This window comes from Desmodus rotundus, chromosome 8 (genome assembly GCF_022682495.2).
Source record: "Desmodus rotundus isolate HL8 chromosome 8, HLdesRot8A.1, whole genome shotgun sequence".
Classification (NCBI taxonomy): domain Eukaryota; kingdom Metazoa; phylum Chordata; class Mammalia; order Chiroptera; family Phyllostomidae; genus Desmodus; species Desmodus rotundus.
Genome location: NC_071394.1, coordinates 97,206,774 through 97,445,466, shown reverse-complemented (window position 1 = coordinate 97,445,466; position 238,693 = coordinate 97,206,774). Strand labels below are relative to the sequence as shown.

The 238,693-nt window shown below is 47.4% G+C and overlaps 8 protein-coding genes, 2 non-coding genes and 1 pseudogene across 23 annotated transcripts; 5 read left to right on the top strand and 6 right to left on the bottom strand.

Annotated features, from left to right (window-relative positions):
- Window positions 1-12,929: 12,929 nt before the first annotated feature.
- H1-8 (H1.8 linker histone) lies at window positions 12,930-21,167 on the bottom strand. Its single transcript, XM_045192402.2, has 6 exons — window positions 21,068-21,167; window positions 16,507-16,766; window positions 14,556-14,796; window positions 13,716-13,780; window positions 13,506-13,559; window positions 12,930-13,383 (listed from the first exon to the last, which is right to left on the bottom strand). The coding sequence occupies exons 1-6, from the start codon at window positions 21,165-21,167 to the stop codon at window positions 13,129-13,131; spliced, it is 975 nt and encodes a 324-aa protein (XP_045048337.2). The 3' UTR covers window positions 12,930-13,128.
- A 1,995-nt stretch (window positions 21,168-23,162) lies between these two features.
- Window positions 23,163-23,321, bottom strand: LOC112301318 (U1 spliceosomal RNA). Its single transcript, XR_002974467.1, has one exon. It is a non-coding gene; the product is annotated as a U1 spliceosomal RNA (small nuclear RNA).
- Window positions 23,322-27,374: 4,053 nt separating this feature from the next.
- RHO (rhodopsin) lies at window positions 27,375-34,059 on the bottom strand. Its single transcript, XM_024556478.3, has 5 exons — window positions 33,601-34,059; window positions 31,523-31,691; window positions 30,091-30,256; window positions 29,745-29,984; window positions 27,375-28,901 (listed from the first exon to the last, which is right to left on the bottom strand). The coding sequence occupies exons 1-5, from the start codon at window positions 33,959-33,961 to the stop codon at window positions 28,791-28,793; spliced, it is 1,047 nt and encodes a 348-aa protein (XP_024412246.1). The 5' UTR covers window positions 33,962-34,059; the 3' UTR covers window positions 27,375-28,790.
- A 2,426-nt stretch (window positions 34,060-36,485) lies between these two features.
- On the bottom strand, window positions 36,486-117,526 carry IFT122 (intraflagellar transport 122). 5 transcript variants are annotated; one of them, XM_053929719.2, is made up of 31 exons: window positions 117,395-117,526; window positions 100,523-100,589; window positions 99,106-99,190; window positions 94,485-94,563; window positions 92,506-92,582; window positions 90,227-90,293; window positions 89,121-89,267; window positions 87,939-88,115; window positions 85,947-86,022; window positions 81,272-81,463; window positions 80,969-81,107; window positions 79,567-79,769; window positions 78,562-78,699; window positions 77,080-77,244; window positions 74,746-74,943; window positions 70,165-70,305; window positions 66,804-66,857; window positions 63,609-63,770; window positions 59,382-59,548; window positions 56,206-56,377; window positions 54,491-54,593; window positions 52,266-52,406; window positions 51,046-51,140; window positions 47,697-47,797; window positions 45,993-46,158; window positions 44,957-45,068; window positions 44,171-44,296; window positions 42,413-42,492; window positions 41,920-42,084; window positions 40,111-40,192; window positions 36,486-39,702 (listed from the first exon to the last, which is right to left on the bottom strand). In XM_053929719.2, exons 1-30 carry the CDS (start codon window positions 117,433-117,435, stop codon window positions 40,142-40,144), a joined length of 3,687 nt encoding a protein of 1,228 aa, XP_053785694.1. In that variant the 5' UTR covers window positions 117,436-117,526; the 3' UTR covers window positions 36,486-39,702; window positions 40,111-40,141. The 5 variants fall into 5 exon arrangements, with proteins under 5 accessions (XP_053785694.1, XP_024412479.2, XP_045048211.2 ...); XM_024556711.4 differs by lacking the exons at window positions 36,486-39,702; window positions 40,111-40,192 and adding an exon at window positions 41,010-41,467; XM_045192275.2 differs by lacking the exons at window positions 36,486-39,702; window positions 40,111-40,192 and adding an exon at window positions 41,461-41,584.
- A 150-nt stretch (window positions 117,527-117,676) lies between these two features.
- On the top strand, window positions 117,677-127,929 carry MBD4 (methyl-CpG binding domain 4, DNA glycosylase). Its single transcript, XM_024556750.4, has 8 exons — window positions 117,677-118,001; window positions 120,122-120,343; window positions 120,769-121,613; window positions 124,125-124,199; window positions 124,277-124,411; window positions 125,307-125,456; window positions 125,943-126,046; window positions 126,971-127,929. The coding sequence occupies exons 1-8, from the start codon at window positions 117,913-117,915 to the stop codon at window positions 127,046-127,048; spliced, it is 1,698 nt and encodes a 565-aa protein (XP_024412518.2). The 5' UTR covers window positions 117,677-117,912; the 3' UTR covers window positions 127,049-127,929.
- A 2,017-nt stretch (window positions 127,930-129,946) lies between these two features.
- EFCAB12 (EF-hand calcium binding domain 12) lies at window positions 129,947-150,101 on the top strand. The gene is made up of 9 exons (XM_024556375.3): window positions 129,947-129,993; window positions 135,253-135,713; window positions 136,948-137,130; window positions 139,611-139,767; window positions 142,377-142,561; window positions 144,135-144,348; window positions 146,500-146,659; window positions 148,916-148,972; window positions 149,638-150,101. Exons 1-9 carry the CDS (start codon window positions 129,948-129,950, stop codon window positions 149,894-149,896), a joined length of 1,722 nt encoding a protein of 573 aa, XP_024412143.2. The 5' UTR covers window position 129,947; the 3' UTR covers window positions 149,897-150,101.
- Window positions 150,102-151,495: 1,394 nt separating this feature from the next.
- RPL32 (ribosomal protein L32) lies at window positions 151,496-156,115 on the top strand. 2 transcript variants are annotated; one of them, XM_024556768.3, is made up of 4 exons: window positions 151,496-151,585; window positions 152,851-152,951; window positions 153,575-153,756; window positions 155,934-156,115. In XM_024556768.3, exons 2-4 carry the CDS (start codon window positions 152,856-152,858, stop codon window positions 156,061-156,063), a joined length of 408 nt encoding a protein of 135 aa, XP_024412536.1. In that variant the 5' UTR covers window positions 151,496-151,585; window positions 152,851-152,855; the 3' UTR covers window positions 156,064-156,115. The 2 variants fall into 2 exon arrangements, with proteins under 2 accessions (XP_024412536.1, XP_024412537.1); XM_024556769.2 differs by lacking the exon at window positions 151,496-151,585 and adding an exon at window positions 151,663-151,681.
- On the top strand, window positions 152,641-152,780 carry LOC112301343 (small nucleolar RNA SNORA7). The gene has a single exon (XR_002974483.1). It is a non-coding gene; the product is annotated as a small nucleolar RNA SNORA7 (small nucleolar RNA).
- Window positions 156,116-157,479: 1,364 nt separating the features above from the next.
- CAND2 (cullin associated and neddylation dissociated 2 (putative)) lies at window positions 157,480-188,789 on the bottom strand. 5 transcript variants are annotated; one of them, XM_045192273.2, is made up of 16 exons: window positions 188,451-188,607; window positions 185,283-185,395; window positions 183,308-183,451; window positions 180,067-180,221; window positions 179,070-179,193; window positions 176,806-177,071; window positions 175,942-176,047; window positions 175,619-175,761; window positions 173,538-173,830; window positions 172,604-172,745; window positions 170,766-172,268; window positions 166,262-166,357; window positions 163,349-163,518; window positions 162,088-162,252; window positions 160,573-160,680; window positions 157,480-158,514 (listed from the first exon to the last, which is right to left on the bottom strand). In XM_045192273.2, exons 3-16 carry the CDS (start codon window positions 183,445-183,447, stop codon window positions 158,287-158,289), a joined length of 3,639 nt encoding a protein of 1,212 aa, XP_045048208.2. In that variant the 5' UTR covers window positions 183,448-183,451; window positions 185,283-185,395; window positions 188,451-188,607; the 3' UTR covers window positions 157,480-158,286. The 5 variants fall into 5 exon arrangements, with proteins under 5 accessions (XP_045048208.2, XP_024412476.2, XP_045048207.2 ...); XM_024556708.3 differs by lacking the exon at window positions 185,283-185,395 and having other exon boundaries at window positions 188,451-188,777; XM_045192272.3 differs by lacking the exons at window positions 185,283-185,395; window positions 188,451-188,607 and adding an exon at window positions 187,414-187,467.
- Window positions 188,790-201,190: 12,401 nt separating this feature from the next.
- On the top strand, window positions 201,191-235,148 carry TMEM40 (transmembrane protein 40). Of its 5 annotated transcripts, none has more exons than XM_045192433.3 (11): window positions 201,191-201,332; window positions 221,620-221,700; window positions 222,351-222,485; window positions 225,811-225,864; window positions 228,424-228,459; window positions 228,824-228,856; window positions 229,221-229,268; window positions 233,026-233,097; window positions 233,182-233,256; window positions 233,759-233,821; window positions 234,573-235,148. In XM_045192433.3, exons 2-11 carry the CDS (start codon window positions 221,628-221,630, stop codon window positions 234,590-234,592), a joined length of 609 nt encoding a protein of 202 aa, XP_045048368.1. In that variant the 5' UTR covers window positions 201,191-201,332; window positions 221,620-221,627; the 3' UTR covers window positions 234,593-235,148. The 5 variants fall into 5 exon arrangements, with proteins under 5 accessions (XP_045048368.1, XP_045048371.1, XP_045048370.1 ...); XM_045192436.3 differs by lacking the exon at window positions 201,191-201,332 and adding an exon at window positions 205,931-206,056; XM_024556777.3 differs by lacking the exon at window positions 201,191-201,332 and adding an exon at window positions 206,157-206,175.
- Window positions 203,719-204,195, bottom strand: LOC139441104 (large ribosomal subunit protein uL23 pseudogene; annotated as a pseudogene).
- Window positions 235,149-238,693: the final 3,545 nt, after the last annotated feature.

The window sequence follows — 238,693 nt, the reverse complement described above, 5'->3', positions numbered from 1 at the left end:
TCCTCACTACCATGCTCCTGCCAGGCCAGTCTCCCCAGCGGCCCTCCAGGTGTGAGGGGAGGTCCAAAGAGATCACACTGGAAAGACAGCTGACATTTACACACCCTGAATTCTCCATTAATCTGAAAAAACAGGCATCATTAATCCCATTTTTCAGATGACGATAGTTTCCCCCAAGCCAGTAGGGCAGGCTGTTCCTTACTGCGGCCCATGAGGACGGTTAACCTGAGTGTAGGTCAGCAAAACCCAGAGACCCCGGCCCACCCGGCTGGGCCTGAGTTGGGGGTGAGGTTCATCCCCAAACCCCTGGAAAAGGTCACTAGAAAGCAAAGCCACCTGCAAATCAGAAGCAACTGGTTAGTTTTTTCCCTTTATGAAGGAAAAATAAGCACACACATTTGTCAAGGGTAAGAACTAGGACACAAAAATTTACACAATTTAAACAACCCACAAATACCGGTTTTAGAACTAAGGAGAACAGAAAAGTGAGAAGAGAGAAGTAAACATTTTTTAGCTTTAAAAATAGCCTTTTCCTGTATTGGTTTCTGGGTGGAGGGAGATTCTTTATCTTTTCAAATTTGCTATTCTAAGCACTGATTCTTTTTTATTACGCAGATTTTCTAATTTAAGTTATTGACACATCTGATATGGTTTGTTTTTTTTTTTTTTGATGTGCTTCTAGAATTAATATATTTCCTGCAGAAATGTCAGGAAGTACAAAAAGCACAAAGAAAATAAAAGCTACCCTAACCCGCCGGTGGCTACCAGCTCAGAGAATGCCGCATCGTGTGCCTGCCGGGGTGGGGGCAGAGGAGGCACAGTAGGGATCACGGTGTACACGCCATTCTGAAACCCGTATTTTCCCCATGCAACAATATGTCACTACCATCTTTCTATATCATTAAATATTCCACAGCCTGTTTTTAATGCCTAATTAACATGTGATTCCTTCTTGACATTTAGAAATGTATTTGCAAATGGAGGAAATCTCTAGTTTCCAGGGTCACTTCTCAGAACAGAAGGTGGCCCACTTCTGTGAACCACCTGCCCGCAGTCCTTGTCTGGGGCCCTGAAGGCTTGCCTTGCAGCTCCAGGTGTCCCTTTGCTCGGTCTGAGGGTCAGGAGGTGGGGGCCTTTGGCATGGTGTCATCGAGCAGCAGAGGAGAGAGACTTGCCCACTTCCTGGGCGCCCGATGCTGTCCGCCTCCGCCAGGTTGGGGGTACTGGCCTGTACCAAACTCATGGAAGTGAGATGCCCAGTGATGCACCCCCAGCCCCTGCTTAGGCACTTCCCACAGCTGGCCAAGCCATTAAAAGAACGGAGACAAAATCAGACACCTACTCCCTACCCTGTAAAGTGCCCACACCATCCCCTGCCACCTGCTCACAGTGCCTCTTGGGGCCCCACCTTACAGACATGCCAAGGAAACTGGTAGCTCAGCTAAACAAAGCCTCATGTGAGGTTTGGGGAGGAAAAGAGTGGGTAGAGAGGGTAGGGCAAGGGAGAAAACAGTCTGAAGCCCCGTGCTGGGCTGCCTCGGTTTCCCTTTTTGAGCCATCTATTCCCTTCTTAAGTGCTGCCCAGTTTACCTCTGACTCCCTTCAAACCCACCCTTTCCTTCTCTGCCCCCAGCTGGCTTAGCGCCTGGACCACCTCTCGACAGCCCCCTGACCAGGCTGAGTCCTCACACCAGGGGGTGGTTGCCATGCAGTCCCCGAGCTGTGAAGACCTCAAACTGGGTTCATCATGGACCCTATTCTACATCCAAACCCTCAGCAAACCCCATCCATCCTGCTTCAACATCTACCCATCTTCTACCCCTCCTTAACCTCCCCCTCCATAGCCACCTTTCACTGTTGAGAAGGACCCCTGCAGGGACCTCCTCACCGGCCTCCTGCCTCCGCCCAAGTCTCTCTGAAGTCACTCTGCTTCTCACTGTCCTCTAATGGTTCCTTATCACAAAACAAAGCCCAACGTTCTTACCCTGACTCACAGGGCCCTTCAGGGTCTAGCTCTTGTCTGCCCCGCAGCCCTTGCTATGTTTACCTACTGCTAAGTAACAAAGCACCCAGCAGCGGCCCTGTACATTGCTCAGGCCCCTGTGACCGGGGCAGGGCTTCGCAGGCAGGCTTGTCCCCGTTCCATGTGGCGTCAGCTGGAGCAGTTCAGCCAGGGCCAGAAGATCCAAGTCTCCAACGGCACACTCCCATGGCTGGCAAATTGGTGCTGGCTGGTCAGGGAGCTCAGCAGGGGCTAAAAATTGTGTTGCCTTGGTTCCTCTCCACCAGCTGCTCAGGCTTCCTTACAGCATGGTGGCTGTATTCTAAGAGCAAGTGTCAAAAAAACCCCTCTCATTTGAGGATGTCCAAGATGGCGGCAATATAGGTAAATGCTCAACCTACTCCTTCCCAGGAGCGAACTCTAACATACGTGAATATGGAGAAAAATTATACCTGCCAGACAACTATGGGCTGAATGACTGCTTCTGAACAACAAACGAGAGAGAGACCAATGGAGAAGGCTGGGAAGCCACGGGAGCCCTCCGGAGCTGTGGAAACTCTCAGAGTAGGAGAAGCTGGTAGTGCCATTGTTTATATCCCCCTGCACCTGCATAGATCGGGCGGTGGGAGCTCTATTCAGATGCTTTGCCCTACCTGCAGGATCGCCAGAGACTTCCCAGCTACATTGCCTGGAGCCTTTTGCATCTGAAGGAAGGGAGCAAGCAAGAATAATCACACCCCTGGCCTCCTTGCCAGGAACTGCTCCAGCTCTGGGAGCCAGTGCCCCAGGCACTGTAAGCACCTGCCCGGCTCCCCACCAACTTTTCAAAACTACCCAACACTTAAAGCACCTTCAGAGGTTGCTTCTACACAAGACCGTTTTCTCAACAACAAGCAAGACTGTACAGAGAAGGCCGGGGAGCCACAGGAGTTCTCTGGGGGCTGCGGGGTTTCTCTGGGGCTGGAGGTGCCAGTGAGCACCATCCTTTGCATCTCATTCCACCTCTATACGCAGGCAGGGGCTCTGTCCAGGGGCTCTGGCCTACCTGCGACATCACTGTGGCACATTCTCAGACACATCGTCCAAGCCCATTTCAGTGCCAAACAAAGAAAGCAAGCAGGATTTAGGTCCTCCCCGACTAAAACTTCCCCAGCTCAGTAGGCCAGTGGCCCAGATTGTTACAGAACCCCAGCCTATACAATTCTGAAATAGTTGCGGGTGTCCAATTGCCCACCACCAAGAAGCATGACTCCCAACACCAGAGTTTGGTGAAAAGGAAAGGAATTATTTATTTAAAAGTTATACAGATTTAGATTGATGGCAGAATTCTTCCATTAAATCCCACTCCCTTTAAAACACCCACAAACACACAGTCTTGCCTCCCCTTGCCAAACCAGGCCAGTTTCCGAATACCCCAGTCAGAGATACCATCTTCAGAAAAACAGAAGTCCATGGCTCAGCATTCCCGTCACAGTTCAGCATTCAGGCAACTCCCGTGAATCTGTGATTGGCTGGACAGGTCCCGGCAATTCCATCAGCCTCGCTGCCATGTTTTTCAGCTGTCAGTCCAAAACCGTGTGGCACCTCCTTCCATATCAGCCTCGTGGCAGGGTGCTGGGACCCCTTTCTGGCAGACTCCTAGTCCTTCCCAAACCACATGGCAGAGAGAGAGAGCCTCATGGCTGCTGCACCTGGTTTAAATCCTGTCCCAGAGCTTCCAGCGTAACCCCATTTCCGACTTCTGTCACAATGGGTTACATCTGCCTGTTCTTTGTAGAGTCCACATTCTCTCTGCTGCCATTATCAGCCTGGACAGGTGTGGGCCAGTGATGCAGGGCAAACTGTAACAGAGGAGCCACCTCCCTGCTTGGTGCAGGCGCTGTAAGCTCCCCCCACATCTCAAGTCAAAGTCATACCCATCTCCCTGCCCAGCTGCAGCACAGCTTTTTAACATAACTATTAAGCTAGCCACATTGCTATAGATATGCAAAGTACCACTCAATCATCCTCTGCTTCCCCCATCCCCCAAGCCAGGTGTGTGGGGAATATCCTCTGAACCCCATTACAAGATGACTTTGCTGCCTGCTCAGCACCTACTGGCCTGCCAAGACCTCCTGGCACAGTCGACCTTTGCAGAGGACACTTCTACATAAGGCCACTTTTTGCAGACTGGGAGAAGAGTTATTTTGTCTAAATTCATATAAACAAACATAGAAAGTCAAACAAAATGAAAAGACAGAAGAATATCTCTCAAATGAAGGAACAAGAAAATTCCCCAGGCAACCCCCCCTAAGGAAATGGAGACAAGTAATTTGCTTAATAAAGAAACAGCCCTGGCTGGTGTGGCTCAGTGGACTGAGTGCTGGCCTGTGAAACAAGGGGTCGCTGATTTGATTCCCAGTCAGGGCACGTGTCTGGGTTGTGGGCAGGTCCCCAGTAGGGGGTGTTCAAGAGGCAACCACACATTGATGTTTCTCTCCCTCTCTTTCTCCCTTCCTTCCCCTCTCTCTAAAAATAAATACGTAAAATCTTAAAAAAAAAAATAAATAAAGACAAAAGTGTGTCTCGGTTGAGTGTCATCCCGCAAAGTGTGTCTCAGTTGGTTGAGTGTCATCCCGCAAAGTGAAGTGCTGCCAGTTTGATTCCTGGTCAGGGCACATGCCTGGGTTGCAGGTTTGATCCCTGGTTGGGATGTGGACAAGAGGCAATCAATTGATGTTTCTCTCTCGCATGGATATTTCTCTTCCTCTCTTCCCCTCTTTCTAAAAATACATCAATAAAATCTTTAATAAAAAATACCAAATGCTTTAAAAAAAAGACAAAGGTGACAATCTTGAAGGAAGCAAGAGGAAAACAACAAGTTACATACAAAGGAAACCCCATAAGTCTATCAGATGAATTCTCAGCAATAACTTCATAGGCCAGAAGGGAGTGTGGCAGGACATCTTTAAAGTACGGGAAGAAAGAAACCTACAACCTAGAATAATTTACCAGAAAGGCTATCATTCAGAGTTGAAGGAGAGATAAAGAGTTTCAAAGATGAGCAAAAACTAAAGGAATTCATCACCATTAAACCAGCTTTTAAAAAATTGTGAAAGGTCCTCTTTAGGTAGAAAGGGAAAGGTCATAAACAGAAATATAATAATATGAGAAAGATAAAAATCTCACAGGAGAAGCCAAATATTTAATAAATACAGCAAATCAGACATTTAAAAAAGTTACTATGAAGGTCAAAAGAAAAACATTTCAGGCTCAACTCAAACTACAATATGTAGGAGATAATACAACACAAACAGATTTAAAACATAATATCAATAACATAAAAGCATGGAGAGGGGAGTAAAATGTAGTCCTTATAGAAGAGAGTCAAATTCAAATTCCTATCAGCTTAAAATAGACTGCTACAGACATAGAATGATATATATAAACCTCATAGTAACCACAAACCAAAAATCTGCAAAGGTACAGAAAAATAAAGAGAAAAGAAAACCGGCAAACCACAAGAGAAGAGAGAAGAAAGGAACACAGGAGAACTATAAAAACAACCAAAAAGCAATTAACAAAATACATACAGTGGCTGAATGGATTTAAAAAATATTACCCATCTATATGTTGCTTACAAGAGATTCACTTCAAATCAAAAGACATATACAGACTAAAGTAAAAGGAAGGAAAAAGATACCCCATGCAAAATGAAATAAAAAGAAAGCTGAGGAAGCAATGCTCATATCAGACAAAATAGACTTTAAAACAAAAATATGTTAAGATAAAAAAGGACTTTGCATAATTACAAAGGAGTCAATTCAAGAAGGGAATACAATAATTGTAGGTATCTATGCACTCGACATAGGAGCATCTAAATATATAAGGTAATATTATTAAAGAACACAAAGGGAGAAATTCACAATAATATAATAATAGCAAGGGATTTTAATACCCCACTCACACCCATGGATATATGGACATATATCAATAATGGGAAGAACATCATAAGAAAATAATGACCTTAAATGTCACATTAGAACAGATCCACTTAATAGACATTTATAGAACATTTCATCCCCAAACTGCAGAATACATAGTTTTCTTCAAGTGCACATAAAACATTCTCTAGGTTAGGTCACAAAAAACAAACAAACAAAAACAAACAAAAAAACACCCCTTAATAACTCAAGACAGAAACCACATCAGGCATCTTTTCCAACCACAATGACATGACATTAGAAATCGACTACAGGGGAAAAAGCCTGGGAAAGAAACACAAATATGTGGAGACTAAACAACATGCTACTAAATGAATAGTTCAAAGAAGAAATCAAACAAGAAATCAAAAACTATCAAAACAAATAAAAATGAGTGTGGGGCTTCCTGTCAAGATGGTGGCATGTGCAGACATGGCTCGCCTCTTTGCACAATCACATCAAAATTATATCTAAAATTAGAACAAACATCACTCAGAACCATCATAAATCGAGCTGAATGGAAATCTGACAAATACAGAATTAAAGAAACCACATCCATCCAGACTGGAACAGGCTGGTCCCTCATCCACATGTGGTGGATAAGAATTTGGGAGGAATATCTCTGGAGTGAGGAGCCCCAGCCCCACACCAGGCCTCCAAGCCCAAGGTGCCAGAGCCAAGAATATAAATCCAAACAACTTTTGGTTGCAAAACCCAGCAGGGATTGAGTCGATGGAAGAAACTTCTAGAGCCCCAAGCAGTTCCTCTTAAAGAACCCACAGAAGGACTTACCTTCTCAGACCACTCCGTCTGAGCTCCATCACACGGGTAGCAGCTTGAAAGTCCACAGTGGCATATAGGGAGAAACTGAGGTGTCTGGTATCAAGGTGAGCAGAGGCCATTGTCCCTTTTCTGAACCTTCCTGCAACAGAGCCAGCAGACTGGTGCCTTATTGGAGAGTCCATCAACCTGGCTGAAACTATTTGATCTGCCTTGGAGATCCCCAGAGACTCTGCCCCACACAACTTATAGGTCCATGCAAGCTGCTTTTCCATATGAATGGCTGGTCTTGACTCATGCTTCTCAATTTCCAAATCCTTTCAAACAACAACTGGCTTCAGTGAGTCCCAGGCCCGGCACTAGCAGCAACCAGCCTGGCTTTGCAAGGGAATCTCCAAGCCCAATACAAGTAGAAGCCATCTCAGACTGCTTTGTAACTCAGGCAGGGTGGTCCCGGGGCAAAACACCAATGGGGTCTGACTTTGGCCTGCACCACCTGGAAACCCCAAGGCCAGCGCACCCAAGGGACAGCTACAGACCATGTCACATCACCATCTGACAGATCACCCTGCCCCTACACAGCTGATCCTTCACGGAGGGCAGAGGTTGGTGGTTAAGTGGTCACAGCCAGTCCTTGCAGCTGACTGGCCTGGGTAAATCCCTCCCATTGACCTGCCAACATCAACCAAACCTCAACTATAAAGAGAGGGGTGTACTCAGCCCACACAAAGGGCACACGCACCTCAAGTATCCAGCTTGGGTGATAGAGGAGGTTGTGCACTGGACCCTACAGTACCACTACTACATTATGTTGGGGAACTCAGATGTTGGAAAAATTTTAGTTTCAGGTAATAGCTAATAAGCTTAGCAATCAATTAATAATCAATGTAAGAAACAATTGTTTCAGGAACTAAAGTATGACCCATCTTGACTCTAGGATACCATAAGCCATTCCACATTTGTGCTTCAAGAGGACTGCAAGCAATTCAAGATGGTATCTGAGCCATTGTACTCCAGTGTGAGACACCCACTGCCCAGGGCACAGAAAAAGACCACCGCCCAGGGCACAGATGAAAGAATGCTGCAGTTTTTTTTTTTTTTTTTAATCTGATTAACTTCTTCCCTGAATTCCAATCCCCTTACCTATATTTTCTTCTCTATAAAAAGGGTTGGTTTAAATGGAATTTAAGATGGTCTGTTAGGGTACAAACCAGCCGTCTTCTCAGATCACTGACCATCTAAATAAAGCACCCATGAAGATTCAATCCCTGTCTCTGCTTATTGGGTACGGTAGGTGACAGGCAGCACAAATGATGGCTTTTCTGGTTTCAGTTAGGCCACACTACCAAGACATGGAGTCAAAGCAGCTCTAGCTAATACATAGAAACAAACACAGGGAGCTGCCAAAATGAGGAGACAAAGAAACATGGCCAAAACGAAAGAACAGATCAAAACTCCAGAAAAAGAGCTAAACAAAATGGGGATAAGCAATCTATCAGATGCAGAGTTCAAAACACTGGTTATAAGGATGCTCAAGGAACTTAGTGAGCACCTTAATGGCATAAAAAAGGGCTAGTCAGAAACAAAGGATACACTAATTAAAATAAAGAATAACTTACAGGGAAACAACAGTAGAGTGGATGAAGCCAAGAATCAAATCAATGATTTGGAACATAAGGAAGCAAAAACAAGCAATCAGAACAACAAAGAAAAAAAAATGAGGACATTATAAGCAGGCTATGGGGCAACTTCACGCATTCCAACATTCACATCATAGGGATCCCAGAAGGAGAAGAGCAAGAAATTGGAAATCAATTTGAAAAAATAATGAAAGAAAACTTCCCAATTTGGTGAAGGAAATAGTCATGCAAGTCCAGGAAGCACAGAGAGTCCCAAACAAGATGGATGCGAAGAGGCCCACACCAAGACACATCATAATTAAAATATCAAACATTAAAGATAAGGAGAGAATCTTAAAAGCAGCAAGGGAAAAGAAGTTACCTGCAGGGGAATTCCCATAAGACTGTCAGCTGATTTCTCAAAAGGAACTTTGCAGGCTAGAAGGAACTGGAAAAATAATATTCAAAGTAATGAAAAGCAGGGACCTACAGCCAAGATTGTTCTACCCAGCAAAGCTGTCATTTAGAATCCAAGGGCAGACAAAGAGCTTCCCAGACAAGAAAAAACTCAAGGAGTTCACCATCACCAAACCATTATTACGTGAAATGTTAAAGGGACTTGTTTAAGAAAAACAAAAAGATCAAAACTGTGAACAATAAAATGGCAAAAAATACCTATCAACAATTGAATCTAAAAAACAAACTAAGCAAACAAGAACACAGACAGAATTATGGACAAGGAGAGTGTTTTGGTGGCTGCCAGATGGGAGGAGGATTTGGAGGAATGGGTAAAAGGTGAGGGGATTAAGAAGTAGAGATAGGTAGTTACAGAGTAGTCATGGGGATATAAAGTACCATATAAGAAATGGAGTAGCCAAGGAACTTACACACATGACCCATGGACATGAACAATGGTGTGGGGATTGCCTGAGGGAGTGGGGGAGGTGGGTGCTGGGTGGAGAGGGGAAAAGGGATAAAAATCATGACAACTATAATAGCATAATCAATAAAATATAATTTTTAAAAATTAAAAAAATTTAAAAAATGAATGCACAACTTTTCAAAATTTATGGGATGTAGCAAAGAGAGTTCTAAGATGGAATTTCATAGCTATGCAGGTCTACCCTCAGAAACAAGTAAAAAATTCCAAAGAAACAATCTAACTCCACACTAAAGGAACTAGAAAAAGGGAAAACAAAACCCAAAATTAACAGAAGTAAGGAAATAGTTAAAATCACAGCTGAAATAAATGAAATAGAAATTAAGAAAATAATAGAAAAGATCAATAAAACTAAGAACTGGTATTTTGAAATTATAAATAAAATTGATAAACCATTAGTGAAACTCACCAAAAAAAAAAAAAAAAGAGAGAACCCAAATAAATAATAAATGAAAGAGAAGTAACAACCACCACCACAGACGTATGAAGAATCATTAAAGAATACTACAAATGATTATATGCCAACAAATTTGACAATCTAGAAGAAATGGATAAATTTCTAGAAGTACATAACCTTCTAAGACTGAACCTGGAAGAAATACAAATTCTAAACAAAGTAATTACTAGCAATGAAATTGAACTAGGAAAAAAGACCCTCCCAATAAATAAAAATTCAGGACCAGACAGTTTCACAGGTAAATTTTACTGAGTATTCTTAGAACAATTTTTTAAAAAAGATTTTATTCATTTATTCTCAGAGAGGGGACAGGGAGGAGAAAGAGAGGAACAGAAACATCAGTGTGTGGCTGCCTCTCACGTACCCCTGACCGGGGACCTGGCTCAAAATGCAGGCATGCGGCCTGGACTGGTAATTGAATTGGTGCCCCCCCTGGTTTGCAGGCCCATGCTCAATCCACTGAGCCACGCCAGCCCAGGCAGAACAATTAATATCTATTCTTCTTAAACCTTAAACTATTTCAAAAAACTGAAGAGGAAGGAAAGCTTCCAAACTCATTATATGAAGCCAGCTTTACCCTATAACAAAACTAGACAAAGACATTACAAAAAAAGAAAAAGAAAATTACCAGCCAACAGCAATCAAAAAAGAAAAAGAAATAACAGGCATTTAAATCATAAAGGAAGAAGTAAAACACTAATATTTGCAGATGACATGATACTATGTATAGAAATCCTAAAGACTCCACAAAAAAACTGTTAGAATAAATGAATTCCATAAAGTTACAGGATACCAAATCAATATGCAGATCAGTATCTGTTGCGATTCTATACATCAATAACAAATGATCAGAGCAGAAATTAAGAAAGCAAACCCATTTACAATTGCATCAGAAAGCATAAAATACCGAGGAACAAATTTAACCAAAGAGGTAAAAGACCTATACTCTGAAAACAATAATACATTGAAGAAATAAATTAAAGAAGATACACATAAATGGAAGGCTATACCTTGTTCGTGGATTAGAATGATTAATGTTAAAATGCCCTCATTACCTAAAGCAGTAGAGATTCAATGCCATCCTTATTAAAATACCAATGGCATTTTCTTCAGAATTAGAACCATAAAAATTACAAGAAACTACAAAAGACCCCAAATAGCTGAAGAAACCTTGAGAAAGAAAGAAAGTGGGAGGCATCACATGTCCTGACATCAAACTACACTACAAAGCTACAATAGTCAAAACAGCATGGTACTTGCATAAAAACAGACATATGGATCAATAAAATAGAATGGAGAGCATAGAAATGAATCCTTGCCTATAGGGTCAGTTACACAATAGACATACAATGTAGTAAAGACAGTCTCTTCGGTAAGTACTGTTGGGAAAACTGGACAGATACATGCAAAAAATGAAATTGAACCACTTCCTTACACCTTGTACAAAAATAAGCTCAAAATGGATTAAGGACTTAAATGTAAGATGTGAGACTATAAAACTCTTAGAAGAAAACACAGGCAGTAAACTCTCTGACATTTGGATGTGTCACCTTGGGCAAGGGCAACAACAGAAAAAAATAAATAAGTGGAGTTAGGTGAAATTACAAGTTTTTATACACAAAAGGAAACCATCAACAAAACAACAGACAACCTACTAAATTGGAGAAGATATTTGCAAATCATACATCCAATAAGGGGTTAATATTAAAAATATATAAAGAACTCACAACTTAACACCCCCCCCAAATATCAAACAAATCAATTAAAAAATGGACAGAGGACCTGAATAGCCGTTTCTCCAAAGAGGACATAGAGATGGCCAGTAGACACAGCAAAAGATGCTCAACCGCATGAACTATGAGGGAAATGCACATTGAAACCACAAAGAGACATCAATCACCTCCCACTTGCTGGAACGGCGATTGTCAGCACAACAAATAAGTGATGGTGAGGAGAAAGGGGAGCCCTCACACACTGTTGGTGGGATTGCGTATTGCTGCAGCCACTAGAGAAGACGAGATGGTGATTCCTCAAAACCTTAAAAATACAGCTGCCATATGATCCAGCAATTCACTGCTGGGTATTTACCTGAAGAAAACAAAAACACTAATTCAAAGAGAGTACTCCTGTGCATGGTATGCAGCACCACTTACAACAGCCAAGACACAGAAGCAACCTAGGTGCCCACCGACAGACGAGAGGATGAAGAAGATGGGGCCTACATATACAGTGGCATATTATTCGGCCATAGGATAGAATGAAACTTTACCACTTATGACAACATGGATGGGCCTAGAGAGGGTCAGAGAAAGACAAATACTGAATGATTTCACTTATATGTGGGATCTAAAAAAAACAAAAACAAAATGACTACACAAAACAGAAACAGACCCAGAGATACAGAGAACGAGCTGATGGTTGCCAGAGGGGAACGCAACGAGGGGATGGGAATTTTAAAAACACACAGGAAGTACAAGCTGCCAATCTCTTAAGGCCTGGGCCCCAAACCCATCATAACATCTTTTCCACTGTATTCTACTGGTCAAGCAATCACAGAGCCCAGGTTCAAAGGGCAAGGACACAGACTCTACCTCTCCATGGGAAGAGTGTCACAGACATTTTTAAAGCACCCCGCACTTCATGTCTCACTTCATTGGGCTGGAGCCACATGGGCCTCCCCACAGCTCCTTCAGTCTGCGGCACACGTTCCCACATCACGTTCCCACCTCGGGGCCTTCACACTTCCTCTTCCTTCTGTTGGTTAGAGCAGGGCCCACCATGGTGCTCAGTAACTAGTTGTTGAAGGGTCTCTAACTCTTCTCAGCTCCTCTCTTCTCTCCTCTCCACAGTCAGAGGGCTTTCCTAGACATACACACATTCTTTCCCCTGCCTATAACCTCCCTGGCTCCCCACTGCCCCTGAGGGAAGGTCTACCTTTCCTATTCTGCCCCTCCACACCTTTCTGTCCCATCCCCCATGGCCCAAGTGGCTCATGCCACCTCTCCCCCATGCTCCTCTCACCACAGCACATGCTGGGACCCTCTGCGGGCAATGCTCTTCCTCTCATCTGTCCGGCAACTCGTTCATCCTTTAAGACCAAAAGCCACCTCCTCCAGGAAGCAGTCCCAGGTCTCAGGCTGTGTTAAACACCTTTGCTGTGACCTCAGATCCCTGTACCAGGGCTTTACATTGTACAATCTGTCTCCACCAGGGCAGGAGCTCCTGTCTGGCCTCAGCCTCCTTCCACACCAATTTGTGAGAGGAAAAAAATACTTTATTGATAAATAGGTTACAGTGAAGTAAATAGAGTAATGGTTTTGGGGCGAATAAAAATTCCAACAGAACCTTAAGTCTCCTTCCACCCTCCTCTAGCTCTTAGCTTCTATCTTCTTACTGGTCCCATTGGATGACAAGGCCTTGGCGGGCATGCCAGGCCTTCCTGGGCCCTTGGGGACCTCTGTCTTTCTGGCCAGTGGTGCAGGTATGGTCTTGGACACACCATCCTTAGGAGCAGCAGCAGCAGCCTTGGCTTTCGACCTTTGCCCGGCCCCCTGGGCAGCTGCCTCTTTAGGGACCACGTTCCCGGTCTTCTTTTTGGCTGGGAAAACTGCACCATTCTCGCTCTGTAAGAAATGAAATCAAGGAGCAAGGCACCAAAGCTGGGTGGGGTGGGGCACACGGATCGGAGCCCAGGAATATAAGGTTGAAATCCCAGCTCTGCGTAGCTTTGGACAAGTGACCTCACCTCTCTCAGCCTCAGTCCCGTAACTGTAAAATAGGGACAGTGATCCTCAGGGCGCTGGAGGGCCAGAGAGGAGGAGAAGCTGAGCAGTGCTGTGTAGGAAGATAGATGACTCCCTTCCCCAGCTGACCTTCCAGGGGCTGGGTTGGGGAGACCGGAACTCTGGCCTATGAGGAGGGAGACCCAGACCAGGGAAATCACACAGGCACCTACCTTGGTCACCATGGGTGTTGAACTCTGAGTCCCAGCTTTGGTTTTCCTGTGGGCCTTGTCATCTGCTGGAAAGTGGGGGAGGATACTTGGGAAGGACCCCTTTCAGGGGGAGCTGCTGCTGGGCAGGAGGGTTCAGCACAGAGCCCTGTTCCTGCCCGGGCCCTGTCTGCATCTGGCATGTACTGACCTGGGGCAAGTGGTGGAGCCTCAGCCTGGTCGCCCTAACTTGGAAACTGGGAATCATAGTATTTCCCTCGTGAATTGTTGGAGAATTAACTGGACCAGCAACTCCCTCACTCTGAGCCAAGTACCAGTGGACCCCCTGCTTGACACCCACCCTAACACCACAACAAACGCCCCTAACAGGCTTATCAGCCTCTAGTCTGTAGCCCATCTTTTAAAAAAATAACTCAGACCCTAGCTGTCCCCTCTTCAGAGTCCTTCCTGTCTTCTCAGCATTCTCCAGATAAAGCCCAGACTCCGGGATGCCCTTCCCAGCCTCCCTGAGCCGCTGCCTGCCCCACCTCCCCGCCTTCATTGCACACAGAACTATTTTCACTACCTCAAACACTTCACCTTCTCCATGCCTCCAAGCTTTTCCATATGCTGCTCTTCTGCCTGGGGTACCTGCTCCAGGAGGCCTTCCCCAGCCTCTCTCAGAGAGGAGTCAGGCTCCTCACCCCCACCTCCCACCAGTTTCCATGAGTTCTGTCAGTTCAGGCCAAGGCTAATGCTTCGGGCACATTTACCAGACAGGAAATCTCCTCCCCAGAGCCGCACCCCCATCCTCACATCCAGTGGCTGCCTGCACCCTCCTCCCACCTCTCTTCACACACCTACCTGGGTTGTTCTTTCTGCCTTTAACCTTTGACTTCCCACGGGGCCCAGTGGCACCAGGAAGGGCCTTTGTGGCCTTGTCTGGCTGTCGGGGGACCTTCCTGGCCTTGCCCACTCTTGCCTCAACGTCCTTGGTCTGGCCACCTTTCTTGGGGGCCTCCTCCTCGGCCTCAGCAGGTCTCCTGGGGACCGACATGGTGGCTGTCTTCCTGGGCTTGACTTTTTTTGTGTGCTTGGGAACTAACTGTCGGAGGAGAGAATGGGGTGGGATTGAGGCCTGAAGCTCTGGGTGTTTGTGTCCCAATCTAAGGCTCAGAGAAGAAGCCCCATTCAAAAAGTGGGAGGGTGAAGGAGGGTGGGCATGGGGAGAAGACTCGAGACCACCTCTGAAATGCCTGCCCCTGTCACGCATTCAGTCCTTTCTTGCACTACAAAGGACCGTTGCCTTTAGGAGCTGGGGGACCTGAGTCTCTCAAACCCACCCAAGGTGCTCTTCCTGCTTCCTGAGGCCACCGGCACACTTGCCCCACCCCTACCCCTGCATCTGGAAGTGCCAAAGCTGTTTTCTGGGAGCCGATGGCGCACACTGTGAGCCCTGACCCCGCCCTCTGAGAGGCTAAGATACGAACCTTTGGCATCCTCCCTGCCCACACCTTCTCATGGACTGTGGCTCTGACCCTCCCTCCTCCTCCGCCACAAAGCCTACCCTACCTCACGCCTCCACGTCTTCAAACTCCCTGCCTTGCCCGTGATGCCCACTAATGGCACATGGACTTCAAGGCGACATACCCAGAGTTCATAGCTTCCTTTGGCCCTCCCTGGCTGTGCAACTCGACAAAGTCTTCTCTGTCCTAACTAGCTTCAGTCTTCCCATCTTTACAATGGAGCCATCGGGGAGGGTATGAGCGTCAGGGGGGCCCCTGGCAAAAAGGGGGTCCCTGCCCTTCTAGAGCCCACCTCTGATGATGTTGTTCCCCAATCCCCGAGCCCTCATGGCTCCCCAATTCCCACCCAGACCAGAAACCACGTCCACTCTCAGCACACACGCATTCCTAACTCTGTGGGCACCGCAGGGCCCTTTCCCTGCCTCCCATCCCTGCAGCCCACTTTCTTAACTGGCTCCCAGGCCCTGTGCCCAACCCAGCCACCCATGCCCCCAGCACCCCGCTCTTGCTCTCCCTCACCTCACCCTAGCCCTGGGCCTTGCCATGGCTCCGAGCTCTGACCCACACCCAGGAGTTTAACAAGGATGGGACTTCCTGTGCTCAGCCACTGATTGCCACAGGGACAGGAAGACAGTACGTTGAGAATGTTCTACAATGTTCTATGGCAACTGCCAGAGCAACTGCTACATACTGGGGCACAGCAACACAAGACAGAACCCACGTCTGGGTCCCTGAGATTTCCCTGGTGGCAGCTGACAGTCGTGATGCTGGGGTTCAGTTTTGTGACAAATCTTACCCCCTCTGGGACCCTGCCCTTTGAAAGAGGAGGACGTGGTGGATCAGGGATGTGCCAGCCCTGATTGGGAGCCAGAGAGCACGGGGAGTAAACCCCAGATCTGCGACCTAGAGCCCAAGGTTGGACTGCCTTGTCTGCGGTGAGGAGTCCCAGGAAGGGGTCTTGGGCAGAAGGGAACGCAGCTGAGATGGCCCCTGTCCCTGAACACATCCGACGACTATAAAGGTGGACACAGCAGGGTGACCAGAGCTATGTGAGGGCTCAGACAAGGTGCGTGCACACACACACACACACACACACACACATGAGCCTTCCTGGAAAAGGGGGTGTCTCCGAGAACACACAGGAAAAACAAGGAGAGGAGAGGGGGAGGCAGGCCTCTCTCTGGCAGGGCTCTAGCACAGAGGGGCCAGGAGAGAGATGGAACTGGAGTTTGAACCCTGGCTCAGTCTCACCCTGTGGCACCCCGACCAGTCACCCCAAGCATGCTCACTTTGAAGCTGCCAGTGGCCCCCTTGGCCTTGGAGTTGGTGGGCCTGACGAGGAGGCCGCGTTGCATGCCAGTGTCCAGGGCCCGCTTCAGCAGGTACTTGAGCCGGGTGGCGTCTACTGTAGGGTACTTCTGCAGGATGTAAACCTTGATGGCCACCACCGAGGTGCCCCGGCGCTGCTCCCCTGCCTGCAGCGCCTCCAGGACCATGCGCAGCATGGGTGGGTGGCGGCGCGGCTCTCTCACAGCGCTGTCGCTCGGGCCTGCGAACGGACCACAGGACATCGCCCAGAGCTCGAACCACCCTCCGGTCCAACGGACCACAAACATGCCCCGTGAAGCACACAGCAGTCACGGCCGGGCCCCGGGGTGGGTGGAAAATGGGCGCAGGGGATCAAATATACACCTGGTCAGTGTCTGTGAGCACCCAAGGACCGGACACGCGGCTCGGCCGGCCACTGTCTCCTCGTGCCTGCTGTGGGGCTGGGCACGTACCAGGTGCTCCATGAAGACTCATGGAAAGAATTAAACATTGTGTTAAAAAAGGAAACCCGCCCTGGCTGGTGTGGCTCAGTGGATTGAGTGCCGGACTGTGAACCAAATGGTCACCAGTTCAGTTCCCAGTCAGGGCACATGCCTGGGTTGCAGGCCAGGTCCCCCTGGTGGGGGGTGTGCAAGAGGCAACCACACATTGATGCCTCTCTCCCCCTCTTTCTCCCTCTCTTCCCCCTCTCTAAAAATAAATAAATAAAATAAAATCTTAAAAAAAAAACCCTAAATTGGGTGAGGTGCCTGGAAGTAACTACCAGTTTACAGGGAATCCAGGCGCCCGTGAGAGAGCCAGGGCGATGAAGTCAGCAAACCCAGACTGTGAGGCTCTCTCCAGGACCCAGAGCCCAGTTTTGCTTACAAATAAGCAACCTGGAAAACAAAAAGTGGGGATGTCCCCAGGGAGGAGCGATCTGGGGAGACCTTCCGACCAGATGGGATGTGGGGTCCTTGCTCAAACTCGGAACATGATTTTAAACAAGCCAGCTGGGGGAGAAAAGGCCACTAGGTAAATGTGAACACTGGAAATATCTGATGATGTTGTTTCAGGTATGCTAATGGTATTGAAATTATTTTGTAAGAGGTTCTTGTTTTTTAAAGACACATACTGGTATTTAGAGATGAAGTGCTAGCTCTGGCACTTGCGTGGAAATAACCCGGTACATGAAATGAGGGTAGCTGCACGCTAGTGACTGGTGAAGCCGGATGATGGGTGCATGGGGCGGGATGGGGCTGGGGGTCACGGTACCACCCCCCTGCTTTTGTATTCATATGAAAGTTTTCATTCTAAAAAGTTACAAAAGAATGCCACTCCTAAATCTATACCTCAGAAAAATGAAAACATGTGTCCACCCAAACATTTTTACACAAATGTTCACAACAGCATCACTTACAATAGCACAAAAGCAGAAACAAGGCAAGTGCCCATAAACTAATGAACGGATGCACAAAACGTGCCAGCAATGAAACGGGGTATCGCCTGGCTGAGAGAAGGAATACAGCTGCCCTGAAAACACGAGGCTGACTGAGAGAAGTCAGTCGCAAAAAGTCACATAACGTATAATTTCATGTAAATGAACTGGCTCAGTGGTCAAATCATAGGCACAGAAAGTGGCCCTGTGGCTGCAAGGGGCTGGGGGTGTGGGGGGCGAGGATGGGAGTGACTGCTCGTAGGTGCAGGTTTTCTTTTGAAGGGATGGAAATATCCTAAAATCGACTGTGAAAATGAGTACACAACTGTGCATACACTACAAGCCATTGTGCACTTTAAGTGGATGGGTTGTATGGTATGGAAATTATTGCAATATCTCAATAAGCTTTTATAAAAAAAGTTGCAAGAGAGAATAGGGTCAAGGGGTGAGCAGGGAGAAAGGGTGAACAGTTGTGAGTCACTATAAAGCACATAAAGGTTGTTTCAATATAAACCCTGATTTAAATACAGTGATTAGAAATGCTGCTCTCTGATCAGCTTGCAAAAATTAAAGATTCAAAAAGGGATCAATTGGCTAAAATATATTTTAAAAAGAAACACACATTTTAGTCCGAAGAACTGACAAGATGGTGGAAGTGGAGCAGAAAAAGAAGCGGACCTTCTGCAAGTTACCGCGCAGCAGAGAAAGAAGGAGCTCCTACCCTTTGCGACAGCATGGATGGAACTGGAGAGCGTTATGTTAAGTGAAATAAGCCAGGCGGTGAGGGACAAATACCATATGATCTCACCTTTAAGTGGAACATAATCAACAACACAAACAAGCAAGCAAAATATAACCAAAGACATTGAAATAAAGTACAAACTGACAGTAACCAGAGGGGAGGTGGGAGGGGATAATGGGGGGAAAGGGGGAAGGGTTTTCAGGAACAACTATAAAGGACACATGGACAAAACCAAGCGGGAGTGGGATCAGGGGAGGGAGGTGGCGATGGCTGGGGTCTGGGGGGAGTGGGGGGGCAAATGCAGACAACTGTACTTGAACAATAATTTTTTTAAAAAAGCAAGTGAAATACAGAATAATCACATTTTAGATGAAGTTTTAAAATGCTAAATATTGTATATTGATATCTATGTAAATGTTAAACTATAAATGAAAGTAAAATAGTAGTTATTCCTGGTTAATGGAGAACATGAAGAAAGAATTTGCAAGAAGCAAAACAGTGTCTTTTACAGTTTAAGGTACTGGCAGTGCTAAGCCGGGTGGGGGGTACACAGGTGTTAACTCTCATTTGATTCTAACTTATACACATGTGTACTATTTTCTCTACCGATTCAATATTTAATAAAAATAAAAACAAAAACAAAAAGTAAAAACAACACACACACTTTAAAGTAAAAAAACACCCCAAAACTCTAGATCTGGAGCAAAACTGTAGAGACCTAATCCAACTGGACCACTGCTGCCTCCTGGCCGGGCAGAGTGCAGTGTCTGGGAGTATTCGTGTTGGGGCCATGGCCACAAACCGGTGGAGTCCCGGGTCGGTCACCCCCAGGACCTTGGGAGTTGCACCCTCCTCTCTGGGCTTCAGTCCTCCCCTCTGTGCAGTGTGGGTGGTGGTCCCTAAGGAGGTCTGAGCCTACCCAGCTGCAGTGTCAGAGGGTTTCCAGAGGGTCCCTCAGGCCTGGCCTGGCACCTTAGTAAACCCCCCTGCCTCCCCAGACCATGCCCTGTCCCTGGGAGCCTCCTCCCCACCGCCAAGTCTCCTCCCTCCCCAGATCCTCCAGCTGGCTGAACTCCCCATTCAGCAGTTATTCAATACCGGGATGTCCAGAACAGCACTCACTCCTCCCCCACACCTGCCCTCTGACTTTTCCCTCCCAGGAATGGCACCTCCCCCCATACCCACCCAGACACCCAAGCAAGAACCCAGGGGACACCCTGTACCTCCCTTGCCCTTCACCACCACACCCACTCCACTCCTCTCCCTAGGCTTCTCTCTCTCCATTCTGACCTCTCCTCTCCATCCCCAGGGCCCCAGCCTCCTCCCTGCTGCCTCCTTTCTCTTCTAATCCATTCTCCTCACTGTTTCTCACACCCCTCACCTCCATGTTACCTTCAGTACAAGCACCAATGCACCAGACCACAGCCTGGGACTCCCAGTCTGATTGGTCCTGCCCCCGTCTCACCAGTGTTCTCCCCAACTCCGCCTCCAGCCAGAAGGAAGACTTGCAACTCCCTAAATGCTCCACCAGCACTACCGCCTCTGGGCCTTTGCCTACGCCATTCCTTCTGCCTCCTGTCATCCCGGCCCTTTCACTCAACCTTCAAGGCTCAAACAGCACCGACTTCCCAAGCCAGAGTGAGCAGCTCTGCCATGTGTTCCCGAGGCACCTGGAACCCACCGCGTCCTCCAAAGGAGCCTTTGCAAATACTCAGAAAAATTCCCCTGCCTCACCCTCTTTCCTGTGGGTGAGGTTTATCCATTTTTCAGGGGTCACCTCCTTCAGGAAACCTTCCTTGACCTCCCAGAAGTGGTTAGGCGACTCCTCTGTGCTTCAACAGCCCTCTGGGTTCCCACCACTTCATCAAACGGCACCTATTAATGCGGCAGCCTCGCCCATCAGACTGGGAGCTCCTTTAGGGAACGAACTGGGCTTGTTTGTTTGGTTGTTTCAGTGGCCCCCATATCCTGAGAAACCCCGAGGTGTTATTTGTTTATTGAAAGTTGGGATGCAGCCCTAAATCCAAAGCCCAGCCCTGTATCAAACACTTGTTGCTCTAGTCCCTTCAACTAGCTGCTTCCAAGCTGCAGCTGGGCGCCCAGCCCTCCCCTGAAAGGAAATGGGCCACAGCTGGGGAGGCCTGCTCTGCCCTCTTCCTCTGAGCCAGCCACCCTCAGCTCTCAGGTCCTGCCTGACCCCTGCTACTTCTGGCATCTGCCAAATAGGCAGTAGAACTCAACAGCCTCTGAGATGGGTGCTGGGGCCAGGCTGGGGAAGGAGAAGGCTGGGAGGAGGAAGGGTCCCAGACACCCAAGTTTTGGGTTTGCAGGGGTGGAGGAGAAGCTGCCTCCCTTTGCTCACCTGGTTTTCTAGTCCCAGACCACCCGGATGTGGAGCTCACGGAGGTTAGAGAGGCTGAGGAGGTCGAGCTGTCGCTGGAGGCCACACTCCCGGGAGCCATTGTCCTGGAAGACACAGACGCAGATGTGCCCTCCAGGCCTGGCTGCTGGTCTTATATCCCAGTGGCCTGGCCCCATGACTCCAATTAGTCCCTGATTGGGCTGGGAGGCTCTGAGCTGCTGATTGGGGTGGGAGGGCTAGGGTGGGACACACAGCCCTGCCTGGGGCTCTGACACCCCGGCTAAGTCACCCACTCCTGTGTGGTCTTGGATGAGTCACTTGACTTCTCTGGGTCTCAGTCTCCATGTGAAATGATGGGGGCTGAGCTCTTTGGTCCCTCCTGTACCCTCCACTCACCAGGGGCTGGAGATGCTGATGGGGAATTGGGCACAGCTGGGCTGTAGAGGTGAGGCCCTCCAATCCCACCGCCCCACTGTCCGATCCTGTACCCTGGCCACTGCTTGCCTCAGTTCCTCAAGAAGTGGCAGCTGGAGGCTGACTGAAGTGGGGTTTGCCTGAAGCAGACACCCCTAGGTCAACCTATGGCCACCTCCTTTTTTAAGCTTTTTAAAAAATCCTCACCCAAGGATGGAGATTATATATATATATAGTACATATATATGCAATATATAATATTATGGAGATTATATATATATATATATTGACTTTAGAGGAAAAGGAGAGAGAGAGAGAGAAACAGACTGGTTGCCTCCTGTACGCATCCCAATCAGGGATCGAACCTGCAACCTTCTGGTGTATGGGTTGATGTTCCAACTAACTGAGCAACAAAGCCAGGGCTTTTTGTTTTGTTTTTAAAGAAAGTAACCTTGAAAGGACAAAAGAGCAATTTTAAAATAAAATTGCTTAGCAAAAGTCTCCATAAATAATAACAAAATAATAGCCAATGGGAAAAATAGATAAAAAGTATAAATAGGCAATTCACCAAAACGGTTAATAAACGCAGGAAAACAACCTCAACCTCCTTGGCATTCAGCAAAATTCAAATAGAAACAATGATGAGATGTTACTTCCCCATAAAAATGACAGGAATTGAAGATGAAGTGCTGGCAAAGAGGCAGAGAGCTGGATGCAGAAGTTCTCGCCGCCTCTGCCCGCGGTGTGAGCTGGGAGGCAGCCTACTTTGGAAAGGTTTTCCCTGGAGCCCAGCAACTCCACTCCTCTGCCCTAGAAGTGCATTACTTAGGAAAAGAAAGTAAAATAGAACTAACTTCCAAGTGAGTCACTTGGGGCCCGGCTAAATTACTCCCTTACTTTGGCTGTAGGATACTCCGCAGCCATTTACAGTGACGCAGTGGCTTCCAACAAAGATGAGGTTGTATTTCACGCCCAGTAGGCTGACAAATACTTAACTGTCTGTCAATCCTGAGTGCCCAGGACATGAGGAAATGCATAACCATTAGGAGGGCAAGTCGGGAGTCACTTTAGAAAGCAATTCAGTAACGTCCGATACAGTCAAAGGTGGACTCATGCCATACCCCACCCAGGTCACTCCAGGTATGGCTCAGAGGAACTCTTGCATTGACATCCAAGGATGCCTACCTCAATCTTAGCAAAACTTCAGAACAACTTCGATGCTCGTTAAGAGAGCGGACAAATAAACACTGGTCTCTTCCCACGGCGGGACAGGACACAGCAGTGCAAATGAATGAGCCAGAACATATCTGAGAAATATACTCTCCACTTCTGAGTAGACAGAACTTCTGTGTGTGTGTGTGTGTGTGTGTGTGTGTGTGTGTTGAAGGCACAGAGGTCTGAAAGGATTTCTACCAAGGTAATAACAGAAATTACCTCTAAGGAGGGCATAGGGTTTGGAGGGGATAGGTTTAAACAGATTTAAATTTTTCTCTCTATAGTCTATTTTTGGAATTTTCCCAGGGGACTGTCCATGGCCAGAAGTCTGGATTGAGGGAGGGAGTGGTCATCGAAGTATTCTAAAGTGAAATCAGGAATCACTCCCCTGGCTAGTGCGCTTCATGGCTCCCCCCTGCCTAGGGTTGAAGGTTTGGCCTCTTCAGTCTGGCTTCCTTTTTTGAAAGAGGGGAGAGTGCGAATGCAGTCCCCCACTACCACCAATGAGGCAGTCAGGGGTCCCACATTTGGGGAAATTGTAGGAGTCTGCACACCCCAGAGACAGTGGATAAGTCCTGGGAAAACTACCTTCAGGAGCGTGGTATCTCCCCTGCCAGGTAAGCATTCGGCCTGGCTTTTGGAGCCTCGTGGCCCCTACAACCCCACAGACCTGCCCCACAGCTGCTCTTGGACTGGGCCAGGTGCTGAGACCTGGGCTTTGCCCCTGTGTTTCCTCTGTGTGTATATGTTAGACTGATGGAGAAACAACCGCAGTTTTTCACCCCAGCCAGTATCCATATTCATTTGCAATGTACCTTGGCAGGTCTTCCCACACTCCTTGGATTTGTGGTGGCCAATGGCATGTGGTGGCAGTGACGTTATGCTAATCCCATTGTGAACAGGCTCGGGCTAGCCTGCTGGATACTGAGAGACCCATACCCCTATCACCCAGCCACACACACCCGAATGAGCCTCGTGGAGAGCAAACAAGCTTGGCCTGCGCCCGCAGAGCTGTCCAGCTGACCCACAGAGTCGCAAGCAATGACACACGGTGTGTTGTTTTAAGCCACGAAGTTTTGGAGCTGTTTGTCATGCCGCATAAGCTGGTGTACTCTGCCTAGAAGACCTTTCCTTGCTCCCACCTATCTACCCTAGGCTGTTTTGGCCTCAGTTTAGATGTCACTTCCTGGGAAAAGCCCTCCCTGACTCCCTAGGAGGTTATGGGCCCCTCCTCTGGTGGTCAGCAGCCCCTGGACTTGCTGTCTGGGAGCCTCCAGCACCCTGAGTTACAGTTCTGCCTAACCTGTCTCCTGCACTAGCCTTTGAGCTTGGTGTGGGAGCGGTGCTGTTGGGGGGAGGAGGGCTGTATCTGTCTTGTACCTGGTGGTATCCCCGGTGCCCGGCACAGTAGGTGCTCAGCACCCATTGCTGTGGAAGCCCCAGGGTCAGAGTCCAGCATGGCTGAGGGCCGGAGGGGATATGAAGCAAAGAGGCGAAGGAAGCCAGGACAAACAGGGGCAGCAGTTTTGACCACACTCTGGGGCATTTCCAAGAACTGAGAAACAGAAAGAGACTCAGCAATACAAACATTCCCACGAGCTTCCTCTGAAACCCTGCGCCTGGGCTGTGCCAGGATAGAGGTTTGCATTTGGAGGGTAGGAGTTCTAAAATGTGCTGCGTGATCTAAAAATTCTTCTAGAGGATTGCCTTTTTACAGGAAAATGGTAATTGTGAGGATCAGCCTGCTGGAGAGGAAGGGCAGCTTGGGGTGCTGATGTGACTCTTTTACTGAGGCCTGTATGGAATTTAAGTTTCGCCAGAAACGTTTTGACCATCTGGGAACATTGAAGAGGACCCACCTGCCCCAGAGCTTTCTGACAGTTCGGAAGGTTACAGCTCGCAGCTTTCTGAAGCAGAGATAGGGTGTCTGTTTTGTGTAACTCTAGCCTCTGCGGCATCGGGATATTTGTGACTCGAGGTCAATAAATGCGGAGAGCAGGGTGGAAATAGTAGTAGCTGCCATGTTCGATATCTGTGTTAATATTTTATATCCACTCTTTTATTTACACATTAAGAAGCAAAAGTTTGGAGAGGACCTGCGCTTCATCTTCCTGAGTCCAGACGCTGGGCTGCAACCTGAAAGCCCTCTATTAGTGAAGAAACCAGCTATACCTCCAAAGTAACAGTGGCTTAAACAAGAAACCATGAGACTGTTTCTCACAAAACTCTTCAAGAATAAGCTGTGCAGGGCTGGTAAGGCAAGCGGGGGGGCCCAAGCTCCTTTCTTGATGCTCTGCTGTTCTCTGCCCATAGATTCTACCTCGTGATCCAAGACAGCTGCTGCAGCTCTGGTCATCACAACCACATTCCTGCCTTCAGAAAGCAAAGAAGAAAGGAAGTGGAGGACACCTCCGTTACCTGACATGCAAAACCCAGGGAATGCAAACATCACTTCTGATTATACTCTATTGGCCAGACCTTCATGCCATGCCACCGGTGCAAGGGAAGCTGGGAGATGCAGTCTGGTGCTGGCTGGCCAGGTGCCAGCTAGAACTTGGGAGTGATATTACTGAAAGAAAGAAAGGGAATGAATATTAAGGCAGTTAGCTTTTGCTTGCTCTTTTTCTGAGACCCCCTCCATTATTTAAATCTCTTCAATGCCTATCTCGACCACAGCAGGGGCTGCTCCTTTGAACTTGGCTCACATCTCTGGGAAGGGAACTCACATTTATCGAATGTCTACTGAGCACAGCATCTTTTATAGCAATAGTCTCGTTAGTCCCTTTAGACAATTCTACCAACTGGGGTGATTCTTCCCTTCAAACCTGAGAGGCCTGAGACCTAGCGAGGTTCAAAAACTTGGTCCGAGGTCACACAGCAGGAAAGGACACCCACCACCTCCCTGGGGGAAACTCGGGGTGTCAGGGATGCATATCTTTACTGAGGGGAAGGAGGGCAGGCTGCCATCAGGCCCTGTTCCCTTGCGGGAAGGGGTGGGGTTCACAGTCTCCTCCCAGAGGCAAGATCAAGGGTGAGAGAGCTCTGTGGCTCTGAGGCTGGCCAGGTCACAGCCCAGAGACTTGGTCCCTCCAATCCATCCCTGGAGTCCCCAGCACATCCTGACTCAGGATCCGCTCCTTGGATTGGGCCGAGTGGAGACACAATTGTATACAATGGGCGTTGCATAAACCTGTTGGCTGCCAGGAGCCTAGAGATGAGGTGGATGATACCCTCTTCCAAGGCTAAGTCGGCAGCTCTTCGCCTTCATTTATGGCAAGTGCCCCATACATAGCTGTCAAGTCAGTGGTAAATGAAGGAGGAAAGAGGCTTTCCCCTCTACCAGGAAAAACCACAGAATGTTCTGGTTTTAGAGTAAATTTTTTTCCCTCTGGCTGTGAGGCCGAGACAAGCATACCACTCTTCAGAATAAGTAAACCGTGGCGTGGCGGGGGGCAAAGGGGGCCAGGCTGCCTGCAGGGCAGGGCGGCTGAACTGTCACCGTCCCTCCCACTGCCATGCCTGGCGCAACCCAGCACCTGAAATGGAGGGCGACCTGAGGGACCAACTGTGGGAGCCTTCTTCCCTGTGGCCCAATGTGGGAGGGAGGCCTGGGCCAGCCGAACATCAGCGACTTGGAGTCCGTCCTGTCTGGGATGCTGCTGGCTCTGCCCACCCTGCCTCCTCCCGCCATCCTCCTTCTGGTAATGACACCCCCAGGTTTCCCGTGGGTGCCTTTCTGCCCCCTCTCTCAGCCCATCTGGTTTACGTGGAGGTAATACTGGGGGGCAAGGGCAATCAGGTGACCCAGGCCTGGCCAATGAGAGCCCTACCTGGATCTGAGGGGAAAGTGAAGCCCACTCTCGGCAGGGCTTGCTGAGCCTGAAACAACTGGTGGCCATTTCTGCCCCCCTTGGGAACAGCCCGTGCATGAAGCCAACACAGAGGAAAGTGTAACCAGAAGAGACGCAGAAGCCCGAGAACATCATCTGAGCACCTGTCTCCAGCTGTTCCTAAAGGCCTGGGCTTTTCATTTATGGGAACCAATAACTTTTCCCTTTACTTTCAGACCTAGAGGGAATTTCCTGTCACTCGCAACCAAAGGAATCCTGACTGACATCATCCAGGGAGGCAGAGTCCAGAGGAACAAGGATAGAGATCTGAACTATTACCTGCCCCGGCCTCAACGTGGCACTAAGGGCCTTCCCATCTCAGGCTCCTGCCATCTCTTCCTGCCCGGAGGATGCGGGTAACTCTTGGGGGCTATATCTCCATCCCTTTTCCCTTGCAGATGGGGCGCCCAGTAAGGCCAGCTCTGAGCTGCGGCCCCAGTAATGCCAAAAGTCTCCTACCATCAGCTATATGCCAGGACGAGACTGGCCAGTAGTCCACTAGCTCATTCAATCCCCTCAAGGTCTGTTTTAGATTCTCTTTTGCAGATAAGGAGGCTCAGAGAGGTGAGAACATTTGCTTGTAGTTTCACAGGTTGCCCGGATATCTGTGACCTTAAAGTTAGGCCTTTTCCCATTCCCAGGCTGGCTCTCTCCGCCCTGCACCCTTAGGAAGCTGATTGTGCAATTCAGGCCTCCCAGGGCAGGGTCCAGGTGGGTGCTGCCCAGTTTCAATCCACCCTGCAGGTAAAGAGCTTGAGAGTGACAAAACCACCACCACTGACACCGAGTAGAGGAGTTGGGCTTTTTTAATGCCCTGTTTTACCTTAGTTTCCAGGCAGGGCTGGGGAGACCTAGAGCTTCCGGCTTTGGCTATGTGAAGGAGGGGCAGTTACTGAGGCTGTTCAATTCTGATGACCCAGAGTTCCAGCCAGCTCTGCAGCAAGAACCCTCCAGAACGCAGAATGGACAGGAGCTGCTGAAGATGGGCTCAGCCAGCAAGGGAGTTGGAATCTCCATCCCCAGGGAAGGAGGGAATTCCCCACTCTTTGTTTCTAAGCTCTTCAAGACGAGGGTGACATTGGAGACTCAGCTCTTTATTAAATGCGGGCAGGTGAGCATAACTGCTGGAAGCTCCATATTGGCCCAGACATGCTGTGGCCTGAGTGCTGGGTAGATGAGCGTGTGGTTTCCAGAAGCTCAGAGAAAGGCCTGTCTCTTCACAGGCAGCACTGGGAAGGGGAGGCACTGGCCTGGGGTTCCAGGCCAGAGGTTAGACCCTGAGCCTTGGCCCCAGACTGCCAAGTCTGACGGTAGTTTTTCAGGTCGGATGGCTGCATTCTGCACTCACTCAACTCTCCCTCCCTGTGGCCCAACCCCTAGGCCTGGTCTGGCCTCGACGCCTGGCTCATTTTTAAAACACCTGTTGAGGCTGGATACTCGGGGCCATGTCCTCTCTCAAAATGGTCGCTATCAAGAAGAGATGATCATAGTAATTTATTAATTATATTAATAATTGATATTGTTCATAACATGAACTACAATCTGTACAGCTCCTTACCATTTACAAAGTACTCTAATACACAGGCACACACACACACATCTCATCTGATCTTCACAGCAGCCGTGTATGGTGGGACCGAGGACTGGGGTTCCCGTTTTATTTTATTTTATTGTATTTTATTTATTATGTATTGGGGGAATTCCCATTTTACAGGGAAAGAAAGTGAGGCCCAAGGGGAAAACAGTCACTCAAGGTCGGCAGCCAAGGGGCTGCTGCTGCTGAGGTGGTTTTGAGAATACAATATGTTCTCCCTGCCTCTTCATTCATTCCTCCATTCATTCCTTCCTTCCTCCATCTAGCATTTATTAAGCACCTACTGTGTGCCCCACTCTGTGCTAGATACTTATCCCTAAGCTGGGACACTTTTCCAGACAGCAAGAGTTCTTCTGTTCCTGAGAGAAGAGTTGGGGGGAGGAGGGGTACAGATCCCACCGGCCCCTGAGAACTCAGGACTCCAGACTGAGCCATCCCCGTTGGGTGAGGAGCCTTGTTTTTCTCTCATTAATTCTTTATAAAAAAACAACTCATGGAGCCCGTGAGACCTGATTGCAACAGGCGTGGCTCCTGGGGGGCAGCTGCTGCTGGGGGTGGGTGTTGGGGGACGGGAGACTCCTACAGTCGGCAGCAGAGTCCTTGGCAGGTCTTAGGCCGGTGCCACCTGGCTGGTCTCCGTCTTGGAGGCAGTGGTGGATGCTTCGTCATCACCCAGCGGGTTCTTGCCACAGCAGAGCGTGGTGAGCATGCAGTTCCGGAACTGGAAGGCAAGGGGCGTGAGTCAGGGGCTGGGCTTGTTCAAAGTGTGTGTAGCAAACTGGGGTGGTCGGCAAAGTGGGCCTATAGCCCCTTCCCGCTCTGGCCCTTACAGCCTTCACTCCTATGTCACATCTGGCTCTCTGGAGAAAACTTACTAAATACATGTGACCCTACCCCTGTGAGGCCAGGGACCAAATCCAAGGGGGCTTTTTCACTAATGACATTCCATGATGCCTTCTGGGTGCCAAGGGCTATTTGTAAATTATCTCATTTAACTCAAGAGTTTGGAATTTTGCCCTTCCTTTGGATGAAAAACTGAAGCCCGAAGAAGGGAGGTGACTTGCCTAAGATCACAAAGCTAGAAACTAGCAGAGCTGGGATTTGACTCCACTATGCCTGCCTCTGGAGACCACATTTTCCCCACTGGCCCATGAGTCTGCGGAGAGACCACAGGTCCGTGTTGAAGGACTGCTCTATCCCTCAGAATAAGACCTTTCATCTTTCTCCTTCACGGGGACTGGCACCATCCTGCACCCAGGCTTGGGACTTTGACCACTTGACTTTTAAAGCGTGCCTCCAGAACCATCTTACTTGAGCCAGCCCCAAAGTCCCCTGAAGGGCTTGCTAGAAATGCAGGCTCCTAGGTCCACCCCAAGCTGCAGTCCTGGGTGGGGCCCAGGAATCTGCATTTCTCCCAGATGACTATGGTGCCCGGGGGGACACTGACTCCCCAGTCCAGTTTTGCGGACGGGAAGACTGAGACCCAGTCAAGGACGCAGCTTGTCCTCCACAGGCAGCGCCTGAGACTTGGGGGCCCTGGACCCTCCCGCCCCGCCCCCCGCACCTGCTTATTCATCATGATGTAGATGACGGGGTTGTAGATGGAGGACGACTTGGCAAAGAATGCCGGGAGGGTCATGAAGACGGGGCCGAAGTCGGAGCCCTGATGCGTAAAGATGAAGAAGGCCACGCTGGCGTAGGGCAGCCAACAGATCAGGAATGCGATGACCATGATGATGACCATGCGGGTGACTTCCTTCTCGGCCTTCTGGGTGGTGGCTGACTCCTGCTGCTGGGCCGCCGCCTGCAGGGACACAGGGCCCGGTGTCCAGACCACAGCGGCCCCGGGCCAGGGGCTGGGCTCTGGCCACTCAATGCCTGCAGCCCCCATGCCCTGCACAGGACCGTACCTCCTTCACTGTGAAGACCAGCTGTCCGTAGCAGAAGAAGATGACGATCATGGGGATGGTGAAGTGGACCACGAACATGTAGATGACGAAGGACTCGTTGTTGACCTCGGGCTTGAGTGTGTAGTAGTCGACCCCGCACGAGCACTGCATGCCCTCTGGGATGTACCTGAGGGCCAGCGGAGAAGGGGACCCGCGCGTGAGGACCTGGGGAACAGGCCCCAGCTGACCAGAGTGACCTGCCGTGTGGCCGGCTGCGCTCCGGGCCTCCCTTTCCCTCTCTGTAAAATGGGGATCATGAAATGTCTGCTCGGCTGTCTGACTGTGGGGATCACATTGACTGAGAGAAGGGATTCCAATGCACCCTGTAAAAACAACGTTGTTGCATTGTTCATTCCTTCAACGTAGGGCTTTGTTTCGCTGTGTTATCAGGACGTGACCCGACTGTCTCTCACCTGGCAGCACACTGCGCCCCTGGCCTGCGCAGGGTTTCTTCACCAGACCCCTGGTGGCCAGAGGCCGGGCCTCAGACTCTGCAGGGCAGAGGTTGGTGGGGAGAAGGGAAAAGCTCCCAAACTCTGCATTTGAGGTAGTTTGTACAAACCGGGGGCTTACTAACCACAGGGTAAGAGTATTTTCTAGACCAAAGATGAGCACGCAGGGTAACTACGGGGCCTTTGCGCAGTTTTGGGAAGCAAGAAGCCTCTGGGGCATGTGCTTAGGGTGTTTCAGTGATTCCAGAGGACGGTGAGGTTGGACCGACCTCAGAAAATACGCCGTGTCCATTGGCGGGGCCTACTCGGGTGTAACAAGACCAGACTGGAGCAGACAGGAAAGGAGGCTGGAGGGAGTGGCCTTCAATTTAGTAAGGGGCAGGAAAACGACCCCAGGGAGGCTGAGGAGGAAAGGGAAGAGAACAGGAATTTCCTGGAAGCAGGAGAACACGAGGCCTCTGGGAACCCATGAAGTGACCAGTCATGTTTCCCAAACCACTACCCCATCTTTCCACATCTCTCGTCTCAGCTCCACTTGGAGACGATGGCCTGCAGAATGCACAGGACCTGGGCCCCCCAATGTTACCATCTACACTAGGAAGGCTCAGCCTCCTCAGGTACTGAGGCCCAAGGTCAAAGGAAGCTTCCTACAGGGCACACTGGACCAAAGAGGATTGGACTCTGGCCCTGGCTTAGTTGAGGATTAGGGGCATAGACAAGGTGAGGGGCTGGGCATCTCCGATTCTCCTTGGGAACTCAGGAGATGGGACCAGCCCCCATAGCAACATTAGGGTCCCATCCTCTCTTCCCCCACCCTAAACTCCAACCCCAGAAGAGTTGCCAGCTTGGTGCCTGGAACCTGATAGCCCCAGGTTTAAGTCCTGGCTGGGGGACCTTAAGAAGACCCCCAGAGACCCTTCCCTTCTGCCTAGTGCCATTACCTGGACCAGCCGGCTAGTGGGGGCGCGGCACAGGCCAGTGCCATGATCCAGGTGAGTGCGAGCCCCATGATGGCGTGATTCTCCCCGAAGCGGAAGTTGCTCATGGGCTTGCATACCACCACGTACCGTTCGATGGCCAGGACCACCAAGGACCACAGGGCAATTTCACCTGCAAGGCAGTCAGCTGTTGGTCAGCATGCCCCTTGCAGACCCCACTGTCTGCCTAAGGTGGAAGCGCTCCTCCTATATGGGAGAGGGCAGCTGGGAAGGTGACCGGGGCAGGCCTGGAGCGAGGCCGCAGGGTGGAGCAGGCTCAGACACTGAGAAGAAGGGGGGAAAGTGCAGGACAGAGAGGCCAGCATGCCGGGGAGTGGAGTAGCTCTCAGGACATTTAGTTCCGTTAGAGCTCTGGGCTCATGAGGGACACAGAAATTAGATTAGGGGTCACAGTTGGACTGGGAGCCCTGCGGGGAGTTTTTACAAGAGAATGTGTCCTTTATGGGGCAACAGGCAGAGTAGCTGTTGGAAGGCATTGTAGGGACAGGGGAAACCCGGAGTTGGAAGTCCTTCCCTCCCTCTGGAGCAGTGGCCTCTCCCCTCTCGGGAAACAGCATAACTGGACATGTGCGACCCTCTCCTGGGAGCTGGGAAGATGAATGGTCTTCGGCTCAGAGGGCGAAGGGGGAAATAGTGATGGAATTCAGACATCTGTGCTGCACATCACTGCAGACACTCAGGGGGTGCTCATAGAATTTAGCATCCAAACTGGGCCATTTCTGAGAGTGATAAGGGACACTGGTAATTATTCCAGGACAATAGTTGTTCATGGGGACTGATGCTGCAGAGAAAAGTCTGCCTGTATGTGGCACTTCTGTCTCACCCCTGCCTTCTGGCCTGAAACAGAACGATCTGTGGTCACTGAAGGTGACACCCAGGGATGGCCCGGGATTCTGAGGAACGGGGTGAGGCAGCAAACCAGGCCCGCGAGGGTGATTGAAGACGGGCAGCAGAGCAGTTCTGGCTGGGGCTGGGCTCTCCCCGTCATCCTGGCTTTGTAATCATGCCCGCCGGCATGTCCCGCTTGGCTGAGCGTTCTAAGGGGAAGTTCCTGGATCTGGGTCAGGAGACCTGGGCCCTGGTCACTGCTCTGCCATATCCCTAAATGAGTCACCTCTCTTCCATGCCTCAGTTTTCTCATCTGCTAAATGGGACCTATGGTCTCCACAGCACTCCCAGCAGTTTTCTAGTCAAAGAAATATTTTAAAACATCTTGCAAAGCTACAGATTACCCAGGTCTAATGCCTCTCTCTGTGGGAAGGTTTTTTTGTTTTGTTTTTTGAAGTGGGTGAGCTTCTCAATGCAAAAAGCATTCATTAGTGGCAGAGAGGCTGGAAGTGGGTTGGGAAGGGACTGAGCCCGTGGCCCAGTACGGGTGAAGGCCAGTGAATGGAGGACCGAGAATCCGTGCCCCCCCCCCCCGTGAGCTGGGAGCTCTGAGCGCAGGGCTCTATCTTGTCCCCCTTCCCGCAGTGGCCAGAATGGGTCTGACCCAGCGCATCTGGACTTGAAACACAGCTCTGCCCCTGCCAGGATGTGACCTCAACAGGCGCCTGACCACTCTCACCCCGTCTCCTTGGTGTAAGGCCAGATGATGGCACCACTCCACGTCCACGTGGGAGGAGCAGTGCCCCAGTGCCTGTTCTCCCCAGAGGGCAGCCCAGCTCTTCATCACCCAGTGCTTGTCAGTTACCGTATTTTTTGGACTATAAGATGCACTTTTCCCCCCAAATTTGGGAGGAAAATAGGGGTGCATGTTATAGTCCTAATGTAGCTTACCTGGCTCGCTCGGGGCACGGGCAGGGGCAGCGGTGGAGGGTTTTTTTTTTTCCCCTATTTTCCTCCTCTAAAACCTAGGTGCGTCTTATGGTCCAGTGTGTCTTCTAGTCCGAAAAATACGGTAAGTGAGAGCTTTGGATGAAGCCAATGACCTCAGAAGTCCCTAAGGCTGGAGCTGTCCCCAGACACTTCCATGCCCCCTGGCTCCCATGCTCCCTGCCCACCCACACCACAGCTCATACCACCCAGGGTGGCAAAGAAGCCCTCCAGATTGCATCCCGTGGGCCCGAAGACGAAGTATCCATGCAGAGAGGTGTAGAGGGTGGTGGTGAAGCCTCCAAAGACCATGAAGAGGTTGGCCACGGCCAGGTTGAGCAGGATGTAGTTGAGAGGCGTGCGCAGCTTCTTGTGCTGAACTGTGACATAGAGCGTGAGGAAGTTGATGGGGAAGCCAAGTACGATGAGCAGGAACATGTAGGCGGCCAGCATGGAGAACTGCCAGGGCTCGGCCAGGTAGTACTGCGGGTACTCGAAGGGGCTGCGCACCACGCCCGTCTTGTTGGAGAAGGGCACGTAGAAGTTGGGGCCCTCCGTGCCATTCATGGCTGAGGTCCTTGTGGCTGCCCCACGGGCGGCTCCGACCCAAGACTGCTGTTGGGGCCTGAGCTAGACCACACAGGGCTCTGGCTGGACAACTCTGGGCTCTGACCCCCCCCCAGACCCTTATAAAGTGACCTCCCCTCCCTAAGCTCCTGGCTGAATCAGCACCTGGGAGATTGGGAGTGTTATTAATCATAGTAATCCCCAGTGCGGCAACTGGGGGCCTAATTGGCTTCGCAAGAGAGGCCAAGGTGACTCCAGGTAGAAGCCTAGGGTTGGGGAGGGGAGTGGGTGGGAGCCCCAGGGAAGGGCAGGATGCCTGCCCCCACCCGTTTGTCCCCCAGGAATCTCTGCCCATCTCAGCCTGATGGCCTTGGTCTGGCATTGGGACCTCAGATTCCCAGCCTGTTACCCTCTGACTCAGTGTGAACTGCCTTCATCTTTTTCCTGCCTGGACCATGAACTCTGAGATGGCAGAGGCTCTGGCTGTACTTTCAGTCTCTCATCCCCTCACTCAGCCCTTTACCTATTCCTTCCCCACCCAAGGCACCTCCTGGCTCATCCTGTTGCTGGACACCGACACCAGGCCTTCTCGCCAGATTACGAGCTTCATGAGGGCAGGGGCCACATCCTGCCAGACACACAGCCCAGCAGAGTCCAGGAGCAATGCAACAAATACCTGTTGCATTGACCAAGAATTCACTCGCTCACTTGTTTATCAAATATTTATGTGCAGGCCACTGGGGATACAAAGATCAAGAAAGGAGGAGCTTGCAGGCTTAGGAGGACTCTAATGTGGGAAGAACAGACCTCAGCCCAGGAAGGGGAGGTGGCCTGCTTGGGGGAGGCATCCAGGGAGGCAATGTTTGGGTCTTTGAAGGAGGGAAGCATTTTGCCAGGTTGCCAAGTGGGGAAGACAGTGCATGCTAGACACAAAGGCTGGGCAGAGCCCGGAGGCCCGTCTAGGCTGTGGCTGCACATGGGCTGGGGCCAGCTCTGATGCCAAGTTGAGGAACCTGGCTTTATCTGGAGGGCAGTGGGCAGATCTCAGGGCAGAGGTGGCACAAATGCCGCCATAGTTGGATTGCAGGGAGTAAAGGTGGAGGAAGAGACCAGGGAAGGGGGTGATGGGAGCAAGGAGGGGACAGAGGCTCTCAGGGATCCCAAAGCAAAGCCTTACACCCAGGAGCCAGACTGTATACCAAGTCCTGTGCCAGGCCCACATCACTGTGTGAGCGAGGCAGGTGTGGCCTCCATCTCCTGGGGACTCCAGTGTGAAAGGGACGCAGACCCTGGAAACAGAACTGGTTGGATATTGCAGCACACGGGGCATGTCTGAGGATGTCCAGCCAGGCTGGGCTGGGACAGTGGGCTTTGGCTACAGTGTGACAAGTAACCCCATGAGGATGGGTCCCAGGACAGTGGGACAAGCTTTGGGGGCAAATGGAAGACCAATATTGACAGGCTCCCCTCATCTGTAACAGGAGTGCGATGACACCTCCTAGGAATACGGGGGCAGCTGGAAGGGTCTGGCATGCAGGGTACTTGATGCCGTCGTCCAGCCACGAATGTGTATCGACCAAGTTGCTTGGTTCTGGGAGGCGCAGTGGACAAGCACCAAGCACCAAGCCCATGTCTGCAAGAAGTGTTCCATTACAAACAATAATGAGACAAAAAAACAAAGAGAGAGAGAAGTTCAGATCATGGCCCACTCCCAGCACACTTATCTAGAAGGTCTCTTTGAGGAGGTAAAGTTTGAGCTGAGAACTCAGTGATGGAAGCAGCCAGCCCCGCTGAGATCTGGGGGGTGGAGGTATCTGGGCAGAGGAAACAGTAAGGGCAAAGGCTCTCCCTTAAGCTTTCTGATACCCAGTCTCTCTTCCCACCTGGGAATCCTAGACCTGTCCTGTCTGCTCAAAAAAGTGCCCCCCTTCCCTCTAGCTCAGCGGGGGCTCCAGACCCCTGCCTGTCAGGGCCCGCACACAAAGGGCTGGTGAAATGTGTATTGGTGAAATGAGTGTAGAGGGTGGCAGGGTGGGGTGGATGAGTGTGACCTCTTACAGTGTAAGGCGCTTGGCCCAGTGATTAGGCCCAGTGCTAATGAGGTCAAGATGGAGGGTTTGATTCTGACAGAGCCTGGCCCCTGGTAGCCAGAAGGAAGGACAGCATTGGGTTCCCTGAATCAAATCTGGCCCCCCCCACAGCCCCACCCTGGCTGGGCTGATCCTTTGACCCTTGACCTCAGCATCTTCCTGTCACTTCCTTATGTTTATGACAGCCTAGAAGCTTTTAATTCATGTTCTGTTTGTGTGTTTTTTGTCCATCTTCCAGGATGTAACGTGAGCCCACAGGGTGGGCTGGGATCGTTTGGTTCACCACAGGGCCCCCAGAGCCCAGCGGGGTTCCCCGACATGTGGCAGGAGCAGAGTGAATCATTCCCTAGAACCAGAGGAGCTGGGGTTTCCGTCCACGTGCTCACTGAGGTATCTCCAGGGCTGCACATGGTAGGTACTCAGTAAATATTTGTGGAATGAGTGAATGGATCTAAGTTGCCCCAGGAACTATTTCCCCTCCTACGTCTCAGGTTCCTCTTCCATAAGAGAGTTTAATAATTGCACCCTGACAGGGCGAGTGATGGGGAATTAAAGGCCATCACTGACATGATGTTGCTCCATATTCCAGAAAGCGTGATAAAAAAATTTTTGTTTTTTTTTAAGATTTTATTTATTTATTTATTTATTTATTAAACAGAGGGGAAGGGAGGGAGAGAGGGAGAGAAACTTCAATGTGTGGTTGCCTCTCACGCACCCCTTACTGGGGACCTGGCCTGAGACCCTTCAGCCAGGCCAGCAGCACTCAATCCACTGAGCCACACCAGCCAGGACTAAATAATAAAAAAAACATACACACAAAAAATGCTCTTTGTTCAGGGAGTATGCTAAAAGGTCATTAACAGTCACCTACTCTGACCTTTCCTACTGCATTTTAAATATGGGGAGACTGAGGCCCAGACTCAGCAGTGAACTGGCCAGGTCATGTGACAAATCAATGACCTACCTACCTGCCTGGCCACGCCTCCTCCAGCACTAAAAACAGCTCTCAGGAAAGATCTGCTAGTCCTTCACACCATAGTATAAATGACCAAAAAAAGGTTGTAATGGGTAGTGAAAAAGGCCCAGGGCCGATTCACACAGGCCTGGGGCAGCAGGGGTGGCCCTGAGGGCAGGGGGCACCATTGGCTCTGTGTCACCAGGAGCGCCTGGGAAGTCCACTCCCTCCTCTCTCTGGGTCTTGGTTTGCTGGGCCTAGGGAACTTCAGGGATCGATCCACACCTATCTACAGGGTAAGCTGGGCTGTTTTTCCCATCAAGGCCTGCCTCACGGACCTTCAGACCCCACAACTTAGGTTGTATGGTCCTCCCTCCTGGGCACGGCCCCTTTATACCCAGCCTTTCATCCAGACTGAGGTTCTGCGGCCATACAACTGGGGTGCAGCCCAGCTCCTCCTTTCCCTGTGCCTCAGTTCCCTAATTTGGTGCCTGCAGTGTTCAGTGAGTGTTGTTAAAAGTGTGATCCTCTTCTGAATCTCAGGGAGCTCACATCTTTGGAGAGCCCCCACACCCCCAACTCCACAAACCAGCCCTCCCCGACGTTCATTTTCCACTCGGTACTTGTCGCTATCAGCAACTGTTCTATTTGTCTTCTCACTGACTGCCCATCTCTCTCTAGAATGCAGGGCTGACCCAGCCTGTCTTTGCTGCATTCTGAGCTTGCAGCCTGGAGTAGGCGCTCAATAAAAATCTGTTGAATAAATGAACAACTCCCCCTGGCCCCTGTGGGGAGGTCTCTCTCCCCTCTGAACACGGAGGAAATAGGCTCAGAGGGTTGAGGTTCCTCAGTAGAGCTGGAATTGAACCCGGGCCATCTAACCTCTCAGCTAAAGCTCTTTCATCTCCGTCTCCCCATCAGGCGGTGCAGAGAGGGACCCAGAGCATGCCAGTGATCAGGCCTGAGTGTGGGTGACTTTCTGAGACACTGCCCCCTCGGCTTCTCTCTCAGCCAGACCAAGAACAAGCTGTGAGGAGCTGTGAGTGGTGGGACTGGGGGGCCTGGGGCGGGCTGTCGCTTTCCCAGCCCAGCCCTTCTGGGAGCCCAAGAGCAGGGCTCTGACTTGGCCATGGAGGATTAGCAGGCATGGCACAAATAGCTCTTAAGCCTCTGCATGGAAGTGCTGCTTGGTCAGCAGCTTCCTCCTCTTCCTTCCTGCCTCCCCTCACTAGCTTAGCCCCTCCTGACTGTGTCACCAGGCTGGGTGAGGCCTTTAGACTGAGCTGAGAATGTCAAGGGGGGAAAAGGGAAGGGGACAGACTGACTCTTCTCCCTTTCCTTTCTCTTCTCCTGTCTCCTCTTCCTTCCTCCTTTCTTTCTTTCCCTCCTACCGCAACATTTGCACACACTTCCATGCACCAGGCCCTGGGCTGGGTGCTCAGGACACTGAGGTGAACCCTACACAGTCCCTGCCCTCAAGAAGCTCCTGGTCTCAGGGGACAACAAACAAGGGAAAAACTAATAACCATGAGAGGTAGGAATTTCCTCTCAGCCCCAAGGGCTGTGGGGTCCGAGGAGCAAGATGTGGATCAGGAGGGAAGCTGGAAGGATACCCAGCCCAAAGAGGTGGCTGGTGGGGCCAGGGCCCAGGGAGAGAAGGGCCAGCTGGTGTCGATGGGTGGCAGAGGAGGGAGGGATGATTAGGAGTCTGGTGCTAGTGGGTCAGCAGCAGGGGGCACCGACGGTTGCCATGGTAGGGGCATCATCAGGTCCCCACTCTAGGAAGATGTGTTGGAGTCTGGGTTGAGGAATATCAGAGAGTACTCGGGTGTGTCTGGCCCAGGGTGAGAGCCCTGCCCAATGGTAGCCTCTTTGCTGGGGCCCCTACTTGTCCCAAGGGCAGGGCTGACACAAGTGGAAGGTCACCTGGTATTTGCAGTTGGCAGAAACCTTGGAAAAGGGGCACCTGTTCAAGAGCCACAGAGACTCCTGGCTTTGGTAGCCTCACTGGGGGTGGATGGAAACACCCATCTGACTGAGGCCTGGCTAGAGCCAGACCCACTGCAAGTCTGGCCCGGGGCTCTTTCTGGGCCACATAATGCCTCCTCTTCCTACCTTCTCCTTCCAAGAATGTGGGAACAGTGCTGAGGACTGGCAACAAGAGGTCAGGAGAAAGTCACAGCCTCAGCCACTCCCAAGCTGTGCAGCCCCCAGCAGCCACTCCTCCCTCTGGGCCACATTCTCCTCTTAGGGAAATGGGCACCTCATGATCCCTGTGGGGCCTTCATCGTAGTACGAGAGGGGTCAGCAGGGTCAACAGATGGAGCCTGAGACCTGAATCTTAGCGCCAGAGCTGGAGGGGCCCTTCTACACACGTTGGGAAACTGAGCCTTGGAGAGGAGACTGGACCTGGTCAAGACCCCACCCAGGTTGGCACAGGAGAGGAATAAAGCAAAGGCTGCTCCTGGGTGTGTTATCTTGTCTTGGCTTAATAAATATTTCTTAAATGAAAGAAAACATCACTGCGCCTCATCTTTATAATGGGCATCCTTGGAGGCTACTGAGGATTAAATAAGATGGTGTGTGGAAAGTGCCTAGCGCAGAATCCGGCACTCAGCACTTGATTCAATGGCAGTTACGGTGACTGTTTCTCAGATGCAGGCCTCCAAAGCTCCGCTTCTCTGTGGCAGCAGAACCTGGCAAGGCACACACGCGTTTTTGTGTTATTCAGCTGAAAGATGCATGCTGGAGTCTCAGGCTGGGTCCCCTCCCTCTGCTCCAGCCATGGACCATCTGATCTGTCACTGTGATTGACACCTTCCTGTCGGGTGGCTGGGGCTGTTTTCTCCCTCTCCTCTCTTTTTCCCAGCCATATGCAAATGATTTTTGGTTCAAGTAATGTGCTAATGGAAATCCTAACACATTAATAAATGTTTAGCGAGAGAGAGCATGCATGATCATAAGTAATTAGACACTCAACGGAGGAGTTCTGTTGGCACAACTGTCTGGCTCCATTTCTTCATTTTGCTCCATCATCTCCAAAGACACATGCAGAGGGAGGCTGGGAAGAGGGGGTGGGGCAGGGGTCCAGCTCCTGCACTCACCACTGGCTGGCTTCTGCAGCTGCTCCCCACTCTATCCCTCCAATGGGGGTCTTTGTGGTGCTCTGCCCACTTCACAGATGCTCTGTAAGGTATCAGTATCTAATCACGTGGGTGGTTTTTGACTTGTTCCCTTTCTCCTGCTGTCAAGACTTTGCGAGGAGTACTTGCTTGCTTGTTCACTGCTTCCTGGGCAGGTAGAGTGGAGGGTGAAGGGAGCAGGGCCTCAGGGATAGACAGATCAGGGGCTTCCCACCCAGGCCCGGCTGAGCTCCGGTCCCCAGCAGCTCCACCCGCCCCGGTTGCTGTAGAATGGAAATTGTAACCCTTCCTCACAGAGCTGCTGTGAAAACTCAGACAACATATGAAACACAACTGGCACAGAAAATTTCCCCAATAAATATCAGCTATCCCTCCCCAGCTTCCCATCTGCTACCCACCCACACCCTTGAGCTCCAAATTGGACATTGTTGATGCTCAGGGGAAGGGATCGTAGTAGGACCTCAAATGGAGCCCACTTGCTTCAGGAGCTGAAGGGGAGGGGAAAGTAGCTGGAGCCTCAGGTTGAGTTGGGGCCTCTGTCTTGTGCTGGCGGGAGGAGGCGAAGGGGGGCCTCACCCCGGCCAGGAAGTACTACTTCTGGGGAGGGGCCTTCTTCGCCATCTTCTTTGGAGCCAGGTATCTTATTTTCTTGTCAAGATGGAGCCCCGTTAAACCAAAATATATAAATAAATAAACTCTGTTCCCCTACTCACTCCCATATTGCCATTTTGATTAGATTAAATTTTAAGAGAACACAAATGTAATGTTCCTCTCGGATCAAATTAGAAACAGGTGCACTTTTGCATAAGGAAATTAAGTTGCAGACAATATGAAGATTTGCTAAAATGCAGACACTGATGAAAATAAGTAGCCCCTTTATTTGTAATTATTGGGGCAATCTGTTTGCAAAGTGCGCGTGTTAGCGGTCTGTCAGATCTGCGGACTCCAGCAGGCTGCCGTGCACAACTCGGAGCCGTTTAGAAAGTAACAGATTTTTTTTTTTTTTTTTTAGCAAATATATGTACATTCTCTTCTCCATCTCCTGGTGCTATTTACAAGGTATGAAATGCCATAAATAGAAATTCTGTGGTTACACAGGCCCCTTCCTTAAAAAAAAAACACAAAACTTCATCTGGGTAGAACACACATTCTAGCAGTTTAACTCTTTCTTCCGTCTACTGCCGACTACAAGGTGGCCCAAAGGGAGACAGTGGTCCCCACGATGCAATCACGGGCTGGGGTCCTCGATGTGCCTCCGGCAGTATGGACAGCAGGTGTGCTGAAGTACCAGCAGCTCGTAGTCCTCTGAGTGGAACATCTGAGGAGAGACGGCCGTGACCCTGGGCAGCAGCCCCCGGCCCGCCACTCACTGCTGCTCTCGCCAGGGGAAGGGGCTCGGCAGTGAGTCAGGGTTAGAACACCAGATCTATGGCACCTTTGTCCAAAGACAGGGAGGAAGGGGGGGAGGGTATGTTGCCCCTTGTTTTCTAAATAAAGTTCAAAGGTAAATCACACTTTCCCAGCCCTCCCAGATGAAGGGCTGGTGCAGAGTCCAGCCCAGGGTCAGGGGCAAGATCGTTCCAGACAGCACAAGGGAAGAAAGCCAGAGGAGGGAGGATAGCGGAGTCCCTTTTCCCAACTGGGCCTTGGCTCCTCAGGTGTCACCTGTGCTCCTCCCAGATGGCCAGCCTCCCCAAGGGGACATTCAGGAAGTGGAAAAGCAATAGAAACTGGACACCACAAGTGAGCTGCAGGCAGCGGGCACGGTACCTGGAAGCAGGAGGGGCACATGGTGATGGAGGCGTCCGGCAGCAGGGAACGGAAGTACTGCCACTGCAGGGGCAGGGGCCAGCGCTTGATGAGGACGTCCCGACGGCTCATGGAGCGCAGCACTGACCGACTCACCACCACGGGCACAAACTCCGAGCCACCTTGCTGTGTGGGGGAGGCGGGCAGGAGGCACTGGTGCCTTCACACAGCCACAGTGACATATTTACGGGGGTCACAGTCCCAGTATCTTTGCGAGATGGCCAGGAAGGACCCCAGAGACTTCCCCTGCCAAATGCCTGGACAGAACTCTGTCATGTCATGTAGCCCCCTGTTGGCCATCTCTGGTGACAGAAAGTCCACCACCTCCTCTTCCCCAGCAGCTCTGACAGGAAGCAGGTTCTCACACCAAGGTGTGGACAGAAGGGACCTAAGACCACCCTCCCAACAGGCTTTGCTGGCCTCAGCAGCCCATCACTCACAGTGGCACCCTCACCTCAAAGCTCAACTTTGCAGTGAATGGGTCGTCATCTCCCATGGAGTCCATGGTCTCGTCCAGTCTTAGCGTCTGGGAATCTGGGAGTCTGGTCAAGGACAGAACCTGAGGCTGAATGGGAACAGGCCCCACCTTCCACCCGTGCTGAGACTCACAGGAGCTCTGCCCAAGCCTCACATGTCTCCCTAGGGCTCTGGGGAGGAGCAGCAGGGCTGGTGGGGCAGGTTTCCAGATGGAGGGTCAGAGGGGACACAGACCAGGGAGCAAACAGCCCTGGTCACACACTGGGTGGGGACTGGGTCCCACTGCACATGTAGGGAAGGAGGGAAAAGGGTTCTGATGGGCCCTCGGCTGTCCCACAGGGACCAGGCCATGGCTCCCAAGGGCCTGCCGGCCAGAAGCACCCCGTGAACAGAGGCCTGCAGGTCTGCTGTGTGTAGCTGTAGAATGGGCCAGTGAATTGGCAATTCCTGGAGAAACACTCAGCAGTAGCCAGGTGGTTTGCAGGCACCTGAGATAGCATTTCATGAACAAGGGAGTGAGAGTTCCTACAGATCCTAAGCTTGGCCAGATTAGGCTAAAGGTCCCCAGGGAGCCACCACCTCTGCCAGGCAGTGGTGGAGGAGCTGATATGAGGCCAGGACAGTGGGGCTTCCATGAGAAAGGCGCCCCCGACCACAGGCTGCTGGTGCTGAGTCAGGTGCAGGATGCAGCCCCACACGGCAGCGACAGTCCGACCTACGCAGATGTGCATCTGCAGAGGCCGGTCACCTAGGACAGTTTCTGTCTCCCTTCTTGAGCGCCCTGGGTTTTCCTTTCTCTGCTCCTCTAAACACGGTTCATGAGCCAGTGGCATCGGCATTACCTGAAAGCACGTAGAAACGCAGGCTCCCGGCCACCCAGAGCTGCTGACCCGGCTGCCACGTGCTAGCAATGCCCCAGGGGAGGAGGGTATACACAGAAGCCCTCATCCTGTGTTCAGTGGGACAGTGACCACACTCCTGACCACAGCTTCTCACTGAGGTATGGCTTTTGGCCCACGTTGTTTCAGCAAGGGTGTGCCCAGCGGGTTTGGCTAGTATGCTGGGAGAAGTGTGACTCTTTCCAGGGGGCTACAAGGCTGATGGGATGTAGGGTTGGCACTGCTAGTGGGGACGGGTGGGTGCTGCCTAAGGATGAAGCCACCCAGAGAACAGCAGACCCACGAGGAGAGGAGACAGCCACCCACCAGTGCTTAGTCAGCACTAGGACCTGGCAGAGTGTCCGTCTGTGGACGGGCTTCTTCACAGCCTTTTGTTTGCTCAGCCTTCCCGAGTCACGCTCTCTGCCCTTTGTACATAGAAATGACCTGACGAGGAGAGTCGGGGACACCAGTACAGGTGTCACATACCATGTTAGTTGCTCCTCAGCCCTGCATGACCAGAAGCAGGGACAGTGCCTTTTAGGAGCCAAGAGTGGGTGGGAGGCCCTCTGGGGAATGCAGCACAGATGAACGCCAAGGTGCTGTCTCTTCTTCCACATGCCGCTTCCGAACCCGTGGGCCATCTACTGTGCCCTCCCACACCTACCTGCACCCTGGTCAGCTCTCCGCCCATTTCTGCCTGTCCCTGCCACTGTGTAGGCCTCTCCGATCACTAGCGATTGCCTGCTACGCCCTTGGCCTACCTGCCCGAGCCATGTCCAAGGCCCTCCTGCCACCTCCTCACACCCAGGCCCTGTGCTAGCACACACAGGGGTCCAGCCCAGTGCCTAGGATACTGTTGCTTGTGATTTCTTGCCATTTGTTCTCACGCTTGTATCTTGGCACCTCCAGGTCAATGAGGGAGACGGCTTCTTCATCCGTGATCCCCTCCTCTAGATAGAACTCAACCAGGTGCAGCACCTCTGGAGAGCATAGGGCATGGGGAAGGGCCGGGGGATGGAAACCTGGGAGCATCCGGGGGCTGAAGGCTCTCACCAGGCAGCATGAGAAAAGGTAGGAGGATCACAGAGTTCCCTCCCCTACAGCAGCTTCTCTGGAATCCAGCAGACAAGCAGAAGCCGCAGAGCCACCCCTGCTGCCTGCCAAATGTCTGGAGGCAGCGGTGCGCTGGGGTGGGAATGTGTGCCTGTGTGTATGGGGATGAGAACTGGGGGCCTTTGGCCCCTCCTTCTTCACCCAGTAACTGGATGAGGTCCTCTCTGAGGGAAGAGGCAGGGCCTCAGCCCAGCTACTGGGAAGGGGCTTCTGATCTTACATCAACATAGAAGGAGCTGGGACTTGAGAGCCCATCTCAGCCCCCCAGATTAAAGGTCCAACCAGTGGCCTCTATTCCTGGGGCATTTACATTGTGCAGAGCTTCATTCGAAGTTCTAAGGAATGGGTGTCTCAGGTTTGGGCAGCACAGTGGGTCCTGTCTCTGGGCACCCCGAAGGACTCAATGTGTCAGGCAGGGTGGGTGTCACACTGTCCTCAATTTACAAATCAGGACACATCTGGCCAAGAAGCAGTGGAGGGAGGCCAGCCATCATTGCTGGGGCCCCGCCCGCACAAGCCAGACTCACCGTAGGAGGAGGCAGAGAAGACGAAGGGCTGGCGGCAGTTGATGCAGACGTTGCCCAGGTTGTTGAGCAGCGGGTTGTTGGTGGAGCAGCGGTAGCACAAGGGCACCAGCTCCTGCAAAAATACGAGCACCACAGACTGGCACCAGGCCTCCAAGAGAAAGGGCCACCTGGGTTGGGAGGGAAGGGGCACTGTGCTGTGTGAAGCAGAGTAAGGGCCTACAGAGACACTGAAGGCCTTGTCACCTGGGGCACGGACACCTCCTTCACAGACAGGGCTCAGCAGCTCTGTTCTCCTGGCATGACAATAATCGAGGTCACATTTACTAGTCATTTACCATGCTCCAGGTACTGTGCTAAGCACATCACCTGCACTGGCTCATTTATCCTCACAGCCTCTATGGGAAAGCTATTACGCATGTCCCCATCTGATAGAGGAGGAAACCCAGGCTCGGAAAGATTGAGACATGCTAGGAAATGGTGGGGCTGGGATCTGAAGCCATGTCTGTCTGAGGTCAAGTCTCTGCTATGAGCCTAAAGGAGGGCATTGGAAAATGGAGTAGCTAGTTGGGTTGGAGGAAAGAGCGTAGGGGCACAGACTGGGCTGAGGATACATGGGGCAGATTTACTGAAGAGTAATAATCTGGTTCCAAAAGAAAGGTGGGCTAGGGCAGGGGCTCCTAGGATGAGATGAAGACAGAGCCACCCGGGCAGGGAGGCATGCAGGGAGGCTAGGCACGGAGCAGTGTGGGCTGGGCCGCAGCAGAAGCAAACCCCTGGGAGGGCTAGGAAGAAGAGAGGGCAGGGCTGTGGGATTCAGGGGAGCTGAGGGCTGCAGCTGGAGCACAAAGTGCTGAGTGGAGACCAGAAGAAACAAACAGGAAACAGCAGGAGTTGGTAAGCCAGGGCTTAGGCAGGGGCAGGGGCACAGACCCCTGAGAGCATGACAGCCATCTTTCAATGACTGGGCAAGAAAGCTTCAGGAGACATCCAAAGAGGTTGCAGAGGAGACAGAGGTCGTGAGGGGCCGTGCCCTCACCTCACTGTCATGGAAGGGCTTGGAGCGGATGGTCAGGCTGCCCAGCTCAATGGACTTCTGGAACCTGGCAGGGATCTGTAGGCCCTGCAGCTTGTCATAGGCATGCCGGGCCAGTTTGTAGGCACCCAGGGCCTTGCTCTGCTTGGCCAGAGTGAAGAGTGTGTTCCTGCCGATGACAAGGTTAAGGACAGCAAAGGCTACACCAGGGCCAGAGCTGACACTACCTACCCTCAGAGTGAGCCCAGTTCTGGAGCACAGCTCGTGCTGGTGCCAGGAGGGCACGGGCAAGAGCCTGAGGAATGCTTTGTTCTTTTGTGGGACGTAAGTATATTTCTCGGATATCAAGGCGCAGGGATATTTTCAGAGATAGAGACAGCGTAGATTCCATTAATATTTTAAACTTGCTTAGGTTCTCTGGGCCTGCTGATGGCTCATCTTGTACCCTGACCAGAACAAAATGGCTCTCCCCACTGTGCCCAGCCTGCCAGCCAAGCCCTCCTGCTCCAGCCCTGTCAGCTGGAGTCTGGTCCCAGACTGCCTGGGAAGGCGCCTGCAGGTGCAGCTTACAGAGGCCACAGGGTACAGAGCACATACCCACGGGCCATGGTGATTCCTGAGTGGTGCCTCCCCTGCCCTCTGAGGCCTTCTTTTGAGCTACTCAGTCTGAGGCTGGCAAGACTTTGTGTTCAACCTCAGGTCACCTCAAATGGTGACTATACCCGGGACCAGCCTGCCCTTCCTCCCCACCTCACCTGTGAACGCCCTTCCCCACTTCCCCCTGGCAAGTCTCAGCTAAGCGCTGAGACCCCAGTTCCATGCCTCCTCCCCACTCTTCTGCCCCGAGGTCCCTGCTCCCCAAACCCCTGGTGTGGCACCTTCCACTCCAGCAGTACATGAAGGTGAATTTCCTTGTCTATGTTTCCACTGTGACTCCTCAAAGTCTGGGACTGTGTCAGAAGCCATTTCCAGGAGCCCAGTGGACAGCACAAGGTGAAGCTCAGGGTAGGGGTTCAATGAAACTCTGCTGACGTGAATGGAACTTGCTGGAAAAGTTGGGTGAAGATCTCACTTCACCTCCATGCCTTTCCATATGCTGGATATTTCTTTGGAACATCTACTCTACTATCATCCCTGGTTACTTAGCTAACAGGATGAATGTCACCTCCTCCAGGCAGCCTTCCTTGGCCAGGCCCCAGCCTTAGCTGCATTCCACCCTTGGAAACAGCATGCATCGCACTGAACCAGGCCCTGATACCTGTCACCTCCCCCATTAGAGGGTATCTTTGTTGCCTACCGCCTGGCAAGGCACTTGGGACACAACAGGTGCTCAGTCTACCTGGGCCGACTGAACCAACGCCTCCCACGAGCCTCCCCAGGGAAATGTCCAAGATTTCAAACCCAAAGGCCTGGTGCTTCCTATATTTCAGTCACACCCACATTTGTGGGTTCCGGGAGGGCTTGGAGAGTTAGTTGGCCAGAGACCCAGTGCTGGGTCTAGCACAGAGAGCCCTGAAAACTAATCTTCTCTTGGCACTAGCCCCTCGGCCTCCCTGGCGGAGCCTCTTCTACAGCAAACAGCAGTGGCCGAGCAAGCTCTCTGTCCTCCCTGAGGGCTGCTGCAGAGAGAGAAACTTCTGCCAGCAAAGCGCTCTGGAAAGAACTTTTCAGGGCCATTAGACAAGAGTGGTGGGACAGAGAGGATACACTTTAGAGATGCCCAAGGGGGTGTCCTTGGTCAGGCTGTGCAGCAGGAACCTGGAGATGTTGAAGAGGGTTTCGGGAAGATGGAAACTGAATGGCTCCTCCTGCAGCGAGAAAAGCAAACAGATTGAATTCCTCAACTGAGTTGCTGCTGGGCCAGGCTGAAAGGCAGACACCAATAATTCTAAGACACTTCAGTAAATAAGCAGATCTGTTTAATAAGCACCTACTGTGTGCAGGGCACTTTACAGCCACTGTCTTATATGGCCTTTAACACAATTCTGTACTGATGAGCAAACCAAGTCCCAGGGAGATGCTGTGCCCAGGTCACCTGGCTAGAAAGGGACATAGCTGGAACTCAAGCCCAGACCCGATTCCAAACCCTAAACACATCTTTCTTCTGAGTGGCACTGCTTCTGGGGCCAGTAATGACTCCGTTTCCCTGAGCTCTAAAAGAGAAGACCTTTGTGCAATTTATGACATGACCATGCTATAAACCTGTCTTGAAAGGGAAGCAGGTGACCCTTTACGTCACGAAATCGCATGCCTCTTCTCTGTTCTCCAGCAGTGGCCTGCCCATTTGATGCCCACCAAATGCACACATGAGGTGAGGCCCCTCACTGCTTGCCCCTGTGCCCCAGCACCTGGCTCAGGCCCTAAAAGACGAGGCACTCAACATACATTAACTGAATGAACAGGTCTTCTGTACCTAGAGGCTGCCAGAAGCTCAGCATAGCAGACCAGAGGGAGTCTTCTATCGGAAAGGGTCCATAAAAGGTTAAGAATACCTTGCTTTAAAGGAATCTGGCACAGGGTGTGCAAACCGAGGCTGCGTTAGATGAGAATACTTTAATCAGGCCAGCTAGCCCCTCCCTCAAGTGCTTAAAGGTAATAAACTGACACTCCCTTAAAAGTCTTGCTAGGCCACTCTCATCAGGGAGCTGCCAGGGCTTAGGCCTAACTGGTCTAAATTCACTAGGACTCACTTTACACTTCAGTTCAGAGCCCAGCATTCTCTCTTCAGTTCTCACTTAAATGTCTACAGCCTCTGTTAGTTCCAAGAACCCAAGAAAACCTGAGACTGCACCCTTTTCTGGGTGACAGCCAGGGAGACGCCTGCCTCTGGTTACATTGCACTAGGTGTGGAAGCTAAGAAATGTCCCAGAAAGAACAGGAGTCGGGGGAAGTTCCTCAGGTTTAGCACCTCTCCCCTGGGAAAGGAGCCATTATGTCAGGAAAGGTCTGCTGCTTCCCTTCCCAGTCCGCTCTGCATCAGAGCTGTTCGGCTGGGACCTGTTGACAAACCCTAAAATACCACCCGCCTCCAGGCCTTTGCACATGCTGTGACCTCTGCCAGGAATGCTCTTCTTCCTCTCCCTCTTCACTCCCCATCCTTACTTATCTCCCTCCTTTTGGCTTGGGGTTAAGGGTTGCCTTCTCCAGGAAGTCATCTTAGTCCTCTAAGCTTTTCCCTTGAGGGAACTGTACTGCAACTGCTTGTTACTAAACTATGAACTCCTCAGGGGCAGGGACAACATCTTGTTCCTCACTGTGTCCCAAGGCCTCAGTAGACAGGGCCTGTCAGCAGGAATTTGTTGAATGAAGGAAGGGCCCAATGAAGAAGTCTCAGCTAGAATGAACAGCCAAGGTCCCTGGCTGGGATGAAGCTGCCACAAGCTCACAGCTATACACGCGTCCTCCACACAGGCCAAGGTGTTACAGAGAGGAGACCACCCCGCACCCTAAGCCCCTGCCTCTAAGTGTAGAGGAAGAAGAGCAAGGATTCAGTCAGGGTTCTGAAGTGGCTCAAGCAAACTGATGTAGAGCTGGGGCCTTGACTTTTGAGCCTAAGTTAAGTTTAGGGTCTTTTGGGGGAGGTGGCTTCTCTCTGGGTGAGCACCTGATAGAGGGCCCCTGAAAGGATTGCAAGGGCAGACGAGGTCCCTGGAGACCACTGACCTGGTGTGGGGAAGAGATGAGATGCTGGCTTGTTCGCTGGCTCGGGCAGAGCCTCTCAGAGGAGTATTCCTTGCCAGACTTCCCCCAGAGACAAGGAAATGTGCTAAGAATTCAGAGCAAACAAGTGGCAAAGAGGTGCCCAGGTGGAAAGCAGGGCCTTAGAGAGGGTCGAAGAACTGTGAAATGCTTAGCCTGGGAGAGCAGGCTGATGGAAACTCTTTTGAGACCTCTGCACCGGGCAGTATGAACAGCTGACACTCACCTAGGGTCACTCTGTGCCAGGCACTCTTTCAAGTGCTTTTCTCTTATTAACTCATTTCATCCTCACAACAACCCTATCAAGTAAGTACTGTTATTACCCCCCCCCCCCCATTTTGTAGAGAAGGAAGCTGAGCACAGAGGAAAGTAAACAACTTGCCCAAGGTCAGAGAGTGGAGCTGGGATGTGAGGCCAGTGGTCTGCCTTCTCCAAGCTAGTGGGGAGGGGCAGGGAAAGGCTAAGAGCGCAGGCTCTGGAGCCAGCCTGTCTGTTCAAGTCCTGGCTCTACTACTTACTGGCTGTGGAATCTCTCTGTCCAGTGCCTCAGTTTCCTCATCTGTAAAGTGGGGATGACAGTACTTCTCTCACAGCGTGGTCGAAAGGCTTTGAATTAGTTGACACAGTGAAGCCTCAGCATATTGCCCATATGTGGCAAGTGCTCCGTTAAGGTTAGTTATTGATATCATCCTCCAGGCTGATCAGCATAGGATAAGCTAACATCGTAGGAGCTTAATCAACATTTGGTTAGTGACTGCCGATACACAAAATGAGGAAGCTGATGACAACCTGTCACCTGTTCCCCACTATCAGGAGATAGATTTAAAATGGCTTAATCAAAAGAATCAGAAAGTAACTAAAAAGAACTATTTGGGTTTCTGGAGATCAAGCCAACCCTCATGTTTTATAGAGAAGGAAACTGAGACCCAGGGAGAGGAAGACAATTGTTCAGGGTCACACAGCCAGCCAGCTGCAGGGCTATGGAGGGACCGCAGGCCTTTGTCTGGAGCTGGGCCCTCACGCAGCTGAGAGAGGGCCCCATGGAATGTCTGCCCTGATCATTTTGGGATAGCCCTTCGTCTGGCTAACCTGGAGTGTCTGAGGAGCCCAAACCTGAAGCAAACAACTGGAAAGATCCAATGTAGCTCTGGCTTACTAATTCAGAAGCCCACAGCTTGCTACATGTCAAACAAGTAGCCAACCCAGGAAAATCAAAGTTCCAAACTTTGTCTCTCAGGGGGAGGGCAGGATTTCTCAGCAGGTCACCCTGCCCAGTGGGTTTATTTAAGACATGTCCAGTGCCCCTCGCTCGGTAGGCAGTTCCCCGGCTCAGACACCCATCTCCTGGCCACCTTACCGTGTACCGATGAATGGCGTGGTAGCCGTGGTACAGCTCGGCCAAGTGCTGGAAGTGGTGGAACTTGCTGAGCATCGTGTCCTTCTGGGCAGGATCTGCGGTGTGCAGTGAGAGGGGAGCAGGGCAGGAGAGAGCAGACATGTCAAACCATGTCCAGACGGAAGGGCTAGGCAAGGGCGGAGCTGCCAGTGCCGGTTCTCCCCCAACAGCAGGCCTACGCCAGGAAGAGCGGCGAAGAGGTGCAGCGAATGGAAAAGGTGCCCTCTTTAGGAGCTGGGGCCAACCCAAGGTTGGTAGAGTCTCAGCCTGGCAGAGCCTATGGGCAGGAAAAGTCTGAGGATATTTTTTGCAGGTTCTCCCAGGTCCCACACTACATTCTCCCAGAGGTCATTCCACTAGGAGAGCATGAGCTGGGGCAAGAAGTGATCGCTGGCGCTCAAAGACATACCAGAGGGGCCTGGTGGGGAGGGTGAGCAGGCGCCAACTTCATTCATGCTCATCTCAAGCCTCTGCCCACTGGGTCGTCCTTATCGATATCACAGACCACTGGCCAGCACAGAAAAATGCCACCCTACATCTGGGCTTTACAGTTATTAAACTATACCCATGGCTTCTGTGAGGCAGGGCAAGATCACTCCCACGCCACAGACAAGGACTACAGTTGAGGAAGGAATTGTGACTTGTTACGAGTCACCTAGCTGCTTCCAACTCCAGTGCTTTTCCCATTCTTGCAGGCTGGCCTCGGTCTAGTAAAGAACATCTCCCTGCCATGCCACTTTCAGAGCTCCCTCAGTGCATCATGGGAAGTCTTGTGAAAGAGCCCACCATTGAAACTATATTCCTGCCTGGGATGAGTGAGAATCTAGAGTGTGTTATTGTAGAGTGATCTTTTTCATCTTTTCATTTAATTAAACTTTTTTTTTTAAGCCAGACCTCACCCAGGTCCAGTTATGGGCTTCCAGGTAGCAGAGGAGAGACATGTTCTGAATTAGCAACACAGGGTAGGACCTCTCATCTATAACCCCAGGACGGTCCTCACACCATCTTTAAGCTTATGGGCAAACTGGAAAAAGATGACACACAAGATTATGCCACTGCAGGACAATACAGCAAATACACAAGCCCAGGGCTTTAATTAAAACGTCCCAGCTCTTTCGATGTTTATCTTGGTGCCAGCGCGGGGCTGGGGAAAACAAGCAGCCTGGCTGGTGTTTACTTACCTTGAGCTATATCAAGGCACTGCATGGACAGCATCCAGTAATAATAGGCAGCGTCATTAAATCTGCTTTCTACCACTGCGTTGTGTGTGAGCTGCTCCAGCACCCTGACCGCTTCCCCCTGCCGCCCGGCCTTGTGGAACGCTGGGGGGGCACAAAAGCACACACAATTCAGGGAGTTCCAGGGAATTCTGTGGGGCTCGAAAGGGGCTGCTGAGAAGTAGGACACTCATCAGAGCATCTGCAGCACTTCGTCGCTGAGACGCGCCTCTTGGGCCGAAGGCTATAAATAACTGAGGCTATATCTTGAAAAAACTACAGTGAGATTTGCTCCTTTTTGGTTGGGAAAAGGCAACCGACTTTGGAAGGCACGGCAGCAAGAAAAACTTGAGGGGCCAAATTGCAGGGCAAAGTCTGAGGATGAAACTGGTGTTCTTCATCGGTGAGGTCTTGCACCCAGCCCAACTCCAGGGCAAAACCTTGTGACTCCTGAGGTGACACTAATAGGACCTGACACTTGAACAGTGTTGGTTTAAAAAGCACTGTTCTTGCTGATTACCTCAGTGGGTCATCACAACAGACTTATGAAGACTTCTTTTTTTTTCAATTGAATTTACTGGGGTGACATTAGTTACTAAAACTACATGGGGCTCAGCAGTGCAATTCTACAACACATCATCTGTACATTGTGGTGTGTGTTCATCACCCCACGGATGAAGACTTTTTTTAATGGGCTCTGCAAGGTGGAGATGAAGCAGCATGCCCTGGGGCACACAACTGAGCCCCAGTCCAGTCCTCAGTTAGTCTTCCACTGAGTGCTTTTTGATGACAACCTTGAAAAAATTTTGGCTTTGTTCTAACAGTCGAACATTTGAGAACAAGCAAAAAAAAAAAAAAATCTCTCAATTATTCCTATACCCATTTGAGAGAAATTTCCTCTACCCACTATGTGCCAGACCCTTGGGATGTTGGGGGCTGCCAGGGAAGCACTTCTAGCCGTGGCACTTGCTCACATGTGGGCACTCAAATGATCCAAAACCTTGGCTTTAGAGAAGGAAAAGCTCTGGCCTTTGTTCCATTCTCATCTCCAATCTCTCATCTGAGTACCAAGTTACTATGGCGATAGATTCTTGGAAGGGCAGACACAGACAGATGGATAGGTTGATATGTTTTGCCCAAACATGCAGATACTTTAACAACTGGGTTCTCTGGAAATGCTGAAGCAGGAGAGAACACGCTGTCTTTCAAAGGGGGCTTTAAGCTGAGGAGCTCCAACAGGGAGACATTTGTTCCAAAACGTGTCCGGAGGTGGCAACCATATAGACGTGTAAATGAGATGCCATGGAATATGACACACCCGCCTTCAATTAGGAGACTTCCCAAAGAGGCAGCAAAACCTAGCAGAAGAATCAGATTCAGATTCCCCAGCCAGGCAGATCCTGGTCCAATCTGGGCTGCCACTCTGTGACTTTGTGACTTTGCAGGGGACAGCTAGCCTCTGCATCTCTGCAGGGAGGCTGCTGAGACACTTCACTACAAGGTTATGTAGCTGAGTGCCCAGGCAGCGCCTGACACATAAGACAGTCATATTTTAAAATTACCAGTTCAAATTCTATAGTCCCTTTCACTTCTATTTCAGACACTGCCATACCTAGTCTGTAGCCACTTTGCCAGTGGAAATGCTGAGGAGCAGAGAATACACCCTGTTTATCTGAGCCAGAAAGAGAATCCAAGTTTCTCTTCATGGCAGAGGAAAATGGCAAGTGAAACCACGCTGGACAATGTGGGAGTCCTCTCATTTTGTCCTCGCCCCAGCCTGACACAAATTCCCCTCTCTGCCACTTCCTTGTTGTAAGACTTTAGGCCAATCCAGTTACTACTTCCAACCTCAGTTTTCTCATCTACAAAATGGCTCCTACATCACAGGGCTATTGGCTGTCGTGAGGATTAAATGAGAAGATACATTTGAGTGCGTGGTGCTTTGCTCAGACAGGAGACAGGACCTACCTAAGGTCCTGAGGCAGGTGAGTGTACGGACCCAGGTGTGTCTGACTCCAAAGCCCATGTTCTTTCCACTGCTCCCCAGTCTTCACCACTAAACACATCAATGCCTAGATAAAATCGTCCGTCCTGGAGCCTACCACGGGAGGGGCTTGGCAGCCTTCCTGAAATGTGTGTAGGGAGTACCTTCTCTTCCCCCTTCTGAAGTGCCAGTCGGTGTGGCCTACCTTTCTGAGCTTCCTCAAAACGATCGTTCTCTGCTAGCCACTGAGCATAGGGCATGTAGATGTCATCTTTAAACTCGGGATGCTTCTCTCCCAGAGCAAAGGCCTGGAGGAAGGAAAGAATGCATTTGTAATAAAGCAGCCCCTGCAGCCCCCATGAAAACATGGTACTTGGCTGAATCCATCAGGGGTGTCATATTTTGCCAGCCCGACAACTCAGAAGGGGAAAGTGTCTCCCCCTCACTACCCCCAGAAACATAAAAACAAACCAGCTCTTTGAAAACAAAAGGCAATTAACAGCAATATGCAACGACTGGATTCAATAACAACAGTCTGTTTCTGGACTGCAGAAGCAGCACAAAATCGGAAACATTTTATTTTGAGGGTTTGCGTGGGCTCCAGTAACGCTGCAAACAGATTTCTTTTAATTGCAGGCGACACCTAAGGAAACAGAATTGACGTTATCATCATACTGTGTATTAGCTGTCAAAGATGATGATGGATTGATGCTGTATGGGACCCAGTGACGGCTTTATCTAAGTCCCAGAACCACCTGTCAGGCCAAGAGAATCGGAAATGAGTCACAAGGGACAGTATGTGGCAACGGGGAGAAAGTTTGCCTGATACATAGCCATGACTGAGTAGTTCCAAGATGTACTAACTTATGTTGTTTGAGAAATCTGATAAATTTACCTTGAGAGCCCATTATTACCTCTGTCCCTAGCTCCACCTTTTCCTATCAGTGACTCTGTCATCTCACCAAATGGAGCCACTCAGAGGGCAGCAGGAGTCAGACAACTCATACCCAGAAAAGGCCTATATTCTGGCTCTTTAAACTAGACCATGGTGGGTAGGTGGGGTAGGGGAGGACCTAGGGCACAGCTTCTAATCCTCTCAGGGATGAACTTCTGTCCAGGGCACAGGTAGTTAGTGAGCTGGAGGGATGAGTTCAAGCCGCAGAGGGGGCAGCATATCACTGCTTCTGCATCCTCACCCCAGTCATCTTTCCTGCTGACCTGGCTAATTCTTTTCACCTGCCCTTCAAGCAAGAAGAGCCTAGGTGTCCAGGGGACCTCTGAAACAGCTCTGGCAGCCTGCACCTGGAAAGTATGGGTGACCTCCTCTGTCACCCAGCAGGTTTTATTTTATTTTTTAAATTTCACCCAGGATATGTTTATTGATTTTAGAGAGTAAAAGAAGAGAGAGAGAGAGAGAGAGAGAGAGAGAGAGAAACATCAATATAATCTGTAGCCTCCTGTACATGCCCCAGCCTGGGATTGAACCCGCAACCTTTTGGTGTATGGAACAATGCTCCAACCAACTGAGCCACCCACCCAGGGCCACCCAGCAGGTTTTAAATGTCACACAGGTGAATCTCCATGTCAGACATGTGTCAGCCTGTGCTGCTGGTCAGAGGCAGCTCAGACCAACAGCAGGCAATAGAGGCTTTGCACTAACTCTCACATACCCAGTCTCTATCACAGGGCCATAGAGATGCTCTGAACAAATGAACAAATGAACAAACAAATGAAAAACTGGCATCAAAAGGTCCTCCAAAATACTATGGCTTGAAAATTCAAGATTAAGTCTCCTGACTGCCAGGCTAATGTTTGTTCTCACAATGCGGGGAGCTGTTCTCCATCTACACCCCTAAAAGCCCTCTGTGGCCCAGAGCTCAGACAGGACCCCCTAACCCATGAAGTGTGTTCTGCCCTCACCTCATCCCAGCGCTGGGTCTCCACATGCAGCTGAACCAAGGACTTCAGGTCACCAATCTTCAGGTAGGTCTCGGCAGCATAGCCAGGGTTATCCAGCTTCTTGAAGTAGTGAGCACACATCAGCAGGGGCTCCCGCTCAGCCCTGTCCAGCTTACGGGCAATGTCGATTAACCTGGAGAGGCAAGCGCACAGGAGGAGACGGACTCCTGTGAAAGCAGCCTGATGGAAGGAAGTGGTGTGAGCTTTTCGGTCTTCTCAAGAGCAGGCTCTGTATCAATTCATGTTGATGTCCCCAGTGCTCAATATGGTGCCATGGTCCTTGGTGCCCAAGGGGAATTATTAAATGAGTGCACACACACTCCAGAAACAGTGCCCAGTGACCAGGAGAGGTTGTCTGTGAAAGTACACTGCCCCCACCCCACCCCCACCTCCCTTCACGTGCCTTTCACAGGAGTTACTAATCTATCCAGCCAGCTCTGGGGAGAGAAACCGGCATCTACCGATCACCTACTGTACCAAGAACAATACCACAAGCTTTCACATATGTGATCTCATTGAATCTCCACCACAGTAAGAGGTTGTACCATTATTCCCATTTTATAGATGAGAAGACTAAAGGCTAAGGTGGAAGGTGAAGCAACCTGCCCAAGACTCTGCAGCCAGGAAGTGGCAGAGGGCTCTTCTCACCACTGTTTCGGGAATTCTCGTGGGAAAGTAGAAGCAGAGGTGTGAGCATTCTTCAGTGACAGGATCTCTAGAGGAAGAGGCCCGTGTGGGGCCTGCTCTGAGCTCGGAAAGAAAGCCTGCTGGAAATCTAGACCGTGCCTCTCTTCCTGGCCAAGGTGCTAACCACGAGTGAGGGGCCACAGGGACCACTGGCTCACCACTTCTTCCCAGTGGTGACTGGCTCTCCCACTGCTTGTGGGGGTGTGGGGACTAATCAATCAGGCCAGGATTTGGGGTAAAACCAGCTTTCCCAGGGGAAAGGGGTCCTACCCAGCTTGCTCTTTGTGAGAAGGGAAGGGGAAACAGCTGTAAGAGATCCCTGTCTCACAGACAGGCAAGCTCAGGGAGGCCTGTCAATCTGTACTTAGAATAATAATGGAATCTAAAAATAATACTTCTCAGCAGAGAAACAACACATTTTTAGGGAAAGGTGGAACAGGCAAACGCTTAAAGCTCCCCATCCCCACCCATCAAACCAAATGTCCCCAGAGGAGAGGCACCTTTTGCAATCAGACCTGGAAAAGGGCAGACCAAGCTGACTGTCTCTTTCCTGGACTAATTTAAGTCTCCTCAAGGTAATCCTGATACACATCAGCTGCAAAAGAAAGTGACATGAAAAAATAGAGGGGAGAGAGGGACTTAAGTCTGCCTGGTTCTCTCCTGTACCATCCTTTTTGTGGAAAGAATAACGGGGGAGGGGGGTTTGGAAATCTGTGCCTCTTTCTTCAAGAAACTTTATTCTTGGACACATGCCAACCACATAGTGGGGTTCATAAGGACGGGTTCATCATTAACCAGCCCCTCTCCCTCCCCAGGTCCTATCTGGACCACTGCTACCTGTGGACCACAGTGTGGCTTCCAGACCAACCAACAGCCTTCAGGGCTCAGTCTGAGCTGACCTCAGAAGCTGCTGCCTCACCTGCTCTCCTTTAACAGCTATGGCAGAGTGCACACATAAACGTGCATGCATTTACCACATGTATGCACACACATGCACATGTATGAGCATGAGGCACACTTTCTCTGACCTTCCCCTGTAGGTCTGACGCTCTCAGAGCCCCAAGACTGAATCCATCCCTTCTCTGGCAGCCCTGCCCAAGCCTGTTCCCCTTCTGTCCTCTACCTCGGCGAGTGGCATTACTGACCACAAGTCCCAGATCTCAGAATCAGCCTGCAATACCCTTGCCCTGCCCTACCCCGATGCCCCGATTTAGTTGGGTCCTATCAGTTCTGCCTACTCCACAGCTCTCATTCATTCCCTCAGCCACCATATTTCTCCCTGGTCTACCGCAATGACCACTTATCTGGTCTTGCTTTCTCTAGTTTCCCCCTCATTCTACATTCACTGCATGAGTGGTCTTCCAACAGCACAGTCTGACCAGGGGTCCTCACTCCCTACTGACAAATCTAAATGCCTCAGTCTGTCCTTGGCTGGTGTGGCTCAGTAGATTGAGTGCTGGCCTATGAACTGAAGGGTAGCCGGCTTGATTCCCAGTCAGGGCACATGCCTGGGTTGCGGGCCGGGTCCCCAGCTGCGGGTGTGTGTGAGGCAACTGATCAATGTATCTCTTGCTTATCTCTTGCATATCAATGTTTCTCTCCCTCTCCTACTTCCTTTTCCCTCCCTTCTCCTCTCTCTAAAAATCAATAAATAATTTTTTTTAAAACCGAACTTTAGAGAAAAGCCTCAGTCTGGCACCCGAGGTCCTCCCAGTGTGGCCAGCCCAGAACCTCCTGCCCACAGCCAGATGTTCTTTACTCTCCCCGTTCTCCACCTTTTATTCCAACCACAACCAACTCAATTTGTTCTGTTCTTCTGGCCTGCACGTCCTGCCCTTTCCTACCATCTCTGCCTCTTGAAATTCGCCAAGGCCCTTCATGCAGACTAACTCCTAGGAGAAGACAATTCATGGTTCCTCCTATGAGAACTCACATTTCCTTCCATGATGTGCTAGCAAGTTTCCTTGTTCTTTTCAGTTCCTACCATTCATTATAGCCGTTATGGCATTGAAGTCGGTCAGATCAGTTTGAAGCTCAGCTGGATAATTTCCCAGCTATCTGGCCTTGTGTGATCCCTTGGTCCTTAAGCCTTGGTTTCCTCATTTGGAAGATGAGCACGGAAACAACCACAATTAGGGTGCTGGAGGAGAACCAAGTGTCTGCAAGGTATCGCGATGCCTGGCTTGTAGGGAAGGCTCAGGGAATGGCAGCTCCAATGCCTGGGTGTCTCCTCCTCCTCACTCCCTTCCACCCTTTCCCCAGGGATTCACAAAGCTCCTCAAAGGCAGCAAAGGACTCATCTAAACTCTGTGTCTCAAAAACCAAGTCAGTATCACATTTGGATTGAATTGTTGGAGAAACACTATTTTTTTCCTTGTCAGTCAAAACCAACAGCTGACAAGACATGACATGCTACCAAATGCTTCTTGGGGCACGGACTGGAAACCTACGTGTCCACCCAGCCATGGTCGCCGCTGATCTCTATGGCCTTGACATGCTCTCCGGCTGAGATGTACATCTCCACGGCAGATTTGGGCTCGTTGGTATTTCTAGCCCAGTCAGCCTGTTTGGTGATTAGCATCTTTGTTTCTTTGGGGTCTCCAGATCCAAGGAAATCCTGAGGAAGCACAACAAACAAAAACTCCGAATTAGAACTTCCTGCTGCCAGCATTACATCAGGCTGCTGAAAGCTAAAGCAAGGAAGGGCCTGTTTGGCTGAAGCAGGCGATCAGGATGCAAGTGTGAGCCCATCCCTAATAGCTGACTGAGGGACAGTCCCAGGTGTCAGGGAGGGGTACTCATAGGCTGCCCCCAGGTGCTCCTGGGGGGTACTGGGACCGTGTCAAGGACTATGGCCCTCGACATTTCCTGCCCTTCCCACTAACGGACATTTTTTCTTTAGCTAAACAACACTTTCCGGACTCCGCAGTACTGTGTACAGACTCTGCGCTATGGAGGCTTTATGATCAGGTTTCTCTGTCTCTGTCTGTTTGATGTATGTGTGACTATTTCTATATAGTGACTCTGCAACCTGGTTGCATAATTTTGAGTATTTAGACTTACAATCTTTATTTAGGTAATAGGGATGATACCACATGCCTCCGAGTGAGGCTGAGCACATTGTCCCCTACACTTAGACAGACAGAGTCTGGAAGAGCCCCTTTGTGACCTCCTCCCCGTCACCACCACACTGGAAGTACTATTCACATCTGTTTTCTGATTCCATTCATGTTCTGTTGCCTGAGCTTAGGGCATCATCCCAATGGCTTTGCCCCCAGGTGTTTACCTGGGGCAGATGCATAGCACAAATGGTTTTGGTTAACAACTTCTCAACTGGATAGTATCACAGTGTCTGGAGTCTGCAGGAGTGGGGACAGCAGGAGGCCATGGGGGGGACCTGAGGCAAAGGGAGGGGTCCTGGAGAGAGCCCGTGAAGGAAGAGAGAGGCCTGTGGATCTGCTGGCTCAGGGGCCCAGCCTCAGGGCCTGTGTTCCTTCTACCACACCGGGCCTCTAAAGGGCCACGCCCAACTTCCCTAGGTTGGCCCTAGGATGCATGAGAAACAGCCTCAGAAAATCACCTCTTCTCAGGATACAGTCACCCAAAATATATTCGTGGGAGTCTGCCATAATTGAGGCAGCTTTGGTGCTGACATTTTAAAAGGTGGCGGTTTTCAAAAAGGGAAATTGAGAGCTCTGAGAGCCCAGATCTGCATAACTAGTAAGAAGCAATTTGTCTCAGGAATAATGTACCATGCAGAGAATGCATTGTGTCAGCCTCACAAAGTATAAAAAAAGCACTCCTTTCCCCATGATTAGCACTCATTTGTCAAGAAAGTACAGTCAATGTATGCTAAAAACCTACTTGAACAATTAGCGCTCTTTTTTTCCCATTTACTTTCAGGGTAATTGTGTAGCCCCTAAAATAATATATTAGACTGGCCCAAGACAACCGTTTTAAGGGGAGGAAAGAACATCATTTACCCTGATGCCAGGGGTCCAATAAAAGCCAGGCCAACCTCACTGGCCTTTGGTCCCTCTAGAGTTCACACAGGGGAAGGGGCTTGGAAAGCAGCCACTAACTGTCTGAAGATGCCTCGTTTGGGCCATTACAGACAGGGTCTTCACTCCTGGCAGCTACTGCACTGTGCACTCTTTGCGCCAATGCAAAGCTGGAAACTCTGCTAACCTGGTTGGTTAAATGAGGTTAGCAGCTGGGGAAAACAGGCATCCTAAGTGAACAGAAACGGCCTTCAAAGTGAGTACTCAGTGGACTCAGGGTGACTGTAGTGAGAAGGGTCAGAGGCCAAAAGCAAGCCATAAATTTGGGTCGTCAATATACAGACCAACCAGGGACACAGTTCACAGGCTTGAAGGAGCCTCCTCTAGCCCAACAGCCTAGTCCCAGGAGCTCTGACCTAATTGAAGCTGAGTCTAAATGGTTCCTTCAAGGCTCAACAAACTGGGTTTTCAAAGATTCTTTGGTTCCATGAAGCAAATTTACACATTATCTGGGGCCATGGCAAAGACTTTGCCCTGGAGTGGACAGAAAGAGGCTGTGCTGAGTGATGAATGAGACTAAACAGTGTTCTCATGCTTGGTGATTTTGATAAGGACATACTACATAAGAGTTAAGAGCATTATAATTCCCTTTATCACCATATAAACATGTCACTTATCTGGAAAGCATATAATTTATTTGTACGTGGGAATGTAATTTAAAAATTTTCTGAAAACCAGATTGAATCTTGGGAAGCAATTTTCAAATAAACAAAAACATGCCTTGTTAATAAGTACTGTATCCCTCCCCACCCCCGACATAATGTGTATGTACACACTTTCTCAAATTCAGACTATTGGGGGGGGGGTTGAAACAGAACCAACCTACTTGGAATTGTGATCAAAAACTATAAGCAAAACAACCCCCAGAGTATTTACCTTCATAGAGAGGCAGACCAGATGGAGTGTGTAAATAGGCTGCATTTCTGGGCAGGAGACTGTGGGCGCACAAAGCCCACCCAAAGTGTAAGGAGGGGCCTCAGTGTAGAAGCGGGAGTTGGACTGACCAGGGAGAGGTCTGCAGAACAGCCACTCTGTGGTCAGGCTTGGCTCCTCTCATTTTCCTAACTTTCTATATAGCCTGGCCTTTGTAAAGGATTTTCTTACACATTTGGTGCAATTCTCAGTACTAAGCTGAGCTGCAACTATGTCACCTCTAAGAAGAAAATGGAGGCTTAGCCAAGTGAAGAGCCTCTCCCTGGGTCACCGATAGGTAGGACCAGGACTCACACCGGCTGCCTGCACGCCAAGGTGAGGAGGCATTGTCTACTGCACCACAGCTGTCTGCTGAAAGGTTTCAGCAGGTTCGAAGAACACGCACAGCCAGCCCTCCTAATGTCTAAATTCCACCCCTAGGATATGATCCTTTAAATTCTGGCCTCAGTTTAAACATTATCCCCAGAAAGAGACACACCGATTTAGGTGTTATGAATGCAGTGTTAAATCCTGCGTGTGTGGTGGGAGTATGGGGGCGTTAACAAAGTTGAATAGGGCAAAGTGGGAGAACCTGAAGCACTTGGATGTGAGGGGTGGAGTGAAGGAACCACCAAGTTGAAGAGACAGGCTGGGGACCAGGTGCTTGTCCAGGGACTGATGACCAGAAACTCCTGGGCCACGTCACAGTGACCCAGACATAACCTTTGGCACCAGGAACTCACAGATGGTGGATGATAACACAGTGCAGCCACCTTCAGGAACAGAAGAGCAAAAAAAAAAAAAAAAATGGGGAGGATTTTCCATCTTGAACTTGTGAGCTAGATAATTGCCATTAATAGCCACTAATTGGCTGTGGCTGATGACTCACTTATTAACATTCTGAAGCTCCTGACACTACTGAGAAAGACACGCTAACAAAGGCACCTCCGTGGAAGGAAGAGCCTGGCTGCTCAATGCGCCCAAGGCCCTTTGCACTTTACGTTAGGCTGGACTGCAAGTGTCCTGGTGGTCTGAGCGCCTCAGTGGGACTCATGCTCACACAAGCCATCAGGGGCCTGCTCCAGGAAGATCTCCGGCACATATCCACACCTGCTGGGCCCCTCCAAATGCAAGTGGAAATCTCCACCATCAATGCCACACCAGCCTGGGCAACAGGAGGCACACCGTGCTAGCACCAGAGGGCGGTGACTCTGTCATAGTCTCTCCAAGGCCCAGTGCGAAGGCCGGTATCAGACAGACAGCAGGCGCTTAGGAAACCTTAGCTAGGTGAACCACACTGTCCTGTATGAGGACGGTAGAACCATTCATACCTGAGGACATTGGTTCTTGGTGGCTTCTAACAGAGTTTTGAGGGAATTTGTGGGAGACAACCCTGATGCCCTGAACCCTGAACACTTAACAAAGGGACACTACTGATTCAGACTCACAGTCCACCCAGCTCTGTCACTGACAAAGGTCTGCTGTCATATTCTGTCCCTTTGATGTCACCCCGGAGGGTCAGTTTTAGGTCAGCTTCAACCAGTGGTTATTGATGGTTCCTTTGCTTACCAGTTTGTCCGCACTCTAAGGTCATTGCTATTTCCTGTCTGCACCACCTGTTGGGGCCAAACAACTCAAACACCACAGTGTCAGAACACTGGTGGGTTCCACGTGGCAGCGTGGGCCAGGATGTGGAGGGGTTACCTTGGCATACTCGAACATGCGGAGGTCAGTGTACATGTCGAGCGCGAGGTTCTCGTGCCCGCTCCTCTTGTACAGTTTGGCAGCCTCGTGGAACTTCCCCTGGTAGGAAAACACATCTGCCAGAAACAAGTCATTGTTGGTCTCTCCCCGCTTCTTCCTCTCCTGGAAAAATTAGAAGCACAGGAAATGGCCTCTGCAGCCATGGCAGGAAGCAGCCTTTACAAAGGTTAGTTGTTGCTATTTCAAGTTAAGCCCCTGGACCTTCCTACTGGAACTTACACTTGGCTCCTTGGCTGTTCTGTCTTTCACCTAGGTTTCGGTTGGGCATGCTTGACAACAAAAGCAGATTTCCCTCCCGGCTCCATGAGTGAAGATCAAAGAGATGCAAACTTTTATTTGTTTAACGGAAATTCCTCAGGGCTGCTTTCTTATACATTCTCCCAAGGAAACACATACATATTTAGGGTAGCGTGTACTGCCCACTCCTCAGCGGCCCCAAGCTCCCAAGATCTCTCAGGCCTGGTTTGGCCGAGTTGTGACTCATGATGATGGTAGACAAGGAGAAAGTTCAGGGTTTCTTCCCCAGGAGGAGACCCATAAAGTAATATACTGAGTCTCACTATTCCTTGTCTCTAAAGTGAAGATGAGCAATCCCACGTGCTGAGCACTCACTAGGCACTAGGTATACACTTCCCACATGGACCCAAGGGTGGGTGGTACCACCCAGGTGTCACACTGAGGGGAGCTGAGATTCAGAAGAGCAGGTTGAGGTCGTATAGAGCTGGCATTTGGACCCGGTCTGTCTGATTCCAGATGCTCTTTGGACCACGTAACACACCTTCAGAAACAGTGACGGTCCCCTGTGTGCGCACGCACACATGCACTCACACACACGTGTGCACACACATACACATGTAGTGGTGCTGAGGATGAATAGAAATAATTGGCACATTCCTTTCTTCTGTGTTAGGGAACATTCATTAGTCTACAGCTCAAGTATTTGTAAATACTCAATAACACCCAATCTCTCATCCCCAGCAGTTTCCTTTTGCTTGTTTTCTAGCAAGTACATCCCAGTGGAAGAAGATGAGACATTGAATCAAACTCCCAGACAAGCTGGTGAAAGTTTTAACAGCTGGAGGCAACATGCTTCCCCACTGACAGAAATCATTTTTAAAAACAAAAAGAAACTACACAGTTTAGGCTAATCAGCCAAATTAACTAACTCCTAATTGTAGGAAATGAATTAGATTCTTAGAGTGAGATAAAGAAATAGGTTACTCCCTGGCTGGTGTGGCTCTGTAGATTGAGCATTGGCCTGTGAAACAAAAGGTCGCTGGTTCAATTCCTGGTCAGGGCACATGCCTGGGTTGCAGACCAGGTCCCTGGTTGGGGGCATGCGAGAGGCAACCGACAGGTGTTTCTCTCCCTCTCTTCCTCCCTCCCTCCCCTCTCTCTACAAAGAAATAAAACCTTCAACAACAACAACGACAACAAAAGAAATAAGTTACACTAGGCATAGAATGTATGGCATATTCATTCTAGGCCACAGAATATCACCATGTTCAAGAAAATCGGTTTATGTATATTCAGTATGTGTGAAGTCATACAGAAAGATTCTCTTCCTCTTGTTATCAGTCCAGTTACCTCTCATCTATCCAAAAGGAGCCTAGTAAGGGACCTCAGTTCTCTGAAATAATGGAAAATAGCTAGAAGCAAGTAACAAAGACCTTAGAGCACTCAAAATTGATCCTCATTCAAAGGCACTTTACTCTTTTTCAAGAGACAATTCTTCCAAGTTTACTTTAACCCACTGCCCCATCCACAGCACACTAGGTGAGGCAGTAGTAAGACCTGGTAAATGACAAGAGGTGGTCCCCACAGGAGTCAGTTACCTTGGCATAGATTAAGACCCCTAGATCCAGACCAGATGAATGATAAACATCACCCCTGATTGTGATCCTAGGCATTATGGATGGATGGCTCTGAACAAACTCTTCACCATGCAGGTAAGTAAGCAACAGAAAACACAAACGCAGCTTATGATGGTGCTGGGGGAGGAAGCGGATGTGTGTGTGGGGAATGCAACAGAAGCAACTTCTTAGAGAGTCACATGGCCTAGAGTAAAGACAGCTTGGGAAATAGAGCTGGCTTTGAATTTGAACCAAACTCTTGACTGTGGACCCTTGGGGACATGGCCTAGCCTTTCTGAGCCTTAGTGTCCTTATTTATCCAATAGGGATAAAAACAGTATCTGACTCACTAAGTTGTTGTGAGGATTTAAAATAATGTACACATCAATCATGATCATGTCGTGGGCAGAGCAGGCACTCAGCAAATGGCAACAATTATTAGGCCTTGCAGGCCGGGAGTTCCTGTAGGTCTCTTCTACTCAGCTCTGCACACTGGGCTCAGCACAAGGCTTGGCCCACAACAGGTGCTTATTATACTGAATGAATCAAAGGGACAAGACATTTGCTGATTTCTTCACTGCTTCCATATGGTAATTCAAATGTATCTCACATTCTCATAGCCTCACAATAAATCTGTTCAGGAGAAAAAATATGTATGCCTTTTTACAGACAGTCAGACTGCACTAAAATACACAGGAATTAAGAATATGTTCTACCATCACCCAGCAAATGGTGCTTGTAGAACTGGCCTCTTTCGTTCATCTTAGCCCTCTCTGGGTTTGGTTGATGGGGCTGCTGTTCTCAGCTAGGAATGATAGGCTAGACAGGGAGGGCTACCAAGCTCCCTGGGTGCCCAGTTCAGACCTCCCTCCCTAGGACCCACTGCCACGGGTGGGATGTAGATCGTGTGTATTTGGGAAATGCCTCCTACACTGGGACGTTATGGAAGCCCTCGAGGGTGGTAACTAGCTAACAACCACTGCAAGGATGAACACCAGTTACTGAGAAACTATTTAATCCTCCCAGCAACTCTGCAAGGCAGAGAGCTCAAAGCTCAGAGATCAGGAGCCCAGCTACCACCCCCAGCTACTCCTCGCCCCCATGTGCTGTCGCCCCCCACCATGGCACTCTGCATCCCAAGGGCAAGACTGTGGCCCTGGTACCCAGACACAGTGGGCGCTGTTCACACATCCTCAAGGCTCTTGCCTGCTTGAAAAGCTGCTTATAAGCCACTGACAGTGAGTCTGTGCTTTCTTGAGAAGAAAGAACACTTCATCTTTACCTCAATGCTGTTGATGAGCTCTAAATATCGGAGGTCTTGTACTCTGGTGAAGGCCTACAGAGGAAGAAATAAAAGAATAAAATCAGCTGCCTTCTGGGCTTCAAAAGTGGGTGATTGGCTGGGGGTGGGAAGTCAAGCTTTAGAAAGTGAGCCAGTAAGGAGGGAAAAGTAGCAAGCATCGATTAATCACTGTGTGTTCAGGAGGGTTATACCACCCAGTGAGGCTTGGCTTTATCCCTGGGATTAGTCCATACAAAGAGTAAAGAAGCCCTGGTTGCATCAATCACTTTGGGATTAGGTGAAACAAAACTGTGATACTGCAGTCTGAGATGGTGCCTGCTTAGGGTGAATCTCTATGCAAAAGGGAAGAACAAGCCAGTCTGACACTCTGAGGCAGTGGCATCTGAGCGGGAGTGCGGAAGATGTACTGGCTGAGGAGAGACTGCACGTACATCTTGGTGACTTGGACAGAAAACAGGAGACAGCTATGCTTACCAACAGTTGCATAAACACAGGCCATCCAGAGCCCACAGTACCATCGTAAAGGGAGAAAAGGAGGGGAGATTTGAGAAGGAATAAAGATAGTTTCTAGAAGGAAGGGGGAGGTCGGGAATGAATCACTCCAAGTCCCTGGAAGGCAAACTCTTGCGTAAATCCTAAAAGTGTAGCTCTTGCCTTGGACTCACAGTAAAGCCAGAGACTTTAACCCATGGGCTGCTGGAAGTTTCCATCTTCATGCAAACTGATAGTAACTAAGACTCTTTTGCTGCTTTCGGATTCTGCAAGGAATTTAGAGGAGCATAATCCACCACGTCAGGCTGATCTTCATGTGGCTTTGTTGCCAACGTTTGTACCTGGCTGCGCTCCTTTACATTGTCCCATTTGAAATGGGCTGACACACAACTAGAGGAGGCAGCATGTCTTAGAATATGAAATGCAGAACGACGACCCTGGCCATTTGCAGCCTCTACTTAGCTGCATGACATCCTCCATCCTAAAAAGACTTGTGGAAATGAGGAAGTCACCCAGCCTCTGGCACCTCACAGATGACCACAATGTGACTTCATCTTTTCAGTCCACAGGGCCAGGCATCCTGTCAGGCTGCGGACCCAGAGATGAATATGACTTGGCTCCTGTCCCCTTCCCCAATTCAGGGGCTCATATTCTAAAAAGGGGAGGCAGGCAGACTAAACAGATGAATAAATCTTCCTGAGCTAAGAGCTATACAAGTATGAACTAGATGCCCTGGAGAACACAGATTCACCGTCTGAGTACGGGCAGTAGCGGAGGCAGGAAGAGGTAAAGCATCACAGAATGGGAACCTGGCAAATGGGTATTCCTGAAGAGGAATTCTTTGAAAGGGCGAAGCAGGCATCACATGAGCAAAGGTATGGAAAGCTAAGAACATCTGTGTACTTCGCTGAGCAATAATAAACCATCTCCAAGGTCTGGGCTTCCTTAAAGCAACATGAAAGGGAAACCTGGAATGTCTGGCAGAGTAGCAGGTAGGAAAGAAGGAGCTTTCTAGGTCTCAGTCCTAGCTCTCTTTCCAGCTAGGGGGCCCTGGACCTACTTCTTCCCTACCACTGAGAGAAATCTGTTTCCGAGTTCCTTCAGTCCTGACATTCTGCAGAGTCAGGGGTGCTCTCATCAGAGTGGTCAGAGTCACAAGGCTTGTGAATAACCTCAGAGGAGGGAAATGTGGGAAGAGAGCAGCTGTGCAGTTCTGCTCAGGGCAGTGGTCCTGGGTGCTGAACAGCTCTCCTCTGCCATCTAGTGGGGACAGCAGTCTATCGCCGGGGACCATTCTCCACCTCCACGCATGCCTGCGTGACTTGGCAAAGCAGGAAAAGAAAGGCTGGGGATTAGGTATTTGGATAAAGTGATCAAGTTATAGTCTATGGTCAAAATCTTGTGGCTTTAATACAATAATTTCTATTCTTAGGGAGTGTTTGAAGTGATACAGAATTGCGGGCAAGTATTAAACAAATGGAAGGCCATTCCAGTTTAGTTTTCATTCATCCAAGTATTTGCTGAGCACTTAACACTGTGCTAGGCACTGCTGTCTAATTTCACTCCAGGTTAAAAACAAACAAAACATATTCTAGGAAGCCTTTGTTATTCTTCACTCCTGGCATTTTAGGTTGGGGCAGGAGAGGGAAGCTCCTTCAATGGAAACGTTTCCTCACTCCTCTGTATTCTTGAAGCCCTCCTCTACTACCACTTTTCTGACACCGTGGATCTAAAACTATAAAATAGGTAATTATATAATTATAATTGCATTTGTTTCAATAACAGCTAGCATTTGTACAACCACTGCTAGTTTCAGAATCCCCTTATGATGTGACAGTTAACCCTGGTGACACTGTGTCAGGCAGGCTTAGCAGTTAGTGTCTTCCCCCTCCCCACTGTAGAAATGGGAGCCGAAGCTCCAAGAGAGGTGGCTTGCCCGGGGTCATCCAGCCTGTACATGGCAGATCTGGTCTCAACCAGGCTTCTGAACCCTAGTCTAGTCTCGGTCTGCTCTCTTTTCATGCCTAGCATGGAGATGGCATCACACACTTCTGCAACTCCTTCCCTACCAGCTCAGGTGTGTGGGCAAAGAGTATCTGATTAACTGGCTTTGGGAAGATAAAGACAGAAGGGAGAAGTAGGGGAGAGGGTTGGAGGCCGTTCCTTCCTCCCACAACTCAGGTTCCAGATGGAAAGCCAACTCAGAGATATGGCTGGGCTCTTTCTAATAATGTGTAGAAAGGGATCAAATTTTTTCAGCCATTTCTGTAATTTTAATAGAGTGAGCCAGGAAATGACACCATGAATCAAGGTCATGAATCATGCCACAAAGGTATGTGGGAAGTGACACTGCTGTCAGAATCAGAGAGCTCGACCATCTCTTCCACCATACTTAGCAGAGTGCCAGGAAACACGGGCATTGTGTAATAGATGACCTAATACCAATAAGTGCTTATACCAATAACAAAAGCTACCATTTATGAAGTGCCTATTATGTGTCAGGCTTTTAGCTTGCTGCTTTACATACATGATAGCTAATAAGAGTGACAGCTAGAAATCTATCAGATGCTTCTCCTGTGTCAAGCTTTACAGGCATTATCGCATTAGATCCTTATTAACTTTTGAGGATGGGGGCCTATCATTATCCTAATTTTACCAATGAGCAAGCTTAGAAAGGCTGCTGCTTACAGTTAGGAGGTGGCTGAGCTGAGAGCTGAACCAGGTCAGTCTTAAACCCAGAGCCCACTGCAGTGTGCATTTGCTTCCCCACATGTCACCTGGACCCCTTCTGCCTCTTCAAAGGACCCTTCTAGGACCAGATTCTAGCTCACGCTGATTAGATGCTTACCTTCTTTGCTGTTTCAAACTCTAATCCTTCTAAAGCTTCCATGGCCAGCTCACGCCAATCGGTGTCTGTCACACCCAAGCAAGCAATCTGGTAAGCTTCCTTGAACATTTTCCTATCCAGGTACTGGTACATGGGAGCAGACTGCAGAATTTCATCAAAAGGAAAGAAGATTGTTTTCAGAGTAATGGAAAGAGTCAGATTCATACAAAGCCTGACTCCAGATGTGTGCACCAACTAAATTACAAATGCCTGCAGAGCAATGCTACAGTGGTTAATCGGTATCCTTCTCAGCCACACCCCAGCCCACTGTACGTGCCCTCCCCTCTGTCATCCCCTTTCATAGCCAAACCATCCTATTCAGCAGTGCAAACCTCCTGTCTATCCTCCTCTCCACCACTGGCTTTTCCCACTCCAGGCCTGCCTCACCACATGTCACTTTCATCTGGAATGCCTTTGCCCCTCCTCACCCTCTGGGAAGTACCTACGTGGCTTTCGAGGCCCTGTTAAAATGTCACCTCTTCTGGAAAGTCTTTGCTGACCCAAGGAAAGGAGTCTGAGCTTCCTCTGCTCTTTGTCCAGATCTCTGGTTGTGTTGTAAACAAGTCTGTCTCCCCCATGAGGTGGGGAACAACCTGAGGGCAGCAGTAGGTTGTACCACCCTCCCTCAGCAGGCCCCCAACCTACACTTGCTGGAAGAATGAACAATGATACTGTGAGGAAGGGATCTGCAATGGCCTCTTACAAAGAGGGCTGAGAAAACAAACTTCTTACCCCCAGAAAGGTAAATGATTTGCCCCAGGTTACCCAGGAAGACTCTAGACACACCTTTGTTAGTTCGTGATGTTGAAAACCTTCCTACCATCCCTCCTTCCAAATGGGCTGCCTTGCCGTGTGACTTACACAGTGCTTTCGGAGCTGTCCCAACAGTCCTGTGTCGGAGGCCTTATCACTCCCTGATTATAGCCCAGGAGCTGAAACTCAAGGAGGGCAATTGACTTGTCTGAGGGCCCATAAGTGGCACACGGAAGACCTTGGGGCTGGAGCCGGGGCTGACCTCTTGGACATGTGTGGGTGCATGAGAACAAATCTGAGCTGGGTCTGAGTGTCTTTCATAACAAAAGGCCCTGCCCTTGTTTTTAGGCCAGCGTGCTGAAGGGAACTACATCTCTCCTGGATTCTCAGGCGGTGGAGATAAATCAACCAGTACCTCTGCGCTAATGGTTCCCAAATGTGGAGCTGGAAGTGCTGTTTTCTCCATTTGGGGCCTTAATCTTTGAAATTTCCTGTCTCATTTTTTAGCTTTAGAGTTGAAGGAAATTTTTTTCTTTTTAAACCGTTCTACTCTCTGACAGCAAGGTGTGCCTGCTTCTGAGTACCCATCTTTCCTCCCGTGCCGCCCTCCCCTCCTCCCCTCCCTTTGAGTAGCAGCAGGGGATGGACGTGGGAGCAGTTGAGCTAGAATCCAGGCCAGGCGCAACCACATCTTCGCTGTGTGATTTTGGGGGTAAATTAACGTCTGTTTAGATGCCCTGCCCAGCTCACAGGCTACCATGGGCAAACAAAAGAAATACTTTGAAGACTGATAAAGTGCTGGGCAAAAAATGACCATACTCATTACATCCACAGCATTTTCTGAGCACCAGCTCCTCCCCATCTCCCAAACTCTCCAAACTTGTTCCCACCTCAACGTCCCCTCTGTCTGAACACCCTTCTGCTGCTCTCTGCCTTTCCAGACCTCAGGGCTCAGCGCAAGACCACCACCTGGAAGCTTTTCTCAAACGCCCCATGCACAATGAGCTTTTTAGTAAACTCCTTTAGTGAGCACCTTCTGTTCCAAGTTAGTTCTGTTGTGTAGTGTTTGGTATTTTAAGACTATTAATGATGATGATGATGATGATGATGATAATAATAGGAATTGGGCCAGACAAAACCTGAAAGATGGTTATACTTAACCTCATGCACAGCGAAGTGAGGCCCTGAAGAGGAAAGGAGTTGCTCCAGGTCACGGCTGCTTTAGGCGGCAGTCAGAGGGCCAGGACTCCCTTCCCTAAACTGTGTAACTCCTCACCATGCTGAATGCCCCGCGCGGGTGGGACAGGGACTCTGACAGGCCCGTCAAAATCAACCATTTGATAAATGGTTAACATTTGGACTCACCCGGGGGGCACAATCTGAGAGTTGGAGTTTTAAAAATACCCTAACTGAACAAATGCCCTCTGAGCTCTACTTTATCTTGCTACTGCATTCCAAGCATGAAGTCACCACCAGCCCTGAGAAGCCCAGCTAGGGCTTGCCGCCCTACTTGGCAGTCCTGACAAACCATTTCTTGCACAAGATGATGTAAATTTCGAAAGGAAACCAGAAATCCCCAGAGTGGGTCTGATGCTTTCTCCCTCCTCCCTGGGCCTAAACCACAGGATAGCTGGAGGCAGAGGCAACAGATAAATAGCCTTTGTTTTGAGGCTTCCTTTCCTAACCCTTGGCAGTTCTGACCTGCTGCATCAGCAGGACAGCCTTGGTGCAGCCATAGGGGTTTGGGGGCGGGGCGGGGGGGGGGTGGTAACTCTCGCATCTGAATCTTAAGAGCTTGGCAGAGGAAGCCCCAGGCTGCCCCCCTCAGCTTCTCTCGGCCAGCTAGAGTCAGGGAGCAGCAAACTGCATTTATCTTGAGGTCAGGATGGCAGTCTTGGGAGAAAAAACTTTCAATCAGCATAGCATGTTTGGCATGACTGAGGAAGACTGGGTTTCTGATGGATGTGGTGCATGGATTTGGGTTGGGGAGCAGATGAGGACTGCAAGGAAACAGTCCACAGGGATTGTTCTTGCCTCTCCTTCTGCTGCCACTTCCACTCACCTCTCTCCCTTCTTTCTCTCGTTTTCTTTTTTTCTCTTTCCTTCTCCTGAGGTCTAAATTCCACTAACATTTATTGAATAACTGCTCTGTGTCAGGCACGATTCAGGCACGAACAATTCGGGCAGCAATGAGGAACAGTGGTGTCATTAGCTGAGAGGGAGAAACGAACTCCAGTCCCACTCTTTACAAGAAGCCAAATCAGGGAGAGTGAGTGAAGGCGAGGAGGTGTGTGGAGAAAATGTAGATTGATGTCGCCTAGCTGAAAGACGATCTGGAGGCAGGTCTAAAAATCGTTCAAATGTAGCCTAACGAGCCCTTGATCCAGCAATTTCATTTCTAGGAATTTATACCAAGGAGCTAAGATGGGACAGGTGCAAAGACTTAGCTAGAAAAGATGCTCACTATCTACAACAGCAAAACGCTGCAACCAGCACAAGTGTCTAACAATGGGTACTGGGTTGAGTAAGTTGTGGAAGATGCACGAAGTAGGACAAAAAACAGTCATTAAAAACAACAGGAGAGGAGGCGGGGCAGCAGGGAGAAAGTTGTGGTTATAATGAAAGGTTAGTCCAACACCAGGGATCTCAGGGGTTGGGTTGTCAGTGGTGAACAGACCACCCTATACAGGTTGATAACTGGCACTGCAGTGTTGCAAAACTGTTACCAGTGGGGGAAACTGGCAAAGTTGTATAAAGGATCTTTGTATGATACCTTACAATTTTATACGAGTCTAAAATTATTTTAGGATTTAAAACTGCTAGAGAAGGACATTTATTGACATGCAGCCATGTTTCCAGTAGATGTAAAGTGAAAAAGCCACATCACTAGCAATTCATACAAAGTAATGGGTCTTCAATACGTAAACGTTGGTTAAATCAGAAAATGGAGATAAAGGAAGGTGATTTAAAAAATCTCTTATTTATAGTCCATATTCAGTACAGAAAATCTGAGGTTTCATCTATATGAGCAATACTTATAGATAAAAGTCACGTGACAATATTCATAGTACGATTTCACTTTTGTTTAAAAATGTATACACAATCATATACTCCTAATTATATATTATGCATACATTACATATACATGTAGAAAAGGTCTGGGTGGATCTTTCTGAACATATTTAAGAGCGATTCTCTTTTGAGGGTGGGATTCTGATGGCTAGTCTTTCCTTGGTCTCATCTCTATTTTATGACAGTTCTGCAGTGGGCATGGCTCACATCCTAGCCTCCATTTCTATTCTGGCCTCCTCCTAGTTTGAGAGTCTTTTGCAGACAGTCCCATGTTCCCTTTCTGGCTCACAGACCTCAGCCCCCACACCTCATTCCATCCACATTCGCTTTCTCTTATACATGCCACCCCTTCATATACCTGTACATACACCCTGTTGGACTCAGCTTTGCTGGCTTGCTCCACTCTGCTCCAAGCACGGCTCTTAGTGAAACACAACTCTGTCTGCTGACAGACAACCCTGCATACCTCTCCCCGTCCCTACCAGGATGGGGGGATCAGAAAGAAATGGAGGCTCAATGATGTTAAGCTATTTGCCCAAAGACACACAGATTACATGGAGTGGAGACAAGACTTCAGATTCCATGACATCACAGCTGCCATTCTTGTCTCTCTTCCCTCTCTCCTCACCACTCCCTCCCCAAAGCACCAAGGAGGGGCCTGGCTTTCCTGTACTTGTCTGCCCTGCCATTACTGAGAGCTGACAGGCACCGAGTTACCTGTGGGACCTCCACAGCCGACATGGAGAAGACATGGAGGCAGAAGATCCTGGAGCCATTGTAGCCGACCACAAAGCCCTGCAGCTTCTGCTGGTGCACAGGGAAAGTGCTGGCTTTGATGTTGAGGTAGCCTCCTCCCGAGAAGCAGAGCATATCTTCACACTGGGTATTCCAAGCCACACTGTTGGCATTCGGTTCCTGAGGGACAGGGATAGGGAGGATCCTGTGACTACCACCTTGGCCTCTGGCACCATTCATTCCTACATTCAGTCAAGTTCACCTTTTAAAGCCTGAATCACATAACATTGCTAGCAGTGGGATGGAGGGCAAGGGAAGAAAAGAGGATCCGGAGAAATGGATAGCAGTACAGAGGCAAGCAACTCTACGCACTCTTGTGTGCTGGAGTTTTTGAATTAGCAAGAACTACTTTTGAATAAAAATTATTATCCCCAAATATTAAGGGAGGAATAAATTGTTAAATAATAAGTGAGAAAATCAGTAAAGTGGATTCTACTTTTGTTAAGGAATGAGCATACATAGCTACACCTGGAAGAAGGTTTAAAGGGATATAGTCCAAAGAATTAATAGTGATTGTCTTTCAGTGGGTGGAATGGAATTGTGTGTGCTTTATATTTTCTGTTTTTTCTTTGCCTGAAATTTTCTTTTGGTTATGAACATCTGTTTTTCCATAATAAAAAAAACAGTGAGATATTTTTAAATTAAAAAAAATAACATATTGTCTCTACATTTATAATATGCACACTGTAAAAATACAATCACTCTGGGAGGTACCTCCTTCCCCCACCTCCTCTCAAAGTTTTTTGCTCAGCTCTGGAGACCTAGGGACCAGCAGATGTTCATACCTTTCTGCCTAGAATCTGTTACAATGTCTAAATCTTTTATGATGAGCATGGATTACTGTTATAATTAGAAAAAAAACAACATAGCTGTTTGCATTTGGAGGGGGCAGGAGCAAGGGAGAAGAGGAAAAGGTAGCTGGGAATGACCCCTGGCAAGGGTGGAGAATTCCCTTCCCTAGCCTACTACAGAACCCTCAGTGGGAACAGGGCAGGACACACGCCCTTCCACTCCAAATGGTTCTGGGCTGGACACAGATTCACAACTGGGGGCTGCTAACCTACCTAGAGGGGGTGGTGTTGAGGCTGGGGAGAAGAGAAGGAACACTGAAGGCCCTACCTTGCGCCAGACCCTGAGCTAGGCACTATGGTATCATGTTCAGTCGTGTAGCAATTCTGTGAGGGGGAAATTACTAGTTCCATTTTAGAGGTAAGGGGAAATTGAGACTCTGAGAGGTTCACAAATTTGCTTGAAATCACACAGTAAATTATGGAGCCCAGATCTGTCTGAAGGCAAAGCCTATCCTCTTTCTTTCCCCTAAACCACTCTGCCTCCCCTGGTTTGTGACTGAGTTAGTATCAACTGGTAGTCACCTGAGGCTAGTAGTAGCCACGTAGCGTCTTCCAAGTGACTGAGGCAGCTCCCTACTCCAGCACCTCTCCACCCTGCTGATTCTGTTCCTGAGGACAAGGAAGAGCCCAGATATGGGGTCCTCAATCTGCTCATTATACTAGGAAACTAAAGGTTTCCTAGTATCTAGGAAAGCCAATCAGGGGAGGTTTTAGCTTTGGGAGAACTCACTTCAGGCAATCAGGCTCTGACCACTTACGAAGCCCAAAGAGGCAAAGAGCAGCACTAAGTCCAGCAGAAAGCCCACCAGGCTCTCTCCTCCAGTGACACACTTCCTCCAGCCACAGGACCAAATGATGTGTAAACAGTGCCTATCCCCAGAACATTCACATTTTGCTGGCTCTTGCAGCATCCTTGTGAAATAAATAGAAGGGAGGGCTTTCCCCCCGTGCCTTTCAGATGATAAAACTGGTCCTGTTTCCTTACTGTGTCTTAGGTCACTCATAGAGGCAGGCAGCCTCCAGTAGGTGAGAAACAGACTTTTTCAAAAAAAATCATCATCGCATTAACCCATGCACTGTGAGCCTACAACATGTCCCACCTAGATTTAGCGTTATTCACTTACTGCTCTCAGTAAGCTTGTAAGAAAGATGTCACTTGCCCATCTCACTTGCAAGGAAACAAAAGTTCAAAGAGACTCACATAGCTCCTGCAGCTGGTGTAGGGGAGGTGCGGGCTGTGCCTTAGAGTCTGCACCCCTTCTTGGCCCCTACACCCTTATATCTTACTGCTCCACCCAGAGACCTACCTGGAAGCCAGAGCATAAGCACCCCCTGTAAGAACTGGGAAGCTAGAGGAGGGTCTCTAATCAAAGGACCATGTCCTGGGCAGTCCCTGGGACTTCACCTGAAAAAGCAGTTCCTTGGTGTGGATGTCATAGACCAGGCATGTGTCATTTTCATCCACCACGGCCAGCTTGTTTCGAGAGGCACTCATGTCCAAGCAGCGTACAGCTGTGGCCTGCTTCAGCAGGACGATGGCAAAGAGATTGTCCACAAAGATCTTCAGAATCTGGCAAAATTTCAGAGAAAAAAGTGTGAGTCACCATGGCAACAAGACTGTGGAGCACTGCCAGGCTGTTTGTTGGAATCCCATGTGTTCTACAAAAACAACTCCTATAACTTCACTAGAAGCTCTGTGCAGAGGCAAGGACTCATTAAAAGAAAGGGGCCAGGGCTTATCCTAGAGTGTAGCTCATCAGAGGTTACCAAAGTAATGACATGCCAGCCCTGAGACATTACAAACTCATGGGAAGGTCTGCTTGAATGGGGGTTTGTTACCCACATCACCCAAGTGCAGGGTTAGGAAACACCACCTAGCAGAGATCTGAGTCACTAACACAGGAAGAGGCTGCTGTAAACACCAACGAGACATCTGGTATAACCACAGCAAAATAACGGTGAGGAGGAGGAGGAGAATGGTGAAAGCAATCAGTTACTGTTTTTGACAGTCCTGTAAATCATTATCCTCATCTGGAAAACCTGAGCCTCACAGAGGGGAAGTGACCTGCGCAGGGTCACACAGCTAGTGAGTAGCTAAGCACAAACATGACCCCAGCCCCACCTGCCCCCAACGTCCATGCTCTCAGGCCTCACACTGGAAGTGACAGCTGACTGCGACAAAGAAGCAGGCTTTCCTCTCTTTTGGTTTTGCTATTTTATGGTTCCTGCTAACTCATACTCCACGACTTCCATCCCCAGGAAAAGCCTGACGAACCTCTGCCACCAGCCATCTGCTAGACAGCTTGGCTCTTAGGCTAATGCAGTTACATTTTCACTTTCAAATTTCCATGTAGCCCACTTAGAACTTTTCTTATTTTGAGCAAAGCACACACACAGAAAACTGTTCAACTTTGTGTAACATAGACTTTCCACATCTACTTGAGCAGATGGCCCCCTTCTATTATAACATCTAGGAATAGCCTGTGGACGAGCACCCTCTAGGATACAAGCTAGAGCACACTTAGTCCATTCACTGCCCTAATAGGGATCTGACCTAAGAAATGATCTCTGCCTCCCTCTCCCGCAAGCCACAGAAACTGCACCTCTGACAAATCTCCCATCTTCTGGTGACTTCTAGCCCACTAATCTATTCAACATACGGCCCTGAGGCTGCAGAGCCTCCTCTGCCAGAACGGGGCATGCCATGAGTCCGAAGGCCACCCCATCTTTGGCCTGAGGCTATCCTCATAAAAAGCAGCTCTAACATGCCCATGAGGGGAAGAAGCCTTTTCCTGCCCTGGAAACATATCTCAGGGTCATAACTTGATGGGTTGCTGGCATCTGCATGCAGACAATCAGCCTGATAGGAGACCCAAAGAGCACTCACCTGTCCATTCTTCAGGCCCACTAACAGACCTTCCCTTCCTGGAGGGCCACCAATCACCTTGATGTAGCGAATGAGAGACTCCATCTGCCACTCCCGCTCCTTCGCTCCACTGAAGGACAGGCACTGCAGCCGTTTCTCCTAGAAAACAAACCCGCCTCTGCATGGATATTCAACCGAGTAAGTGTTCCCTAGCTTTCCCAAGGAGGTCTTCCTGCCTCTGAGGGAGAAAGAACACTTCACATTCAGGACCTATCTGATCTAATCCCCGTACCTGGCATCATCAGTCCTTCATGAGAGTCTTCCCATGGAGCCTAGCACGGTGTCAGACCCTCTGTGCAGACCTCTATGCAGCCCAAACACAGCTGTTTGCCACTTCTATCCTATAACCTGTGCCCCCCGCCAATTGCTTGAAGTTTGAGACTTTTAGAGAGATTTTAATAGTATTTTATATTCAGTGATTCCTAAAAGATTCCTTCCAATGGAATCACTTCCAATAGGCCTAGTTTCGTGAAACCAAATCCACTTTGACTTCCAAGAAGGATGAGGGGTTGGCCTTCTCTCAAAGTCTTTCCAGACTTCTTTTGGCATTGACCTACACATTTTTTAGGAAGCTCTAAGTTGAGAGATTTTTTCCTGTGAAAAAACCTATCAGGAATTAAAAACTTCCTTCACTATTTTGAATTGAAATACATTTTTTTGTTGTTTAGCTGAAAAATATCATAGATTTTTATGTGTATATATTTACCAAAAAAATCCATCATCATTTTGTGGGATATCAATTTAGGCTTTAAGTCATTAAAACATATAGTATAACAAACTCGTTTAGGCTACCAGAAGAAAAAGTATTCTCCAGTTTATGGCCCATGACTTTCCAGTACAGTCTACCTCAAAAAATGTCAATAAAATAAAAGCAATGACCAATTCCTAATGACCAAAAACCCTGAGTTGGGTACCCTATCTTGGAGGAAGCACGAGGCAGATTCGGCCTGGCTTGCTGCTGCTTACCTGGCAGAGAATGATGTGATTAGCGCACACCACCAGGAGGTTGCATTCAAACTTCTTGACAATTTTTTCCTTCACCCGGTAATGCATGTCTGATGAATCATCTGAATACAACTCATAGATGAGGATTTTCTCTGGCAGTTGGATAGCTAATCGATTTTTGTAGATGGCAATTTTCTTGACAAGCTCTTTGCATTTAATCCGAACTGTCAAAGAAAAAAAAAATCCAGTTCTAGCAAGAGGCTGTTAACATAGAAGGCAGAGAAATTAAAAGCTATCATTTACTTAATGTTACTAGCAATTAAAGGAGACACTCTCATCAAAAAAAAAAAATCTTGACAAGAGTGTCTAATATGTACAATCAGCTCTGCTAAACACTGGGATCTGAAGTCGTATATAATCTTTGTGGTCCAAAGCTTACAACTGAGTATGGAAAATGAAATTCTTAGTGCTACTACCATTTGCTGATCATAAATCTAAACTCTGCATGGCACCAATGACCCCTGATGATCAGGAGCCCGCCTGAGTGGCCATACTCGTCTGGCTACTCCCCAAACACCACCCTTAACAGCGGGGAACTCTGTGTAGTTTCTGGTGCGCACTAGGCCCTCACACAGTGGGGCAGGTAGAGAAAATGTCTCCAGAGGAAATGCTGTGGAACTTCCCAAGTGGCTAGACCCTCACGATCACAGCTGGACTCTTCAAACAGAGGTGTTCCCAGATGGGGACCAAAGGATGGCATCTGAACCTTCAAGGCAACTCCCAACCAGAATCCCTATGCACAGGCATCCAGCAGTGCTGTGGCCAGTACATCTGGATATGAATACACTGGAAACAAGTGGTTTCTTAGCCTATTTAACCAGCCCAGCCACTTGGGTGGACAGAAGGGAAACCTGAGTTTGGACTGACTACACTGGGCCTGGAACTCTGATTGATGGAGGCTGTGGTGACCCATTGCCCCTGCTCATCTCTGGGCCAAGGACTTGCCAGGAGGCAAGTGGAGAGGGAGCTGAAGGAGAAGTGACCCAGAAGTGCTTCTGACCAGACAGGACACAGGTCCACAAACCCATGCAGGGCAGCCACCCTGGCTCTGACTTGTTATACATTATCTTCCTTCAGATAGGAAGTCCATGATCCCCTGGAATTATCTGTAAACTTTTGTGAGTCTGTGCCTTTTTTTTTGAGAGAGGGTTTCTTGCTTTCATTAGATTCTCAAAGACATCTACATCCTCCCTTCGCCCCTTCTCCTCATACAACCCACCCCCCAAGAACCAGTGGTTCAACGTGTTTCCAAAAGACCAAGGAAAAACACTGCCTACCATTTCATCACCTGCCCTGTCAGCAGCCCTCTCAACCTACCCCCTTCCCAGTGTCTGAAGGGCAGAGGGGCTAACCTGTCTTTTACCTTTCTGCTCAGTGATCAGGTGCTGCACAATGACATCGGTCATGCTATCCCTGTACGCATACCGATCCTTGTAGAGCCCATGGACGGTGCTGAAAATAAGCTGATAGAAGGAAATGGTGCCATCCTGGCAGCCTACCACCTGCAGGGAAAGAGTTGTCAACACCCAGCTCTCTGTGGAAAAGGGTCTACCCTCCCATTTGTCAGGAACAACATCAATCACATCAATGACCTTACTGGCTAATGTGCCTGATGTTCAATGCCCACTCAGGCCACGGCCCAACAAAATGAACGTCCTCTTCTTACCACATAGTTGGAATCAGGCTTCACTTTACACGTCCACACCCAGGAGTTCTGCTCCCCAACAGTCCCAAGCCGCACTCCATCCTTGGTGAAAAGGGATACCTGCTTGTCTGACCCCCCCAGCAAAATGTATTCCCCTTTAGTAAAGTAGCTGATACAGCAGGGGTCAAAGTTCAGTGACCGATCCTTCCCAATCTGAGGAAAGAGAACACACACCAAAGAAAAAACTTCTGAATCCAAAATAATTGCAAAACAATTGAGGGCTTTTCTTATTAACTTTAATGGGGGGAGACGGGAAGACAGAGGAGAGTGGGCCAGCCTTACTTCCCGTGATTCCATTGTGAACACAGAGCAGCCTCCTCTGGAGCACCCTTCACTCCTCTCCTCCACACAATCAAATCCTTGACTGCCAGAGCCAGCACTGTGCCCCCCTGTCCCACTGAATCACTCCAGGAGTGAGGGTCTTAGCCACTCAGCCAATCCAAACCCAGGGGTAGTCTTTCTCCCATAGGCCCTCCTCCACACATAGTACTAGGTAAGTTTCAATGGTTCCCCTCAGCTTCTTTGTTCTTTGCTGTTGTATGACTGTTTTTTTTTTTAGTATTTCACAAAGCTAAATTTATTCAATTTAAAAAACTGTCCTTTATTCTGAAACTACATCCATCCTACTTCTCTTTATAACAACTTTATTGAGGTGTAATCCACATACCATACAACTTGTTCATTTAAAGGGTACAATTCAGGCCCTGGCTGGTGTGGCTCAGTGGATTGAGTGCCAGCCTGTGAACCAAAGGGTCACCAGTTCGATTTCTAGTCAGGGCATGGGCCTGGGTTGTGGGCCAGGTCCCCAGTAGGGGGCATGCGAGAGGAAATCACACATTGACGTTTCCCTCTCTTCCTCCCTCCCTCCCTCCCTTCCCATCTAAAAATAAATAAAATCCTCCTGGCTGGTGTGGCTCAGTGGATTAAGTGTGGGCTGTGAACCAAAGGGTGGCTGGTTCGATTCCCAGTCAGGGCACATGCCTGGGTTGCGGGCCAGGTCCAAGTCTTAAAACAAAAGAACTTGTTGATTAAAAAAAAGTACAATTCATAAAGCATACAATTCATTGGCTTTTAATATATTTAGAGTTATGTGACCATCATCACTAATTCCAGGACATTTTTATTGCCCCAAAAAGAAATCCTGTACCTGTCAGCAGTCAATCTCAATCCCCCACCCCTTTCCATTCCCTGGCAACTACTGATATAATGTGTGTCTATATATTTGCCTATGTCAGGCATTTTATATAAACTTGTATAATACGTAGCTTTTTGCAATAGGCTCATCTGTGTTGTAGCATGTATCAGTACTTAACTCCTTTTCGTTGCTGAATAATATTCCATTGCATGAATACATCACATTTTATTTATACAATCATCAGTTGAAGGCCATTACTACTTTCTGGTTACTATGCATGATGCTGCTAAGAACATTTGTATACAAGTTTTTGTGTGGACGTATGTTTTACTCTCTCTTGGATATATATTCCAAGGAGTGAGATTGCTGGGTCATATAGTAATTTTATGTTTAACCTGAGGAACTGCCACTTTTTCAAATTGACATACCATTATATAGTCTTACCAGTAGTGTTTAAGGATCCCAATTTCTCAGTCCTAGTGGGTGAAGTGGTATCTCACTGTGACTTTAATTTGCATTTCCCTGGTAGCTAATGCTATTGAACATCTTTTCATATGTGTATTGGCTACATGCATATCTTGTTTGGAGAACTGTCTATTGAGTCCATTCATATCCTTTTTCCATTTTTTAATTGGGCTGTCTTTTTATTATAGAGTTGAAGGGGTTCTTTATATATTCTAGATACAAGTCCCTTCTCAGATATATCTTTGTAAAAATTTTCTACCATTTTGTAAGTTGTCTTTTCACTTTTGATGCTACACCCTCAGCTTTTATGATAAAAGTCAAGCTCAGGAGCTCAGATCACAGGATCCTTCCCTCAGTCGAAATGAACTTCTTAGCTTCTCAGGTAAATCACGCTCCCTTACGCCTCCACATCCTCGGAAGTGCTATCCGCCACCCCACCCCAACCCCAGCCAAACGGCCCTCTCCCTCCCTCTCTGCTAGTTGTCATCTCCTCCAGGAAACATACCCCAGTCTCCCTGCCCCCTCCAATGCCTGATTTAGACCCACCTCCCCTGTGCTCCGGAGGCCCGTGATCTCCTCTCCCACAGCACTTCTCTCACTGCTCTGTGGTTACAGGTTTAAATGGTTGTTGCAAGACAAATCTGATAAATATTCCAGTATGGAGTCTATCTCCAGTCTGCCTGGGTTCCAGACCAGGTGTGGTCACTAACTAAACTGTGTGGTTTGGGCAGTTACTGAACCTCTCTATGCCTCAGTCTTCTTATACATGAAGTGGTGATAATAATACCTACCCCCAGAAGTTGTTATTTTTAAAGATTTTATTTATTTATTTTTAGACACAGAGGAAGGGAGAGAAACAGAGGGAGAGAGAGAACATCGAAGTGTGGTTTGCTTCTCGTGTGCCCCCCCACTGGGGACCTGGCGTGCAACCCAGGCATGTGGTCTAAGAATCGAACCAGCAACCTTTGGGTTTGCAGTCCAGCATTCAGTCCACTGAACCACACCATCCAGGGCGCCACAAAGTTGTTTTAAGGCAGGAATAAAAGAATTAGCCTTGTAAAGAGTTTATATAATGCCTAAAACTCAATAAACGCAGCTATTATTAAGCCAGATCTCTTTAAATATCCCAAGTACTTAAAATGCCAAAAATACACAAATTATGCCTAGGCTGAACACAAAAGTGTAGGTTTGATTTACTTCATATCCCATATTTAAGTCTTCTCAGAGTTAAAACATACTTACACACCAAGAAAACAATTTTACTGCCCCAAACAAGTTGGGGGTTACCTTCTCAGCCGACTGAGGTTGTTCATCAGTCAAAAACTTGGGGCCACAACATGAACTGTGGGGCTGCATACATGCAAGATATTTCCCATGGAGCTCTTTTTTGTTGTCACTATAGCAACAAGACTCCATTCCTTCCCAGTGTAGTGTGGTTATTTGTTCCAGGGAGATTCTAATACCCACACTCAGTACCTGGTATACACTAGATGTGCCAATAAATATTTATTAAATGATGACGGACATATATTAAGCAGATGAATAGACAGGGCCAGGGAAACTAGATGCTAGATCATTAAAGTAAGGGTTCTAAGAAAACAGCCATAGGAAACTGAGAAAATTCTTTATTATCCACAAACTTCATTTTTCCTTGACTACAAAAGAAGTGACCAATGGCAAGATGAAGCAGAAGACATGGCTCCAAAGCTGGGCTACACGTACCTGAGCCCCCCTTCCAGCATGCTACCTTCTGACGGATAAGGGTGCTGCTAAACAAAAGGCTCCACTGAAATGGCTGCAGCTCTCCTGTGCTTGGCCGAGCAAGTAAGCCATCCCGCCACCTTCGCTCTCACCCTCGGTGTCTCCAGTCTACTGGCAGGCTTCCCGTCACTAGGCTCTCTCTACGTTAACCCGCCCTCCAGAGAAACAAGGAAATCGTTTGAAACAGGAATCTGACCAAGTCGCTCCCTACCTAAACCTAGGGCTACGACAGTGTATGATGTTCAGACTCCTTACTCACACTAAAATCTTGTCCCCATCTTCCTTTCTAGCGCCATCTTCTCTCCACAAATCTGGGGATCCAGTCACTATTCCCTGAGTTGTCACATACAGGGTCCGGCACAAACAATGCCCCTTTTTTATTCCAAAATCTTTTATTACAAAATCATAAGCACATAATTCTGTAACATAACAATATCACACTCAAGCACACCATATAACATTTTAAGTGAAATGTTCAAATTAAAACTATAAATTATTACACCCATGTTATTACCCTAACAACCACACTCAAGCAGGTGTTACTTCTGCCGGCCCCTGTATTTTCATTCTTCCCGGCCTCTGCAGATGCCGTTTCCTCTGCCGGAAACAACGTCCTCTGCCTAGCAAACTCGGGCTCGTCCTGCTCCAAGTCACCTCTACAAAATCCCCCGTCTTCACCAAGCATGACGTCACCCTCTTTTGTGTCACTGTAGCTATCTATCTACAGCTCTCTATCGTGCCATGTGTCCCATGCACTGGGGCTGTTGGCTCTGGAGTATGTCCCCACCAGCCTGCGCACTCCGGCAGAGCAGAGGCATTAGTTTACACAGCTCAATGTTAACGGCTCCTAACACAGGTGAAGGGCTGGACTAAGTGGGTGCTAGAAATGTGGGTAAGACAAACAAAGCAATTTAGGAAGGCACGGTCACGACTAAGATCTGGCTTTACAGTCAGACCAATCTGGGTTTCAACCCCGATGCCTCCGTTTACCAGCGGTGTGGAACCTCAGGCATAATATTTACTTCACTGCTCTGCGTCTTAATCATTTCTAAAAAGTTCATCATCCAAGTATCTACTTCACAGGGTTTTATTAGAACTAAATTAGATAAAGTACGCACAGCACAGAGCACAATGCTTGCTATCACAGCAAATGCTCGATAAATAGAAGCAAACGACAGTAATTCATAATGACCAAGAATACAATCTCAGAAAGTGAAAACCTGTAACAGGCATGATGGCGACTGTCTCCCACTGGGTCTGCACAGAGCTACATACCTGTTTTCCACTCAGTTGGTAGAAGGAAAGTTTCTGCCCCCAATCAGCTACAGCCAGGATGTCATTATGTTCCTCTCTAATCAACAGGAGACAAAAGAGGTTATGTGGGGGCATGGTCTGCTAATGAGTTAGCCCTGAGGCTTTAACAAACAACAGGAAAAAGAGAGCCCTGGCCAGCCTGTCAGATTGCCAACCGTTGTACAGCACTACTGAGGCCAAAAGTTGTACCGTGGGCCAACCCATCAATCAGTCCAATAGATGAGTGAGGCTCATTTCAGCCCTCCCGGGGTCTGTTATTTCACTGAATACCCGGCCATGAGCTTGTGGCGCCGAGACACTGCCACAGTGAAGAAGCTAAACCCCTCATTTCAAAGCTTCCTGTGGGGCAACGCTAGGAAAGGGCAAGGCTGCAGATTCAAGAGTGCCTTATTCTTATGTACTATAAAATACAGGGAGATTGTGGAGAAACATCTTTTGCAGTGGGGAGGCATGAATTATCTGACATTTTTAATGGACTACGGAAACCTTGTTTGCTCTCCTTAAGGGGGAAAATTAATACCTACACTAGGTTTCTCTCACAGCTGGGGCAAAATGGTTTCTCACTGGATCTAATAAAAAAGAGTAATGAGCTCTCTGGAAATCAGCAACTGTCTTTGAAACTGAGTCCCCATCAGGATCACTGCCTTGGGACCAGGGCTGTAGGACCAGCATGCAGGAGAAACCTCCTCAGCTGAGGCTGGGGATCAAGCTACTTGGGAACCTAGTTTAAGAAAGAGATGTTCTGCTGCCCTTGAGGCCCAGTCTTAACCTACCTAACATTGCCTCCTCTTTGTGTACTAAGTCCAGCATTTCTGAGCCCAAGGCCTGTGGTCACCTGGCAGCACCATCAGATATGTAGGCCAGGAACGGTACAGCCTTATGTACAAAACCCAGCCAAGAATGGCAAAGTGGCAAATACCACAGGCACTAATCCACAACTAAAGGAAAACAAGACAAAGACCAAGAGTGACGTTAACAGGAAGGGGCCTGCAGGTAAACTCTGTGTGTGTGTGACTAGCACTGAAGTCCAAACGCAGTCTGGGAGCCCAGCCTGCAGCGAGCCCTTTGGGGAATCCATATATGCCTCTGAGCTGGGTTCAGCCCCATGAACTGGGTTGGTGGTTTTCAACTCCTTTTTCCATTTTCCCCCTTGGCAGTGGGTCTCTACCAAAACAAAACTAATGTCAAGCAATAAAAGGGGATATTGGGTTTGAAGCACAGATGGGGGCCTGATGCCCATCCCTTCCTCCTTTCTTATCCCCCAACTCCCACCTCCTTCTTCCAAAGAACCCCAGGTACCACGGAACATAGTTCCAAGCCAGATCACTTTCAGTCAATCAGAATATCCTGGCTATCTCAGCTTTCTGCTCCAGAAATAAGGACTGCTTGGACAGCCAGGATTTGGGGGTTGAGGATCACGGGTATGTTGAGGGCTTTTTCTCTGATATGTATCCCCCCAAATACAAGGTAAGGTACAGTGTAGAGACAGGCTAAAAAAGGTGTCTAGTAATAGAGGAAGTGTTGGATGAATATGGTACATCCCCACAGGGGCATACGATGCAGGCATTCAAAATCATGTTTTGCAAAGGACTTCCAATGTTACTAGAAATGTTACTATGCTGTTAAGTGGAAAAAAATAAAGTAGAATATGATTTAGTTAATACACGAACACATTAAAAGACTGAGGGGAAATACAGTAGGACGCTAACAGTGGTTTCCTCAAAGAATGGGGTTTTACAGAAGAGGTGAACTTTCTCCTTTAGACTTTTCAGTATTTCTTGAAGTTTTTAAAGGAAAATTTTATAACCCACACACAAGTTTTAAAAGGTGTGTTTCCCCTATGTTGGAGGAACTTTTTACCAACAACGACCTTGAACCCTCTTAGAAAGGAGCTTAGTGAAGCGGGACCTGGACCCTTGCAAGGAGGGTTCTGGCTCCTTGGGACACACTCACAAGTTGTCGTCCCTGAGACTGTCGTCCTCTTCCTCTGGCTCTTCCTCCTCTGCCTCACTACCCTGACTACCGTACACTGCTGACTTCAGAGTGGCAGGGAGTTCCTGAAAATATCTGTTGACAATGACTTCCTCGGCATCCTCGTTCTCTCTGTTCATCCAGAAACTCTCCCATCGGCTGTAGACAGTAAGTGGTGGTTCACAATCACGATGCCTAGAACTGCACTAAAGCCATAATTTCAAAACCTGTCAAGAAGCCCCTGAACCCTGCCGGAAGAGGACAGCAACAAGGTAAACTGGGCATCCTGCTTCTCATGAATTAAAAATGGTACCCTGAAGCCACAAAGTCATATGTGGCCACAAAATCAAATAGCAGGAACTCTGGGGTAGGCTAATGGCCTTTGAAGGCATTAGCCATGCATGGTACAGCTCTGGGCTGGACAAAATTATTCAGGGAAAAGCATAATCTGGTGTAGAAAAGGTAGTGAAATTAAACAACCTTCTAAATCACATAGGCACCACCTGTAAAGTGACATTGGGATGCTAAACAATTAAGTCCTTTAATTTACCTTCTGAGGACTCTGTGGGAGATACTGATGGTTTAATATCATAGGATTATACAAAAAGTATGTAAATATATTAGTTCCTCAAAGTGATACCAGCAGAGAAGGAAAGTATGTATAAAGTTTGAGAAGGTAGATGCCAATTGTTTGTGGGATTTGGGGACGCTTGTAAACTTAATTTAGACTTTTTTGGCAAGGACAACAAAAAAGACTCATGAAAAAGCTATTTATTATGGGGTGGGCACATGTTCTGCCCAAGTTGGAGGAAAAAACTAAAAAAGGAAAAAGACCAAAATAAAGCACAGCAAGAGGTGAACTCTTAATTCACAAGAAAATGGCCCTTCTGTGTCGCATGTGTTCACGCACACACAGACACATTTTGAGTTGGCCTAGATCGCTCATCTGCTGAGCTAAATCCCTGGGATTCATTCCAAAACACAAGATGGGCTCCTAAAAAATTCCAATCAAATAGAACAGGTTCTAAAACAGATCAGTCAAGTGGGGTGAGAAGCCTTTGAATGAAAGGAGAGACCTTGTGGAGAGAGAAGGAAGTCAGTCTACTAAACAAGGCCTTCTTCATGACAGTGTTTGCCCTCCAAGGAGGACAGGGGTAAGGGCACCTTGAAGGGTTCCAGCAGATGGACCATATCGGGGAGAGGGAGCCCCCTGGCCGCTCGATCTTCACTTTTTCCTCGCCGTTTTTGTTCCGTATGCTGATTATTCCATTGAACATCCCCAGAGCCAGGTATTGACCATCATTTGTCCAGCTGTTGGCACAACCAGCAAACGGCACAGAGAGAGGGAAAAGAACACACAGAAAGTAAAGCCAGTGAGGATGGTGCCTTGGTGGAGATAAGAGTCTAATGAGGCAGCAACTACTAGGCTCATCTTGGTCATGATATAAAAATTAGAGGACCAGACTTAACATGCCATTTACTTCTGGGATCAATGGACAGATGTGAAGGCCACAGCACCTTTTTCTGAGCTCTCACAGCTCTTGGTACAGACCTCCACAACAGCCCTCAGCTCGTGCCTGCATTGCTGGGTCATCCTCACTCACCACTTCAACACCCTCCCACTTTAAGAGCCTGTTAAGAACAAATTCTGTATCTTGGTATATTCCCAGCCTCTGGAGCAGGTGCTTAACAGATGTTGAATGAAAGAAAGGCTACACTCAGAAGCTGAACAGTGAGACTAGCTACCATTTATAGTGTCTTCTGTATACCAGGCACTGTGCAGCAGGCTTTTAGATGCATCAGTTTGCATGTATTTCACAAAAGCCCCATCAAATCAGTATTTTTATCCAGTATTGTCAGATGAGAAACCTGAGGCTCCAGCTCCGAAAGATTTTTTGTAACTTTCCTAAGGTCACAGAGCCTGTCGGTGATCCATCTGGATTTGAATCCTGATCTAGCATCGAAGCCTGTGCTTTCTCTAGTGCGCATGCTGCCTGGAAAGGACAAACTTGCATCACCATAGAGTCTCCATCCAGGACAGCAGGCTGAGGAGGTTTGTAGCTAGACAAGTTATAGTTTTTCTTTTGCTTGATGATCAAAGGCAGGCCCGAGTCTTTCCCACCACGGAGACAAGAAAAGAAGGGGAAATACAGAGGCCCAAACCCACTAGTCAACACAGACCTTCTCTACTATGTGAATTCACTGGACGTTGAGACTGTTTGGAAGAGGAGGAAACACAAAGCCTGCTTTTAGAGCTGTCCCTCACTCACCTGCAACAGGTGATCTTGCTGCTGGATTTGTGCTTGGAGACGGACTTCTGTTCAGGAGACCACAAGCCTTCAATGCAAAGTAATATTAAAAAAAGACAGATTGGCTGGAATATTACTCAGCAATAAAAAAAGGAACAGATGGTTGATACACACACAATTTACAATCTCTAGGGATTTGTGGCTAAGTGAAAAAAGCCAAAAGCCAATCTCAAAAGGTCACATACCATATGATTCCATTTTATAAATTCTTGAAATGACAAAATTCTATAGAAATGGAGAAAGATTAATAATTACCAGGTACCAGATGGTAAGGATAATAGGAAGAGGCGGGGAAGTAGAGCATGATAAGGAGTATTTTGCGGTGATGGTAATCAACAGAGGTGATGAAATGACAGAACTATACACACAGATGGCGCCAGACCCAGCTGCCTGGTTTTGATATTATACAATAACTACATAAGATGTATCCATGGGGGAAACTGGATGAGGGGTACACAGGACTTCTGCCTTATCTTTTCAACTTACTGTGAATCTATAATTATTTCAAAATAACAAGAAAAAAGGAAGATAGATTGGTGAATTTCCAGCCAACTTTTCAGGTGTTTTACTTAAAGAAATGGCAACTTCAGTGTAAGTAACTATTACATTCCAACCAAAGTACAACTTAGCAGTCAAAGTAATGAATGATGCTTTCCGATTTCCTCTCCCAGGCCTTATCCACAGCACATGACCCTATACAAGCTGTGCCTTGTCCATGGCACACTGGTCACCTTTGGCTTGCTCCTTCCTGTCCCCAGGTGCTCCGGCTCAGGGCCTCACAACAGGTGTATGTCTAGGCAAGATAAGCAAATTCTACCCTTTGCCTGAGTCATAAAGCATAACCAAGAAAGTAAATACAGTGCAAAAATATATTTATATAGCAAGGTGCAACATCAAACAAATTATTTTTTCCCCCTTTCCTGGTCCAGAATACTTCCCCCAAACGTTTCCACCTGTGTGCATATTATCTGTGCTCCACTGGGCCTGCGCAGAGCCTCTAGCTGGAAGAAACCCCACCCTCCTGGGCCTCCCTCAGCATGTTTACCAGACAGGCTCCGCATGTAATCACATGGCCCAAGTCCAAGCCCTGGTTCCACCACTTACCAGCTGGGTGGCCTCCAGTGAACTGATTGCTCTGAGCCCCAATTTTTTTTCATCAGTGGAGTGAGAATGAGAATAATAACCTGACCTCAGGGGTTATCCTAGAGCTCAAATAGAAATTTATTTTTAACCCTTAGCACAGTGCCTAGCAAGCACATCACAAACATTCAACTAGTACTATTATTACTATTACATTTTTACAGATTCTACTTCCCCTCCTACCCATGACCACAAGTTCTTTGATGGCAGGGATTCTATTTTGTCTTTTTAATCCCAAAAGCAAGCACACAGACCAGTGCCTCACATGGAAAAAAGACTATATTTTATTAATGAATGAAAGTCCTTTCCCCTTTTATTTATACATTCTCTCTTCTGAACCTCAGAATTCTGTCAGTGAGACAGAACGGTGAGAACATGTTCATCTAGATAAGGACAGGGGTTAAATCTCGGACTCCTTCATAATGGCCGTTCTGTTGTGCCCACCATCTCTTAGGAAGGAAAACAAAACCAATGAGCTAAAAGCCAAAAGTGACCTTGAATACAGATAACCTACAGCCTACGCTCACTTTCCCTCCCTGCCTCGATGGACATTACACTGACCTCTTCTGTGCCGGCTCCATGCCAGTGCCCTGAATGGGGTCAGGGTGGATGCCTCAAGGCATCCAGCCCCTCAGAGAGCACAGCTACAGCCACCACACCAGCAGCAGTGGCAACACACTGCAGCAGAAGCACAGTTAAAATTGAGGAATTTCACACATACACAGAGGATGGAGGACACAGAGGTGGGGAACAACTGAACTGTCCCTGCCAGGGTGAGGCAGGGAAGGCTTCCCAGAGGTGACAACACCAAGTTATGCCTGTGTCCTCCCATCCTTCTTACCATCTCCCTTCCCTGGGAGGGGAAGGGAGCCTTTTTTGCTGTTTCCCAGATTTCTTACCAGACTCAATGGCATCATTCACTCTCTTAGTTTCTACACAATTTAAAGAGTAACTGCCGTTTCCCCACCTCCCCAAGCCCCCAGACATTGAAGAGAGAGAAATATTATTACCTCTCTCAGAACAAAACCACCTCACTCTGGATGAATTTCATTTTTCACCCAGACGTGCAGTTATTCCAGGACAAGACATTGGGAACCTACCAAAGTCACTGGAGGAACAAGATGCAAGCTGGTGGGTCACAGGATTGTAGGAGACACACTGGATAGAATCATTGTGCCTGGGAAGTAAACAATTATAGATTATTATGCAGCAAACCACAAACCACAGCCTCTCCAACTACATACCACAAGCTCTTATGCAAGTGACCAACAAAAAAAGCACAGGAATTAATTCTCCTTCCCCTGGATTGCCCCTCACCCCATTTTTATCTTTTAAACATTACCCACCCATCAGCCTGGCCTAGCTTAAATGCTACCTCCTCCAGGACTGGTGTGCCAGACACCTCCGGTTTGTGAGCTGATAAGACAATGATGTAAAGCACTTAGTCTAGTGCCAGCTGCATAGGAAGTGCTTTATTAATGGCTGTTACTCTCATTGTTTTGTGGAGGCCTAGAAATACAAGATGGAGGTGCAATGAAGATATTACAGGCTAAGATCTGGAAACATGGCAAATGTGAGTGAGTCATACACCACACATGGCATCTCAGCCTCAGTTTTATCCTTCACTTCCAGGTAACACTTTACTCACAGCTTCATTCATTCATTCAAAACTTGTTTGGTGATACACCAATGTTCATAGCAGCATTATTCCAAATAGCCAAGTAGTGGAAGCACTCAAATGTCCACTGACAACCAATAAATAGATAAGGAAAACATGGTCTAAATATACACTATTTAGCCTTAATATTATTCAGCCTTAAGCCCTGGCTGGTGTGGCTCAGTGGTTGAGCACCAGCCTACGCACCAAAGGGTCACTGGTTTGATTCCCAGTCTAGGGCACATGCCTGGGTTGTGGGCCAGGTCACCAGTGGGGAGTGTGTGAGAGGCAACCACACATTGATGTTTCTCTCCCTCTTCCTCCCTCCCTTCTCTTCTCTAAAAAATAAATAAATAAAAACTTAAAAAAAAACCTTTAAAAATACCATTCAGCCTTAAAAAGAAAGAGAATTTTGACACATACTACAACATGAGTAAACCTTTAGGATATTAGGCTAAGGAAAATAAAGCAGTCACGAAAGGACAAATACTGTATGATTCCACTTGTATGAGGTTCCTAAAAGAGTCAAATTCATAGAGACAGAAAGTGCGATGGTGGATGCCAAGGGCTGCGGGAGGGGAAATGGGAGCTGCTGTTTAATGGGTATGGAGTTTTAGTTTTGCAAAATGAAAAGGGTTCTATAGATTGATTGCACAACAATATGAATATACTTAATACTACTAAGCTATACACTTAAAATTGGTTAAGATAGCAAATTTTATGTTATGTGTATTTTACCATAATTAAAAGAAAAAAAATCATTTGTTGAGTACCTACTACAGGCCAGGCATTGTTGTATCAGGGATGCGGGGTAAGCAAAAACAGATGCAGTGTCTGCCCTCCTGGAGCTCACGGCTGATGGGCGATATCACTCAATCACCAGAATAAATGTAAAACTATAACTATGAGAAATGCCATCAGAGAACCTGACCACGTGTAGAGGGGCAGGAAAGGCTTCGGAAGAAACAACATTTGAGTCTGACAGCTGCAGTGAGGAGGGAAAACTATGCAGGGGAACAGAGAAGACCACGAGCAGAGCCTCTGCAGAGAGAGAAGTCTGGAGCACACCAATCCCAAGTTTCCAACTGCTGCCACTGGTGGATGCGAGGCCATTCCCTGAGAAGTAAGGCCATTGAAAGAGGGCAAGTTGAGGCAGGGTAGAATCTGTGATGTCAGATTCACTAAACTTAGTTATATGAAAGCACTTAGCCCAGCATTGGCTAAGTTAGTAGTGCTCGAGAAACGTTCATTTACCTATTCACTACCCAAACTTCCTATACCACCATGTACCCCCATAACTTAGTTTCAAGTTTTTCTTCATTGCAGAAGAAAAAGTTCTTCCCCTACACCTTTTCTAAGGTGCTTTTGCTACCGTTGTTCAATAAGAGTCAAATAATACTGTACACCTAAATGGTTACTTACGTGTACTTCAGAATGCCTTCCAATTTTGATGTCCAGATAATAACGCTTTTGTCAGCTGATCCAGAAGCAAAGCGCTTGCCTAGAAAGATTTTTAAAAAGAAAATTCTCACATTTATTTGAAACCAGTATTTCCCAGAGTCTTTTTTAGAAAACTGGTTCTTTAAGGTATCTAATTAGTATCAGCTGCTTCTCTACTCCTTCTCAGAACTGGGCAGAAGTACTCTAGAGTCAGGAAGTTTGGGTTCAAATCCCGGTCTGCCTGGCACTGAGTAAACAGAGATGTACCGAGGGCCTGCTGTCTGCTAGGACCCATGCTCTGTGCTAAGGATCGAGCAGTGATTAAAGCACACATAATCCCACCCTCACAGAGTTTAGTATAGCGGGACAAGCAAGCATTAAATTAAATTAATCCAATACGAATACAATATGGTAACCAAAGAAATGGGACCTATGAAAGAGAATAATTTGAGGCACCTCATGTAAGTGAGGGAAGACTTCTCTAAGGATGAGATCCTTCAGATGAGACCTAAAGGTTGAGCAAACCTTAGCCAGGTGCAAAGAGGAGAAAGAGCCATCCACATGGACACAACAGATGTACCAAGAGCCTGAGGCAGGAAAAGCCTGGCAGGTCTACGGGGCTGAGAAGCAGCCAGCATGGAACACCAAGGGCAAGGGCAAGGGGTAAGGTGGGTAGGGGAAGGATCTCTAGGGGTTTCAGGGCCACAGTTAAGATCTTTATCCCAAAGAAAAGCTTTAAGCACAAGAGTGACAGATGAGATTTTCATTTTCACGGCTACTTGGACTTTATAAAAGAATGTGCTGGAGAGAGGCAACATATAACAAATAATTATTAATTACATTGTTACAAGTTTGCAATGCTTAAAGTAGAGCAGGGTATCACGGCTGCAAACAACAGCAAACCTTCACCTACTCCAGTGAAAGATAATGGTAAGGGGTAAGCACAGGCTAGAATTTGTACACCTACTTAAAAATTTTAGTGAAAAATTTCTAGACTTTATTCTTAGGGTAACTGGAATTTGACCTTGAGCAAGTCACTCAAGGCACTGTTCTCTGAGCCTCCTTTATCTGAAACATAAAGGGATAATCATAATACCTTCTTCAGAGGCTCTTTGCGGGGGGTCAACTCAGATAATACCTTTCCCAGTGGCTGAAACAACAGATACCAGGGTGAGCCGTATGACATTGCTGCAAATACTAAGTAACAGAAGCTGCTCTCATGTGCGACTATTTCTAGCACTTCTCTCCCATCCTTGCAGGCAGCGGGTGATGAAGAGTGTGAGCTACAAGCTCAGAGTCTGAGCTGGAATTCCCAGTGATGTCACTTACCAGGTGCAGGACCTGGAACAAGCCTCTGAATATCTGTTTCATTTCCTCATTTGAAAAACAAATGCAACAATAGTATTTACTTCACAGTTGTCGTGAAGAGTAAATGAGATTAAAGGGTTTAGGAAAGTGCCTGGATGAGAATCAATGCTAAAAATAATTAGCTATTATTATTACTACTATTCCTTCATATTGTCTCATATTGTTTTTCTTGAACAACAACAAAAACCAGTTCTTACAAACATTTGGATCATGGCTGCTTATTAAATACTTACTAAAACTTAAGGGAGAAATCAGAAACAAGCAGATTTAAAGAGCAAAACCGTCATTCAGGGAATTACCATTTCCAGATCTAAGGGGGAAAGGAGGGATCAAGAGACTTCTTAATCACTATGTAAGTGTCCTGAAGAGGCACCTCAATAAACTACAAAGAACAAGGGCTCTGCAGCTGGAGGACCTGGTCAGGCCCAGCTCTGCCTGTTACCTGTAATTGCTCCAAGCCTGCTTTCTCATCTGTGAGAGATGCTGAGAATCCCTTTCCAGTCTGCTTCAGAGGTCTATTGGGAGGATCAAATGAGATAATGTGTGTGACAGGACTCTGCAAAGAGCACAAATGCCACTGATGGCAGGTCACACTCTAAAATCCTCAAAGGCCTTAATGGTGTTGCAGGCCCAAGAGTCCTGAAGTTTATAAACTCCAGAGGTCCCACAGGTCTCCCAACAGTATTACTCTGAACTTGAACTCACACATATAAAAAAACACGACTACCGTGGCACAGCACACCTGACTACAAGGCAAGAAATTAGTGTTCCCTTTGCCACTAACACTTGCTGCATGACCTTAGCAAGTCACTTAACTTCTCTAGGTCTTTACGTAGGTCTAAAGTGAAGAGATTGGCCTAGATCAGACTAAACTGTATGCACAATTTTGTGCATGCATTTTCTAGAAAGGGGTCCATAGCTTTTATTGGATCCTCAGAGGTCTGTCATCCAAAAGAAGTTAAAAGCCTGGAGCCTAAATAACCTCCCAGGTTCATTCAAGCACTGTGACACTCTATGAGAATTCTGTGACTTCTCAGCAGTGGTCACAGAAGGTTGTCTTCAATATTATATTCAGTTGACACATGAGGGAATTGAGACTCAGAGCGATTCAATAACTACCTCAAACTCACAGAGATTTTGGGGTTGGAACTTGGAGCCACCTCACTCCAAAGTCTGTGTTCTTTCCACTAATCCCATGCTGTGAGTAGCACGGATCTATTTTAACTCTCAATATCAATTTCGTGTACCCATTCTCTGACCACCACCTCTCCTCTTTCTTCCCATCCCACCTGGTACCCCAATTCCAACAATCCTTCAACCCCACCAGAACCTACCACATTTCCACTGCCCCTCAACCCTTGCAGTCCTCTCACCCCTCCTTACTCAGCTGACAAGTTCAAGGCCAATAAAAATAATCACTGCTTTGCATACATCCTCCACTCCCTTACACTCTTACTTCATTTTCAGAGGTGCTTACAAATCTACCACTCGGTTAAATCCAACTCTCCACCTTCTCCACCCTTGCATCTCTGCAGCTCAAAGTGGTAGAGAAAGACAATCAAACCAACTGATCTCACTTTCAATTCATGATCTGATGATCAAGTAGGCCCTTCATATCACCAGGGATCTCACCATACCTCCCAGGTCCATTTTTTATTTTTTCCTTTCTCCTCAACTCTCTCACACCTCCTTTCTCATCCTCACTCTTAGCTGATTTTGTTTCTTATTTTGCTGAAAGAATGGAAGAGAATTTCCACTGGAATCCTACCACCACATGCCCCTACGTGCCAACACCTGCAGTGACATCCTCTACCTTCCCACCATGCCCCATCTATGTCCCAGGTCCCAACTGCCCTTGCCCACTTGACAACTCTCTAATGTAATATTGTGGCAATTTCCTCCCCATTCTCTTTCCTCAAGGTCAACATGTCCAAAACCAAGCTCCTGATCTCCCACTGTAAGTTTCTCACCTGCAGCCTTCCCCACTCAGTGGAGGGCAATTCCATCCTTCCAGTCTCTCAGGTCACCTTGGTGTCGCCCCTGACTTCTTTCTTCACACCCCACATCCGATCTATTAGCTTCCCCTTCAAACTATATCCAGAATCTGACCAATTCTCACCACTTCCTCTACTCCCAAGGTCGGAGCCCCCATCACCTGTGTTACAAAACTTGCCTCCTCACTCATGCTTCCTCACTCATCTCCCTGCCCCAACCCTCTCTCCTTGAAGGTTGTTTACAACACCTAGAGGGACCTTTTTAAAATGCAAGTCAGATCAGATCCCACCTCTACTCAGAACTCTTTAGTGGTTCCCTGTTTTCACTGAGAATCAAAGCCAAAGTCCTCCCGACAGCCCACACGATCTGGCCACCCCATGCCTGTTACTTTTCTACCCTCATCCCCTACTGCTGTCTCGGATTCCTGCTGCCCCAGCCCCTGAAGGCACACTCCCACCTGAGACCTCCGTAATGACTCTTCCCTCAGAAAGGGATTCCCTTCCCCCGAATGCCCACAGTCAGAATCTCACTGCCTCCTGACCTGCAAGTCTTTGCTCACCTGTCCCTGGCTCAAAAAGTCCACCCCCACTACCCTATTTAATACTATACCCAATCCACTGCTCCACCCAACACTCTCAATCCCCTACTCTGACCTACCTTTTCTTCTTCTCTAACACTTATCATCTTCCAACACACTGTTTAATTTATTCATTTACTATGTTTAGTGTGTGTCATCCCTCATACTCTCTTTTCTTCCTTCCCCTTTCCCATGGATATAAGGCCCATAAGGGCAGGGACCTTTGTCTGTTTCGTTTTCTGAAGTATCTCAAGCAGCCAGAACAGTGCCCAGCACATAGATGGCTGTCAACAAATACTTGTTGAATTGAATGATTAAAATGAAGCCTAAGAGGATAACGGGGGGAAAGACAAGGAATGGTCTAGGTGAGGAACATGTGTAAAGGACCCATGGACATGGGCAGCGGTGGGGGGACTGACTGGGGGAGCAGGAAAGGGTAAATAGACGGGGTAGGGGAGAACAACGGGGGAAATATGGGAACAACTGTAATAGAACAACAATTAAAAAATAAAATAAAAAATGAAGTCTGAGAGACTTAACTATCTTCTGCAATTCGTAGTTTAGCTTACTGAAAAGAATTCAATTCATGTTCATACCAAGGAGAAAAATGAAAACTTATGAGGCCATTACAGAGCCTGTAAACCCAGAGCAGCAGCCTCTTACCATCCTTTGCGTAGGCCACACAGTACACAGTATCTTTGTGTCCCTTTAGGGGCTGAAGTAAAGTGCCATCAGAGGTGTCATAAACCTGGCAAAAGGGGGATAAAAGTACAGATTATCCACCTGGCATTCATTAATTCATTAATTAGAATTCCTACAGGTTCCTGCTGCTATTTTTGTTTTTATAACAAAATGTGTGTCAATATTCTAAATGTATATCAACTAAAAACTGCGCTGAGAAACCAAGAAGAATGTGACAATGTTGGTAAATCCAAGAAGTAGAGGTCCCAATTCTATGCATTTTGTTACCAGGAACATATCATTAATCCTCGATAAACAAAAATTTACTTCTCCACAAACTTCACTCATTCCTACATGAGTCTGGATACATTACCAGTCAAGCTACGCCCACCCAAATAAAGCCAGCACATATAAAGAGCAACCTACAACATGATTAAATTTTAGTGCAACGTTATAGAGGATGTTTCCTATTTGCTACCAGAGTTTGAAAGCCACAGATCTAAGCTCCAGGTTTGCAAATCAAAGGGAGTATCATGAAATTCAGATGTAATAGGAATTTAGGATATTTTACAGCTATGTAACACCTATAAATATGCAGAAATTAAAAAAAAAAAAAACGCATCTGAGGAATCAAGGCAAGCCCCTCCAAAAATGACTAGTGTTGGAAAAAAAAAATAACCTATGAAAAAAATAACTAAAAGGATTTGGACTGTTTACCCTGGGGAAAAGAAGTCTGCAGAACAATTTACCAGGACTTTAAGATTATGTGGTTACCACAAAAGAATGGAGATCAGTCAGTCTGCATATCTAGAGACAACAGAGCGAGAGGAAGTCAACTTACGCAGAAGGAAGGAGACATCATACAAAGGTTTTCAGGTCAAACATAAAGAGTTCTCTGAAAATTACTTTTATACACTGGGATAGGTTCCAGAGGGAGCTTATATTCTTTGAAAATATGAAAAATAACACAGCATCCATATGGAGCTGTTTAGGTAGGCCAGTGCCTAAAAGTTGGGGTCAGGCTGTCTGGCTTCTCATGGAGGGAGCCCCTTCAATCCTGTTGCTTGAATTTTTCAGGGGGACAAAATGTGAACTGACACTAGCCCCAGTTTCAAAGGCATTTTGATTAATTGTTTTCAACCTTTCACGGGTGTCTCAAAGTAAAAACGGAAAGATTAATGACTCCAAAGGAGGTATTGTTCACAGGTTCCTATCTGATAGACAGTTTACTTACCTGTTTTAAATAGCCCATTTCCTTCCCGATTAAAAAGTAATGACTGGTTTTTCCGCCCTTGCCTTTTTTATCTCAAAAAAAAAGGGAGGGGGTCAAATTTCAGAGTAGTTACAAGAAGGAAAGGAAAAAAAGCACTTAAAAAGGAAACTCAAGACAAAATCCTACCAGTAATCTGTTTCCTGCAGCCAAAATCAGTTGGGTTCCATCAGGCTTAAAAGCGAGGTCATATATACTAAACAGGAGACAAGACAAAAGGACAATTAGGAACCAAAATGATGAGGTCTGCTAATGGCCAGGAAAGCAAACTTTATTTCCATTATAAAACACTATTTGTGGATAAGGGAAAAAAATAATGGCTAAGAATTGCCTTTGGTTGCAAATTCCATTCAACCACCACACTCTGGCAGCCCATTCAGTCACATCCACCGGCAGCTAGCTCTATGTCCCAGTTTCCACGTGTCCAGAAACCAGACACTAGATGTGATTCACAGGGTCCACAGTTGAGGGCACTAATTCTCCTAATAATACCATAAAGTCTAGACAATCTGAGAGAATGTGTGAGGGCTAGTAAATCCACACATCTCTGAAAAATTGGTTCTTTATTAAAATGTAACTATTTCCAATAAATCAGATACTTATTGAACGTCTCTGAGGTGCGAGGCACTCAGAGATACGAGATGCATACATCACAATCCCTTCCTGTCTTGAAAGAAATTACCATCCAGTGGGAAGGTGTGACTCAGAAACACTCACAAAGAACTACCATATGTTATCAATTCTGAAGCATACATTTTCACATTTTAACATCTCTGACGGTGGGATGTGTCTTACACGTGATGATGTGTCAGTTTAACTGGCAGCATTTTTTCCTTTCTTAGTGGTATGTAAAATAATGGTATATTACAACTAATGACCTCTTAGATCAGATGAAATACAGAATAATATTGTGATAAAGGCTTTAGGAGAAATAAACCCACACCTTAAGGTCAATTACTATTTGGCAAAGGAGGCAAGAACACGCCATGGGGTAAAGACAATCTATTCGATAAATGGTGTTGGGAAAATTGGACAGATAACATGCAAGAAAAAAGAAAGAAAGAAAGAAACCAGCCCACCTTCTTATGCCATCCACAAGAACAAATTCAAAACAGATTAAACACTGTCTATGCCATACCACCCTGAAGGTGCCCGATCTCATCTGAACCAAAATGGATTAAAGACTTAAATGTAAGACTTGAAACCGTAAAAATCCTAAACGAAAACACAGGCAGTAAAATCTTGGACGTTTCTCATAAGCAGTATTTTTTCCAATATATGACCTAGGGCAAGGGAAACAAAAGAAAAATGGGACTACATCAAACTAAAAAGTTTTTGCACAGTGACGAAAACCATCAACAAAATGAAAAGACATCCCACTGAATGGGAGAACATGTTCTCCAACGATACATCTGACAAGAGGTTAATATCCAAAATATACAAAGAACTTATATAAAGTTAAATAACTTGCCCAAAAATCAATTACTACTGAATGGAGGTGGAGCCAGAATTCAAATCCAGACAGTCTGGCTCCAATGCCCATGCTCTAACCATTATGCTTTGTGGCCTTCATTATCATTATTATTACTATCTGCCAGAGCTGACAAAATAATTAGCAAGAGTTTCCATGCTATATCAACAGAAAAAAAGGAGGGGGGTATTATAACCTACTTAATACATTTACATGTAGAATTCATAAAGCTTTAATATAGGCTCTGTTGACTTCAGAAGCTTCTTAAAGGAAAAATAACTCTTCACGTATATACCATAGTTAAGAGTTGTTAAAGAGTGTAAACTTACATTATCTCACTTGGTGCTATGATAACCTAATGCAACAGGCAGGCCAGGCACTACTGGCCCACTTTTATCAATGAGGAAACTAAAGAACAAAGGCAAGTCATGTGTCTGTTGCACAGCTGGCTGATGGAAAAGCTGGAACAAGGGTGACGGTTACAGTTGCCCTTTCCAGCTGGGCATCACTCTTCATAGAAGCAAACACAGACCCTGAGTTAGTTCTTCAGCTTCCTCACTGTTATGTGGTAACAGATAAGGCCTTCCTGTTTCTCAGGCTTTCTTTCTCTGTGTCTGGGGAAAAATGAACTTGGCACATTTCGCACTGAGGAGAAGCAGGGAAGTAGAGTGATAAGTAGAGGGGAGCTGGGCTCAGAAGAGCTGACCTGTCTGAGCTTTTACCTTCACCTACAAAGCAAGGATAGAGAGCTGTGCATAAGCCAACCTTGAACAAAGCACCTGCTCCCTGTGGGTTGTCATGGTGAGGTACTAGATTTTGGAGGGGTCTGCACCTCTCTTTATAGTAAGCCTAGGATATGTGGCTCCCTTTCTGTCTTATACATAGCTGAGCTCCTCAAAGTGGTTCCTGTATGGCCTGTTTTTCATAAGACCATTTTGGGTTGAATTACCAGAAAATCATTTCTAAGTGTCTCATTTGGGCCAACCCTTAAACTATCTTCCTTCAGATGTGAAAATTCATTTTCTCTGAATACGCCTTCCTTCTCTTGAAATTTGCCTTCCTAAAGTATGACACACGTATCTGATTTACCCCAACCTAAATTCTTTCTGTCCTTAGAACCTGTACAATCCAATTTAGCTCTGAATTATACAATCTTCTATATTTTACACTGTTTCAGATACTATCTCATGGCCTTTCCATTGGAGTCATATGCAATTTGAGGGGAATGACCCTGTTTTAGACATTTGTGGACCCACATGCACAGCCTTATCCTACATACAAAATGAATAGATACATAATCGACAAGCTGACAATATTTTATCTTGAACCCCTTGGACTTTAATTACATCATAAGATCACAGAAACTCAGAATTAGAAAAAGCCCTAGACCTTGTCATGTAGTCTAACTCCCTGCCAGGGCAGGAATTCCCTATAGATGGCCGTCTGGCCTCTGCTTGAACACTTCCGGGGCTGAGAAGCTCACCCATCTACAGGAGTCTATTGTACTGTAGGGTGGCCCTCTCTCCCACCCTGCCACCTTTTATGAAAAAGATACATCATCAGATTCCATTGCAGAGAGACAGGGGGTGAATCCTACAAACTGTCCTCTGCCAATGCCGTGCCCACTACAAACTGAAGTCCCAAGGAGACTCTCTAACTCCTGCACAATCTGCCCCAGTCCCTCTTACTTGCTTTGGTATCTTCGGCAAATTATTTCACCTTGGTAAGTCTCAGTTTCTTCATCTGTAAATGTGGTAACAGTTCCAACCTCTCAGGTTGTTGTGTAGATTAAACGAGGTAAAGCTTGTAAACACAGTCAGGCCTACAACAAGTACTCAGTAAATACTACCTGGTGTGAATTAACTCCAGTAAGTATTAAGGTTACAGCAGATGCTGGCCTGACTGGAATAGGATAGGCTAGCCGAAAAAGGCATCATAGCGGAGATGAACCTGGAGCAGTGCTTTTAAGGGAAAAAATGAAGGAGTTCAGAGAAGAATTACATAGTATTCGGGAAGGGCCTTTGGAGAGGAAAATGGAGTTTATAACTAAACTAAAAAGCATAAATTTGCCCTTGCTGGTGTAGCTCAGTGGATTGAGCATTGTCCCGCAAACTGAAAGGCTGCATGTTTGATTCCCAGTCAGGGCACATGCCTGGGTTGTAGGCCAGGCCCCCAGTGGGGGTGTGCAAGATGCAACCAATTGATGTTTCTCTCACACAGTGATGTTTCTCTCACTCTCTTTCTTCTACCCTTCTCCTCTTTCTGAAAATAAAAAAATAAAATCTTAAAAAAATAAAAATAAAAAGCATAAATTTAAATATTAGCAAGGTCAATCCAAGATGGTGGAGGAGTAAGTGGAAGCTACACTAACATTCTCCCAGGACCAATCGGGAATTTCAACTAAATTGTAGAGAAATCATCCAGAATAAGCAACTGAACACTAGCTGGAGAGAAGTATTATAACCACGGACAGATGGAAGAAACCACTTCACCACCACGTGACTAGTAGGGATGCTGAAGAAGGTGTGAGAGGGCTGGCTGGGCTCCCATGGGCGGCAGCTGAAGTTCTGGAGGGATATTTCAGCGACTGGGGGGTTCCCCCTGAGAAGTGTGGGGTCTAATCCCCAAACTGGGCTCCCCAGCCTACAGTACAAGAGCCAGAAAGGAACCCAGATAATATCCAGCTGTGAAAAGAATCAGGGTTTCTGTCTGCCAGGGAAAGATGGCTAGAGATGTAGAGAGCCTCTTTTTTTTTTTTTTTAATTTTTTAAATTGTTATTCAGTTACAATTGTCTGCATTTTCTCCCCATCCCTCCACCCCACTCCAGCCAATCCCACCTCCCTCCCCCACCTCTACCCTCCCCCTTGATTTTGTCCTTGTGTCCTTGATAGTAGCTCCTGTAGACCCCTCTCCTCACTTTCCCCTCCCCACTCCCCTCTGGCTATTGTGACATTGTTCTTAATTTCAATGTCTCTGGTTATATTTTGTTTGCTTTTTTCTTTTGTTGATTATGTTCCAGTTAAAGGGCCAAAGCACAAAATTTCATTTGCAGCCATTTACCCTGGGCTCTGGCAGAGGGAGGGCAGAGTGGACTAGAGATGCCTGAGTAAAGTCTAGGGCCGGTGGCTCTGGGGAGAGAACTGAAGGATCAACTACAAGGGTCCCTGTGCTAAGTCATTCCCCATGCTGCAGAAGCCATCTATCTCAGGCAAAGACTCCCCTCCAAGTGGCATCAGCCTGAGGGGAAGCAATAGCCCTGACCAAAGGAATTACTCTGCCCCACCCTGTGGTGCTTAAACCGGACTGCTGATCACAGCTTGATTAGACTAACAACTGATCTTGATAGCTAATCAGTTTAACATCTAAGGAGCAAAATACAAAGCAGTAGCCAAAATAGGAAGACAAAGAAACAGACCCCAAATGAAAGAACAAGAGAATTCTCCAGAAGAACTAGATGAAATGGAGGCAAGCAATTAATCAGACAGTATAATGATTATAAGGCTACTCAACAGCATGAAAAAAGACATAGAAACCATAAAAAAGGACCAGTCAGAAGTAAAGAATGCAATACCTGAAATAATACACTGGATGGAATAAACAGTAGGTTCGATGAAGCAGAAGATACAATCAGTGGTTCAGAAGACAAGGGAGAAAATAACACCCAGGCAGAGCACCAAAAAGAAAAAAGGATTTTAAAAAATGAGGAGAGCTTAAGAAACATTTTGGACAACATGAAACGTAACAATGTCCACACCATGGGAATGCCAGAAGGAGAACAGAGTGAGCAAGGGATCAACAATCTATTTGAAGAAATAATGACAAAAAACTTCCCTAATCTGTTGAAGGAAAAAGTTACACAAGTCCAGGAAGCTCAGAGTGTCCCAAACAAGTTGGACCCAAAGAGGCCCACACGGAGACACATCATAATTAAAATGACAATATAACGGGTGTGGAACTAGGTTCAGTATAGGGTGAAGGCTGCAAAGCCCCAACCCGCCCCCCCACAAGCCTAGCTTGGGGGCTGGGAAGAGAGGCACCACAGTGATTAAGAGTTACTTTGCATATAATTAACAGCTGGCTAGTATAATAGAAATGCTGATTCCTAATTGCTGTGCCTCCAGAGGCAAGGAAGATGGGCATAACTTTAACTTGTAGCTCATTACAGGAAGTGGATCACCTTGCCTCAAGAGGTAAGGAGGCATTTCATCCTGCCTCACTGGCCACGCCTGCCCAAACTGACAAGGTAGTTGGGGAAAAGCTTTACCGTTACTGCACCAGTGAAAAACAGCAACTCGCATGAGATGCAAGAAATCCTGCAAGACGTAGAAGACTCAGTGTGAGTATTTAAACTGGGTGCACACAGCAATTCGCTTTCTTGGATGCACAGTTCCAGATGCAGAGCTGGAGAACACAGAGACACAGCTGACGGTGCTGGAAATTGCGGAGCACAGAAGCCAGAATGCTGAACAGGAACCTGCCTAGCTAAACTGCAGACTTCTATTTTTTTTTCCTGAGAGATGGTATATCTGACTGGCCTGATTTGGCAAGGGAAGGCAAAACTACACGTGTCTATGGGTGTTTGGGGTTTGGGGACGTGAAAGCAGAATTCTGCCATCATTCTAAATCTGTATAACTTTTAATAAATACTCCCTTTCCTTTTCACCTAACTTTGGCATTGGGAGTTACGTATTTGGCGATGGGAAATAGGATCCCAAATCTGTTCTAGAAACTCATGACCTGATGTTCTATTACAACGAGGCTTAAAAGCAAGGAGAGAATCCTAAAAGCCACAAGAGAAAAGCAGGTAATTACCTACAAGGGAGCACCAATTAGACTGGCATCTGATTACTCAACAGAAACATTTCAGGCCAGAAGTGAGTGGTGCGAAATATTCAAGGTGATGAAAAGCAAGGACCTACAACCAAGGCTACCTTTTCCCAGTGAAGCTATCATTTAAACCACAGGTGACAAACACAAGGCCCGCAGGCTGAATCCGGTCCTCCACCTTGTCTTATCTGGCCTGGCACCTTGTTTCTACCCAGTGGCAGTGCTGAGCTCTCAATGAACTGTTAAGGAGTAGTTACATTTATACAGTCCTAAAATCACCTTTGGCCCTTTGAAGGCAACTTTGAAGCTGATGTGGCCCCCAGTGAAAATGAGTTTGACACCCTTGATTTAATCTTGACGGAGAGATAGGAGCTTCCTAGACAAGAAAATGCTAAAGGAGTTTGTTAATAAATGTTAAAGGGAGAAGAAGGAGGGAGAGAAGAAGGAGGGGTAGGAGGGAGAGGAAGAAAAAGAAAAAAAAAACAGAGGAAAACAATCTAACAATAAAATGACACTACAAATGTATGTATCAATAATCACCCTAAATGTAAATGGCTTAAATTCTCTGACCAAAAGACAGAGGGTAGCTGAATGGATAAGAAAACAAGACCCATATATATGCTGCCTCCAATAGACCCATTTCAGATCAAAAGAGACACACAGACTAAAAGTAAACAGTTAGAAAAAGATATTTCATGCAAAGGGAAAAGAAAAAACAGCTGGGGTAGCAGATACTTATATCTGACCAGATAAACTTCAAAATCAAGGCTATGGTAAGAGACAATGAAGGACACTACATAATGATAAAGGGAAGAATCCAACAAGAGGATGTAACCCTAGTAAACATTTATGCACCCAACATAGGAAACACCTAAATATGTGAAGCAAATCTTGATGGACATAAAAGGAGACATCGACAGAAATACAGTCATAGTTGGGGATTTTATCCATTGACTTAAATGGATAGATCTTCCAGGCAGAAAATCAACAAGGAGACAGCGGCCTTGAACAACACACTAATTAATGGATTTAACTGATACCTTCAGAGCATTTTACCACAAAGCAGCAGAACATACATACTTTTCAAGTGCACATGGAACGTTTTCTAGGATAGACCACATGTTGGGACACAAAACAAGTCTCAATAAATTCAAGAAGGCTGGAATCATTATCAAGCATCTTCTCTGACCACAATGCTATGAAACTAAAAATCAATCACAAGAAGAACACTGAAAATCATGTAAAGACATGGAAGGTGTATAACATGTTATTAAACAATGAGTGGGTCAACAAGATCAAGGAAGAAATCGAAAGATACCTTGAAACAAATGAAAATGAGGACACAACAATCCAAAATCTATGGGACACTGGGAAAGCAATCCTAAGAGGGAAATTCATAGCATGACAGGCCTATCTCAAAAAAAAAAAAAAAAAAAAAAAAACCACCCAGAAAAGCCCTGGCTGGTGTGGAAAAGCCCTGGCTGGTGTGGCTCAGTGGATTGAGCGCCAGCCTGTGAACCAAGAGGTTGCAGGTTTGATTTCTCGTCAGGGCATATGCCTGGGTTGTGGGTCAGGTCCCCAGGTGGGGGTGTGCAAGAGGCAACAAACTGATATTTCCCTAGCACATTGTCTCGTCTTTCTCCCTTCTCCCTTCTTTTTTTTTTATTAAGATTTTATTTATTTATTTTTAGAGAGAGGGGAAGGGAGGGAGAGAGAAACATCAATGTGTGGTTGCCACTCACACGCCCCCTACTGGGGACCTGGCCTGCAACCCAGGCATGTGCCCTGACTGGGTATCAAACCCATCAACCCTTTGGTTTACAGGCCAGTGCTCAATCCACTGAGCCACACCAGTCAGGGCCCTTCCCCTTCTCTGAAAATAAGTAAATAAAATCTTAAAAAAAAAAAAAAAACAAGGAAAAGCTACAATCTAACAATCTAACTTCATACTTAAAGGAACTTGAAAATAACAAAGTCCAAAGTGAGTAGAAGGAAGGAAATAGTAAAGATCAGTGCAGAAATAACTGAAATACAGTCTATGAAAATGATACAAAAGGATAATGAATCCAAGAGCTTGTTCTTTGAAAAGATGAACAAGCTCCGACCAGTATGGTTCAGTTGGTTGGGCCTCAGCCTACAAAGAGAAGGGTTGTGGGTTCAATTCCCAGTTAGGGCACAAACCTGGGTTGCCAGCCAGGTCCTGGTTGGGGCGAATGCAAGAGGCAACCAAACAATGTTTCTCTCACATTGATATTTTTCTCTCCCTCTCTTTCTCCTTCCCTTCCCCTTTCTCCAAAAATAAATAAATAAAATCTTCTTTAAAAAAAAGAGAGAGAAAAGATAAACAAGATTGACAAAACTTTAACCAGACTCATCATGAAGAAAGGGAAAGGACACAAATAAAAAAATCAGAAATAAAAAGAGGAGAAATAAGTGACACCAAAGAAATACAAAGGAGTATAAGAAAATATTATGAACAATTATATGCCAACAAACTGGACAACCTGGACGAAATGGATAAATTCCTAAAGACATACAATCTTGCAAATAAACCAGGAAGAATCAGAGAATCTGAATAGACAAATTACACCTAATGAAACTGAAGCAGTAATCAAAAACTCACACAAACAAATGCCATGGACCAGATGGCTTCACAGGTAAATTTTAGCAAAGAATTACCACCCCTTTCTCAAACTATTTCATAAAATTCAAGAGGAGGGAAAGCTCCCAAACACATTTTACCAGGCCAGCGTTATCCCAATTCCAAAACCAGGTAAAGACACTACGAAGAAAGAAAATTAGAGGCCAATATCCCTGATGAATATAGATGCTAAAATCCTCAACAAAATATTAGCAAACTGAATACAGCAATGCATCGAAAAGATCATACACCATGATTAAGTGGGATTTATTCCAGGAATGCAAGATTGGTACAAATTTCACAAATCAATAAATGCGATTCACCACATAAATGAAATGAAGGATAAAAGCCACACAATCATATCAATAGATGCAGGAAAAGCTTTTGATAAAATCCAGCACTCATTTATGATCAAAACTCTCAGCAAAGTGGAAATAGAGGGAACATACCTGAACATAATAAAAGCCATATATGACGACCCCACTGGGCAGCAACATACTCAATGGGCAAAAACCACATACATTCCCCTTAAGATCGGGAACGGGACAGCGATGTCTGCTTTCACCTCTCTTATTCAACACAGTATTGGAAGTCCTAGCGCAGCAACCAAACAAGAAAAGATACAAGGCACCCAAATCGGAAAGGAAGAGTAAAACGGTCTTTATTTGCACATGACATGATGCTGTGCATAGAGAATCCACCAAGAAACTACTAGAACTGATAAATGAATTTAGCAAAGTAGCAGGATACAATGAGAACCAAGATGGCTACGTAGGTAGACACACTGCGCCTCCTCGCACAACCAGAACTGACAGAAAATCCAATGGCAAGGAAGTCAGACACCAAGTAGATAAAAAAGAAACATACATCAAGACCGGTAGGAGGGGTGGAGACGGGCACCGGGGCAGACACGACTCCCCTGGCTGTGGAGGGACTGAGACTGGTGGAGTGTGGGACTAACGGGGCAGGCAGTCTGACCACTAGCAGATCCTGTGGCCTCACATTCACGCAGATAAACCGGACAAACGGCGGGGAGCCGGGAGCGAAGCACACCACGTAACCCAGCGCTCCAGCGCGGGGGGGGGGGGGGGGGGGGGGGGGGGGGGGGCGCGAATAAAGCCTCAAACCTCTGATTGAAAACGCCCATGGGGGCTGGGGCGGCAGCAGGAGAAACTCCCAGCCTCACAGGAGAGGTTGTTGGAGAGACCCACAGGGGCCTAGAGTGTGCACAAGCCCACCCACTCGGGAACCAGTACCAGAGGGGCCCAGTTTGATTGTGGGTAGCGGAGGGAGTGGCTGAAATCCAGTGGAGAGCAGAGCGGGCGTCATTGCTTCCTCTCGGCCCCTCCCCCATGTACAGCATTACAGCACAGCGACCATCCTTACCCCGCCCTGGTGAACACCTAAGGCTCCGCCCCTTTAAGTAACAGATGCTCCAAGACAAAAAAAAAAAGGCCCAAATGACAGAACACTTCAAAGCTCCAGAAAAAATACAACTAAGCGAGGAAGAGATAGCCAACCTATCAGATGCACAGTTCAAAACACTGGTTATTAAGACGCCCACAGAATTGGTTGAATTTGTTCGAAAACTAGATGAAAAAATGAAGGCTATGCCAAGAGAAACAAAGGAAAATGTACAGGGAACCAATAGTGATGCGAAGGAAACTGGGACTCAAATCAATGGTGTGGACCAGAAGGAAGAAAGAAACATCCAACCAGAAAAGAATGAAGAAACAAGAATTCGGAAAAATGAGGAGAGGCTTAGGAACATCCAGGACATCTTGAAATGTTCCAACATCCGAATTATAGGGGTGCCAGAAGGAGAAAAGGAAGAACAAAAAATTGAAAACTTATTTGAACAAATAATGAAGGAGAACTTCCCCCGTCTGGCAAAGGAAATAGACTTCCAGGAAGTCCAGGAAGCTCAGAGAGTCCCAAAGAAGCTGGACCCAAGGAGGAACACACCAAGGAACATCATAATTCCATTACCCAAGATGAAACAGAAGGAGAGAAGCTTAGAAGCAGCAAGAGACAAGGACACAGTTACCTACAAAGGTCTTCCCATAAGACTGTCAGCTGATTTCTCCAAAGAGACCTTATAGGCAAGAAGGGACTGGCAAGAAGTATTCCAAGTCATGAAAGGCAAGGGCCTACATCCAAGATTACTGTATCCAGCAAAGCTATCATTTAGAATGAAAGGGCAGATAAAGTGCTTCTCAGATAAGGTCAAGTTAAAGGAGTTCATCATCACCAAGCCATTATTATATGAAATGTTAAAGGGACTTATCTAAGAAAAAGAAGATAAAAAATAGGAACAGTAAAAATGACAGCAAACTCACAGTTATTAACAACCACACCTAAAACCAAAACAAAAGAAAACTAAGCAAACAACTAGAACAGAAACAGAACCACAGAAATGGAGATCACATGGAGGGTTATCAATAGGGGATTGGGAGGGGGAGAGAAGAGGGAAAGGTACAGAGAATAAATAGCACAAATGGTAGGTATAAAATAGACAGGGGGAGGGTAAGAATAGTGTAGGAAATGTAGAAGCCAAAGAACTTATAAGTATGACCCATGGACATGAACTATAGGGGGGAAATGTGGGAGGGAGGGGGTGGCCAGGATGGAGTGGAGTGAGGGGGGGAAATGGGACAACTGTAATAGCATAATCAATAAATATATCAAAAAAAAGTATCAGGATACAAAGTTAATCTCCAGAAATCAGTTGCATTGTTATATGCCAATAATAAACAGAAAGTTAAGAAAACAATCCTATTCACAATAGCTCCAACAAGAATAAAATACCTAGGAATAAACCTAACCAAGGATATAAAAGACCTGTCCATGGAAAATTCTAAGACACTGAAGAAGATACAGATAAATGGAAGCACATACTGTGTTCATGGATAGGAAAAATTAACATCCATTAAAATGTCCATACTACCCAAAGCAATCTACAGATTCAATGCAAATCCTATTAAGATTCCAATGACATATTTCACAGAAGTAGAATATATCAAAAATGTATATGGAACCACAAAAAGCCCCTCATAGCAACAGCAATCCTGAGAAAGAAGAATAAAGTTAGAGGAATCATGGTACCAAATATCAAACTATACTATAAGGCCTACTAATCAAAACAGCCTGGTACTAGCATGAAAACAGACACATGGATCAATGGAACAGAATAGAGCCCAGAAATAAACCCACACCTTTACAGTCAATTAATATTTGACAGAGGAATCAGACACATAAAATGGGCTAAAGACAGTTTATTCAATAAATGGTGTTATGAAAATTGGACAGATATATGCAGAAACATAAAACTAGACCATCTTCTTATACCACACACAAGAATAAATTCAAAATGGATCAAAAACTTAAATGTTAGACCCGAAACCATAAATATCTTAGAAGAAAACATAGGCAGCAAATTCTTGGATTTTTTAGAAATTTTTAATCGGATATATCTCCCCAGGCAAGGGAAACAAAAGAAAAAATAAACAGATGGGACTACATCAAATTAAAAAGGTTTTGCACAGCAAAAGAACACATCAACAAAATAAAAAGACAACCCACAGAATGGGAGAACATATTTGCTGATATATCTGATAAGGGGTTAATATACAAAATTTATAAAGAACTTACAAATCTCAACACCAAAAATACCAAGCAACCCAATTAAAACATGGGCAAAGGACCTGAATAGACACTTGTCCAAAGAGGATGTACAGATGGCCAATAGATACGTGGAAACATCACTAATCATCTGAGAAATGCAAATGAAAACCACAATGAGATACCATCTCACACCTGTCAGAATGGCTGTCATCAAAAAAATCAACAAACAACAAGTGTTGGTGAGGATGTAGAGAAAAGGGGAACCCTTTTGCACTGTTGGTGGGAATGCAGACTGGTGCAGCCACTGTGGAAAGTAGTGTGGTGAAACATCAAAAAATTAAAAATGGATTTGCCTTTAGACTCAGCAATTCCATTTCTGGGAACATATCCGAAGGAACCCAAAACACTAATTCGAAAGAATATATGTACCCCTATGTTCGTTGCAGCGCCAAGATTCGGAAGCAGCCCAAGTGCCCATCACTAGATGACTAGAGATAAAAAGCTGTGGGACACTGACGCAATGGAATTCTACTTGGCTGTGAAAAAAAGAAAACTTTACCCTTTGCAACAGTATGGATGGACCTGGAGAGTATTATGATAAATGAAATAAGCCAGTCAGCGAAAGACAAATACGACGATTTCACTCATATGTGGAATCTAATGAACAATCTGAACTAATAAGGAAAACAGAGACAGACTTATAGATGGAGAGCAGATGACGGGTAGTGGGGGCGGTGGTGGGTTGGGTTAGGGGGTAGAGGGATTGAGCGAAATGGAAGAAGGACTCATGGACATGGACAACAGTGTGGTGATTACTGGGGGGAGGGGTTTATAAGGGGACTAAATGGTAATGGAGAAAAAAATACAATAAAGATTAAATTTGAAAAAAAAAGAAAGAAAAAATAAACATTAGCCATTGGGAATAAGTACACAATTCGATGTGGAAGGTGACTGGGAGTCAGTCTAGGTTTATGAGAAGTAACAGATCACAGTAACAGGACTTGAAACAGATAATTCCCCCTGCTGATATGTAAAAGTTAGACTAAGCAGAAGATCAGAGAGGAGACAGCAGCTGGTTTAGTTGTGAAGAACTTATCTTTGACATTTGGATTTTTTGTGTTCTACTATCTTCCTCTTACAGTTTTTTGTTTTGTTTTGTCTCATTCTGGGCTATTGGCTGGCAGATGTAGCTGCCATCAGGATTGCTGGTCTATAGAACCCCTACAGCCTGTATTCTAATAGGTTGTTTCAAACCTGTAATGCCCAAATCACCAATCTTCATTCATCATTCATTCACTCACTTATACATTCATTACTACATCTATCCAACTATCCAGCAAATAGTCACACAACCACTGAGGCTCTGGAATAATTTGGAAGTGAATAAACACAGCTGTTGTCTTTAAGGGTTTTACAGACTTCTGGGATAAAGAGAATCACAAACAACTCTTACATTAGATGAACAATTTTTAACTTTTTCATCTCATGGCGCACATAAAGTAATTACTAAAATTCTGCAGCACACTGAAAATATATTTTTTGCTGATCTGACAAAAAATAGATAAAATTTTGATTCATTCACATGGGACATTCATTCACATTGTTGTGTTGGCTGTTGTCATTTTTTAATTTGACAATCTAGTATGTCAACGCAAGAAACGTCCAAATCTGTAAGAATTTTTGAGTTTATTTGAGCCAAACTGACAACAACTGCTGGGATGCAAAGCCTCAATGAATTGAGAAAATGTTCCAGGGAATGGCAGTTTAGCACCTTAATTTATACATCAGCATCAAAAGAGAAGATGTGCCCTGGCTGGTGTGGCTTGGTGAATGGAGTGCCAGCCTGCCAACCGAAGGGCCGCCGGTTCAATTCCCAGTCAGGATACAGGCCTGGGTTGCAGGCCACGTCCCCGGTAGGGGACGTGTGAGGGTCAAACCACACACTGATGTTTGTCTCCCTTTCTTTCTCCCTCCTTTCCCCTCTCTGGAAATAAATAAATAAAATCTTTTTTTTTTCTTTTTTTAAAGAGAAGACCCTAAGGGATTGGTGCTAGATTAGGGAGGGAGAAAGCAAAGCAAAGGGAGGGGGGTACCATTGGGATTGGATAAAAAGTAAAATGATAGACACATCTTCTACACAGGTGAGTACAGAATAGTTAACAGTCAACAATTAACATGATAACAATAACAATTTTGTAGCCTCTGCTCTGGTGCGGTGGTTGTGCCCCAGAGGTTTGGAAAAAAGGGAAGTTACCTGACTTTCCAAAGGTATGTTATCATAGATGCAAAAAGTCAATAGACAGGTTCGATTAAGGTAAAGATTGATTTTTTATCAAAGAAAATTATAGCCAGCCATGACCTGCTTTTATTTAATAAGTTTTAATTTCAGACCATCCTTTGTGGTTACTTTAGGTCTCTTGAGTTTGTAAGGCTGTCACACAGGCCTCCCCCTGGACTTGTCAGGTTTCATATGTGGCCCCTCTCTGTCCACAAAGGGAAAACAGGTCAGTGCCCCGAACTAAATAGACAGGTATTGCATGTTTTACAAATGTGGCACACTGGTTGAAAATCACTGCACTAGACAGATTCTAATTACCACGAGAGAGGAACGACCAAAATTCTATGCCAGGGGTTGAAAACTGGGAGCAAATCAGGCTGTATGTGGCCAGCAAATGTTTTGTTTGGCCCACATATTTGTTTGTTTGCTTTAAAATTAGACTCCAACATTTAAAAATTAGGACATTTCTCATTAAAAAACCCAGATTTCTCGTGTCTGGTGGAAACAGGAAGATCTGCGCACACTAGGCCAATTCCTGCAGGGTGGTAATTGGCAGGATCTGGGCAGCAGCTGCCCCTTGCGGGCAGAGCTCTCCAGTTTGCCACACTCTCTGTCACTCCTATTACACCCTGATAGCAAAGCCACATGTTCAGTTGCCAGTCATCATCAGCTTGTGGGTACTTTTTAATAACAGAGTTAAGAGAAAGGTAAAAGAGAATTTTTTAAAACTCAAATCTGTATTAAAAGTAGAAGTAATAAGCTATGTGTTTTGAGAAAAGTGGATTGTAGAATAGAAAAATACTCCTAGGAAATCCAATAGACAATTCCTCATGTTTAAGATGCACGTAAGATCCCCCATTTAGGTTGCTGCCTGACTCTGGCGGACATTTGAGAGTGCAGCCTCTGTAATACAAAGAAAAGCATTAGCTTTGGAACGAGGAAGACCTGAGCTTGAAAGCTGGCTCCGCACTTACTCACTGTGTGACCTTGGCAACTTATTTGCCCTCTCTGTGCTTTAGTTTCCTCATATATAAAATAGAGGTAATTACCTACCTCAGAGGGCTGTTGTCAGGTGACAATGAGATAAAAGATACAGTATTCTTAGCCAGTGCCTGGCACATGGTAAATGTTAGCTTTTACTAGTGCAGAGTACAAAAGAGAGAGCAACCATCTCCTAAGGGAGCCTTTACTGGATGTGCAGGGGTTTCAGTGTGAGATGAGGAAAGAAGGCACGCTTCACACAGAAAGGCCTAAGAAAAGACAGAGGGAATGGCAAATATCCAGTGTCAGTGGCCCAAACAGAGGCTTAACAGTGAAGCTGAAAAGGTCATCTATGCAAAAATTTTAAAAGTCAGGCTGAGGAGGGCTATCCAATAAGTCAGTATTTCTCAAAATGTATCACTGTGTGACGGATTTAGGTGATGAAAATGGAACAGGGCATTTAATAACATTGAATCGTAAAGTGAGAATGTCATTCTCTTTCGATTCTCTTTCAAACGTTCTACAATAATTAAGCATAGGAGAACGTCTTGTTTTGATGCTATTCATCTCAAGCACCTCTCTGACCACACTTGCTAAACCTCCATTTCTAGAGACAGCAGACCTCAGGCTTACAGGCTCCGTAGCAACATTATCTAGCTACAACTTAACAATTTTGTTTCTCCTTGCTTTAAGTTTTACAGTTACCTTAAAGCGAGTGAATTTTTTATTTTTAAATGTGGAGCAATAAAGGTGCCTTGTAAAATACGAAATAAAAGCATATTTAGGCGAAAATGAGTGAGACAATTTAGAGAAAAATGGCAAGTAAATAAGAATATGAGTCACATGTGGATGTGGCAAAATGTTAAGTTGGAGAAACATCGTGGATGCAAAAGGAGCCTAGGGAGGAATGTAAGGGAGGGACAAGACCAGAATGTGACTATCTGTAAAACCACCTCGACAAGGCCACGACCCTCGCGCGTTGTACATCCCTTTGTCCCCTCTCAGGGCCTCAGTTTCTCCATCTGCAAGGGGGCGGGTGGGAGACCGACCTCACAGTCGCCCCGCCCCGCTAGGCCTCAGGCACGTTGCCCCTGGCAACCACAGGAGTTCACGCAGCGGCTCCCGCCACCCACGCGGGGCTAGGCCTCCCGCTCCACCCGGACTGCCCCGCTCCTCACCACTGCTCCACTTTATCTCTCCACGTCAACACGGCCCTCATTGCGGCTTCCCTCACGCCTCCAGCCCCTCCTCCCGGATTCAGCAACAGCGCCCTCACAGCGAGCCACTTGGCTACCTGCGCTACCCCTGGCAACGCACATGCGCAGTGAGCTGCGCGCGCGCCTGAGAGTTACGAGTGCGCATGTCTGAAAATGAGGGCTAGGAAAGGAGCAAAGATGGAACTGGAGCCTCGTAGACTTCTGGGCAACTGGGACGCGCACGATTGGCCTGAATGAGTGGGGGGCGGTGCGTCTTCCTCAACAAAGGAGTTGATTGGCTGAGCTGTGGAAAGAGCTGTGGCAGAGTGGGCGGCTAGGAAAACACTATGAAGTATGCATATTTTTACTTCCCTCAGCTTTTGGTTTCAGCCTAGCGCTCTGAGCCTACGTTTTCGCATCTTAATCTGCCTCACACCCAGAGCGTTGCACCGTTTCGGCCTGTTGGTGCAGCCAGAGCCTGCTTGAAGGGCACGACTGGAATGGAGAGTCCGAGCCTGGGGGATGATGGGGCTGCCCCCTCCGTCACCTCCAATGAGCACCTAGCGCCAGACCCGCCGTGTGACCTCTGGCAAGTAATCGTCCCTTTGCAGGCCTCAGTTTTCACCACCTGTAAAATGGGAGCGGGGGAATTGCGGTGGGTGGGCCTTTCTAACCCATGGTCGACGGAGACCTTGAGGCCTAAGGGTTAATAACTAGGTGTTAAGGCTGGAGGTCAGTACTATTGGAGCGGGGTCAGCCCTAGGTGCTCCTGACTTTCTTACCCAAAATGACGAGGGAGCTTGGAGGAGCAGGGGGGTGGTACAAGGAGAGGCCTACTTGGGTTGGAGGATCCTAGGAAGACCTTGGGGTAAATGTCAGATTAAGCAGCCAGCAGCGCCCCAAAAATGTGTCCTATGAGAAGTAACAGAGGAAGCTGAGTTACCTGCTTTTCTATGAAGTGTAATCCTGAGAACTACCTTAAAAGGTATTACCTCCTTTTTACAGATGAGGAAAGGAGACCGAGGTTAGGTAACTTGCTGTTGGATGCACAGCTAGTAAACGACAGACCTGAGATTTGAACCCAATACGTTGACGTTAAAGTTTATACTCTTCACCAGGTTTCAGTTTCCTTATCTATAAAATTAGGAACTATATAATTTCTCAAGATCCACCAAGCTCTCCAAAGTTATATAACCCCAAACTAAGTCAGATCTCAACTCTAATTTTAGTCACTAGCTCTTGCTTAGTTTCCCTGTTTGTTGAAAAGAAGGGTTAGACATTTTTATAGACCCAGTTCACTTTTGAAATGTGTGATTAGGATACACTCTCCTGAAGTTTTTCAATAACAGTACAGGGGGCGAAGTATTAGACCAAAATTTAATAGACCTGGGTTCCGATATCAGCTCTGCGAGTAACTTAATCTTCCTATAAATATTATCAATAAAATTAGAGTAATTCTTATCCAGCCTACCTCACAAGGTTTCATGAGGATCAAGAATGAAAGATATTTGAAAATTCTGTGTCAGAAATTACCTTTTGGAGGGTTACAACATCTGAGGAAAGTGATACTCTTCCCCAGAAAAATACATATATATTAGGTCGGCCAAAAAGTTTGTTGGGTTTTTTTCCATAAGATGGCTCTAGTTGTCTTTAACTTCATTCAAAACAATTTTGTTAGGTTGTATAGTGACAGCTGTCATAACAGTGTGCATTTTTTTAAAAAACATCAAAATTGGTGAATTTTTGTGTAGCCATTTTAATATTGAAATTGAAAGAAAATATGTAACATTTTCAGCATATTATGCTTTATTGTCTCAAGAGAGGTAAAAACACAACTGAAATGCAAAAATAGATTTGTGCAGTGTATGGAGAAGGTGCTGTGATTGATCGAACGTGTCAAACTGGTTTTCGAAGTTTCGTGCTGGAGATTTTCTCAGCTGGACAACGTTCCGCTGTCCGGTAGAACAGTTGAAGTTGACAGCGATCAAACTGAGACATTGAGAACAATCCGTGTTACACCGTGCAGGAGATAGCTGACATAGTCAGAATATCCAAATCAATAAAGTTATTGGTGAAAATAAAAAATGTGTCTTTTTTACAGAAAAAAACATATTGGGTTGACTTTTTGGCCAACCCAATATATATAACATTTTTACTTACTTGGGAAAGAGGAGGGTGCCTCACTGACTCCTTTAAGCAGGTCTGTTGACCCCAGGTTAAGAGCTCAGCATTTGGTTCTTTTTTTTAATCCTCACCCAAGGATATATTTATTGATTTTAGAGAGAGGAAGGGAGAGAGAGAGACGAGAAACATCAGTGGATTGTCTCTCCTACGCACCCCTAACCGAGGCTCTAACCCACAGTCTTTGGTGTATGGGATGATGCTCCTAATAACTGGGACTGGTTCATATTTTTAGAGTTACCCCAGTGTCACCAGTTTTTATCATAGCCCATTGAATGATTAATTTTTAAAAAGTTTTTAGCAAATAGCTTGAATTTTTCATTGTGTAGAGATTTCCAGCCCTTTTTAACCCTTGTTGGAGGGCAGGAAGATATTCCCATAGCATAAGATTGGTCCATACTGATTTTAATCTCTTCCATAATCCAAATAGTTCATGTGGTTCCTGCTCTGTCATGGATTGAAATTGAATAAGCAGAGGAAAATCAGTTTTAAGTGAGCCAGTAATCACTTGTACTTTGCTTTTTCCAGCAAGGAAAATGTTCTGGGGTCAGAAAGAGTAGAAGATGAAGAACAAATGCTGATAAAAAGCAGCAGCGAGTGTAACCCCCTGCAAGAACCCACTGCTTCTGCTCCGTTTGGTGGTGCCGGAACGACAGAATACCAGAAGTCTGTCCCAAGCGGATGGGAAAGAGTTGTGAAGCAGAGGTTATCTGGAAAAACAGCAGGAAGATACGATGTGTATTTTATCAGGTGAGCATGCAAGGTGGTAAAGGTAGTGCCGCCATATAATTTTGTCTGAACAGATAGTGGGAAGTATAGCAGGTATCCTGACTTTTTTCTGTTTTTACTGTAAAACCATTATGGATTCTATTCCTTCAGTGTTGCTGGTTAATTTTATCAAGTGATTTAGGGACATTACACACATTTTCTCCTGTGAATGATTAATGGTAAGGTTGTACTTAAGTTGTATTTGTAAAATACTGTATAGTATCATATTCCTCCTCATAGAGGAAACTATTATAAAAATACCATTTTACCACTATTTTTATTTTAAAATGACAGATATCTGTGGCAACATTTGGAAATTATTAATTAAAAATCTCAAACATGGTCCGATTCTTTTTAAACATCACTTTATTTACTATCAGTAAGTTTTCTTTAAAATTATTTTCCAGCCCACAAGGACTGAAGTTCAGGTCCAAAAGTTCACTTGCTAATTATCTTCACAAAAATGAAGAAACTTCTCTTAAGCCAGAAGATTTTGATTTTACTGTACTTTCTAAAAGGGACACCAGGTCAAGATACAAAAATTGCGGTGTGGCAGCTCTGACATCGCAACTGCAAAACGGAAGTAGCCTTTCAAACGGGAACCTCAGGACAAGAAGCAGGTGCAAAAAAAATGTGTTTCCCCTGCCAAGCGGTAGTTTGGAATTGCAAGGTAGCAGAGAACTACCGAACTTTACTTCCGTGCATTTGCCTTTGAAAGAAGGTGAGGATGTTAACGATGTTGGCTCCAGAAAGTTTAGAAAGTCCAAAGGGAAGATGACTACTCTGAAAGAAAATCAAACTAAGAAAACTAAAACAAGGTGCCAGAAGAGTCTTCCAGATTCTGTTCAGAGTAATAGAGAAAGAGAATATGTGAATAAGGCGGATGCTGGAAGTGAACCTGCTGCCCGAGAAAGTCAGCTTGGTAGAACTTCCTGCATTTCTGGTGCCAGAGCAAGCGACAAGCTCCTCAATGTGACGAATGAAGAAAGGAGACTTACGAAAGAAAGATCACTGAGTTCAGGATCACATTTGAGTTTTGAACAAATAACTTCTGGCATCAACAAATTTAGTTCAACCGAAGAAGCAGAACCCAACAAGCGTGAGGATACCTTTTTAGAATCTGAGGAAATAAAAGTAGAAGTTGGGGAAAGGAAGGAACATTTGCATATGGACAGTTTAAAATGTAGCTCTGAAATGGATGACAGCTGCTCACAGACTGAGAAAGACTCTGCTTCTGTGAAAATATGTCAAGGTATTCAGTGCATTAAAGTGCTATTAAACATGTGATGAGAAGTTTATGCTGCTGAAGCTGTATTTTATGCTTGTAACTAGTTAAGATATGAGAGTAGAACAAAGAAATAGTGGATACATTCTGCCAAGCAATCCTAGTACTTTGGCTAACCTACCTTCAAACCCCTTCCTATGGCAGAGGGAACCAGCCGGCTCCTGCCTTGAGGCTCCCAGCAAAGGAGCCCCGTGCCATTAACGGCTGCCACCTTCTCTCCCTGGTGCAGCAGCTGCGACTCTCCCCAAGAAGGGAAGTGCTTTCCCTTCTTCCTATCTTCTTTCCAGCCAATAATCTTACAACTTGAGGGAAATGAAAAGGCTTCACTTGGAAAAGGTTTGGGGAAGACTCCTTTTATACATAAACTGGCTGAGAAGAGTCAGTGTTTCTCTTTGCACCACTGCTGTTACTTATTACTGATGTGTGACTTCCAGTTTAATTTTGCATATATCATAGTCATTTTTATCATCTATTTTGTAATGTTTCTCTACTGCTTTAGAGATCTAAATAATTCAAAACTGTACTCACATAGTTCATCTATTATTTGTAATATGCTCTTAATACAGAATATAGAGGGGAGTACTTTTGCTTTTATAATACCTCAATGAATAAGAGATAAAAAGGAGACCTTTTGAGCAGCCTGGTATTAGTTATTCATTATGCCATTATGGTATAATGAATAACTCCTTTAAAAAACAATAGTAATTTTACTTAAATCTTATGAGGAGACGACGTGGACAAATTGATGGAGCAGGGGATTAGACTTGATTCCTGCTCTCAGGCCCACTCATGATTTTATGTCTTTGCTGTACCTGGAATTTCTCCACCTTTAACAGAAGGTGGCCATATATATGTAGGACCTTCACCTGCATAAGAATTCTTCAAGTCTGTTCTTTAAAGACTTTGAGCTTCTTAAAACCTTCAGGCTTATGTAGATTTATTGCTAGTACAATGGGCAAATTACATTTTAAAACCATTCTTTTGCAATCACAATGGAAGTATCTGTTTATCCTACACATAAAGTCTAGCTCTGAACATTAGATGAGTACCCTTGGATTAATAGATGTTCAGTGGAATAGTAAAGACTTTCGCATTGGCTTAAGTAGAAATTGCCCAGTCTCTCAGTAGGAAATTATAAAGTAGCTAATAATCACAGTTTCCTCTGTTTTAACTTTTTTACTTTCTCCTAGGCTTTGCCTATTTAAACTATTGTAGAACGGCAAAAACAAGCACTGAACTAATCTGGAGAGCGGGGTACTTGTCCCAGTCTCCTGTCAGTGCCGCTGTCGTCGTCAGACCGTTGCTTAACTTCTAAGTCTTGGTTTCTTCATCTGGAAAAATGGGGGTAATACCTTCACTAGTGCTGTTTGTTTTGTCAAGAATATTGTAAAGTAAAATGAGAAGTGAAAAAGATGGCTTCATGGTATACAAATACAAGGTATTATTAACTGACATTCAAATGTAAAGGGTACGGCTAAAGAGGGCATTAAATATGATGATTTTTGAAACTTACGAAGCCTGATAACACTGATCAAATAGTCTTTGGTAAAGTGACTGAGCTTCTCAGTAGATAATTGTCTCAGGTCTTCCAAGGTCAAAATTTTAGGATTTTCTGAAGGTTCTGTCTTATCTATTCCTCCCCGCCCCCGCCCCCCCTCCCTTTTGTGGCAATGGTAAAAATGTTCACAGCAGAAACTTTGGCAAATAGAGAAAATTAAAGAAGAAAACATCGGAAACAACCATTATACCATTTTGATTTATTTTATTCTAATCTCTGTAAGTATATATATTACTTTTTCTTTTTAAAATTAAATCAGGGTCATATGTAAAATACTGCTTTTTCCCCCGGAAGTGAGAAAGTCTTTATGGTACATTCTCAAAAATATTTTAATGACAGCATTGTACAAATGTGTCATGATTTTAAATATTCCATATTTCCAATTTTACAATACTATGAACTCCGAACGTAAGTCATAAAGAACTAGTGTGCAAAGAACATGCATGAAGGACCCATGGACATGGACGGCAGGATGGGGATTGACCATGGGAGCGAGGGTGGGCGGGGCAGGGGAGAGTAAGCCGGGAAAAATTGGGGTAATTGTAATAGAACAACAATAAAATTTAAAAAATAAAAAAGAAAGAACTAGTATAACAGTGGTTAAAGGTCTGAACTCAGGAACCAGACTGCCTGAATTTGAGTTTCAGCTGTAATGCTTACTTAACCTTGGCCAGGTTACTCGGCTTCTCTGTACCTCAATTTCCCTATCTGTAGAGTGGAGATAAAATAGTGCCTTAGCTCATAGGTCATTAGTAGGATTAAATTGGTTAACTTGGGGAAAGTGCTTGGCACATTCTTAAAGCTTTATACTAGTTTTTTATTATTATTGTTATTATTACTATTATTATTATTTGCATCCCTGAATATTTCTTCAGGGTAAACCATAGATTCTATAAACAGTGTTAACTCTTCCTTTTCAGAAGACACCATCCCACGGACACAAGTAGAGAAAAGGAAAACAAGCCTATATTTTTCCAGCAAGTATAGCAAAGAAGGTATCCCTTTCCCAATCAGAAAATCAGATTTTAAATCTATTTCAGATGTGCAGCTCTGATTCATTGTGTTTGTTCAGCTCTTAGCCCCCCACGACGCAAAGCCTTTAAGAAGTGGACACCTCCTCGGTCACCTTTTAATCTTGTCCAGGAAACACTTTTTCACGATCCATGGAAGCTCCTCATAGCAACTATATTTCTCAATCGGACCTCAGGTTTGTGGATTATTTTAACCAGTGCCTTAGCAGAGACGTGTGATGACAGAGAGCACTGAATTGACTGGGAAGCTTGTGTTCAAGTTTGATTTTGCGTCTGTGTGACCTCAGGTAAAGGTCTTCCCCTCCCAGCACTTAAACTCTTCACCCAGGAGTAAGTTAGACTAGCCTTTGCAGCACTAAGGAGCAGATTTTCATTTATTTTCTACTTCCAAATTAGTTTTGGTTATCAGTGAAAATCAGTTACTTGACATCCCTTAGTTGTACGTAAACGACTGAATGCTTTCTTTAATGTCATTGACACCTGCTTTCATACTAGTTATCTGATAATATGATTATTTTAAAACTAACACAGGGGTGGGCAAACAGAGCTTTACAGTTGTAATACAAATAAATAAGACAGTAAATAATAATACAAGAGTAAACTGCTTCCTGTACTCATAACAAACCTGTGTTTGCCCACCCCTGTTTTACGTAGTGCCAGGTTTCAGCGTAGTATGGACTATTAACCCAATAGGTTACTAATGTCAGTTTTTCACTCTGAAAGTGATTGTTGGTTTAGGTAATTCTCATTAGTGATTTAAAAAGAAGGAAAAAAGGCCTGGCTGGTGTGGCTCAGTGGATTGAGTACCGGCCTGCGAACCAAAGGGTCACCGGTTTGCTTCCCAGTCGAGGGCACATACCTGGATTGCGGACCGTGTCCCCACTTGGGGACACACGAGAGGCAACCACACATTGATGTCTCTCTCCTTCCTTCCCCCTCTCTAAAAATAAATAAATGAAATCTTTTAAAAGAAAAAAAAAAGCTCTATATGAGATTTGTCGTTGACAAAGTACATGAACCTAACTAGCCCGTGTGGAGGCTTGTGATCACATAGTTATCTTTGCATCCCAGGTAAAATGGCAATCCCTGTGCTTTGGGAGTTTCTGGAGAAGTATCCTTCAGCTGAGGCAGCAAGAACCGCAGACTGGAGAGACGTGTCAGAACTTCTTAAACCTATTGGTCTCTACGAACTTCGAGCAAAAACCATTATCAAGTTCTCAGGTACTTTCCCATATACCCAAAGGAAAAATATAAACTGTGTCTATTTAAGAAAGCCACACCTTAAACTTTTATGTCCATGGATGCTACATTAATAGAAGTCATTCAGCTCAAGCACCAGAGGCATTTAAAAACAGGCCACTTGCCCTAAACCACAGTCTACCATCGACCCAGGCAATAAACCTTTGCCCAGCGCTGGGTCCAGCCATGTGGGCATAATTAGAGGGAGAAGTCAGTGAAACAGAAAGCCCTCAGGACAATACCTCTGAGTTAGTACAAAATAACAATGGTCAGTAAGTGGCAGGTGAGATGTTCAGACAGACCGGTGCTTCAGGCTCTCAGAAGGCAGAGCAGTCACCACTGGGGTTGTTAAGAGAGATTCTTTCCCGTCCCTTTTTGCTGTCCTCCCATCCAGCTACCCATCACCACACATTTGGGGAAAGTATCTTCCTAGAGGCTGGCCTAATATGTGAGCTGTTATATTCTCAGATGAATATCTGACGAAGCAGTGGAGGTATCCGATTGAGCTTCATGGGATTGGCAAATACGGCAACGACTCCTACCGAATTTTTTGCGTCAATGAGTGGAAGCAGGTGAGGTCCACTTGCAGCCAGATCATCTCCAGCACATACTGTCTCTGTTATGAGTCCACTGTTATGGCTAAAACTATTTCTTGGACACGTTTGCTATTATAGTCACAAACAATTTTGTTCCAAACTTGAGGGGCAGTGGGTGGCATGCAGTTGCTGGCAATAGGGAGAGGATCCATAGACACGAGTCCATGAAGACTCCTTGGTGTGGCCTGTGACTTCCACAAGTTTGTCACTTGGCCCTGTTCCTTTCATTCCATTCATGTAATATCCCTAAGCCTGATAGGGTTTTCTTCCTGTCACAGTCATACTAGTCTTCAAGAGTACCCCACAGGGAAGTGGTGATGTTTGAGCTGGGAATGCCACTAGGGTTTCTTCTGGTAGTCTCAGACTCTTTTTATGGTAACTGGGTCTGGGTTGTACTTCAGCTGCCCATTCTATTGAGTTTGCCTAATACACAGGCATCTGGGTGATGTTTGGCTGGTAGGCACTGCCAGGTAGCCTGCTACACTGTCCTCTTTGTGACCACCCTAAGCATTTAGCTGGTAGGTCTGGCCCAGCCCATCCCTGCTTCACCAGCCATTCCTGCTTCACCGTTTACTATGACCTGAGCACTCCGTTTAACTCTCAGGGTCTATAACCTCCTACTGGAAAAGGGCATATTAATGCTTGTTCATGTTATCACACTCCGTGCCCCAGGTTCTGGTGAAGAAGAGTACTAAATTGAAAAATACTTTATAAACTCTAAGGAATTACTTTAATGTAAGGTATAATTTTAAACATTTGTGAATCTCATTAGGTTAAAGGTTATAATTTCCATGTATATTATCCTGATGTGTGTTCTCCCACTATATCTTTAAAAAGCAAATTTTAAAAATGTATTTCTGACTAACTTACATAAGGCTTCTGTTTCCTGATTTCTTCCAGGTGCACCCTGAAGACCATAAGTTAAATAAATATCATGACTGGCTTTGGGAAAATCACAAAAAATTAAGTCTATCTTAAAATTCTTTGAAGTTTTTAAACTCGTTTTTTATACATCTCTTTGATTCCTCAGAGCTTCATTCAGCCAAGCGCCTTTCCAGGTGTATAAATTTTAATAAGCCCACCTAGAAGCTAGTTATGTGTTCTTAACGTGTATGCCACTGGTAGATCTTTGCTACTGAACGTGCTATAACATGTTTTGAGGTTTCTTTAAAAAATAAATTGTGATTTGACAACAATCCTAAAAATGTATACGACTTTTCCAATAATGAAATTCATTTGAAGGTGAAAAAATTTTTTCTAAACTATCAATGGTACAAAGCAGACTTCAACGTTGCTTGAGGAAACATTAGACTTTCTGTACTCTTTCTATAAAAGTGATGTTATACAATTGTTATATGAAGAAGTAATCAAAAAGTTTGCAGCCAAACATGTAAGAAAGATAGCACAGTGGGTATTGGGCAGTTAATTTTAAAAATATTTTTACTTAAAAAAAAGCTAACACCTCAAAGAAAAATAAGATTCTTTTGTCATCATGTGTTGGCTTTCAGAATTGGAGATTGACCCCAGCGTCCATTTGACAACCTAATGCGAATATCTGCTCCGTATCAGTACCAGCTTCTAGCTCATGCGTGTTACTCTGATCCCTTTGTGAAAACTCAAGCATTTACCCATCTCTCATCTTCCAGCTGGAGGACAGGACCTTTTAAGTTTTATGTCATTTTTAACACACATTTTGTAATGGTATAGCTCAAATACTGAAACATTTGCCTTAGAAAGAACTTACCAAACCAAAATAATCCTGTTAGCAAGTCTCAATGACCAGTCAACCATTTTAAGGTGTAATCTGTAAATTAAATGGATTGAATAAGTGAAAAATAAAGGAGTTGTTACGGAAACTGCCCATGTTGTAAGGTGGTGTGTGAATGGAATCAGAGTGCGGTGGGCCGCAGGGCTACTGGGTTGTTTCCATTTTAGTGAGCAAGTTTGTTTTTAGAGAGGGATGGATTTTGACCAGAGAACAGGATAACACACCCCCAAAGGCAAACATCCACTTCATAATTTTTTTCCATGTTTTTACCTAATAAACATCAAAGTAACTGTCACTAAGTGCAAAGGTCTGTGCTGGGGAGGGATACAAAGATGAAAAGGCGCTGTAGAGACCCTCCCAGGAAGACAGAACAGCACACACAGTAGTTAAGGTGTGGAGACAAGATGCCCCAAATACTTCAGCTAAGAAAATAGAGAGGCATCTGAAACCCTGGGCTACAGCTGGGGTTGGAGGGTAGGGCAAGCTCGCCAACCTGAGGGCATCAGGGGCGGCTGGGTGGCAGGGCCTGCTGTCAAATTCCATCCCCCTGAGTCTCCATTAGGAGTGCCACAGCCAGACCTGGTTTTTCCCCTTTGCTGCAAATGAGGTTGCCTGACTTCTGTACCTGTTTCCTAATCTGTTTAGAATGGGATAGTCATGCCTATGATTATTAAGTTAAACATAAGTGCTTCAGTGGAGCCTTACCAAAGTGCAACACTAATGTGGCCCATAGGGACGATCTGAGTGTCCACCTCAGGTTGTGGAGAGTCACGAAAATAATGCATTTCAGTAAAGGTGGCACCTTACACAGTGGAAAGCACTGAAGTGTTTTCTTTTTAATTTAGACAAGATTCACAACATAACATTCATCATATGACCATTGTTAAAGTGTACAATTAAGTGGATTTTAATACAGTCACAATGTTGTGCAAGCATCATCATTAAATTCCATAAAGTTTCCATCACCCCAGAAAGAAACCCTCTACCTGTTAGCAGTCAAACCCAGTGCCCCCCCCCACCCTTGCCCCAGCCTCTGTAACCAGTAATCTGTTTTCTGTGTCTATAGACTTGCCCATGCTGGGCATTTCTTATAAATGGAATCATATCATATCATATGTGGCCATAGAGTGTGTGTGGCTTCTTAACACAATGTCTTCAGGGCTCACCTGCTTTGCAGCATGTATCCATACAGTGGAACCTCAGTTCTCAAACTGAATTCGTTCCAGAAAACTGTTCGAGACGTGACTTGTTCAAAAACTGAATCTCCTTTGTTTGTCACCTGAGAGATTCATGACAGCTCACGCAGGGGTCAGCATGAAAGAGACCTGAAGTTTTGTTAGGCAACCGAGACGTTTTTTCCATAAACAACTTGGTCAAGAACTCAATTGTTCGAGAACCAAGATAGTCGAGAACCGAGGTTTGACCATACTTCATTCCTTTGTTTGAGTAAACAAAATTCCATTGTATGGATAGACTACATTTAGTTTATCCATTCATTGGTTGATGGGCACTGAGATGTACATTATTAATACTCCAGTTCACAGATTCTGTGGTTCCAAACCCTGGCACGCTGTTTTGCCCTGGCAAAGCATACCAAAAAATGCTGTCTTTATTTGCCCATGACCCGCTTGGGTTCCTACAAGAGGGCCTGTTCTTTAAGAACACTGACCTGGAAAAATAGATACCTGCTGAAGATCCCAAGGTTGACTGGAAAACCAAGGATTTATTATTAATCCAGATTCAGGGGCCACTGGGCCAAACTAAGAAATCTTGCCCTTCGCCAAGCTTGGAACTCTGCACCTCTGCTGTTTCCTAGCGCCCCTCCCTGGACGGGGTGCGAGGTATCTAATCCACAGGATCTCAGTCCCAGGTGCTTCGGCTCATGGCTGTCAAAGCAGTGGCCGGCGGCGCTCAGCCAATCAGCGCCAGCCGTCCGTAGTCCTGACAACAGACTGTTTCCAGGCTCTGCAAGTCTCAAGTCTCTCACAAAACTTCAAATTACTGTTTTTCAGCTACTTAGACACCCCCGCGAAAGTAAGCGCATGCATGCGCGCGTGTACACATACGCACACACACGTACACCCCTTTCTCTTCTTCAGGGCGTTGACCATGGACTATTCCTACGAAATTCAAGGCTCTTCTGTCAAACTGCTAGGTAAGCTCTCAGGAAGCAGCACTGCCTCCAGGAAGTCCTCGGCACCATGCTGACGCAGGCAAGTGGAGTGAGGGCAAGGGCAGGAGGCGCGTATCTCATTGTGCCGTCCCCACTCTGGTTGCCAGGGAATCGGGTGGCCGATAGTGCACATTTCTCAGATTTCCACACCCAGGCTGGAGGAGTGGACCACGTTGCCTTGGCTTGGAAACCAGACACCCAATCCCGTGTGCCTGGGCTCACCCCATTTCTCCAGGCATCAATGTGTTTGTTACAGAAGAGGCATGAAAGCCGTCAGTCTTCAAACTTCTGGCGATAGCCTGCTGTGGGATAAGTTCTTGGCAAAGTATTATGACATCAGAGGTAAAAGACAGACAGATAAACAGATAATTACAGAATAAGGAGTGAATGCTTGGTCCATGGGTGACATCCAGAAGGAAAAGTTCTGGTAAATATAGAGGATGGGCAGGAACAGTTGCAAGGTCCTGGAAGAGATCTTTACATTGGAGCTTAACAAGGAGTTCTCCAAACCAAAAAAGGGAGAAAAGGCATGCCAGGCCAAGGGAGCAGCGAGCACAGAGGCTTGGAGACACTGGTAGTTTGAGTGCTGCTGGAGATGAGAGGCAAGAGAGGTCAGATGGGATAAGATCATGAAAGATCTTGTGAGCCAGGAGATGGAGAAGCCGCTGGGAATGATGGGATTAGATTGGGAGCATCAGCAAATGCAGAACCTGAATTGGTAGACTCAGAATGTTGGGAGTGGTAGGTACCTGGAAGGTGAGGAATAGGGGCCAGACTAGAGGGGACTACAGAGACATAGGGGCTGATTGGATGGGGAACATAGAAAAAGCAATCAAAGATGATGCTCAGGTTGGTAGTTATGGTGACCTGGTAGACGGGAGGTGCCGTTCACAGAGATAGGGAACCTACCACGAGGACCAGATTAGTTGGGGACAAAGACCAGGAGACAAGTTTAGTCTTGATTGAGTTTGAAATCCTTGTAAGCCATTAAAGTGAAGACACTTTAGGAGCAACTGTATATAGAAAATTGGAGCTAATTCCAAGTCATAAATAATGGTATGCTTGTCCTCAGCATATAGAGAACCACAGAAACATAAGAATGAAGGCAAGCCCTGATGGATGTGGCTCAGTTTGTTGGGCATTGTCATGCAAAGTGAAAGTTTGCGGGTTCGATTCCCAGTCAGGGCACATGCCTGGGTTGTGGGCCAGGTCCCTGGTTGGGGGCGTGCAAGAGGCAAGCGATTGATGTTTCTCTCACACATCAATGTTTCTCTCCCTCTCTTTCTCCCTTCCTCCCCCGCTCTCTAAAAATAGATAAATAAATATAAATCTTAAAAAAAAGAGTGAAGACGATTGTTTAGAAAAAGAGAGAGAGAAGGTGAACGTGGGTGTAAGCTTGAAAGGCACCAACTTTTAAAGGGAGAGTAGGAAAAGAGGGGCCCAAGAATAAGTGGCCACAGAAATGAAACTTAGGGAGAGATTTGAATCAGTCAAGGGAAAAAGGGGGAATAAAAAAAAGGAAGTTGAATTGTTTCTAGCCCTGAAGGGCTGTCCCAGAAAAAGAGGGAACAGATGTGTTTTCTGAGGCATCAGTGGGGAGGACAGGGACCAAAAAGTAGAAATTCCAGGGAAACAATTTCTGGTTTAATATTAGGAAGTCTTTTCTAACATGCAGAATTAAGTGTCCCCATGTTAAGTAGGGAACTCCCTGTCACCAGAGGTATACAGAGGCAAAGTCTGCCAGGGGCATTATAGAAAGAGTTCCCTGACCTGGGCAGGCAATGGGACTAGTTAGCCTCTGAGAGCTTTCTTCACCCGTCCCTTGGGAACATTTTTTCTTTTTCAGAGAGAGGGGAAGGGAGGGAGAAAGAGGAGGAGAGAAACATCAATGATCAGTTGCCTCTTGCATGCCCCCAACCAGGGACCTGGCCCACAACCCAGGAGCAACCCTGACCAGGAACTGAACCAGTGACCCTTCGGTTCACCGTCCAGCATTCCATCCACTGAGCCACACCAGCCAGGACCCTTGGGAACATTTCCATGCAGTCTCTACACACAACTACATAGTGACTTCTTTTATTATAAAAGCCCACTTCACTTTCCTGTCAGTGGACACAGGACCCCAAAGATCACTGGAATGCAAGCTCCATGGTGTGGTAGGCACACTGCCTTCCAGTGCTTCCAGTGGTCAGGGTGACTCTGGGTGGGGATGTCACTTGGTGAACTATATGATGAGGACTCAGCCAGGGAGGAGACATGGGGAAGTCCATGCTCTTCAGAGGGCACAGCAAATGCCAAAACTTAGAGCCAAGGCAGAGCTAGGAGAGCTGGACAAAGAGAAAGGAAGCCAGTACAGCTGAATCAAGTGATCAAGAGGGAGGGGAGAGGGAGGAGGCGAGAGCGGAAGGGGAGCAGGACCCCGGCAAGGGTAGTGTTGTAGGCCATTGTTTGGAGCAGTATTTATTCTAAGAGCACTGAAAAACATTTCGGTGAAGACATTGGAGGGTGTCAGGGGATAACTCTTCTGTGGTAGGTAGATCATGGATTTGGGGGTCTAGGGAGGGCACAAATGGAAGTAGCAATACCAGTGAGGAGCATATTTTAAATGTGTCCTCGTGGTCTGCAAGGTAAAATTTAAACCCTTTAACCTGGCATTTGAGATGACTCGACTTCATTTCCCACTAACCTCCTTCACACACAATGTACTTCCAACTTGTGAAACTGTTGAGTGACCCTGAAACCCCCAAATCCCACTGTCCCCCATCTTGCCCATGGTCCCTCCACCCCTTGAAACCCTACTCATTCTTGAAGGCACATGTCATGCCCCCTCCTCCATGATGACCTCCTGGGTCCCTCCATCAGTGTTTCTCCCCCGACTGAAAACACCTTGTTATCCCTCTGCTTACCCCACCCTGTTCTGTGCCAGCGTACTGCGGTTGAGTGCCCAGGTTGTTTGGATCTGCACCAGGCCAAGCCCTGGGTGATGCTGAGTAAAAGCTGGTGCAATGAATGACTAAATTCTCAGTCATACCCAGCATCTTGTCCTCAAAGAAATGACAAGTATGTTGCTGAGAAGCACTCACTTTTGTCCACATTGATATACACTCATTATTTTCTGTTTACAGAAGGAACACATGGGCATTGTAAAGAGACTTAACAAATGCGCTGCATGGTTATTTGTGTCAGGCTGGGCCCTGGGGCACATGGGAACTAAGACACAGTCCTTGCCATTGGGAAACTCGCAGGCCGTTGGGAAGGAAAGACTCAGAACACGTCTTCACGGAGAAAAACACGGTCAACGCTGCTATGGGGCTAAGCATGGGGGCTGTGGGGGTGGATCCAGAGGGGCCACAAGGGAGGGGCTGGGAAGGCTTCAGGGAATGATGATGGCTGAGCTTCATCTGGAAGGATCGGTATAAAATAATTGAGTGAAGCAGGGAAGGGAGAAGAGCATTCCTGAAGGAGGAAGCAGCATGGGGTTTTTTTGCGGGGGGGGGGGGGGGCACTGAGGAACCAAAGTCAGTTACAGTTACAAAGTCAGTTACAGTTTGGGTATAAAGTGAGGCAGAGGTAACAAGAGAAGGAGACACCAGAGGCTGGGTTGGACAGGTGAAATCAGGTTAGAAAGACTGAACTTTATTCTGGAAGCTAGTTTGCAGCAATAGAAGGGTTTTAGGCAGAGGAGTTTGGGTTTTAGAAGAAAAATGGTGGTGACAATGCTTTTAATAATAATATTATGTCTTTTCTGAGTTTTAGAAAAATCCATATCTTTATGAATTTGATCTTCATAACAGCATCAGGAGGTATCTAGAGCAGTTTCTATTGTTTTAGGCATGACAGAACTGAAACTCAGCAGGATTAGGTGACAACCTGGGAAAATGGCAAAGAGCGGAGCTCTGGGGCCAGGCGAACCAGAGTTCGTGTCCCAGCTGTGCTACTCAGCAACCGTGTGATCTTGGGCCCCTCTGGGCCGCAGCGTCCTTATCTGTAAAACGAGTACAATCACAGAACCAACCTGTTAGGTCTGTCCATTTGTCATTCACTCATTCACCAGATTTTTACTGAGCTCCAACTTGGCACTGTGGAGATGCTGGGGCTCCAGAGGTTCACAATCTATAGAAAGAAATAAACATCAACCAAATAATTGAACCAAGGGTTTCAAACACAAATGTCTGCCTGAACCGGGCACATTAATGAAAGATTTGAGCTGCATGTGAGACAACAGGGAATGGTGGGAACCATGGCAAGCTGGAGAGGGCATACCCAGCCTAAAATAACTCACACTGGAACATTTTAAACAAGGTCAAATAAAACAGAACCCCAACTCTCATTAAGCATGAGGGTTACCAGTTTGTAGCCCTTCATTTACATACTTGTGGTGAGTGGCCTTAAGGAAAAGTATGGGTTTGGTAATACAGAGATAACCCAGGAGCCTGGGAGCTGGAGAGCTAACACTGGGTCTGAGAGGACCGAGGAGGGGATGCACGGGGGAGGGAGCAGCATGTGCCAAACCAGTAGGCAGGACGGGGCTTGGATCATTCAGGGATTATCTGGAGAGAAGGTCAAGGCCTCTGGGACACAGTAAGGAAAGCGGGGCACGTAATGAGGCGGGAAAGGTTAGCAAAGGAGTGTCATGGGACTTCATTTTGAGGGCTATGGGAAGTCATGGAAGGGTTTCAAACTGGGTGGAGCTTGAGTACATAAAAAAAAATAATGAACAAAGCAACTCCAAAATAGTCTGATTCTAAACATCTCCACCACTCGTTAAGACAACTAGCATCATTGTCCCCATTTCACACATGAAGAAATTGAGTCACAGAGAGGATTAAAGGGCTTGCCCAGGATCATGCTGTCAGTAAGTGGCAGGATCAAGACCCAGACTAGAACATTCTGGCGTCAAAGCCTCTGCTCTTAACAGTGCTACGCTGCCTTGGATGATCAGAGCAGATACGAATGGAATTTTAAAAAGATCGTTCTGATTGCCAATAAGGAGTACTGGGGGTGGATGGAGTAAGAGTAGGATCCGAGATGGTTAAGTAAGAGAAAGCTCATGAAGCCCTCAGCACAGTGCCCGCAGTTGGGAGTGCCCAGTCACATGAGAGGTAATTATCTTCATCAGTATAGGAAGGCAGTGATAAAGCCAGGCCCGAAACCCAGGTGCTCCGGTGCCTAGCCTGGTGCTAAAGCACTTTTCCTTTCCTCCTCCTGAGAGGAGCTCACCTTTTAACACTCTTCCCCAAGGGCTCTGCCAGTCTAAGACCTCAACTGATAATGAAAATGCCAGCAGGGACCCCGTCTTCAACCCCGAACGGGTCACTGCCCACTGCTTCAAACAGTTCAAAAAGAAGGACTTCCACCTGCCTCAAAGCCGCCGGCGGATCATCATCTTGCCTCAAAAGGAAGACCCAACCCCCGTCATTCCAACACCCCAACCCCAGGCTCTCCCACAACCCACCTCCAGCTGTAAAGCCCTGGAAGCCAGGGACATCCAAGAGCCGCCAGAGGACACAAGAACCTGGCTGAGCCGGAGGTTGAAGTTTCGGCAGGAACTGGAGTCGTTTGGCAACATAGACAGGTGGTTGCGGAACAAGTCCGGACTCACACCTTCAGAGGCCAAGATCTTACACATGCCCCCCAAGGAGCACGAGGCCCAGGTGATGGCCCGCCTGCCTATTACCGGAGCCACCAACGTGAGCATCCCCGTTTGCTATGTGAGGGTGTTATGGGTGGGATGTGGGTCATTTGCCCCATTTCACAGAGCAGCAAACAGAAATCCTTAAAGGGAGGTGGATTAGTTATCTATTACTGGCTAACAAATGACTTAAAGCACCACGTGTTTATTGTCCCACTGTTTCTGAGAGTCAGGGACCTGGGAGGGGCTTAGCTCGGTGGCTCTTGCTTGAGTCTTTTCATCTCAAGATATTGGCCCAGGCCACAGACGTCTGAAGGCTTGACCAGGGTAGGAGGATCCATTTTCAAGCAGCTTGTCACATGGCTGTTGGAAGGACACCTCAGTTCCTAGCCACATGGACCTCTCCATAGGGCTGCTTGAGTGTCCTCACCACGTGTCAGCCAGCTTCCCCCAGGGGAGTGGTCCAAGAGAGGACAGGGGGAGGCTGCAGTGCCTTCTATGGCCCGTCTAGGGGGTCTCGGTTTCAGAAGCTTCACACTGTCATATCCACCATATTCTATTTGTCAGAAGCAAGTCACCAAGTATTGCTTCCACTCGAGGGGAGAGGAGTTAGTCTCCAGCTTAGAGAGGAGGAGAGTAGAAGAATGTGTGGCTATATCTTAAACCCAGCCTAGGACGGATAGTGACTCTACAGTGTGCTACTGGCTATGGCCACATGTGGCTCCCACCCCTCCGGGAGCACAGAGGAACTGTAAGCTAGGGGACAGGAAGGCCCTTTGTCAACTGTCAAGTGCTGCGTCAAGGTAAAGGAGTGTTATTTCTAAATTTCTCCGTTCTTCTGAAATTGGAGGAGGAGGATTTGGACAGGTAGAGAAAGAAGGAAAGGTACTCCAGGCAGAAGGCCCAGATGGAGCAGAAGTGGGGAGGCAGGGAGATGGGGAGTCCCGTTGGGCTCCAGGTAGGGGCATGTAGTTTGGTGCACTGAGAGCCCAGCAGGATCATAATACTGACTGGTCTGACAAGGGAGATGTAGAGAAGAATGAAATTTTAGTTCTCGTATTTAGTTCTCTTGTTTCTGATGGTAAATTGAGGCGCAGCAAAGCAAAGTCTCCCTGGAGTTCTGTGGTGGAATGCAGCTGGCCTGCGGTTGCCTGACTCCAGCGTTCTTTGCACTTCATCTTGCTGTCTGTTTAGAGCTGCTCCGTCTGTCTCTCCCATTTATCTCTAACTCCGGGGATCATGTTCCACTGGCCTGTATCCCCTGAACTCTCTCTTCTGTCCCACTCTCTTGCCTCTTTCAGAAGAAAAACCTCCGACCCACCCACCAAATGGTGCCTGAGCTTCAACTACCTAAGCCCCCCGCCCTGTCAGCCTTGTACTCCTACCTGCACAGTCGCAAGGTCAAGATCCTGGAGGTATTTAACAAGCTGGAACAGAGCGAGAACCACAGGATCTCCAGGGAGAAGTTCATTATGGCTCTGAAGGTGGTAAGTGCCTCCCGTGCTCCCTCTGGGCTGGCCTGAGTGGGCAGGGTGTCCATGCACTGCTCACTGCTGCCAGCACCCAGGGCCTGGACCCACTGAAAAGGAGACTCTGGGAACTCAAACTATCAGTCTTATATTTTATCCCTTGTAAAGCCAGATGGGAAATTATGGCTTAACCTGTGGCCACATCGGACCCCTAAAACCTTCCCTGCAATGGTCTGACCTTGAAAAGCCCTCCCTGAGAGGAAAGCCTACAGAGCAGACCCCACACCAGCCAGCTGCCCATCAGACCCCAGAACTGAGCACTGAGATTGCTGGGCCTTCAATGCTAGGCCTGCAGTCCTGCCTCTAGAACCTTGTAGAGCTCACCCAACTGTCACTGGCATGTGAATCACATAGAGATCTTGTGATAAGGCAGCTCCTGACTCAGTAACTCTGCGCAGTCCTATTGACACCCATGGTACTGGTCCACAGACCGTACTTTCACTGGCTATTCAAAGCGTAAATTAATTATAAATAAATTAAATTTAAAATCCAATTTCTTAGTCACAAGAGCCACATTTTGAGGTCTCCATAGGCACATGTGGAGACCAGTTCCTCTGTTGGACCATAGAGATGGAGAACACATCCATCATTTTAGAAGGTTCTACTGGTCTTGGAGGGGTCTGCTAACTATTGCCCAGGAGTCAAAGCCAGTCTGCTTCCTGTTTTTGTAAATAAAATTCTACTGGGGCCCTGACTGGTGTGGCTCAGTGGATTGAGTGCCGGCCTGAGAACCAAAGGGTCGCCGGTTCAATTCTCAGTCAAGGCACATGCCTGGGTTGTAGGCCAGGTCCCCAGTGCGGGGGGGCATGAGAGAGGCAACCACACACTGATGTTTTTCTCCCTCTCTTTCTCTCACCCTTCCCCTCTCTCTCTAAAAATTAAATAAATAAAATCTTTTAAAAAAGAAGTTCTATTGGAGCACAGCCACACTCATTCATCCACGGGTCGTCAGGGCTGCTCTCATGTGCGATGGTGGGCTGGAGTAGTTATGACAGAGACCATATGGCTCACGGGGCCTCAATATTTACTATCTGGCCCTGCATAGGGAAAGTTTGCTGACCCCTGTCTGAATGAATTAAGGTTTTTTTTCTTTTTTAATTCCTTTTATCTTCACTGAGGACATTTTTTCATTGCTTTTTTTTTTTTTTTTTTTTTTTTTTTAGAGAGAGAGAGAGAAGGGAAGGAAATGAGAGAGAGAGAGAGAGAAACAATGATTGGTTGCTTTCTCATACACACCCCTACTGGGGTTTGTGCCCCGAGTGTGGTTCACACCTGGACTGGGGATCCATCCCACAGCCCAGGTATGTGCCAGACTGGGAATCGAACCTGCGACCTTTCATTCTACAGGATGATGCTTGAACCACACTGGCCAGGACTGAATTAAGTTTTTATATACTTTACATATAAGACACCTTATAAAATAATTCTAGGAAGCTGACTACCACAACTTTTATGGCTGCTTTAAATCACCACTAGTTTTCACATCATCATTTTATGATGTGTACTTATCTGAACAACATTTCAAAGCATTAAAAACAACAAAAAGATAAACAGTCTTTAATCACCATAACCAAGAAGATAAAACATTAAATCCTTTCATACCTGGAGAGTTCTGATCTTCTTTTAAAGAAAACTCAATAACAATGACTGCTGTCTAAAGAAGCTGAGGAACAAAATTATATTTCTTTTAAAACTTTTCTTGAGCCCTGGCTGGTGTGGCTCGGTGGATTGAGTGCTGGCTTGTAAACTAAAGAGTCGCTGGTTCGACTCCCAGCCAGGGCACATGCCTGGATTGTGGGCCAGGTCCCCAGCGAGGGGCACATGAGAGGCGACCACACATTGATGTTTCTCTCCCTGTCTTTCTCTCTCCCTTCCCCTCTCTCTAAAATTAAATAAATAAAATCTTTTAAAAAGATAAAACTTTTCTTGAATATTCTGTACAGCTGGCAGGCATTATACTCCTCCAAAGTTGCTCAGTCTTTAAAAGAGTAACATGTGTCATATTTCTGATCCTATTTTCCTTCAGTTAAAGGAGGCTTACGTGTCCCTCATAGGCAAGGATGATAGACATGTGAAATCCTCCTTCAAATCCTTCATGAGAAAGCTGGTGTTGGGATTGGTGTGAACCCAGAGTAAGTAGTAACAAGAGTCTGCAAAGATGATGGCGTATCTGGACTGGGTTTTGAAGGAGGGATAGGAGTTTTTCAGGCATCAAAAGGGAAACATCTGAGTAAAGGTGGAGGGTGACAAAGTGCAGGGTGTGTTCAGGGCCAGGAAAGGGCTCTGTGCTCCTGTAGCATGGACCTTGGATGCGAGCTGGGAGTGGCTGTGGATAAAACCAAACTGAAAGGTGGGGCTAGTCTGACTGGGCCTTGGCCGCCCTGATAGGATGTTTGAAATGGAGCCTCCCACTTTGAGGACTTCTCTTCTCTCTTCAGATTGGAGTCCCTCTGGGAAACCAGGAGGTAGAGGATATTGTGATCTATCTCAGCTCTCTGGAGAAGCACAACAGCATCACCATGGATATCCTGGCCAGCACCTACAAGCAATGGTTTTTGGCCCAGCAGAGAAGCATACTGCAAACTGCAAGGGATCGTATGTATCCACCCCCACCCCAGTGCCTCCACTTTGCTCTCCTTGGAGCAAACGTGGTAGAGGCAGCCTTGGCTCATTTCCTGAGTGTGTTCTCCAACTTTAGCCTACTGTAGGTGGGCCAAGCCTCTGGAGTTGCCAGGTCAGGAGATCAACTAAACAGTGGATATTTTCCGGAATACCAGACTGGGTACCTTGTCCATTAAAAGCTGGATGAGGCCCAGACCTTATCCTTCAGGGATGCTTCTCAAAGAGTGGTTTCAGCCCACCAAAGCCCAATTGATAGGCTGAGAACCCAAATGCCAAGCCTTTCTATTTGTATGTGGGTCTAAGGCCTTCTTACTATTAATCTGCACCTCCTGGATAAAAAGTTAACTAAAATTAAGAAACCAGAATTAGCACATGTTTAGAGTTTACTGGAAAGTCTACTTTGGTATTCTACTATCAGAGGTACTAGCAAGGCTGCTATGAACGGTTGTGTAGGTTGGGCACAGCTCAAGTTCCATTTGCCAGCCACGTGCTTCTGGAGGCACATCTGTCCAGACAAAGGTCAGAGGCAAATTAGAAATGTACTTGCCATAGCGCTGGGTATGAATTTATACCACAAGGGTGCATCATGCTTCTTCACAGTTTAGTTGTTATATATATAAAAAAAATTAAACAACTACAAATAAAATTAAAGCCCCCCTTTAACCACCACCTGCCATTCCTGAGCCCTTCCCAAATATAACCACATCTTTCTTTTTCTAAATGAAGCAAACCTTGCTTTGCCTCCACCTGGCAGGAATTTAATTTCAGACATATTTGGGGAGGAGGAGCTCCTCACCCTCCCTGAGCTTATGTAAAAACCCTAGGGGTTCTTTCCGTAGGTGAAGATTTGGGGCAGGGCCTCTGGAGTTCCCAGTCACATTGAGCTGGGTGCTCAGCGTCCTCCCTGGTTGGTTGGACAGCAGGCAGCTCCCTTAGACCATCCATTCCTCGGTCCCCTGGAGCTTCCCTCACAGTGCAGCATGCAGATTTCCAGCCTCTGGTCTCAACAAGCCACTGGGCAGAGGCATCCTCGCTCCTAGGCAGGGTCTCTGGCCTTGCAGTCCCAGGGAACCTGAGCTCCCCCACAGCCGCCTGCGGGGTGTGTCACCACCCCTATAGTCATAATCTCCCTCACCCTTCACGTCCAGCACATCCTCAGGGCCACCTTGAGTTGAGTGTGCTTTCCAACCCATGCTATTTTGGCCTTTTCATTATAAATTACCAAAACTCATTGTTATCTGTGTGGTTGGCTGCATTGAGTGAGCATCTATGATGTGTGCCGTGACGCATATTTGCAGCAAAGGTGTTTGGGGCCTGATATTTCCCAATAAATAGATTTGAAGCCAAGCATGAGTATTTGCTTAAATGGTGCTGTCACAGCTGTCACAGCTGAGTTCTTTTTCCCTGGAGAGCTGCAGTGAGTAAGGGAAGCAGACTTGGGAGTCTCTTGCTTTGCCTAAAGGGGAAGCAGTGTCAAGAATCTGAGTGAGGCTCACAAGAGAGAAGGCAATAAATAGCCTTTGGGGCGCCCTTTGTAGGCTGGGTACTTTACCCACAGCATTAGCTCAATGTATCCTTCAAGTCCCCAGACATCAGGGCTGCTATTCATGCTTTTTAAGGAGGAAGCTGAAGCACAGAGAGTTTGACCACCTGACCACTGTCTCCAAACCACAAGGTGACAGGGCCTGGATTTCATTCGAGCCAGGGACAATGCAGGCCCGAAACAGCATGGGGCAAAGGAACGCTCTCACTCATTTGGACCTCTGTGGAGCACCTACAATGTGCCAGGCAATTCAAGGAACTGAGAACACAGGGGTGAAGAAGCCAACATCCCTGCTTTCAATGAGTTTCCATAGAAAAGGTTAACTAAGATGATGTCCAATAGTGGTTAATGCTTTGAGGCCAATAGGACAGAGTCAGGAGGATGGTCAGCTGAGGCCAGATCCTGCAGAGCCTTGTACACCAGGGAGGAGATTCTGAGTTTTAGTCTAAGTGCAGTGGGAAACCCGGGGAGAGTTCTAAGCAGGGAAATGAAGTGATGTGGTTTATGGCTTCTAAAATTTTTAAAATTATTTAGTTTTAGAGAAAGGGGAAGGGAGGGAGTTAAGAGAGGTTGAGAAACATTGATTGACTGCCTCTCGTACACACCCCGGCCAGTGACCGAACCTAACTCGAAGCCTAGGCATGTACCCTGACCAGAAATCCAACTAGCAAGCTTTTGCTTTGGGGAACAATACTCAGCCAACTGAAACAGTCCAGTCACGACGACATGGCTTATGTCTTTTAAAGGTGTTGTTTGCTGTTTGGTGAAAACAGTATGCTGGAGGATGAGAATGGCAACAGGGAGGCTGAGGCCATGGTGCAGGTGAGGGAGGAGGCAGCCTGTACCAGGCAGGCCACAATGGAGATAGAAAGAAGGGGCACCTCGAGGTGCATCACAGACAGCACTGACTGGACACGTGGGAAATGAGCAGAGGGATGGCCTAGTGCTCGCTTGGTGACATCGGTTAACTGCTTGATGGATTCCCTGGCTGAGCACCCTTTCAGTCCCGCCTTCCTTTGTCTCTTCTCTTCAACCCCAGATCATAAATATGTCAAGCAGAGAGCTTCCCCACAGCGTCCACCCAAGAATGTAGCCCCACGGCCTCCCAAGATGGACCTACTGACTGTGCCTGTGGTTGACACCAAGACAGAGGCACGGCCCTTGACCCTGGAGGAGAAGAAGGATATCAGCAAACAGTGCTGGGAGCCGAAGCAGCACAGCAAGGTATCCCCATCAAAGGGAGAGGGCGTGGAGCAGATCCCTGCACCTGCGCCACCCTCTAGCTAGGGGAACTCTTGGGGGCAGGTGCTTTACCTCCCTGTTCCCTCATCTGGATAACAAGAACAAGATCTGTCTCACAAGGTTCAGTGCAGATGAAATGAGATAATGTCTCTGAAGGTGTCAGCTTGCCCTCGTCCCACTCTTTAATTGTGACTTCATATCCAGGGACCAGGGCTGCGTCTTCATCACAGCAGGAGCCCGAGTCTGGCATGGGGCGTGGCACCGAGTAGGCACTCCAGGGATAGAAGGAAGAGCTGATTGCCTGAATTAGTTCATCCAATAAATATTTATCAAGAGCCTGTAATGTATCAGGCACTCTTCTATGTGCTTCAGACAACAAAACAGGCCCTGCCCTCAAGAAGCTGCCAGTATAGAGCCTAGCCAGAGAGCAGACAATATTAATATAATACTATATATAGATACATATATTTTTTAATGTTCTTTAAAGATTTTATTTATCTACTTTTAGAGAGAGGGGAAGGGAGGGAGAGAGGGAGAGAAACCTCAAAGTGCAAGAGATGCCGGTATACTGATCGGTTGCCTCTCGCGCGCCTCCTACTGGGAACCTGGCCTGTGACCCAGGCGTGTGCGCTGACTGGGAATCAAATCAGCAACCTTTTGGTTTGCAGGCCGGTGCTCAATGTGCTGAGCCACACCAGCCAGCACTATAGATATATATTTTACCTAACATTATATATATATATAATGTTAGGTATTGGTAAGTGCTATACCACTTAAGATCTGACTTAGTTGCATGACAAGAAAACCCAGAATGTTAGAGCGGTGAATGGCAAACTTTCCCAGTAAAGGACTAGACAATAAATGTTTTAGGCTTTGTGGGCCCTATTACCTCTGTCACAACTGGTCTGCTCTGCCATTGGAGCACAAGAGCAACCACAGACAACATCTAAAGAATGAGTGCAGCTTATGTTTCAATAAAGCTTTATTTATACAAACAGGTGGTGGGGCAGATTTAACCTATAGGCTGGACTTCACTGACTCTGGCTTTAGAAGTTTTAAAAAGACAGATTTTTTTCTTTCTTTGTAAATGAATAAATAAGAAGGTCAAAAGTGGCTACCCAGTTCCCAGGCCTCTTCTACCTCACTCTGCCCTCCTTAACGCACGGCTTCCACCTCAAAGTCACAGATGGCTGCACCTAACTCAAATTCCCATGCAGCCAAACACTTGAATATAATGTATCAATAAGACATGTGGCGCATTCACACAGTACCTACGGTATGTATTATACAATCACGTGTGCACACCTGTATACAGGGCTGTGCACACAGAACCACACGTGCCGACCATGCAAGTGCTCTTCGAGGGTAAGCCTGACCATATGTGATTCTTCTCCCAAGTCACTGACTCCAGAACCTGAACTTGGGTCCCACCACACAGTCTTTGCCCTGGTTCCTCCTGGGGGCCTTGTGGGGAAAGGTAGATTGACAGCCTTCAGGCCAGGAGAAAAGTGGCAGGGTGAAAAGAAGTGTGTGCCAACTGCTGTTCTCTTTGCAGCTCATGATCCCCTCCATCCAGTACACAGAGTGGTGCCATCGGGTGCGCAGTGGGAATAAGCGCTTTGACAACCACTGCCTCCCATCCACCCTCTGCGGGGAGACAAACGAGCTCATCAACCAGTTCCGCAAGGACAGCTTTCTGGTCTACCTGCAGTGCCAGAAGCTCTGTGAGTACTACGGCCTCCCACTGACAGAGGACATCCTCATAAAAGGTAAAGGCCTTGGTGGCTGGTCCCAGAAAGATGCCTCAGATGTGCACCTGAGGTTTGTCCCTCTGCAACTGACATGCACCCAGCCGAGCCACTGTAGCCTCTGCTAGGTACATTGGGAAGAAGTGGGGAAAGAACAGTCAAGCTTGTTTTTCTGTTAGGCAGGAGTTTTAGAATCCTGTAAGTCCACGAGTTCCACAGGTGTGGGGTTCCCCAACTGAGCTTGGCAGTCTGGAGCAGGAAGCTCCAAAGACAGAAGTTCTAGGCAAGGGAGCCCTGAAGTTGAGCATAAAGAAACAATCCCAATTTCAAAGAGGGAGATTTGATAGATGTGACAGCTGCTATGCTGTATTGGGCTTTTCCAAAGCCGCCTCCCTAGGCCAGGCCAGTTTTTCAGTGGTTCTGCAACACTGAGGTAGAAATGCACTAGGAGTCAGGATCTGTTGAGGCTCTTTGCTCTCTGCTCAGACAATAGGACTCAACACTGAGATTTCCATACAGGTTCCATGCTCTGCTTGGACAAAGAACTGTGTTTTCATACATCCAAACAGACCTGAACCCTCCACGTCTCTGGGTAGAGTGTGTGCTTCTGTGAGGTGGGGGCAGGAAGTGCCCCATATTTCCCTGATGACCACGGAACAATGCTGGCATCTCAAATTGATGAATTTATAAATTTAACAGGCCCGTTCCTCCCTGTGCTTAAAAAACATGAACAGCGAGCTCCATGAGGGCAGAGGTTTTCCTGTAGGAACTTTTCAGAAGAGCTATGGCCATACTAGGAAATGAAGTTTTCTGGAAAAGGGCACACAAAGAGTGGTGTGACTTACCCAAGAACAAGAGTTAACAGTCACAATTATTTCCATTTTTCTCCCCAGAGGGAGGGAAACATGTGCTAAATGTATAAGACCTAGGGTCTTATATTAGTTTGCTAGAGCTGTGATAACAAAATACCTCAGACTGGGTGGCTTAAACAACAGAAAATTTATTTCCTCACAGTTCTAGGGGCCAGAAGTCCAATATCGAGGTGCCAGAAGGATGGGTTTCCTCGGAGGCCTCAGTCCTGTTTGCAGATGGCCACCTCTTCACATGGTCTTCTCTCTGTACACACATACCTGGTATCTCTCTGTTTGCCCAAGCATCCTTATAAGGAGAGTAGTCGGACTGAATTTGGGTCCACCCTAACAGCCTCATTTTAGCTTCATTACATCTTGAAAGGGCCTATCTCCAAATACAAATTCTGAGGTTCTGGGGGTTAGGGCTTCAACATATGAATTTAGAAGGGACACAATTCAGCCCATAACAGGTCTCTCCAGGAGGATGTGGCCAATGGCCTTCAGGAACAAACCAACATAAAGGGTCATTGTCTCCTACACACGCTACACATCCTCGTTTGGTGGCCACTTGCTGCCTGCCTGGGCTGGGAGGGCAGAGACCCAAGATCCTGCAGCTCTGGGCACTGACTTTTCACCAAATCATCTATCCTTCCTTCTTCCTCGGGGCCTCATTTCCCCTAATTCTTTACATCCCCTCATCTTGGTTAATAAAGGAGCTTCAGTTGTTTTCTGAAACGTAGGCAGGCTTGCCATGCACCCTGGACTACTCTTATGGGTCAGGTCTTTCTTCTGGATGTGAATTCTTTGTCCCTGCCAGAACATCGAGCCACCACGAATTCTATCCAGTGAGGATTTTACCAGCTCCTAAGTCTGTGAGCTTCCCCTGTTTCCAGGATCTCACATTCATGGGCACATAGAAGCATGGGCACTTAGCAGTATTGTACCAACTCCATTTCCCGATCCTGCACTACAGCTACAGGCATACCTTGGAGATGCTGTGTTCAGTCCCAGACCACCATAATAAAGCAAGTACCCCAACAAAGCGAGTCGATGAAATGAGCTATGCCTGTATATGCCACGTCACAGTTGGGGGAAGCTGGGGGAAGGGTCTAAGGGACTCCCTGTACTATTTTTATAATTTGTTTTGAATCTACAGTCATTTAAAAGTTAAAAGTCTAAAAATGTACTAAGAAGAATCTTTTTAAACAAAAATGTGACCTTATTATTATTATTTTCAAAGCTCTCCTCTGCCCTTTGCCTCAAAGGCTGCAGGATGGAGGGGTCTTGGGCTGCTAAGCTGTGTGTCTCTTGTTGCTCACAGCCCTGCTGTATCCGGGGGACAAGATCATTTTCCAGAAGGACCGGGTGCGCTCAATCCGGCAGCCAGGAGGCTACTACTCAGACTTTAAGGTCTTCAGCCCAACTCAAGTCCTGCTCAGGTCCCTGGGATTCGAAGAGCGCATGGCTAAGAAGACTGACAAGCTGAGTGTCAGATGCCCTTCCCCTTTCCCTTTGCTCTCCTGCCCTGCCGCTGTGCTTCAGCTACAGAAGCTAGGATGCTGACACAAGGGGGTTGTCACATCGTACCGGTGCCTCTGTCCCAACCCAGCATGTCCAACTGAATCACCACGGCCAGACTAGTGCCCAGTGTCACCCCTGACATATGTCTGAGATCCACAGCCTCCTTGCCTCACTCCCACACAGCTACCCCCCGAACACATCCTACATGATCCCAAGTTCTCTGGAAAAGATTAAAAAGACAGCCTTCCTAGAGAAGTGGGAGGCCCCTTCACCCAGCCAGCCGGTGTCAGGGGTGCTGCAGTGGACGGTGGGGGGGCAGCCCCTTCCCCTGCCCCATCTTCTCTGTCAAGAATGGGGCTTACAGCCCCTGGGAGGAGAAAAGAACTTTGCACTGGGTACTACCTCAGGTCAACTCGAGTCCTCTCTAAGAAAATGTCCTTTTTGACTCAGGGCACGCTGTGCTCTCCCTCCTGAGAGCATACCCATATCTTTCTTCCCTCGCAGGCGTGCATCTCCTAAATTCTGTGTCCCCAGAGGTTTGCACCCAGGGAACAATGGGCTATGACAGCTTGTCCTGGGCTAATCCCCCAAATCTGTCCCCAAGGCCCCCTTTTCTCTGACTTTCCAGTGAGCCAAAGCAGCCCTGTCTAGGCTCTCTCTTGACGCTTCTTGTACTCTAAGTCCTTCTGTGTTTCGTTGTCCCTAGCTTTAACATACTCTCAAAATAACAAAAAGGGCAGAAGGAAAGGAAAGGAAAGGAAAGGGAAGGGAAGGGAAGGGAAGGGAAGGGAAGGGAAGGGAAGGGAAGGGAAGGGAAGGGAAGAAAGGGGAGGGAAGGGAAGGGAAGGGAAGGGAAGGGAAGGGAAGGGAAGGGAAGGGAAGGGAAGGGAAGGGAAGGGAAGGGAAGAAAGGGGAGGGGAGGGAAGGGAAGGGAAGGGAAGGAACAAAGGAACAAAGGAAAGAAAGGAGAAAGAGAAAGAAAATAAGTGTTCTTCTTTGGAAGGAGGTGAAACATGGGCAGCTGATGAGCCAGCATCCACAGGTGACAGCAGATTGGAGAACAAGCAGCATCCTGCAGAGGGCTAGGGCCAGCATAGGAGAAGGAGGGGACAGCTGATTGGATACCCTGATGGGTGAGGGGCTCAGGACATGCCCATACTCTGGTTCTTGCCAGCTGCTCACTGGGGTGGTACGCTATGGCCAGAAGGGTCGGGTGGGATGCAGCAGAACAGAGTGGAAATCAGACAAACTGTGGATGAAGTGGACAAGTTACTTCACTCTCTGAGCATCAGCATCTTTATCTGTAAAATGGGCATAGTAGCTCCTAACATACACAATGAGAACAAGAGAAAAAATTGCATGTAAACTTCATAGCATGGTGTTTGGCAGATAGCTGGCACTCGAGCAATGACTGTTGTCGTTGTCAGGGTGTTCTCAAGTGCAGGAGCAGCCCAGACCTGCAGGTGAAGCCTGTCTGTAGCTCTTGTTGGGAAGAACTGAGCATGAGCCAGGCAGGCAGTAGTGGCCTAGAGGGTCCTTTCTGATCCCTTAGTGACTGCCTTCCAGCCCCTGAATGGCTGGTGCCAATTTCTGAACTGTGAATCCAGGAAGTGGGTGGGAACAGAAAGGGACTCTTGTCCATGCTGAGGTAGGCCACATCTATAAAGGATGAAGAGAGGTCATTTAGGGCAGGGGTGGACATTGATTTCGTGTTGCCACTTAGGCTGTGTTGTGTGAGATTCTGAGGCTGAATGCAGGCTTGCCAGGAAGGAGTGCTGTTGTTGATATCTGCCAGGCCCAAGGTTTGGAGTGTTAGTTTTTACCATCCTTATCTCCAAGGCTGGATTCAGTCCTTTCAGGGGAAATGGAAGCCAGGAGCCCAGAAATGATTCGGATTATTGTGAATCTCTCATAACTAATCCCCATTTTGGGAAATTAGGAACCCAAGGCTCTGAAAGGGGAAGTGACTTGCCTAGAGTCACCCAGCCAGCCAGGTTATGAGCCCGGGTCTGGCTGACCCAAGCCCACTGTATGTTCCACTGGGGCAAGAGAGGACAGAGTCAGGGCCCCACCCCAGACAAAAAATTCTCCTTTCAAAGCTCTGGTTTGGACTTAAGAGATGGGCATATCCCTGAGACCCCCAACCTACTCCCTGGGACCCCACTAACCTGGATTTCCCCTCTCCTAACAAGATACCTCTCTCTCTCATCAACTAGGAAACCACCAAAGAAAATCAAGAAAATACAGTTTAAGGAGTTTGAGGAATTCATCAGGTCTGTAGCAATCATTTAACTCCGGAAGGGACTTAGGTGGGAGGAGATGTAGCTTCACTTTGGGGAGGTGCCTGGGACTCTGCACGTTTCATGGTGCTCTTAGCACAGCATCTGGGGCTCACTGCCCAGGAGCTGAGAGGCAGGAGAACAACTTAGAGTGCCAGGCAGACTCTGCTCTGGGTGCTTTCCATGTATTAACTCATTAAAACCCTCTCAACAATCATATGAAGCTACTGTTAACATACCCAGTTTACAGAAGAGGAAACAGGTACAGAAAAGTTTCTTATTAAAATCACACATCTGTTAAAATGGTGGAGCGGGGGTTTAATCCAGCTATGCAGGCTCCAAAGACTACTCTGAATACCACATTAAAATGCTTCTTCTAGTGAAGAGATAGTGTACTCTTAAGAGTTTGGGTTTTTACAGGCAGCTGATGAGAAGTCAAACCTGCACCCTGCCACTTGGTCACTGGGTAGCCTTGGGGAACTTGAAGGTAGACAGGGTAACAGAACCTACCATGTGGAACTGTGGAGAAAAATTGAGATATTAAGCACTTAGCACAATGCTACACCTCCTCAATTGTTACAGTTGGTTTGCTCTGCTGAAGAGCTCTGGCCCTGTCCTGTCCACCGTGACAGCCTTCCCTGTGTCTTCTCATTTTCCAGGAAGCTGAAGGTGAAGAGGTCCCGTGGTCCACAGAGAACCCACCCAAATTTCTTCTGGCCGGGTCACCTCCTGGACAAGTTGCAGCTCTACCTGCCCACTGTGACTGTGGACCGGAGCCTGCCGCTATTCAGTTGTATCCAACAGAGGCCTCTTGTCTACTCAGCTGCCTGCTGCTCCAACCACTGGTGGCCCATTAAAAACAAGAACTACATGACCTGTGGCTATTATGATGCCCCCAAGGTCTACCACCTCAACTAGAATGCCCAGGTGTTGTCAGACCCAGTCATCCTGGGGCTGGGGACCAGTGCAGCTAGCAGCCCAAAGCCATAGACACTGGGACTGTCAAAGAGCCAGACAAAAGAAATCATTTCTCTCTAGAGCGGAAGTGTCCAGGGCCTCAGAGGCAGATATGTCCAGGGAAAGAAGCGCAACTTTTAAGTGTTTCCTGCCCTTTTGAAATAAACCAGGCTGAGGTTTTTCTCACATCACTTGTGATCCAGCTGATATGATTTCTTCCTCAGAGGCTGTGGCCAGAGGGGTGTTTGGAAAAGCTGGGGTCCCGAGCCTGGGGTAATACAGCAGGCACATTCCCTGGGATGTTGATGGATGCCTGCAGGGCACCTCCAGCCTGAGATCCTGAGATCTCAGTGCCCATGGGGAAGCAGCAGACAGTGTGAGGAGCCCTCCTCGGAGAAACACCATGTCTCTCATCCCCCCAGAATCGAACCATTGGATTACTACTTCCAAATCTCTTAGGGCTTTTGTAGTTGGAAGCATGCTCTCTGGTCCATGAGCTCTTTGCCTGATTAACTCATCTGATCTCCATCACGACCTTTCCCTTCATGAAGGCCTCTTCCTCCATGCGCATTACGTAGGCAGCTATTGGCACAGTGCTCCTATGCTCCACATCCCGTGCGACTTCCCACAGACCCCAGGGTAAGCGGGATTCATGAGGTGTGGTGCAGGCACAGACACAACAGGGTTTTAGCCTCTCCTGCTTGCCAGTTGTGTGACCTGCGAAAGGACACTTGACTTCACATTTCATGTTTCACTTCTCCCGGTTTCCTCAAACTCCCCTTTCCATCACAGTCAAATCTCAAGAAGTTGTCAACACTTGCTCTCCTCCCTTCTCACTTCTCTTCAGTTAAGAACACATCCAGTTTAGCTTCTGCTTCCATCTGGCCCCTGGAATTACTCCTGTCAAGATCACTAATGACATCTGCATTGTGGAATCATGGGGCTTTTTTTTTCCTTCTGAAATTTGATTTTTCGCACTAATCTTAAAAAGCCAGGGGGAAAAAACCCAAACAAACCAAGAACAACAGTGAAAACCTGGGCAGTTTTATCTAATGGTTACAAGTGTGGATTTTTTTAAGTCAAACCTCCAAATCTCACTTCCTACGTATGTAAAATGGGGAAAATAATAGACCTACTTCGTAGAATTGTGGGAAGGCTAGTGAATCCAATTGAATTACAGCTATTATACATAGTCTCATGGCTATTTACAAATTCACGTGAGGAATATTAGGAAGTCTCTGTTTTGTTTCCTCCTGGCCACTACGAGGCGCACTTTGGAGCTGAAGAAACGTAGGCGAAAATAATCTAAAGACTGGAGGCGGAGGAGCGGCTTCAACTTCTGGCGGAAGTGGGTGCTCCGACAAGGTCTTAGAAGCTGAGAAAGAATTTCAAATATATTCTACGTATTCCCAAGAGCGGGTATGAAAAATTTTCAGGACCACGCCTTGATATTAATGTCTACTAAAGTAAATGTAACCCTAGATGTTTTTCAGTATTATTTCTCTGACATTTATTTTTGAATGACCAAGAGCCGGAAGTACTTGCCTTTTCCCTGCCAGGACCCAGAGGTCAAGTCGCACAGAGCTCGCGCGTCTGCTTCCTCTCTCTTCCTCGGCGCTGCCTACGGAGGTGGCAGCCATCTCTTACTCGGTGAGTTTTAATCATTGGTCATCTGTGTCTGTGCTGTCTCCACTAAGCCTCATCACCCCCTGGTGAGGAGGCCTGTCGTTCCAAGCAGTCGTGTCGGTGGGTATTGTTTTTGTCGACTTGCTGGAGCGCGTATAGGAACAGAACAAAATGATTCGGATGGTAATGGGTGTTCGCTTACTAGGGCCGCTTGCACTCCTACGGAGGCCGCCCGGGGTCAGTCTGAGCCGCGGGCAGCTTGTTTGATCCCTAAGGGCGCAGGCCGCCGTTTGGGCCCAAACTACGGGGTCTCCTGCGGGGCGTGGAGTGATTCGGGGGTTGCGGCCTCACCGGCCAGGGCTCAAATCGTCGTATTATTTGGGTTAGCGATATCTGCTCACGTGGTATAGAAGTAAAAAAACCTGTTCCTGTTGCCCCACGCTCCCCTCTACTTTCTGGCCCTGGTTACTGCTGCGGCAGGAATTACCCGCCCCACCCCCCCAAAATCGGTTTGGTTACCAGAAATTCTGATAGAGGATTAGGATCTTTGGGAGTTTGAAACTGTATCCTTGTCTTAAAGGAAGTCATGGCGAAGGGGGGCCGGGGGGGTGGTGAGTGTATTCCACTCATTGAGTACCTACTGTGTGCTAAACAAGGAAGTTGAAGGCTATGAAGAGAACAGGGTGTAAAGAGGGCTATTGAGGACACCTTGAGGAAGGTAACTTTTGAGTGATCTATAGGTAGAACGGTATGTTCAAAGGCCCAGAGGCATTTTAGAAGTACATCTAGATGCACATCTAGAGGTTTCTCTTTATTAAACGTTTGCTTTGGTCTGGGCGTTATAGGCATTCAGTGTGCAAGAGCATCTCCATTTTACAGGTGAGAACAGGAACTCCAGCTCATGTAGTTTGTCAAAGTCCCGCATAACTAAAAGGAAACTGGGCCACGTGCGGGTTCAGATACTTGGTGAAGTAGGATTTGCTGCCCCTTTGCAGGCCGAGAGAACCTTTGGGGGCCAGTTTGTTTTAAGTCAGCTATTGGCATTCTTTCTTGGCTTTTGAGTGAGTGAGGTGACTCCTAACCTCCCAGGATCGCGTCTGGAGAATAGCTAATATTCTGCCAGCTTCGGAGACGGGAGGGAAAACAAGCCTGGCAGAGGTACCCATTCCATTCCCCGCTTGCTCCGTAGCTGGTGATTGGAAGACACTCTGCAACAACGTTAAAGTCCCGGACAAGGAAGACCTCCTTCTGGGACTGTTTTTGTTTCACAGTGTCTGTCTCTTTTGAAGGCACCATGGCGGCCCTCAGACCCCTCGTGAAACCCAAGATTGTCAAAAAGAGGACCAAGAAGTTCATTCGGCACCAGTCAGACCGTTATGTCAAAATTAAGGTATATGGTCTGGGGGTGGAAGTGGAAGTGTGTGTTGGGGTGAAGAAAAGAGGTTCCGAATTGGTTGCTGGGTTTCTGACATCTCCTAGAAGAGTATCTTGGACAGATGAACCAACCAGTCTGGTTGGTGGAAAAGAGCTCACTATAGAAACCCAGGCACTTACTGGCACTGAGCCTCTTGATGTGTAAATTGAAACAAATAACAAGACACACTTGGACTTGGCTGTTCTGAGGTATCTAGAGGCTTATATTTGTATCATATTTCAGGTAGCCTTATGATGGTTTGAGAGGTAAATTATCCTTGTTTTATAGACGAAAACCTGGGTCTTGAGTGCGGTATTGAAATCCATGCTCTTCATCTTGTTATGTGCACAACCCCCTCATGTCCCATTGGTGTGTGGTCTGCTCTTCCTTTGCTTAGGAGTGGTTATGGGTCTGTGTTCCTGGTGTGCAAATACAGGAGCCTATTTTTCTTCACCAAAAAAATAAGTAGTGAAATCCTGTTACCCAAAGACAACTACTATTTGTTATGTTTCCTTTTCATTTGGCCCCTGTTTTTTCCCTCCAGAAGGAAGGGTTGGCAGTCTGCACAGACACTGACCTACCCGTGTGTTTTCTTTCAGCGGAACTGGCGGAAACCCAGAGGTATTGACAATAGGGTGCGCAGAAGATTCAAGGGCCAGATCTTGATGCCCAACATTGGTTATGGGAGCAACAAGAAAACAAAGCACATGCTGCCCAGTGGTTTTCGAAAGTTCCTGGTCCATAACGTCAAGGAGCTCGAAGTGCTGCTGATGTGCAACAAGTGAGTTGCATCCCATCTGTGGGTTCCGGTGTCAGAAGTGTGAATCTCTGAGCATTTTGGGGAGGGTCTCTAGACCTTTCAGAATGCATTTGGAGACGTTGTATATTCTCTCAGGAGCTCAGTCGACACTTGGCTGGGAACTTCAAAATGGGGGGCGGGGCTACAATTTGTCCTAAAAAGTGTAGAGACCCAAGACCTGGAAAGAGAAGGACTTTTGGCAGTCACTTCCAGAACACTGCTTTATTTATGTGGGGGATAGCCTCAGACCTAAAGAGCATTTAAGCTGGCCACATGCATCTTCAGAACGCTGCGGTAATGAAGGAGTTGCTGTCTGATTTAGAGTTCAGTGTGATCAGAGGTGGAGAGAAGGCAGGCTGCAGACAGAGGGTACTTAGAGTTGTGTAGGTGTAAGAGTGCATGGAGGGATTACAGCATTACTTCCATTGTTTTAAGGAGGTTAAGACACTTGGTGAGCTCTGTGTGAGACTTTTTGGTTGGCTTAGGCCCAAACGAGGGCAGTGGTTGAGAAAAGATTGCTTGTGGCAAGTAATTTAGACACAGCTGGTCACATCTGTCTGTGCATGTTTACAAACATCTTTAAGTTAAAGCAGTTGAAGACACAGTAATGAAAATGAAACCATTTTTGTTTGAGTTTCTAGGTTGGAGATTTAACCAGGTGTTGAAATGCTGGAAATTTCTGTAGAAACCCTGGGCGAGCACAGGGATTAATGGCGGCAGATGCCCAGGCCGCACTGAGTAGGCCGATAGAGAAGTACGACAGGACGATGCAGTCCGCCACATGTGGTGCGGCAAGAAATGACTGCGGTGCAAATGTTGCAGTATCGAGAGCCATGGGAATACTCTGCGTCCGTAACTTCTAATCCACAAGTTCCATTTCTGGGCATTTATCTTGAAACCATTAAAAAGAAGCCCTGGCTGGTGTAGCTCAGTGGATTGAGTGCAGGCCTGCGGAAGCAGGGAAGCTTTATAAGCTGATCACTGCAAGAGAAACTGAACAATTGTGAATATAGTTGGTGGATGGTAGGAGTGCAGCACTGAGTGAAATGTTACACATTTAAAAACTCGTGTGTGGAAACTGCCCAAGCAGCAGGGGAAGTATTTAAAATATGTACAGTGTGGTTGTGATTATTAAGTAGAAATGGACAAGGACCTGAGAGGTTTTTGAAAAAAGGACAGTAATACAACCTAAGTCTTCTTGAAAATAAAGATTGTGGAAACATTTTAAAATGTAGCTACTTTGAGCTTGAGTGGGCTCCTTTATATAAAACAAATTTCTTACCTATTTTGCTTGTCACACTGTTAAGCTATTTTCTTACAGAGATCTTAAAAAAAACTATATGTACTTACTGCCTTATTTGATCAAACTCCTTCCAGCCTTCTTGTTTTTGCTGAAATCCTGCAGGGGTTATGCCTTTTCCTAATCCATGTTTTATGGATTCAGATCACCTCCCTACTGAAATGTGTCTGTTAGACCAGTTACCAAACTGGGGTGAGGCCAGCTTCCTAGCACACGTGTGCTCAGGAAATGTTAGGTGCTCCACTGTCTGGGTGGCTTGAGGCAGCGTTACTTTCAACGTGGATTTTATCTGCAGCAGCTGAACAAGTAAATGTTTATGGTCTGGATCAGGATTGGATTAATCACACTGTTGGAGTCTGCTCTACTTGCAGCTCCAAAACTTTTCGCAAGCAAGTCCAAACTCCCTGGGACTTTACTGAGTTGGGGGGATTGGCTAGAGAGACGGAGAAGTTTTGAACATGGAGTCTGGGGCTGAGCCATCCTGGCCCTGTCGGTTGCTGAATATGTGATCTGGAAAATTCACTTCCACCTCTGTGGTCCTTGGCTTCCTTGTCCGTGATATAGAGGCAATACCAGGATTACAGGGCTGCTGCGAGGAATACTGTAAATAAGAGGGGACCGTGAGAGCTTTTTTGGGGTGTTGTTTTTTGTCTCTCAGCAGACACTCTAAGGGCCTTGCTAGTATCTTCGGATTTGGGACATGCAGGTGTTACTCAGCAGCCATGTACTAGCACCCTCTTTGCTCAGTGCTGTGGCTCTGCAGGTGAAGTGACCAAAGCCATTGCCTTCCCAGTGGAACGCGCACAAGTGTGTGTTCTAGGCTGGCTTGCTCCTAACCTGCCTATGACTTCTCTTCCAGATCTTACTGTGCCGAGATTGCTCACAACGTCTCCTCAAAGAACCGCAAAGCCATTGTGGAAAGAGCAGCCCAGCTGGCCATCAGAGTCACCAATCCCAATGCCAGGCTGCGCAGTGAAGAAAACGAATAGACAGATTGTGTGCACATTGTATTTGTGTTAATAAAACCTTAAAATTCTGCCATCTGGCATTTCTGCCCTTGGTTTTACTTCCCAGTTTCTTTGACAGCTTGTCACAGAGATTGTTCTTTTGCCCGCTAATGCTCTGGAATCTGCCACGTGGAAGAGGTTTATACTGGCCTCAAGTGCCCAGACCAGCTGGGGGTGGGGAAGACTTGGCCCTCAGACCAAGGGAGGTTCCGAGACCCTCAGCTGAAGGACCTTGCAGCTCATAGCAAGAAGTCGTTCTTAGCCTCACTTTAAAGTTGGGTGACAGTTACCCTTTGTAGTTCTTGTGAAGGTTGAGAAAATGGGTGACAGGATCCAAGTGACTTTCTTTCTTACTCCCTTAAATTCTTACTGGGTGCTGAAATAGCACTGTGTAGCTTCTGTCCAAGAATACAAAACAGGATGACACACACATCCCGCTACATATGATCAGGCCTGGATGTTTGGAGATGGCTTTCAGTTTGCCGTATCTAAACTGTGCCGGCTTGCTGCTCCAGGCATAATTTCCACAGGCGTGGGGTTCTTAACTGGTAGTAATTGGGCCTATAATAGCTAGGATCAAGCCTTTTTTTTTTTTTTTTAAATCCTCACTCAAGGATATGCCATCGATTTTAGAGGAGGGGAAAGGAGGAAAAGAATCGATTGGTTGCCTCTTGTGTGTGCCCAACCAGGGACCTAACCCACAACCCAGGTGTGCACCTTGACTGGGGATTGAACCAGCACCTTTTGGTTTTATGGAATGATGCTCCACCTGAGCCACACTGGCCAGGGCAAACTTAGCTGTTTTTAGTTCTAAGGTTAGCATACCCCAAGAAATGGTATGTTGCAGTGTAGGCCACGCGTTGTATGGCACGTGGTACTCCAGTACAGTGATTTTCAACCCTTCTCATCCAATGGCGCATACGCTAAAACTGGCACATCAAATGTTTTCTGATCAGACAAAATAGGGGCATAATTTTGATTCATTCATACCAGATGGCTATTGTGTTGGCCGTTGTCATTTTTATTTGACAATCTAAGGGAAAAGAGGTCAGTGTCTGACTAAATAGGCATTGCATATTTTGAAAATTCTTGGGGCACACTGGTTGAAAATCACTGCTCTAGTACAAGACTATAGAGTGAGGCAGGGTTTTTTCACCCCCCGTCAACTGAACCAGAAATAATACACTGGTTTTAACTTTCCCGGTGTGCTAGCCATGACTGGGGTTAAGGCTCTCAGTGTCAGTAGATAAAGTTTATCTTTCTTGTTGACTGCCTCCCATTCAAGACCTTGTGTGAAACATTAAGTAAACTGTTAACTTTCATTATTTAAACTGACATGGGACGTATGCTGATAGGTGGTGTGACTACTGACTAGAGGGAATTGTGCAGAGAAAACAGTTGTAACTGAGGATCTCTCCTTTATTGACCCGGGATAGCACAGAAATTCTTTGGCCTGTTGCTTGATTTTGTGTCCTCGATACTAAAAAGGACATGTTCAAACCCTCCTTAGCAGGACACAGACCAACAGGTTATGCCTAGGGCGGGCGAATGAAACGTGGCTTGTATACGCGTGCTTCTCTGTTTCTCAGTTTGCTACGTAAGTTCTGAAATTAGAAAACCACAGTAGCTCTAATTCTCTACCCACACTCTTCCCCCTTGCAAGTAAGTATTTCTGATTCATTACTACCAATTAGAAATTTTTTTAATTCTAAGATGTGAATAACTCAAGTATGAGTTTTTTAAGATGCTCAGCCAAAGTACTAATTCTTGGTATGTCAGATCAAGGGAATGGAAAACATGCGAGAGGTGTGACAAATCTGGGGCACTCGTGGGAAGAAAGGCCAGCCTGCTGCCCCCTAACCTCTCCCAGCTGTGAGCACAGAGTGTGTCTAAACTAAATACTAAGTATCTTGTGAGGCAGGGCCTCAGCTTGAAAAAACCAGACAGACGAGCTTGAAAGGCTTGGGACATTCTGCCCTGTTGCTTTGAATGACTGTCCTGAGTTAAAGGGCCCAACTGTTGGCAGCCTCACAGCTTCAGGTTGGGGGCCAATGAGTCGGGGTCCCTGGAGAAGGCACTGTAAACCCCACACAGTAACAGGAGGGCCCCCAGGGAAATGCAAGTTTGTCAGTAAAGGCCAGTGGCCTTAGGCTCGAGTGGGTCCCCTTCCCTTGAGTAAGGGCCCATCCAGGGGCTGGGGTAGGACTAGCTGAGCTCCATGGAGTCTGTGCTGGGGGCTGAAGCAGAATCCTTCTGGATGCTTTCAAAGAGGGCAGCAAGTTCAGGGTTGGATCTGATTTGGGAAGAGAAGTCGGCCATGATGGGGCTTTTCCCCACTTCTGGGATGGTCAGCAAGGCGGCCACCGCCCTCATGGCAGAGCGCTTCAGTTCGTCCTGCTTCTCAAACTCCTGCTTCACGGACCCAGCCTTGACCTACAGTGGGAAACAACAACGAGCCGTCCTTCACTGAGCCTGTCCTCGCGCCACACCTCCCCGGCTTCCTCTCCACCACCCACCCATGTCACACTGCCCTGCTTCACAGCTTCCCGTGGTCCCAGCCTCCTGGTGGTCCTTCCATCTGGGCTTTTACACTGGCTAACTTCCCAAGAGGCTGGTTCTTTGTCATTCAAGTCAGCTTCAAAGTCACCTATAGGGCCTCTGAGCAACCAATCGAAGTTATTCACCTTTCTTCCTGATAATAAATCAATGGTGACAATTGCTGTAAAGTGTTCACTTAGTCTCCTTCCCCTGCAAGAAGTATTGGGCTATCTCTTTACTGTGATTAAAACAGACTCCTACCAGAGGACTTAACCGAATGGATTACTGGGACGGTCCTCCAGCCAGGCATCCGAAGTCCACTCTGCAGATGCAGCTGGCAGCACTCGCCCAAAAGTGCCTTGCCTCGTCCCCCACCCGCTCCCACTTACCCAGAGAACCTCAGGAATCCCCCCACTGCTTTTGGAATAAAGGCCTTCCTTGACTTACCCCAGACAACATTAGGCTCTTCCCCCTAAAGAATCTGTGATGATTAAGAACTTGGTATTGGGGTTGGACAGTCCTGGGTTCAAGCGGCTCTGCCCGTGAGAGCTGTGGCTTCAGGTAGTCACCTTTTTGTCCCTCGCTTCCCAAACTGTAATGAAGAGCCTCCCCTTACAGAGCTACCATGAGGACTACATGACCACCCAACCTCTTCCCTAAAACCCTTGGGGCCAGATGTGCTTTTGGAATTCAGGAGTTTGGGGGGTTTTAGAAAAGGTGATAATGTGCAGATAACGTGGGTCTGGTACAATACCCTGTAATCAGATACACTAACGTTTCCCCTACTAAGTTTATGAAAAATGTAAGAATATTATGAATATCACAAAAAGGGAAATAGGGCCATAAACAGCCCTGTGCTAGTTCAAGTTAAGTTTTGGTGCCAAACAAGTTGCTAAAATCTTTGAGCGTGCGGAGCTTTCTAGGATTCAGAATTGTGGATGAGGCACTGGGGACGTGGATGTGATGAGCTTCCATCCCTGCGAAACACAGACATCCCTCTGAGCGGCCAGACTGAGTGACACCTTGTGGGCCGCAGGTGAAAGTGAGCGAAGCCGTCCTGACCACGGTGCCATTTGCAGGCTCCTTCCTGTGCACCGGGGTTCTCTCCGTCCCTGCGGTTCAGAAAAAACTAGAAATGTTTGGCCACTGAGACTCAAGAGTTCAATGGCCCTGTGGAACCACTGTTTTCCTTGACTTCATACTAAGCATATGTTAAAATAGAAACTTACAAAGTAGGTTTCTATTAGTAAATTACCAATTTTATCTTCTATCCACATGAGATTTCATTTCATTGTGGGTTTTTTTGGAAAAGGTTTTACTACTTGGAAATTACTACTCTATGGGTATCTCTACTCTTTGGGCTCCAATCTAAAATAGTCTGCCCTCTTTTTAACTAATTTTTTACCCTTCTAAAACCCAAGTTAGTTCTTTCAGCAGGTATTTACTAGGTACCCCTTAGGTGTGCCAGGCTCTGTTCTCAACACTGCAGCTTTCCATGAGGTCCCAGATCCCTCCCATGGGCCCCTGAGCACCCCAGTCTAACAGCAACCCTGCCCCATGTCAATCAATCAGTCAATCAGTAATTTCTAAGAGTCTGCCTCAGTTTCCCAATTAGGACATGAGATGAGGAAGCCCATCATGTTCGATGTTGCATCCCTAGTACAAAGCCTAGCACCCAGGAAACACTTAATGAATGACAGAGACAGAGTTGGGTCTGAATCCCAGCTCCACAATTCACTAGCTATGTAGCCTCAGCCAACTTCACCTGTCCTAACCTCTGTTCCCCTGTGTATACAATGCTTAAGAAGTAACAAGAAGTACTTTAGAGGATGATGATGGTGATTAAAATAAGCACGTCTCATGCCAGCAGTACCACAGGAGGTTCTTGATAGACTGTAACTATGAACGACCTGCAGAGGACCCATGATGTGCACGGGCTGGGCAGCGACTTACTTTAGCGATGCAGGTGGCCCTGAGTGGCTCAATGAGCCGATCCACCCTCTGCAGAACAGGCGCAGGACACAGGGTAGCCAATCGTGCGAGCATGATGAAGGTCAGCATCTGCCCGGGAGGAAGGAGACAGAGTTCTTAGTGAAATGGCCCAGGACCAAAAGAAGCAAGCCCTGGGGAAGAGCAGACTCTCTGGACCCAACACCCGGAGCTCAAGTCCAGACTCGAGCACTAATTCCCGCTCAGGTCCCTATCAGAGTCTGGGACCACCAACTAAGCCAACTGCGCTTGGTTGTCTTGAAGAAACTCGGATCAGAAGAGGCATCAGGGAGGGGGCAGTTCTCAAGCTGGGATGCCTGCTGGGCCAGGCAGGCACTGTCTGTGAGTGAAGGGCCCAGAGGGCACCTGGGAGGGAGTAAGGAGTCCACACCCCAGACGGCAGCTATGCAGCCCGAGCCAACTGTGGCTAGGTGGGAAGGTGGCCTACACTTGACAGACTCTTTTCAAAAGAAACCCCAATTTTCATGTAAAACCTGTCCAGTTTTTAAATGTTGGCACTTGATTTAAACAAAAACAAACAAAAAGTTATGTGAGCCAACTACACATATCCACAGGCTAGAGCCAGCCCACAGGAGAATAATGGTGACCTTTTGAAAATGGTAAAATCCCTACCAATGATACACAGCCTAATGGGTGGCTGTTTGAAATCAATATGCCCTATCCATGCCCACCAGCTATCTCCCCTGCCCTGACCCCCACATGCTCCACAGCAAAGGAGAAGACGGGGGCGGGGTGGGGGGGGGATGCTGGGCTACAAAGAGCATGGCGTTAGATGTCATGAGCTATGACCCAAGGCTCCTCCACTTCCTGCTTTGTGCCCTTGAACTAGCCAGGTCTCTGGTTTCTCCCCTGTAAACTGGGCATCTAAACCCACTCTCCAAAGGTTAATGTGAAGGCTTGATGAGATAACTGTAGGTTGCTCAGTCGATGTCCCACCCACCCTCCTCAGCACCACAACTCAAGCGTGGGGAAGGCCCATTAAAAATAACTTGCTTTTATCACTCAGTGGGCCTTGGCCATCTTTCCCATCAGCACAGAGATCCCGCTCCCTCGTTTTAATGCTGCTAGGACTCCATGACAGGAGGCGCCCAGTTTATGGAGCCAGCTCTCCGTAAGTGGACATTTAGGTAGCTGCCAGATTTTCCCAGTTCTCAGGAATCAGTGAAGAACAATCTTGAACAGAAAACTCTGAATGTGTGCAGGAGTCCGTCAAGAGGCTCACAGGGAATTGCTGAGTCAATGGGTATGTCTGAGAATCATAAATTTTTCTAGCTATTGCTAAGCCATCCTCCAAAGAGCTTGCCGGTGTAGAATCCCACCAAAGGTGTTTGAAAACACAGCTGTTTTCATGGGATTTCCTGGGGTAGGGCGTGGGGACAAACAAGCAGTAGGCCCACTGGCACCCGGCTGTCCCGTTGGTATGTGGTAGCCCTGAGTCTGGCAGGGGGCTCATCCTACCCGGATGTCATAGTGGTCCTTCAGGCCGTCCTCTACGTGGTTCAGGAACTCGCAGATGTCCAGCTGGCCCAGACAGCTCTCGAGCAACGAGTACATGCACTCGAAGGCTGCCTTCCGCACGTCCAGACCATCATCCACTGTGTGTTTAAAGGGCCCCATCTCCACCTGCAGGAGGGAAGGATAACGGATTAGGGGACATGAACCCAGAGTGCAGGAATACCTCCCCTAGTTCCTGCTGCATACCCCACATCTGTTGTTCAGCGCTGCGTCTCCTGTCTTACACTCTCAAGTCTGCATGCCTTTGCTCAGCCTGCAATGACCTTTGGTGATGACAACAATAAGAGTTACCATTATTATAATCTCCTGAGCAGCTGTGATGCACCAGGCTCTGTGCCGAGTGCTTGGCGGATGACATTTCACTCAAGCATCACAACAGCTCTACGAAGCCAGTGTTACTATTAACTGCATTTACCACAGGAGGAAGTTAAGGCTCAGAGAAGTTAAGTTGCCCAAAGACACATAACTAATACATGGCTGAATCACACTTAAAAACCCAGATCTCCCTGAACCTTTTAACCATGGGGCTCTGCTCTTAATGGTAAAGTCTTCTCATCCCTCCAAGTCCAGTTCAAATGTCCCCTCTGTTGGGAAACTTTCCTAACCTCTCTAAACAGTCACTTCTTCCTCAGGGCTGCCACTCAGTTCAGACCTTTTTAGCACATTGTGTGATGGTGACTTATCCGTTAAATCACCTTTAATCTCTTCCCTTTAAATTCTCACTTCACCAACTGGGCTCTAAGTGAGTTACATAATGAGTACAGGGGGTGTCTCTCTACTTCAGGAGGCCATGCGCTCCCTGGTGCAGAAGCCATGTGTGGTCCAGCTCTGGATCCTGGTGCTCAGGCAGAGGGCTGGTGCTCTGCAAGCACCTGCTGAATGTTGAATGATAACAAGAGTCACCAACATTGACTGACTGCTGACCACGTGCCAGGAGCAGGGTTGAGCCCCTGCAGGACTTCACTCAGTGAATCTTCTCAACAACTCTATGATGCAGACATGATTATTTTGCTTGTTTTGTCTGGAGAAACCAAGGCTCAGTGTGGACCAGGTTACCCCAGCAGGGTCACACAGCTGGGAAGTGGAAGGGCAGGACTTGACCCAGGCCATGGGACCTGGCCATCTGATAAGCTGGACCCTAATTCTTACCACAGCCCCACCAGTCAGGCCCAAGCTCTGCCACTCCATTCTCTCCCAGACTCACCTCTCGGATGAGGTCCCGGCGGATCTTTGTCTCCTGGTAGAGGAGGGGCAGGATGTTACCCAGCCGGTCCCGGACCAACGAGGGCTTGTTGTGCACGGCTGAGTTGAAGAAAGTCAGAGTGGCCCGGCGCACGTTCAGGTCTGGGTCCTGCAGGCTCTCCATGAACTCTCCTGGCAGGAAGATGAGAGGGGGTGAGGGACAACACAGCCAAGACGGCAAACCACCTCCACCCCCATCTCCGTTGTTGGGTTCACGTGAGGCATGCATACCTAGCTGAAGGGGGGCGAATGTATTCTGAGCATCTGCTCTGTACCATGTGCAACAAGCCTTCAAAGTCCAGACATGAATGTGGACTTGAGTCTGGCCTGGGTTCAATCCATATGGTACCGTTTCCTAACTCGGACCTTTGAGAGCCTTGATGTCCTCATCTGTAAAATGGGGGTGATAACTGTATCTATCGCGTAGCGCTGCATTTATGGTTTAAAATGTGGCAGTATATAAAGCTCACAGCGGAGGGCCCGGCAGAAAGCAAAGATCCTACAAATGTTAACTTGATCATTATTATAGATGAGGCTCCTGAAGATCAGAGAAATGAAGAAAATTATACATAGTCACACAGCACTTCTGAGTAACCTTTCTGTATAATTTAGACTTCTCAATAACTCTGTTAATGTTTTATATACTCAATAAATAAACAAAATCAAGAATTGAGGGGTCCCTAAAAAAAAATCAACCAAACTGTATTTTAAATGATTCCAACTCACCCAAGTAACTTCCAAACCAAGCATTTTGATTACATGCCCTCAGACTAAAGACAAAAGAACTATAAACAAATATTGAATAAACAAACATAAAGGTTGGCAGTTCTTAGACTACTTCCTGTATATTCCAAAACTTAGTGAATAAATATCTTATAAATAACAGGAGCTGGGTTTCTCCTGTAAGAGAAGGGCATGTGGAAAGGGGGAGGCCAGGATGAACACCGTGCTGCTGCTCAGGAACAGGACCCAACGCAGGGATCCACGTGTGTCTGTCTGTGTACGTGCATCCACACTTACACGTATGTCCTTGTGTGTACTGTGTACTGAGACAGTGGCACCCCAGTAACCATGAGCGTACACAGGGTCCAGATCTGGGATTCTAAATACCATTCTCCATTAAAAGGAATCTGGGCTCCTTGGATTAATGGCTGACTGTAGGGCTGGGGCAGCGCAGATGAGGATGAAACATCTTATTGAGCCCAAACACAGGGATGTTCTCAAAGAATGTGGAAACAGGTAAGTGCACATGGGAACCGGCTACATCTGAGGCAGTCCTGAGAATCGAAATAAATAAAGACAGCAACAGATGATAACCCACTGAATGAAACAGAACTCTATGAGTCTGTAATGGTAGGAATAAATCAATGAATAAGTAAGTAAGTGGGGGAGAAGAAAACGTTCTTCCTGAAAAGAGAACACTAGCACATAAATCTGGGAGGAAGGTTGGAATTAGAAAGCGGCCCTTTGGCAACTGTCAGTAATCGCCGGCTCAGGCAAGAGCCCACAGCAGACGCAAAACACAGTAGGCAAAAATTCGATGAGGAAGGGAATATTTCAACAGACTAAAAATTACTTACGTGTTTGAAAGGGAAAAGAGTAACTTTAGAGTGAAGAAACCTGGAAGTCTCCACTCGAACAAGGTGATTAGTGTTACCGTCACCAGACGTGGGCACACTGCCATCCCGTGCTGCCTGATGTCGTGTACTGGGGAGACAAAGGCTCCCAGCAGAGTGGGATTCCGACCCAGGGCCGGCAGCCTGGCCATGCTGGCTGCTAGGATCCCCACTCTCTGTGAGAACACAGCTGTGGGGAACCAGCAAGACCTGAGTTCAATCTACTGTCTGAGCCTCAGTTTTCTCATCTGTAAAATGGGGCCACTCGTACATGCCACAGTGGGGGCTGTGAGAATTAGCTGTGATGAGGTATATTAAAGAACCTAGTGTGGTACCTGAGACACAGTGAGAGCTCAAAAACTGTGATTCAAACATATAACAACAAAAACCAAACACCCGGTTAGAGGCCCCTGGGGCTGTCAGCCATGGGCAGCTTGGGCAAGACGGAGAAAAATGGCTGGGGGCAGTGTGTGCCTGCTGGGTCAGAGCACAGGATGAAGTTGCTGCTGGTGATATTGCTGTAGCTTCTGAACATGTTCTCCAATTCGGAGAGTGGTCATATCTGCTGACCCCTTGGTTTCACATAATGGTGCCCCAGCAGGTAGAGATCAGCACCCCAGTTTTATGGCTGAGGATGAGATAATCCATCCACACTCAAACAGCCAGGGAGTGGCATAGTCAGGATTTGAACCCAAGGTTGGAAGACTCCAGAACCTCTCCACAATCCACTAGGTTGCCCTGCCTGGAAGAGGAGAGCCAGACTCCAGTGCCATCCAGTTAAAAGCCCACAGGCCTGGAGCTCTGAAGAAGTGAGCCTGGTCCTGCAGAAGTCCGAAGGCCCCTCAGACAGGGGACAAGTCAGGGAGCCACTCTCCCCTGCTCTGGTGCAGCCCTGCCCAGTTGGTGCCACTGAAGCCAATGCATCTGAGTTCTGGTAGTTTTCACTTCATGATGCACTTTCTTCCTTAATTATACATGGTGTTTCCAAAACCTCAGAACTGCAGATTTTTGTGTCCCCATTTTACAGATCAGGAAACTGAGGCTCCGAGGTGAGAAGGGGCATACTGGGCTCACTCAGCAGCTGAGTGGAAGCACCGGGTCTTGAACCCAGGCCCTCGGCTGTCATGGGGATGACGTGGCCTCCCAGGTCTCCAACTCCCTTCCGTTAATGTGCAAGAAAAATCAGCCCAAGCTCAAGTGCTGTGAAGGGGACTGAATGGGACGGGGAAGGGTGGGGGCAGAGGGCACACTCTGCTCACCAATGAAGCTCTTCAGGAGGGGGTCAATGGGATGGGGCTGGTCGGAGATCAGGAACTTGACCGCTGTGATGACGGTGCTCCGGGTGTGCGGCTGACCTGCAGGAGAAGAGGCAGTGCTTGGTGAGGGGCGGGGCCAGTCCTGGATATCCACAGGTCAGAAGGTGCCAAAACTCTCCTCTGCCTCCGTGGAAGGCAGAAATGTACTCTCTCCCCACTTGAAACTCTCCCAAGTCTGTGAAGAAGTCAATGCTACCATTTCCCCTGGCAGCCCAGAATCTTCCCCAAGTTTCTCCTGCTGCGGCTGAGGGAGTAAAACTGTCAGACTGCAGGTAACCACACTGCAACATGTAAATGGAGAACCAAGAACTCAAGAAGAAGAACCCAACCCAAAGAAAGACCTTTCTTTATTCAGGCCTTGGGACTGCATTCTATTTTTCAGACACATTATGTCAATTACTCCTCAGGACTGTCCTATTAATTGGTTGATAATAAGATATAATTTAAATGACTAATAAAATTATTAATCTCTACTTTATGGATGAAAGAGAGACCCAGAAAAGTTAAGTTCACGTCTAAGGCCACAGAGCAGATCCAGAGGTAAACAGCTGGTTCTGAGCCTTGGCCGGGCTCTCCTCCTCAGCCCTGAATTCTCCAAGCAGGGGGCAGTTGTACTTCAGGGAGGCTGAAGTCCAAGGGGATCCCACCAGAATTCGGAGCATCTCCAAAGTTTGGGAATAAAGAACTCAGTTTTGCTTTTCTGCTTGCTTTCTGAGTGGAGAAACTGAATAAGGGAGGGATATACATTTCCCATTGCATGAAAGAAGTAAGGCCGCAGCTTCCCCACATGCTTCTCTGTCTCCTCTCTAAACTGCTCACATTCTACTGGCATGTTTGGCAGAAACAGAAAAAATAATCCTAAAATTTGTATTGAACCACAGAAGCCCTCAAACAGGCAAAACCCTCATGAGAAAGAAGAACAAAGCAGGAGGCATCACACTTCCTGGTTGCAAGTTATTATTGTCAAAACAGCCTGGTACTGGCATAAAAACAGACACATAGGACAATGGAACAGAACTGAGAGCCCAGCTATAAATACGGGCACGTACGGTCAACTTCTATTTGACAAGGGAGCCAAGAACACTCAGTGGGGAAAAGACAGTCTCTTCAATATGTGGTGCTGTGAAAACTGGATAATCGCATGTAAAAGAATGAAGCTAGACCCCCATCTTACCCCACTCACAAAAATGGATGCAAAATGGATTAAAGACTTATATGTAAGAACTGAAACCATAAAACTCCTACAAGAAAACACAGGAATAAAGCTCCTGGACAGGGGTCTTGGTCATGGCGTTTTGGATATGACACCTGAAACACAAGCAACAAAATAAAGAGTAAGCAGGTGGGACTACATCAAACTAAAAAGCTTCTGCCCAGTAAAAGAGACCAACCACAAAATGAATGGGAAAAAATATTGGCAAACCATGATATGGACTTAATACCCAAAATATTTAAGGAACTTATACAACTCAATAGTAAATAACAAATAATCCAATTTAAAAATGGGCAAAGGACCTGAAGAGACATTTTTTTCAAAGACGATACTTGAAAGGCCAACAGGTACATGACAAGGTGCATGATATCACTCAGCATCAGGGAAATGCAAATCGAAACACGATGTGCTATCGCCTCGCACCTGTTGGAAGGGCCATCATAAGACATGTTAGCCACGACGTGGGGAAAAGGGAATACTCGTGCCCTGGCGGTGGGGTGTAAATTGCCGCAGCCACTACAGAAAACAGTATAGCGGCTGCTCAAAAAACTAAAAAGTGAATTGCCATGTGATCTGGCAATCCCCTCTACCGGTAAACATCCGATGAAAACGCAAGCATCTCAGGGAGCTACCTGCGCTCCCACGCTCACTCCAGCAGTAGTGCGGACGGCATGGAAACCGCCTACTCGCCCACCAACAAACGGACGATAAAGAGAATGTGCCGCACATGCACACACAGGGACACTAGTCAGCCACAGAAAGGAAGGAAATCCTGCCGTTGGCCACAATGTGCACGGCTCTTGAGGGCGTTATGCTATGTGAAGTAAGAGAAAGACAAATACCATATGCTCTCATATGTGTTATCTTAAAAAACCAAACTGAAAGAAACAGAGACCAGATTTGTAGTCGGCAGAGACGGGGGGCGGGGGTGGGCGAAGTGGGTGAAGGTGGTCAAAAAGATACAGACTTTCAGGGAGAAGACAAGTAACTCCTGCTCATGTAACGCACAACATAGCGATGCAGCTAATGATACTGTTCTATGGATTTGACAGTTGCTGAGAGAGTAGATTTTTTTCTTTAAAGATTTTATTTACTCATTTTTAGAGAGAGGGGAAGGAAGGGAGAAAGAGAGGGAGAGAAATATCAATCAGCTGCCTCTCGTATACCCCCAAACCGGGGACCTGGTCCGTGACCCAGGCAGGTGCCCTGACTGGAATCAAACCTGTGACCTTTCAGTTTGCAGGACGACGCTCAACCTACTGAGCCACAACAGTCAGGGCTAAGAGTGGATCTTACAAGTCCTCAATACAAGGAGAAAAGGTTTGTAATTATGAGTTGATGGATGTTAACTAAACTTACTGTGGTCATCATTTTATAACATACGCACACATCAAATCATTATGTTGTACTCCTTAAACTAATATGATGTTATATGCCAATTATATCTCAGTAAAACTAAAAAAAAAAACAAAAAAAACAAATGGACGAATTGCTTACTTCTCTCCACCTCCCCCCCAGCCACCTGCCAGCATGTAACAGTAAATGGGTTAAGGCTGTTTAATTCACAAACTTTACATTGGTGACTCAGGAGAAAGTTTACAATTTGGGGCTAGGGTATGTGCGAGTGAGTGAGTTACTGAATTTAACTTTTTCCCTCGTTCTCTTTCCATCCTGACTGGCCCCTAAGGAGACTCCAGGTGGCTGGTGAAGGTATGCAAATAGAAGAGGATTAAGTAAATTTAAAATAAGAAAAAACGAGGACAGGCAGGGAAGTGCGATGGAGACCACAGTGAGGGGCACGCAGGGACAGGCCACTGGGAAGCCCCATGAACTTGCCAGAAGCAGGCCACCAGTTGGCTCTAAGCTTCCTTCCTCGAAGTCAGTGGTAAAAAGGACATAGGACTGGTTAGCTGGTTCAACAGCATTTGTGAGGCAGAGACATCAGAGCTTAGAAAAGCCAGGGCTCCCTGGCCGGGTGGTTCAGTGGGTTGCAGTGTCATCGCAATACACTAAGGTTGTGGGTTCAATCCCCAGTCAGGCAACATACAGAAATCAACCAATGAATGCATCAATGAGTGGAATAGCAAATCGATCTTTCCATCTTTCTCTTCCTCTCTCTCTAAAATCAATAACTAAAAGTTTAAAAAAGGAAAAAAAGAAAAAGCAGGGCTGCTCCTCATCCCAACTTGCCTCTCAAGGGTCCTCGTGAAGAGCCCTGTGAGTGCAGCAAGGGATGTCCTCCAGGAGGGTTCTTCCCGCCCACACAGGGGTGAGGGCCACACAGCTGCTTCTTACAAACCCAGCAACCCAGCAAGGGCTTACCAGGATCACCAACACAGCGATGGCAGCAGTTACGCAGCGTCGATTGGGTACCACACACCATACAAAGCCCTCGACTGCGTTACGTGAACTGATACACCCACTGACTCTATCAGGGGAACAGTGGACCAGCTCCAGGCCGGGAGGCCTTTTGTTCTAGGGGCCCAAGTAGCTCCACAAGTATACCTGTGTTTTCCTCCTGCCTGAGCTGTGGGACACCCTGATACACCCTGTTCTGACCACACACAAGCTGACCCCTGGTTCCTGCCCTGTCCTCCCCACACCTCAGGGCATGGCATCCAATCTTGTCTACATTTCCATTTGCTCCTGCCTCAAACTAGCCCAAAAGAGCTGCACTCTGCAGGCTGTCATTTCTGGCCCTTCAGAGAACTGCTTTTATTAACCTCTGCCTAGAGCAAAGGTGGCAAACACAAGGCCCGCAGGCCGAATCTGGCCCTCCACCTTGTTTTATCCGGCCCGGCACCTTGTTTCTACCCGGTGGCAGTGCCCAGTTCTTGCTTAACTGTTGAGTGGTTACATTTATACAGTCCTAAAATTACATTCGGCCCTTTGAAGGCAACCGTGAGGCTGATGTGGCCACCGGCGAAAATGAGTTTGACACCCCTGCTACAGCATAAAGTTGCTGCCCACCCCAAGGATTCTGAAAGTGGCATCATGAAATATTTGCTGAAGACCAAGGATTCTGTCCCCTCCATCCCACATGGCCCCACAGGAGGAGGTCTGTAAGTCTCAGAATACAGTTTGTAAATGGCTCCTGTGCCTTCATCTTACACACACCACGACTCTCAGACCCAATTACCGGGACTAGCTCACTTTGTGTGGGATGCTCAGACACTCAGGGGCAAGCTGCCCACTAAAGACCTGGGTTCCATTTGCCCAAACCTGTGCCCCTACCTGCAGCAAGTTGCTTCTGGAAGCGAGGCAGAAGGAACGGAGGGTTCGCCAGGACAAGCTTCCCGAGGCACTCGGCCACTACCCCCCGGGTGCCCTCCTCGGCACCCTCACAGCGCTGGAACAGCAAGGCCCAGATGTCCTCTGAGTAGGGCTTCAAGCTGTCAGGCTGGGCTGCCCCCAGTGCCTCCCTGAGCGAGTGTAGCAGCAGATACTGCCGCCGGGGCTCGGCCTCGATCTGTCCCAGCAGGAAGGGCAGAAAGTCGGGCAGGTTCCCAGCACCCACACGGCCTAGGGCATAGGAAGCTGCTGTCCTCACGTCCTCACTGGGTGACCCCAAGGCTTCCAGGAGCACTGTCTTCAGCTCCCGCTGGGGGCCAGGCCCAGCCACCTGGCCCACCTCTGCCAGTGACAAAAATGCCAGGACCTTGACCCCTGTGCTGGAGTTGGGTGACCTGGCATCACAGACCAGGCGTTTTGCTGTGCCTGCTGCCTCCTGGGGACAGGCAGCTGTGAGGGCTGCCACACATCGAGCCAGTGAGTGAAACACCTGCTTGTGCAGGCCTGGCCCACCGTCCACAGGCTGGTCATACACGGGAGCAGTGAGCAGGCCCATGAGCTTGGCGTAGTCCACACACGGGGGCCGGGTCCCCACCAGTGCCTGCAGGAAGGCTTGGGCAGCTGCCAGCACACTTGCTGGCAACAGGGGCGAGCGCAGCAAACGCAGCAGCTCTGAGAGCACGGGGCCGCTGACCTCAGCCAAAGAGGTTGGCTGGGCCTGGGTTACCGTGGTGAGAAAGTCCACAGCTAGCTGGGCCACATGCATGTCATTCTCGCTGACCAAGGCAGGCAGCTCCGCCAACACAACCTGCACAGCGGATGGAGGGAGGTTGAGTCCCTGGCTCTGAGCCAGGGCGTCCAGGGCAGCCAGTGTGGCCAGCCTCAGCGCCCGTTGGTTCTTGCGCAGGAATGAGGCCAGTATGGGCAATGACTCGGCCAGGATGGGCCGCAGATCAAGTCGCAGTGGGGACATAGCCACAAGGGTCAGGGCCTTGACGGCAGGCAGCCGGGTGATCTCGTTGCGCAGGCGGTCCAGGAGGAGCAATAGCGATGGCTCCAGGTCATCCCCCAACCGGTCACCCAGGTGGCCCACCAGGTGGCCCATACAAGAGATGGCGCGTTCCTTCACCTCCTGGTCCAGGTCAGTGGCACGGAGCCGTGCCAGGGTGGCTGCAGACATGTCTCCAACGTATGGCTCGGGGTCCAGCATCCGAGGCCTACCCAGAGGCCAGAGGGCCCGCACCAGCTCCTGGAGCACCAGCAGGGCTTCAGCCGCAATTTTGTAGAAAGGGTCAGACACACAGGCCATTACAGGTGGTAGGAGGGTGGACAGGTGAGGGTGGAAGGCCTCAGCAGGCTCTGTGCCCAGCAGCCCCTGCAGGAAGGCCAGGGAATCCATCCGGATGGTGGAGGAGCTAGAGCGGTCCGCCAGTGAGAAGATGATGCCTGCAGGGGGTGGTGCAAAGGTTATAGGCCATAGACCCTGACCCCACAAAGCCCTCCCTGGGTGTTGGGGTAGAATACCCACAGGTGTCTGAGCTGGATCCAGGCACCTGGGCTCTTCTGCAACAGATTCTAAGATGTTAGGGCTTGGCTGGAGTCAGAGCTAAGGGATACGAAGCCATATGAAACCAGAGTGTAAGGCCTGCTCCCCAGCCTTGTTCTCACTGCGGACAATGGGGAGCCATCATATGTTGAGGAACAGGGACACCCTCAAGGATTGGGGGCCGGGTTCTGGAAGAGGCCCAGGACAGCAAATGCCAGGCTCCAGCCCATCCTACCTGCTACCAGCACAGGCATGTGCTTGGCCAGGCTGCCGGGGAGGATGCCCGCCAGCTCGGTGAGGAGGCTGAAGCATCCCTGGCGTGCCCTGATGCTCCGATCTTTCAGCTGCCGCTGTAGGGCCTTGATCACGAGGGGCACCTGTGGGCAGGCGAAGGGAGGTCGGTGACCACCCAGGGAACTTCCACACCCTGTCCATCGAGGACTTCAGTCAGCACGGAGAGGATCGCTCCATCCCAAGCTTTCCACCACTCGCTCTGTACCAGACACCTGCTTCTATATCTAGACCTTCTGAAACAGGCACTACTCCTAGCGAGGCCCACTTTACAGAGAGATTAAGTAACTTGTCCAAAATTAGGCAGGCAGGATGGCTCTCAGCCCTACACCCCAAGGGGGGAAGCCCTGGGCCCCTTCTCTTCCCCAGCTGGCTTCTCCCCAGATGAGCTCATCTGCTCCCCAAGCTTCAGATGCCAGCACAGCAATGGCTCACGATCTACACTGTCAACAGCAGACTTCAGTGCTGCCCGCCTGAAAATCTCCACTTGGACATCCAAGGACCTTAAACATAAATGTCCAGAACGGAACTCTAGGCATCGCCCTCTTCATGCTCTGCCACCTCAGGGAACTGTACTCCATGCTTTAGCCAGAGCCTGGAAATCACGTGCCACCTCCCTGTCCCACCCTCCACATCTAATCCATCAGCAAGACCCAAAACTGGGTGGTCCAGAGGCAGGGCCTCCATCTGTCTAGGTACCCACTGTGCTCCAGCGCCCGCTACACTGGGCCGAGCACACAGTGGGTGCTCAATATGCACACTTCAGTGGATGGACAGATGGTGGGGTGGGAAGATGGACGGATGGAAGGGTTGTAGGATGGTGGGAGGGAGAGTTGTGAGCGGGGGTTGAAGGGGGAGAGAGGTGAAGGCATGCCCACCTGTTCTCGCAGCATGTGGAGGGCGCTGCCAGTCTGGGTGGGCTCGTCAATGGCCTCCAGCCACCCCTTCGGGGGCCGCGTTTGCCGCAGCAGCACAATGTAGGCCCCGAACACATCGGCCTTGACATTCTCCTCACGTTCCTTGAAGCGGCAGATGAGTGCTGGCGCCAAGGTGCGGTGGAAGTCAGGTAGCAGGTCAGGCCGAGAGCTGATCAAGGCCGCCATGCACTTGGCTGCTGCCCGGCGCACCTTCCAGCTCATGTCATCGTCGTCACTGTACTCGTCCTCACTCTCTGGGGCAGAAAGCAGACACCATGGAGCCCTGCGCTCTGCAGCAGATGGACAGGGAGCTGCCTGCCCCACCCCGGTGGTCTGCCCGGAGGAAGCGGGGAAGAGGGAGCCAAGCCTGTGCTTCCCCTTTGGAAGATCATTATTTTTATACTGCCATTAGGAGTGTTACCTACCATTTCATAATCACCTACTGTGTGCTGGAGGCGGCACCAGGCACTTCAAACGCACAGCCTCCTTTAGCCTCACAATGACCTTGGGAGGCAGGGATTACTTCCCCATGACAGAGGTGAGGAAATTGGGGCTCAGAGGGAAGTGACTGACCCCAAGTTTCGTGAGCAGGGAAACAGCTGGAATTAAATCAGGGTCCTCTTCTGCCCCCGCACCCTTCACTGTTTTGACTGCTGCAGGAAGAAAACTGACTCCCAAGTCTTCAATGAGGACCAAGGGAATCCACTGGGGGCACAAGACCCATCCTTTGGTTTCCGACCTGGCTGTGTGATGTTTCCTTTACTAGGATTCCAGAAGGAAGAGGCAATAGGGCCTCCTTTTGAATTGCCCCACCCTGCTCCAGTCTCCCAAGGGTTCTGATTCCTCTGGCTTCCAAGCAGAAAATGCTGTATTTTTGTGGCTTCCTAACCTCCCGGCTCCCTGGAGAGGCCAGAGCTCATAGTGCCTTGGGCCCTGTTTTACAGATGAACAGATGACTAGAATAAAGACCAGAGATGGTGAGAGCCTCTCCTGAAGGCACAGAGCCAGGGAACAGGAGAGCTGACATTTAGGCCCACGAGGCCTACCCCTGTCACCTGTGGAGACACATGAGACTCAGAAGGAGATGGTCCTAACTAGGGACACGCCAGTCACAGGCTCAGACACCAGCATGTTCTTACTCACAGGTCTCTGAGGACAACTCAGACTCTCAGAGCTGGCATCGGGACAAGCAACAGTGGGCCACATGGATGCATCCTGTCAGCAGATGTCCCTTCTGACGGACCATTATTTGTCACCTCTTCCCTATGCCATCCATGAAGAAACACCCATAGCTCCGTGTTGCTGGCAAGAAACTGCCTGATCTCCTTGGCTTGGCATTCGAGGGCCCGATACACCTGTCCAATCTCGTCTCCCACCACCCCATCTCATCAGACTCTAAATCCCTTGCTTCCCCTGATGCCCTGCTTTCAGAACCCAGAGGCATCCGTGTGCATGACAAACTGGACCACAAGCACAGAAGGAAAGTAGCCACTGAGTTCACCCCCCATCCAGGTATCTCTTGGGTCAGTACCTATCATTCTACCATTAAAGCTTCCCTCTGCTGGGTTAAAGCATTTTCTCTTGGAGCCACAACTAAAAGGGCAGAGATGGTAGGGTAGAGGTCAGACAGTCTGAAAGACATGGCTCCATGTCCCAGCTATGCCACTTCCTGGCTGTGTTTCTTAGAGTTATATTATCTCAGGCAAATCACTTGTCTAAGTCTCAGTTTCCTTATCTGACACACGGGGATAATAATAAATACCTGGTTTTCTAGGGTTACTGTAAGGAACACAAAATAACAGAGTTCTTGGGACACCAGTAGATGCTCAGTGACTGTGAGTGATTACTGCTATCCTCACTGTGCATAAGAAAGGATGGGGCCACTGGAGAATCCAGGGTATGGAAGGCAGGGCTGGAGCCCGAGGAACAGTTGGGATCAGGATCAACGCACTAAATGCGGCTGTCTTTGGCTGGGGCGGGGAATCCCAGCAAGGCTGCACTCATTTCCACCCTCCAGCTCCCATCACAAGTTGGCCACCCACCTTGCTCACTGAATTCACTATCCTCTGTCTCCATCTGCTCCTCCTCCCCATCACTGTCGTAGTTATAGTTGGGGTCGTGCTTCATGTACTGTAGGCACAGGCTGGTTACACTGGGCACGTGAGGGCCCATCTCCTTGGGGCACCTGTGGAGTGGGATAGGGAGGCTCTGGTGGACCCAGGCAGGGCAGGGCCGGCAGTGGGCTCCAGTGGGGAGTCCTGAGATCTTAGCGCTCTGAGACCAGCATTCTGTGCTCTACCCTGCCCCCACCGACTTCCCAAAGACACTCTGGGGCCCCCATCTTCCAGCATCCTCCTGCACCTACTTCTTCAGGAAGGCCTCAAAGGCCTGGAGGCAGGACTCTCGGAGCTCATCATCATCCAGGCTGCAGAATTCCTCCACCAGAGGCACCAAGCGGTCCAGGTGGGCCCCTGTAAGGCCAGGTGGGTCACTAAGAAGAGGCCAGACCCTTTCCCAGGCTTCCCTAGCCTACAGCACCTAGCTTGTCCCTGTACCCACAGCCCTGACCACTACAAACTCAACTCAAAGGCTTCAGAATCAAGCAGGTGTGGGTTATACCTCTGACTCTGACACCTATGAGCTTTGGGATCTTGGGCATGTCACAACACTTATCTGACCTGGGTCTACTCATCTTCACAGTCGGGATAGTAATGCCTACCAGAGAGATTTTGTGAAGATTAATATGATGCAGATAGAGCTTCACCTGGTCCTGGCACAGAGTAGGCACTCAATAAGTAGCATCTGCTGTTGAAACTATCAGTCATAGCCTTGCCTTTCCTGCACTAGGTTGTAGCCCTGGATGGGAAAAGGGGAGACTAGGTTGGATTCCCAGTCAGGGCACATGCCTGGGTTTCAGGCCAGGTCCCCAGTAGGGGGCGCCCGAGACGCAACCACACATTGATGTTTCCCTCTCTCCTTCCCTTCCCCTCTCTAAAAATAAATAAAATCTTTTTAAAAATAAATAAAACATATTTTATTTAAGTTTGGTGGAATGATTTATAATTACCTGAGTCTGAGAAGCAGATGGCTCAGGGCCCGACCTCCCCTTCCAGGTACTGAACCCCCACCTCACTTCTAGAGGTGGCCCGCCCCCAGGACCCACCCCTTGCCCCAGCACCTCCTCACCTACGCCCTGACTCCTTGCCCAGGGACCCGGAGGCTCCCTTACCCAGGCGGTGGCCTGCCTGGCGGCCGACGCTGCCCAAACACTGGATTAGCGTGCGAACGGCGGCGGGGCTGGCGGGCACACGCGGGCCTGGCAGCTGGTCTAGCAGGTGATCTGCAAGCTCGACGAAGAGGTCGGTACTGCAGGCGGCCGCTAGGTGGCCTAGCGCCCCGACGGCTCGCTTGCGCACAGCCAGGCGGGGACTGCTCAACTGCGGCAGGAGACAGTGCAGGAGGCTGGCGTGAAAGGCACCCAGTGGGGCGCCCAGCCTGGGGAGCAGGAAGGGGCGTCAGGTGGGCCCACCCGCAGGCAACTTGGGCCAGGACCCTCCCTCTCCCCATCCTCTACTGGCCTCCTCCCAGGAATTATGAGAACCCAAATGGCCCTTGGTAAATGGAAAGGCGCCCTGCAACTGTGTGGAGCGATTATTATTCCTACACAAAGGAAGCAGAGAGGGGAAGGAACTTCCTCAAGGCCACCCAGCAAGAAATGCAAGGCAAGAACTAGAACCCAGGTGTCCAGGCTCCCAGCTTGGGAAGAAAAGCACGGGTAAAGGGTGTGAGGGGCTGTCCTAAATGCCTGGGAGTCTGGGACTTGCCTCAGTCCCATCCTCCCACCCCATCCCAGACCAGAAGAGTCTAAAATCTACCTCTGACCTGGTCACTCTTCTGTTTATCTCCCTCAGTCTCCTTCAATGGCTCCCCAGTGCCCTTGGGATAAGCTGAGCTCTGGGCTCAAAGAAAGAGGCAACACAAGAAAATAGTTTCTGTGTAAGTAGGAGGCAGCCCCTGCCCACCTTAGCAGCTGCTGTTCTCTCCTTCAGACCAGGCCTGTGCACCTGCTGCCTCACACACGTCCTAAACCTTTTCTCCTCTCACTCTGCACTACGTACTGACCTCACCCTCCTGTATGTCTCCACCCAGCCCAAACCTCTCTGTTGGTTTCCTGTATCTGTGTGTTTACCACGTGACAGGGCCTGTGCTGGGGGCTCAGGTGAGCAGGACAGACTTCACCTTTAGAACCTACCCTTAGGGAGTTTTCAGATAAGTGGGGGCCTCCCAGAAACCTCAAATTCAACATGCCCCAAGTTGAATCCATCGCCTCCTTCACCACACTTGCCCACTCCAAGAGGGCACCCCGCCACGGCAATCGCCCTGTGTCTGTGCCCCCAGTTAGTAAAGCCAGACCCCTGGGAATCATTCTTGAGTCTTTACCTCTTTCTCCAACTCTAAGCCCTGTGGAGTCTGCCTCCAAAATACAACCTGAATTCACCTGCCTGCAAAAGCCTCCAAACTGGTCTCCCTGCCTGTTTCACCCCTTCCCATCTCCTGTGCGCACTGAAGATAGGGTGATCAGTCTGAAACCCACAAATACGCACACAGCATTCCTTGGCCTCTGCCACAAAACCCTCCATGAGCTCCTCAAACCTTCAGGATAATTGTTAGTCACCCACCCCTGGCTCCTGCTTAGCCCTCAGGCCTCATCTCTCCAGACCAGCCCTCCACAGAATGCCCCAGCCCCAGACTGCCTTGCATAACCCCTGGGACCCATGTCTTCTCCTGCCTCTGCCCTCTGGGCTGAGGGCAGCCTCCTCATCTAGTGTCCCACTTATGCCAGCTCATGCCTGGCCATGTCCTGCCCATCCTTGAAAGCTCATCCAGCAGGACCCTCTTGAGGAAGGGTCCCAACTCCCCAGCTGGATTAGGGTCTCCTCCTCTGAGCTCCTAAAGGCCCTGCTCTTATCCTTACTGTTGTTCTTACTCCAGTCACAGTTAATGCATCTGTGAGCTCCTTCCTAGGAAGGACCCAGATGGAGCCACTCCACATTCCCAGCACTAGTCCAGCACCTGACATTTCTTTGGCCACAAAGTAGGTGCTCATATCTTGGGAGGCTGAACAAATGAATGCTTTTAAAATGTGCAGTACAACTTAAAACAAAGGCCCAGACACATTAGCTCAAAACAAGAAAGAAGGGGGTGAGGGAGAGGATGAACACACCTAGGCTTTAGCTATTGAGAATCCTGAGTTCAAATCCAAGGTTCTGCCATTTATTGACAGTGTGACTTCGAGCAGGCCACACCACCTCTCACAGCCTACAACATTGTGACAAACAAGCTCTCCTTTGCAGGGCTGCAGGGACAATCAAGGAGCCCTGAACACAGGGCTGGGTGTGCAGCAGGTGCTGGCTCTGTGGATTTAAATCCTTCCCTGCCCGCTTTGCTCCCCCTCCTACCCTGGTCTTCCTTGCCTGGGTTGGCCTCCCGCACCTGCTCAGCATGTCAGAGAGGATGTCCAGGGCTTCCAGCTGCACGGCCACGTCCTCCTGCTGGGCAATGGCACTGGTGAGCTGGCCAGTGATCTTCCGGCACACGTTGGTGGCCAGGCCGGAGCCTGCACAGAGCACAAGGTGGGCATGGGAGGTTCTGGGCTGACCTCCATCTCTGATCAGCCTTTGCTCTGTTGACCCAGAGAAGCTAGCACCTGAGTGGTCCCATGTTTAACCCAAAGTCCTGGCCACACTAAGTGACAGCTTGGGGAGCAAGAACTGATAGCAACCTGCTGGCTGACCCCATACCCTACCCCTCCTTCCTTCCTCCCTTCACTAGGGCAAAGTGAAAAGTTAAATACTTCCTTTCCTGGACTCTCTTGGTGCTAGGAGGGGCCAGATGACTCCATTCTGGCCAAGGAGATATAGGTCGAAGTCTTCTGGGTGCTTCTAGGGACACATGTTTTCCTATAGAGGGCAAGAGACCAGGCAGACTCAACCCTGTCCTAACTAAGCTGCTAAATGAATTTCTCGCCCTGGCTGGTGAGGCTCAGTGGATTGAGTGCTGGCCTGAGAACCGAAGGGCCGCCAGTTTGATTCCCAGTGTAGGACACATGCCTGGGTTGCAGGCCGGGTCCCAAGTAGGGGACATGTGAGAGGCAACCACGCACTGAAGTTTCTTTCCCTCTCTCCCCACCTTCCCCTCTCTCTAAAACTGAATAAATAAAATCCTTAAAAAAAAATCTTAAATGAATTACTGCAAAAGTGGAGTGGGCGATCCCCTACTTCTTCAAGCTGCCAAGAGTTAGATTTTGTAACTTGCAGCTACAAGTATTCCTGATACACAGCCGTGAACTTAAGCAGATAGGGGTCTGAATTCTCTGCCACTGACTAGCTGGTTGACCTTAGGTAAGTCCCTTTACCTCTCTGAGCCTCAGTTTCTTTAACCATAAATTAACACAAGTAATTATAGCACCTAGTCCCTGGCACCCAGGTACCTGTGGCTGCAGGGGGTAGCTCCGACAGGACGGTCTTGAGGCCGATGCCGGCGATATCTCGGAGCTGCTCCTTGTCTGACCGCATGTTGGCACAGAGAGCATCCACAATGGTCTCTACCTGGTACTCCTTCACTTTGCCCACCAGAGGACCCAGGCTGAGCAGAGAGGGGAGGAGAGGGTTCAAAAGCCCAAGCTCAGCCTGAGTCAGGCTACCCCTCATGTCTCCTCAAGCCCATGGGGCCACATGTGCTGAGGAAAAGGCCCTGGGTCCACAGAGACTCCCCGTTTTGCCAGAAGGACAGGCACCCTGTGGCTCTGCCAATGTCATTCCTGCCACCTCCCAAACCTTCCTCTCCTCCTGGGTTTTGCAACTCAGTATATGGCGAAAACATCAAACTCAGTCTCCTCAGCTGGGAACCAAAGGGTGCCCAAGAGCAGTGGTTCTTAAATGGGAGCAGGTATCAGAATCCTCTGAAAGACTTGTTAAAACACAGATCGCTTGCCCTGACTGGTGTGGCTCAGTGGGTTGGGCACTGGCCTGCAAATCGAAAGGTCACGGGTTTTATTCGATCAGGGTGCCTGCCTGGGGACGCGCCTGGGTTGCAGGCAACTGATTGATGTTTCCCTCTTTCTCCCTCCCTTCACCATTCTCTAAAAATAAATAAATAAAATATAAAACAAACAAACAAAAAACACAGATCCCTGGGGCCCACCCAGGATTTTCAGACTCAGGAGGTCTGGGTGGGGCTCAAGAATTTGCATTTCTATCAAGTTCCTCAAGTTCCTAATAGACACTGATACCAGTGGTCCAAGAGCACACTCTGCCAAGCACAGCCTTAGGGCACGGGGGCAAACCCGAGGCCGCTGAACCCGGCCCTCCAGCTTGTTTTATCCGGCCCAGCACCTAGTTTCTACCAGGGGCAGCGCCGAGCTCCTTGCCCCCAGTTAAGGAGTAGTTACATTTATCCAGTCCTAAAATTACATTCGGCCCTTTGAAGGCAACCGTGAGGCTGATGTGGCCCACGGTGAAAATGAGTTTGACACCCCTGCCTTAGAGCCTTGCTTCTCAGTGTGGTCACAGACAAGCATTATCTGCATTATCTGGAGCTTGTCAGAGTGCAGACTCTCAAGTCTCACCCCAGAGCTCCTGAACCAGAATCTGCATTTCAACAAAGTCCCCAAGTGATTCCAATGCATGTTAATGTTTAAAAACAGCTGTGCTCGATGCACTGGGTCTTGGCCTGAACTGTGCATTGCCATTGCCTGGGGCCTTTAAAAAACTGTTACGTAGCTGGGTGCCAGCCCCAGAGTCTGAGTTAATTGGTTTCAGGTGTAGCCTAGATGATCGGCGTTTTTAACAATTTCCCAGATGATCCTAACATGCAGTCAAAGTTGAGAACCTCTGACCTAAATGAGTGGTTCTCCAACATGTGCATTAGCACGCAGATTCTCATCTGCTGCTTCGGCCCCCTCCCTCCACCTCTCCCACTCCTGAATCCCTGGATGGGGAATACGCAGTTGTAACAAAGGTCCCAAGTGACCCCAATTCATGCCAGTTTGCAACCTTGGCTCTCCTGCCTGCTTTCTCCAGCACCTCTTCCATCTAAGTCATCATGGGCCCTCCCATGCTCTGTCCTATAGCATTGGTTCACAGTATGGGTGACACTGCCCACAGGGGTGTTTTGCAAATTTATGGAGCCTTTTTTGGTCATCATGACTAATGAGATGGCACTCCTGGCTTTCACTGAGGCGGTGGAGGAGCGGGGAGGTGGCTGGGAATGTTAGAAAGACAGTATTGCAAAGCAAATCACATTCCAGGTCTTGCTGGCATTTCTAACATCCCTCTGGGCATCCATACAGATAAAGAGCCTTTCTATCATCATCTCAGTCCAGAACCTAATTTCATTTTACATATAAACACAGAGTACTTTTTGCGCTCTTAACATATGCTGCATTTTCCAAAAATGTAATTATCAGGTAAATTGAAAGAAGACTATATGGTTTTCCGGGCAAGTTTACAAGCAAATAGTCATCATTCAGAAAATCCTGTCACGAAGAGCAATGCCACTGGCGGTACCTGAGTCCCCAGCACCTCGCCCGTTCCCGCCCGCTACTGCTGTGGCACTTGCGCTGAGTCTGTGCTGAGGTGCCGGCTTCTCCTGACTTCGTCATCACTCTGCTGTCCTCAAGCCTGAGCACTTCCTGAAACCACATTCCTTCTATTTCTCCTTTATGTTACAGCGGAGGGCACTACACATACAGCTTAGAAACTGCAGGCAGGTTACAATGTGTACAAATGTCATTTCATGAGAAGACGGTGTTTCAGACTACCTGCTGTAAAAGCGGATATTGGTCGTGCTGGTGGGAAACCACAGTTCACCCTCTCTCTCTTCGCCGCCGCATGGAGGTGTATGGAAGATATGTTAGGTTCTGCATAAAACTATTTACTGAATTCCCTTTGCTCTTGGGATCAAGCTGAAATTCATTGACGTGGCCCAGAATGCCTGGGCCCAGCTCACAGAGTACTGTTAGAGAGCAGTGCCCTGGGTTTCTGTTGACTATTGGCCCCTGCCATTATTCAGTGCCCTGCCCTGTACCCCCCCTACTCCCACACACACCCTGTGCATACCCCATCTTGCTTTTTCAGCTCAGGACATAAGTGGCCAAAGTCTCAGGACCACAGCCTCACAATGCCAAGGGCAAACACTTCTGGGACCACTGTGTCCCTTCAGCTCTCACCACTCTGGTGGCATGCCAGTCTGCCTTCCAGTGCCAGCACCTGCATCTGTGCCTGAGGGCTTTTGCTGGTGCCAGGGAATGCACCTCTGTCCACCCTACCCCAGGAGCAGCCCTCAGCCAAGGACTGATGGAGAGCTGGCCGGTGGGAACACTCTAAGGGGCCCCCAACAGGGTTGAGCTCTGCTTCCCCACAGCAGTAACTTGCTTGATAACGCAGGCTTTGTTGGCTTTCTTCCTTCCCTGCCTCGCTTCCCTATTCCCAAACTGGATTTTCCTGGGATCACTTCTCGAATAAACTTACAAGTGAATCCTTGTTGCTGGTTCTACTTCTGGGGGAACCCAGACCAAGTCACTGTCCAACTTCCCTGGGACGCAAAGAGCTGCTTAGCAATTCTTCTCTCAGAGACTGTAGCCTAAAGGGACAGGGATGCCTAGGGAGCTCCCACACTGGGTGAGTACAGCCAGAGGGTGCCTCTCTGTCCCCCACAAGGCCGACACTCACCACTTGACTGCCAGGTTCTGCACCTCACCATTCTTGTCCTCCAGGAGCTTAAGCAGCATCTTTACCACTTTGCGCTCACTGTCCTCGTCCAGCTGGATGGAGTCCTTCTGCAGCTCTGACATCAGGTCGCTGGTGGCCATGAACCTGGGCAGGGAGGGCAGAGGAGGATTTTTGAGCAGCTCTGGGGCCCCAGTGATTTAGGAAGTATCATAGAGTTCCCCAGAAGCAGACCTTGATACAAAGATTCAAGGGAGAGTAGATCATCTGGGCTGTGGGCGTGGCAGGCTACCACAGGGAGACACCAACTGCCACATTGTGGCTGACTAAGAGTGGCACAGCATCCCAGCTAAATGCTTTGGGCTTCAAAGTTCGTGGCTCTTGCTTCTGCCATTTACGCAAATGTGAACTTGGACAAGCCACTTTCCTCACTAAGCCCTCATTGAACTGTCTGAAAAATGGGGATGAGAATAGCACCTGTCTCATGGAGTTGTGTGGAAGATAAAGAAATAATGCGTGTGATGTGCTCAGCACACAGCGAGCACTCAGAAAATAAACACTGGGTGAGTGGCACTGCCGTTCTTATAAAGACACAGTACATCAGGCACGTCTCACTCACGCTAGAAAGTTGAACAGACACCTTCCAGCCAAGTCAGGTGTCAGCGAGAAGCCCCTCTACCAGAAAGTGGAGGGGGCCAGCCCTGCCCACTCCCACTTCACAGAACTGACTCAGCCTCTGCCCTTAGACTCGCGGTCTCAGACTGCAGCCAGCAAGAGAATAACTGCTGGGTCCCATCCCCAGGGTGTCTGAATCAGCAGGTCTCAGCTGGGGCATTTCTAACAAGTTCCTGGATGACGCTGAGGGACAGGGACCACTCTCTGAGAACCACTGCCCTAGGCCATACTAGTGGCCCTGGGCACACCTTAGACACTGATGTTGCCAGCTGACCAGTCCCCAGCTTTGGCTCCCTGGCCCAGGGTGGGCATCACAGTCAAGGGCTACCTGCCCCTAGGTGGGCAGATCCATGTGCCCTGATGCCCTGTTTCAGGCATTTGAAAGTGCAGTGGTGGGTGGCAGTCTGAGCTGGAAAGCCACGGACAGTTGGGGCTGCAGGGGGCAGTGTGGAGCACCATTCCTGCCAAAATTCAGAGGGGAGGGCAGAGTCTTAAACTGGCGGCCCTCAGCTGTGTCCATCTTGCAAATGATTTTCCAAAAAATTGAATTATTTGTCAATATTTGAAAACTGGGAGAGCTGACATGAAAGTATTGAGTTCCAGACTGTCTTGAAATCTGACTATTTGAATGCAGCTGGGCCGATAGTCCTGGTGACAATAACTTGCTCTAGTCAAGTCCCGGCTTTCCTCTTTGGGTGAAACACACACTCTCCAGGTCACCAGGTTCCCACCAGGCCCACTCCACCTGTTCGCAGGCTCTTGCAGGCACCTGAGAATGGAGACTAGAGGAAAAAGCAGGACAGAGCATCAAGGAGGGATGCCACGAAGCTGGGACCAAAGAGTGGTGGCCCCAGGGAGCTTCCGGCTCTTGCTGACCTTCAGGGATCCCCACCTCCTCACACCAGCCTTGGTTTCTGAGTTGAGCCAGTCAACCAAAAGCCCTGCCCTGTGCTGCCACCTCCCTACCCTCTGAAAAATCGGTCACAGTCAGCTGTGTCTCTGCAGGCTCAGACCTGCCACTGGATGTCACGGCGGCTCACAACACCCTGTTACCAGGAGGTCACCTGTCGATGTCATAGCTGTTTGTTTTTAACAGCTGGGATAAGCCTCAGGCTGCTGAGAGGAGGAGGAGGAGTGGCAGGGCTGACCGTGCCCATCTCTGGGCCTGGCCACCGTCGGAGAAGCAGGCAAGGTGAAGGAAGGGGTTTGGATCTGAGCCAGGCCAAGGTCCCGGTTAGGCACATGCACCTCTAGGTCTGTCCAACTGAGGGAACATTCTTGGAAGGCAGGCAGCGTCTCTGACCTGCATTTCTGCTGCAGTCCACGGAGACCCAGCTCAGCCTGGCAGCTCAAGGGGTGTGCTCCTTTGCCCAAGATGGCCTCCTGCCCCTTCTTTCTTCTCCATCTGTGGAACACCTGTTTGTGCCAAGGGCTCAGCTGACATCAGCCTCAGGGATGACTCCTCTGACCACCCTGTCCTATCCCCCACCCCACTCTCTCAGCACACCTGGTTCTTCTGGACAGGACCTCTCAGAGAAGTCTGCACCCCTCCGTCACAGCACCTCTTATACTATGCTGCACTCCTGGTCACCAATGCGTCTCCCCCAGTAAATTGTCAACACACAGAGGCTGTCAGTTTCATCTCTCGAACTCAGGCCCCACAGAGAACAGGTCCAAAGAGGGCCAGGGTTGGGGGCAAGGAGAGGGCAGGAAGGGAGGAAGGGTTAGAGTCAGCCTCTGACAGGGCTCAGAGCCAACAGCTATGTGAAAACCTGAACTCAGAAATAAACCTCTCTGAAATAGGCCTCAGCATTTCAGACATCCCCGGGTCCTGGAAACGCTTAGCTCTCCAAGAAAGAAACCCTATTGTGCATCTGTGCGTGGCGGTAACAGTGGGGGTGTACAGAACAGTGTTTAATTTGGTAGATAAGAGCTTGAGCACCAAAGTTAGGCTTTAAGTAAATACACTGGCCTTGTCATTTAACAACTGGGTGACTCTGAGCAACAGACTCCTCTCCGAGTCCCACTTTTTCCACCTATAAAATGAGAACTTTCTTTGTCCTCCTTGGGAGGTTTTAAGAGAACAGTGAGTTCTTAGCATGAGGCAGATTAGGAAACTGGGCTCAGAGAGGTTGCAGGAACTGCCCAGTGTCACGTAGCAAGTTGGGAGGAAAATTAGCCTGCCAGTCAGTTCTCCTGGCTCCTCAGCCAACACTACTGTGTTTTCAAGTAATGATGAGGGAATTCCTGCCAGACCCACCAGCTTACCCATTTCACTGTTGGCGTCTGTGTGGGAACAGGGCAGCCTCCTGCCCACAGAGTGGGGACCCAGGAATAATAGGAATCAAAGACGTCCTACAGCCTGCCTGCCTCCATCTGCAGTCACTGCTTGCCTCCAGGAGCCAGAGTACACAGCCTCTGTTTCATTCCAGAGAAACCTTAGAGGCAGCTCAGCTGAAACACTTGGCCACATAGGTGCCTGGACAGCTGGTCAGCAGGACCCGACCTCCCTGGTATTTGGACTCTAAAAATAGACACCATCCTCATGTACTTGGGTGGTTTTAAGTGTTCTCAGGGCCGCTGGCAGAGCGGGCTGAAAGGGTTTCTTAGGCTCTAGGTGGCAGGACCAACTCCTTCTCCTAGAGACTAAACCTAAGGCCCTAGAAACAGTGGTGCAAAATCCCCTCTGCTGTGTGACCTCGGGCAAGTCACTTCACCTCTCCAAGCTTCTGGAGAACAGGAAGAACAATCATCACTCAGGTGGACAGATGGATTGAATGAGATTACAATGCACAGCATAGCAGGGAGCCCGGGACACAGAAAACATTCCTTGAGCACCTACTGTGTACACAGAACAGGCTCTGGGATACAAAAAGGAAACACACAGTTCTGTGGTCCAGAAGCCCTGGGTCTCCCGCGGCTAGGATGTGATGCAGCAGAAACATGGGCAGAAGAGGTGTGAGAGCTCAGAGGGGATACCTGAGTGTCAGCAGGCATCCCAAACAAGTGACAACTGAGTAGGAGCTAGCCAGGTGAATGGGGACATGAAAGGAGGCACAGAACTTCCAGGTAAAAGCCCAGAGTGGGAAAAGGGCATGGCAGATTTCCGCTGTGCACAGAATTATAATAGCGCCCGTTTATTACGTGGTTACCGGGTGCCAGCCGCTAATCTAAACACTGCACGTGCGTTAACTCATTTCATGCTCACACCAACCTTCTGAGGTGGGTTCTGTTGTTATCCCCATCTTATAGGAACAAAAGCTGAGGCTCAGGAGAAGTTAAGCAACTTGTCCATGTTCACACAGCCAGTAAGTGGTTGTGACTAGGATCTGAACCCAGGACTGTGGCTCAAAGGGTCTACTAAAGCTGTAGTAGCGGTTATTGAGGAGTGTTGAGGAATGGGTTTCAGAAGGCAGAGAGGTCAATCTCCTCACCTGTCAGGGGGCTGGAATCAGACAGCCTCACCAAGATCTCAGTCTCTACGTGAGACTGACCTGGATTTGGGCCCCAAGTCCTCCACTCCCTAGTTCTGTGACTGTATCTCTGGGGCTTGGTTTTCCTATCTGTAAAATGGGGATAAAGTGATAGAATATTCAATAAGTGGGTGCAGCTATATTGGTCTCTGTGGGCTCCTTTCAGCTCAGAGGGTCCACTAGCTGTGTGACCATGGGACAAACACCCCTGGGCCTCAGTTTCCCCCCAAGGATGACGGAGTTGGACAACAGGTTTCCTCCATTCTTTTCAGCCCTGTTCCTGTGAGGCACAGGGATGCTAGGGGAAGGAGGGAGAAGGGGAGTGGGCATCCAAAACCTAGACACCCCTCCCACCCCCACCCCGCTCCAACTGTCATCTACCTGTGCCTGCAAAACCACTCAGCCCAGCCCCCTCCTTCAAGCTGTGTCACAGCAAACCTGGGAGCGTAGCGTATGGGAAAGGGTGCCCTCCTGTGCAGGGAGGAGGCCTGGAGTGATTGTGAGAAGAGGGCGGAGGTGGTTGCTGAGGTTACCAGTGAAAAAGTCAACCCCGGGGTGTAATCCCGGGGAGGGGCCGGGTTTTAATGCAATAAAGAATAGGCAGCGCTGGGGTCCCTCGCTTCAGTGTGGGTTCATCACATGCGGGGCGAGATGAGGGCTGGGCATAAATGAAGAAAGAGGCAGAGGAAGGGTGCAGAGGGGCGGAGCTGGGGCTTTAATGGGGGACAAGAGGCAGGGATTGAAGTTTGCACGACTGGAGATGAAGCAGGGATTAGAGTCACGGAGAGGGCAAGGATCAATCCGGGGAGAAGCCAGCGGGAGCTCCCGTGGGGGCGTCGAGGTGAGGGGGAGGGGAGGGTCTTGGTGAAGGGGCGGGGCTTAACCCTGGATAAAAGGACCGGGACTGCAGGGTCCGGGGGTGTGCCCACGCCCCTGGTGGGGAGGAAGGCCCAGAGTTTCAAGGAGGCGGAGAGCCGGGGCAGAGCTGCGGGGCGCACCTGAAGTCCTTGTCGCTGGACGTCATCTTCTCCAGAAGGCTGGAGATGTGAAAGGCGGCGGTGCTCATGGTAGCTGCGCGCCGCGGGCCGGCCGGCGGGAGGGAATATGGCGGCGCAGGCGCCCCCGGCCCCGCCTAGCCGCACCGGTGGTGGTGGCGCTCACCAGACCGAAATAGCAGCCCCCGCCGGCCCCGCCCCGCCGGCGCAGTGCCCGAGGCTCTGCGGCCCGCGGAGCTGCGGGGGGCCGAAGGGGGCCCCCCCGCGAGGGGCTCCGCGGTCGAGCCTGAGCGTCCGGCCCGGGCGTCAGTTCTTGCCCGTGGACGGCCCAGCATCGGCTTGCACACCCCCAGAGACGGGGAGGTCACCACTTATTACAGGACCCTCCCCGCGATTCCTGTGAGTCCTGGCTCTGCCCTCTGTGCCCCTCGACCCTGCACGGCATAGGCATGATATCACAGTCTCAGGATGGAATTCTAGTTCCGCCGGTTCCCCTGCTGTGTAGCCTTGGCCAAATTACTTCTCGGAGCCTCAGCTTTCTCCTCTGTAAGCATTCAGGGAGCAGGAGCCGCTAATTGTAGGTCAAGCCAACCAAAGCCCTTCCAACCCACCCCACTCCTTACGCTGACCTGCCCCTGAGGAGGACAGTATCTGAAGAGTGTACCCAGCCACCCCGGGACTCCTCCCTGCCATCCCCAAGCCTCAGGCCATCAGGGTCAGTTTCTTCATTTTATAGCAATGCAGCTGAGGCCGAGAGAAGCAAAGGGACTTGCCAAGTCTCACACAACCAATGAATCTGGAATGGAATTAGGACTGACTCCATAATCCTTAATACCTGGAGCAATAATTCTTCCATAAAGCTGCCCACAGTTAGGTACAAGCTCAGGGTGGAAGGCTCTGTAGGAGGACAAGGAGAACCCTCTCTGAATAGCCAAGAGGCTGATGGCTCTTGAGAAAAGGAGTAGCATGTACTTTGGATCAAGGCAATCCTGGGTTCAAATCCCTGCTAGGCTGCTTCCTGGCTGTGTGGCCTTGGGAAAATGAGACAACCTCTCTGGTCTATGTTTATCTTACCCATAAGATGGGGATAAAATAAATCTTTATTTAATAACACACTTATTGGGTACTTATTATTATGGGCACCTGGGCTCTACAGCAGTGCTGTCCAACAGAATTTTCTGCAATGTTGGAAATTTTCTATGTCTACACTATCCAATATGGCAGCCAGTAACTACCGGTGGCTATTGAACATTTGAAATGTGACTAGTGTAACTAAGGAACTGAATTCTTAACTCTACTTTTAATTAATTTACATTTAAATAGCCACCTGTGGCTAGTGGCTACCGTATTGGACAATGTAGTTCACATAGTAGGGACACAGCAGGGGACTAGACACACACAAGCCCTGCCCCTGGGGACTTTACATCCCATTGGAGGACATGAGCATTAAAGAAAGTAAGTAATTAGCCCTGACTGGTGTAGGTTAGTGGGTTGGGCATCATCCCACAACCCAAAAGGTTGCTAGTTGGATTTCCAGTCGGGGCACATGCCTGGGTTGCAGACAATGTCCTTTGTTGAGGGCGCATGGGAGACAAGCCATCCATGTTTCTCTTGCACATCATTGTTTCTCTCCCTCTCTTTCCCTCCCTTCCCCTCTCCCACTCAAAAAAAAAAAAGTGATTAGATAAGGAAAATTCAGATTTATACAGAAAATAAATGAAGGTAAAAGAGTAGAGAGTACCCGGGTGTGGAGGGCCAACTTTAGCCAAGGTGGTCAGGGAGGCCCTTTTTGAGGAAGAGACATTTGGGCTGAGACCCAAACAAATGAAAACGAGGCAGCTGGGCAAAGATTTGAGGGAAGAGCTTCCCACACAGGGAGAACAGCAAGTACAAAGGTCCTGAGGTGACAACAAGCCTAATGTATTTAAGAAAAGTGGCTGGACTGGGCCCTGGCCAGTGTGGCTCACTTGGTTGGAGTGTCGTCCCACAAACCAAAAGGTAATGGGTTCAATCCCCGGTCAGGACACGTGCCTAGGTTGTGGGTTGGTACCTGGTTAAGGCGCATGAGAGAGGCAACTAATCAATGTTTCTCTCTCACATTGATGTTTCTCTCCCCCTCTCTCTCCCTCTCTTCCCCTCTCCCTAAAATTAGTGAGCATGTCCTTGAGTGAGGATTAAAAAAAAAGAGGATGGAATGTGGTCAGTCCCCTAAGAGAGGAGGTGAGGTCAGAGAGATGGGTAGGGGCCAGCATATTTACAGCCTTCTCACAGGTCGAGGTGAGAAGTTAGGATTTTATGTCAGAGAAGTAGGGAGTGACTAGAGGACAATGAGCGAGGAGGTAACAGGACTGATTTATTTTTAGAAATATCCCTTCCGCTGCCCAGCAGTCAAGAATGATGGTGGTTTGCACTAGGGGAATGATGGTGAAGATGGGAAGAAATGGACAGATTATAGATGTCATACAGAAATAGAATACAGTGGCTTTGCTGAAGGATTGGATGTGGAGGTAAGAAAAAGGGAAGAATTTTGGTTTTTAGATGGAGCAGCTGAGGAGATGATAGAGAGGAGGAAGCCAGGGAAAGGAACCCTTTGAGAGGAAAGAGGACTTGAGAGCTCTGCATTGCCCTGTTATCTGGGAGATACCGACAAAACATCCAAGGAGAGATATAAGACTGAAGGTTGGATACACTAGTTGCATCCGGGGAGAGCACTGTATTTAGAGCGATGGGAGTATACAAGGATGGACAATATGAAGTATTATTGATGATGGGAACAAACAAAATTATTCTATAATGGGAGCTTTAAATGGGCACAATTACATTGGAAAACTGTGTGGTAATATTTACAAAAGCTAAGCATTTCCTACCTTGACCTGTGCAGATAAGCAATTCCATTCTCAGGTATGTATTCAAGATACATGAATGCTTATGTGTTCAACAAAAGACTGGTTAGAGCAGCTTTATCCAGAATAGCCAAAAATTAGAAACAACCCAACTATTCAGGAACAGGTGAGTGGATGAACAAACAATGGTGTATTCATTAAAATGGAATACTACGTAGCAACGAAAACTAACAAACTATAGCTACACAAACTAACATGAATGAATCTCAGCAATATTATAATGAATAAAAAAAGCCAGACTCAGGAATGTCTACTGTGTGGTCCCTTTTGTGTGAAGTTCAAAACCAGGCAAAAGTAGTCTAAAGCTGATAGAAGTCAGAATAGTAGTTACCAGGGGAACTGATAGGGAAGGGTCAAAGGTAGCGTTTTGGGGATTGCTCTGAATATTCTCTCTCTTGATTGGGGTGATGATTATGGGTAGAGTATATAAATAGGTAAAAGTTATCGAGCTGTTCTTTGCTACATGGAAATGTGCCTCATCGAAAAGGAGGAAAATGAAAAAAACACCAGTTTAACAAGTTTCTTTCTGTTGAACAATATTTTGTAATAATTTTAGAAGTCAGTGAATATATTTTTACAAGTCAAAAAAGATTAACTAAAGAATGAGGACTTCCAGTCAAGATGGCAGCATACGTAAACACAGTTCACCTCCTCACACAACCACATCAAAACTATAAGTAAATTGCCCTGGATCGTGTGGCTCAGTGGATTAAGTGCCAGCCTGTGAACCAAAAGTTTGCTGGTTTGATTCCCAGTTAGGGACACGTGCTTGGGTTGTGGGCCAGATCCCCAGTAGGGGATGTGCAAGAGACAACCACACATTGATGTTTCTCTCTCTCTCTTTCTCCTCTTACCCTCTGTTTAAAAATAAATTAATAAAACCTTAAAAATTAAAAATAAAAATATCTTTTTAAAAATTACAACTAAATTATAGAACAACTGTCACGCAGAACTGTCAGAAATCGAGTTGAATGGAAGCCTGACTACTATGTAATTAAAGAAATCACATCCATCCAGACTGGTAGGAGGGGTGGGGATGTAGAACGGGCTGGTCCCACACCCACATATGGAGGATAAAATTTCAGGAGGGATGTCTTGGGAGCAAGGAGTGGCAGCTCCACATCAGGCCCCCCAGCCCAGCGTCCCAGTGACAGGAAGATAAATCCCTGTAACATCTGGTTGCAAAAACCAGTGGGGATTCAGTCAGCAAAAGAAAATTCTACAGCCCCAAGCAGTTCCTCTTAAAGAGCCCACACACAGACTCACATAGTCCCTCTGAGCTCCAGCACCCGGGTAGCAGCTTGAAAGGCCCCAGTAGCATACAGGGAGGAAATGAATCATCTGACATCAAGGTGAGAGCTGGGGGACCGTTTTCTCCCAGACAGAGAGGCCATTGTCCCTTTTCTGAACCCTCCCACCAACAGAGCCACAGAGCTGGCAGGCAGGTAACCAGGTTGACTCCATCAGCCTGGCTAATTCTGTTTGCTCCACTCTGGAGATCCCCTGAGACTCCATCTCACCCAGTTTATAGGCTCACCCAAGCTATTAGCAGAGACGTCCATATGAATGGCTGATCTTGGCTCATGCTTCACAACTTCCTAAATCGTCTCAAACAAGCAACAGCCAGCAAACTCAGTGAGCCCCTAGTCCCCGTACCTCTTGCAAAGTGGCCCCATGCATGGCACTAGCAGCAGCCAACCTAGATTCACAGTTTGGCTTTGCCTGGGAATCTCCAAGCCCAGCACAAGTAGCAACCATCTCAGATTGATCTATAGCACAGGCCGGGCAAAACACAGGTGGGGGCTGAACTTGGTCTGTGCTGCCCAGGAAACCCCAGAGCCTATGCACCCAGTGGACAGATGACTTCTGATCCTCCATGGAGGTTGGTGGTCACGGTCACAGCCAGTCCTTGCAGCTGACTGGCCTAGATAAATCCCTCCAATCGACCTGCCAACAACAACCAAGGCTTGACTACAAAAGGAGGGTATACTCAGCCCACATGAAGGGTGCACCTCAAGTACTCAGCTTGGGTGATAGGGGAGGCTGTGCTACTGGACCCTATAGGACACCTACTACATTAGGCCATGCTACAAAGACATGGAGTCAGAGCAGTTCTACCTAATACATAGAAACAAACACGGGAGGCTGCCAAAAAGAGGAGACAAAGAAATATGGAACAAATGAAAAAACAGATCAAAACTCCAAAAAAGAGCTAAACAAAATGAGATAAGCAATCAGATGCAGAGTTCAAAACACTGGTTATAAGGATGCTCAAGCCCTGGCTGGTGTGGCTAGGTGGATTGAGTGCTGGCCTGCAAACTAAAGGGCTGCCAGTTCGATTCCCAGTCAGGGCACATGCCTGGGTTGTGGGACAGATCCCACTAGGGGGCTGTGCAAGAGGCAACCACACATTGATGTTTCTCTCCCTCTCTTTCTCCCTCCCTTCCCCTCTCTCTAAAAATAAATAAATAAAATCTTAAAAAAGAAAAAAGGATGTTCAAGTAACCTAGTGAGGACCTCAACAGCATAAAAAAATCCAGTCAAAAACAAAGGATTCACTAATAGAAATTAATAACAATTTACAGGGAAACAACAGTAGAGTGGATGAAGCTGCAAATCAAATCAATGATTTGGAACATAAGAAAGGAAAAAACAAGCAATCAGAACAAGAAGAAGAAAAAATTAAAAAAAGTAAGGAATGTATAAGCAGCCTCTGGGACAACTTCAAGCATTCCAACATTTGTATCACTGGGGTGCCTGAAGGAGAAGAGAAAGAATGAAAAGTTGAGAATCTATTTGAAAAAATAAGAATGTGAGCGTCCCTAATCTGGTGAAGGAAATAGACATGCAAGTCCAGGAAACACAGAGTCCCAAACAAGATGACCACAAAGAGGACCACACCAAGACACATCATAATTAAAATGCCAAAGGTTAAAGATAAAGAGAATCTTTTTAAAAATATATTTTATTAATTATGCTAATACAGTTGTCCCATTTTCCCCCCTTAGTCCCCTCCTCCCTGAACACCCCTCCCACCCACATTCCCCACACCTTAGTTCAAGTCCATGGGTCGTACATATAAGTTCTCTGGCTTCTACATTTCCTAGACTATCCTTAACTTACCCCTGTCTATTTTCTACCTACTGTTTACGCTACTTATTCTCTGTACCTTTTCTCCCAGTCCCTCCTCCCCTTCTCCACTGATAATCCTCCATGTGATCTCCATTTCTGTGATTCTGTTCCTGTTCTAGTTGTGTGCTTAGTTTGCTTTTGTTTTTGTTTTAGGTTCGGTTATTAATACCTGTGAGTTTGTTATCATTTTACTATTCATAATTTTTATCTTCTTTTTCTTAGTTAAATCCCTTTAACATTTCATATAATAAGGGATTGGTGATGATGAACTCCTTTAACTTGACCTTATTTGGGAAGCACTGTGTCTGCCCTCCCAGTCTAAATGATAGCTTTGCTGGACAGAGTAATCTTGGATGTAGGTCCTTGACTTTCATGACTTGCAATACTTCTTTCCAGCCCCTTCTTGCCTGTAAGGTTTCTTTTGAGAAATCAGCTGATAGTCCTATGGGAACTCCTTTGTAGGTAACTGTCTCCTTTTCTTTTGCTGCTTTTAAGATTCTCTCCTTCTCTTTAATCTGGGGTAATGTGATTATGATGTGCTTTGGTGTGGGCTTCCTTGGATCCAACTTCTTTGGGACTCTCTGAGCTCCCTGGACTTCCTGGAAGTCTATTTCCCTTGCCAGATTGGGGAAGTTCTCCTTCATTATTTGTTCAAATAAGTTTTCATCCTGCTCTTCCTCTTCTCCTTCTGGCACCCCTCTGATTCAGATATTAGAACATTTAAGGCTGTCCCAGAGGTTCCTAAGTCTCTCCTTATTTTTTTGAATTCTTGTTTCTTCATTCTGTTCTGCTTGAATGTTTCCTTTTTCTTTCTGGTCCACATCATTGATTTGAGTCCTGGTTTCCTTCCCGTCACTGTTGGTTCCGTGTATATTTTCCTTTGTTTCTCTTAGCATAGCCTTCATTTTTTCATCTAATTTGCGACCATATTCAACCAAATCTGTGAGCATCCTGATTACCAGTGTTTTGAACTGTGCATCTGATAGGTTGGCTATCTCTTCGTTGCTTAGTTGTATTTTTTCTGGAGCTTTGATCTGTTTTTTCATTTGGGTCATATTTTTTTCTCTTTGCGTGCCTGTTATGTAGTAAGGGGCAGAGACTTAGGTGTTCACCAGGGTGGGGCAACCCACATCGCTGTGTCTGTGGGGAAGGGGTCTAAGAGGAAACAATGCCACTTTCTCAGCTCTCTGCTGGTTTTTAGTCACTTCCCCTTCTACCCACAATCAAATTGGGCCCTTCTGGTGCTGATTCCTGGGGGTTGGGGGGTGGGTCTGTGTATGTTCTAGGACCCTGTGGTCTCTCCAATGAGCTCTCCTGTGAGGCTGGAAGTTTCTCCCACTGCTGCCTCAACCCCCACAGGGGTTTTCAGTCAGAGGTTTTGAGTCTTTATTTCTCCTGCTGGAACCCTGGGTTGCATGGTCTTTCTGGCTCCCCAGTTGTTCCTCCCAGTTTATCTGCACACAAATATGGGACTGCCCACTCTGCTAGCTGGCTCCTTACCCAGTCTGCCAGCCGGCTCCTCACCCAGTCTGCCAGCCGCCGCCTTGCTGCAAGTCCTCTCTGCCCCAGATGCCCATCTCCATCCCTCCTACCAGTCTGGATGAATGTTTCTTCTTTACAGTTCGATTTTCTGTCAGTTCTGATTGTTTTTTGTTTTTAAATTTGTTGTTGTCCTTCTTTTGGTTGTTCAAGGAGACACAGTGTGTCTACCTATGCCTCCGTCTTAGCCAGAAGTCTGGCAGTTTCTTATAAAGTATACTTATCATATGACCCAGCAATTCCATTCATAGGTAATTTACCCAAGAAAAATGAAAACGTATGCGCACACTAACACTTTTACATACATGTCCATAGCAACTTTGTTTGTTATCACCACAGGATGGTTATGTTAATTAAAAAAAAAAACAGAAAATAACAAGAGTTGGAAGGTTGCAGAGAAATTGTAACCCTTGTGCTATGTTGGTGGGAATGTAAAGTGGTACAACCACTGTGGAAACAGGTGGCAGTTCTTGAAATAATTGAAAATAGAATTATTATGTGATCCAGCAAGTCTGCTTCTGGGTATATATCCAAAGGAGTTGACAGGAGGGTCTCAAAGAGATATTAATATCACCATGTTCAGAGCAACATTATTCACAATAACTAAAATGTGGAAGCAACCTACGTGTCCATCAGCAGATGAATGGATAAGCAAAACGTGGTCTATACATACAAGGGAGTATTATTTGGCCTACAAAATGAAATTTTGACACGTGCTACAACATGGATGAAACTTAAGGACTTTATGGTAAGTAAAAGAAGCCAATCACAAAAAGACAAACACTACGATTCCACTTATATAAGGTGGTCAGAGAAGTTAAGCTCAGAAGGACAGAAAGTGGAATGGTGGTTGCCTGGGCTAGGGAGGGGAGAATAGGAGTTAATGTTCAATGGTACGAGTTTCTGTGTTACTAGATGAGGAGTTACAGAGATGAGTGGTGGTGATGGTTGCACAACATTATGTATGGATTTAATACCAGTGAACTGTACACTTAAAAGTGATTAAGACGGTAGATTTTATGTCATGCGTATTTTACCACAATTTAAAAATAATTGGAGCGAAAAATAACTGTTGCTATCATAGGTGGCAGTGGGAGGCTCTTGTCCAGGGTGAGGCTAATGTATTAGGGTAAAGGCGAAGCTACTATGACCAACAACTCCCAATCATTATGCGCTTTCAAAAACAAAATGTGTTTCTCTCTTGTAAGAATTCTGAAGCTGGCAGGGCAGGTTTACCCACTTCAGGTATTCAGGAACACGGGCTCCCTCCAACTTACTGTTCTGCCATCCCCCAGGATATTGTCTTCAACTGCTTGATTGAAGTTGAATCAGTGGCATATCTGGGTTCCGGCCAGCAGAAAGGAAGAGAGTGTGGCAGAGCCTGCACCCAGTGTCTTAAGCCCCAGACATTGCTTCTAGTCCCATGCCATTGGCCATACTTAGTCACATGGCCAAGCCTAACTGCCAAGGAGTCTGAGAAATTAGGTCTAGCTGGACACTGTGTTCCAGAGAAGGAACACATCAAACACTTAGAGTAGACACTAGAACCTTGGAGTAAATGACAGTGGAACCAAAAATTGGATTGTTTTTACAACACTTGGATGAGAGATGCTCGACTCCTTGTGGCAAAAGCCAGAGGATGCTGCTGTTTAGATCTATAGGACCAGTTCTTAGTATTTATTGAGAGACCTAACTTATGATCCAGTAGATGACGTATTTTTATAAGTATCTACATGTGCTGAAAAGAATATACATTTCTAAACGTTGGGTGCAGGGTTTCACGTATGTCTGTTATACCAATCTTCATTGGTATCAGTATTCCTAATAATTTTTGTCTGTTTAATCTAGCCCTTACTGAGAAAGCTGTGTTAAAAATTCCCACTTTGGTAGTTGATTTGTCAATTTCTTGTAGTAAATCCATTATTTTCTGTTTAATGTATCTTTGTATCATTGCTAGATAACACATTATTACTAGACAAACACATCACATATCCTATGAAGTATCCCCTTTATTATTACCTGGTAATCATCTTTTTCCATTTTGCTTTGAAGCTAGTTTTGTTTGTTATATATATAATGATGCCTGTTTTCTCTTGGTTAGAATTTACCTGGACTTTTTTTTCATACTTTTAGTTTAAATATTTCTGTATGCTAATGTTTTGGGTGTGTCTTCTGTAAAATTTTTATTTTGAAATAATTTTAGACTTACCAAAAGCTGCAAAATAGTATAGAGAGTTTCTGTAAACCCTTCAGCCAGCTTCTTCCCCTAATGTCAGCATCTAATACTATGACATTACAGTGATGAAAACCAGGAAGTTAATACCAGTACAACATTATTTACCCAACTGCAGACCTCATTTGGATTTCACCAATGTCTCCGATAACATCCTTTTCCTGCTCCAAGGTCTCTCTCTTTCAGGGCTCCACGTTACATTTAGTTGGCATCACTCTTTGGTCACCTCCCATCTGTGGCTCTTCCTCCTTCTTCCTTTGTTTCTCATTTCCTGGGCCCTTTCGAAAAGAATTGGCCAGTTATTTGATGGAATGTCCCCCACTTAGGGTTTGCTTAAAGTTTTTTCATGATTAGATTGAGATTCTGTGGCCAGAATATGACAGGTTCAGTATCGTGTCCTTTCCAGCGCCCCATAACACAGATCCATGGTGTCCATGTAACTAATGACTGGTGATGTTCACCTTGGTCCCTTGGCTAAGCTATGTCTTGGTTAAGCTGGGTTTCTCCACTATACAGTTACTCTGTTTCTCTTTGTAATTTTTACATTTATAATTTTGGAAATTACATTTCAAGGTTATTTTATTTATTTAAAATTAAATGTATAAAATTGTATACATTGTCCTTGATAAGTATATTGAAGGAGACCGTTTGAGACTCTGTTTCTCCTTGAACTCGCACCCCTGACTTCAGCAGTCATCGGCGGGGCTTTCTGTTAAGATCATCGCTGCCAAATGGTGGTTTTCTATCTCCCACTTTCCTTCTGCATTTATTAACTGACATTCTTCTGAAAGGAAGAGCTGTCTCTTCTCCCTCATTTGTTTTTTTCCCAATTATTTATTTATAGCCATGGTCTCATCTATATTCATTTTATACCTTGGGTTATAATCCAATGCTATTACTAGGTATGTGATCAAATTGTCCCCAGTTTGGCCATTGGGAGCTCCATCCATTTGGTTCTTGTGTTCTTTTATAGCCCCCACCCTTTTCCAAGCACTTCCTCTTTTCTAGGCACCAAAAGATGTTCAAGGATAATCTTCTGTCTTCCCCGTTCCAGCTCTATAACCATCTGCTTTTTGAAGGAGTACTGGTTTCTTTTACTGAAGAATGGTGCTTAGAAACCAAGATCTGGGTGCTGGGTTTGCTCAATGCTACTGATGCCATTTCTCCTAGGCCCTCTGAGAAGACAGCGCTGTGATTATATATATCTTCATGTACACACATCTATATCTACATGTTGTGGTTGGTCTGAATGTTTGTGTCCTCCCAAATCATATGTTAAAATCCTAATACCCAAAGTGTTAGGAGATGGGGGCCTTCAGGAGATAATTAGGAGAGTGAAGCCCTCATGAATGGGATTAATGCCCTTATAAAAGAGACCCCAAAGAGATCCCTTGCCCCTTCTACCATTTGAGGACACAGCGAAAAGGTGTCAGTCCCTGAACAAGGAATCAGGTTCTCATCAGACACTGAATCTGCTGGCGCCTTGATCTTGGACTTCCCAGTTCCCAGAACTGCGAGAAATACATCTCTGTTGTTTATAAACCACTCAGTCTATGGTATTTTGTTACAGCAACCCCAGTGGACTAAGATTCTGTATTATAATAATACCACAAGCGAGTTTATATTGGTACCTTTGGTTTCAATCCAATACCACAGGGTTCATTTTAGCCTCCCCCCTTTCTTTATTTGTAATTTCTTTCTTTAACAGGGATAAATCTTTCTCTCGTTATCTACAATATTTACTTATATGTTCAATCCTAGTATTTTAAGTGTTGACACCAAATGTGTGTGGGGGGGTTTCCCCCTCACACCAAGCAATTCTGACACTAACTATCCATAGTTAGCACAGGCTCCAAAGGTTAAGGGCTTATTTCTGTGACCTTTCTTCCACTTCAGACACCAACTGCAAGTCTGGGACTCCCACACTTCTGATTGACCTGCTATTAATTGAGAGTTCCCACAACCTCCTTCTCAGGTTCAATAATTAGCTAGAAATGCTCACAAAACTTAGGGAAATGTTTACTCATGTTTACTGGTTTAATTTACAGATATAAAGGATACAGATGAACAGCCAGATGAAGAGGTGCATAGGGTGAGGTCTGGGAGAGCCCCAAGCACGGGGCTTCTGTCCCTGTGGTGTCAGAGCGTGCCACCTTCCTAGCACGTGGATGTGTTCATGAACCTGGAAGTTCTCTGAACCCCACAGCTTGGGGGTTTTTACTGAAGCCTCATCAAGAAGGCATGGTTAAATATTAACTCAAACTCCAGCGTCTCTCCCCTCCCCAGAAGCTGAAAGTTACACATTTCTAATCTTTGCTTGGTCTTTCTGATGACCAGCCCCCATCCTGAAGCTATCCAAGAGCCCACCAAGAATTGCTTCATTAGAACAATAGAGGTCTCCATCACCCAGAAAATTTCAAGGGCTTTAGGAACTCTGTAAAATGATCCCATCATCTCCATCATCTAAGGAAATTACAAGGGTTTTAGGAGCTCTTTGTCAGGAAATGGGTGCTCATAGTAGGTGCACATTCTTTCCCCCTTACACCTACAAGGCATAATTCTCAGACCTCAGAAGTCACTAGGGAGTTCTCATCAGCCTGAGGGATCTCATGGCCTCATCACAAGAATGCCAAGGCGTAGCGAGGCCTGGCAGTCCAGCACCAGTCTGAGCACCTTATACAAATAACCTCACCACGGATAGGGGCTGCCTTCTCTCCATTTTATAGATGTGGAGACTGAGGCCGAGCTGTCTGTTGTCTCCAGAGTGCACGTGCTTGCTGAGTCAGGTGGGCCTCAGGCTGGCAGCTCTGGAATGCAGGGAAGCTGGATGCCAAGCTCAGCTGCTGAGCTGGCTCCCCAGGGCTGTCATGGGAGGTTGTCTCATGAATTAGCCCTTCACCCTCCATCCCTCCACACATAGCAGTGAGGTTACCTCGTAATGGAGCTGAGCTATGCCTCCCTTACTCCTCTGGCAGCTCTTCATGGCCCTGGAGATCTGCTTGCAGTGGAGAGAGGAAATGCCCTGAGGCTGTGCCTCCATCCTGTGCCAAGTTCTCATACAACCAGGTGTTGCAGAAGGTAAACTCTGTATCTTCTCAGGGAGGGGAAGTACTTTAACCTGTGACTAGCAGGCCAACAGATGGTAGTGGCTGATTTTTTTGGAATGCCTACTATGTGCCAGTCATTGAAACCGTCATATGATAGGAAGTATTATTTAGTCTAGTGATTCTTAAACCTGAGCAGGCATCAGAATCACCTTGGGGGCTTGTTAAACTACAAATTGTTGGTCCCACCTCCAGAGTTGTGATTCGGGAGGACTGAGATGGGACCTGAGAATTTGCATTTCTAAAAGGTGCTACTGATGCTGCTAGTCCAAGGACCACATTTTGAGAATAACTAATTAGTTCAACTTCCTTTTTCCTGCTTACTGATGGTCTTCAAGTTTCTTCTTATGTACCACTAGGACAGAGGTTTCGTTGCCTATTTTGTCAACCTATTTCTAAATAGTTCTTACTGTGAAGATATGAATTGTTTGTGTGTGTTTGTGTTGGGATGAAAACTAACTCCATTGGCTCTCCCACGTGGCCCACTCTCTCTGCCTCCAGACCATGATGTCATCGCAAAGGAGCAATCGGAGGGGACTGAAGACTTACAATTAGAACAAAGGTCTCCCTCACCCACCATGGTCCATTGACCACCAAGTCCTGTCCATTCTAATCTCTAAATAAGTGCTATCCAAAATAAATATACTGTGAGCTCTATGTACCTACAAAAAATTTTAGTTTTCCAGTAACTACATTAAAAATAGCAAAAAGGCCCTGACTGGTGTGGCTCAGGGGGTTAAGCATTTTCCGCAAACCAAAAGGTCGCCAGTTCAATTCCTGGTCAGTGTGGGGGGGGCCCGCCTGCAGAGCACCCCTATCCCTGTTCCATCATGGATGAGAATAAGTCTACCAAGACATGGTCTGCTTGGGGAGGAAAGGTGGCCAGTCTCTCAAAGGAGAAGGGCCATGAGCATGTTCCTCGATGGACTTTTATTGGGTTCAGTTGCACAGGAATCAGGTAAAACTCATCATTGTCAGGCAGTAATGATCAAACAATAGATAACATTCAAAGAACTATGAGGGCTTATTCTGAGTCAGGGTCAGTTAGCTAAAGGGCTATAAAACTTTGGGAAATAAACTCAATTCATGCTTGGAGCCTTATCAGAAATTTGAGGACATTCTTAGCAAAGCAGTTTTCACAGGATCTTATGTGTTCTTTCTTAGGCCTGATCGCCCCAGGGAGCCACCTGTTCCTGTGCAGAGCTGTACTGGCCTCAGGCATTGATTCAAGCTTAAGTCAGGAGGGGGATGTAAGGCAGCCAAGAGATTAGGAGACCTCTTGCAGACAGAATGAGGACTCAGGCTATGTCAAAGATGAGGGGTGAGGGTCCATCACCCCCTTTTCCTATAGCCCCCCAAGTCCTTCCCTCAGAGCCCCTTCGTGACCATGCCTGTCTTAGGTCGTCCCTCCCTTGAGGAATCTTACCAGTCTTTGGCTAACCAGCCATCTGCCTGGGGCCAAGCAAGGTGAAGTAGAATGGGGCAGAGGCCGGTGCCCCTGCCAGGAAGATCAGCTTTGTCTCCTTAGTGGCTTATAGTCCCAAGGTCTCTTTACTCATCCTTAGCCATGCGGTGTTACAGCTTCTGAAACCAGTCAGGGCGGTTCCCAACAGGTCAGGGCACACGCTTGTGTTGCAGACCAGGGCCTCTGTTGGGAGAGACGACCTATTGATGTTTCTCTCCCTCTCTTTCTCCCTCTCTTTCTCCCTCCCTCTCCCTTACTCAAAAAATAAATAAATAAAACCTTTAAAAAATAAAAATAACAAAAAGAAGGAAGTAAAACAAATGTTAATAATATATCTTATTTATCAATATATCCAAAATGTTATCTTTTTAACAGATAATCAATACAAACATTCTTAACAAGCTATTGTATATATTTTCTATTCATACCACATTTTGGAAATCCAGTGTGTATTTGAAACTCACAGCACATCTCCATTCTGACCAGTTGCATTTCAAAGGCTCTATAACCACATGTGGCTGGTGGCCACTGTTATGGACAGTGCAGTCACCTTGACCCTGTCCTTCCTTCCCCTGCAGTGGCTTGCACTCACCAGATGCCTGCCGCTCACAGCTTCCCCACTAACCCACAATATGGCAGCCAAATTGTTGTCTAAAACTTAATTTGAACGTGTCCCTCCTGCGTGGCTCCCATCACTCTAAGGGCAATGTCCAGTCTTCTTGGCCTGGCCTCTGAGGCCGTGCCTCTCTCACTTTCCCTCTCCCTTCCTTCAGCCCCCAAGGCCCCTGCTCTCCCACTGTACTGAATTGTTTGCAGATTCTCAACACACAGGCGCCACTTTGTTTTTGTTTGCAGTGTAACTTTTTATATTGAGAATTAGCCAGCTGGACTCAGTTTAGATGATCCCAATCTTGTTGGCAACGTCCAAAGCATCAGTCAAGAGTCAGTCAAACATACGCCGCCTTCTCTCCATCACATCTGATCAGGGTGTTGACCTTAGCCTTACCAATGTCACAGAGCTTCTTCACAGCCTGTTTGATCTGGTGCTTGTTGGCCTTGACATCCACAATGAACACAGGTGTATTGTTGTCTTCTATCTTCTTCATGGCTGACTCAGGGGTCAGGGTGAACTTGGTGATGTCATAGCAGCCATGCTTGTTTCTCCTGGGGGTGCTCTTCTGAGGATACTTAGGGCTGCCTTTGGAGCCACAGTGTCTTCAGTCATTGGAATATGGGTGACTTGTAGATCTTCTTTTTGTGTGTGTGGCTGTGATGCCTTTCAGCATTGCTTTCTTTGCCTTCAAAACCTTTGCTTGGCTTTGGCTTTGGTGGGGGCAGGGGCTTCCTTCTTCACTTTGGGCACCACCTTCATGAAATGAGCAGCGCCCCCTTACCTCTCAGCCTTTACGGTTGTGCCTGTGGTTTCCTCTGTCTAAAATGCCTTTGGAATGCTTCTTGGGCTGCTCTTTCAGGTCATTTATTTATTCGACAAAATTAATGGAGCACCTGCTATGTGTCAGACAGTGTCCTAGATCCTGAAGCAAACAAACACATAACAAGGAATATGCATAACAAGAAAATACATGGTACAGCAGATGGTGCACAGTAAGGCAGGCTGAGAAGGAAAGGCTATAGGTTTCTACTTCATTCAGGGTGGCCAGGGAAGGCAGCTTAGAGAAGGTGACATCTGAGTTGAGACATGAAGAAATGAGGAAAGGAGCCAGGTAGCTGTCTGGGGAAGAGCATGCTAAGCAGAAGGAAGAACCAGGGCAAAAGCCCTGAGAAGGGAGCCTAACTGGAGTTTTTGAGGCACATCCCAGTGTGGCTGGGGCAGAGTGAGAGAGGAAATCATAGGAATTAAAGTCAGAGAGAGCAAGAGGTGGGTGGTAGATTGTGTAGAGCTGTGTAAGAACTTGAGATTTACTCTGAATGAGCTGGGAGCCATGGGAGGGTGCTGAGTGGAGGAGATATGACGTGAGCTGAGATGGGTTTTAACTGGATCCTTTTGGTTGCCGTGATGACGGCAGATAGTGGGCTGAGAGCAGGTGCAGAGAGACTAGCAATTGTATTGTCTGGACCAGGGTGGTTGGCATGTAGAAAAGGGGCCAAATTCAGGATATGTCAACAGTGAGTCCAACTATGCTTTAAAAAAAGAAGATTTTATTTATTTATTTTTAGAGAGGAGGGAAGGGAGGGAGAAGGAGAGGGAGAGAAACATCAATGTGTGGTTGCCTCTTGACCTGGCCTGCAACCCAGGCATGTTCCCTGACCAGGAATTGAACCTGTGACTCCTTGGTTCGCAGGCCGGCACTCAGTCAACTGAGTCACACCAGCCAGAGCCCAACAATGCTTTTCAGATAGGTCAGATACAGAGTATGAGAGGGCAAAGAAAAAAAGGATGACTCCAAGATTTTGGCCTGAGCTTAAAATTGATGACTCTTCTTCTAGGAAGCCCTCCTGGGAACCCACAGCTCCTGGGGCCTTGCTGTTATGGGGCCTGTTGTGGCCTTTTCCCCTTTGGCTTGGGTTCTCACTGGGGCAGTGTAGCCTTGCTTATTGTCCTACTTTCAGAGTGTTTGATAAGTGAGTGAGAGGCAGAGGCAGGCTGAACTGGGGCCACTCTGGCCTTACCAGTGAGAGCTTGGTCCCCAGCCGCCCCTTGGGACTTGAGTTTTCCCATCTGCACCAATTTCTTCACCAGGAGAGGGCACTGCCAGTCTGCTCACAGGAGTCCCTAGCCCCTTGAGCCCGCCCACCCCCAGCTGCTGTATGCCCAACCTCACCCTTTCCAGTGGCATCGGTTGGCCCACATGGCTGGGCCCTGAGTCAGCCTCACAATTCAGGGACAGGGGGAACTTGAGGGATGCCCCACCTCCTCCCTGCCCAGAGCTTAGCACAGCCAAGAGTGATGCAACTGTCCCCCATATCACTTCCCCCTGGAGAAAGATGGCATGGCAATGGCCGAGGGGGTGGTTCTTGGGGGTATGGTTGCCCCATTGGCTGCTCCTGGGGTTTCATAGGGAAGAGTCGAGTCAGACAGGAAGGCCTGGGGCTGATAGCACTTGCAGGAAGGAATGCCGCTCTGGCGAGCCCAGGGACACGTCACGCCCCGCCCTCTCCCCGTCACAGGGATGTGGCAAGCCCTCTCTTGCAACCCTCTTCCCCTGCCCAGCCTGGCATCAGCACAGTCCACACACAGCTCGCCTTGTACCTGACAAGCCTTGGGACCACAGGTAATGGGACATGGGGTAGGGTGAAGGGTTAAACTTCAATAGGTTCTTCAACAGCCTGATGTTTTGTGGTTCCTAGATGGACTTGGATTTGAATTCCAGCTCAGTGTCTTCCCATCTGGGTGAGCATCTCAGTCTCCATCTCTTAGAAAGTCAGGGGAGGGTGACAAATATTCACCCCCCTTGGTTGTTTTGAGGCTTCAGGCAGGCAGAGTAGGTACCCAACTCCTGATTCTGTCACTAATTTGCAATGGGACCTGACCCTCAGAAAACCCCTTGACCTCTCTGAGCCTCAGTTTCCCCATTTTTGCAATGAAAAGTCTGACTAGATATCTAAAGGCTTCTCCCACTCTACCCTGTGGGACCAAACAGCTTTGGAGGGTGAGGGTGTGTCCCCTCAAATCTGCCAGCAAGCAGAGGCAGCCACCCTCTGTCCTCCCCTTGGAAACTACCCTGGTCCAAGCCTGTTAGATGTGAAGGACAAGGCCAGTTGTCTCCCCTGTTCAGGCTCAAAGGCACCTTTGGGGCAAAAATGCTGAACAAGATCTGGGCCCAGGGAAAGGGGGCTGCCTGTCAGAGGCTCACCCAGGTGGTATGGCCTAGAGGGGAGCCCCCACCCACCCCAGTCCCAGCACCACCTTCCCCTCCACTCCCAGGCTGTCATCCCAAATCAGAGGAGCCATCCCTGCTCAAAGCATCCCGTCTCCTCAAAGGGGGTCTTTGGGCCTCAAGCCAATCTGTTTTCCTTTTAAGGGGGACAAGAAAGATTTTATATAGTCTAGTGCCTATACTTTTTTAAAAAAAATAATTTTAAGATTTTATTTATTTACTTTTAGAGAGAGGGGAAGGGAGGGAGAAAGAGAAGGAGAGAAACATCGATGTGTGAGAGATACATCAGCTGGTTGCCTCTCACACACCCCCTACTGGGAACCTGGCCCATAACCCAGGTATGTGCCCTGACTGGGAATAGAGCCTGTGACCTTTTGCTTCTCAGGCTGCTGCTCAATCCACTGACCCACACCAGCCAGGGCCCGTGCCTATACTTCTATTGTTTTGTTTAGAAATTAAGAGAAAAGTTGAGTCAGGAGTGTGTGTTAGGGGAAGCTGTATTGAGTAAAGTGTGGTGTGTCCTGTTTGGGGTCCAAACTAAGCAGATCAGTAAATAACGAGACTCCCTCCTGGCTCTGAAATTCCTAGAATTTGGGCTAGTGTAGCCATCCAAGACACTAGGTTCCTATGCCTTGCCGTTCCCGAAAAGCCACCGTGCTGGGCATGGCCCTGCCAGCAGCCCTATCTTGCTTTCATAACAATCCTGTGCATGAAGTCCTTTTTAAAAAAGATTGACAACTTTGTTAAGAGGTTATGCACATGGCATAAAATTCACCCCTTTAAAGTGTACAATTCTGTGGTTTTTAGTATATTCACAAAGTGGTGCAACCATCACTACTGTCTAATTTAGAATATTTTTATCACCCCCAAATACCCCCATACTGTTCGGCAGTCACTCCTCATCTCCCCCTCCCCCTGGCAAGCACTAATCTGCTCTTTGTCTCTGTGGATGTGCTTTTTCTAGACATTTCTTATAAAGGGAATCATACCATAGATGATCCGTCCTGACTAAGCATGATTTTTTCAAGGTTTGTACATGTTGTAGCATGTGTCAGCACTTCTTCCGCTTTATGGCTGAATAATACTGTATTGTATAACTCTATCACATTGTGTTTATTCGCTCATCAGGTGATGGACATTGGGGCTGTTTCCGCCTCTTGACTATTAAGAATAATGCTTCTGTAAACATTCATGTACAAGTCTTTGTGTGAACATAAGTTTTTAATTCTCTTGGTTATAGATCTAGGAGTGGAGTTGCTGGTGATATGATCAATCTATGTTTAACATTTTGAGAAACTGTCACATTTTTCCCCAAAGCCTCTGTACTATTTTACAATCCCATCAACTCTGTACGAAGGCTCCAAATTTCCACATCATTACATCACTTGCATTTCTTATATCACCCATCCTATTAGGTGTGAAGTGGTATCTTATTGTGGTTTCGATTTGCATTTCCCTAGTGACTAATGATGTCAATCATCTTTCAATGCGCTATTGAGCATTTGTGTATCTTCTTCAAAGAAATGTCTGTTAAAATCCTTTAACTCTTTTAAAGTTGGGTTATTTGTCTTTTTATTGTTGAGTTGCGGTCATGCCCATTCTTCCAGAGGATTCTGAGGCTCCGAGAATGGATATGGCTTTCTGAGGCCTTCACATCTTCCATGGGTGGAAGTAGGAAGTGAATCCAAGTCTGTCAGACATTCAAGAGCCGGCAAGCTCTTTCTGTGCACTGAATACGTCCTTCCTGGTTTCTGTTGTTGCCAACTACGCGCTCGCATGCATGGGTGTGTGAGAGAGAGGAGAAAGGGGAGACAAAAAGAAACACTGAGATGAGAGAATGAAAAACAGGAGACTGGACTGGCTCTGTTTAAATAGGCACACATCTTGGGGGGTTGGAGTCAGGGAAAACCTTTTAAGACTTTGTGATTTCTTCTCATTAATTTTCAAACATTTAGGGGGCCTCAGAAATGTTTATTGGGTGGCACACTCCCACCTAGTTTTCTTGGTCCCTAAATCTGAAATAAATCTGATTAGACCCTAAAACCCAAACAGGGGCTAGCATCCCCTAGTGTCTAGCTGGGTCACAGTTTTTGATTGCACTCTTCTCCAGAAAAATGCTTTAGGGACCCCCAACATACACATGTTTATAGATATAGAAATTATATACAAGTACTGTGGACCATTAGCTAATGTCTCAAGGCCCATTATGCACTTGGAGTGAATTTCCTCACTGATGATAGAGAATGGAAGTTCCCTTTTCATTATTATTATTATCATTATCATTATTATTTCAGTAAACAATTATGTGCGAGACAGATACCATTCATTGTTTTCATCGCGGTAACGTGGCTGATGTAGGACTTGAACTAGGGGTGAGGGCGGGTCTGTCTCCCACATTTCCTGCTGCTTGCTTGTACTTTCTAGATTAGAGTTATCTCCTTTCGAGGTTCCTTTGCAGGGACTCTTTGAAGCCACTTGTCCACGTTATGGGGGCTGATCCAGTTAGAGCTGTATTGTTTGATCCTCAAATGTACCCAACCCAGCACAAGTATACCGCAATATGTCAAAATGGGCCGAATGTAGAAAATGGAAAATGTGACCACAGCAAACCCATCTGTATTGTTGAGCTTCCCACTGGCCCCTGGGGACTTATGGCCAAGGGGGCACATCAGAATTCAACTGTATACTATTAACTATTTTAAGTTAAAAGGTGAGTAGAAATAGATGAACTAAGATTTTCCTCCTGTACTTTGGAGATTATTATTTGAGAGATTAGTAGGTTCTGAGCTAAGGTCATCTAAGCCAGTCCCAGCCATTCCTCAGCTCGCCACCTCTCATGGTAGGTGCTTGTTACCACCCCAAAATAGATGTCGTTTTAAGAAAATTCTTTTGTATAGTGAACTGGCACCTGTCCTGGTGGCTCCCCAAGGTCCTCACCCCTCCCTCTGGGCTCATAGCCCCACCTGTTTCCTTGTCCTGAAGGAGTCCTACAGAGACTTGGGGATAACCACAAGGTCTGCCCATGCAGTGCTCACCCCTAGGCTGAGCACCCTGCTCCACCAGCCGCTTCTGTTGGGTGTGGTGTCTGTACCCCCACATCCTCTGGATTCTCTTTGTTCGTCCAGATCCTATTCTATGCAGGACCCAGGATTGAACTCAGGATGGGGATGGTGAGATGTGGCTCACCTTCTTCACTGTAGACTCTGTGCTTCTATTAATATGACCTAAGGCTGTGTTAGCTTTACTTTGTAGCTCTGTCACCTTGCTGGCTTATGTCGCACTTCAACAAACATTGATTGTGTGTGTATCTACTATGTACTAAACACTAAAAAAGATATTTGTGCTAACATTTACTTACCTACTTTTCCGAGTATCTTTGAACAGTCATAGGTCTTTCTGTGTGAAAAACTTCTAACCAAGCTGGGTCCACCCATCCTTTTTCTGAACAAACTTGGTTTTGTCCCTTTGTATCCTTTCATTTCAGCCTAGGCAGCACCCTGCACTCCTCAGGGGCAACCAAGGCCCTGGCTGCATCCTTGGGGGTTCTGTGGCCACAAGGTTCACCCAGATTCGAGACAGGTCCATCTAGTTTGTGGTTAGCTGGCTGGGCAGTGTGGGTTGTTTTCTCACTATTAAATTACCTGGACAAACTGGGGACAAAATGATGGAGGAAGTGGAAACTGTGGCATGTTCCTTCTTTCCCTCATGCTTGGACTTCAGCCTCAGATCTGAGTTCATATCCAGGCTTCTTGCTGTGTGGTCTTGGGCAAGTCTGTTTTCTTATCTGGGGCTCAGTTTTGATCTCCCGGCCTCCCCTCTGTAGAACTGTAGTTTAGAGGAAAAGAGAGACTGCCATCCTGGGAAGCTGGGGGAGAAGAAGGGGGTAAGGCAAGTCTGGAGCGGGAAGGGGAAGGGTGCTGAAGAAGAAGAAGAAGAAGGGCTGAGAACAACTGGAAGATCTTCTAAAGGAAAGATCAAGATTTTAAAGAATCTCTTCTGGCTTTACATTATTTCTCTAAGCTCTTCAATTCAGCACTTTATGACTTTTAAATTTTAAAAAATTTTCATTTACATCTTGTTTTTGTTTTTTATTTTTCAATTAAGTGGATATTCAATATTATGTAAGTTTCAGGTATACAGTATAGTGATTAGGCATTTATATCACTTACAAAGTGATCCTCCTGATAAGTCTAGTACCCCTCTGACACCACACATATAATATTATTACAATATTATTGACTATATTTCTTATGCTGTACTCTACATCTCTGTGACTATTTTGTAACTGCCAATTTGTACTTCTTAATACCTTCCCCTTTTTCACCCATCTCCCTAATTCCCCTTCCATCTGAAAACCATCAATTTGTTCTCCATGATTTTTTGTTCATTTATTTTGTTTTTCAAGTTCCACATGTAAGTGAAATCATAGAGCAGTTGTCTTTCACTGTCTGACTTATTTCACTTAACATAATATCCTCTAGGTCTATCCATATTGTTGCAAATGGTAAGATTTCATTCTTTTTTATGACTGAGTAATATTCCATCATATATATTACCACATCTTCTTTTCCAATCATCTATTGGTGGACACTTAAGAAGTTTCCCTTTCTTGACTATTGTATATTAAAATGTCTTTCTTTGTCTCTTGCTATAACCTTTGTTTTAAAGTCTGTTTTGTCTGATATAAATATTGCTACCCCAGCTTTTTTTCATTTCCATTTGCATTAAATATCTTTTTCATCCCTTTATTTTATTTATTTTTTTCAATTATATTTCACTTTCAATATTATTTTGTATTGGTTTCAGTTATATTGCATAGTAGTTAGATAATCATATACTTTATAAAGTGTTCTGCCTGATATTTTCAGAACCCACTTGGCACCATACATAGTTATCATAATATTATTGATTCTGTTCCTTATGGGTAGAATCAATACTATTACGACTGTTTTGTAACTGCCAATTTGTCCGTCTTTTTACTTTTAGTCTGTGTGTCTTTGACTATGAGTCACTCATAGGTAGCCCACATAGATATAGGTCTTTCTTTCTTCCCCATTCAGCCACACTCTCTCTTTTGATTAGAGCATTTAATCTATTTACATTTAAAGTAATTATTGATAGGTATGTAGTTGTTGCCATTTTATTGTATTTGTCTTTTTTTTTCTTCTTAGTCCTAAAGAAGAAGTCCCTTTAACATTTCTGTAATACTGATTTGGTGGTGATAAATACCTTTAGCTTTTTCTTGTCTAGAAAGCTCTTTATATGTCCTTTGATTCCAAAGGATAGGCTTACTGTATAGAGTAATCTTGGTTGTAGGTCATCATTTTTTATCACTTTGAATAATTTCTGCCAATCCCTTCTGGTCTGCAAAGTTTCTGTTGAGAAATTATCTGGTAGTTTTATGGGAGCTCCTTTGTACATAACTGCTTTTCTCTTGCTACTTTCATGATTCTCTCTGTTTTTAACTTTTGGCATTTTAGTTGTGATGTGTCTTGGTGTGGGCCTCTTTGGGTTCATCTTGTTTGGGATTCTCTGTGCTTCATGGACTTGTATGTCTATTTCCTTCATTGAATTAGGGAAATTTTCAGTCATTATTTTTTCAAACAGGTTTTCAATCCTTGCTCTCTGTCTTCTCCTTCTGATACCCCTATGATGTGAATGTTGTTATGCTTACTGTTGTCCCAGAGGTCCCATCAACTATCCTCATTTTTTGGATTCTCTCTCTCTCTCTTTTGCTGTTCCACTTGAGTGTGTTTAACTACATTGTCTTCCAAATCGCTGGTTTAGTTCTCTGCTTTATCTAATCTGTTCTTGATTCTCTCTAACATATTCTTCATTTCAGTACTTGTATTCTTCATTTCTTACTGGCTCTTTTGTATAGTTTTTATCTCTTTGTGTAAGCTTTCACTGAGTTCATTTATTCTTCCCCTAAGTTCATTGAACATCCTCCAGTATTTTGAACTCTGTATCTGGCAGATTGCTTGCCTCCATTTTGTTTAATTCGTTTTCTGGAGTTTTGCCCTATTCTTTCATTTGGGACAGGTTTCTTTGTTTCCTCATTTTGACTGCCTCCCTGTGTTTGTTTCTATATATTAGATAGAGCTGCTGTGTCTCCCAGTCTTGGCAGGGTGGCCTTATGTGCCCAAGGGCCTCGGATGGGTTAGTGATAGGGCCAGGGCCAGGCTCTCAGTCATAACAGCCAACTCACTTTCCTTCTTCAGCCTTAACCCACCCCTTGCCCTGAGATTGCGGGGGAATTCACCACCCACATCTCGGGATCCCAGAGTTGGTGAAAAGACCATTTCTGTTCCATGTTCCTGGTGTCTCAGGCTCTGTTTCTGATTCATTATCCTCCCCAACTGTTCTGATTGAGGGATGGAAGAACTCTGGACCTAGGAGCTTGGCACTGTCTGAAGGGGACAGTGAGAGTGCCCAGGCCTGGATTTTTGGATGAAGAACCTGACCCCAGGCACATCAGGGATTGAAGTAGGTGGTACTTCTTAAGCTGTACTGAAAGACATTGCACCACATTCTAGGGAAAAGGACTGTGCTCTTGCAGAGTGGAAGAATGTTCTCTACTGCGGGCCTTCTCAGAGCCTTTAACACACAACATACTGTGGCGCTCCAAGAGGGGGGCTATGGAAAGCAGTGTTGCCCAAAATTATTTGAACATGAAATCCCCTTTTTTCTTGGAGCATGTCAAGGGCTTATTGTTCCCCACAAGATACTATAGGTATATGCTGTTCCGTGCCCTCTTGCAGTTCACATCAACCCTGGATCCCAAACTTCTTTGATATTTGAGTGGCTAAATCTTCAAGGCCTTAATCAAAGAGAAGCATTAGTCTCCTAGAATGTCAGAGTTAGAAGAATCTTGTAGAGTGCAGCCCAACTTCTACTTATAGGGAAACTGGAGCCTAGGGCAATTCAGCAATATGTGTGGAGGAGGAAGCCAGAGGTAGACAAGCCTACTGTTAGACTATTGTAACACTCAGGGGAAAGGTTCTGGAGGTCTGGGTGGACCACACTCTACCTGGCATATGGTGCCTTTGTTAATAACAGAAATTTCCCTGAGCCACACCCTACCCCTAACCTTGCTCCTAGTACCAGAACCCCTGAGTGACAACCTCTAGAAGAGAGATTCCTGGGAATTAGCACTGTCAACAGTGTTCCTGGGGGAATCTGGTCATGAGCCAAATTTGAGAAACACTGGGCATGGGAAAGGGGAGGGGAAAGTCTTATTTATTAAGTGCCAGTATTCTAGGCTTGTTATGGGCACAGTATCATTTAATCCCCACAATACTCTGGGGGTTATATATTAATGCCCTATTTTATAGATGAGAAACTGGGGCTGAGAAGAGACAGGCAGCTAAGGGGCCGGGATAAGAACACAGTTATGACCAGTCACAGTTATGACAGAGTCTCTTGGGAAAGGCACAATGGGAGCAAGAGAAGCCAAACCCTCTTGAAGGGAAAATAAGGCAAGCTTGGGCTTTAACTGACTGGGGAGGAAGGAGTCAGGGCATCCTTCCTGCCTTTGGGGTTTAGGGGCCCAGGATGACGGTAGAGTCAGAGAGGGAAGCTGGTTTGGGAAGGAAGATGTTAAGCATCTTCAGGGCTCCAAGCTGTGGCAGGCATGAGGGTTAGAGACTGCCAAGTAATAACCCCCAAGATGTAATCATCCCTGGAAACTGTGATTATGATAGATTACATGGCAAAGGAGAATTAAAGTTGCAGATGGAATTAAGATTATTCATCAGCTAACCTTAACATAAGGAGATGATCCCGATGACCTGGGTGAGCCCAATGTAATCACAAAGATCCTTAAAAGTGGACAATGGAGGCAGAAGTTTGAGGTCAGGGTGGTGCAATGGGAGGACTCGACCTAACATTGTCGACTTTGAAGGTGGAAGAAGGGGCCACAAGCCAAAGAATGTGAGTGGCCTCTAGAAGCTGGAAAAAGCGAGGAAAATGAAGGATAAAGAGGGAGATGAGGGGAAAGTGGGGAGAGAAGGAAGGAGAGAAGGAAAAGAGGAAGGAGAAGAAATAAAAAGAGCAGCAAGGAAACAGAATTCCCCCCCAGAGCCTTCAGAAAGCAAGGCAGCCCTGTTGATGCTTTGATTCTAGCCCAGCGAGACCACTGTTGGACTTCTAACCTACTGAACTGTGAGACACTCAATTTGTGTTGTTTTAAGCCTCTAAGTTTGTGGGAATTGTTACAGAAGCAATAGAAAACCAGTAAGGAGCTGAACCAGCTCTAACATGCTCTTTGCCCTCAACAAGGGTAGAAGTCTCTAGGACAAGATCTTCAGGGCAACTTAGGCGGTTACAGGGAGGGGGATGAAGGAACCGACAGTGGAAGTCCCTAACCCAGCTTGGGGTTGGGACGCAACACCTTATATGGAGGACTTCAGGGGCCCTGCCCGTGTCTTGCCCTGGAGGTTGCAGTGAAATCTGCAGGCCCCTCTGTCCCCAACCCTGCTTTGTTCCACCTAGAATCTCAGAGCCTTCCCCACACATTAGTGTCAACTAACATGCTTTGGTTGCAAGTAACAGAAACTACCTCAGGCAAACAAAAAAGGACTTTCTTGGGAAGATATGGGGGTCTCACAGAAGAGAGGGAGTTGCTGAGGAACCAGACTGTGGAGCAGACAGTGGTCAGGGGCTGAAATGAGAAGATAGCCTCTTCAGGGCTCTGTCTCTGGGCAGAGCAGCGCGGGCTGATTTCGGGCTTTATGTCACACATGTCACAAGTCAGATTCCTGGGAGGGAGAGGCTGATGGTCTAACCTGGGTGAAGGGCAGGGACCCCTCCAGAATTTCCATATCAAAAAAGCATGAGGAGGAGGTGCCACCAATTGGGGGGGATGTTTGCCCTGAATCTGTGTCTGCATGTTTGGGGTGCATGCTTATTTGGGAGGCTTGGGAAGCTGGAGGAGATTATCGAGGGCTCTAACTTGCCCCCTTGGTGTAATCACCAGAAGAAGGGAACTTTGATGCCAGGTGGGCAAAGACAACAAGTACCCACCTCTCTGTCAGCTCTGCTCCCCTCCCAGCTGCTGTTTCCGCTTCCCACACCCCCACCCCAGTTCCTGCCCTGGGCTTGTTGAACTGAAGGGGCCCCAAGTTCGTGGTCCTGAGGAACGTTCCTCACAGTGCACTTGCAGTGCAAAAATTTGACCATCAGCCTGGCATTCAAGGCCCAGGACCATTTCCCCAGCCTCAGGGGGCTCCTACCCTTTCAACTGCCCACTGCCACCCATCCCCCCACTATATCTTTCTCTCACTCTGCCTTGTGCAACCTGTTGAAACCCAACTCAGTCTTAGTTGCCTCAGCCCCTCCTCCAGGAAGGGACACCAGGGAAAGATAAGCAGCCCTCAAATCAAGAGACAGTGTTCTGGAGCCAGCCTTGCGCTTGAGTTGCTGTGTGACTTTGTGCAAGTTCTTCTATTTCTAGGCCTCAGTTTTTCCATCTGTAAAGTGGGACAATAATCCTGACCCTGCTTAGCATAAGGATCAAGTGAGCTGGGCAGGGAAAGTGCTGTGAGGCTGTGATGGCTCAGTGACTCCTAGCAGTCCTCCCGCCCTGGGCCCAGGCCCTTGTGACAGCAGCATCTTAGGAAATCTGGGCTGAACTGAAGAGGAAATCCAGTTTAGCAGGACCTGTGGGTGCAGAGGCCCTGGCACCACCAGTGACTCAGCAGGGCTGGGCTTTATGGAGAAAAGTACTAAAAAGTTAGTCCATTTTGTTACAAGATCAGCCTCAAATGAGAGGCCACCTGAAAGAGGGAGCCCTAGAGGCCTCTAACCAGGGCTAGGGATGAGGGTTCTCTGCAGGGGCTGGATTTGAGCCCATCTGTAAGCTGGGAGAACTTGGACAAGTCACTTTGTCTATCTAAGCCTCAGTCTTTTCCTGCGTAAAATCAATAAGACTTGCACAGATGAAAGAAGATCGCAGGGAATGTGCCATGCTCCTTTTCCTCTTCACACTTTCTTTCCTCACTTCTCTGCCAACTCCCTGTGGTCCATCTTGGCTCAGAGTCACATGCGCTGAACTTGAGCTTTTACTTATTTTTTATTTTTTTAATGTGAGGATTTATTTTCCTTCTAAATATTTTATTGTTTATGTTATTACAGTTATCCCAATTTTTCCCCTTTTGCCCCCCTCCACCCACTTCGCCCCCCCATTCCCACTGTCAGTCCCCTCACCATTGTCCATGTCCATGGGTCATGCACTTGAGCCTTTAGAAGCCCCTCCCAGCAGTCCCTCTGCAGGTGCCTGATGTTACACCATTAGTGCTCTGTCCTACGTGTTAAGCGTTGCCTTGAGCACTGATCCTTGAGTTTTAAACTATAAAAATTCTACCTATCCTTTCTCATAGCAGAAATATGGGCGAAGGAGGGGTGTGGCGAGGACAGGTCCTACCAGGTCCCCTCTCCTGTTGGATCCGTGTGCTGAAGAACCGCCCAAGGAAGTGCCTTGGCTCTGAGGACACTTGCTCAGGGCTTCACCAGAGGCTAAAAATAAGCCAAGTCAGCGTCATTTGCATAACACCACCGTGACTACCTCCTTCCTGGTACAAACGACAAGGGCCTGGGAAGCGTCCTAGCTTCAGTCCTTCTAGCCCCCAGCATGGACTGAGCGGCTACCCTTGGTCAGCCACTTACCAGCTCTGTGGCTCTGGTCGAGTTTCTCAGCCTCTCTGTGTCTCAGTGTTCTGTATAAAATGAGCACAAGCACGGTGAGCCCTTCCAGGGTTGTGGTGAGGCATGTATGAGTTAATATATGTAACACACTTAGATCATTGTCTGGCAGACAGTAAGCACTTACTTGTAATTGTCATCATTATCATCATCATCATCATCATTTTTTCTTTCTGTCAGGCCCCGTGCAGGGTTCGGTGACACATAGACAAATCAGCCTTGGTCCCTAACCCTGGCTGCGTTCATGATCTAGTGAAAGAGACACATCCCGAGTGGGTCAGACCCTCTGCTGAGGGCTGCGCACAGATCTGAAGGTGAATAGTAATGATGGCTTCTGGAGTTTTGCAACAAGGTGCCCTACTTTGAAGAAGAGTCTGATACAAGGCAGGTTGACTAAGGCTCAGGAGAGTGATGTGCTGAGGGGTGGGGTGGGGATGTTCTCTGGGCCTCCCCCACATCCCATTCTTCTTTAAAACTGCTTCCTGTCAACTGTTTCCCATGTGGGCCAAGGCCCCTTGCCTTTGTGCCTTTGCATGTTGTTCCCTCTGCCCTTCCTACTCACCTCCCTCCTCCCCTTCTTCAGGAAACTTCCCCAACTGACGCTGGTCTGATTTGGCCCCTGGTTCCAAACAGCCCCCAGGCCTACCTTGAAATTCCTTGAGAGAAGGGCTGCAACTTGTTCACCACAGTATCTCAGTGCTAGCTTACCGTTGGTGCTCAATTAATGTAGGAATGTAGGAGAGGGAATGTGTTTCAGTCAGAACTGTGTTCAGATACAAATGCCAAAACTTCTGACCGTAGAGGCTTAAATAAAATGATATTTATTTTTCTCAAATAACAAAAACGCAGGAAGTGACTGGCAAGGGCTCAGTAGCTCAGCAACATCTCTGTTTGCTTTGGCTTTTCCTCAAGGTCACAAGATGGCCCCTGTAGCTCCTGCCATTACATTCATGTTCAGGGGAGGAAGGAAAGGCAAGACACAGCACCAGCCCTGCTGCCCTCTTTTGTCAGGAGAAGCGAAACTATTCCCAAACCCCAACAAATTTCTGCTAACTTTTCATTAACCCAAACTGGGTCACATGACCACCCCCAGCTACAAGAAAGGCTGGAAAAACGAGTATCTAACTGGAGCTGGAAGAACAAATTGCAGCTTTGTTACCAGGAAGGAGCCCAAGGGTGGTGGGTGGAGAAGAACTAATGGAGTGGGGGTCAGGAGGGAGCGTGCTGGTCGGGCAACAAGCACAGGCCTTCATGAAGGAGGTGTCATTTGAGCTGTGCCTAGAAGGTCAGCCACAATTGTGACAATAGGAAAAATGGCCTGAATGGAAGTCTGGAGGCCTGAAAGTGCTGTGTGTGGCCAGGGACTGTGCAGTGATCTAGGCAGCTAGGGCGGGAAAGAGAAAGGACCAATTGGGTGAACTTCTGGTGTACTTGGCATCAGCCAGAAGCTCTCCTTCCCCAATATGTGCTGTAAATCCCTTCCTCCAGTGTACCTGAAATCCCACCATTAGAGATTATCTCAGCCAATAAATATGTACTAGACGTCTGCTCCGTACAAAGAGTTCTTTTCAAAACATAGATATGCCCTGGAGGCTTATGGTTATCAAGTCGTTCATACCTGAATATTAATCAGTTTTCTTGGCTAGTGAGTACCTAATGTTAGCTGAGTTCTGCCTTGCAAAATGGGAATTTTTATTAGAAAGAGGGTAATAGGAGATGGGGAATAAGCAGGGCTGGAGCTGGACACTGAATGTCAGGGCAATAGGAGGCCTGGAGAAGACAAAATTCACGTTTTCAGAGGCCTCTAAGGGCAGGCACTGGCCCTCTTTCCTCCCTAAACCTCTGCCATCACTAGTTCACAATTGTGATAAGTATAGCTTAGAGATGGGGACTGCCCCATCTAAAGTCGCCCCATGCACAGGTGACAGAGTGGGGTTGGACCCTGGTCAGTCTGACCCCAAAGCACGTGCTCTTGCTGCTACACAAATTCCGTCTTTTGCTCCCCCCTGCCCCACCCCCGTCTCAATAATTAATGGTCATCATCTAAGCTGGCATTTATCCCACACTTGCTCTGTACCGAGCATTGTTTCAAGTGCTTCATGTGTTTTAACTCATGCTGTTTTCACAGCACTACCAGAAGGTAAGCACTAATATTGCCCCCACTTTACAGATGAGGAACCTGAGGCGCAGCAAGAGGTTCAGTAACATGCTCAGCTCCCATAGCTGGAAGTGGCAGATAGGACTCAAACCCAGCTGGTCTGGCTCTGAGACATCAGGGAAAGATATTGCCTTGCCAGGGTCCTGTGGGTTAAGACTAGATTCTCTGCTAAAACAAAAACCACCCAAACTTGTAGGAGAACAGATTGGCGGTTGCCAGAGGTGGGGGTGGGGGTAGGCAAAATGGATACAGGGGTCAAAAGGTACAAACTTCCAGTTATAAAATAAGTCAGTCCTGGGGATATGAAGTACACCATGGTGACTGCCACTGTATACTTGAAAGTTGCTAAGAGGAAAGATCTTAAAAAGTCTCATCAAAGAAAAAAATGTTTTGTAACTATGTGTGGCGATTGATGGATGCTAGCTAGACTTATTATGGTGATCATTTTGCAATGTATACAAATACCAAATCATTATGTTGCATACATGAAACTACTGTAATGTCATATGCTAATTATACCTCTGTGTGTGTTTTAAACACACACGCACACGTTCTGGGGATCAAAGTCCACAATCAGGGCTGAGCTCCCTCCAGTGAATCTAGAAGAGAATCTATTGCCAGGCCTTCTCTGTCTGCTACGGCCGCATTCCTTGCATTCTTTGGCTCTTGGCCTTTTCTTCCATCTTCAAAGCCAGCAGGGGAACATCTTGCTTCAATCATATTGCTGACTTTTCTGTCTGTCAAAAAATATTTTGATAATATACAATTTTTATAACCAGTATATTATCTAGACCAGTGGTTCTCAAGTGGGTGTGATCTTTGTCCCTGGGGGACATTCAGCATCCATTCTAGGGAGGCCCGACTCCACGGTGGCCTTGGAGCACTTTTGTGTCCCACACCAATGTTTTGGGGTTACATTAACTAGAATATGGGTTCTGGGTCCGAACTTGTGCAGGTCATTTCATGTCTTTGAGTCTCAGTTCTCTCCTCTATAAAATGGGGATAATAGAACTTACTTTGCAGGGCTATTGTAAGGGTCACATGCGACAATCTTTTGGGAAGTTTCTTTTTTTTTTTTTTTTTGTCTAGAAACTACAGTTCAGATGTAAGGGGTAGTTAATCACTTCCTACCTGACTGGTTTGTGATCGGGCTCAGATGGAATTACAGACACACAGACCTTTGGAAAACCATTAAGTGCTATACTGATGTAAGGTGGCATGTTACATTTTTAAGTAATGAAAAATTATTGGTTATTCTATTATAACAATAGCAAAGTAAAAATAAGATGCTAAAAACAGGCATAATAACACCACCCAGAGAGAACCATGGTCTGTGTTTTGATGTAGCTCCAACAACTATGGACTGACGGTGATGATTGTTTCTTTGGACCCCCACCTATGCCCTCCAACTACCCCACAAATTATTTTAAAGCAAGTCTCAGACATCATGTAATTTTATCATAAATATTTCAGTATTCATCTCTAAATTTAAGGATACTTTAAGTAAATACATCAATATAAATATCATACCTAAGCCCTGACTGGTGTGGCTCCATTGGGTGGGCATCGTCCCGCAAAGCAAGTGGTCGCAGGTTTGATGCCTGGTCAGGGCACATGCCTGGGTTGCAGGCCAGGTCCCCTGTTGAGGCACATGCGAGAGGTAACTGATCGATATTTCTCTCCTTCTCTTTCTCCTTCCATTCCTCTCTCTCTAAGAATAAATAAACTCTTTTAAATTAAAAAATATCATAGCTAAAAAATACTTGTGAAGGATGTTTATAATGGGGAAGCTAGGCATGTTCGGGGATGGGAGGTATATGGGAAATCTCTGTACCTTCCACTGTGAACCTAAAACTGCTTGAAAAATTAAGTCTACTTTTTAAAAGTAAGTTCTTATATTGTCAAAAGATCATAATTAAAATTTCCCTAATTGTATATTTCTTTGTTTATAAACTCTTTGTCTTATACCTTTTTAAATTGGGCATTTTTCCTCTTCTGATTTATGTGCCAAGCTCTTTATATATTAAGGATATTAACTGCCTGTTATTGATTATTAGTTACTTGTGATAGTAATTACTTGCTATTGTTATTCCTCCAGGGAAGGCCATGGAGACTTCGGGATCCTCCTCCCAGACGCAAGACCACAGTCGAGTTCATGGAAATACAGAAGAAACAGACCGTATGTTTGCTTTCTCCGACCCTCTGGACAAAGCCACGTGGGAGGTGGAATCCAGCAGCGGGTAGAACTGAAGAAGACCCTGCTTAGCTCCTGTGGCACAGTGGCTCAAGTCGCAGTTGAAACCTCTAGAAAAGAAGTGATTGTACACGCATGCACACACACATATGTGCTTGGTCTGGTCTGTCCTCTAGCACTTTCTAGCTGTGGGACCCCACAGTTGCTCCTGAAATCTCTAGGAGTCTCTGCGGGCTTGACTATCACCAGGGAGGGTCCCCAGAAGGTGGAGAGGGTCCTGCATAGTGCTGTAATAGCAGATAGGAGGTTTAGGACTTGATCTGATCCCACCTCCCCTAAAATTTACAGAGAAATCTAAGTTGGCAACTACTTATTCAGTCTGGTGGTCTCAGGGCAGGACAGGGGCCTTAAAAGCCCCTCTCTGAGCTGTGTATTCAGAGAAATTTCTGCCTTGGGCCTACTGAGAGCCAAGATCTTCTGCACCTTCCATTGGCCATAGGGGTTTGGAAAGAGTATCCTGGAGAAACCAGCCCCTCCTGGCTCCCCAAGTCCAGACAGACCCCTGAGGAGGCCTTGGTGGTCTCTGGGGTGGGAAGGGAGGGAAGCACTCATCCTTGCCTCTGTGTTCCTCCCAGACGGAGAGACAGATTTCCACAAGCAAGACGGGGAGGCCGGACTCTTTTCTCAAAAACAACATAAGAGAGACAAGTCTTCTTCCTCCTCTTCCTCCTCCTCCTCTTCCTCCTCATCATCGTCTTCCTCTGCCTCAGGTATAGCAAACATTTAAATACACACACACACACACACACACACATAATCTTATATTATTCAGGAAAGACTTTACATGGGAAAACCATTCCCCAAAATCTCCCACCTTCATACTTCAGTTCTATTTCCCCATATGCCCTTCCAGGGCCCGCCTGTCTGTACACATGAAGTGCACACAGTTTTAACTAACTATATAGACAATTTTGTCCACGGTTTAAAAGTTGTTGCTGTCTTCTTCTCCACATTTGGCCCTGTTATTTTATAATATCTTTGTGACTATTGCTCATGCCTTCCGAATAACCCCTCAAGTGGCTGCATCTCATGTGAAGTAACACTGAGGATTCCCGGGGCGCTCTGGTGCCAGAGTCAGTACATCTGTCCGTTCAAGCAGCCTGCCTGGGTTCCAATCCTTCCTTTGCCACTAACTAGCTATGTGTCCTTAGGTAAATTGCTTAACCCTGTATCCTTGAGGTCCTCATCTCTCAGATGGGGATGGTAGCAAAAGTTGTTACCTCATAGGATTCTTGAGGGAATAACAATGTAAAGTCTTAACACCTAGCACATAGTAAAAACTCAAACAAGATCTGTTACTGTTAAGATCCAGCCCCACCTCACCACCAGTTTATCACGCTCATGAGCATCCTTGCTCAAAAGCTTTTGCTTTTTAAATTTTTCATACAAATCGTGTCCTAAGTATTATTTCCCCACCAATACTTTAGTGGGTTTAGAGGAAGGAGCGTCTCTATTTGGGTCTTGATTACAAATTTCCACATTATTCTCTAATAAACAGCAGAATATTCTTTCACTTGTATTCTTTTGATTCAAAACGTACAGCTGAGTCTATAGCAGCAACAGCAACAGCATAGCCAGCATGTACTGAGGACCTACTATGTGCCAGTTACTGTTCCAAGCACTGTAATAACTCCATGAATTCTCATAGCAGCCCATTGAGGAAGGTACTACTATTATTACCATTTTCTAGGTGAGGAAACTGAGGCACAGAGGTTAACTGACCTGCAGGAAGAGGGCTCAGTATCCAACCTGGGATTCCCTGGAGGTCTTTCTGGGACTGGGGAGCCTAACTGCTCCTCAACCAGAGCTCCTGATCTGTTGTGCATGGTGGGCCTGGGTCTGAGATTTTGTTTGATGAAAGCAATCTTAGGCCAAATTGGTAAAAATGCTTACGAAGCCCTGGCTCCTTAGCATCTTGTCCTCATGTTGCAAACGATGAGATTGAGACTCAAGGCCACAAAATCCATGCCTGTTTCAGCAGACAGGAGAGAGAGAGAGAGGTTAATGGGTCCAGTGAGTTTGTGTGTAGCCAGTGTCCTCCTGGGCAAAGGAAACCACCGTCCTTATTAAGAAGTAGACTGACCCCCGCACTGTGAGGCTGAAGGGCCTCTGGAGGAAGGGCCTCAGGTGCAGGGGGTCTCTGCCCCTTTGTTTCTCCTCTGTGGTGGGAGGATACATTCTGTCTTCTGGTTCACCCTTAGGGGGTGCTGCTCTCACAATAATGTTGTCCCCCGAGAGTTGCCATAAAGCACTTCCCTCTTGTCTCCACAGCACACATGGGATTGGCTGTGGTTAGCAAAACTGAACACCAAGCGAAAGCGACAGGAAAATAAACACAGAAGCATAGAGACAGACTGATATTCAGGACCCTGGTGTTTGATCCACAATGACTGGCCTGTTGCTGGAACTGCGCAGTCTTCAGGCTCAGATGGTGACCTCAGGGCCCCAAGCCCTGGCGTCTCACTGTAGCCCCGAGTCTTCCTCCACGCGTGGGACCCTAACTCATAGTCCAGTAGCCGGCACTGCTCTCCATACATCTTCTTGTTCTTAATGTATCCTATTACTTTTTAATTAGAAATTTTTCATTGTGAGAGATTGCTCATGGGCACATGGTACAAAACGTGGAACATATAAAGAAGTAGAAAGAAGAAAAAAAATCATCCTTTGCCCTGTCACCCAGAGATAACCACCAAACACATATTAGTGTATTTCCCCCAGACCGCACTCCTCACAGAAGCTAAACTCTGAGAACTAACAACAGAAGGAGCGTGCCCCAGGTTCGCTTCCAGGCTGCGGTTCTCCCACAGCTTGTGTGTGTTCCCTGCAGAGAGCAGTGATGCGGACCAGCACCGCAGGGAAATCAGAAAACGTGGGCAGAGCTGGGAGGGGGGGATAGACACCCCCACAGCGGCGGCTCACCCGGGAGGCAATAGGCCTTGCCGTTTCTTCTTTGCCCCCTCGGCTCCCTGGGATGATGAGCATGTCTGTGTGCAGATGTTCCTCGCAGCATCGTTTATAGTGGGACAACAGCGGGAGTGGGAAACAACTGGATGTGCGACAACTGCAAAATAGGTCATTGATGCTGCGCCCTGCCCCGGTTAGAGCTCCGCTCTCCCTACCTCTCTGAAGTGAAAACAGAAAGATGTCAAATCATATAATCAGTTTGATCTCATATACAGTTTGTAAAAATTCACACATACATGGTTATAAATAAGACTAGAAGGAAAAGTATCCAAATGTTAATAATGGTTATCTCTGGATAGTTAAATCATGGGTGATTTTTATTTTTATTTTCTCTCTTTTGAACTATCCTACACTATAAATATTCTGCAATGATCATGTTTTATTTTTAACAACGAGAAAAACATTTTTGGAAGAAATAAAAGGTAAATTTCAGCCCCAATGGATCATGGGAAGAAAAGAGCCTGGATTAATGCCTAATACATATCCTGGCACACATGAGGCGTTTAATAAACGCTGCCCATGAAGCTGGAGTTAAGCGCTGGGTTTTTTTTTTTCTGGAGATAAAAATGATTACCATTGCAGGCTCTGGCAACAGACCTGGGTTTGAACCTGGACTGTCACTTACCAGCTATGTGAATCTCAGGAAATAACTTTGTGAGCTTTAGTTTCCTTATCTGTAAAATGGGAGAGGGAGAGGGACGAATACCTCCTTCATTAGATTTCCACGAAGATCAAATGAAATGCTAAAGTACTTCATACAGTGTTGGTACATAGCAAGTGCTCAATAAATGGCAACTGTTATTATTGACTTTGAATGAGGCCTAGGTCCTCTCCGACCCCCAATTCATTCTTAGTAAACTGAGCAGTCCTCTCTAGGTGTGCTGAGGGCGGAGGGGTCCGACGGAGTAAAGGGAAAGCACTTAGAAGGCTGTCTGGCCTCTTGAAGACCATGCAGCTCACCCCCAGCATAAGAACTGGGTGGCTTCTGACGGCTGCAGGCAGGTGTGAGGTGCGAGCTGCCTGGGATGCTGCTCCTGGGGAGAGCTGACTAATGCGGTTTGTCTCCACCAGGTGCTGAGCATGGGGAGCCTGACCTTTTGCAGGATGAGCTTCAACTCTATGGAGGTAACTGATTGTCCAGTGACTTTGGAGAAAACAGAATTAGACAAAGGACATGAGGGCCTAGGGGTTTTCGGGCAGAAACAAGATCATAAGTGTGTTTCATGGGCTGAAAAGTTGTGGGCAGATATGGGAAATGTGACAAAGTGAGTGGCTATAAGGTTGGCAGGTGGGGATGGGGCAAGCACTTTGCACCGTGGTGATGAAACTGTCCTGGGTTCTCTCCTGAACTATAATCTTAACTTGACCAGTTCCCCAGCTTTTCTTGCTTCCCAATCAGCAAGAGGAGATATATGATCAGTACCCACTGTCTTGGAATACTGGGCTGTTTAAGCCTATAGGAGAAAATTAAGGATCTGATCTTTACAAAACTCATATTATGGACTAATTGTCTCCAAGCATTGTGGTTATTACAGCAAGATCTAAGTATTATGGCCTTTTCCTTTGTGGCACTCTAATAACACGGGAGAATTTGTAGGAGTGAACATGTTTGCACAAAATTCTGACTAACAATGCATGTGGCCAAATAAGGAAACCTGTTTAACTTTGTTTAATCCAACATTTCTATAATCTAATCTATTTAGTCTCCTAACTCCTGATAAGGACCCAGGAAAAACATCGGGAAACACACACACACATATATATTTGAAGAAATGTAAATGAAACATTTTGACATTCTGCATCAAGATATTAGCAGTGGCTGCTTCTGGGCAGTAGCATTGTGGGTAATCTTTATGCTCTTTATTTGCTTATTTGAATTTTCTGATTTTTTTCTCTTCTTTTTGTTATAAAAACAAGTATTGTTTTGTTTAGAAAAATGCTTTTAATTACTCAAGTATGAAAGAAAGATTTCACTGGGTGTGAACTGTGAGAAACTGATGTTTACATATATTTTTTAATTTTTTTAAAAGAGATTTTACTTATTTATTTTTAGAGAGCAGGGAAGGGAGTAACAGAAACATCAATGTGTGGTTGCTTGTCGTGCGGCCCCTACTGAGGGCCTGGCCTGCAACCCAGGCATGTGCCCTGACTGGGAATCAAACTGGTGACCCTTTGGTTCACAGGCCAGCGCTCAATCCATTGAGCCACAGCAGCCAGGGATAAAATATTTTTCCTTATCATAAAAGTAATTCATATTTGCTATAGATAATTAGATCTTGTCACCTATTTGTGAATTATTTTCTCCCCCTACTCCCACCTCAAGGCACCGGAGGTCCTTATTAAATGACACTGTTAGAGACTTATTTCATGACATCCTTGGTATATTCTCTGTACCCTTGGGGCTGGTCACCCTTTAGTTACTTGCAGAGGGTGTTTCCATTTGTATATTGGCACCAATGGACAGTTGAGCCTGCTGAGTGTTCATTGCCATGCGCCAAATTCCCCCTCTGGTGTCTGTGTTCTGGGGCTGCTCTAAAAGACAGAAAGTATGCAGGAGTGGGGGCTCCTGGTGGTGGTGGTGGTGGTGGGTGTGGTTACAAGGGGTCCTACCTACCCTTGAGGAGAAAAAGGCAATGGGCTAGGTTTCACCAGGAACTAGAATAGGAACCAAGAACCAGAGGGTAAAGGGGGTAGGAAGGCCACCCCAGACCAGATTAATGGTGAGGCTGCAGCTCAGGACTCCACTCACCCAGTCAAGAGGCTTGACACTCGGGGTTGGGGGCTGGGGCTCCCATGCAGAACCCAGAGCGGCTCCCAGGGGTCCAGGGCCTCGAGGGGCTGGGGCTGTGCAGCTAGGTGTCGTCGCCTGGATCTAGGTCCTCATGAACAGGCCCAGGCTGCAGGCGGTGACCCACGTGTGGGCAGGTATGTTTTATCTGGCTCACAGAATGTTTTTAAAAACTATTATTAACACATTTCATCAATTCTACAACTAACACTTTTTCACATTTGGACATGTTTGAAATCAGAGTGCGTTATAAAATCACTGGCAACATACCATGGTAATTGGCAGTGGTTTTCCTCACATAGTAACATATAAAATAATGGCACGTCTCACAAACTCTCTGATTCACTAAAATGCAAAGAGTTGCCAACCTTTTTTATAATCGAGAAGTTTATGTAAGCCCTGGCTGGCATGGCTCAGTGGATTGAGCGCTGGCCTGGGAACTGAAAGGTCACCCGCTCAATTCCCAGTCAGGGCACATGCCCGGGTTGCAAGTGGGGTCCCCGGTTGGCGGCGTGCGAGAGCCGACTGATCAATGTTTCTCTCACACAGTGTTGTTTCTCTCCCTCTCTTTCTTCCTCCCTTCCCCTCCCTCTAAAAATAAATAAATAAAATATTTACAATAAAAAAAACAAGTTTATGTAAAAACCTGGATTTCTGGCTTCAGGGAAATTGGAAGATCTGCAACACTGGGCAGGCATTCCTGCAGTGGCTCTGGTGGCTGGTGGATGGCAACTGTCCCTTTTGATGGAATTAGGAACCTCTAACTTGCTCCAGCCCCCACTCGTCCCACTCAGAGCAAATGGAAATCTCTGAGTGAGGCCCACCTTCTCTGAAGTGTAATTTCTCCTCGCCCAGAGGTTAATGGGTCAGTGACCACTGATTTTCCTTCTGTGCAGGTGCCCCTGGGGAGATGGTGCCCTCTGGAGAATCAGGTGAGTGCCCAGTTTGCGGTTTGTCTGTGCTGGTGTCGGATGAGGTCTGGGCATCATTTTCCTCCGAGAGAGCCAGCTGTTATCAGGGTTCATGGCTGGCAGACAGGGACTCCAAGTCCACTCGGGGGCCTGGGGCTCTGACGTGGGCTCAGCAAGCCAGCAGGGCTGGGTGTGGCATGAGGCAGGGGTCCAGGAAAGAGGCAAAGAGATTAGAGCCACCGTGGATAGATAGAAAGAGTTCCTGGGGGCTGAACAATTTGACAGGAGCATTTTCACAGGTCACCTATGGCCTCCTTCCCAGGGTGGAGGCAGCTGTTAAGGACCCAAGCTGGCCTGGGCACTAATGCTGAGTTTCTATTTTCAGGACTCCGAAGGAGAGGCTCAGACCCAGCAAGTGGTAAGTACTCAAGCTCCAAGAGGAGAGCAGGAGGCAGCCTGGCTTCCAAGGGCGTGGGAGGGATCACAGCCATTCTGGAAGGGTGGGTCAGTCCCAGCAGTGTCACCTTGATTCAGGAAGGAGACCTCCAAGCTCAGGGGAAATGGAACAGAGCACAGATTCAGGCCCGTGGAGGGAGGAGGGGCCAGTGGGGCTCCCAAGGACAGCCATCCCCACCGTCACATCTTTGTCCTGATGGGTCCTGCAGGGCATGTCCTCTGACTCAGGAAAAAGAACCAGGAGGGCCGATCTCAGTGAGACAGGGAAGAGGAAACCCCACCTGCCGTCCTGCATCAAAGTTAAACACTAATTTCTTGTTCCTAAGGAGAAATGGAGGCCTCTCAGTTAAGAAGACTGAATATAAAGAAAGATGGTAAGGAAACTGGTGTTCCAAAGCTGCTTCCACCTGTCTGGTCCAGATTTCTATGGGTAGAAAGTCAGCTAGTGGCCTAGAACAACAGTCATCATAGCCCATTCCTGTTGTGCGACCGGCAGCTTAAAATCACCTCGAGAAGGTGGTACAATGATTCCCATTTTGCAGACATGGAAACTGAGGCTCAAGGATGGGGAGTGGTCTTACCACTAGTGAATGGCATGACCTGAGCTTGAACCCTGGTCTTAAGCTCTTTCTGCTGTAGGTGGAGTCACTAGGATGCCCTCCAGGCCTGATGGCCAGGAAGAGGAACTGGAAACCTCGCCTAATCTCAGGGCTGAGAAAGCCCTGAGGTTAGGTTAGACTAGACTCTAGCAGGGGGTGGTGAGAACCAGAGGGACCTCCTCCACACCAGGCCTGGAATCTGCGGGCTGTATGGAGGAGGATAAGGGTGGGGAGACAATGATTTTGTATTAAATAAATGGCAGTTGTTCTAGAAACATTTTGAGCTGTTGTAAAAGCCCACCTTCAGGGAGAGGAGATCTGGGTCTGTGCCCCTGGCTCTGCCTCTGTCCAGCTGTTTAACTTCCTGGGCTAGAAAAATGAGCCTTGTCAGACTGAAACTGAGATTCCCAAAGAACAGACCATATCTGAGTTGCCTCGGGACACGGCATTGTACCCCAAAGTAAGAAGGGGAGTCCCCTTTCCACTGTCTTTCTTAGAACACGGTCACGGGTCGGGGACTCCTTGCCTTTAATCCTTCCCTGCCCCTTGTTCATTGTCCCGCGGACACAGAGAAGAGCGTCTCCCTGTGTGCAGAGCCGTCTGCAGGCGCCGGCCAGCTAACGCTTCGCCATCTTGCTGTGTGTGTGGGGGGAGTGAGTGTGCGTGTGAGTGTGTGTTCTACGATCAGCAAAATCTGGCAATTGGGGCATTCTGAACTGTCCGTTCTACAAAATACAAAGAACTACTGTTCTACAAAATAAAGTATTACCATTTGCCTTATGCTTATTTTAACATTTTCGATGAAATGATAACTACAGTCCTTATCAATGAAAAATACTGCTGTTTTACTATTTTCTTTAGAGGAGCAGAGCATTGAGTATATTTGGTAACATTTATGCCTAATTTTAAGATGCCCCTGGCTTTCTGAACGAAATCTAGGTGTTTACTTCTTAGAACTGACATACAACATCATATTAGCATCACACGCACAACATCATGATTCGATGTTTGTATACACTGTATACACTACAATAAGCCTAGTTAACATCCGTCACCACTCAGTAACAGAATTGTGTGTGTGTGTGTGTGTGTGATGAGAACTTTTTAATTGTATTTTTTCCATTACCATTTAGTCCCCTTGTGCCCCCTCCCCGCCACAATCACCACACTGTTGTCCATGAGTCCTTTTTCCTTTTTGCCCAATCCCTCCACCCCTTACCCTCCCCCACCTTAACTGGCATCCTGCTCTCTATCTATGCGTCTGTCTCTATTTCGCTTCTGAGCTCCATCTGTTTATTAGATTCCACATATGAGTGAAATCATATGGTATTGCCTTTTTCTGACTGGCTTATTTCACTTAGCGTAATGTTCTCCAGCATGTGCATGTACACACAAGTACATGTCCTTCCCTCTCATTCAAGTCCCATGTCTTGACAGTCTTTAAGCTCAAATTCTCATTCCTCCACGAAGCCCTCCTGGACTGCCCCAGCCCCAGCCGTCGTGACTCCTGAATTTTTATGACATTTTATCGACTGCATAACATTCCACAGTATGGGTACATTATGATGCACTTACTATTCCCCACCTGAGAGACCTTTAGGTTGTTTCTGATTTTTTTTTTTTTCAAAGAAGCCCTCCTACTCATCCAGGCCTCGATTTCATCTTGCATTTTGTTGACCTCTCTTTCTTTCTCTCTCTTTCTCAGAGAAGGTGGTATTGTATTTTCTAAATATTCTTAAGAAAACTAAAAATGAGATTCAGGAGGAACTTCTCTGTTAAGAACTCATTTTGTGTTCCTGAAAGCTTGGGTAGGAAGAGAGGAGAAAATAGTTCTATAATCCACCTCACCCCAGCTTTCACATCTCTGAAGAGACCTAAGCTCGGCGCTTTCTTAAACCTTATGGTTGTTTCTGCATGTACTTTTTTTTTCCTCCTAAAGGGTAAACCGATTTCAGAGCCAGGATTGTCCTAGAAACACTCATATTAATTTTCTCCCAGGGAAAAACAAAAACAAAGCCAGTAATACCCCTCTCCCCTTCCGTTCATTTGCTTTCAAAGTGCCTCCTGCCAGCAGCGATCTGAAGTGTCACGCTGCCTTTTACCACTTTTCCAGTCAAGAACCCCCTCCATCCTCTCAGTGGCAGAGAGCTTTCTCTCCTCGCTGTACCAGTGAGAACACGGAAGCTCAGAGGGGTCAGGACACTTGTCCAAAGCTTCACAGCACATCAGTGGCTGAACCGGACTAAACTAAGACACACTTCTGGCAGCCTCAACACCCGTTCAGGAAGACTGTGTCATTCCTGGAACATGTCTCTGAATTGTCCTCTCTTTTTTCTTTTTCTTTCTTCTTGAAACCTTTGCATCTCTTCTAACAACAGCCCCCTGATTGGGTCGAAGCCCCTGTGTTCTCTCCCCTGATGACTACAGTGCCTTGAAAAGTACAGGGGGGACTCTTTCACAGACCACCCCTGAATTCCTGTCCAAGGCACACGCCCTGCCTCTCGGCTCCTCTCTGTTAACTACATTCTGTTAAGAACATTTCCAGCCTGCAATTTCACTTCTGGGCACTGGGCCCATAGAACGCAAAGGTTCGTGTGTAGTGATGTTTGATATATCAGTGGTAACAGCAAATATCTGACATCAGTAAATTCATCAGTGGGGAATTAAATAAACTAGAAATAAACTTTATACCACGGAACACTATACAGCCATCAAAAAGGACAGGGAAGATCTATATATGCTCTGAGATGAAAAGACGGCCCTGATCTATCAACGAGAGGAAAAAAGCAAATTATAGAGCAGCAGCTACACAAATTGGTCCTGCTTTTATTTTTTTAAATGTGCATGTATAGCCCTGACTGGTGTGGCTCAGTTGGTTGGGCGTTGCACCGCAAGGCAAAAAAGTTGCCAGTTCGATTCCTGGTCAGGGCACATGCCTGGGTGGTGGATTTGGTTCCTGGTCAGGGTGCATACAAGAGGCAACCAATCAGTGTTTCTCTTTCACATTGATGTTTTTCTCCCTCCTTTCCCCTCTCTCTAAGAATAAATAAATAAAATCTTGTGCATGTACATACATGTGCATGGAAAGGTTGTGCCAATAACCACTCGATTTGAAGGAGTGGGGTGAGGGAGGGAAAATGGGGCAAGGGGAACTTTTAAACTTGACATGTTTGCATTTTTTTACACCTGACTTTAACATTCATTCCCCAAATAAAGTGTTGGCAGCTCTGCATGCCTGGCACTGCTTTAGTCGACGGGCAAAATCTCCACCCACTATCCTACTAAGGGGGACAGAGAATAAACACAGAAATAAAAATATAACCAGTTGAGAGGTGATAAGTGTTAGAAAAATAATCAAGTGAGATACAGGCTGGAAAGGGTGGAGTTTGGGATGCTGTTTTAGTTGAGCTGGTCCCGAGAAGCATCTGTGAATAAAAGCTGAATATCAGCAGAGACAGGAATATTTTTAGTAATTAAAAAAAGAGGGAGAAAGAAGCGAATAGCAAATTCCCCACCTCCTCTGCCTTTACAGATGAGTTTTTCCACTTCATCCTCCTCTGCTTTGCAATTGGGGCCTTGCTGGTGTGTTATCACTATTATGCAGGTGCGTTGGGGGCTGTGGAAATGGGGTAGGGGGTGGGGGTCCAGACCTGCGGGCTGACCATTCTCCTCCTGGCTGCCCTTGCAGACTGGTTCATGTCCCTCGGAGTTGGCCTTCTCACCTTTGCCTCCCTGGAGACCATTGGTATCTACTTCGGTCTGGGTAAGCGCCCCCCTGCCCCCCACCCAGACTCTTAGAGGGTGGTGGCTGAACCAGCCCAGACATTTGCCAAGGGTCAGAAAGCCACAGCCTAAACACTTTTTCAAGATTTCCTCATGCTCATGTTTTCTTCCTGACCACTTTCAAGGTCGATGTGAGGTCGTTAGCTAAACTCTGTGGAAAAAAATGGGCAGCTCTGTAAAAATGCAACAAAAACAGTTGAAAGTGGCAAACAAACAGAATTAGGCAGACCTTGAAAACAAGTTACTCAGTGGGGTTGGGTACTGCAATCTCCGTTTCCTGGCACAGTAATTGCTGTTCGTGGCTGCTGTTTTTAATAGCTCTAGTACTATTATCTAAGCTTAACCTACTGCCTGAAATTCCACCGTTAGAACCTTGTTTGCGTGGGTCAAGCTTTGGTCCAAGTGCGGGTGGGAGGAGGTCTGACCCCGGATCCCTGGCGGAGGTACGAAGCTCAGTCACCTTTCTCTTCTTGTCTGGACAGTGTACCGGATCCACAGTGTCCTGCACGGCTTCATCCCCCTCTTTCAGAGGCTCAGGCTGACGGGTAACTTCTACATTCTTCTTAAGTTCACTTTCTCCTCCCAATCAGGGTCTTCTGTTGCTAACAAGCTTAGCATATAGGAAAGAGCTCAGGACCTGATGCTGAGGCCTGGGTTCAAATACTGCCTATTCCAATTTACCAGCTCTGGGGCCCTGGAGCCTCTTAGCCTCAGTTTTCTCAACTGAAAAATGGGTATAATAACACCTACCACACAAAGGTGCTGTGAAAATCATTTGAGGAATGGATGCAAAAGTCCCCAAGTGTGAAATACTGTGGAAAGATGAAGGGAATCTGGGTGTTCCGTCACAGAACTTCACACTTCCCAGACTCTGTCTTCTCCATGATTTCATTTGCCTGATAGCAAGTGGGTGGGTGGGAGGGCTTTACTTATATTGCACTCATCTGATGAAAGTGAGGTTCAGAGAGGCAGAGCGACTTCCCCAGGTCACACAGCTAGAGTGGCTGGGCTGAGCTAAAGAAGATCCTATTTTATAACCATCAGCTCTCTGACTACCATTGAGTCTCCAAACTGAAAGGCCGTGTGTCTCTGGGCTGAAGATTTCCATCTCATTTAAGCCGTTTAATTCATATAGGGGAAATTAGTTGCAATGGCTGTGGATTATTGAGACCCGTGGCGTCTGGGGTGACTACATTATTCCAGCTGTGCGGGCTATTTAGGCATCTGGGGTGATGGTGGGAATGAGGCCTGGCTGCCTTCAGAATCTCATGCCATCCTGTGGGCTTTTCCTTCCAGGGTTCAGGAAGACTGACTGAGGCCAGCGCCGGCAGAGCCGCCAAGCCAGGCCCCACCGTGACCACCATGGCATCCCCTGAGCACAGACTGACGTTCTGGGAGGCATGAGGACAGGCCAAGCTAGAGCAATAAAGAGAGCACTTTTTGCTCCTTGTGGTCTGCACATTGACACCAGCACTGGCAGAGGTATCATTTGGGCAGCCTTGGCATGCATTCCAGCTGCCCAGATGGAAGGCAGAGCGAAGGTGCGGGACCTGAGCCCTTCGTGGTACCTGCGTCAGAGGGAAGACTCCGGGCGATCAGTGCTCTCGGGAGGCAGTAGGGCGCCCCTGAGCCCTGCAAGCCCCTGGTTTCTCTCAAGTCCCCGGGCTGTCCTATGTTCTCTCAGTTCCCACAGAGCCGTCCCAGGACAGAGAATCCACTGTCCTGAGACAGGGAGCCACCATGTCAGGTCCCCTGGGTGAACCTGATGTGGGTGAGATACGGGGACTCAAGCTACAGCATCTGGGCTCAGCCGCCTAGTGCCAGCCCTGCAGCCCTGGGCTCTTTTCAAGATTCAAATAAACATTTTCTTCCTTGGACTAAGAAAGAGTCAGTGAACTATTTCTTTATTTTTCTTGAGTGTAAGAATACATTTGGGGTCTTCTGTGGCTCCATTTATCAGGGAGGGCACCTTGTCCTATTGAGTAAAGTAGAAAAGGGAATAAATATAAAGTAAAGCCTCTCATTTTAGGTGCAAGACTTCAATTACACAGATTTGGAATGAGAGACAGGGTTTTGCAAACATTTTTATGAAGAAGATCTGGATGCTTTTTGGTACCCTCAGCTCAGCAAATACCATAGTAGTGAGGTAAGAGCCTAAAACAAAGTCCATTGAAATTTTGGTTGAATTAATGGAGGTAGAGAGTCTAGATTGAAGGAGGTGTAGTAGGTTTTACTTTACACTGTCAGGCCACACCAAAAGCATGTGGTTAGTTCTAGACTCATAGATTAAGAAAAACAGTAACAAACTGAGAACACACAGAAGAGACCAGAATGGAAATATAAAGAATGATTGAAGAAACAAGAACTGTCCAACTTGCAGAAGACAACGGTGGGATCCTCCGTGAGGCTCATAGACGCTGGAGGACACGTTTTCGAGTGGTTGTGATGGTCCAAGTACAGTCACGTGTGTTTTCTCACAGCAGCCTTGAGACATCTGAATCATCCTCATTTTGCAGATGGAAGAAACAGAGACTCAAAGAGATTTCATAACTTGCTCAAGTTCGCACAGGAAATAAGTGTCAGAGCTGCGAGTTTTTCCCAGTGATTCCCAGAGCCTGGGATTCTCAGAGTTACAGAATATATTTTAAAGTGAGAGAGGGAGGGCTGCCAGCTCTTTAACTTGCCCATTAAGGGCAAGAAAAACAACAAAAAACATCAGCTATCAGCATTTTATAAAAGAAAGGACACTTTTACATCAAAAAAAAAAAAAAGGCAGGGAAATGGTCATCAGAAACAAAATGGGATTTGAAATGGATAAACGAAACTTTATGAAAGTCTGTGCATCCTGCTTCCTCAAATCACTGTGGTCTGGTGAAAGAATTGTCTTTTAGAAACCATGAGACTGGAGAATTTACATTCTCTTGTTTCTAGAGTTTTCCAGCTCAGCTCCCACACCTCAAGTGATGAAAGCCTCCCTACCTCCCAAAGCAACTCCTACTGTGAGAATATTTTACTCTTGTTCTCAGATCCCTCTGTCAGTGAGGCTTAGGGCCTTCTTTCAGAAGGCTAGTGACCTACCGGTAGGGAATGTTCTTGGAAAGAATGGCTATGCGGTCCCAACTCAGCCCTGGGCTTGGCCCTGGCCTCTGTGCCTGTGGCACAGCCCCTCCCCCCCACCCCATTGTGTTCCTCTTCTTCAGGATTGTTTTGGCTGTTCTGGATCCCTTGCATTTTCATACAAGTTTTAGGATCCACTCGTCAACTTCTGGGAAGAAGCTCATGGGAATGCTGATGGGATCGCATCTTTTACATACTTGTTAGAAAAAAAATTGTCCCAGATCTCAGCACCCCGAATCAACCAGAGATAATATTTTGGTTGTTTTCTGTGAGTCTTTTTAGTGTGTGTGAGTTCACTTATTTTTATTTTGGGCCCTTTTTGCTTTCACATAGAATAAGCATTTTTCCATTACTACATACTCTCCATAAGCACCACTTCCAGCTGCTCTACATTTCATGCTTTACATAATAATCCTTCTATATTTAGGCAATAACATCAATCGCTGATATTTGTTCAGCACTTCTCCCATGCTGGGTGTGGAGCTAAGCCCTTTGCACACGTCGTGTCATCTAACCCTCATCGAAACCCTGTGAGGTAGCATCTGTCATCGTCCCCATCTTACGGAGGAGAGAACTAAGACAGGGAATGTTAGTTTCTGAGGTTTTGATTTCAAGTGACTGTGTACAACTTACTATCTTCTAAAGGGAGCCTGGAGTGCACAGATCAGACACGTATCAAATGTATAAATAGCAGGCAAGGGTTCGTGATAGAAGTATGAACATGCTGGCCCCGGCCAGTTAGCTCAGTTGGCTGGAGTGTCATCCCGATGCACCAGGGTTGTGGGTTTGAGCCCCTGTCGGGGCACATACAGGGGTCAACCAGTGAGCGCATAGGTGGGTGGAACAGTAGGTCAATGTTTCTCTCTCTTTTCCTCTCTCTCTCTAAAATCAACACACAAAAATTTTAAAAAAAAAGAAATATGAACTTGCTGACTAAGGATTAGCCTCCCCCTCCCAGCCTTGGTTTCCTCATCTGTGCCGTGCCCACCTCACGGTGCTGTGGAGAGGGTTACATGAGATGATTATATCGAGTCTTACACGCAGTCTGTGGCACATGGATACTCAGCAGGCAAGCGTTACTTGATTAGAGCAGGGGCACACATAAGGTACCTCATAGTCAGCCAGCAAAATCAGCCAGATGTAAATAATGGGGAGTTGGGGGCGAAGGGACCAGCACGACTCACATCTGAGCAAAGAGGGCAGCTGCTACCCAGTGTTCCAGGCAGGAACACCAGCTGAGTGGTACCAGCCAGAGGCCAGCCGGGAAAACAGAGCCTCCTCAGGTATTTTAACAGAAAAATCTAACATAGGGGGTGTGTTAGGTACAGGAGGACTGAAAAGGCAAAAGGGACCACTGGGGAATCACAGAGCCTCAGGGAGGGGAGCAGTTACCGCCTAAGGCTGGGGGGACAAAGGAAAGAAGTTAGAACCAAGAAGGCGGCCCTCCAGAGCTGGGACCCTGACTTCAGAGGAGGGGGCGCTGCCTGATGAGGCTGGTGCTGGGAGTGCTGGACTGGTGGCGTCGGACCTTTAATTTCTCAAAAGAAGTATGGAACCCAGATTTTTTTAAATGTTGGCTACTAATTTCTTAAAAATTCAAAATCTGCTATGGAAAACAGTATAGTGTGTCCTCAAAAAATTAAAAATAGAATTACCATATGATCCAACAAGTCAGCCTCTGGAGAGAGACTCAAAAGAATTGAAAGCAGGAACTCAAAGAAATGTTTGCACACCTGTGTTCACAGCAACGTGATTCACAATAGCCAAATTGTGAAAACAACCCAGTGTCCATTGATGGATGAATATATAAACAAGACATAGTCTATACATACAATTGGACAGTATTCCACCTTAAAAAGAAAGAAAATTGTGACACATGCTACCACACGGAGGAACCCGAAGGACACTATGCTAAGTACAATATGCCAGTTATAAAAGGACAGATACTATATGGTTCCACTTAACGAGGCCCCTGGAGTGGTCTGATTCCTAGACACAGAAAATAACATGGTGGTTGCCAGGGACTTGGGGTAGAAGGGGATGGGGAGTTCACGTTTGATGGGTACCAAATTTTAGTTGGGAAGGATAAAAAAGTTCTGAAGATAGATGGTGTTGCTGATTTTACAACAATGGGAAAGTACTTAATATCATGGAATGGATGCTTAAAAACAGTTAAGAAGGCATATTCTATGTTGCGTGTATTTTACCACAATTTAAAAAATAAGTCCAAATTATTTGTGGTCAGCTAAACTGTCTCTGGCCTGCAGGCCATCAGCGTACAGCATGCACTGGGGGCTGTC

Bases quoted from the DNA above. Each gene is read 5' to 3' on its own strand.
- TMEM40 (XM_045192433.3), top strand. From the start codon at position 221,628: ATGGAGACTTCGGGATCCTCCTCCCAGACGCAAGACCACAGTCGAGTT. The intron at 228,857-229,220 runs GTAAGTACTCAA...CTTGTTCCTAAG, and splicing joins AGGCTCAGACCCAGCAAGTG to GAGAAATGGAGGCCTCTCAG. The intron at 233,257-233,758 runs GTAAGCGCCCCC...TTGTCTGGACAG, and splicing joins TGGTATCTACTTCGGTCTGG to TGTACCGGATCCACAGTGTC.
- MBD4 (XM_024556750.4), top strand. From the start codon at position 117,913: ATGGAGAGTCCGAGCCTGGGGGATGATGGGGCTGCCCCCTCCGTCACC. The intron at 125,457-125,942 runs GTACTTTCCCAT...TTATATTCTCAG, and splicing joins AACCATTATCAAGTTCTCAG to ATGAATATCTGACGAAGCAG. The intron at 126,047-126,970 runs GTGAGGTCCACT...GATTTCTTCCAG, and splicing joins GCGTCAATGAGTGGAAGCAG to GTGCACCCTGAAGACCATAA.
- IFT122 (XM_024556711.4), bottom strand. From the start codon at position 117,435: ATGAGGGCCGTGTTGACGTGGAGAGATAAAGTGGAGCAGTG. The intron at 79,770-80,968 runs GTAAAAGACAGG...TTTCTTTGACAG, and splicing joins CCTGATCACTGAGCAGAAAG to TTCGGATTAAATGCAAAGAG. The intron at 63,771-66,803 runs GTAAAGATGAAG...TAATTTTTCCAG, and splicing joins AGCTCATCAACAGCATTGAG to GAGAGGAAGAAGCGGGGAGA.
- RPL32 (XM_024556768.3), top strand. From the start codon at position 152,856: ATGGCGGCCCTCAGACCCCTCGTGAAACCCAAGATTGTCAAAAAGAGG. The intron at 152,952-153,574 runs GTATATGGTCTG...GTTTTCTTTCAG, and splicing joins ACCGTTATGTCAAAATTAAG to CGGAACTGGCGGAAACCCAG. The intron at 153,757-155,933 runs GTGAGTTGCATC...CTTCTCTTCCAG, and splicing joins GTGCTGCTGATGTGCAACAA to ATCTTACTGTGCCGAGATTG.
- CAND2 (XM_024556708.3), bottom strand. From the start codon at position 188,518: ATGAGCACCGCCGCCTTTCACATCTCCAGCCTTCTGGAGAAGATGACG. The intron at 177,072-179,069 runs GTGCGGGAGGCC...CCTGCTCCCCAG, and splicing joins CTCTCTGACATGCTGAGCAG to GCTGGGCGCCCCACTGGGTG. The intron at 160,681-162,087 runs GTAGGATGAGCC...CCTCCCGGGCAG, and splicing joins AGGACCACTATGACATCCGG to ATGCTGACCTTCATCATGCT.
- RHO (XM_024556478.3), bottom strand. From the start codon at position 33,961: ATGAATGGCACGGAGGGCCCCAACTTCTACGTGCCCTTCTCCAACAAG. The intron at 31,692-33,600 runs GTATGAGCTGTG...ACTGCCTTGCAG, and splicing joins CTTCTTTGCCACCCTGGGTG to GTGAAATTGCCCTGTGGTCC. The intron at 30,257-31,522 runs GTAATGGCACTA...GCTGGCCCTCAG, and splicing joins CCACTAGCCGGCTGGTCCAG to GTACATCCCAGAGGGCATGC.
- H1-8 (XM_045192402.2), bottom strand. From the start codon at position 21,167: ATGGCTCCCGGGAGTGTGGCCTCCAGCGACAGCTCGACCTCCTCAGCC. The intron at 16,767-21,067 runs GTGAGCAAAGGG...GTCCGTTCGCAG, and splicing joins GTCTGGGACTAGAAAACCAG to GCCCGAGCGACAGCGCTGTG. The intron at 13,781-14,555 runs GTAGGTGTGTGA...CCCACTTTCCAG, and splicing joins AGGCAGAAAGAACAACCCAG to CAGATGACAAGGCCCACAGG.
- EFCAB12 (XM_024556375.3), top strand. From the start codon at position 129,948: ATGGACTATTCCTACGAAATTCAAGGCTCTTCTGTCAAACTGCTAG. The intron at 129,994-135,252 runs GTAAGCTCTCAG...CTCTTCCCCAAG, and splicing joins CTCTTCTGTCAAACTGCTAG to GGCTCTGCCAGTCTAAGACC. The intron at 144,349-146,499 runs GTAAAGGCCTTG...TGTTGCTCACAG, and splicing joins AGAGGACATCCTCATAAAAG to CCCTGCTGTATCCGGGGGAC.